The sequence below is a fragment of the Aedes aegypti genome, chromosome 1 (assembly GCF_002204515.2).
Source record: "Aedes aegypti strain LVP_AGWG chromosome 1, AaegL5.0 Primary Assembly, whole genome shotgun sequence".
NCBI classification, from domain to species: domain Eukaryota; kingdom Metazoa; phylum Arthropoda; class Insecta; order Diptera; family Culicidae; genus Aedes; species Aedes aegypti.
The window spans coordinates 210,021,654-210,235,514 of record NC_035107.1 but is presented as its reverse complement, the minus strand read 5'-3'; the positions used below and the strand labels follow the sequence as shown (position 1 = coordinate 210,235,514).

The 213,861-nt window shown below is 37.9% G+C and overlaps 4 protein-coding genes, 2 long non-coding RNA genes and 2 other non-coding genes across 16 annotated transcripts; 4 read left to right on the top strand and 4 right to left on the bottom strand.

Moving 5' to 3' along the window:
- Positions 1-1,341: 1,341 nt before the first annotated feature.
- On the bottom strand, positions 1,342-41,297 carry LOC5567835 (AP-1 complex subunit sigma-2). Of its 6 annotated transcripts, none has more exons than XM_001657692.2 (5): positions 41,151-41,297; positions 40,805-40,983; positions 40,636-40,744; positions 40,226-40,363; positions 1,342-2,221 (listed from the first exon to the last, which is right to left on the bottom strand). In XM_001657692.2, exons 1-5 carry the CDS (start codon positions 41,151-41,153, stop codon positions 2,177-2,179), a joined length of 474 nt encoding a protein of 157 aa, XP_001657742.1. In that variant the 5' UTR covers positions 41,154-41,297; the 3' UTR covers positions 1,342-2,176. The 6 variants fall into 6 exon arrangements, with proteins under 6 accessions (XP_001657742.1, XP_021713141.1, XP_001657745.1 ...); XM_021857449.1 differs by having other exon boundaries at positions 41,203-41,290; XM_001657695.2 differs by lacking the exon at positions 1,342-2,221 and adding an exon at positions 8,092-8,549.
- A 6,394-nt stretch (positions 41,298-47,691) lies between these two features.
- LOC5567836 (CD2-associated protein) lies at positions 47,692-129,124 on the top strand. The gene is made up of 6 exons (XM_021857447.1): positions 47,692-48,168; positions 65,844-66,749; positions 112,454-112,655; positions 112,721-112,832; positions 112,931-113,411; positions 126,998-129,124. Exons 2-6 carry the CDS (start codon positions 66,734-66,736, stop codon positions 128,794-128,796), a joined length of 2,610 nt encoding a protein of 869 aa, XP_021713139.1. The 5' UTR covers positions 47,692-48,168; positions 65,844-66,733; the 3' UTR covers positions 128,797-129,124.
- Positions 129,125-141,508: 12,384 nt separating this feature from the next.
- Positions 141,509-142,777, top strand: LOC110681516. Its single transcript, XR_002503231.1, has 2 exons — positions 141,509-141,642; positions 142,064-142,777. It is a non-coding gene; the product is annotated as an uncharacterized LOC110681516 (long non-coding RNA).
- A 21,010-nt stretch (positions 142,778-163,787) lies between these two features.
- On the bottom strand, positions 163,788-163,919 carry Trnal-caa. Its single transcript has 2 exons — positions 163,882-163,919; positions 163,788-163,832 (listed from the first exon to the last, which is right to left on the bottom strand). It is a non-coding gene; the product is annotated as a tRNA-Leu (tRNA).
- A 1,373-nt stretch (positions 163,920-165,292) lies between these two features.
- On the top strand, positions 165,293-165,365 carry Trnak-uuu. Its single transcript has one exon. It is a non-coding gene; the product is annotated as a tRNA-Lys (tRNA).
- Positions 165,366-166,383: 1,018 nt separating this feature from the next.
- LOC5567839 (calreticulin) lies at positions 166,384-174,481 on the bottom strand. Its single transcript, XM_001657698.2, has 3 exons — positions 174,201-174,481; positions 173,934-174,038; positions 166,384-168,174 (listed from the first exon to the last, which is right to left on the bottom strand). Exons 1-3 carry the CDS (start codon positions 174,286-174,288, stop codon positions 167,144-167,146), a joined length of 1,224 nt encoding a protein of 407 aa, XP_001657748.2. The 5' UTR covers positions 174,289-174,481; the 3' UTR covers positions 166,384-167,143.
- On the top strand, positions 168,181-173,088 carry LOC110681515. The gene is made up of 2 exons (XR_002503230.1): positions 168,181-170,483; positions 170,566-173,088. It is a non-coding gene; the product is annotated as an uncharacterized LOC110681515 (long non-coding RNA).
- A 3,773-nt stretch (positions 174,482-178,254) lies between the features above and the next one.
- LOC110681514 (nucleolin-like) lies at positions 178,255-179,866 on the bottom strand. Of its 4 annotated transcripts, none has more exons than XM_021857446.1 (3): positions 179,718-179,866; positions 179,299-179,385; positions 178,255-179,189 (listed from the first exon to the last, which is right to left on the bottom strand). In XM_021857446.1, the coding sequence occupies exons 2-3, from the start codon at positions 179,359-179,361 to the stop codon at positions 178,872-178,874; spliced, it is 381 nt and encodes a 126-aa protein (XP_021713138.1). In that variant the 5' UTR covers positions 179,362-179,385; positions 179,718-179,866; the 3' UTR covers positions 178,255-178,871. The 4 variants fall into 4 exon arrangements, with proteins under 4 accessions (XP_021713138.1, XP_021713137.1, XP_021713135.1 ...); XM_021857445.1 differs by having other exon boundaries at positions 178,255-179,192; positions 179,718-179,844; XM_021857443.1 differs by having other exon boundaries at positions 178,255-179,192; positions 179,630-179,729.
- Positions 179,867-213,861: the final 33,995 nt, after the last annotated feature.

The following is a 213,861-nucleotide window of genomic DNA, read 5'->3' as shown; positions in this document are numbered from 1 at the left end:
GCTTCTTCTGGAGGGCATAGTAGGCCCGACTTCCACAGATGATGCGCCTCCGTATTTCACGGCTAACGTTATTGTCAGCCGTCAGCAAGGATCCAAGGTAGACGAACTCGTCGACCACCTCGAAAGTATCCCCGTCTATCGCAACACTGCTACCTAGGCGAGCCTTGTCGCGCTCGGCCACACCAGCTAGCATGTACTTTGTCTTGGCCGCATTCACCACCAGTCCAACTATTGCTGCCTCGCGTTTCAGGCGGGTGTACAGGTCTGCCACCTTTTCGAATATTCGGCCGACGATGTCCATATCATCCGCGAAGCAAACAAATTGACTGGATCTCGTAAAAATCATACCCCGGCTCTCCGCATACCACCTTCTAGCGCAATGTTGAACAACAGGCACGAAAGTCCATCACCTTGTCGTAGTCCCCGGTGGGATCCAAACGAACTGGAGTGTTCGCCTGAAACCTTCACACTATTTTGCACACCCTCCATCGTCGCTCTTATCATTCTCGTGGATTAGCTGTAGTAATTATCTAATTAATCAGTTGAAACTTTCCTGGAAGAATGTGATATGTGATTATTACTGGAGATATGCGTGAAAGAGTTTCCACGGGATTCACTGTGAACATGACTTGTAAAATTATTAAAAATCAAAATAGGAACTTCCGAAGATTTTTTTGTGGAATTTACGCTAAATGTTTGGTGAACCCTAAGCAAAGACAGAAATAAACATGTTTGAGTAAAGAATTACCGAAAGAATCCTTATTTCTAAATTTCAAAATGAAATCCTGTCAAAATCCATGAGGGAATTTACGGAGCATACCCTGCGCAAATTAGTGAATAACAACGATGGACTGCTGAAAGATTTCTGACTGAAACTTCTTCAAAAATCCAACCATTCTATTTTCCTAGAAATTCCTCCAAGATTTACCAGGAATTGCTCTGAAGATCCCCAAAAGGATTCGTTCAGGAATTTCTCTGGAGGTTGGGGATCTTTTTGTAAAGGAAATTTTCTCGATTTCCCAGGGCATAAAGTATCTTCGTGCTTCTTAATGAAATTTTTTGAGCAATGTGAAAATTACTGGATAAATCAGCGCTGGGCTGTTGATGAGCTTCCTGGAGGAGTTCCTTTAAGCATTCTTTCAAAAACCGCTGGAGAAATTTCTAGACGATCAAATCCAAAGTAAGACAGAAGGTGAAGTTGTATGCGAAATTTCTGGATGGAGGCTGAAGTATTCGTAGATATTCAACCTGAAGTTTTGTTGCAACTTTCCCAATCAATCAAGCGCATGATTCATCGAGGCTGTTCTTTCAAATCCTACCAAACAAGTCGAACTCAAGATATAGTAAACTGAAGCAGAATTTATTATCGTTTGCAAGTTGTGACCCGATGGATCGCAAAATAAAACCACACTGCGTTCCCGACCACTGACAATTCTTCACTAGGGCGATACCTATCACATTTGTATTAATTTGATTAAATCCGGTTGAAATAAAGTTACGAATCAGTTACTCAAAAAATATTAAGCTTGCGCACTTCATCAGAAGTATGATCTATCACTCGAGATTCACGCTTCGTTGGGTATAAGTTAACGATTGTGAAGGTGATGGTAAAGAGGGTGGCCCATTTCGCATAAGGATGTTTGTCATAATGATAATCATATCCTTACTTTAAAATGCTAACTGCTTAACGCAAAACGTCAATTATGTCAAATGTTCTTTTTGGAAATGCGAAATGGACCACCTCCTATGGTAATATGAAGCTTGAATCAATCAAAATTCGTTTCTAACTTAATCACTAAAACTATAAGATTCCTAATCATACCTGTGGCGTCTTTTTGTTCGTGTAAATAAGTACTCAAAAATTATGTGCCAGCGCATCCAATCGATAACCGAAGATGGATTTGATATGTTCCTCTAAATGTAACGCTAAAATATATTCTCGCAAAACTAATTGCCACTAATACTTGAAATCGATCCTCCAGCCATCGAATGGCCAAACATTAACTGGCCTGTCGAAGAAGCCAAAGGGGGAGGACATTGGTAAACCAGGCAAACCTAACCTAACCTAACGGGTGATGATAATGAAAAACGGGGTGTTTGTAGACGTGAGGCTTTCTTTCGTTCATTTTCGAGTGTATTTGTGTGCCCTGGCGGCTGTAGTGCAGACAGTAGTGGCCTATCCGAGACCGTGATCCTCGAAAAATCCTTGCGGCGTTTCATCCTAAAATGATTGGAGAAAAAACGGACAAATGGAGAGACGGGTGGCTTTAAAGAGGGCGGACTCGTTTTGAAAATGGCGTCTAACAAAATTCTACGAGGAAGTTGAGATAAAAGAATACTTAGAGGGTGTACTTTGGAAATGTTTGAACAGTTTCCTGTCATTTCTAAGGGAAGTTATTCATAAACTAGTTAATTGGTTAGAAAAGGACTATGGTTAGTCAGTAGCAGTGAACAAGACGCATCATGTGTACCATGGAATCAGTGTTTGCAAACAACATTATCAAACGGAAAACAAACGTGTGCAAACATTTCACTTCAAATAAACAGAAAAGTTGTAACCAAAAACAAGGACGTTAAATAATGCAACTACTTAAGTTATTAGGAGCAAACATTCGGTTAGTGTTGTAACGCGTTAGATTTGGAAGGAGATACGACAACTAATACATAACAACAAACGGAAACATCTCAAGTCTACATACCTTGTTTGTGGTTGCTGTTAATCATTCGCACTAAAAAAACGGTATTCTAAAACGGATAGGTCTCCGAATCATAGAGGAAGCAAGATGAGAGGAACGACTTTTAGTAGTTTTGATGCGATGTGGACATTCGGCTACTTTAAGAAACCTTACTAAAACAACGGAGCTGGAACCGGATCGCACAGCGGAGCAGTATGTGTAGTAGGCTACGATTTGGATCGGTTGTTAGTGGCAACAACGGCGGGGTGATTTCGGACAATTATACGAGGTAAAAATGACGCCAATACAGGGTAACGAAACGTGTTAGGATCGGAAAGCTAGTAGAAATAATCATGCTTTTTAGGTTGAATAAAATATATCGAACTTTGCAACAAAACGTAGAACTTTATTCGTCGATACTAGAATGAGGCACTTTCACAAACACTGACAGACTAATGAAGGAAAATACAGAGGGCACGGGCTGAGGAATATGATCATCAATTTTCTGTAAAGCATTGTTCGGGTTTTCTAACGCATTATATGGAAGCATTTTGGGATAGAGGCTGCTCAAAATTATTTATGTCTCTTTCAGTCTATAGTTCATTTAACTGCGAAATTCTTACTCTTTCGCACTTCAACAAAATTTGAAAACAATGGTGCCAGTATCTGTCAACTTTGACAGGTACTGGCACCTTTGTTTTCAGATTACTTAAAGGAGAGAAAGAGAGCGATCGACGTCACCGTTCAATGGCCAATTCTAAAATTAGTAAACAACAAGGCCAATTAACATCAAAATTCCATACAAAGCAAAACAGTGCAGTGTTTTAAAGAGAATTGCACTGTTTTGATTTTGAATTGGACTTTGAGTATTTGATAATAAATCTTCGTGCTGTTTAGTAGAATACCTATAAGTAGATGAAAAAACCGAATTTAGTACTATACCATTTAATTCCACTAGAGTTTGTATCCTTTGACAGATACGCAGAGAGTTTGTATCCTTTGACAGATACAGAGTCGAGTCTAGTACACGACACTGAAGACGGCCTTACAGTTGAGGTCGAAATACGCGTATTTGTCAAAGGATACAAACTCTAGTGGAATTAAATGGTATAGTACTAAATTCGGTTTTTTCATCTTCTTTGAGTATTCTCTATACGTAGATTTCCTTCATGAAATTGTTCATGTATTTGTCTGGAATTGCTTTGGAAAATTTCTTCAAGTGTATGCCCAGGAACTCTTTCCAAAAAAAAAACTTCTCCGACTTGTTCTTTAGAGATACCTGATTTCTCAACGAATTACTCTAAAGATAATTCTAAGATTTCTTCTAGGCGTTTGATAAGAAATTTCTTGAATGATTTTCTGCAGGATTTTAAAATGATTATGCAGGATTTTCATTTATGATTTCAATTCTTCCATCGGTCCCTCCAAAAAATAATACAGTAATAATTCCAGCATTTTTTTAGAGATTTCTTTAGAACATCTCTCGTAAGTTTTCCTGTTCGCATCACGAAGCACATCACGAGTGAAATCAACACAAAACAAACATGACGGATTCGTAAACAGGCTTGGTGTGAGCAAGTTCGCACCCGCATGCTCGGGAGAACGTACCAAAATAAATAGCAAAAAGTTGGGGAACATTTAATCGCGAGTACCCGAACAAGGTGCAATTTATTATGGTTTTGACAAACAACACAATTGTATATCTATCAAACCAACAGTATACTACCAGTTTTAGTCAAAAACGCTTAAAAACTAAAAATCTCGGGGGAGAAATGGCACTTTTCCACTGTGAACAGCTCGGAACACGTTCACGAATCACTTTAGCTTCGTTTACTCGTGAGCACGACAGACGCAAGTAAATCAGCACTCTGATGCTCGCGAGTATTTTGTTTTGTTTTTGTTTCGGTTCATCACTGCTCTTTAGCGGTTCTGCCAAGATTTTCCCATACTTCAAGAAATCAATATGGAGAGCAATACTTGCAAAATTTCGTCAGAAAATTCTCAACGGATTCTACAAGAAATACTTTATGGATTAGTCCAAATATTCGCCAAGGGATTTCTCTAGGACAGTGTTGTGAGAAACTCAAATTCTTATAACTCACGATTGAAATTTTTCATGCGTGAGTTGTCGATCACACAGCTCAGCAGTCAAAAGTTCATGGATGACTTGGCTCATCTGTTTGACCCACTGTTACTCACACAAAGCAATAATTTCTTGTTAGTCTCGTAGAAATATAGTAACCCTTCCAGACGTAAAAAACAACATTGGGTTTTCAATAGTTTCTGACGGGCTTTGTGATTGCATCATTTTTTGACGGCTTGAGTGTGATTGAGTGATTTAGCACGAAAAATTCATACATGAGATTTCCGAAGCAGATCTCTAATGAGTTTGCTCTTGAGGGAGTGCTCATTGATTGAGATTTGTGTGTGAGTGTTTCAACATTGCTCCAGGAATTCCATCAATGATTCCTATTCATTTTCCGCGAGTTATTAATCCAAAAACCATTGTAAAGATCTTTCAAGAATTGGTTGAGGATTATTTATAGTGGTTCCTTCGTGTATTCCCTTACAGATACACCCCAACCTCTTTTTACGACCTTTATGGGGGGGGGGGTCGTAAAAATAATCGTTTGTAAAAAAAGTCAGGGTTATAATTATGTTTTCGAAAAATGCAAAGTCTAGATGTGGATATACTGATCCAAAATATTCGGTAAAGTTGAAGCATGGATTGAGAGCTTTCGAAAATGACCGTTCAAGTTTTCATATTTTGGTAATATATGGCAATATTTCATGATTGTTATCAAAAGAGCCAATTATATGGGGGTGTGATATGTAAATATCAATAAATTTTAAAGGTAACGATATCGAATGTTCACCACAGTCGAATGAATTGTTACGTGCCATACAGTCGGCCGGAGCACAAATGTTCATGTGGCTGGCAAGCGGAATAGAAAAATATAATGCTTAGCAACATAGCAATATTCTTCAACTGTAATCCAGGTTTTTATGAAGGGTTCAAAATTTTTGTCGTAGCTGACAACACTGCTCTAGTAAAATTCCGCCACCATGCAGTGCTAGTGTGCATGAAACTTTAGTTTTACGGATATCTCAAGATCCTGACTACCAGTCTTCTAAGATCATGGGGATCTCTACAAAAAACCACAGATTTGCAAGTAGCCCTGAACAAGCGACCTAGTACCGATTTCAAAGTACCTTAGTCTTCTGGAGTGCCAACCGGCACATCAGGATGTAGGGATGGGTGACACTAACTTGAAATGGCGAATAGGACCATGAGGACTATGAGGAAACTGCCTCCGTCCTGGTAAAACCTTGGCAGGCCTTCGTGTACGTTCGAAACTCGTCACCAACCTCGGTGAGTAGTAGATTCAGATGTAACATTCCTGACTTACGCCGATCCGGCTCTGAACACAACCCCCATGAAGGATTGTGTCAACCCTAGCATGGCCTCTCTGCTAGCATAGACAACCATGGGATCACGAGAGGCGACTATATACAACGAGTAAAGATAGCGACCCGAAGGGGGGACCTAATCGAATGGAGCAAATAATCGATTTGGATGGAGAATCTAGTGGAGGAAATGATGACGCGATAGTATTCGCAAGGAAAGGAAAGATGCAGAGATCGCCAGTGATACCACAGACGGTAGCAGCCAGAACTAGCAGATTCAGCACACCGAGTGAGCCACCGGGAAACCAGCAGGATGCAGGCTTCCTGAGTCAAGTGTTCACACCAAAGTCTGGGAGTAGCACTGTTCAAGACGACTGGCAGCATGAGAAGTCAGAGTTGTCGGAAGTAAAGAGGAAGGTCAATGAACTCTATGAGTTCGTCAAGACGAAAAACAACGTCCACCTTAGGATCAAGCAGCTGGTCACGAGCATCAAATCCGCCGTCACAGCCGCAGAACGCGGAAAGAAGAAATTGCGGAGTAGAGCGGAAAAAGCATTGAGTTCGGTGAATGCAACAGCCGTTGCACAGGAGACGCCTAGGAGCAATCCGACCACCCGCTCGGAGAAAAGAACGAGGGATACACCAGGAGAATAGGAAGATCCCAAAAAGCAGAGAAGCGACAATGAGTGCGTCAGCGAGCAGAACGGCAGCACCGTAAAAGGCCAAAGGATAAGAATACAGCACGTAAGGAGAGGAATAGGAAAAGAAAGGAATCGAAGAAGAAAGAAAAGCGACGGTCACCTCGTGAGAGGTTCAGGGGCGATGCTCTTGTCATTAAGGCAAGTGACAAGACAACCTACGCCGCGATTCTCAGGAGAGTGAGGGAGTATCCAGAGCTGAAGGAGCTGGGTGAACACGTGGTGAGAACCAGGCGCACCCAGAAAGGTGATATGCTCTTTGAGCTCAAAAAAGATCCGTCGATCAAGAGTTCGGCCTGCCGGGAGCTCGTCGCGAAGTCGCTGTGCAACGAGGAGTGAGAGAGCCTTATCCCAGGAGGCAGGGATCGAATGTAGAGAACTGGACGAGATCACAAAATAAGACGACTTGAGGGGTGCACTGTTGTCTCAATGGAACCTGGAAGAAGCACCGCAGTCCATCCAGCTGAGGAGAGCGTACGGGGGTATGCAAATAGCGACGATCCGATTACCAGTCCCAGCAACCAAAAAACTGGTCGAGGCTGGTAAGGTCAAGGTGGGATGGTCGGTTTGCCCGCTGATCCCTCGGGAGACAAATTCGGTAGAGAGATGCTTCAGATGCATGGATTTCGGCCACCGGGCAATGAACTGCAAAGGCCCGGACAGGTCCGAACACTGCAGGAAATGTGGTTAAAAAGGTAACGTTGGCAGAGACTGCCTGAAGACACCTAGGTGCATGCTGTGTATATAATCCAGAGTGGCGAATACTGGTACTATGGAGAATACCTTTACATCTATCCTACTGTTTCAATTCCAGAGTTGCCAAAAATGTCATTTTTTTGAAAATATGGATGAACTTCATTCATAGGAATTGTTTGTGAGCTTTTAATTGCAAATCTCGAAAGGATTTTTCGGGGATGTTTTAATTACAATGTACGCGAACTGTTATCACGCAAATTACTTAATTTTGCTAGTTCCAATGCTCTAACAGAAAACGAATTCATTTATATTCCTCAGAATACTACGCCCTCAAGTTACCATATTACCAAACTTTGGAAATAATCAACTCACCTTACTCCAATGCTACGTTGAAAGTTTCTAAAACTAAGCTTATGTTTAGCAGTGCTAAATCTAAAACAGTATTAGTGCTAAGAAACGCGACTGAAATTCCAAACATAGAGCAAACGAAACCTACTTTGTGAGCGTTCAAAAAATCAGTCAAACCAACCACCAATTATCAAATCAACTACTAAACCGATGCAAACACACTCACACTACTAGCTACTAAAAAGGGACACAAAGAAAAAGTGAGGTTAGGTTACATCCGAATGCTTCGCTTATATTCATTGTTTTATTGTCGCATCTCTAAATACTGATCAAAGTACGCTATGGCCTAACATGATTGTTCCCTAAAATGTGTTTAGTGGAAAAATTCCGCTGCAAAAGGCTCAAGGGTTTCTTGGTTCTTACAGAGCCGCGTCAAGATTATCCATATACTGTAAAATTTCGAACGGCTGAGCAAATGTACACAAAGTTGAATGAATGAACCTGAGCTAAACTGAAATTTACATAAAACCTAGCCTAAAAATAAGTAACTTATTTTAACTAAAAACAAAAAATTCTGAAAATGAACACATCTACACTCTAAACGTCATCGGTTTGCGTGTTTTATCGTGTATCTCGCGGGGTGCGCACTCATCGTCGTGCCTATCTCTGCCGTGTCGCCTCAAATCAGTCCAATGTCTCGAAGTGCGCCATCTACCGTCTCGTCCTGCGTGGGTACACATACAATAACAATGACAAATAAGGGTGCAAAAATTCGGGGGTTTCGGGGGCTCAGATCAGATCGAACCGTTTGGCGGCGAATGTGTGCAGCGTGCGTGTCATACTTGTACAGCTACCATTCAGAGTGTTGGTGTGTGAGTGAAATATTTACATGGGCGCAATTTAGCGTTTACAATGGGTTCGTGATCGAAACGGCGATATTTACAACTAAGTGGAAAGTGAATTTGAACTGAACGGTGTTTTAAGAGCGCCAATTGCCGACTTGAGGTAGAACCGACGAATCTATCGAAGAGTGGTAACAATCAAACCTCATACGATAAAGCCAAACTGTATATAATGAACATGAAAACCTATTTTTCTGATAGTGGTTTTAGTTTACGTGGGCGGTCTGAAATGAGCTCAATAAAAAATACCTCTTGAGCCCTTTTAGTATGTTTATCCAGCAAAAAAAAGAAACCTGTTGCGGCCTTTGGAGTTCGTAAGACACTGGAAAGTTTATGCATTACATATGTATTTACATTGGTGGCAATGGTTGGATGAGAAGATGTAATTCATAACGTTACATCGTAGTCAGCTGTAAAGTATTGGTATACACCAAGATCTTGGATGTAACTGGTCCTCGTTTTTACGACTTCAGGTTGAGAGCTGCTTCTTGACCAGCACTTATTTTCGAATTGCGGAAAAACATCTAACTTCAACGTAATGTAAAATATATCCAATTTTGTTTTTATTTTCAATGCTTGAAAATCTTCAAAATATTTACAAAAATCCTATAAATTCCACAACCCGAGATATATTAATGTTTTTAAATAGTTTTAAACTCAAGTCAAATTTTACAATTTTAAATCTTAGCAAGTATCAAAATCCGAGATACTTCGATACTAAAATTGTATCAATTAATTGACAAGAAAATAGGAACTTCATCATTTTCAAAAAAAAAATCTTCAGAGATGAATAAACTTAACAGATCCTCAATATAATATAACAAAAAATGATCATTTTACTTTTTTCTAGCTTTCATTCAGGCAACAAGTTAAAATACAAGTTAATGTTTCTTTATCGTAACGACGCAAAATAGCAGTAATCTTTGTATTATCTGAGAACGATTGAACCTATAAATTTACATTTCCCAACCAACCATAAACTAACCCTACATATAAATGTAACCTGTACCTAACAAAAGTGCCTTTTATGAAAACTATTTACAAACGGTGTTCACTGTGAGTGTTTGTGAAGTGACGCTATTCAGTATAATAAGTGTGTATGTACAAATATGGTAGACGAAATTTCTACGCATTACCGATCATTAACTCAAGATGGCGATCATATGATATTTCAATTCTTCAAACCAGTACCTTCAAATCTCTATGCCGATAGAACTTTTCCGTCAGACTCAACCTCTATTTTGCAACACTTTAGTACTGCCCATATTAGCATAGTCGACGCAAGCGCCACCATGCACAAAATGTATCAATATGCACTCTCTACCTAATAATACACGCTTCTCACATGCGAACAATAATTATTTGTTCGAAAATATTTGAGCAAACATGCGGTTTGTCTAGTGTTTGTTCGGATTACTTAGCGTACAAACAGCAACCTGGTACAGCGACAGTGACCATGTTTTCAACGTCATTCCATGCAAACAAATGAACGAACAAACTTACTGTTTGGTCGGATAAAGTGATGTATGAGTTTTCAGACAACAAAACCAATGCAATGGATCAAAAAACCCCACAGTCAACTTATTATCTTAAATCTTCATCAAATGCACATTTTATTTGAATGAAATCGTTAACTGAAGCAGGAATGCAGCCGAAAACACAGTAGCCTGCTACACTAGTGGAAAAACCTCGCTTTCCGTACACAATAGTAGCGTGGTGGTGTTTTATGTAGTGCAACTGGAGCGCATGAATTAAATTTTACTAAAAATCAATGCCAAATCCGGGTTGATTAAATAATTCTTTAAGTTCAAAAAATCTACAGACGTAACCAGTGTATTTCAGATGGTTTTGACCAAGGTTCTGTTCCTAAATATTCCTAAATATATTAAATAATATGTGTAATGATAATGACTGTCCAGTAGGGTGCGGCTTATTTTCCAAAAGTTCCCAAAACCAAAAATTCGTGTACTCTAATGAATTCGAATCACATTAAAAGAGAAAAAATATTAAAATTTAGAGAGAGCTAAAATATTAAGATACAAGATACAAGATAACCATAAGCAAAACACACTGAATCCGTGTTGGAGTGATGATCTATGCGTCCATAGGTTGACACATACGAATCTGAAGAGAAAGCTTCGGGAACTTATGTGGAAAAAATATGGAATCCCTGTTGTCGGTTGATGAATCAATCCATGAAGCAAAACAAAGGAATTTAATGTGTAACACACACGAAGTTTGCAAGAAAATCATAGCAAATCGATATAGACGTTCATGAATCGATCCATAATTTTAAACACACAGATCGAGCGTGTGGATTTTTATCAGTGTAGTACCCTATGGATGTAACACATCAATATATTGATATCATCTGAGGGTGGCATCAATATATTGGAACAAATATTGAAGTGTAATCAGCAAAGTTTGATCGAGCGTATCAATATTTCCCCTCCTAAATCTACAGCTGCCGATGTGAAGCATCCTCTTTTGAACTCTAAGATGATTGCGACTTTCATCTGTTTAGATTTGTTTTAAATGACACCTTAAAAAATATTTTAAGACGAGAAAAAGCTTTTGTTAGGAAAAGTTTATAGAGAAAAAATCATTGAAATAAAAAATGGACATTTGTCTTCAAATCAAATTTAAATTAAAAAAACGGTTTTTTTCAGTATAGGACACAATTGAGATATTTTTCAGCATTTTTATTCAAAAAAATTGACAATTTTCTGCAAGTCATCTATACAACCGTTTTGTAGGAGTTTGTTTCGATTACATTATTTTGAAAATATAAAATTTGGTTTGGCACTGTTCAAATGATAGCTCAGATATATTTAGCAAAAACTAAGTGTGCGAAGTCAGACCAGGTCTACACATCTAGAAAGTCTCATTGAAAGGGTGCTGCCAGCACTGAATACAATTTGGCGCGAAACGGGTCCCATATTTAACATGAAAAATATACCTGATAACTAAGAAGGTAAGAACTGATCCGATTTTTTTTGGATTGAAAAAAAAGGATGGCGCGTGCTGGAACATGTGCACCAATATTCGCCATGTTTTAAATTTTGGTTCCTGAACTCGCCATCTAGGTTGATTTCTTATGGAGGGTGCCATGGTGTTCCGGCATGGCAAGGTGCAAATTATATTGCCATATAATTATAAGGCACAAATGAACACTGAACGGTTTAAGGCTCCCTCAAATCAAGGCGATTTTATACGGTGAGGTTATGCATTCAGCTCTTTTACCTATTGTGATTTTTAAAACATGAATCAGCAACTCAAAGTATCCGTAAAGATAACTAAGATCTGAATAATTTGTTGCCAGAGATATCTTTTTGAATCGATGAATATCATGTAGGGACATATTAGGATAAGGCAGCAATTTCACACGATAATTCTATCATCACTACGCATTTTAAAATTTCTAAAAATAAAGAAAAAAATCTGTTCCTGAAAGTTTTCCTGAATTTTTGAAAAAAAAAAAAAAAAAATATCACGTTCTACGTTATGTTGCAAGTGGTAAAACATTCTGGATTTTCATATATTTTTTTCAAATTTCGAGAAGGATAAAAAAGCGTCTTCAGAATCGTTAAACATTTTTCCAAAATTTCTAAAATTTATTTCAACAATTTTAGAAAAAAAACCTTTTTTTAAATAACTAACCTATTTTGAAAAACATTTGTATAGAATTAGCACCAATAAGATCAAAGCTGGAGTCCTTGACTTATCTTTACAAGGCCAAAATATCCCCTAGTCTAGTCTGTCTGAATACATACCATATATGCTTTAAGGTGAAGAAGCCAAACCTATTTTTTTAATAGCACAAATCTATACTTCACCAGTTACTTTGAAAGTTTTATCAATTTTGGTACACTTATGATATGATGTAGATCATAATCTCAACACAGTTTAGTGATTTTTTCATACAAAAATATAAATTACATATCAGGGGGCGATTCAGAAATATATTGACTTCAAGGGGCGAAAGTCAAAAAAGTTTGGGAAGCACTGGTCTAGATAGTATCATATATGTAAGAGTGCTTGCAGCGACGCAACGACGAAAAAAATCGCGTTGATTTGGAAGAGCCTCTATACATATGTGTGTCGTAAAACGGTTTATATTCCGAGGTGGCGAATACTGGTACACCTACCCTATTCGGGACACTAAATAAAATCGTTTGACCTACCCCACAGTGGCGGGCCTTCATACAAAGGACGGACCAAATCTCAAATACGTCCCAAATAACTTAATACTAGTAATCTGTTAACTATTTTGGATTCCTATCACCCGTTGGAAATAACTGTCAAATTGAAAATTAGATTTTCTAGTGAAATTAAGATTTTTGCATTTGATCTAATAAGAAGGCAATTTTTGCCAAATATTTGGTAGTAATGCAGAAATTACATATGTATACTTGAACAACAGATACAAATTTAACTTTTTTTTACTAATTTAAGAGCCAGTTTGCGAGAACCGCAACCCCCTTTCCAAGGGAAGTTGTATTGATGTTCTCCGAACAGGCTGAAATTTTCAGGGATTGTTCTTCTATATAAAAGATGATGTTTTACAAAATATTAGATTTTTATATTAGGGGGAAGCGGGACAAAATGACCCCCAATGATTTCATGTCACTAAACATGCAAAATCACAAAAACTGATATAACTATAGTAAAACTGCACGGATTGTGTTGAAATTTGGCACGAATACTCTACGTTATATAAACTTTGAAATTGGCATGGTATATGGATTTTAAAAGTACCGTAATCCGGGGTAACATTGATCAGCGGGGTAAAATTGATCGCAATGACCCTCTTCGTAAAAAGCCCGAATCAACATTTGTTGATGAAATATTGTCAATGCATGAATGGCGATTCTCTTTCTTCTAATCATGAGCTAATAAACAATAAGGTTTTTGCGAAAATAAAGTTGTGTTCATGCGTAAATTTTTCAACTTTTGTAAACAATTTTATGGTGTCATCCATAATTTCATGATTATGGATGACACCATAAAAGAATCATGTCTCACATGAGTTCTGTAAACGATATGAGCAAGAGAAATGCGGTTGTTACTAAAAATGACATCGCCGAAAACGACTCCGTTGTCAAAATTTTCATAAATATGTTCAATAAAACATAATTCACAAATTATTATAAAGCGTGAAGAATTTCCTTAGGAAATTGCATACATTTCGGCGTATTCCACAATTCAAGGTGTTTTTAATTTTAAAATAACTCAAAAAGTAAATGACTTATAAGAGTTTGACCTTCATATTCGGCTTCAGGGACCATGATTTTAGTAAGTAATGATATTTTCAATATTACCGAACGATGTTTTCATGGTGTGATCAATGTTACCCCATATCAGCTAAATCAAAAACTCACTTAAAACATTTTTTTAAACATGCTTTAACCTTTCAGAAAACAAAATACAGTACATAAACACGAACAATGGGTGGCAGTACTTGTTTTAAAAATATAAAATTTGCAACACATGCATTTTCAAATCAAATGTTAAAGAAATATTGAAAAAAATGATCAATGTTACCCCGGATTACGGTACTTCAAATCGAGAAAAATGAGTTTTTTATAAAAAATTCAGTGATTTTCAAATCGATTTTTTTCTTACCAACCGAACTAGGTCAAAAAACTAAATATGACGTTTTGTAGGGCAACTCATGGACTTTCATTTGAGGTGTAATCCAGATATGCCGTTTCAAAAATTTTCGAAAAAAATTTTTTTTTTGCTTTGTCTAGCGAGGTTGTATTGATGTTCTCCGATCGAGCTGAAATTTACAGGAGTTGTTTTCCTATATAAAAGAAGATATTTCGCAAAATTTCAGATTTTTATATTAGGGAGAAGTGGTACAAAATAACCATTAATGATTTAATATATAAAATAAATATAAAATTAATTAAACTGCTATAATAGCGATAGTAGGGGCTCAGATAGCCGTAGCGGTAAACGCGCAGCTATTCAGCAAGATCAAGCTGAGGGTCGTGGGTTCGAATCCCACCGGTCGAGGATCTTTTCGGGTTGGAAATTTTCTCGACATCCCAGGGCATAGAGTATCTTCGTACCTGCCACACGATATACATTTGCAAAAATGGTCAATTGGCATAGAAAGCTCTCAGTTAATAACTGTGGAAGTGCTCATAAGAACACTAAGCTGAGAAGCCGGTTTTGTCCCAGTTGGAACGTAACGCCAGAAAGAAGAAGAAGAATAGCGATAGTTAAAATGCACGAATTTGTATGAAATTTGGCATGTTTACTTTACGTTTTATGTTTACTAATATTTCAATTCAACTAATATCAATATCAATAACATAGGGGTCAATTTTGTAATTCGAGCGAATTCACGTGACTCGTCTGTAGTCATTGTCGATCAAAGTAAGCATGCATATTTCAGATGTCACCCGTCGACTCCCATAGTAATCCAGTCACATAGAGTGACAACTGTCGATAAACTCGAGTGACAGAGCCAAGTCGAGCAAAATTTTTGGTCGACAGTGACTCTAGTCGAGTCATTTTTGATCGACTCGACTTATAAAATAGGGCCCATAAACTTTAAAATGATCATTTTGGATAAAAAAATGTTTCAAATCGAAAAAAACCTGTTATTTTGTAAAATTAGTTTTTTTTTTAAATCGACTTTTTTTTGGTCAACCGAACTAGGTTGAAGTTTGTAGGACAACTCAAGGGCTTTCATTCGCGGTGTACCGTGGTGAATCAAAATCCGGGCGGTAAGCAGCGTATGGAGGCCTCTTGCCGGTAGTTGTAATACCGATTATATCATACCGTGTTGCCACTGCCATATCTGAAAGAAATGTCACTTTCTTGCAAAAGTGATGATGTGGATAACAATAAGTCATTGCACCAATGTTTTTGTTAGCAGCTTCGGCGGTACAGTAGTAAGCGTTGTTTCTTCTCACGCTGTTTGGATGGGAATCAACTTCCGCATTTTTTTAATTTGGATAATGTTTGATGGGTTTGATTAGGAGGGTCACATGTATGTGTGTATGATGGTATGTTGCTAGAGATCAATTTATAAATAATTGAGTTCAGCTTAGTTTAGACTGACTGCACATATGACTGCTATGAGACACTGTACTGTTTATATCTTGAATGGAATTTTGACTTTTACTAGCCTTGATGTTTGCAAATTTCTCGAAAGAGTAAAAGAGAGACGAAGATTGTTAAAAGTTGCATTTTTCCACGGAAAATTGTGTGTTTTTACAAAAAAAAAAACATATTTTTCGGTACAATCCGTTTAAACGTTACAGTAGTTCTTGTGATTTTGTGTGTTTTCCGACACAAACATATTGGGGGTCATTTTGACCCACTTTTCCCTTATAAAAAGTGTATTTCTGCCAAACGGGTTTCGTTTTGAATAGTAATGAACACATATTGTGTAAGCAATGTTTGTGATTTAGTTGTTTGGACATACATGTTGGTGGTTTAAACTGCAATCATCACTGAATGGTTCAATGAACGACGCACAGTATTGTTCTTATTACATATTACTCATGTGATGATGATGTTCAAAGTATTATTCCAGTTTTATTTGAAAATTGTGTACTTACGGCATCGAAACATACAATTCCAATACAATGCCCGGATTCAAAAACATTGGGCTCCAATTCCGGACAGCCTCTTTTTACTATTTTAAACTATATTTACAGCATATTTTTTCAATGTGGTGTCACTAAACTTTTAAACTATAACTTTGTGTATTATTATGTTACAATCACTACTGCTGCGACGATTGTCTCCATCTAAGCACCCCTCGAACGTAGATACCATCCATGCGAATGAGTGGGGAATGAGAATTGAAAAAAATACCTTCCCATTGTTGATTGATCGATGTGAATGCAAAATCGTTTATTAAGGGAATTATAATTTATACATTATTACTATATGCTTATTAAAATTGAATAATTACAAATAGCGCCCTGAATTACCCTATATTAAATTTAAAAATTTGAATTTGTTTGCCTAGTAAGAGACCAAATGTAAGTAATAAAAATATGCTATACGATTATCTCTAACCAATAAATTTATACCTTTGAGCTGATCTCATCGGGGACACTAATGAGCTTGTTGAACAGACCTCCGAAAGGCCAATACGTCGTAATAACTACAAAAACAGCTATTTTTCATTCAATATAGTTGTATAAATGTTATCAATTTAGCATTTTATTGGTAAATATTATCAGGGTGTCCAGATATTGGTACCGTCCGAATTTTGATTCACTACGGTACACCGCGAATGAAAGCTCCTGAGTTTCCCTACAAAACTTCATATTTAGTTTTTTGACCTAGTTCGGTTGACAAAAATATAAGTCGATTTAAAAAAAAAACTATTTTTATAAAAAAAATAAAATAGATTTTTTTATCAATTTGAAACATTTTTCTAATCCAAATACCATGTTCATATTGAAGTTCATATAATGTTAAGTAAACATGCCAAATTTTATGCAAATTCGTGCATTTTTACTATTTACTGTTTTTATATATTAAATCATTAGTGGTTATTTTGTACCACTTCTCCCTAATATAAAAATCTGAAATTTTGCGGAATATATTCTTTTATATAGGAAAACAACTCCTGTAAATTTCAGCTCGATCGGAGAACATCAATACAACCTCTCTAGACAAGGCGGTTGCGGTACTCTCAAAATGGCTCAAGTTCAAACACTACCCCGGAGAAAAAAAAATTATCGAAAATTTTTGAAACGGCATATTTGGATTACACCTCAAATGAAAGCCCATGAGTTGCCCTAAAAAACGTCATATTTAGTTTTATGACCTAATTCGGTTGGTAAGAAAAAAATCGATTTGAAAATCACTAATTTTTTTATGAAAAACTTGTTTTTCTCGATTTGAAGTACTTTTAAAATTCATATACCATGCTGATCTGAAAAATTATATAACATAGAGTAATCAAGCCAAATTTCAACGTAATCCGTGCAGTTTTACTATAGTTATATCAGTTTTTGTGATTTTGCATGTTTAGTGACATGTAATCATTGGGGGTCATTTTGTCCCACTTCCCCCTAATATAAAAATCTAAAATTTTGCAAAACATCATCTTTTATATAGTAGAACAATCCCTGAAAATTTCAGCCTGATCGAAGAACATCAATACAAGAAGGGATTGCGGCTCTCGCGAACTGGCTCTTAAGTATATTTTAAACGACACATGATGCAGATTTGAATGATAAAATAGAAAAATTATAATGAAAAATGAAAATCGATTTTTCACCTTTAGGGGCAAAGACGGGTATGGAAAACTATTGTACGGCGGTAAGTATGGATGATATGCTGCTTCATAGTGGGTAACTCATATTTACGAAACACATAAAACGTACGATATTTCGAAAATTTATCAAAATTTTGGAAAAACACTGTAAAAAAAACATGTGTTGTTACAAATAACAACTTAACATGTTTAAAATTTGTAATTATAGCCAAATAAAAGGTCTAAGATTACGCTTTCAAATAAAGCCTATTGAGCTTAAATCAGTTATGATTTCGTTGAGATACAGCTGTTTGAAGTTTGTTAGGTAAACCATAGTTGATGAATTTTAAGCAGCCCAATTTTGCTGATTTTCCCACACTTCCGATGTTGCCAAAAATCGAAAACAAAACAGATCAATCTCAAATTTTGAGACGACGTCACTCAATGGTCTAGAAGTCTATACAAAATATTTACAAATAATTTTGAGAACATTAATTTCTGAGGTTTTGTCCGGCCATGCGTCACTGTGCACCCTAGTAAATTATATTTTTAGGACCTGACGGAAAAGCTCTATTCTTGAGCAGACAAACGCGAAATTCGTGCATCTGAAAAATTACAGTACTGACTTGGAATGAAACGGGTTAATCTAGTTTAAAAATCAAAGGCATTGAAGATGTGCGAATCAGACATAACGATAAGATTGACTGAAGCATGTTGCGGAAAAGAAAACTCCAGTGGCGGTGAAAATACAGGGCTTCCATGTGTTGAAGTATATTTAGTCTTCCCTTTATTTATGGAACGCAAGTAAATTTGGCATAATTCGAATACAAACTATCATTAACATCATTTGGAATACTTTTCAATGTATAGTTCTTCTTTTGCTTCCTCCGTGTTGTGTAGCGGTGTTGTGATGTAGTATTATGTCTCGCTGTGTTGCTTAATTGATAAACGCTTACACTAATATGGACTATTTCAATTACACATTGATTGATGAAGTTTTTGTATCACCTTCAGAAGATACACTAGTTATTTCATTTCAGTAGGCACGAATGTAGTTTTGATTTTGAAGTAATGTATGCCTATAATAAGCTAAGGCTCACTGCGAGCAAGAGCAAAGTTCGTCATGTTTAAAATTGATTTATTCATTTGCTGGGTCAAAAACAAAAAAATTAGAAATTTAAAATTATACAAAACTAAAAACACAGAAAACTTATAAACTTATAACAAAAAATAAAGCAAAACTCAATTGTTAATCTATTGCATTGTCTTCCGTTTGGACACTGTACACACCTAGCGCGGGATTTCCTTCATTCTGCGCTTTCCACTCGCTTTGACCTCACAATCCATTCGGGAACAATAATTTAAAACAACGGATTCTCAAGCACCTTAATTTGACGTGTTCGTATGTGTGTGTATCTCTGTATACTGAGTGTGTGTGTGTTAGTAAATCCAAAAATAATCATCCTCATCTAAGACCTGAAACAAAGAAATTCAACAAGCTTTCCAATTTCACTACAACTATTTTACTTTGGCGAAATTTGAAAACAGGAAAATCCTAAACGCTAGGGACAGAAATGAAACATAATACCTTAGTTCCGAATGCCATACGCTTTGCAAGCTACCGTCAACCCTCGCGCTTCAGCACCTTGGCGTCCTCATCACAGCAAGCGGCGCATGCGATTTTTTTACAAAAAAATAAACCCTTGCCGCAATACCCGACCCAGTCGACGAGCGCCACAAAACCAATAAACAATAAACCATTGCTTCATTCAAAGGTAGTATATTTACAGGAATTAAGTGTAAATCATTTCAATATGACTATCGACTTTCGATTGCTGGGACCAGCATTTAATCTATGAAATCATTTCATCAGAATAATCCAGATAAAGTAGGTTTTTGAACTGTCAAATCACGTTTGACAGATGAAAAAACAGTATTTGTTTGTTTTACCAATAACTCAATTATGAAATATCCCAACAACCAAATTTCGACGATATCTACATTTTCAAGTACATAACAATGGAACATAACCTATTAGCACACAGAAATTGTGCATATTCCGTGCTTGCATCGCGGGCTAACTCTAAATCTATTGATTTCCACTCGTCACTTAAGTTTTCTTCTTCCTATTCTTGACATTCTCTAGGATTCTTGCTCCCGCTGCTTCCATGCGTTGTGGATGCGGTGCGATTCGTGGCAGATTCAAATCAAACGCGGCGCAAAAAGAGAGAAACAATAGAGGCAGGAATTGAAAAACTCGCAAAACGGAAACTCATTTGGGAGGAAAAAAGAAGAGAAGCAATCAAAAACAATGCTTTCATACAGTCACTATCAGTTGAGGGTTTCGTTTAGATCCTGATGTTGGTGGGTGTGTTCAAAGTAGGCGACCGTTGCGCGATGGATCAATTTGGATTTGGAGTCGGCCAATTCGGTTTGTGTGGAGAAAACGGACGCGTCGATTTGTTTTGGAGGTGTATTAGTGACACATGGAAGAGATAGAAAAAAGAGAAGAAAATGGAAAGAGAGAAAAAAACGAAACTTGGATTCAACGACGCTATTCTAAGATGATTCACTCTGAGGAACAAAACTGAGTTTTTTCGAGAAGCTTTATCAAGCGTATTAGAAGCTACTGCAAGCAGAAATCGTGGCAAAGCAGGGAAAATTGCGAAATTAATTTACTTATGTAGCTTGAAAATGATTGTCTTCAATGTTCTTCTTATTTAATAACAAGCAACAGACCGTATTGTTTCTCGATTTCGTATCCCGATATCGAGTTACCTTAGTAAAAGTTGGTTTTCAGAACTACCTCGATGGTTACTTGAATCGCATTTGTACTGATTTTGTGTGCTATGACTTGACATCTCGCATGATTCAAGATAACGCCCTGAAAGCTATATGTAACCACGTGTGTAGCGCTTCGTTTCTGAGTATATCAATTGATGTACACGTTATTGACCAACGCCATAATTAATTCTTTATTTATGTTCATTCATTCATTCGCTCTGAAACGACGTGCTACACAATGGTTACCAATGGATTTTAGGGCGATATCATGCTTAGAAATCGCGAAGTTGAGTAGAATATAATTTACACTTGAGTAAATATTGAAGAAATACGATGGAAGGTTTTATTATTTGGATAGGTATCCTAAGATTTCAGAAGAGAATTCCGGATTTCCATATGAGTTCTTAATCTTCGTGGAAATTCTTACATTACAATAATTATTTTGTAATTTTCGTAGAAATTTTGGGACTTCCACATAAATTCAGAATTTGAAGGGGGAACTCTAACATTCCGTAGGAAATTTCGAGATTTTCTTCGGAATCCCGAAAGCCTTGTAGGAGCGGTAGAATTCCAATCGCCATTCCGCAATATCCGTAAGAATTCTTACATCCTGGTACCGCAAAATGGAGTAACTTTGAAAGTTTCAGAAAATTCGAATATTTCGCCATTTCTATTGCAGGATTTTTATTTTATATTTTTGTATCTTAGCAGGGTGTAGACTCAATTTTGAAAATAAAATTCCCTGACTTTCCTTGACCTTACAGTCGTTTGCCAGAAAAGTTCCAAACCATGTTGATTTGTTTGTTTGGCAGAAATTATCTTTTAGGTCGTATGAATAAACCGCGCAATAGTTTTTACTTTACTCAAATACACGTGTCAGGAAACTCACGATAAGTTTCTTCAAGTTGATATGATAAAACTGAGCACTTGATTATTTACTTTTCAAACTTGATAATTCGTATCGCTTTATTAATACGAATTATCAAAAAAAAAACTGAGTAGAAGCTAAGTAAATTCTGAGTCATCTACTGCTCATAATAAGTTGAAAACTTCAAGCGCAAAAGTTCCATTGAAAATTATAGAAAAGCATGTACAGGTCGGACTCGATTATCCGGGGACTCGATTATCCGGGATTCGATTATCCGGAATTTTAGACTCGATTATCCGCAACTCGGTTTTTTGATGTTCTTTTTTTTCATTTTTGATGCATAAATCTGAGATAATTTGGTATTGCAATATACAATATGAATGGTTCTAGAACGTATTTAAGAAAAGGGGGGGGGGTTTAAAAAGTGTTTTTTGTGTGTGCTGGTCAATTTTTTTTTGTAAAGACCCCTACTGTTTCTAGAAAAAAATTCTGGCTACGCCACCGCATCATATAAATAAAATAACGAAAAAAGATAATATTTAAGTTTTTTCATCATAGATATAATTTTTTTTTTCTTAGTGATTCAATTATCCGGAGGATTCGATTATCCTGAGTGAAAAAAAATCAATACTACGGATAATCGAATCCGACCTGTACTCGGATATTGAACTACCTCAGATATAATTTCACAATTTTCAGGCATAAACGACAGTTTTGGACACCTTCCGCAACCTGGTTATACAATGTTCCATACATAAGACGTCACTCTGTTAAGATCATTTATTAGAAGGACTTTCTTCTTGAAATTTTGCTACTTCTTTTTCAGATAAAATTACAGCCATTTTCAAAGAACTTTCTTTGAGAAATGCATCAAGGAATTCAACATGGAATTCTTAGACATTCTAATTTTATTTAATGTATTTTGCCAAGTATTCCTCCAATAATTCTTTAGGAACTCTTATAATATTTCTCAAAAAATCTACTCATTTTTTTATTCAAATATATGCCTTTAATACAACAAAGAATTGGGGCCCAGATAGCCGTAGCGGTAAACGGGCAGCTATTCAGCAAGACCATGCTGAGGGTCGTGGGTTCGAATCCCGCTGGTCGAGGATCTTTTCGTAAAGGAAATTTTCTCGATTCCCAGGGCATAGAGTATCTTCGTACCTGCCACACGATATACACATGCAAAAATGGTTAATCGGCAAAGAAAGCTCTCAGTTAATAACTGTGGAAGTGCTCATAAGAACACTAATCTGAGAAGCAGGCTCTGTCCCAGTGGGGACGTAACGCCAGAAAGAAGAAGAAGAACAACAAAGAATTAAGCCATTTACTGTTCTGAGAACTCTTACGTTGTTTCTCCATAAACCAGTCCAAAGATTTCTTCAAAAATTTTATAATGACACCTCCAGTACGCGAATTCCGGCACGTATTTTCTTCGAAGAACAGAAAATTGTTTTGCTGGTGAATAATGGAAGAAAATTTATTCTCTTCGAAGAAATTGTTCGCCAGAATTCACCTACAGGAATCTTCAAAAAATGTAGAAGGATTTCTTTCAGTCATGATTGTTTCCTAGAAAATGATTTAGAATTCATAGGAATATTACAGAAGTACATAAACAAATGTTCAAGGATCACATAGATACTTTTTCCAAAATGTAATAACGATTCGTTTTGAAAGCACCTATAATTTTTCACATTAAAAAGTGTTTGCAGTCAAAAGAAACATGACAAACACCATTATAAGTTGATTATAATTTATATAAAATTACACCTCTTAATAGATAATCATTGAAAATCATGTTTTGACATTTGACATACATCAATCGTTTTTGGATTATGAATAAGTATATTTCGAACAAAATCGAAAGAATTCTGTAAATTATATAGGGCGTTGTAAACGTTATTTGGAAAATTCTTATTTTGCTTATAAAAATGGTCTCAATTGGGGATTTTTTTTTTATTTCCGTACAAAGTGGGCCGAAGGGTCTCAGATTTTCATGAAACTTTTCCCACAGGCAGGGCTTACCAATATATGAATAAAAAAAATTGAGAAAAATTCAGGGTAGCTTATTTTCTCGGAAAACTCAGTTGGATTTTTTTTTGTTTTCCTCTGACACTACTTACTTTGAAAAATCAAAACTCAAGAACGAAGCATCGTAAAAACAAAGTTTTTTTTTATGAAAATGAAAGTAAATTTTCTCAGGAATAAAAAAAAATATTAACTGGAAAAATCTTTCCACAAAATTTTCCACCGTTGAGAAAATTCGTAAAGAAAAGCCGCAAAAACTATGCTCCAACTCGTGGAAAATTTTCAAAAATATATTTTTGAGAAGTTAAGTTTATAAGCTTTAATCGCTGAAATTTTTGAAATGGTATTTTTTTTTCGTTTTTGAGTTATGGCCAATTTTGTAAAAAAAAATGTGCAAATGTGCCATTTTGAGCCTTTTTTTTTTTTTTGAAAAATCCTAACTCAAGAAAAAATCATCGTAGAAACAAAGTTTTTTATGAAAATGAAAGCAAATTTTCTCAAGAATAAAAAAATATATTAACTTGAAACAGTTTTCCACAAAATTTTCCACCGCTGAGAAAATTCGTAAAGAAAAGCCGGAAAAACTTTCAAAAATATATTTTTGAGAAGGTAATTTCATAAGCTTTAATCACTGAAATTTTTTAAATGTACTTTTTTTCGTTTTTGAGTTATGGCCAATTTTGTGGAAAATGACCATATAAGCCTTTTCTTTGAAAACTCATATTTCAATCGAAGCATCGGAAAAACAAAGATTTTTTATCAAAGGAATTGCAAATTTTCTAAAACATCTGAAAAAAAGATATGGGATTGGTTTTAATGAAGTATAAGTCGGAATGGATGATATTTTTCATGAAAAATTACACCGCTAAGAAAAACTGAAAAAAAAAACTGTTTCTGCCTCAATTTTTCATTACACTGAAAAGGGATTCTTTCTTTTCTATGGAACAATTATAATCCTGCTTTTTGCTAATAAATTCATGTTCTTTGAAAACTGGGCATCAATTACACTGCGGAACACGTTTTTGTCTCAAGCAGCAAAATAGCACTATTTCCTCAATTAGGGGTTGCTGAATTCATTGCCGTTTTCAAAAATATCATAGCACGTCTAGTTTTTGAGATATTGACTGTTGAAAATGCTAAATTTGACGATTTCAGCCAACTTGCATACAAGTTTTCCAACTTGTATGACAATTTATTTGCTTAATTTGTCACAAAATTCAAACTTCATGTCTCGCATAACTTGAGATTACGCCCTAAAAGCCATTGGTAACCGAGTGTGTAGCTCCTCGTTTCAAAGCAAATTAAATAACGTGTAAATCCATTCGTTTGCTCGGTACCTACAAGATACACATCCGGTTAACAATGGCTTTTAGGGCGAGATCACAAGTTATGCGAGATGTGTTAAACAATACTTATCAACAAAGTTCATAATTCTTCCGCTGGTAAAATGTTATTTTTTGGTGGTTCTGAAAAGTATTGTCTTATGCCATATAAGAGAAACGAAGAATTTTATATGGAAACTGCAAGCATATTGAAAAAATCGATTTAAATTGAATATTATGGTAAAAATTACTATCAAATTACATTGAAATTGAAATTTCAAGTCCTATTTTGCATGATTGGTGGATTGAATCACAAAAAAAGTTTGATAAATTATACTTTAAATTTCATGTAAACATCAATAAAACCTATGTTTTATACAACTTTGGACGAATTCCATCCAGAATGAGTCGAAAAAAACAAAAATCGTGCTCGATAGTCTTCGATTTGGATTAAATTTTGTACATGTTTTTGGTATGGTAGAATAAGTGTTTTCCATAGAAAAAAATGATCATTTTGAAAATGGCCAATACATTTTTGCAAGCAACTTATTTAAAAAATTCTAACTCCGAAACTGTTGATTTTAGAGAAAAATGTTCTATGGAGAAGTTGTAGTGAACCGTTTGAGCTATAAGAAAAAAATATACACTGAAAAAATATTTTATTTATTTTCATCGAAAAATCAAAAATAAAACTTGAATTTTAAATTACACAAAAACCCCATATTTAATATTTTTTAAATTTTCACCATAGAATCTTGATAGTAAAACCATATTTAGGACAAAGTTTCATGATGGAGAAATTTTTAATTAAAAAGTTATTCTAAGAACAATTTTTGGTCGATTTTCAAAATTTTGATATTTTGTCAAAATAAATACGTTCTGATGATACAGTAAGCATCTTGAAATTATTCTAAGCCATAATGATTATATGAATAATTTCTCTAGAAGCAGCCATTTTCGAATTATATCGAGTTTATTGCACCAAATATTTTTTAAATATTAAAATAGGCCATTTTCATTAGTTATTCGTGATTCTCCATCAAGTAAAATAAGTAAATGGAAATAAGTTTGGTCTTTATTCTCGAAAACGAATTATTATTAATGGAGCAACGCGAATAACTTATGAAAATGGCCTATTTTAATATTTAAACAATATTTTTTGCATTTAACTCGATATAATTCGAAAATGGCAGCTTCTAGAAAAATTATTCATATAATCATTATGGCTTAGAATCATTTCAAGATGCTTGCTGTATCATCAGAACGTATTTATTTTGACAAAAATTCAAAATTTTGAAAATCGACAAAAATTTGTTATTAGAAAAACGTTTTTATTAAAAATTTCTCCGTCATGAAACTTTGTCCTAAACATCTTTTAACTATCAAGATTCTATTGTGAAAATTTAAAAAAATATAAAAATGGGGTTTTTGTGTAATTTAAAATTCAAGTTTTATTTTTGATTTTTCTATGAAAATAAATAAAATATTTTTTCAGTGTATATATTTTTCTTATAGTCCAAACGGTTCACTACAACTTCTTCATAAAATTTTTTTCTCTAAAATCAACAGTTTCGGAGTTAGAATTTTTCAAATAAGTTGCATGCAAAACTTTATTTTTCTATGGAAAACACTTATTCTACCATACCAAAAACATGTGCAAAATTTAATCCAAATCGAAGATGGTCGAGTTCTGTGACTGATTGATTTGACATGGAATCCGTCTTTGGTGACCTGTAGCTAAAAATTGTGACGTGCTGGAACATTTCTGAGAACGGCATCAAATTCAGCGACCCAAAATCTACTAGAGACACATAATTTGATCCTTGAGACACGCGAAAATGTCATTTTTATTGCGCTGTGTTATTAACGCAAAAAAATGTCCTAGAATTTGTTACCTACCATTCGAAACGTATAGTATTCAAGCATCTCTTCCGTGAATTTGAAGATATTCTAACGAGAGAATCGAAAGTTATCGTCATTTGAAGGTTTTTAACTATTTTGGAAGGGATTTGCACATGCTTCAATATATTCCCCAACGGTGCATCATTAACCCCTCTACCGGCAGCTTCATTTTTTACCCAAAAAAAAACAAATTCAAATCGCGATAACTTTTTTGTTTATTGATATTTTTGCACAATTTTTTCACAAGATCTCAAAAATCTCTTCTTGTTTAAGAATCCGTGTCGATATTATTCATTGGTGATCTTTTTTGAAGATATTCCGATGCTTCTTGGGCGACAGACATTCCCTATACAAAATGTCTTTGGCAGCCATTTTGTTTCTTGTCAATTTATCAAAAAAATAAAATGTGTACTATATAATGCCAGGTAATAAGGAGCTACTCTGAAAAAATCATACAAATCGGTTCAGTATTCTTGGAGAAATCTGAAAATTACAATATGAGGTTTTTTAAAGTTTTCAAGATCTTCATTTTAGGGGCCCAGATAGCCGTAGCGGTAAACGCGCAGCTATTCAGCAAGACCAAGCTGAGGGTCGTGGGTTCGAATCCCACCGGTCGAGAATCTTTTCGGGTTGGAAATTTTCTCGACCTCCCAGGGCATAGAGTATAATCGTACCTGCCACACGATATACACATGCAAAAATGGTCATTGGCATAGTAAGCTCTCAGTTAATAACTGTGGAAGTGCTCATAAGAACACTAAGCTGAGAAGCAGGCTCTGTCCCAGTGAGGACGTAACGCCAGAAAGAAGAAGAAGAAAAGATCTTCATTTGTCCCGCATGGTACCAGAAACAGAAATGCTCATTACTCAAAACGGCTGCACCAAATTGCTTCACAACATACTCGCATTAATGTATCATTCCGAGGAGTGAATATCCGAATACGATAAAAATTTTGTAGCCTGAGATATTTACGTGGGTTATGGTTACGAGTCGGCCCCCAAGGAATTTTGGAATATCTCCGGATCCAGATGACCAATTATCAATATCGACACCAGCCAAGTAACCATCAGTTTTGCATAAGGCATTCAAAATATGTGATATCCAAGCATCTTCTCTTAAAATTTGAAATCATTTCGTCGAAAAATTCACAAGTTACAGAGATTTGTATATTTACCACTATCTCTATGAAGCTCAAATTAGAGCTTATTTATAGGGCTTTGTTATTAATGCACATAATTTACAAATAAAAAAGTCCATAGGACTGACAGCCGGCATTCAAAACATATACAGTTGTGTTCAAAATAATAGTAGTGAAAGCCGATTTTCATACAAAATGCTCAACTTTGGCATGCTGTAACTTTGTTTCCATATTAGCAATCGGCATGAAATTTTGGCAGTGAACTACAAATATACTCAATTTCATTATCACAAGATTTGAAAATTTTTACACTACCTGCTAAAAAGTTAAGCACTAGGTGGAATCGCTCAAAAAATAGTAGTTGTATGAAAAACGGCTTTCACTACTATTATTCTGAACACAAACGTAGTAGTCAAGCACCTTAGTAGTTAGTTTGAGAAAACTTTACCTAAAGTCAACATGACTAGAGTACTTCGAAGTTATGGACCTAGTATAAAGCAAATTTTGAATATTTATTCAGCACGTTCAATGTTTTACCATTACTAAACGCAACAAATTCTAGTCAATAAGTTAATGAATGTGATTAAAAAGCACGATTGACCGCCCGCTGCTGCTTCTTTATTACTATAAGAGCATCTATACTTGAACAGGAAACCAACGGATGCTCCTTATTTAGGATTAGATGAACCACACTCAGTGTGTAAGTAATGATATTCTCATTCCTTGTACTAAGCAATACTGTTGCTGACTGTGTCCGAATACAGCTCAATTTGAGTTATGGAAGAAATTTTTACGTGTTTCTATCTTTTAAGAAGCCGTTGGGGTCCTCTGCTTTTCCACGAGAAATCACTGGGAGAAATGGGAAGAGGTTTTATTCCAGGATTCGGTATAAAAACGATTTGATGACGAACCATTGGAAGATTTTGTATGATGTGAATCATGCAACATCAATACAAAACGTAATTTATCAGTATCTTGAGGAAAAGTCGACACATAGTATCGAACAGTTCAAGGATCTTGTGTTATTATGTAAAACTAAACCAAATATAAGGTTTGTTGCTTTTAATATTTTGGAAAATATGAAACAAGGTTTTTTTTTCGAGAATAATCGACTCCTCACGATTATTTGAATAACATATAAACGTACCGTAAATCATAGCTGAACATAGCTGGTGTGTAGAAATTGGAAGGATTTTCTTGAAAAAATGGCAGGATCCGTCATTGATTTCGGAATTTTCAAAAGCAGTTTTTTTCGTTCAGAAACAAGAAAATTTACAGGAAAATGTGTTCACTGTATTCTATTCTCCAACCGAAACACAGTGAACACATTATCAATGAAAAATTTCAAATTTTGAACAGGAAAACTGCTTTTGAAGTTTTGATGATGACGATTGCTCAGCAAAACGCCGAAAATTAAACAAAATTTTCAAAAACGAACAGATTTGCTTATGCTGTAACAAACCACTGCCTTAATACCTACAAATCTGGTAAGGTCATTTGAGTCGCAATGATAAAATGCGTGTTGCGAAACTATTTTAGACGATTGAAAAATAAATCCAAGGTGCAAAACTTCAAAGTACTCCAATTATGTTGTCTTTCGATAGTTTTCTCAAACTAACTGCGAAAATGCTTGACTATTATATCTTTTGAATGCCGGGTGTCAGTCCTACGGACATTTTGTTTGTGAATTATGTGCGTTAATATAACGAAGCCATATAAATAAGCTATAATTCAAACTTCGTAGGAATAATGATAAATATACAAATCACTGTAACCTCTGATGTTCTTGAAAAAAATGATTTCAAATTTACAGAGAAGACCCCTGGATATCATATGTTTTTAATGTTTAATGCAAAGCTGATGGTTACTTGGCTGGTTTGCAAATTAAAAATGATGCACCGTTGGGGAATATTTTGAGGCGTGTGCAGCATCCCTTCCAAAATAGCTATAAAACCTTCTCATGGCGATAACTTTCGATTCCCTCGTTAGAATATTTTCAAATTCACGGAGGAGATGCTTGAATACCATACCGTTCGAATGGTAGGAGCCTAATTCTTGGACATTTTTTTTTTTGCGTTAATAACGGCTAAAATTTCATTAATTTTTAAAAATAGAATATGAAGCCTAAAATGCTCTAAATTCTAACGAAAACAGCTCCTACATGAAGTGTCATACTGATACTCTTTACTTTTGTACTCGTTTTGCTTAAACGATAAACAAAATTTCGTTGTTATTTCATTTGGTGCGTTGCGGGTCCCGCACTATCAAAGAAACCCCGTTTTACGGTACTTGTTTTTGGATCTTTGTTGAAATTGGACCTTTGTTGGTAAAAATTCTGGGATTTTGGGAGAATGTTTCAGGATTTAGTTGGTACGTAAAGGCTTCCATTTCTGGCTTCTTTTGTAATTCCGTGAGAATTTTTGAAACTCTGATCGGGATCTTTGATAGGAATCTGCGAGATATCTGCCATACCATTACTTGCGAATCTTTTGAATTCCAATGGCAATCTTCTAGTTCTAGTAAGTATTTTCAACTTCGCTAATCTTTGAGATTCAGAGGGAAATCGGGGATTCAGATAAGAATCTTTTGTATACCGTTGGATATCTTCAAGATTTCAATGGGACTCTTTGGAATATCTTTAAGAATATTTAAAGTTTCAGTAGGAATCACCGGGGTTACAGAGGGGATCTCCACTGAAATCCAACGATTTTCATCAGGAGTCATTAGAAGTCCCGTAAAAATGTTAATATTCTCTTGTAAATTTTAGGATTCTCACCAAATTGTCCATTAGCACTTGCATTCACAAGAATCCGAAAGATACTCATTGAAAGATCAGAATATTCAGTTAAATTCAAGAATCCCACCAAAAAAACAGGAATCTTACTTGAATCCTATGTTTTTTTTAGACTCCGACCGGAACCATTGGATTCCTACCAGAATTCCAAGAAACCATACCAAAACCCAACCATCATTATAAAAACTAATTTTGACTTCAAATAATTCCAGTGGTACTACCAGAATTTCAGGAGTTTGAGCGGGATGCCGACAATACCACAAAAATGCCTAGAATGCCACATTTATCATCGGAAAACTGAATTCAATCAAATTCAAACAGCTAATTTTCATGGTTTGCTATGTAAAAAGCTTGATGAAACGAGTCTCCAAATTGTGAGCTGTTGAACGGCAAATTTTGAAACCTTTCCCATACAAAGTAGAGTGTCCGGAATTTGATGTTGTCCGGAATTTGAATCAGAACGGTAGTTAATTCAGTGGACTAAGGTAATGAGCAATAAAGTTGAAAATCAGTGACAGAGTGGCAAACTAGAAATAATAATAAACTATCAAAAATAGAAGATATCTTCGGTCATTTTCGAAGAACTACTTCTCGATTACTTTTTTTTCAAATCGACGTAAGTAACTTTCGAACGGTTTGGAAAAAATGACCTTATTTCTGAATAAATTTGAAAATAAATCTGCATTTTGACATTTTTATTCCTTCAAAATCATATTTACGACATTCTTGTACCAGTATAAGATTGATTCAAGTAGTGTTTTGTTTTGATTCACGATTAAGTCACTTTGTCTCTGCATATAACAAAACGGTGAAAGTAGTGTTTAGGTTGAAGCTTTTTTTTTCCTGTGTTGGGTGTATAATCACTGCGACCATTTGTTTGATCTATTGTGATACACCACCCATTTTAATGTATAATTGTATTCAAGGTGATAGATTACTATGATTAGTTATCCTCAACTCATGATTTCGGTATTTTCAAAATGGGGAATAATATGTCGTATAAACCGAACTACTTTGAATGGAGCTAAGGACCATATATCAGAGGGCTGTAGAAACCCTTGATCAAGATATTTTAATCTCACAGCAAAAAGTGCAACGCAGTTACACAGAAGGTGTTCAGAGGCTTCTGTTTCCTCACTACAAAAGCGACAAATATCATCTTCAATTCTCTTGATTAATCGTAAATGATATTTAACTAAACAATGTCCTGTAATTAGTCCTGTGTATGCACACAGGTCTTTTTTGACAGGGCGAGAAGTTTTTGTGTATTTGATTTATTGGGTGTTATAAACTTTTTAGATTGGCGGGCTTCAACAGTTTTATTCCAGTTGGTATTTACCATGGCTTTTTCCCAATTCCTGAGCTCCATTTTAATGGAGCATGGTGAGACTCAACAGAAAGGCTCTGGCCCTTGTAAAAGTTGAGATGATCCAACTCTTGCCAGCTCATCTGTTTTTTCATTTCCTTCTATTCCCTGATGTTCAGGCACCCAGTAAAGAACTATAGTATTATTTACCGATAATTTTTGAAGTAAGAGAGTACATTCCCAAACCAACTTTGAAGTACATGTGTATGATTTCAAAGCAGCGAGCGCTGCTTGACTATCAGAAAAAATGCATATGTTGGAATGCTTGTATTTTCTTTTTAAGCAAATAGAAGCACATTCTAGTATAGCTTGTATTTCAGCCTGGAAGACGGTTGGCCATCCACCCATTGAGACTGATAGACATACACCGGGACCTGTAACACCAGCTCCCACTTGATCGTTTTGTTTGGAACCGTCAGTATAGAAGACTATTGAACCTGAACGAATTTGTGGTCCTCCCACATCCCAGACAGAGCGATCCGGCTCTACTACATTGTACCTACGATCAAAATTAAATGTCGTTTCCATCCAGTCATTGTTGACTGTAACTAATGGATTAATTAGAACTTTTTTCAAAATTTCCAAATGACCTTTTATGTCACCATCATAACAAAACCGTAGTTCGTTTAAGCCGTAGTGCGGCTTTTCCAGCTTCTAGTTGAACGAATTGATACAGAGGGAGTAGATTAAGCATTGCATCTAATGCTTTTGTAGGTGTGCTGCGCATTGCGCCTGTTATGGATATAGTAGCCAGCCTTTGTAATTTTTCTATTTTTTTTATTGCACACTTTTCCAAAGTCTTCGGCCACCATACTAATGAAGCATACGTATTTCTGGGTCTCAAAATAGCCATGTATATCCCGTGAATCATAGCTGGCCGCAGTCCCCATTTATTTCCAAAAGTTTTTTTACTTATCCATAGTGCATTTGCTGCCTTATCGAGTATGTTACTTAGATGTAGACTCCAGTTTAATTTACGATCTAAAATTACTCCCAGATATTTAACATTCGATGAAAGTGTCATTAAAGTCCCTCTCATACGAAGATCAGATATCTTGAATGTTCTTTTCTTAGTAAACGGAATGATGTTTGTTTTGTGAGGATTGATGTCCAGTCCTTCAGTTTCGCACCATTTAATTGTGTAGTTTATAGCTGCTTGCATTCTGCTTGCAATGATATTGTCATGTTTTCCTCTGACTATAATAACAATGTCATCTGCAAACCCAATTACTTCAAATCCATGTGCTTCTAAACTTGCCAGTAGTTCATCAACAACAAGTGACCAGAGAAGAGGCGAAAGAACGCCTCCTTGTGGACATCCTTTCACTGCTTTAACAGATATTAATGAACTACCGAGTTTTGCTGATATTTCACGTTTTGATAGCATTTCATTAATCCATTGAACGATACATATGTCAAACTCTCGCTTTAACATTGTCCTCGTCTTGGATCTATGAGACGCATTATCAAACGCTCCTTCAATATCTAGAAAAGTTGCTAGTTACGCTAGTTGCTTCATACGTTTTTTCTATTTTAGTTACAAGTGCGTGTAACGCAGTTGTAGTTGATTTACCAGTTTGATAAGCAAATTGATTATTATTTAGAGGATACTTTTATTATTTAGAGGATACTTTCTCATATAAGTAGATTCAACATATTGATCAATAAGTTTTTCCATAATTTTGAGCATTATAGATGACAAACTTATTGGTCTGAATGATTTGGGAGAAGTATTATCTTTTTTGTTAGCCTCCGGAATAAAAATCACTCGAATCTGGCGCCATGATTTGGATATGTATCCAAGTATAATACTTGCTTTAAACATATTACAAAGATATGGAGTAGGGATACCATTACTTTTTTGCAAAAATGCTGGAAATATTCCATCTGCACCAGGAGATTTGAATGCATCAAATGAATTGATTGCTCAATCAACCTTAGATACAGTAAACATTTGTTCAGCTATATTTTTTGCGTCACAACAAGAGGTCGAGAAGTTATTACTGTGTTCACCATGACTGTTCATCTCGGTTGTTTCATTACCGATAATGTTTTCTCACATGTTTTCATCATTATTACTAATCAGTACAGAATCAGGAAAACGTGTCTGCATCATAACTTCCAACGTTTTTTTTTTGCGTTCGATGTTAGGCAGTTGTTTTCTTTCTTTACAATACCTAAACCATTTGTATGATCTTTCGATAGAACTTTTTGTAGTCTTGCAACTACAGGAGTGTTTTCAATGCTTTCACATGTATGTCTCCAGTCCAGTCTTTTAGATATTCTTATTTCTTTATTATATTCAGTCAGAGCAATTTTATATTGGTCCCATTCCCTGGTCCTCTTTGCTCTATTGAATAGTTTTCTAGTATTTTTTCTAAGAATTTCTAGGCGTTTATTCCATCACGAAAAATCTCTGTTTGTGGAATGTACAGTGATTGGGCAACTCGCATGGAATGGCTCTTGGATTGATTGTAACATGAGTACCGAAACTTTTCCAAGTTCTTGAACTGTGTTTATGTTCTTGTCAGGAAGTTTACACTCAGTCAAAAGTTTTGAGTCATATAAATCCCAATTTGTTTTACGAGGGTTGCGATAAGCTTCAGTTTTAACATTATTTGCTTGATATTCAAACAATATTTGTCTGTGGTCAGACAGGGAAATTTCGTTTGATACATGCCAGTTTTTTAAATTTTCTGAGATGTTTGCACTACACAGTGTCAAATCCAAAACTTCTTCCCTGATGGAATTAACAAAGGTTGCTTTACATCCTTTGTTACAAATGTCAATGTTATTGTTGATTATGTATTCTAGGAGGTTTTCCCCCCTATTATTTATATCGGTGCTACTCCAAACTGTGTGATGAGCATTCGCATCACATCCTATTATGAAGGGCTTGTTTTTACGCTTGCAAAAAGAAACAAAATTTGAAACGTCTTGAGGAGGAATGTCTTCTGCATCTCCAGGAAAGTAAGCGGATGCAACATACATTTCCGCTACTCCACGAGAAGTAGTAACTTCCATTAAAATTGCAACAATATCTCTTTTGATAAACTCTGTTACCGGCAAAAAATTAATCCTACTATCAACTAGAATAGCAGTTCGGGGGCAGTTTGATTTTCATCATAAATAAGTTTGCAAGAGGATTCTGCTATGCCTAATACTCTATTATTATACGTCCACGGCTCCTGAATCAGTGCAATGTCCAGTTTGCTATGAGTGAACGTTTTTTGTAGTACAGCAGATGCGCCTTTCGCATGGTGTAAGTTTATTTGAACAAATTTAATCTGCTTATTTGCTTGATTATTGTTAGTTGTGTTAGTATCAATGTTGGTATTTGTGATACTGGTATTATTGGTTCGCGTAATGTTATTCAACAAAATATGTTTATTCAAATTATTGCATTCATTACTTTTCACTTGCATTATTCATAGAAGTTTCACTTTCTTGGGGTGATTTTAGCCCCCCTATGTTGGTTTCGTGATTACCCAAACTTGTTATGTATTTAGAAATATATTTGTTTTTATGTACAGGGTCTTTGTTGTCTAAAACTCTTTTTGTTTGACCATGATTGATAGGGGAATTTTTAGCATATCGTTTCGATTACAACAGAGCTTTGGGTCCTGAAGACTCTTGGGAAGTGTTTTCCGATCCTACATTAACGCCGCGAGGTTCTTTAGAGATTTTTGGGTGACCCAGATTACCTGTACTTCCAATCCCACTAGTACCAGGTCGGTTTAGATTTGGATTCGATTTATTTCCTCGTGCAGAGTCTCCAGTATCCTTTAAGTGTTCTGTAGGGATCTTCGTCTGCTTATTTTCTCCTACCCCAGACAGAGTAGTGTTCTGCTCTGCTGGTTTCAAATTATCACCAGATTTGTCAACACTTTCGTCCGAGTTATCAGGCGTTTTGTGTTTTGGAGGAAGTTTACGACGAAGTGGAGCTTTTCCGAACTTATAGTCAAGAAGGAATTCACACTTCTTGATCGTGTCCATTGACGCTCCATCTACTGTAAAAATTAATTCAACATGCAGTTGATTGATAATTTTTCTCCATTCGTCAGTATTTAAACCGTCATTTTGGCTTTCCAGGAGCGCTAGAATCTCATCAGTGCTGTCTCCAGCACTCACTGGGAAAAACCCGATAATTATTTCAGGACGAGGAATTTTATTCTCAACTAAAGCAACAAGTTCTACTTCTCCAGCATTAGATAGTGTGGAAGCTATGCTTTTTAACCAGTCAGCTGTTTCCTGGTTTTTGCCGACTAGAATTAAATGCCCGGTCCTGAATGAACATTGACCAAATTTAGGTTTCACCATTTCTTTGCGTTGCTGTACAACCTTTGCCAAAATAGCTTTTCGTGTTGCTAGCAATTGCTGGGAAGAAAGTTCTACGTCGGGGTAGTCCTTCGGAACGATTCCTACCCTAACGTATTGTACAACGGCACTAAAAGATGGATTGCTTCCACTCTGTATCGTTTAATTCGTCCAGAGCGTGCATTTGTTTTTATTTGTAAACGATTTTGAACCGAAAATCTTCCCGAGATTGGGCGGTTTAATCCGTGTTTTGGTTCAAGAACAGGACACAAATTTTTCTTTTTACGAGGATTTCCATCACTACTGTTAGAACCGTTAAGATCGTCATTACGTGACCGCTTTTCAGAACTCGGCGGCTGACACGGAATTCGAGCGAGGCGATATGCTTCTTCTGGATCAACTCCAGCATCAATCATTCGCTTATACCGCTTCCGTGCTGCTCCATTCAACTTCGTTTGCTGTTTGTCATCCGTACAAATTGGTTCTGCCACACTAGTCTTAACAACTGGATTTTCAGTTGTCGAACAATCTTCGAGAAGGCTTTTGGTAGTAGTTGACAATATGGTGACGTTGATACCATCTTCGAAGTCGTCGTCGTCTTCATAGTCATCGTCACCATCAATCGGAGTATCTAAGATAGATGATGAGCATGATGGAACACTTTCAGCTGAGCAACTATCGACTGCTCCCTCTGTTTCATCAATCTCCATCAGTTTTGCATCGGTAGCACTCATTCTGTTGCTGAAAGCATAGTGTTTTAAGCAGAGTTGTGAAATCTAAGTACATTGGATCAAAGAAATTCCACTGCCAGTAGTGAAACAGGTTGAAGCTTACTTACGTCATTTGGTAGTTCCGAAAATTAAACGTTGTAAAAGTTAAAATGGAGTTAGTTTAGAGTAACACGTGTAGAATTTCGTCTGTGAAACACGTAGGATCGATAAAATAAGTTTGTTTACCATTCTGACCTAATGCTTTGCAATGTTAAAAAAGCGTTGGCCTTAACATATTTCAGGAGAACCAACAATCAAACAAAGCGGAGTGAATACCATGAAACGTGTGTTGTTGTGTTGTTACAACAGTTATGACATATTTTTTGGGAAAATAAGCTATTCGAAGAAACGTGGATATTCGGGAAATCAAAATCAAAGACGACGCATCAAATGCGCTGCCCTTGTTGTTTTAATGTAAATTGATAATCATTAGATTCCAGGTGATATTAAACTTTTCAGTAGTGAAGCATTTCAAACGAGTCGTAACTTAGACGAATTGTGTTCCTTTATAGAGGATAAGCTGCCATCTTCTTTTTTACATTTGAAGATGCAAAGTATTTGTCAAAATACCTAAATGTGTGGCAAGCACGAGTGGAAAGCGCATGGAATGATGTATCTACAATCTATTCTATAGTCCGAGCGGCTCATACACGTATATATACATCTACTTAATCAACATTTTCGCTTTTTTCCGCGTTAGCACCATTCCTCATTTTTAGATGTTATTTAAAAAAGTGGCACCTTGATCCAGCTTACTGTTTATTGTCCAATCGGTTATTGTCACTATTTAATGTATTCCCAGGAGCGATATCCCTAACTAAACCGCAGCCAATGTATGAAATGCACCAAATCCAATAGACCGAAGCATATGCAATAGATCAGAAGCTAATCCGTATTCTACTTGGTAAAGGTTGAAAGTGGGTTTACAACTTGTGAGACAGTTTGTCTTCCTTTTCAGTGTTCTAATACAGTTAATTCTCCCTTACTCGATATTCCGTAGCTCGATATCGAGTTAGAGAACCATAGTAAAAGTTGGTTTTCATGGCTAACTCGATGGTCCCTTGGAACGCAGTTGCACTGCTTTTGTGTTCTGTAACTCGATACCTCCCTAACTCGATGGTCCCTTCAATATCGACTAAGGAAGAGATGACTGTAATTGGGGCCTTCTTTAGATTAAAGTATCTGGGCCTTCTGGGATTAAAGTATCATCGTACCTGCCACACGATATACGAATACGAAAAAGGCAACGTTTACAAAGAAAGCTCTTAATTAATAACTGTGAAAGTGCTCATTGAACTTGAGAAGCATGATCTGTTCCAGTGTGGACGTAATGCCAAGAAAAAGAAGAAGACTTGTCGAAGAGACCCACGCTCTCCCTTTTACACATTCATTTAATACCCTCTCACATGGCGACCGTTGTATTGTAATTAAATTGACGAATAAAAATTGGGTTATGTTTCTTAAAATTTGGATATTGGTAGGCTAATTCTGATTTGCTGTCGCCTAAATGATGTAAAATTTGTCAAGATTGTAATAAAAACCATTTTTCCTACATTTTCATCTCAATTAAATTTGTCCAGCAAAAGCCGAATTTGAGTTTTCAAAATAGATTTTGCTAAACTTGAAACCTCACATTTATTTGTCAACCGCAAATCAGGGAAAAATACTTCGGACCCCAGTTGAAACTGAAGGAGGCTACTCTAAAAGGAATAAGGTCATTTGAACATGCAAGGGACATAATGGTCTTGTGGCATAACGGTAAATATATATTTTATGACAAAAAGCCAAACTTTGATTGATATAATAGTTATGCCAAAAGGTGAATGTGTCACATGACGACCTTATTCCAATTGATCACATGGGGCTTATATTATTTGAAATGTAGTCTATTTAATATGTTAAACAATATATTTTAAAGCATTTTCACACATCATAGTACACTGAATATAATAAGGAAGTTAAAATATCTTTTATGGTAGATTTTTCAAAACGGATGTTAATTTCATCTTGTAAATACTTTCAACCGATACCAGTAGCTACACCATATTTACATATATGTATAAGAAATGTTAAGCCACTAAAATAATAAATCAGAGATAAAAAAATGTGAAAATTTCATGCAAATGAACGTTTATGAAAAAGTTTGAAACGAACTTCTACGTATTTCTAGTGGATTTCGATTAGGCTATTCTTAAAACTAGTTATCTCTCTAATGTGTAAATGTGTATGCCTCTATATAGCGGTCCCGAACAGTCCATCTGTCCATGTGTGATTGCGCAAAAATCAAACCAACAGACGAACAGCCGAGACTTCTTCCATTTTAGCTCTTCTAATGGCCTACGCTAAGCTTAAGTGTGTAATCTTATGGCGAAAAAATCGCAAGAATTAACTAAATAGTTTTAAAATAGAACGGAATTTTCGATTAATCGAATAAATAAGTAAAACAAATTTGGTTTCAGACAAGAATAAAACAATATTAAAATAAAACGAAACAGGAAAACTAACACAAACAAATAAAACTCAAACATAACAGAACAAAACAAAAATTGTCTAAAATGTTAACATATAAAATGGATTGCAACTAAGCTGTCTGTTTCCGACTAATATTAAAGGCAAGATGCTTAGACTGAAAACCGGACGGACAAAGATTAAAATAAAAGTCGCGAGCAGACACGAACAAACGAATATTTGACTTGTGTATAGACTATGTGTTATGTGGGTTCATCATTTTAGACTGAAAGGCAAGTGTGTCTGTCTTTGGGTGGGAAGCGTGCTCTTGGTTTAGTTTTTTTTTTCTCATTCGGGAATCAAAAGAACACAATTATCGGTCAAAAATCCAAACAGGAGTCAAGGGGGGGACAGAGGGCAAGAGGCAAGGCATTATTCGAAAGCTTATTATGCTTGTTGTTCGATCGAGTCGGATCGCTTAGGGAAGTCAAATGTCGTAAGAGTCGTCGGGAGTACTGACCTCTTGGAGGACGTCCTGCGCCGCGATGGCCTTGAGGACGTTCTTCTTGGACGTTTCCTGGATCTCGCCACCGACCAGCAGCTCGTCCAGGATGAAGTACGCCTTCTCGAAGTTGAAGATGATGTCCAGCTCGCACACCTGCAACCAAAGAAGAAAGGATGAAATTTCATGTTATTTAGATTGACTCCCCTATATCAAACTATGACAAAGGATTCTTCTAGTCAAACCTTCAAGAATTACTCAATTATTGCTTGAATGGCAAAAAACAAGACGGACCCTTGAGGAACCCCCGATACAATACTGACTGGGCTAGATAGATTTCCATTCAGTTCCACGTAGCTACCGTTTGCATGTTGACCACCCAGGTTTTCTAACAATGTGACTCCGTAGTCTAAAGGCATTTAACTTACACTGCCAAAGTATTTATCCAGCAGCTCCACATATCGGTGAATGATTTCCAGGGTCAGCAGCTCGTTATCATTCTGCTCGATTGCACAACAAAAGTATAAACTGGCATATCTGGAAATCGGAAACCCAGTTAATTCAACGAAGCTGTCAATTAATCATTGCCTTACAAACCTCTTATAAACGATCTTGCAGTCTTTCCACTCGAGAAACGAGCACATCTTCGGCTTCCGGGACAAAATCGTCGTGATCAGCTCCCGGGTGATCTTCTTCTTCACCTTGTCCGGGTGGGCAACGTACCACTTCTGGAGCCGGAGTTTTCCCTGCCGACTAAATAGCAGCATAAATTGCATCTACAAAAAAACGCTTAATAAGATGACGTCATCGTACCCCACAATCCCCTAATTTTGTCGGATTTTCAGCTGCCACTGATAACGGGAAATGGGATCCATTTTTCCCTTATAATCAGCTGAAGTTTACGCTAATATCGATGTATATCTAACAGGCGCACTTTACTTACCATTCTGGTGCTGTTTTCGAGTGGAGTACCGCAATAAAATAGGAAAATCTACGGAAAACAACTTCCGATGGAAAATTCTTGGTCGAGTGCTGCAAAATATGTCAATCGTGTCGTCGTCGTTTCTTGATCTGTCATCCGCGAGAGGGTAGGCGTTAGTTAGCAGGGCTGTGTATCGTCGTATACACGCTAACTTGAAAGTACCCATATTAAATGGGTATCATGTACACATTTTCATGACGAATATGGAACTGTCAGAAAAAGAGTATTTTTCGATAACATTAAAAGGATATTTTAAACCACATTATAGAGAAGCCGCTCCTATAACAATTATGGGTAAATATTACACATGATAGTTGGACACAAGAAAAACCGCCATTTGTCGCCGCTAGGAAAAATTATAAGTTTAAGTGAGAAAATTATGCGATTTATCGTCACAAAGTTCTGGATATAACTTTCTTATAACTTCAAACATAGACTATCCTCAAACTTTGGACGGAACAATAGTGCAAGCCCTAATATATTAACACGTAAGTAACACCGTCGGAAACTTTATGCTGAGATCATGATTTTCACTAATTTATGGATTTTCTTGATGCAGATACTTACGAAACCTGAAGGATGCGAATGATTAAGACTGGATTATCAAAGGCAATACTGCACGCTGCATCGATTACCGATAAAATGGATTTTTACGAGGTTCGTTCCGGTTCTAGTATGGAGGCAAAGACGTCTCTGATGGAGGGGAAGGAAATCAGCACCTTGAGCATTGACCAGCGTATACGCGAATATATATAGGAACCGCCCAAAGGAAAATGAACAATAATAATATTAATTCCATGGAATATGTTGAATAAATTTTGTTTATGTGAAGCCTAATCATTACGTTTTTACATGATTAAACATTTTGTTGAAGCCCTAACCTCAATATGCCGCATATGCGATGAAAAAAAAAAGAGGTATTAATACCCATTTTTATATTGGAGACCAGGAGTTAAAAATACCCATTATTTGAAGTTCACAGCCAATACTCTTTAATGAGTAAGTGGACTTTACTCTTTAAATGAGTTAAGCCACTTTTCGTGATAATGGGTACATGCTGGGAGGGAGGCACCGATACTACACACGAAATATGACATGATTTTTTTTCAAACTGCAAGAAAACTCCAGCTTGCCAACGACAATCAAGGCAGACTTGATGAAAATCGCTAGTTTTCTTTTGTTGTGTACCTTCCATCTTTTCGGACAAACATTGAAAAAGGGCCGAAGTTTTCTATGCATTTCATTTTCGTTTTTATTAGAAAAAGTAAAATGATGCATGTTTAAGTACTTTATATTCAATCAGAATAAAAGGGACTATCGTGACATTACTTTTGAAAAGTCATGAATAGCTTATCAATCGTTTTTTTTGTCACATTTGATGAAATGCCAAAAAATGTTTTGATCAATTACGCACTTTTTCTAAGTTTGTCCATTGTTTGAGATCCGGGCTCACAGTGACAGTTCTTGACAGCAGAATCTCGGCTCACTAAGACGTACAGAAATTTCGTATCGGTTTCTCCCTCCCAGGGTACATGACACCCATTTAATGGGTACTTTTGAGTTAGCGTGTAGGCCTATTCACAAGACGTTTCAAATCAGCTGATCGGGAAGCTCTTTGACAGTTCTTCTATGGAGATGACAGTCCCGTGTTAGCACCGGTCCTCCACCGATGTAAACAAATGCATAGACGGACCTGTCACATGAAAAAGCCTATGTATATCAATATTGTCCACTCAAAAACACGGGTAGTCACAGAATGACTAAATTTTAGTAATTTATGACCATTTTCTATCTGCCTCTCTTTCATTCTGCAGGGAATTTTATTCCTATCGCATCGCTTAACTTCAACCCAGGTGAAATGACATTTAGTGTAGAAATTCACAGCAGAATGAAAGAGAGGCAGTTAGAAAATAATCATTCTTGCATAAACTTTAGTAACTCTGTGACTATTTTTATTTCTGAGTGTCAGTTTCATGGACAATAATATGCGCCACCAACTTTCAAACAGTCCGACAAAATCATCGCCAGCAAACAAATCATAGCAGGTTATTTGTCGTTATGTTGGTAAGGCTGTTGAAACGTCACTGGCGACGATTTTGGCGCCATCATCTTAATTATAATAATAATAAGGCTCATGAGCCTCTGTACGCGCTATAAATTCTTTTGTTCTATTGACGTTTACGGCGCACAGTGTTGGTGTTGTCTCGCTCTCTCTCACGGGTAACTTGAAAACAGGGCGCACAGTAAAAGTCAAACGTTTTATAGCATGCATAGGCTCATTGCACCAGGCTTGATTTTTAACGTAGGACTACGTATTTGTTTTCTACTTTAAAAGTAGGGAAAATGAGACATATAACGAAATTAGGGGAGATTTTGAACGTTAATAACTCAGTTGTTTATAAACCAATTATTATTATTTTAGTATCATTCGATCAGAAATGGATCTCATTCCACCCATGGATCAGAAATTTACCTTCATATTGAAGAAAACTATTGATTATCAATAGCGAACAATTGGGTCCTAAAATGTTTAATGAATTCTCGTTTTTATTCAATAATACGAAAGAGCATGTTCTTGCAACTACTTTAGCAAGTTTCCCGCTCAAATAACGGTTATATCATTTTTTAACTTCAATTTTAAAAATGGTTCCAAATATCAACCTTGACACTTGTGATCTTGTTTGACATTCACTTTTTCGACAAAAATGCCACAGGGCATATAGTTTTAACACTGGGGTTGTTCCTATCTGACATTTCGGAAGGGACACGGAAAACAAAATATACCCAAAATTCGAGTTTAAACCAAGGGGTGTGACAAAATCTCAAAAATCATAAAAAAATGCTTTTTTTTACTTAAACCAATGAAAATCATTTAAAAATTGAGTAAGCATGTGTTTCTGCCCTAAACTTAAGCGTTTGGTAATAAAATTGAGACAGGGCTTTAGGACCCTATTGAATATTTAGTTAATGTCAACCCTTTAATTCATGTTCGACTAATTTCTCACGCATTATCATTTTCCGCAATTTTCAAGTAATTCTAAGTGCAACTCATTATTGGCACATATGCATTTCCCAGATTGGTTCATTAGAAAGAGAAGAGCACGAAAGGGAGGAGCATCATCTGCTAATATAAGGGTATAAAGCGAGCTGGCAAGAGCTCCTCCGATACTGTGCAGTGACGTACGCACCTGCTGACCTTCAAGCTAGCGATCCAACGTCTGGTGATCAGTGGTCAAGAAGCAAGCTCGTTAGGAGCCAAATACCAGAAGCCCCCAGAGTTGCTGATCCGGTCTGTGACCGCATCGAGGCTTTTTTTTTAAGGCACTCTGTGCTCGTGGCCACTACTGTGCCGGAATCAGTTGATTTGTAGCTTCTTTATCGATACAGATCTATTTTCAACTTATTTACATCTACTTTCACTCTCTCCTACTCTTTTACTCTCACACCGAGCAGGTAGGAGAGAGCTCTGTTGTTAGTGAGGCTAGCTGCCTGCGAAGAGGGTCAGTTTGTCTCAGTCACCATCTGATACTGACGGGGGATGGATGTGCTCCCCAAAGCACGGTCCTCCGTGAGGCGTCTCCTGGTGGCTGGACGGGTTTTTTGTGGAGGGGCTGGGAATCGAATCCATGACCTTCCGCTTATGAAGCGAAAGAGTAACCTTAAGGCTAGAGAAAATTATCTCATGTGACAAAATTGTGACATATTTAGAATGCTTTTGAAAAGAAATTCTCATTGAACAATTTTCGTCATTTTAACACCCATGTATCAGAAATTTTCCTTGAATATTTAGTAAATTTCAACCATTCCAACTATTTATGTTCGACCAATTTCTCACGCATTATCATTTTCCGCAATTTTCAAGTAATTCTAAGCCCAATTCATTATTGGCTCATACCCATTTCCCAGATTGGTCGAATAGAAAATGAAGAGCACGAAAGGGAGGAGCATCATCTGCTAATCTAAGGGTTTAAAACATGCTTCCTTCGCCGGATTTGGTTTCATTCCATTTTCGCGTTCGAGCTAGAAAGAGCTCAGAGCCAAGCAATGAATAATATTTGTCTCAAACCATAAGATCAACAAAGCGATGACTGAAGCTTTCATTACAATCCTCGAATAACTTCCTATAGACACATCAAGGGGGTGGTCACTCTACGCACTTCAGTCGGCACAACTGCGCCTTGAGAGCGCCAACGTGCGCCAAGTGTGCCAAACATGTTATAATACTACATGCCATAAAAAATCAATGAACTGAAATTATGGAACAACGTTCTCAGCAACCATTGATATTTTATTTATTTTGAATAATTTTTTTATTGTTTGCCTCTTATTGTACAAATTTGAGATGGTCTGATCACAAAAAAAAAGTCTGATTTTGCATTACTCAATCGTCATGAAGTGCTTCTATGATATTGATACGTTTTAAATTATTGCAGGGAACACGGCAATGACAAGTCGTGTATATGTAACATTCCAATGGGAAGATTTGTCCCACACTAATAACAAGACAACAAGGAAGGTGCGATACGGAGTGTCAACGATTATATACGGGGGCGCGGTGGAAGGGAAAAGGTATTGAGCTTGAAGAGAGAAAAGAAAGGACATCCCAAAAGGATGTGAGTCATATTTGGGCATTCGCCGTAGTATGGTAGGTTTTTAAACACCATACAGGAGTATAATTTTGGGAATTTTCTGAACTAGACAATCGTGCTTATTCTGCGCGGCATGTGAGTCGAAACGAGTCGCTCTCACGGCGAGTGACGTGAGACGACTAATGTTATTCAAATGGGGGCGAGTCGACAATTGTCACCTCATTCGACTCGTGTCACCTCACACGCCGCGCAGAATAGGCACGAATATCCAATGAAGAGGGGGTACGGACATTCCGCTGTCGGTGCTTTGGGGTCTTTAATATGAGGAGCTGCACGAGTAACGAGATGCATTGATTCTTTTTTTTTCTCAGATTTCCCTACATTCTTCACCCATTTTTTGCCTTTAGAATTTGCTATGAGTTGATGACCACTAACGCTTTTTGTATTCTTTTCATATTACATATTTTTATTCAAAATCTATTTAGTTGAAGACATCACCAAAGCCGATTACATCGCCTTCAGTTCGGCTCGATGGGCTTAGCGCTCGAAAGCTTCATTCTGAAATAAAAAGATGGTTTATAAATCGAAAATCAATATATTAAATATTGTGGAGAGGTCCTTCTGAAGCCGAAGCCAATGAGATTTTTTTCGTATTTGATAGATGACAAACAACTCAGAAAACTCAATGTTTGCTGAGACGGGAATTTCAGTTCATTGTGATTTTTAGAGCAACCCATTTTGGAAAGCTGTGCCAATCAGTGCGCCAAAATGTGCCGTAGCTGCGCAAGGCACACTGCGTAGAGTGACCACCCCCTTGAGACACATTGCTGTTATATATTCTTTAATTATATGCATAAATATTTACGAAAGTTTCGAGCACTGAAAACAGTATGAAGTCCAAACGAGCAACAAGAACTACATCAAATTCAGTTAAATTAACCATCGTGGTCCTACGTCACCAGTTCGTACAACCCCATACACGGAGAAATCCGACTACCCCAAAAAATAAGTTCTTTTTACTCAAATTTGGGTAAACTGCATTTAGTTTTTACCCACGGTTGGGTTGTTTTGCCTCTCTCGCAACAGTAATGTTGTCAAAAACAGAGAGAGATGCACCGACCCAGCGTCGAAGTTCAATGGAATAAGCCAAATTTGGGTTCTCTCGAGTTTACCTAACGTTAAGTTGTTTTGACCCATCACGGAGACTTCGAAAGCTACCGCTGGGTAGATTTTTTTTGCACTGGGTTGTTTGTTTTGCCGCTGTCAAATGGAAACAACCTAATGATAGGTATATATCAGTTAACCCAAATGTGGGTTATCCCACGGATGGGCCGAATTGCTTCAAAAGAAGTCAAAGTTGGGTTGATTCAGGGTGGGGTACGGCTGTCAACTACAAACAAAGCTCGCCTAACAATCATCTCTCGGGAGGGCCGTCCCAAACAGCATCATCTCTCACGCGGGCCGACCCAAACAGCACAGGTCGAAACGCGGGCCATGCCAGACAGCAAATGCTGATGCATTTCAACACTCAAACAGCGGGATGCCTAGCAGCGTTGTGAGCCAAACGAATACACCCACAAAACATGAACGGTAGGCGAACCTCGTTGCGTATACCCCCCCTGGGTTGATTTGAGGCTCCGTGTAGGGATGTACCCTTAACACTTGAGTCGTCGCGCTGTTGTATTTTGTACAACAGTGGTGAAAAACCCTCGCTTATCGTACACAGCATCAGCGTGGTGGTTTTGACGGTGGCAAACCGCGCGACGACTGAAGGGTTAAAGTTTTTCACTGTAAAGCCTTATACACCCCTACTATTACGCCCACCCCAGAGGGTTTGTTGTCAGTTTCTGACACTTCACAGTGCTCTTCACATCAATCAAGCAAGCGAGAAGAAAGAAAGAAAAAGCATCCCTCTTCGCCTGCCAGACAGAAGTTGTTCGTCATCCGCCGCAGTCGTTTCGTTTTGTCGCTTTCTTGTCAGAGTCTCTTGCGAAAGCCATCAAAAGCAAGAAAAAAATCAAAGTGATATCATCATCGTCGTCAGCAGCAGCAGATCTCGATTCGGGGTGAGGCTCTTGCAAGTATTTTCTACCGAGTGATTGGCCGCTGAAGGAAAGGTGTTCCGGTTCCCGTTCAATATCCGGTGGTGTCTGGGGAAAAGCGAAGGTTTTGTCCGGTTTGCCGTTCCCCCGGTGGACTACTTGGATCGGTGCGTGTGTGTGTTCCAGGCGAAGAACATTTTTTTTTCTGTATTCTCGTTACTGATGAAGGAAAAAGTGGCCTAGCAGTTTATTGGAGGATTGTTCCCGTCACTGGATTGAGTGATAGTTTGGATTGAGTCGTGATTCCGGGTTAGGTGGTGGATAGTTGCTGTTACTCTTTATTCGGAGGTGAGTAGCCAATCATTGTTATCGTCATCATCATTGCTGCGGCTTGAAGAAGTGACAGTCTAATCATCGGTCAGTGGCAATTCTGGTGTCTTGTTGGGTTTGGGTATCCATTTTCCCTGCCCTGTCCTGATGTCTGTCAGATCACCGCAAGGGGTGCAATTGCCGGTGGGTTCTCATTGGCGTTGATTGCGTGAGAGTAGGGTTTCCGATTCCGGGAAGAATATCCTGAAAAATACGATATTTCGGGATTCTCGTTTGATGGGAAATATTCCAAGCATATTTTTTTAAAACGACGTATCTAACACTCGGAAGGATTCAAGAATAATGCGATGCAATATATTGTAGAACATTTTAAAACCTGTTTATTTTTTTTTGCTGTATCCACGTTAATTTGAAAAAAAAAAACACTGTTTCTAACTGAAAAGTCATCATTGTTGCCAAAACGAATGACGGGCTACTTAGCCTTAAGCAATGCCGATTTGTTTTGAATTAGATAGAAACATTCGTTAAATTATGGCCGCACGGTACGTCATCATAATCACCTTATCCATTCCAAGAAGCAAATCCCAAGAACCACTTCATATATCGATGCGAAAACGTATCACTATGATTCTATATATGTAGTGCACAACCCAATACATACATACCCAAAATAACACGGTCTCCCGTGTCGCCTTAACAAATAAAGCTAAGTATGCTGTTTCGCTCAAGAAAAGTAAAGAATTTTTTTGACCGAATGGGTTAAGAAACTATCTACAAAGAGCTCCATTAAAAATGACATTTATTTTGATTCATAATATCCAAACTTTTCCTAAATCCCGCTACAGATGACACGCAGGCTTCGTCATCCACAAACAAATATTTTTGACATCCCTGAGGTAAGCCAGAAGTAAAAATATTGTATAATGTTGGCCCCAAAATGCTACCTTGAGGAACATCAGCTCTTACAGAAAGTTTTTCAGACCTGGAGTTCTGATAATTAACCTGAAGTGTACGATTTGACAGGTAACTTTGAAATATTCTAACAATGTATGTTGGAAAATTAATGTTTTTTAATTTTACGATCAAGCCTTCATGCCAAACACTGTCAAATGCTTTTTCTATGTCTAGAAGAGCAAGACCAGTAGAATAGCCTTCAGATTTGTTGGAATGCATTAAATTTGTTACACGTAAAAGTTGGTGAGTGATCGAATGTCCATGTTGGAATCCGAACTGTTCATTGAAAAAAAAAAAGAATTTTCATTGATGTGGACTATCATTCTGTTCATGACCTTTTCAAACAGTTTACTGAAGGAGGAAAGCAAACTGATTGGACGATAGCTAGAAGCTTCTGCAGGATTTTTGTCCGGTTTTAAAATTGGTACAACCTTAGCATTTTTCCATTTGTCAGGAAAATATGCGAATTGAAAACATTTGTTAAATATATCAACTAAGAATGATAAGCTACTTTCTGGATATTTCTTGATGAGGATGTAGAAAATTCCATCATCGCCAGGAGCTTTCATAATTTTGTTTTTTTTTTAATAATAGTTCTCACTTCTTCCAAATCAGTCTCACAGGCATTTTCGAAAACGTTCTTTTGATTGAGAATATTTTCGAAGTCCTGAGTAACTTGATTTTTAATTGGACTAGTAAGTGCTAAATTAAAATTGTGCGCGCTTTCAAACTGAGTAGCAAGTTTTTGAGGTTTTTCGCAATTAGTAATAATTTGTTTTCCTCTTTCAATGCCGGTATTGGCTTCTGAGGTTTTTTTTTTTTCAAAATTTTAGATAATTTCCAAAAAAGCTTAGAGCCATGGTCCAATTGGGAAATTTTATTTTCAAAATTGTTGTTTCTTAATTATGAAAAATGTTTTTAATTTCTTTCTGCAGTTCTGCCATCGCGAGTGCGTTGAAATTGCCTTCTCCTCACGTTTTTAAGACGGATCAGAAGTTTAAGATCATCGTCTATAATCACGGATTCAAATTTTACTTCACATTTTGGTATTGTAATGCCTTTTGCTTCAACGATGGAATTAGTTAAAGTTTCGAAAGCATTGTCAATAACAAGTTTTGTTTTCAAAGAAATGCTATCAACAACATTACTATCAATGTCTGTTTCGTATGAATTCCAGACGGCTCGAAAATAATTGAAAGTGGAGCTGATAGGATTGAGAATCGCTTCATGGGATATTTGAAATGTAACAGGGACATGATCAGAATCAAAATCAGCATGAGTAATCAGTTGGCTACAAAGATGACTAGAGTCGGTTAAGACCAAATCAATCGTAGATGGATTTCTAGAAAAGGAAAAACATGTAGGGCTATCAGAGTATTGAATTGAGAAATATCTTGAAGAGCACTCATCAAATAAAATTCTGCCGTTGGAATTACTTTGAGAATTATTTTATGATCTATGTTTGGCATTAAAGTCACCAATGACAGAAAAATGTTACTTATTGCGAGTCAATTTTCGCAAGTCAGTTTGGAGCAGCTTAACTTGTTATCCAGAGCATTGAAAAGGCAAATAGGCAGCTATGAAAGTATATTTACCAAGTGTGGTGGCTTTGAACATTGCATCAATCATTAGATTCAAATGTTCAGTTAGAAAATTAAAATCAGAGGCAGACATATCTCTTGAAGTGGGTTTTTCCGTTAAAATTTTCAGTAGACGAAGAGGTGGAGTAGAAGTTTCCTGTGACGGCAGGGTTTTTTTCCATTTAATTTGAAACAAGTAGAATGGGTACTCGTAGTATGGAAAGGGGAGGAGTTCAAATTACGTGCGACGATATCAGCAAAAAATTTTCCTTGGGTCGATACATTCAAAATTTGAAGAATAGAACGGCTATCCGACGGATTAAAATTAGTTTGTGAATGAGCATGATTATCATCTACCTGATGAGTGTGATTCTTAATCAAGCGATCGTTAACTGAAAAATGAGCGAAAAAAAATGCAACTCTACCAGGAAAATTCCGGAAACGACCGGTATCGTACCATTATTGTTCTTCTGCCTAGCACGAGCATCGATGACTCGCCTACGCGAAGGGCAAGCCGAAAAGTTTGACTTATGATTGCCCCCGCAATTTGCGCATATGAACTTATTGGTATCTTCCTTTACAGGACAGACGTCCTTGGCATGAGAAGAACCTCCGCAAATCATGCATTTAGCATCCATGCGGCAATGTTTTGTTCCATGACCCCACTTTTGGCACTGAGTGGGGTTCTGAAAATTTCCTCCAGGTTTCTGGACATGTGCCCATGTCACACAGACTTCGAATATAAGTTTTGCTTTTTCTAAAGCTCTAATATTATTTAGATCTTTTTCGTTAAAGTGAACTAAATAATATTCTTGAGAAAGCCCTTCCCGAACAATGTCAGATTGGGTTCTCTTTTTAATAACGATTACTTGGACTGGGAAAAATCCAAGTAAATCGGTTATTCCATTTTTGATCCCTTCAGGTGACTTATAGTCACTTGAGAGACCTTCCAAGACGGCCTTGAACAAACGTTCAAGTTTGTCGTCATAAGTTGAAAATTTGTGCTTCTTCTCTTCAAGATGTTTGGGAAGAAGTTCGCGATCTTTGAGAGTTTCCGGCAAAACGCGTCAGTCTTTGCAATTTGGAAGGAGACCTTGATTCCCCTAATGGAGTTCAAGATCTCCTGCCTAAATCCCGCAAATTCGGAACAACTGACCACGATAGGCGACACTCTTTGCTTCTTCACTTGAATCAAAGAGCCTGGCTAGAGACTGCTTCGATTTGGTGTTCGGAAAATTTGTCAAGTGCATCGAATTAATTGCTCATTTCGATGCAATTATCAACATTATTCATTTCGCCCTTAGAAGAAAGTTCGCATACCGGAGAAACGTCCTTTCTTCCATTCTTGCCACGTTTAGTGACAGTTTCAAACCCCACTTTTTTGGAAGGAAGTTGGGAATTCAGAGATTCACCCTTCCTTTTGTTTGTAGTTGCAACCATGTTTAGTGAATAAACGAAAAAAGACGAAACCTCCTAAGAGGTTTTTCCCAAGACGGTGTCCAAGAAGGATTACCACCGCTAGCTTTCGTTAACGGGTCCAACGAAAAATCGAAGGCACGGTTCCAAACAAGGATCGTAAAGGGATCAATAGTAGAGAAAATAGTACTGAAAAGTACTGTTTTTGTAGCACTGAAAAGTACTGTTTTATTGCTTTAGGTAGTTAAAAAAAAAACTTCCAAGAGCAGAGAGAATTTGTGTACGCACAGCACGAAAGTACGATGCGCACTGTGTTCTTTATCTCGATATCTCCCATACACGATGGTCCGTTTAATATCGAGTAAGGGAGAGTTGAGTAAGGAATTAGTTTTGGTTTTCACCCTTGTTTATTTTTTTAAAGAAATTCACACTTTGCTTGAGCTAGTTCTGGCTCGAATTGAATGGAAATTTTTTAAATCGAAGTAAGTAATTTTCATACGGCTTTGAGAAAATTAATTAAGAAGAATCACAACCTTTCTTCTAAAACTGTTTTAAAATGAATCCCCTTTTTTATTTTTTTTTTACCGTGTATATCTCTTGAATTTTGCATGCAATCAGCTCGCCTTAAAACACTAGGTAGTTCCTATCATTTCCTACAAAAAATGTATGACAAAATGATAAGCCGTTTTAATCAGTTACTTACGACGTTTTTGTACCAGTGTAAAATCGACTCAAGTAGTGTTTTGTTTTGATTCGCACAGTTAAAAATAATGAAGATTACACGTCATGTAAACTTCATTTATGCGATGTAAACATGACGTCATGTAAATTTAAGTCTGAAACCATGTAAAAATGTGTTATATGTCATGTAATCACTGAGAATGCTGATGGGCTACATGACATATAATTGAAGTTTACATGACATATCATGTAAATATCCATAATTTTCCACGCTCCAATTATGTGCATTATATGTCTCAGAAATTTACGCGTTTCGTTCGAACTGTGCGTGGTTAAGTCACTTTGTCTCCCATACAATGGAGCTGTGAAAGTAGCGGTTAGGTTGCAAAAGTGGAGAATCTTACTTTCATCGTTTTGTAAATCCGGAAATTAAACGTTCAGAAAGTGGAAAATCGAGTTGGTTTACAGCGGAACGTGTGGAATTTCGTCCGCGAAACACGTAGGATTGATAAAGTAAGTTTGTTAACTTTTCTGGCTTGAGTCTGTTTGAATAAGTCTTCGAGAATTGAGTTTGTTTTTTATGGTTGAGTGTACAGGAGAAGCTCAATAAACTTTGATACCAAACAAATCTAAGTTATATTTTTAAAACTATCATAGCACAAACGATAAAATTCAGGGTGGTCCGAATAAGAACATGAGGGCCAACCCTGTTCCTATTCGGACCCTCTGGAGAATTTCAAACATGTCTAGTCATGTCTTGCTCGGAGATATCACAAAACGCTCTAAGAGAAAAATGTGCGCGCTGAATCAGTTTTTCACGCAAACAAAAAACTTTCCATGCCGTTCATCATGCTGAAAAAATATGGCCAAATAACTGTTACTAGGTCTGAATTGGACCATGTTCCCCTAAAATCATCTTATACTCCACCTTTCTTCGGTCACGTTATTTCCCACAGTAAGTATGTAAGAACAAAAGTATTTCGTACTATACCATTTAATTCCACTAGAGTTTGTATCCTTTGACAGATACGCGTATTTCGACCTCAACTGTAAGGCCGTCTTCAGTGTCGTGTACTAGACTCGCGTGTACTGCAAGTCGAGTCTAGTACACGACACTGAAGACGGCCTTACAGTTGAGGTCGAAATACGCGTATCTGTCAAAGGATACAAACTCTAGTGGAATTAAATGGTATAGTACTAAATTCGGTTTTTTCATCTAGCACAAACGACCTAAGATCTCTCTCAAAATGCTTACAGTTTTTAAGTCAAGTATGCTGTTTCGCACAAGAAAATAAAAACAAAATGAAGAAATGGTTCAACAAACTTTCTACAGATAGCTTCGTTTGAAATGACATTTCGACTTAGTTTCGTGCTGCGTTCAAAGAAAATTGATTTTCTTACTCTTTAATGAATGTTCGAATCCTCTGAGCAGAATCTCAAATAGAGAATCTTAAAAGTAGATGGAGTACCGTGTACCTTTTAATTCCGCTCTTCACCATTTCAGACACATTATTTTCCACGCATCGAGATAGACGATTACTCAGGGCGTCGACTACCTGGAAAAATCTGGAAAGTCAGGGAATTTCAAAGAATTCAATTTTTGATCTGGAAAGTCAGGGAATTTTTCTTGAGGTCAGGGAAAAATATCAATACTACAACATCAAACAAGTTGATTGTCTGCAAAGTTATCGATCAGGCTATTTCAGTAATAAAATCGTTAATAAGCATGATGTTTACATTCAATACGATTTATGAAAAAATTGGTAATCAATCTTTCAAAAAAGCATTTCATCATTAGGAAAATGCGTTTATATAAAATATAGTAAACTGTAGTTCACTGTTTCCTCAGAATTCAAATTTTCTGAAATAAAAAGTATCAATAGTGCTCTCCGAACAACTTCTTCGAAGTTGGCATACAATGCTTCAAAAATATTTTATTCTAATGTTTCCTAGTTATACAAGTACCCTCCCCTTGGTTATGCGACCTTGCCGCGATGGGAGGGCATAATCCATTAGCCCATAAGATGGAAACCAAAGGCGTAACCTGTAGTGGTGGTATCACATTTTGGCACTTTTTGCTTAAAGCCGCGTCATAATTCATATGGCATAGACGCAATAATATCTCGGATGTGATCCAACGGACATTCTGCGTTATTGATAGAATTGATGCCCATTTCAAATAATTAATCTATTCGAAGTGGACATTAATACTATTGGTGACGTTCAGTTTGCCTTTTGCTAACCAGAATGATCCGTAGCCACTCTTACTATTAGCTAGCTAGACACATCGTTATCATATACGACGTAGGGAATACTTAGGAACTCTTAGGAAAATGACTAGTAGATTCACTGAGTAGAAATAAGTGGCGACAATCTTATTTTAATATGGTTTTTACATTGCCATAATAAGAAATATCTCTTTTATAACAGAGGTATAAATAATCTAATTCCAGCTTCATTTTCGCAAAATTTACAAGTAGAAAGTAGGCGTTGTGAAGCATTGCATTTGCCACCGAAAAGTGAATCTTGTAGGAGACTGTAATAGAAGCCTAAGGTAACTTTACTCTTCAATATTCACTATAAAAATGACTATGGAAAGTAAGACGCTGAGGTCGATCATTAGGGTACACTTGCTAGTTTCGAAAAAATGTTGAACAGACAAGGAAAGCGACTTTTTTTTTAAGGATATATGAACGTAATGACCAATAAATACTTTTAACAACAAAAATGAAATTAACTAGAACTCTTACTAAACAGCCTAATTTTGTTAAGACTTGACGACAATTGACATTTAAGACTCTAATCTTACGTAAAAGACAGGAGTAATCAGAATACCACTTGAATGACAAATTATTCAAAACCATTTTGACTAGACAGTATTAGTAATGACACTACTACACTTCTATTTCAAACAAATTCTGATGGAGCTGCTGATTTTCACAATGCTTCCTTTTCTCAGAAGCATGGGAATATGGGTACTTTTTAAAAACTACCACGTCACAATACTAATAAAAAAGCAGTGTTCATGTGGGCGCCATTGCCTAGTCCGTCTGAGTATTGGTCCTGGTAGAGGGGAAACTTGGCAAAAGCCAGACCGTTGTTTCCTAGTTATACAAGTAAAACTGGTGAAACTATGTATATTGAAAAACCAATAAGGATTCTCGTATTTGAGTGAACATGAAAAAAAAACGAATCTCATAGCTTCAAGAGCATCAATCTGGTGAATTAAATAATCATTTATTTTGAAAATAAAAAGATAGATTGGTTACTCACAGGTGGTGATCAATCGATCAATTGTTCAGCTCTGAACACTGTTTAGTTTTTTCTAGATTTGTGCTCTTAAGAATGGTACATTTCAAATCCTTGGAAGCTTGACGTAGCGGAAAGCATAGAAATTTTCAAACAAAACCACAATAAATTACTAAACAAAGATCAAGGAAATGGTTACTCTTGGCTGTTTAGACTTATACCTAACCTTCACACACACAATACATAAACACATTGATTGACCACCTGCCAAACAAGCAGGAATTTGTAATTTTGACAATCCTTTCATTTGATTAGATACACAATTAAAAAATGACCTCCTGTATACGATTACAGGTAGAATCTAGTTCTAACATACCCACACACTTTTTCTAGTATAAATAATAGATCCATGCGATGTTCTCTTCAAGTCGAGCACTCGACACTGACGAAATAGGCCTATCTGTCAAGATAAGCAACACATATTAGAGTTTAAAGGTATTTGCTCACCTTAGTGATTTTAGTATTTTATTTTTTTTTGCAAAAAGTGAAGTGTTAAAGTTCATTTGTAGTTTTAAACATACTCTAATAATCCCTCCCAAAGTTTAATATAAAAAAGTGTAGTGGTACATTTTTGGTTAAAATGTTTTGCACAGTTTCACTCTTCGTTTATTTGATGTAAAATTACAGCATGAGAAGCATTAAAAAATTGCGTCGAAAATACATATGTTTCAGATATAAGAGTATGGCCAGGATGTTTCCTGTTTTTTTCAGGTTGTTTCTGAAAACAGTTTATTCAGATAATAATGCTTTTCTATATGAGTTGTGTTTGATCTTTCGACCTTGGCAATTGCTCCTGCGGGGGCGGGTGACGGGCAGGATCAAACGTGTCGCGCGTCGGTCGAGTATTGAAAAGAAAAAAGCGCCGCGGATCGTTAGTGGTGTTTGATCTATTGATCGAGTCGCTTGCTCTTGCGTGGGCGAGTGATGAAGACTTTTTCGGGGTGCGTTTTTCGAGTTATGTCGCGAATCCGATTAGGCGTGATTATATCATGGATCGCATCACCAACCATTGGTGACTCCCAGATCTTTACCTTATCCCACTAACCCAATATCCTATCCATCACGACTGTGGAGATGCAGAGGTATACTCGGTCTCTAGCAACAACGGTTGTCTAACTAACATTCCTTCCCTTCCCCGATGACCGTAAGGACGTGGCCGGCGCCGTTATTGACTTTTAAAATTTGAGCTCTCGATTTGTGCACATTGAAGAATGGTAAGCTAATCCCAAGCCCCATTCATAAATTCCCTGTGCAACTTCGATTGTTCTGGTCAATCACGGAGTAGCAACTACGAATTGTACGGTCATCTATGCTCATAATAATGCTTTTCTATATGAGCTTTCTCATAAATATGACTAGTTTTTTTTTTCTATGACTATACTCAGGAAATTCTCCAAAAATTCTGAGGATGCCTTTCAAAATTCCTCATTTTTTGCATTTTGTGAAATTTCTTGGAGATACCCATGAAAGAATTCTTAGAGGAGTTTTTTGGACTCTTGCTGGAGGCACGACAAATTTAATAGGCACATTAGAAAACTTATTATTAGCGCATTATTCAATCCATGAAGGCCAAATGATCCGTTAAGATGATAGTAAAACGAAGCCAAAACTTGATTTTTTTCAGAGTATTAATCTAGAAAAACAAAAAGAGTTCTGAAATGAAAATTTGACAGTTTGATCATCACCAGAATGCAATCAATCCATCAAATTTTCAACGCGAACGGTTGTCAGGTTATCTAAACCTGTGAACTTGAAAATTCGAAGTTCGGCTTCGAGACGATCTTAAAATACGCTTGTAGGTCGTCTCAGTTACTTCAAATACAGTGAACTCTCCACATCGCGATGTTTTACATCTCGATATCTCTCCCTATGTCGATGATTGCTTCGGTCCCTTCATTCTGCATACGATTTCTCTCTTCATATCTCGATATCCTCATCACGTTATCTCTATATCTCGAAGTGTTCGTGTTAATTTTTGTTCCCAATTTCTCCAAATGTCGATATGAACATTATTAAAGGTTACCAGACCAGATATAAGTGATTCAGAACAATTTGGAAACTCAAAATGAAGTTTGTTTGTTTACTATTTTCCTAGTAACGTAGTGATTTTCAATCTAGTGTTCATTAAATTGATGTCCCGATCTGTCCCTATCTCGATGGTCCCTTCGATATCGAGATGTGGAGAGGCCACTGTAGTTGTGGTGTCTTCTGCGCGATCATGCTTTGGAAATCAGGAATAACCGCGCAGAGGAACTAGCTGCGACGATCTACTAGCATTTTAAGAAGTTTTCAAGATCGCCATCGCGATAAATAATCGCGCAATGCACTGTATAATCACCTTAATAATTCATATCAGAATTGTAAAATATTACCTAAAATGAATTGCATGTAACGAATCATCGTGTAGAATTATTGAAAGTATTTCTTGAAAAAGTTTGGGGAAAAAATCAATGTGATTCCTGAAAAACATTTTTAAAAGTATTCCTGAAACAAACCTAGGAATTTCTAATACTATTCTTGGAAAAACGCAAGACTAGTCAGCTTCTAGAGGACATCTTAGAAGAGATCATAAAAAGTATTGAAGGAATATCTGGAAAAATGTAATGAAGAGAAGAGAAATTTCTGAGTTTTTTTTTGTGGAATTCCTTGAAGCAATAGCCGAATTTCAGAATAACATGTTTCCGCTAAAACAGTATGGGAAATGATCGTAATAAAATATAAAAAAGGGGTGCAAAATTGTCGTTTATGCCTGAAATTAAATCTGAGATAGTTCAGTAGCAGAGTACATCTTTGCTCATACAGATTATATTGTTTGAAAAGTAATAAATAGGTACTCAATCGCCCAGTCATATCAACTTGAATAAACTATACATTACGCAAATCGTCGAATGCAAAAATGGCAAGTTTGGCAAAGAACGCTCTCAGTTATTAACTGTAGAAGTGCTCATAAGAACACTAAGCTGAGAAGCAGGCTCTGTCCCAGGTTGATGCCAAGAAGAAGAATATCTTGATTACCTTTTCAAATTTTAAATTTTAATCGCAACGCATCCACTGTTAACCCTTTAACGCTCATGGTGTCTATTAATCACTATTCTTTTTGTTACGAAACCAATATGAACTTCAGTCAACTCTCTCTTACTCGATATTTTGTATCTCGATATCGAGTTAGAGAACCATAGTAAAATTTGGTTTCCATGGCTACCTCGATGGTCCCTTGGATCGCGTGTGTGTTCTATAACTCGATGCCTCCCTAACTCGATGGTCCCTTCAATGTCGAGTTACGGAGAGTTGACTTTAATTCAGTTGGATAATGTAACGTAAATTTGAAATAAAATTACTAAATTAAATAGAACTTTTGCATACTCTACTTGTTCCTCCAATAGTGTAACTATGGATAAACAATCAAATAACTATTGATTTCGAATCAGAACTTCATTGCGATGACGATTTCGTTAAATGTAGGTAATTTCCAACAATTTTTGTTCAGGCGAAATGTTATGTAGAACATATTTTATCATTCAACACAATGAAAGCAGTCTTGGGTTAATTTTTTCTACAAATACTGCGCGTAACATTCCTAAAACTTTGCATGAAATCAGCACGCGTTACTTGGGATGTTTATTCATTTTTTTTACAGTTAACTCTTCCTTACTCGATATTTTGTATCTCGACATCAAGTTAGTGACAGTTTTTCGTATCGCATATCTGTCATGAGACGGCCTACTTTCAAAGTTGAATTAAATAAAACAGTTGCGTAACGATTGTTTACGCAATGCTTCTTCATTACACAATAGTTTTGAGAATTCTAAAAATATTGTTGTTTGCATCCCTATATGATTTCAGATATCCGCAAGTGGTCTTCTACGAAATTTCAAAAAATATTGTAAGCAATTCGTTTCAGAACTCGATTTTTAACAGCACTTGTCGCAATTATCCAACTTGTCAAGTCTCGTTGGATAGATGTACGACTCGTGCTGTAAAAAACACCATTCTGCGTAAACTTCTATTTCATGGCTAGCTCGATGGTCCTTTGAACCGCATTTGCACTGGTTTTGTGTTTTATAACTCGATATCTCCCTAACTCGATGGTCTTGTCCATATAGTTCTCAAGAGTTGACTGTATTTATAAAACACCTTGTTTCGATTAATCAAAAAAAGTCAGGGAAATCTGTTTCCGAACATCAAGTCAGGAAATTTCGTTTGATGCCAGGGAAATAATCTACCAACATTTACAGTCAAGTCAACCCTCTATAATTCTATATTGAAGGAACCATCGAGTTAGGGAGGTATCAAGTTGCAAAACGCAAAACCAGTACAAGTTCGGTCAAAGGGATCATATAGTTAGCCATGAAAACCAACTTTTACTATGGTTCTTTACCTCGATATCGAACTACGGAATCTCGAGTAAGGGAGACATTGATTTATTGATGAATTTTGACAGCAAAATGTTCATGGATTTCTACCCAGAAGGTCATAAATGCCGTAGAAGAGTACATGATGACGTCACAAAAATTTCTGCAACGATCTATGCCATGAATTATAAAGTGATTCTGATCATCTTTTTACATTCGGTGACAGGTTGCGATAGGGCTTTAAATGGCCACTTTTGGGACCTCTTGTGCATTTATCGTGTAACGGCTCGAATAACATGATTTTTCGCATAAAATTGAATACAAATCTTCTCATATGCTTCCTTTTCTTTTTGGCCTTACGACCCGACCGGAAAACAAGCTTTTTCACATTAATTACCTTAGAGCTTTTTTTGCAAATTCGCAATTAATCATTTTTGTATGTCATATTCTCCAAACTACAAGAGATGATACATTCTGCCTAGCAGATCAATTTTGCACCTATTTTATAAAATTATTGACACATCATTTCCATTTCGAAATATCCTAGGTAACGCAACATATTTGGACCTAAGTGCAAAACCATCACCGAATTCGAAATCTTCAATACTTGAAGTATAACTCATTTGTGATTTTTTTTCTGAAAATTTCATCAAAATCGTTCGAACGATTGCGAAATTACAGAATTTCTGAACTTCGATGCCGGCACCAAGTACTGTAAAGGTTAATCAGGGCCTTTGACCGATTTTTGATGAGAGACTCTCGTCGGTTCCAACGAACGATCTACAAAGGCTTTTCATGAAAACTCCAACCTTAATTCAACAAATAAAATCATTGCTATGGTGGATATTTCCCTAGAATTTACGGCTTGCGTTGTTTTCTTATATCATCGCCTACTTTTACGTTCGATGTTTAGTACTTGTTCAGGGCTCAAGACTTGTACCAAAAATTTCACCAAGAATCGAAAATCTCACAGAAAAATCCGTCAAGGATGTCATAGAAGAGTATACTACGAGTCTTTTTGCGTTCTCTTCAAATTCATAGAAAAATTTTGATTGCAGTTATACCTGTTTAAAATGTTGGTGCCAAGCAGTTACATTTTTTAATTTCTTCATTAGTCTCATGTCAAACTTACATTCTAGGTTTTCTGCGTTAGGCAACACTATCATCCTTATTTGGTAAAACTTCGTGGGCTTCTTGACCGTGCGGTAATTTTTGAAGAAAGTATTGCTTTTATATTGAAATATTTTGAATACAATCCATTTCACTGAAAAATGTTATCATACAAACTTGTTTGTCTAAATAAATTGATCAATTTGGCACAATATTGGTCAGAAAATTTGCATTTGAAATTTATATCTAATTCAAAGTTTGCATTCTTGTATCAATTTGATACCTTAATTAACGCTTTTAGATTTTAAACTACCAAATTTCAAGTTATTTCAAGACTGTAATTATAATTTCGAGGCAATCGGTGTAATAGAAGCCAAGATCCAAGCTTACAAACTAAATTTTGTATGTAAAAAGGCCAATGCGTACTTCATAATGTAGATACCGTACAGTTCTTGTCCACATTCATCATCGGCTTCGGTCATCATCCATCTCAGCGGGTCTCAAAAAGTCATCATCACCAACATCAAGCAACCCACTGACTGACCGTGAATCATCGTCATTTATACGTTTCCTCCAATGATGGTAGTAGGCCTTTGTTGTTGCTGTTACTTCTGCGTTTTTGTATGACACTTGTGTTGATCGCAAAAGTGACTCTATCATTCGTCGTCGCCTTCTCCAAGTTTTCTTGTTTTCCGTTCCTCAGTCACTCGCGATCTTACATCAGTGGTAGTCGTAATGTGGCGACCATTCATATCGGATTCGTTCATACAAGCGCCGTCATAGTCGTCGTCGTCGTGTGTTCCCCGGTCCAAACAATCACCCCGTAGTTTTTCGACTCATATTCCGAAAACCAGACGAAAAAGACTCGCAGTCGAGAGAAAGGTGTCACATCCAAAACAGACGGTTTGTGTTGTTTTTTTTTCTCTGGCTGCCTACAGGAAGTTCTTCAATCCAATCTCGCGATCTTGACGGGCTCTCGCAGTCTCGAATGCGGTTTGTTTGTTGTTGTTTTTGTTCGGCGATGACACATCAACCAGTTTATTCGGACCTGCACGAGAAGAGAAATTTCCGAGTTATTTATGACAGTCGTTCCCAACTCGAGGGGGATGGTTGGGATCAGCTGATTGCCTGATTGATTTTAAAATTGGTGATTTAGCCTCGTGCTAACAAGGGGCTATCCATTGAATAAAAAAGTTTTTAAACTTGAAGAGCTTTTTCCAGTTCCAGTTTCCGTTAAAGAGCTTTGCAAGAGATGCTCCTAAAAGCTTGGAGTGCTTCTCTTCAGAAGCTTGAAGAACTTATCTTCAGAAGCTTGGAGAGTTTCTGTTCAGAAGCTTGGAGAGCTTCTCTTTCAAGCATCTAAGATGCTTTAAGAGCTTCTCTTGGAAGCTTGGAAAGCTTCTTTTGAAAGCTTGAAGAGCTTCTCTTGGAAGCTTGAAGAGCTTCTCTTGCAAGCTTGAAGAGCTTCTCTTGAAAGCTTGAAAAGCTTCTCTTGGAAGCTTGAAAAGCTTCTATTGGAAGCTTGAAAAGCTTCTCTTGGAAGCTTGAAGAGCTTCTCTTGGAAGCTTGAAGAGCTTCTCTTGGAAGCTTGAAGAGCTTCTCTTGGAAGCTTGAAGAGCTTCTCTTGGAAGCTTGAAGAGAGCTTCTCTTGGAAGCTTGAAGAGCTTCTCTTGGAAGCTTGAAGAGCTTCTCTTGGAAGCTTGAAGAGCTTCTCTTGGAAGCTTGAAGAGCTTCTCTTGAAAGCTTGAAGAGCTTCTCTTGGAAGCTTGAAGAGCTTCTCTTGGTAGCTTGAAGAGCTTCTCTTGGAAGCTTGAAGAGCTTCTCTTGGAAGCTTGAAGAGCTTCTCTTGGAAGCTTGAAGAGCTTCTCTTGCAATCTTGAATAGCTTCTCTTGCAACCTTGAAGAGCTTCTCTTGCAACCTTGAAGAGCTTCTCTTGCAAGTTTGAAGATCTTGTAAGCTTGAAGAGCTTCTCTTGGAAGCTTGAAGAGCTTCTCTTGCAAGCTTGAAGAGCTTCGCCTGCAAGTTTGAAGACCTTCTCTTGGAAGCTTGAAGAGCTTCGCTTGGAAACTTGAAGAGCTTTTCTTGGGAGCTTGAAGATCTTCTCTAGGAAGCTTGAAGAGATTCTCTTGGAAGCTTGAAGAGCTTCGCTTGGAAGCTTGAAGAGCTTCGCTTGGAAGCTTGAAGAGCTTCGCTTTGAAGCTTGAAGAGCTTCGCTTGGAAGCTTGAAGAGCTTCGCTTGGAAGCTTGATGAGCTACTCTTGGAGGCTTCATGAGCTTGTCTTGGAAGCTTGAAAAGCATCTCTTGGAAGCTTTAAAATCTTCTATTGGAAGCTTGAAAATCTTCTCTTGGAAGCTTGTAAAGCTTCTCTTGGAAGCTTGAAAAGCTTCTCTTGGAAGCTTGAAAAGCTTCTCTTGGAAGCTTGGAAAGCTTCTCTTGGAAGATTGAAGAGCTTCTCTTGGAAGCTTAAAGTTTTTCTTTTGGAAGCTTGGAAGCTTGAAGTGCTTTTTCCAGAAGCTTCTCTACAAAAGCTTTAAAAGTTTTTCTTCAAAAGCTTAAAAAGGGAGAAACGCCATTTGGCATAAAGCCGTTTGGCATAAAATAATTTGGCATAACGGTCGTTTGGCATAATAGTCATTTGGCATAATCATTGAAAACTGAGTTGCTATGTTTTTGGCGTTACCATTGCTAACATTCTCATATATGATTTTCCCTTCTTTTGGTCATAGGCTGTTCTTTCTCATCACGTTGTTAAACTAGTGGTTTGCATTGTAACTACTAACATTTTCATTGACAATTTTGTCTTCTTTCCTACGTTGGCGTTATGACTACAGTCGACTCTCCACAACTCGATGTTCTATAACTCGATATATTCTATAACTATTTTTCGGTCCCTTGAAATTCCCTTACATCTTGCTCTCCATAAGTCGATATTTGTATAACTCGATGTCTCCACTAGTCGATGTTACGTGTGAGGTAAATTTCCCTCTATAACTCGATATCTCTCTAAAAATCCTTTTTATACAGGGAAACATAGATCAATTCTTGTTTAGAACTGAAGAAAGACTTGCATGTTGTAATGAAAGTTGAAAAAACCCGAAAATAACATTGTTGATTTTTAGTCAACTCTCCCTTACTCGATATTGAAGGGACCATCGAGTTAGGGAGGTATCGAGTTATAGAACACACAATCAGTGCAAATGCGATCCAAGGAACCATCGAGGTAGCCATGAAAATCAACTTTTACTATGGTTCTCTAACTCGATATCGAGATACGGAATATCGAGTAAGGGAGAGTTAACTGTAAGTGATTTCTCGAGAATTTTGAGAAAAGCTTTTTCAAATATGATTTTTTTAAATGCTATCAACAAAATAATATTGCTTTCTTACAAATGTGATCATAAAAGTATTGGAAGTACAGAAATTTGATCCTTTGATTTTAGGATTTTTTGAGTCGATGTGTTCTATAACTCGATAATTCTATAAGTCGATGGTCCCTTGGATATCAAGTTATGGAGAGTCGACTGTACTAACATTTTCATCGACTATTTTCCCTTCTTTTGATTACCAGATCATCTTTTAAGTAGCACTATTTAAATTTTTATTTTCTTTTCTTTTATGCCAAACGTCCATTATGCCAAATGACCATTATGCTAAACGACTTTATGCCAAACGGGGTAGCCCCGTGTACCTTCAGAAATTTTAAAAGCTTTTCTATAAGCTAGGAGAATTATTTTTAGGAAGCTGGAAGAGCTTCTCTACAACAGAGGTTTGAAAAGCTCTTGATACGCTTTTTTCCGAAGTTGTAGAGCTTATCCCAGAAGCATTAAGAGCTTATCCGAAATGCTTAGCGAGCTTCTTTCAGATGCATGCACCGCTTCTCTATAGTGAATAAGACAACTGCAACTGACTATAGGTCCTGTATTTCTACAACCCTGAAGGATGCAGAGCTTCTAGAAGAACTAATGGAGCTTTTCAAAGTAGTAAGGGTTCTTTGCTAATATTCCATCATTCAAAAAAAATAGTATCCATGACAGTACGTTACAACATTTGTCTCAACCCCTTTGGGGATCCCTGTCAACCCATACGTTCTATAGCGGTCGCTTACCATTTTCGGCTCAGTAAGAGTGGGTTACTGAAACATTTCGGCCCGGATGATTATTGTTAGAGACACCAGGCCCTCAGATTGTTCTTTTGCATAAAATTTGCATTCGTTTTGTTTCTTTATCTGTTACCCCTGCTCTATGTGGCTAATCGTGTGCTTTTGTGTGTTTTTTTCGGTTTTATTGCAGGCCCCCAGCTCTGAGTGGTGGAAGCACGACGTTTTTTTTTAGTTTCGACGGTACATGGTCCGGATTTGGTGTGTGCTCTCGGACACCGGAGTGACAGTGAAGCGTATCGACACGACAACCAATGCAGAAGTAGAAGCAGAAGCAGCAGCAGTAGTAGCGGCAGCCAGGGGGGAAACACACGTGTGGAAGAAGAAAGTACCGGGCGCTGGAAAACGGTGTTTGTGTGAAGGAAGGTACACACGAGAAGAAGATGATAAAAGATTCGAAAATGTAAAAATAAATGTGATAAATTCGACGTGTGATCTCCCTAACAAGAAAACGTGAGCTGGAGCTATAGAAGAAGAGAGCGAAAAGATAGTGAAAGAGAGTCGGGCTGTGTAAAAAAGGGGCAGAGCTGGACATACAGCCAGGGAATTAATTCACCCTCGTCCCGTAGTTGGTTGGTCGTGTCGTGGCGCGGTGGCTTACGGAGTAGTTCCCCGTATTCCACACTGACTGCCCTGCTGTTTTGTGGTCTTTGACACACAAAGAAGAAAACAAGAATTCCACCGCATACATGAAACAGTCGTCGACCGCCGGCCGCAGAAGCAAGTAGGGGGAGGAAAGTAAAGGCACAAGGTGCTCCGTGAGTTGTGAATTGAGTGAGTGTATCGCGGGCTAGTTGTCGTTTGGCTGGGTACCCGCGGCTGGATGCCTACCTCTCTCTAGTTTCTGTATTTCAATTCAAGTGAGCCAACCGCAAAAAGCGAAACATTGCGATCACCTTCTCGGTTTTCTGCACGGTGAAAGAGAAGAGCGGTATAGTGTATCAGTAGCACCATCAGCCCAAATCATTTGGCAGAAAGGAAACGAGCGAAAACAACGCACACCGGCAGCAAAAGAGGAACAACATGGAGAAAACTGGAGGTAAGAGATTGCTCAATTTCCACATGGCACCTGGCGCAAGTTTTTCCTCGCAGTTTTCCATTAATTAAATCTGAATTACCGCATCGATTCGTCGCATTCACTGGTGGGAGGCAGGTTCAGTGTCCAATCGAACATTTTATTGAACCTCTCCGATCAAAAAATCTCATGTAATTCATAGTTTCGTTTGGAACGCTCTGAGGCTCGTTGTGAGTGATCGACTGACTGCGACGGCAGTTGGAAAAGAAGTTCGGAAAAAATGAATCATCACATTCAATCATGGGCGTAGCCCAGGACTAGTAGTAGGTCTCTTTAGAGAGGAAGCAAGCTTCCTAAAAGTGCCGAAAATGGTTATTATTATTTGCATTATTCTGCCTTCATTAAATCCAGGTGCGAAATTCAAGAAGCTCCAGAGAAACCTTCATAGACTAGTAGGTACGCGATTGTACCACAGATTCTTTAGCAATTTCTTCTCAGATTCCTCGAGGAACTCATCTAGGGATTTCTTCAGAGATTCCTTTTAAAATATTTTCAGAGGGAGCCACCAAGAATTCCTCCTTCATCTAAGAATGATATTTTTGAAAACTCCGACGCTACTACGTTCAGTAATTTCCACAGAGAGTACTAAAAAAACTTCCAAAAGATTATCCCATAATTTTCTCCAGATATGTTTAAACTCTAACCGGTTTCTCCAATTGTTTCTCCTGGAATTTTAGTTGTAGATCTCTCTTTTTCAGTTATTTTGCAAGAAATTTTTAAAGGGATTCACTCAAGAGTTGATTGGCAAGTACACTCAGGAATTGCTTCAAGGATTATTCGTGGAAATTTCTAATAAACTATTTCAAGAATTTTTCAATCCATTCAACTTGGGATTCCTCATGGTGTTTCTCCAAATATGTTCACATCGGTTAATAATACTACAACAATTATTCTATCCACCGAAGCAATTTTTTTTCTGGGATTTCATCATCAGAAAAACTTTCTTCAGAAAAGCCTGCATGATATTTTCCGGCGATTCTTTTGATTGTTTACTTCAATTGTCTAGTAAATCTTCTAGAACTTCTTAGAAGTACTTTAAGAGATCATTGTAGGAGTTTATCAAGGGTTATTTTAGAACTCACAAAAAATAATCAGATATTACTTCAGAGAATTTTCTTTAGAAATACCTTCCGGAATTCTTCAGCGTTTTATTCAATAAATTCAGAAACATTTCCTTGGCTTTAAAAACGTCCCTAGAAGAAAGTCTGAAAAAAAAAATGTGTAGACTTCGTTCAGAAATTCGTTAAAGAACTTCTAGAGGAATCGCTGCAGGAATCTCAGGAGTAATTCCTGATGGTATCCTTCGAGAATCCTCTGGTCGAAATCTTGAAGAAATCCTGAACGACTATTTCAGATCCCTGGATGCATTTCCGGAGCAATAAATGATTGCATTCTTGAATATGTTCCTAACACGAATCTTGGAGGAAATCCTTAAGAAATCGATCAAAGATTATTCGGACAAATTCTGGAGACTTAACAACAAACTTAAGACTTGTTTTTGGAAAAATCTAAGAAAAATCCCTGGTGAAATCTCTGGAAAAAAGTTATCCGTAAAAAATCCTGATTGAATTCTTGAAATTATATTAAGGCCCAAATTAAAATGGAGCAAAAGTCAAAAAAGCACTTTTCTCTTTTTGAATAGACAAATCAAAGAAAATAAAAACACAGCTCTTTTATTTGCCAAATACAACAGCCCTGTGTTTTTATCTTCATAAGCTTTGATTACACAGTGCGTTCAATGCACGAACGTTCGTTGAAAAAAAAATCGTTCAATATTCGCGTGAACTGTAAAAACGAACTGTTATCAAAGTATATTATTAAATACCGATTTCCCTCAACTAATCCTTCTTTATTTTCAGAAATGAATTAAAAATATTTCCCAGAAATTTATCAGGGATCTTTCTAGGAGTATTGTTTCAAGTGATTACTCCACAAATTCCCTCAGACATTTGTTCATGGATTTCTTCAGATTAATTCAGAAAAAATTCAACATAGGATCCTCCAAAAACAGTTCGAAGGATTTTTTTTTCAGGAATTACCCCGGGTAACTCTCCAGAGACTACTGCAATAGACTGATGCAAATTTTGAAATTTTTGCTGCCCTGTGCTTAAACGATGTCAATTATGATAAAAATCACTCTCCCAAAATGTGTAGTGATTTGGAAGAAATTTAGTTGTGCACACGCCATTTGAAGTTTATACGGAAATTATTATGGAAAAGGCAAAACTTTGGGATTCAGTCCTCTAACTACTCGTAATAATAATCTATAGAAAAGTGAACATACTCTTCTCAAGTGAATTCTTCCCAGCTACAATTTTGCCGAAGACCACATTTTGATTGGACATAAGGATAATTTGTTATCATTGATAACAAAGTCTAAATCATGCTGAGATGACCATTCAATTACTTTCAGAGCAACACTGCTTTTTTGCTGTAGAACATAGTAGCCTGGATTACTTTGATCTATTCTGCCCGCCAGGAGCACCACTGTTGCCTGCCGGGCAGTTGGTTAGGCATGCAAAATGCAAACCCACTAGCAATTTATCCTGACGTCCAATTGAAATGTGATCTTCGGCAAAGTTGTAGCTGAAAGGATTTCACGTGAGTAGAGTTTGTTCACTTTTCCATAAAATATTATGACGAAGAGATAGAGGGCTGAACACAAAAGGTTGGCGTTTTGCATAGTAATCTCCATATAAACTTCAAATGGCGTGTGCACAGTCAAATTTCTTCCGAATCACTTCAAACTTTGGGAGGATGCTCTTTACCATAACAAAAATCGTTTAAGCATAGGGGAGCCAAAATTTCAAAATTTGCATCACTCTACTACTGCAATTATATCTTCCGGGCCTCCTCAATGAAAACTTACAGGGTTTTGGTATGTTTTCTGGAAAAATTTCCCTGGAAAAAACATCAGGCAGTAATTCTTATAACGATTTCCCTGGAGGTTTCTCTGGGATAATTCATGGAGGAAACTCTTGGTAAATTCTTTGATGCATTCGTAAAGTAATTTATAGTAGAATCTTTTGAGGTGGAATTGCAGAAAAAATCCAGTTATAATCCCTGAAGAACTCTCCGAAGTCATTACTGAAGACATTTAAGGGGAAATCTTGTAAGTATCCTTGGAGGAATTCATAGAGGAATTTCTGCAGAAATATCTGGAGTAATCCTTGAAGGAGTTACTGGCGAAACCTTGGGGACATTCCGGCAAGAAACTCTAAAAAGGTTTTCCAGAAAGAATCCTTGGAGGAGTCTCTTGTAGAATTTCTGTAAAATACATTCAAGAATCCCTGCAAGAAATTATGGAGGAATGGCTGGAAGCATTCCTATAAGAATTCCTTAGAAACCTTCTTGCAAAGAGAAACCCCTGTAGATTACCTGGAGAAACTTAAGGTAGAATTTCTGGATGAATTACTAAAGGCATTGCTGGAGCCCTATACGAACCAATCTAAAATAGGTGGTTGCGATCTAAAGTTAATCGTATAGGAATAGTAGGAAGTAACCCTGGAGGAATCTGATGAAATCCCTTGTTGAATCCCTGTGGAAATCGATGTATGGATTACTGTAGAGGTTATCTTGGAGTAATTTCTATCACAATGGTTCCATATAAAGGAAATACACTAGAATTTTACCTGGATTTTCATCGCAATTTTAATAATATGTTTTTAAAATTTCCTACATTTCTCAATTTGTATGTGATAAATTAATTCCTCTTCGATGTAGATAGGCATAACATTGGGCGATTCAAAATTTAAAAATGTTTGAAAATCCAATCTCCCATATGTTTCTTACCATCCTTACCATGAAAATAGTGCTCTGTGGAATTTTCGGCTTTCTCGGTGGTGATTTAAAAGTGACCCAAAGACAATTTATGTTTATATGGAAATTACTATGGAGAAATTTAAAAAAATGTTTCGAACACGTTAGTACTATAATGTAAGTACAAACTCTTCATGCCATAGTGGAAACTCATTTTTCACACCTTAATGAAGTGTATTGCTGAAGAAACAAATCCCTTTTGAGCTATTTATGTTTGGGATTTTTGTAGATGTTTGCAGGGCTATAATCCCATATGAAGCAAAATAATAGCAAACAAACATGAATATCTCCTCTCCTATGCGTCGGATTGAGTTTCTCCCTTCAGCAAATATCTTTATTATGGTTTGAAGAGTGAGTTTTTACAATGGGATGATAAGTTTGTACTAACATAACAGTACTAACGTGTTTGGAACGTTTTTCAAAATTTCTTCATAGTAATTTCCATATAAACCTACTTTGTCTTTGGGCCACCTTTATATCACAACCTAGAAAGCTGAAAATTTCACTGAACACTGTTTTTTTATGGTAAGGATAATAAAAAAGATATGAGAGATTGGATTTTCAAACTTTTTCAAATCTTGAACCGCCCTAGTATAACATATTAATGCATTCAGTTAGAAAGAGTCATTTTTTCTTGTAACATGTAGAGCAGATGTACTAGTCTTGGCCCTGAAAGAATTCCTGGTAACGTGTTTAGCAAAACTCCATTTGTTTAAACAAAATTCAGACGAAGATCCGGATAATTGTCTGGCGCATTTTTTGAATGATTTCTACTTGGTTGCGATAAATAAAAATAACAATAAGATGGGAAATATCATCTAAAAATTTCAGGAGGAATACTGATAGAATTTCTACAAAAATTGCATAAGGAGTCCCTAAATAGATTACTGGAACCAGAAGAATTACTTTTCTTAGAAGCCTGAATAAATTGTTGATAAAATCCCTGAAAGAATTAATAAAAGCATTTCTGTAGAAATCATTGGTAATATTTCGGGAGTTATGGAAAGAAAATTTGGAAAAATAGCTAAATCCCTGTGGAAGAATTTGGAAGTGGTACTGGCAGAATTTGACATAACATTCGTCATATTGAAGTGCTTCTTATTGTAATGTTTCAGACAATTTAACCTAGAAAAACTTCACATATCAAAGTGAATTATAGCATGGAAGTGGGGATGTAGGTAATTCTTCACTCTCTATACTAAACTTTAATGTAATATTTCTCATGGAGTCAGCAAAAATCAAGGTTTTGCCAAAGATCTTACAAGAAAGGTTTTATCAACAGTCCATAATGGATCTTGTAAGGAATAGTGCCAACAAACGTGACACTCAAAAGGTTTATGTCAATTAAAAAATCCTTACCAATAGCTCGACCAAGAATTTCACTTTAAACATCTTCGAGCATTTCCCAAGAGAGATTTAAAAAAGAGATTTCCAGTGATTTGTGTTAAGTAAATTTTAGATACTATACTAGGCTTTTCTCCAAGAATGTGCTTCTTTAAGGAAGTATGCAGAATACCTCAGATACATTTGTTCAAGAATGTTCCTTGTTTATTTTTCCAAACATTACTTCAGATATTAAATTTAGAGAAGGTCCTTTAGCGCGATTTCTGCAAGAACACCCCCAGGAACTTAAGTGGGATTCCAATAGAGTTCTTTTCAAGAATTCGTCTAACAAAACCTTCATTGGGTTCTCTTAAGGGATCTTCAAAAAAATCCTCAAAAATTCTAATAGAGATTTCGGAAATTCGAGAATTTTGGATTTTCGAGAAATTGATGATGCATTAAACTGGCTTCCACAGTAAACCGGATATACCCCTGCATCTATACCAGTTCATAGGGGAAGGTCTACGGGTGGTAAATTTATGACAGAGAGCTTTGCTGTTTGGTTTGCAGACTGCCTATGTATCAGGCGTGAGGAAAGGCGTGCTATAATGCTGGAAGAATGGAAGCATAAGGAAACGGTTTTTCGTTCCGTTTCTGGTTCTAGCAAATGCTATGAATTGAGATAGAAAAATCAAATGTGATATATCAAGAGTGAAATGAAAGATACAACTACAAAGTACGAGGAAAGGTACAGGCCTGGAAATTAACCCATGTCCTTCTGCTTATGAAGCAGAACCGGTAGCCATTGGACCACCAACTCCGTCATAAGACATTCGTTGAGGTTATTGGTACACTTATTTAAAGTCTCTTGGTCCTTTCCCCATCATAAAAATCCTGGCTACGCCCATTCACTCAATGCATTATTCTTCGTCAAACGTCCGTTGAAAAGCCTTGGCACTGCTCGCGCTGGAGTCACACATTGAAATAGCTCAGCGTCGATTCCAGGGAATTGCGTATGTTTTTTTTCTGAATGGCAGTCAAAGCAATTGTCGTCCCTTTGAATGGTTTTCAAACGAAACTTGCCATCGCCGGTTAGAGATCGCGAATGTACAATTTTTGCCAAGACACTAAAAATGCCGTCATGCAAACGGGCGTACCTACTGTTTTTTTTTTTGCGGTGAATGAGTCATGCCTACTCTTACTCACACTGAGCCCATTGTGGCCTGATACGGATTCGTAATCAGGGCGTCGTCGCTGTGAAGGCATGAGTTACGATTAACACACAGATGTCTTTATCGGAATTAGGGGGTTTTATCATCACGTAGGTTGCTGGTTGAAGAATCGCAAAATCCTGCCGTTAGTTGATGATTTTGAATCAGGTGTGGTTTGATGCTTTGGGTTTGTATAAGAAGCAAAGCATTGGAAAATTTCTGGAAGAATCTGGGCATGCATCACTGAAGAAATCATAGGAGGAATCTCTGGAGTGATTCCTAAAAGTATCCCTAGAAAAGATTCTGGTTGTAATTTTAGACATTCTGAATGAAAAATTTGGAGGAAATCCAAATAAGTCCATGGAGGAATCCGTGAAGTAACTTCTGAAGATAGCCTTGGAAACTACTCTCGTGAAAACAGGGCTGGTAGCAAGTCACTTTTTAGTGACTTGGTCACTTTTTTCGACCTGGTCACTTAAAAGTCACTATTTCCCAACAAAAAGTCACTAAAGTCACTTTTTTCAGAAAAATGGTCACTAAAGTCACTATTTTCGTGATCTGCTGAAAATGAAATTTAAGGCTGGTTGAGCTTTTCAAACTCCATCAAAAAGAAATTGATGTTTGTAATATATAAAGACAAATATAGTGTGATTGGGAAACGAAAGTGTCAAGAAAATAGGGAATCCTGGCTAGCTTTATGGGAAATTCAGGTGAATATTTCGTAGACATTTCCCATAAAAAATTGCAATTTTTTTCTGAGAAAATTTTTGTAGAAGATTCTGGCAAAACTTAGGGCAACTTCACCGGTGGACCAAATCACAGGTTTAGTCCAAATTTTTGGACCATAGTAAAGAATTCAGCTTGAACCGATGTTGCAAATGAAGTTCCAATTTTATTTTATAGTAGTTTTCAGGTCTATTTTTTGGAACAGGCTAGCAGCCTGGTATATTTTTGGTCGGATTTGAACCAATATTTGAGCTGTTTGATTTAAAAAGGAAAGCAAACATCCGGCTATTTTTCCGGGGAATCAAAGAATTTCTACGAGAATACATCTAAAGATTCCTCAACGAAGTTCTCCAACAGAGTACTCCAGGAGCTCTTCCAGAAATTCTACCGAAGTTGTTCCGATGTGTCTAACACAACTTCAACCAGGAACTAATCCATGGATTACCACCAGTAGTTTCTTCTTGGATTTATTACGGGGACTTCTTTCAAGAATTCATCCGCGAATTTGCTACAGCAAATCCTCCGGGGGTTTCCTCCAGGAATCTCTTCGGGTATTTCCATCAACAAATTCTTCGTAGATTTCGTCCAGAAATTCTTCCAGGAATTTCCTTCAGAAAATCTCTTAAGGATTTCCGCCAGGAATTCTAAGAATTTGTTTCTAAGAAATCCTTCGGGAATTTTCTCCAGAAGTTTCTCAGAGGCATTCCAATAGCAATTCAACCGGAGATTTCGTCCAGGAATTCTTCTACAAATTGCTTCGGGGATTTATTCAGATAATTTATCCGAGGATTTTCCCAGGAGGAGGATTTTGTCCAGAAATTCCTCTGGAGATTTCCTCCAGAAGAAAGCAAATTTAAACCGTTTATAGTGATATCAGTGACAATTCCCAAGCGTCAAATATACTGTTAATAAATTTTAGCAACACATATGCGGTTTCAATCGTTTACTGTTAGTTTACAATGTAAGTACTAGATACCCCCATTGATTTGACCGCTTTTATTCTTAATTAATGATCAAACAGTCATTTAGCTCATGGAATGCAATGAAGTCAAATGGAACGTTGTGAAACGAAACGCTGAATCAAAACAAAACAGCCAGAAGACTAAACAGAAACACGGTTTTAAGTATTCAATTTCAAATGGTTTGCATGTACGATACCAAATTAGCGGGGGTGCACGGTAATTTAGTCATTTTCAGGGTCGTAGAACATATAAATCCTGTAACCTCACGAGTTTTACGATATGATTGTTTTCAGAAATTCATTTATTGGAACGCTCAGTTTAATTGTAGATATTAGTGTTATAAGCGTTTACTTAGAAGAAAGGGTTTTAATTTTACAGAAATTCTGCCACAAATTTTACCATTGTTTCAGTTTTTCTGCTTGTTTCAAATATTTGATAGGCAAGGATTTTTTTTTTCAGAATGTTCTGAAATTCATCCACTTTTTATGAATAAGTTAAATCTTAAATGTACCATCTTTCTGAGCAATCAAGGCTTATCCTGGACAGACAAATGTTAAGAAACATTTCCAGCCATTACTGCTGTTCTTTACATTCTAAAATTACCCAATATGTGTATTCGTAAATATCAATATAGAACGTATTTTCGTTTCTGGTTTATTTTATGACTAATATTTCTGGTTTTGAAGTCACCTTAAGGTCACTTTTTGGTCACTATTTGGTCACTATTTTGATCATTTTGGTCACTAAAGACACTATTATTTTGGTCTTTGATTGCTACTAGCCCTATGAAAAGTAGAAGGCTGAAGACTTGAAAATTTAACGGAAAAATCCTATGAAGAATTAGTGAATAAATCTTTGAATAATCTTTGGTGTTATTTCTGGAAGTATTCTTGGAAAAATACCTTTTTCAATTTTTGAAGGTATCCAAAACGAAAATCATGGAGAAATCTTTTGACTAACACCCTTCGGAAATTCTACTCGAATTGCTACCTTGATCACTTAAAATAAACTTCGCAGACTTGGATAGCTTAATCCGAGCAATCACCCAACCTTCATGATTATTGAACGAAACATAACGCTCTGCTCGAACCGAAACAGTCAAGAGTTGATGAATTGGCATGTTTTATGAATCATTATCTGACCATCGCAACATCTTCTTTGGCGGCGTCCATTTATTACGTAACGCTAAAATTGGAAATTTTTGACCCCCTCCCCCCCCCCCTCCGTAACGCTTTTTGTATGAAAAATTTCAAATTTTTGTATGAGCCGTAACGCTTGAGCCTACTCCTCCCCTCCCCCTAGAGCGTTACGTAATTTATGGATGCCGCCTTTTAGCACTTTAACATTGTAACTTCATAAATTTTCCTATTTTAGAATCCCTGGCACTAAACTGGGAATTCTATTTTAAATTGGTTACAACTAAATTGCATGTATACTTTTAAGTTATGGAAGCTTTTGAAGAAGCTTGTCCTCTGCGCTCTGTGAAGACTATAAGAGGGGGTCATATAACACTTACTTAATAGGTTGGTCACTAGCTGGTAGTGACCAATCGATTAAGTTTTCAGCTCAAACTGGTGTTCGGTTCTCCAGATTTGTGCTCTTGAAAATTTGAAGTTTGGCTTCGATTCATCTTCACCTTAACTGCCGTGAATCGCAAGTCAGTCCCATTTGCATTTTCATCAAAATTGAATTAAGTTCAGTTTTCAACATATCTTCCAATGAATTTTTAGCTGCACTAATGAGATAATATGATTAGTTCGGAAAAATTAGGAGAAAAAACAGCAAGTCAAATTGTCCCATAACGAGAAGTAACCGCATATCAGTCCAACTACAGATTTCCATAATGTGTAATACAAAAATGATGCGTGATCATCTTTATATTTTTCTCGGAAAGATATCGTAGTGAAAAGCAAATTGTGAAAGTTTCATTAACATTTGAACATGTTTCAATGCTCTGGAATTTTTTGAATATTCGTATGGAAAACGAGTTTGAAAACTTTACAGGCCATTTTCTCAATGCCTACTTTTTACAGATGGGACTGACTTGCGATTCACGGCAGGCACGGTGATTATATAACGAAGCCACAACCCAAATCTTCAAGAGCGTTCCGCGTTGAAAATCTATCCCATTGGTCACCACCAGCAAGCAAACAATTTGATTGGTTTTCAACGCGATCTGATGTCAGATTCTCTCGACTTGTGCACTTGAAAATTCAAAGTTTGGCTTGGTTTTATAATCACCTTTAGTTAGTAAAGAAATTACTGATCAATCTTTTTGTAAGAAATCGTTGGAAAGTCTACAGGACATTTATTGGTGTTTCTGGGATAACCTTTAAGGGAATTCCTGGAGGGATCCCTGGAGTAATTTTTGGAATTAACCCTATCGGAGTTCTCAATTGATTTTTTAAAGAAATGACAAATGAAAAACTTTGAGTAATCAATAGAAAATACTGGTTAAATTCTTGTAGAAGTCGTAAACGAAAATATCGAAGGAAATTCTGATGCTTCTAAAGTCACTTAGTCGCTACCTGTTCCTATGTCGTTAATATTAAGTCGTCTCTACATAATTTGGAATGTGTAATTATAGTTTCAATATTGGATAACTATTTAAATTTCCATAGGTACAATCCTTCTGCCATCGCTGGTTGTGCTTCTGGAAACCAGAACGCCAGATCCATTCGAACCTAATTACCAGCTGGAAGCTCGGTGGCATCTGTGTTATGTAGACAAAATAAAGACAAATATTTGCCTGTTTTACCCCATTCCTACATCTTCCACGACTACTACCAACGCGCTAAATATGCCAGTTCCGATTCCCAGTGCTTTTGGTTTTGCTGTTTTGGTTGTTGGAACGCAACCGGTGCGCGATGTTGTGCTTTTCTTCGCTTTTGGGTTGAACAAACATATCTAAACCAACACGTGCTATCGAGTGTCGGATTTCAAAAGCAATTCGTATTAAACCAAGTACCTACATAGTTATCTCTCCGGCAATCACCTCAGCTACAGTCAACTCTCCGTAACTCGATATTGAACGGACCGTGATATCGAGTTACAAAATCAATGCAACTGCGAGTTAAGGGACTTTCGAGGTAACCATGAAAACCAACATTTACTATGATTCTACAATTCGATATCGAAATATCGAGTTATTGAGAGTTGTCTGTCTACCGAAACGGTGTTTGCTGGAGAAAGAAAAATCGAAGGTCACCCAACCAAGTCGTATCAACCGCCGATGACAAAGGCAGCTAAGATTGCAATTTCCTACAAATCGTCATCGCCGTCGGTCGCAGGTTTTTATTAAAACGATGAAAATCAAATCGAAGTTTCTATTTTCACTTTTCCCGTCTTCGAACGACGAGACGCGATGCTGGTTAATGGGGCAAAAAGTATTCCCTACCTCGATAGAGTTGGCTTTAGTGGTCGGTGGTTTTCTTGGAGGCAAAAGCAGGGCTGGTAGCGAGCCACTCTTATTGTAATAATAAAACTGCGTGCTGTTAAGGCTAAGTAGCCCGTCATTCATTTAGGCAACAATGATGACTTTTCAGCTTGCATTTCAAAGTGATAAAACTCAGTCCTGATAGTTTATATTGACTTGAAAAAAGTATCACTGTACGCGGTAGCATGCATAAAGTATGCTGATACTTATTCAGCTGTGTCAGTGCCAAATCAACTGATTTTCTTTGATTCGAAATCGTGAGATGAATTAGCAACAATCATCAACGACGCTTACAAACTTCAATGACGGCCTACTTCGCCTTAAGTAGAATAAATAAATGAAAACCTAAATTAGTACTATGAACCGATGCACGAATTCATTATTTTGACGTATGAGCAGTGCCGAATTTACTCGTTTCCATCGACACATAAATAACAAGACACCGCTAAAACGTCAAAGACTGAACTCGTGCATTGATCCTAACCATGGACCAATGCATGGGTTTACTAATTTGACGTTTGAGCGGTGCCAAATTCACTCGTTTCCATGGTCACCTAAATAACACAGCACCGCTCAAACGTCAACGAGTGAACTCGTGCAAAGATCAATTTATATCCTTTGACAGATATGCATATTTCGACCTCAACTGTAAGGCCGACTTCGATTCTAGTATGACATGACTCTAGTGGAATCAAATGGTATAGCCTACTAATTGCGGTTTCCATTCATTCACTTTTAATGACTATGTCACCACCGACTTAGTTACTAAAAAGTTGTCATTCGCAACAAAAAGTCCCTAATTTGATAATAAAAACCATCAATCTAAATTAGCTTCTCAAAACAAGACTTTGACATTTTGGAAATTTTTGCTGCTCTAAGGCCAAAAATTATTTTGATTGTTGCTCATTTCGCAAAAAAAATGTTTCGCATAAGGACGATTCGCAACGGACGCTTCGCATAAAGCAGTTTCAAACTGGTAACATTTAAAGGTGAAACAGCTTGCGATCCAACTACTAGTATTGCACCAAAATTTTGAAATTACTAATCTTGCGAAGATAACACACAGCAAAAGTGATCTTTTTTTTGGCTTTGCGTACAGTACTAGCCGATAGCTTAAAATAGGTAAAATGAAAATAGGTAATTATGAAAAACTTATACTCAGGAACATTTATCAGTATTGTAAGAAACCAAAAGACTTAAAATTCAATGCCTGAAAATTATTAGACGGAAAAACCATTAACAGAAGAATTAGAGTAGGAAGAATAAGTTATTTTGGTCATGTAAGACGTACACAGCTAAAAATGTGTTGTAAACTTAAGTTTATTTTCATGCACATATTTGGAGCATCAAAATAAACCTAAATTTCAACGACCAATCCATTATTTTTCAAACAAATTCACTTTAAATTTACTCGATCATGTAATGCTCAACCATTTTTAGTTGAAAATTAAATGTATATTCATTTAAATTTACATGATGCTGTAACAACACACGAATTTGATTTATTTTTACAGTAGACTTCAGTTTACATTACATTGAAAATCAAATATTTTTTCTGTGTAGAGAAAAAAAATCATCCGCTGAAGTTAGCATACAAATTGAAATTTGATAAAAATAAAGAAGGCAGACCATCTTTAACATGGCTGAAATCATTAAATCAGGATTTTGAGAGGTATCAGAATATAAATAGAAGTAGTTGGGAGGAGCTATCAAAAGACAGGGAAAAGATTAAAAAGAAGCTTGATGAAATTTATAAAAATGAGGAGAGTGAAATTTCCGATGGGGAGTCTTCTGATGGGGACCAAAACTCGAGATACAAACATTGGAAATGGAAAAGAAGGAATGAGAAATGAAGCGATTCAGAATGGCTGGAGTTGAAGAAGAGATGAGAGAAGATCAGGTAATAAAGAATAAAGGTATTGTAAGTACAAATCAATGTTTTAAATGTGTAAAATGGAAGTCAAACAAGTATACGTTATACTGGGAAGATTTAATTTAATGGTAAGAGAAATTATTACAAAACATAATCAATAGTACCAATCGTAATTTTCATATATCATATATCAAACAAGACACCCAATTGAAGCAATATGGATGAGGAGAGTGGAATTGCCAACTCCTTTTCGCTAACATACTGTTGATCAGTGCTGGGAATGGTAATAGTAGTAGGCTTGACTTTTCGCAAAAATCACGTGGCTCTCCCAGTACAGTAGTTCAAAAACGTGAATCTCATCAAGCAGCCTCTGTTGGGTGCACGAATTTTCTAAATCATGAGTGTCATTGAAGGCTCTAAATGCGGGAAATGCAGCGGGAAATAGAACATTTTTCTACAGTAATTTCGGGTTGCCCTTAGCAACGGGTGTTTTGCAATTTTCAAGCCATTTTGCCTACAGCAGCGATGGGCGTGAGTTTCACTGGCTTCGCTGACTGTGATTGGCTTTGTTTGGCTACTGTAGAGTGAGTTTCAGATTTTTTCCCAACCCTGCTGTTGATAGAGGGATTGTCCTTAAACCCCACTCATTGAGACATCCTTTTGTATGATGAAATGACCGGTAGATCGGTGATCAGTATATAGGTTATAATTTTTGGAATGCCTTAGGTAAACCTTAAATAATAGCAAAGGACTGAAACTATCAACTGGATAACATCATATAAAACGGACAGTCTACTGTCTAACGGCTGTGCCATGCAACAATGAGTGGTTACCCTTACATACATACATACAGTACTAGCCGATAGCTTAAAGTAAGTAGATCCGGATCGTCAGAATACTATTTCTTCAGTTTAGTTCCGTGGTTTAGGCTTAGTATTGAAACGTGAATAGGGACACATAGTCCGCCATTGTGGAGGTCATCTTTGAATTCCAAGATGTTTCACCTTAAAGCAGGTATATAATTCTCATTACCGATTTGGGCCACTATTTTTGCAGCAAACTAATACCAGCATAATGATGGTCATAGGTTAGTTTTTTGTTAACGTTCATACTAGCCATTCGAAAAGGGCGGTCAAAGTCACCTCTTAGCAACCCCCTGATGAAAGCACTAGTTCCTGAAGCTAGTTACTTTGTGCGCGGCGCTAAACAAATATAAGCTCAGTGCACTGTAAACCTTGCGCGCAAGCGGCATTTGTCACATGAGCAAAAAAAAACATGAGTACTACTAACACTGATTTTGTGCTAAAATAGTTGGGAGACTGGAATAACTTCTAATCACAACAAATCGCATGAATATCGCATTCACGTTGTCTATAGAATGCGTATGTTAAGTGCTTAATGCAACGTTTTGAGGAGAGCTGTCAAATCAGCACCTTATCCATCACCAAATGTTTGACTTCACTCCAGTCGTTCATCCGTATACAAAACGTTTTTATGTGAAATGTCTCATCCCTTATGATTTTTACATTTTTGATGGGTTATCTGAAAAAAAATTGCTGGGTTTCATAGAAAGTTTTGTTATTAAAAAAAATGGCGGAATTTTGGAATCAGTTTTTTTTTTCATTTGTGGAACTCCTACTTAAAATTGTTAAAGGGATGCGTGAAAAGGGGCCCAGATAGCCGTAGCGGTAAACGCGCAGCTATTCAGCAAGACCAAGCTGAGGGTCGTGGGTTCGAATCCCACCGGTCGAGGATCTTTTCGGGTTGGAAATTTTCTCGACTTCCCAGGGCATAAAGTATCTTCGTACCTGCCACACGAAATACGCATGCAAAAAAGGTCATTGGCACAGTAAGCTCTCAGTTAATAACTGTGGAAGTGCTCATAAGAACACTAAGCTGAGAAGCAGGAAGCTGAGTTTAATAGGAAATTCGAAAAAAATGTAGAAATAACGTTTTTTTTTTTTTTTTTTTTTTTTTTTTTTTTTTTTTGTATGTTGCTAGCCGTACAGTGAATACTGTCCAAAGCTCTAAACTAGACTTTAGATAGAAAAGAGGACGTAATCCTTCTGAAGCAGTTCACCAGACGTGCACGGAAAGATGGCTTCCAAGAAGACACTGTTGCGATCTGTCTCAGAAGGTTACGGTAGAAGGTGGAAAACGTTCTTTTCACACTATCACTTCACTTGATAACTATTAGATTACTTCATAGCACTATTCACTGGTATTGATATCACTATCTTTATTATCAACTGAATTTCTACTAACAGCGTCACCATTATCTGTACCAATTTTGTTATTAACATCACATCTATAACCCAGCCGCAACACAACACTACTGCTCTATCAGGTTTAAAGTATAAAACTTCTCATTACAAAATAATCACTGTAATAAATAAATCATATCAACACTCAATATCATTATCTTCATTAAAATAAAAGTAAGGTTTTTGTCACTAATATTCATAATATCACCAACTATCATCACTCGAATAATCACCATCTTTGTAGCTTACTACTATTAACCACACAAACTTATTCGACACAATAACGTCATCTCACTATATTATTACATTATCACTATTTTCAAAACCAGCAACGAGATTATTCATATATCTTCTTAAGGTGATCTCGTCGAGGGGCTGAAGGCCGCAATAATAATGAGAACAATGTCCTGCAATAATGAAGCGCATCGCACAGCAATCACAAGCGCATATTATACTAATCACTTACACTGGGCTACCTGTTTTCACTAAAACTAACTCCGAGTACGCGTCTAAGATAACACTCCTTAATCAGATTTATTTTAGAATGGAATTAATGGAATAGTATATGTGCTTACCTTTTCAGTGTTGGGGGTGTTAGTGATTATTTCCTACTCACTTATATCCTAGTTTTTTTCTCATGAGTTACTATTCCTATTTGCGGTTACGGGTACCTATAAATAGAGATAGCGATTAGTCACAAGTTTTTTTAGTCTGACGGCATTCGTTTGACCAGCACAAAACTTCTTTCATAACGCATATGTTCCATGCTTCAATTTGAACACTTTATCAGTTTTTATAATATATTCAATGCTATGATGAAAAACTTAATCCTGAAATGACGCTAGCTGACGAGAAGAGAGTGTTATAATTAGTAATTAGTAAATAGCGATATTATTGGTATAAGAAACGGATTTAATAAGATTCTGCTGTATCCTTGTACGGCCATGCGTGTTCCTGTTCAGCGCGATTTCTTCAATGTTAGGAGGTTTTGATGCACATTAAAACAAATAAAATAATGCTCCGGATGAGTGTCTGGAAGTATAAATAAAATGCGTATAGAAAAAACAAACAAGGGCCGCTTCATCATAGACCACGTAAAGTATCAGTTCACGGCGATGGTAATCAATAGTGTTCATTAGAAAACACTTTTGATTATTATCACCATTGACACCACTAGTGTGCATCTTTCTCTTCAGAGTAAAGATACATTTAAGCCCCGAGACCTGACAGCAATCAAGCTGATCACAAGGTTGTGCCTTTGCCCAGGGAAAAAAATGTAGAAATAACGTTAGACAAATTCCAACGAATGATTCCAATTAATATCTCCTGGTTTAACACCCAGCTTCCTCAAAATATAGAAAATTGTTCATAGCCTAATATAATTAAACAACACAAAATAGAATGGCATTATATTTGGAGAACTTAATTTTTGACCTGATACCATTGTTCAGTGGACATTATAATTCGGATTCACGCACCAGGTAGCGTTGCAGCATGATCAAATGTACATTTTTAAAATTCTTTCAACAACGAACTAGACACTAGTCAAAACAAATATATCGAAATTAATGTATATAATACACTTTATTTGGATTGTCACCATAGACTTAAACCTTTTGGGTAAAACTATGTTTATTTTATGAGCACATAACTATAGGTAACAATTTTGGACCTACTTTTGTTGGATAACTTGGGAGATGATAGATTTAAATTGTCCCGGAAGAAGCGTTACTGTAATGAAAGTTTTTACATCTTTTTTATCTCAGATTTCTTTTTGAACAGCTTTTCCTGCCAGAGTGGCAAACTGGCAAAATAAATAGCATGATAGTGTATACAATACAATCTACGAAATTAGCACTAAAAACATTTTGAATGTTTGAACATTTTGAAATTATCGGGGCAAAAAAGGGGCCCATGCGTTTTTGATGGTTTCTGAAAAACGTACCCCAAGCATCAATATAAAAATAGTTGCATTTTTTGCTGCAATAATGGAATCTGCAATAATGGAATAATCTGTATCAAATTAGTGCCGGAAAAATCAGAATTGTAGAATCCTTGGTGCGTCTTTAAAACGCTAAAATATCATCTAGTTCGGTCTGTCTGAACACCGACATATCATGATTTACAACTCATGAAATTCATAAGTTGAATAGGTGTTGACGGCAAACCATGATTTTTGGGGTCATAATCACGTTTCTTCATAAGCGTACCATCCAGAGTGACATGACCATGGCTTCAAGCGCTTCATTCATGATTACGAGCAATCGACTACAAAAACATAATGCGTAGGTTGTGTTACAGCAATCTGACTCATTATATCTTGATTTCAAATCATGCTGTATTTTAAAGACAAGAACACACTGGAATTATTATCTCATCAATCATAACAATGATTTGGGATTCTGATTTCTACCCGTGGGAGGAGGATGAGCTCTCCAATGCAATTTCTTCTAGGCATACTGTTCTCAATTGATACTGATAATCAGTTGTCCCGGCAACAACGTTTACCGAGCAATAGGTTGTGAAGTAGGGCATGACAATATTCCTTAGAAAATGATAATATAATATAGTGTTTTCCGTTGTCACATCTCTTGTCAAATCCAACAATGAAAGAATGACGTCAATCCGTTGAACCGTTCTCAAGTCATTTCGTGACATACAAACACCACTCCATTTTTATTTATATAGAAGATATATAGATTATAATTTGGTTACCTGATTTTTAAGAACGAGTCATTCAAAACAATAAAGTTTTCTCCAGGACTTATAACTGTTGAAAAATATTTCAAAAGGGCAATTTAGTAGCCCATAAAAGCATAAATGTAGTTTTTCGAACACGTGTTTTCGTCGTAACATATATGTTTTTTAAATATATACTATACTACGCATATAAAAATAATCACACATTGTTTGAAAAAGTTGAGGAAAACATAAAGCTTGTGCAGTCCCATATTGAAAAAATAAAGTCGTAACAGTCTCTATATGAACTTTCAACCAACTGCAGAATCATAGTAGCAAAATAAGTAATCTGTGCGGAAGTGCTAGCTGATTATGGCCTGCAGAAATGTACTAGAAAATTATGAACACTGGTATTAAAAGATAAACTTTCAACTTTGAGCGCTATTTTTATAATGTTTACTTTTTCTACATGGGACAGTTATACCTTTATGGAGAGTAAAGTATACTGAATTATGAATCTTCTACAGATCGGTATCCAATCATGATTACGAGAAACATATTTTCGTTTTCAAGCTTTTTTTCGTACTAATATTTGCACAGTAAACTCTCCATATATTGATATTTGTCCCAATATTCTTATGATTTCTTCGGTCCTTTCATTCTGCATACAATTTCTCTCTCTGTAGTTCGATATCTCTATATTTCAATGTGTTCTTGTAGATTTTTATTGCCAATTGTATCTCCCTATCCCAAGCAGTACAGTTTGTTTCAACTCAAGAAAAATAATATCTCTTGAAACTAATTAGAGTTGTCAATTGTTGAAAATATGACTTACAATTGCACTGAATAGCAACGCAAAAAGCGCAAGAGGTGGAGTCTGTTTGCAACATATTTATGTTAAAGGGAAACTACTTATTTATTGCAAAATACTTAAGAGACAAAAAATGAAAACAAAAATATACGTGAGAATCATACTTTTGATCTCAAGATCATAAATCTTCTTCTCTACTCACTACTCCACCAGCTCTTCGAACAATTGCTTCGCCAATCCACTATGTAAGCGACCACATTACCTGTTAATGAAGGCTTGTTGTTTGTTACTTTGCTGCGCTCTTCGGTATTCAAGATCATTACTGGTGAAGTTAGGCCACATCTCAAATAAACTAAAGTTATTGCAAAAACTGTTGCTAGAACATGTTTTCGTGGTTACATGGTGCGTGATATGAATCTCAACTGTTTTGCAACTAGAATGAAATAAACAAACTTCTAGCTGTCAAACACGTAGTTAAGTGCAACTTTCGCGCAACTGGGATGAATCTTCTTGAGAAGTGGGCATTGGAACGGAACTTGAATGCAATAAACTCAAGTTGCGTATGCTTTAATCGAATGTTATTTAAAACATAACATTAAAATAGGCAGATGCGAATGGGAAGAATGGGAGAAACTGCAAGAGTTTGTAAAGTTACGGAATACATCTTGATAAACTTGACTTCATTGCTGTTTGCAGAGAACATTTGCAGCAAATCTGGTTGTTTCAATAAAGTTAAACGGCAAACAAGGGGTGAAATGCAAGTTTATTGGAACGATAATGAAACTATATGAGCTTTTGATATTAATATGCAACAGAAGTAGAACTAGGTAAGTTACAGATGCTTTTATTGATACATATTTGAAACCATTTTAAGAATGCATCTCTTTGGAAGACGTTTCGTGTGTTACTTGGGATGTAGGGATGTTCCATTATTTCCGATATATCGGAATATCGATATTCGATATTTTAGTATAGATATTTCATATTCAATATATCGGTGATATCGATATTTCCTTTCGATGTATCGAACACTACTATATGGAAGACAATTGTAGGGTTTTGTCTAAATACAATGTATTTTTTGTATTTAAATGTAGTTTCCTTTCGAATTGTATTACACTTAATTCTTCCTTACTCCATATTCCGTATCTCGATATCGAGTTAGAGAACCATAGTAAAAGTTGGTTTTCATGGCTAACTCGATGGTCCCTTGGATCGCAGTTGCATTGGTTTTGTGTTCTGTAACTCGATACCTCCCTAACTCGATGGTCCCTTCAATATCGAGTAAGGGAGAGATGACTGTATAATGAATTTTAACAGAAGATATTTATGTAAAATATCAATAATCTTCAGGATTGAATCTGATTTTGATCCATTCAAATATATCATGTGATTTTCCGATATATCGATATTGTGTATCGATATATCGGTGATATCGATACTTTGATTCTTGATACTTTGCAATATCGAACGTCCCTGTGTCGATATGCTTCTTATCAAATGTTACTAGACCAGATTTTAGTTATTCAAAACAATTACTAGAACAACATTTCAAAACATTAGTAACAAAAAGTCTTTGACAAGATCAATGATTTCCTGAACACATCTCGATTTGTTTACATTCGCGACAAACATAGTTAAAATCGTCAATCCTCGTTGGATAAATGCACGACTCGTGCTGTAAAAATCATCATTCTGCAACTTGTTGCGTAAAATACTATACTTTCATTAGCTGGTTGTATTATTTGTACTATAGTACGACAACACATTGAACCGGGGCAGCTAAGAAGTATTTTTCGATCTTCCATAATAAAATCGTAGTTAAACTCAGCCTAATTTTTTTTTATGAATTATCTATAATATAAAATCATATGAATTTCATTCTGATACATTTCATTTTTGTATACTAATACATGCTGATTACTTTTATTGCGAAAATTTGTTCAGATTTTTCATAACAATTCAAAATAATTAGTGAATGGTGTCTTTTCGGTAGAATTGAAAGTCTGTGAACTTTTTATAAAAAATACGCTGTGTTTCTTTATCACGTTGACTGAATGATACGAGCAACAAAACATTAATTTATATTATTAAAAAATTCAAAAATATGAAAGCTCCTGGCGATGATGGAATTTTCTACATCCTCATCAAGAAACTTCCATAAAGTAGCTTATCATTTTTAGTTGATATATTTAACAAATGTTTCCATTTAGCATATTTTCCTGACATATAGAAAAATGCTAAGGTTGTTCCAATTTTAAAACCAGATAAAAATCCTGCAGAAGCTTCTAGCTATCGTCCGGCTATTCTACTGGTCTTGCTCTTCTAGACATATAAAAAGCATTTGACAGTGTTTGACATGAAGGTTTGATCGTAAAAGTAAAAAACTTTAATTTTCCAACATACATTGTTAGAATAATTCAAAGTTATCTGTCAAATCGTACGCTTCAGGTTAATTATCAGAACTCCAGATCTGAAAGACTTCCTCTAAGAGCTGGTGTTCCCCAAGGCAGCATTTTGGGACCGATATTATACAATATTTTCACATCTGACTTACCTGAGTTACCTCAGGGATGTCAAAAATCTTTGTTTACGGATGACACAGGCCTCTCCGCCAAAGGACGAAGTCTGCGTGTCATCTGTAGTCGATTGCAAACAAGTTTGGATAGTTTTTCTTCATACTTGCAAAAATGGAATATTTCTCCTAAACTCCAAAACTCAACTAATAATATTCCCACATAAACCAAAATCTCTTTATTTGAAACCTTCAAGTAGACATGTTGTCACGATGAGAGGGGTTCCAATAAATTGGTCAGATGAAGTTAAGTATCTAGGGCTCATGCGAGATAAGAATTTAACTTTCAAAAATCACATTGAGGGCATTCAAGCCAAATGTAATAAATATGTAAAATGTCTTTATCCCCTTATTAATAGAAAATCAAAAATTTTTCTTAAGAACAAGCTCTGGATATTCAAACAAATTTTCAGGCCAGCCATGTTGTATGCTGTACCAATATTACCAAGCTTCCTCCCTGGTATAGTACCAAAGAGTTACATAGAATATCCAATGTTGAAACACTGGAAGAAATGTCAAATAAAATAATAAATAATTTCAGGCAAAAATCGTTAAATCTTCTATTGCCACAATTTAATGCGTTATATGTTAAGGTTAAGTAAATTCAAAGCGTTTTTTTTTTCTCTTATAAGCAGATGAAATCAACTAATCTGTAAAAAATCTGAACTGCTACGGCAAATGAAATGTAATATATTGTTAACAAAATGTTAATATAATCTTAGATTTGTTTTACCAAATTAGGATGATAGTGTTGTCTAATAACACGGAACACCTAGATATAAGAAATGAATGTAATGCTTGGAATGATACTAATAAAGAAATTCAAAAAAAAACATTAATTTATATGCCTTTATATTAAAACTTATTCACAAAACGTTTCCAGAAAATTATTTAGCAGCACTGGTTTTATGTCGTCAGCAGCTGAGACGAGACTCGCGAAGACGGTCTTATTTTTCTGTGATTGCTGAGTTTTTTTCTTATTCCACTTTGTGTTTATACCAATTATGCGCATGCAGTTAAAATCCACACATGAATCTCTTAGCAAAAAATGATTGAGTTTGCATCACATCGAATCATAAATAGCCGTTTGTGTGAAATTTCATGCCAGCAAACGTAGCAGACATTAGAAATAATTGATCTTCTGCTAAGATTTATCAGCAACTTTGGAAAAAACTGCTCCGCCGACCGAGGTTTTTAATAACAGTTTACTTTGAACACAATACTTTTCACTTTTTCAGCCATAAAAACGGTGGGCTGCATTTGACGTTTCGTGAGAGGGGAATCTGGGCTGCATATGACGTTGATATTTTTCCTCTTCGCGAGTCTCTCTCAGGTCAGCAGTGCTGAGAATGGTAATAGTAGTAGGCTTGAATTTCGCGAGAATCACGTAGCTCTCTTTACTACAGTAGTTTAAAAGTGTGAATCTCATAAGGTAGCCTATGTGAGGTGCATGAATTTTCATTTTTCTACAGTGATTTAGGATTGCCCTTAGTGAGTGTTTTGCTATTTTTAAGGCATTTAGTCTAGCAGCGATAGGAATGAGTTTCACTAGCTTCGCTGACTTTGATTTGCTTCGCTAGGTTACTGTAGTGTGGATGTCATGACTTTTTTTTTAACTATGATCTAGATTTTTGTCTGAAGAACAACAGGGCAGTCGCAGTTGATCTGTCACGTCCTGTCCTATGTGTCGATATCCCAGATTTGTAGCATCGACTGTAGTTTGCAGGTCACTATTTGATGATGTTTTGATAATTTTAGTCATTAAAGTCACTACTATTTTGCTCTCTGACCACTACCAGCCCTGTAAAAGCAACGAAAGACTTAGAGATGGCAAACACATTAGATTCAATGTACATCGCCACCATTTGCCCGAAGGGACGGACGTACGACGACTACGGAAAGATAAGGTGCTATCAAACGAACGGAAAACGTGATAACAGTCGACCGTATCGTTGAAAATGGGCCGTATGAATGTGGCGCTCCAACTCCAATCTCCATACACAGACTAAGACGCGCCAGAGTCCGTCCAACCGTACATCATTCATGGCTCAGAGACCTATAGGTACTTATGTATGGAACGGAGCATTTCTGCATTATTTTATTGTGTTAACAGCGGCGTTCCTCATCTTCGTCGTCGACGGCGGATTCATAGTCCAGCCCCGTCTCGCCATAGTCGTCGCATGCAAAAGCGAGCCAGCCACCAATACTGGCGTCTACCGTTATCCATGTGAATTGTCGCTATTGTTTTACAGCAAGTATAACAGCGAGTCGGTGAAAACATTGTGATCGCAGGCGTGAATCGCTTCGTAAAATAGATGGATTTCGATTTTGTACATGATTTTCCAAAGTTTGACCACATCGACAACATTCTTTTTTGCTGTTGGCGGATAGGTAATTCCGTATTCCACATGAATGGTTTTACATCCATTTTACATAGAAACACCGGTTTACTCAACAAACAACATTCATGATGGCAAACACTTGCTTTGAATTGCTTACTTTATGGCTTATTACTCGTATGATCAACGTGTGAAGGTCGTCAGTTTTTTTTTTCTCCTGCGATTAGAGCAATCGCATCAATAGATACATTGCAGTAATGATTTACTGTGGTCTGGTCTCGATTTTGTCAACTTGTGGAGTGTATTCTGCATTGTGTTTCACTAATTTGTATGTTCGTGTTTTTCATTGCTAACAGCCATCTTGATCAGGCTGTTAGCAATGAAAAACACAAACATACAAGTTCATAAAAGTCTTAGCCAAGGTTACTATTAGAAATCTATCCAAGATTTCGTGATGATCTTGTTGATGATTCACAGTGATCTATGAACAGTTTTGTGAGAATCTTACGTTGCATTCTATGACAATATTGCTGATGATTCTATGAAAAAATGCCCATTTTTACTTGAAAACCATGATCAATTTTTGTGACAGTTTTACCCAGGATTGTATGAAAATGTGGCTAAGAATATTTTAGAAACCTGATCAAACTTTGGTGAGGGTATAGCTGATGATTCTGTGATAATCTTGCTAAAGATAATGTGAGATTAATGATTAATTTTCTATGAGAGTTTTACCCAAGCTGTTGGAAAAACCGTGCCTATAATTTGGTGGCAACCTTTCTCTAGATTCTGGAAGATTTTCATAAGAATCCCAGGGTTCTATGAAACTCCTGTTCTTTTTTTCGTGGTGATTGTGTCCATTTTAAAGTTAAAATCCTACCCATTTTTTGTAAGAAACTTAGTAAGGATGGTTTGGAAATCCTACCCAAGATTTCGTGAAAATTAGGGGCGGTCCATTAATTACGTAAGGGTTTATGGGGGGAGGGGGGATCTGAGATTTCTTACGTGCTATACAATTTATTTTTAATTGTCATACAAAAAATCTTACCATGGGGGGAGGGGGTTTGAAAAATCCCGAAAAATGTCTTACGTAATAAACGGATTGCCCCTTAGGTTGGAATCATTCCGAACGTAACCCCACCGAAGAATATGTGAGAATATTTTTGGGGAAATTATGATAATCCTGCCTGAGATGTAATAATTCATAGCGTTAAATAATCTATCTTTTTAGGGTGATTCATAACTACTATCACAACTGCTGGAGATAGTCTTCGTGTTTCAACACTTAACACATTCTATTTATAAGCAATGTGACGATCGAATGTGCAGTCATTATTAAAGTCGTAAAAATCCCAAACCAGCAAATTAATCAAACATCCAGTGGAGTGCTGTCCATATAGTGTGACACACTTGTACGGCCTCTGTCGTCAAGAAACGATGAGCAACAGCGAGCAGCCCTAACCAGTTTGTCGTTGTCCCTGATTGGTTTGCGCTGCGGCGTGCGTGACTCTGTGTGTGAATTGTTGATTGTGGGTGGACGACCAGGCGAGAGATGCAATTGTGCGGAGCGAGCGGAGAAGGTTCCAAAGAGAGGATCCGATGCAAGGGCGCGTGTGTTTCATCAACAGAAGAGTTACGATTATGAGCGTAGTCAGATGGGGGGGGGCAGCGGGGGCCATATGACCACCTTCTCTCCCTCCTTTTAACTGACGGAAGAAAATGAATTGAACTCGATCATGATTAATTTCTTGGGTTCCAAGTTGAAATCGCGTTTAGGCAGAACATTATTAACCTTTATCCAGCCAACATACTTTTCACGTGCTGAAAAACACACTAAAATGTGCATAACTTTTTTTTTGTTTCTGGAAAGAATTTGTTCAAATTTGATACAACTGTACTTCTTTTTGGGCGTGTGTATCATTCTAGAAATTGATTTAGATTTTCCTCCAAATGTTATTATTAAGATTTGCACTAATCATTCCGAAAATTACTCTATTTTTTCAGGAAATATTTGTTTATTTAAATCATCCAAAAACTTATCTAGGAATTACATTTCTGGATAAATTTTCTTCAGGAGATTAATTTTCATGCAATTCCAGCATTTTGGACAAATTTACTATACTCTTACGGAATTTCTTCACGCATTCCTTCTCCAACTCGTTTAACAATTAAAACCAGAATTTATTGATAGATTATTTAAATTTATTATAAGCTCTCATTTCAAGAAATTTTTCATTCCTAAAAACAACGATGTAGGGGAAGTGGTGGTAAAATGAACAGGGTTGGTAAAATGAACACCGTGCCTTTTATCGAGAAAAAACAAATTTCGATGATTTTTTATCACGCACGGACGATTTAGAGTATAAATCTGAGTGTTCGAGTTGATACGTAGGTCAATTGAAGTGAAAATATCAACGAAAATTAAGATTTTAGAAAACCACCTTTGAAAATTAGAACTGACGTAACTTTTAGCTCGGGAGACTTGAGGTTTTTCAGTGAGGTGAATATCGTTATGATATGGTGTCATATCTGATACTTTTAGAATTCTTTTTGAATGGGTTACAATCATTAATGGATGTATTTTCGGTGGGACAATGAAAATTTTCAGAAATATTTGTTTTGCTCACGTTTTTTGCATGGTGTTCATTTTACCACCAATCGCTGTTCATTTTACCCACATAGTGCAGGTAAAATGAACATTTGCATCGCTTTTTGATAGCGATGAAAATATGTGAAAATTTAGCTATTTTAGTCTGAACCCATGTCGCTGTAATCTATAACATCCCTATTTTTGATGGTGTGCGATAGAACTATACAAATTCCTCGTTTTTCTATCAGAAACAAGATGATTTCCTTAAGGTGTTCATTTTACCACCCCTTCCCCTACAACGATGTATTTTAACATGTCGAAGATTACTTTCCTGAGAAATGACTCCAAAAATTGCAAGTTTTGTTTAAAATTCCGAACATGACTCATATTCCAAATAATCAACTTGTTATAGTGAATTTTCTAGAAAATCGCTCAAATTTTTATTACAGGATGATAAATTCTTTCATGATTCAAGTCCTCCATGTTTCACAGTTTTGTAAATATCAATTTTTACCTTTGCAATAAAAAATCGTCCAAAGATAATTTTAAGAAATGTACTTAAAAAAAACTTTAAGAGTTCAGTTCCAACTGAGCTGACAATTTTTGATATATAATCAAAATTTTACCTAGAATACAATGAGCGGTGTAGAGTGAAAAATATTTTTGAAACCCTACTTGGTACCTTACATATAAATTGTGAAATTTCTCAGGAAAGAGATCTGATTAGGAATATGTGGAGTGATTTGATCAAAATACATAAACAATTATAAGTAGTAATTATGCAATATACCGAACATAACTTCAAGCGGAATTTTGGGTTATTATTATTATTTGTTGAAAAATACCTGGAGAAACTCTCAAAGTATTTTATGGACGAATCTTTGCTAAAATTTTTGTATGAGCTCATTCAGTCGAATCTCGTGCTTTCAAAAGCAAAATCTTTCGATGGAATATCTAGAGAATTTTTGGTTTTAAAAGAGTCTCAAGTTTATGGAGAATTCCTAGATAAATCTCTACAGGTATCTCGATATGAAACCCAAGGAACTCCTGACAAATTTCTTTGGGGTACATCGTAGCTCTTGTTGTAGGATGCCTGCAGAAGTTCTGAAGTTATAACTGGACGAAACGCTGAAAAAAAAAAACGTTTTCCATAGCGCCTCCTTCATGCTTCAAAAGCCATGTTCTGTATATGTTGCTGAGCTAGCAGCTATACATTACACCTTAGAGTACATCAGTTCTCTCCCACCCGACTACTTCTTAATTTTTTCCGACAGTGTAAGCTCTCTGGAGGCTGTTCGATCAATGAAGCCGGTGAAGCACTCAGCGTACTTCCTGAATAGAATACGCAAAGCATTGAGTGCTTTGTCAAATCGCTCTTACACTATTACCCTAGCTTGGGTCCCTTCCCATTGCTCCATTCCGGTCAATGAGAAAGCGGACTCTCTGGCTAAGGTAGGCGCTAAAGAAGGCGATGTTTACGAGCGTCAAATCGCCTTCGATGATTTGTTTGCATTGGCCCTTCGGGAGACCTTGATCAGCTGGCAACAGAAAAGGAGAGGCGGAGAAATGGGTAGATGGCTACATTCCATATTTCCACAGGTGTCGAAAAAAACATGGTTTAAGGGGTTGGGCATGTGTCGGCTTATGTCTAATCACTATTCGTTAAATGCGCATACCCACCGTATTGGGCTCTCAGAAAGCAATCTCTGTGTTTGCGGCGTGGCTTACCAGGATATCGAACATGTCGTATGGGGATGTGGTGAGCATCGTGGCATCAGATCTGAACTGACTGAAACTCTCCGGATCCGAGGAAGACAGCAGAAACCTGTTAGGGAAGTGTTGGCGGCCCTTGATTTGGAATATATGAATTTTATATGCTTGTTTTTGAAGCGTATCAATATCCGAGTTTGATTATCGTTCGCTCCCTGTCTTTCGTTTTCCCCTTCAAATTGTCCTCTTCTCGTCGTGTCTCCCACAAATCGCTTCTGTTTAGTTTCGTTACAGATCTGGATATCCTGTTTCATCAGCATAGTAATCTAAATAGCTTAATAAATCCTTTTCTTTCCTGTTGTATAAATCACTAACCTTAAAACTTCCCCAAACTAACATAGTTTTTAAAATCAATACAATATTAAAAATGTGAAAAAATGTAAAAAAAGAAAAGTTTTCGGCTCTGTTATGCCCTGCGGCACCTGAGCCTTCCAAATAAACTAGTTAAGTAAAAAAACTTTTTTAGCAAATAAAGCTCTCAGTTAATAACTGTGGAAGTGATCATTGATTACAAGTTGAGAATCAAGCTCTGTCCCAATGAAAACGTAATGATAAGAAGAAGAAGATGATTCGAGGTTGTCGCTAACCTATACGTGAAATCATATGGAGCTTGGTGCCATCTATCTATGGGTATATGAAGTTTAGCATTAGCATTAAGCATTTCGCAAAAACTCGTAGGTGGTATAGTTCTAGACCATTGTAACGAGGGTTGCCTCTTTCCCGTCCATTACCAAAGTCAGAAATTTGGGACTAACCTCTAACACTAACTCTTAGACAAGATAGACGTTGTGGTAGGTCATTTGGCATAAAGTCGTTAGGTATAAAGTCGTTTGGCATAATGGTGGTTTGGTATAATGAGTCTGAAACCAAGGGTTTCTTAAGATGATATTCGCTTTTATGTTTCTTTTGAATCCCTACGACGACATCAGGCTTATTTTGGAGTCAATTGATACAAAAATGACACTTTGTTCAACAATCAATATGCTCTTGAATAAGCTAAAGCATATTAGGAAAGTTATTGCCAATAGTATTTTATTATTTATGCAGAAATTTCCCCTTCTTTTAAATATGAATGGTTCTTTTGTGTTGCGCTATTGGACATAATTTTTGCACAGAAGATTATATATCTAAATCTTCTGTGCAAAAATTGTTAGCACAAATTTACCCTTTTTAAAACATTGGATGTTCTTTCTAAATATGATGTAACCATAATTATAGGTATAAAACTATTGATTTAAAAATTTAATAAATTCTACTTTCTTTTATACATACACTGTTCTTTGGTACTATATTTTTTAGATACTTATGTTTACAACTGATGCAAGAGCGGCAATTTATAACATTGATCTGCTCAAGTTATCAGCGAAAAGAGAAATTGATTACTGCAGTTACTCCGATGATTTTGAACGCAATTTTTGATGTCCTACTTTCTATTATGTCGCAACAACTTTTGGCGATTGAACGTATTGGATTGTATTGATTATAAATTTTGTCTACATTTAAAAATAGGTTATTCTTTATATTAATACTGTTATAAGATAACATTTAGTAAAGATAGCTTTTTTTCAATGTGTTGTGCTTTCAAGCTATGCTGTGAGAAGATTTTTTGTTTGCGTTGAACATTTTAAACGAAAAATAATCTGCTCTCGAATATAGACTATTTTTGCATTATGCTGCAATAATAGATCTTTGAATTAGAGCTTTCGATATTTTGCAAATAAATTTTCCCTTCTTTTGAGTAATTTTCATCAAGTGTTACATCCCAACTGAGAAAGAGCTTAATCCGCAGCGAAATGGTCTATGAGCGTTTTCTTTATTATTAACTGTCTTTACTGCCAATTTTCTATATTCATATTTACTATACACGCTCAAAAAAGAGTTCTGGAAAACGTGAACTGTCAAAAATACACCATGAACTACCAAAAAAGGTCACATAAACATGATCTAGTTCACGGTGTATTTTTGCTTGTTGACGAGTTCACGTCTGCTGTTCACGGATTTTTTTTTCTGTGTATGTTCTGGATAGTAGAAAAATTATTATCTGAAAAAATCTTCCATCAGACCCGTCACGAATTGGTTACAACAACTCGACCAGTGGATTACAACAAAAATACATCAAAATTGTATCATGAATTGTTACAAATAACATTTTTTTTTTTCATTTTTGTAGAAGCACTTTGGGTTGATGGAGCAAATTATAACATAATTAAAACAAAATCAATCACAATAACAAATGCTGTTTCAAATATGTTTCAATTTAAAACATAATTATAACACAATATGTTATAAAAAAAATCTGAGATCCATTGCTTACACATGTGCGCTTTTATGCATGTAAAGAAAATAACAAATCTTGTTATACTTCAGTCATGGAAATTAACAAAATTATATATTATGTTTGATTTAAAACATAGTGAGCTACATTACTGTTTAAATCAAATGAAATTTTGTTATAATTTTAGTTATTTAGCTGCTAACCAGCCAAAATAATAACAAATTTTGTTAGAAAAATGCACTAACTGAGTAACAAAATCTGTTACTACTCTGTTGGTCTTGAGTGATCGGGAATGTTTGACATCTCTCTAATGTCACAACAATGCTTGGCATTCATGGCTTGGCAAATTCCTTAAACGACCACTTGTTGAGTGCCTACCAAGCTATGGGCTCGTTAGTGCTAATCTCGGTAAAAGCTTTAAAAAATGCCGATATTCATTCTAAATCACTCATTACGCCAAACGGCCTTATACCAAACGACTCTATGCCAAACGGGTACAATCGTTTGACGCATCCTCAGAAACACATCCAGCAACATTTCGAAGAGATACTTCGAAGATTTTTAATACGTTCGAAAATATTAGATAAGAATTTCAGGATTTCTTTCAAAAACTTCGCGCTAGCGCTAGGGGAGTTTCTTCAAGGAAGAAGCATTTTTTTGTTCAGAATTCGATCGTTTGGAAATATCTTTCAAGAATCTTGTTGAGTTCCCCCATTCCCCCTCTATTCAGCAGTTACTCGTTGAGAGACTTTAATTAATTGTTGATTTCGATCAAATTTTGAATACGTTAAATCGTGATAAAACATTCAAAATAATATTTGATCCCTAGTTATGCAGGGCTTTTGCAGTTGGTATAATTCAAGAGGGCAGGATCCGTCATTTATTTCAGAAGACTTTGCTAGGCAATGTCGCCAAGAACACCTAGAACTGCTTTTTCAATAGCTTCAACTATCCTCAAAAACCTATTTAAGAGCTCCTTCGATAATGAGAACCGTAATCCGGGGGCAAATTGATCGCTATTTCACAACTGTTTGTAATGTTATCATTTGGAATTCAAATATTGTCAATTTTATTTCGGTAAAATCAGTACTTCATTGATCTCTATCAGTTTATGTAACCGATTTTCTATGAAATAAAATTTAACATATCATAAAATTAGTTTTAATATCAAAAATTTAAAATGACACATTGGGGCGAAATTGATCACTAAATAATGAAGCATATTTAAGAATGTAAAATTTCCCTATCTACTAAATTTGGTTCTCCTGAATCCGAAAATGATGTCATAATCCTTACAACTCGTATATATCATCATTTTATTGCACAATTTAACTTTGTAAATCTGCATAATACGCCTAAATGTATGCAATTTTCCTTGAAATGAGCACGTTATTCAACAATTAACGGTTTTATGAGCAAAAAAATATTCTTGTAATGCTATACGATTTCAAAAATGAGTTCAGCAATTCACACTGAATCTTACACAACAATTTTAACACTCAAAGTTTGCATGCAGGCTTAGCATCAGTAGATTTTTTAGTACCGACATTTCCAACAGTACTGCTAACACCTTCAAAAATTGTGAATATTTCTATGCAAAACTGATCTTAATAAAATAAAATAGTTTAAAATCATAATTAAACATTTATAAACTAGAAAACATTGAATGTCAGTGATGCCAACGAAGTATTAAGCATCCTTGAAAGGAAAAGCTATTTGGTACCGACTTGATCGAATTCAACCCAGTGATCAATTTGCCCCCGGATTACGGTACACAACTTTGGCATAGTTGTACTCTGTAGATCCTCCTTAGACACCCTGAGATTTTTCCAGGAGTTCAACAACGGAGCTGACTTTCCAGTAGCAGTGACGAATAGATACTTGAACAAACATTCATGGACGGCCCCTTACAGTGCAGGTGATCAAGCATTGCAGAATTCGTTCTCAATTGATTTCGAAGCAAGCGAAGAAAAACATCGCATCTGTGTCGGTCCATGAACGGCATTGTTTCGCAAGTTAAGTTTGATCGTTTTGCTGATGAAAATCCTTACTACGCCCATGGTCGACCTAAGAGATACGACTTATCGAACGCAGTGGCGGCACATCCGCGACAACACGGCCAGTCACGGATTAGTAGTTTGAGGGTTCGCTTAGCGACTTTCATGGATTTAACTGCTTCTACTTGATGGAACGAAATGGGATGTATAGAGATGTGGAAACAAAACAAACAAAGACATTTACCACTACAGCTTTGTCACGGCTGGCAGCTGTTTGTGTCGCATTTGCTGGGCAAGTTCTCGACGATGAGCTGCTTCAAGTATGATCGTTTCGTCTTACCTAATAAGTAGCTTTCGAACAGCGCTTCGATCAAGTAACAAAGGTAAGCAAACGCACTTCGCTGACATTTCCTAATAGATTGATTTGTCATTTGCAGCTACAGTATTGAAGACCGGTTTTGGTGTTGGAAGATACGGAAACAATCATAATATTGCTGTCGGGGCAATGTCATTGATAACTGCTAGGGCACGATTAATGATCGAACTAGTTCAGCTCCGTCAAGTTGAATGATCTGATGAGCTAAATGATGCAATATGGGGATATGATGGGCAGGTTTATCACTGTTCTAAACGACGTAAGCACCATTGACAAATTCAGCATTCTAATTCCATTATTGAGCGTATAATTGTAAATACTATGTTTTGATATCGATAGGGCGTTTATTCGAACTCTTATCTAGATTATCAGCGCAAAAAAACTTAAACTTTTCGTTATTTGTCGTTCAAATGACAAAAAGGAGCTGAAAACGTCAGTTGCATTGTCGACTATCCAAACCTGTGCAAAATTTTAAGGCGATTGTTTGAGACTTTTGCAGAACTGGTAGAAGATCTCTTTTTAGAGGCTTAGGTTTAGGTCACTATTTTAATGCAAATCTCTAAAAAATCTTTATTTTTAATGGATTGTAGCCAAAATCACTTTTACTCTTTTTCTGCTTGCAATGTCCTGTTGCAAGTTTTTGAGGCTCCTGAGATACCATAAAAAACGATTACGCAACTATGTCACAAGTTTTTTTTGCTATTTTTTCACATTCTTCGAAGAAAAGCTTCAGATTTTTTCGAGCGATTTCTTCACAGGTTTCTTCTCAAAAATTATCAAGGAGTCCTCCAGAAATTCCTCAACAGATTCCCTAATCAATGCTCCCAGAAATTCCTTCAGCGATTTTTCAAAGGATTCTTAGAGGAATTTCTCCACAATTCTTCTCTCAGCGCTAGTATTTTTATATAAAATTGCTCTGAAAATTTCCCTATGAACTATCTCAGGTAACCTCCAGAGATTTTTCTGCTAACTCTTCATCAATTTCTCTAAATGCTACTCAATGAGATCCTTGAAAGGTTTCTACAGGAGTTCTTCCAAGAACATCCACAAAGGCTCATTGCAGAATTTTCGGGGAATATCCCATAGAACAACGGGCATAGAGTATATTCGTACCTGCCACACGGTATCCACATGCAAAAATCATCAATATGGCAAAGAAAGTTCTCAGTTGATAACTGTGGAAGTGCTCATAAGAAGACTAAGCCTCTTCTTCTCTTGGCATTACGTCTTCACTGTTTCTCAGCTTAGTGTTCAATGAGCACTTCTAAAGTTATTAACTGATAGCTTTCTTTGCCAAAGTTGCCATTTTTCGCATTCGTATATCGTTCTAAAGGTACGATGATACTCTATGTCCAGGGAAGTTAAGGAAATTTCCATTACGAAAAGATCGTGGACTGACCGGGAATCGAACCCAGACACTTTCAGCATGGCTTTGCTTTGTAGTTACGGACTGTAACCATTCGGCTATGGAAGGCTAAGGAACAAATTATATAAAGAAACTCATTCTGAAGGTTCATTGATCGATGAATAATGTTTTCTTTTCCCCTAATAGGCAGTCAGTGCAAACGTAATGTCAACAATACTTACAACACTCCGCAAACAATGAAAAATAGATTGCACCGAGAGGAGTGAAACCATTCACGTCAAACCCAATCTCCCGTGCAATCCAATCACTTTTACCGCCTCTCTCTATCCAACACGAATCACTGAGCACGTTTCCCTGGCTGGAATGTGTATCTCGCCCGGTTTCAAATTGCCGTCGATTCTCACGTGCGACATGTGCTAAATATAAACCAGTCAAGTCAGTTTCGGTCCCGCAGAGTTCTTCCAGAGCGGTACCATACCTTTTAGATCTGTATCACAGTGGTTTGGAGGCGGAGGCATCCTCAACACTTTTGTGGTTAAAATCCAAAGTTTGGAGCAGATTCTTTGGATTTTGAAGTCTACACAACTCTTTCAGTAGACCGTGGATGTGATTTTTCATGAAAATTTATATTGGCTTGTTTTGGGGTATTCAGTGGTCGACACTCAATTACCGATCTCAAAATATGATCACATAGTTTACGGACAGCCTCTTACACATTAAAAATATTGTTTAATATGTCTCCTCAATTGAACATAATAACTTTGGTTCATCATTGTTTACCAATAAATTATTTGGTTGATATCTTTACCCATTTCGCACAAGAAAGTTGCGCATAAAAACGATTGGCATATAGAGTAGTTTCATTCAAGAACAGGTGGCATTTCAAAGAATGCATATAATTCTCATTACATTTTTTTTGTTCAATCGCATCTTTAACATTTACAGTACTATGTGCCGAAATCGAAGTTTCGAAATTATTTAACTTCGGAATCGTTCAATCGATTTTAATCAAATTTTCAGGAAAAATCACGCATTGAAAATTTCGAATGCGGTGAAGGTTTCGGTCTTAGGTCCAAATTTGTTGGGGTACCTAGGGTATTTCGAAATGAAAATGATGTGAGAAATCAAAAAATCTTATCAATAATTTAATAAAATTAGTGTTTAATCAATCTCTTGGGCAGAATGTATCAGCTGTTTGGAATTAGGAGAATATTACATACCGATACAACAAATGGTGAATTTTCTAAGAAAGCGCTAAGGTTATTAATGTGGAGAAACTTGTAAAACACCAAGTTGAGAAGAAGTCTTTATTCCGGTTGGGTCGTGAAGCTAAACAGAAAAGTAAGCATATGAGAAGATTTATATTCAATACTGTGCGAAAAATCATGTTATTCAAGCCGTCACACACGACAACTGCACAAGAGGTCCCGAAAGTGGCCATTTGATGCCCAATCGAAACATGTCACCGAATGTTGTTACATTTATTTTCTTACAATAAACGCGTAATTGTTGAATGTTTGTCCATTTGCCTTAAATCATGAAATAATGTGTAAAAGTCCCCAAAGCCAAATGATTGGAACCGTACAAAGGTATAACAATTAAATACTCCAAGAAAGCACATGGTTTGTGGCGTGTTAATATTTTTCTCAGATCCAGATTCTTCAATGATTTCTTTTGGAATAGTTCCAAGAATGCTACCAGCGATTTCTCAATGGATACTTCGAAGAATTTCTCCAGAATTTGGCCAGAGTTTCAGGCTAAAAAATCTGAAGTAATTTTCACAGAGATTTGTGCTGATTCTCTCACCGATTTTTTTCAGTTTTTACTTCTAGAAGATTTACCACCGATCCTACCAAAGTTCTTCCACAAAAGGTTTTCCCGAAAAAAAATTTTGTACAGTTGTTGTGGAAGCGATGTAGGTACGATACGCAAACAGTTTCAACACTAAATAAATCGCACTCGCTCTTTTCGCGTGTGTAGGAACATGAGATGGATGGATATGGGTTATGAAAGGGGTCCGCGTGGTCTGTAGGGATTTGACTTCTAAACTTGTAACCAACTCAGTTAGTGGGTCACCAAGTGGCTCGGTAGCTTAGTTGGTAAAGCGCTCGTCTAGCATACAAGAGTCCTGGGTTCAAATCCCAGCCGAGCACGTGGATTCATAATTTCACCCATAATTTGTCCATCTTTACCACGCGTAATGAGTTTATTAATTTACTCTCAGGAGTTGTTCCAAAAATCATGCAGGCATTATTCGATGAAATTTATTATAAAATTTCCCAAGAGTTCATCGATAAAGTTGACCTAGGATTAAGTTAAGTATTTAAAACGATTTTGTGGAAGGATTACTTAGAAAGTTCGTGAAAATAATCAAGTAATATGTGAATGAAATCTACAGTAACACGAGCAGTTGTACTTGTAATGTCGCGAGCCTCGTTGGTTAAATGTACGACTCGTGCTGAAAAAATCATCATTTTGCAACTTGTTGCATAAATAACTATAGAAATATTCTTATAAAAATGTATGTTCAACTTAGGAATCGAACTTTGTTGTGGATCCTGTTAGGTTCGCGATTCATGTAAGGAATTGGTTTTGGTTCAAAATTGTTTTTTTTTTTCAAGCAAGAGGTCTCTTAAGTTCTTATTTTCAAGACGATCAGTCTCTACTAGCCGTGATTTCCCCAATATATCATCTAGGAAAAAAACAAAGCGCTCTCCAGAGAAACATTCTGGATACGTTTTTAAGAAAAAGGTTGTTTTTTCCTTAAGATCGAATAGACTGTTTTCTATATCTGACAAACTTTAACAATTAAAGGCACTTTCAGATCACTTGATAATCATTCTTGTTTTTTGTGGAAGTTGAATAAAAAATTATCAATTTTTTTTATTATTTTTTCTATGTTGTTCACACGTTTAACCAAAACAGAAAGTTTTTTTAAAGAGAAAAATACTTTGAAATTTATAGTTTGATAATTATTTTTTCAATGATACCTATCTTTGAAAATAAATTTTTAATCATCTAAAATAAACTATTCGTCAATAATTTATGTATTTTAGAGGACTTCTTAAACCTGGAATTATTTTTTAAACTCTGGGAATTTAATTTCTGTAAATGAGTAGACACCCTGTACATTCTGCCAAATAAAACAATGTTACGTTGATCCAACAAATTTGGACCATCACCGAATTCGAAATGTTCAATGTATGAATAAAAAATATAGCTCATTTATGATTTTTTTCTGTAAATTTCATCAAAATTGATCAAACAATCACGAAGTTATAGAATTTTAAAAAACTTCGCCGTCAGCACCCAGTACTGTAAAGGTTAAAACAAAATCCGTGTTATGTCTTTTTCTCATGACATTTCATAGCGTATTTTGTTTTTTTTTTTCAATTCCATTCCATTTTCTTATAACAAGCATTTTTCACTTTTATTGAGTCACTGCGGTTAAAAAATGTCATTTAGCCTTTTTTTCTATTTCCCGAGTAATTCTAGTATATTTTTTTCGAAATTGATCTGAAAAGAACGATTTTCATTTCATATTAAAATAAACCCAAAATGTATATAGTAGTATGGTACAACCAGTAAAGGGCGAACACGAAATTATTGCGACACCAAAAATGTCATGCCAATTTTCTTATAATGTTTAGAATCAAACCAAAATTTTAGGGTAGTTTTATACATATATTTACTTCAAAAATGAAAAGAAAAGTTAATCGATGAAGCGTTGAGTGTAAAATTGAAGCCATTTTCGTTTGATGCCCTCCATCAAAGTCTTTACAGTGTCATCCGGTACCAGTTTTTCAGTTTTTTTTTCATTTTGTTAACATGTCCTTCTCGTCTTTGACTGTCTAATTGCTCTTCCGAAGTTCCCGCTTCATTATTGCCCAGTACTGCTCCACCGGGGGCAGCTCCGGACAGTTTGGCGGATTCATGTCTTTTGGAACAAAATGGACAGAATTGGCCTCATACCACTCCAGGACACTTTTAGAATAGTGGCATGATGCCAAATCTATCCAAAATAGCGGAGCTTCGACGTGCTGCTGCAAGAACGGCATAAAACGCTTCTCGAGGCACTCAGATTTTTAGATCTCGCAATTTACTGTACCCTTTGTCACGAAAGGCTCACTCCTCAGTCCGCAAGAGCAGATGACCTGCCAAATGAAATATTTGGAGGCGAACTTCGACATTTCCTTCTTCTTAAATTTGTCGTCCACATCGAACTTGCTCTTGCCGGTGAAAAACTCCAACCCCGGAATTTGCTTAAAATCGGCTTTGATATACGTTTTGTCGTCCATCACACAGCAGCCATATTTTGTCAGCATCTTCTCGTACACTCAGGCAAATAGACTATCGATAAACATAGGAACCCCTTATGAAAATTCGCCACAAGAAATCGGATTGAAATTCATAAATTTGCCTTATGAAACCAGAAGTTGAAAACAAAAAACGTTTTCGCGGCAACCTGGAATCGAACCAAGAACTTTGCGATCGATAGGCCCGAGCGTACACCCCGCGCCTATCGACGCCTTGGTGTGGAGTAATGGTAAAACGATACATAAAGCGTTCGTATTGCAATAATCGTTCCACCTTTCATAAGGCAAAATGTATGAAATTCTACAGTCCAGTTCGCTGCGTGTAGTGCTTCCATGCCCGAGTTTTAGCTGTCGATTGTTGCCGCTCATCGTGGTTTGGAAAGTTTTGTATCTTGTATATATGTAGTCCAGCTCTTTTCTTTGCATTCTGGACCTAGCTCTGCGACATGCCGATTTTTTTAGCCAAATCACGGCTTGAGACGTTGGGATTTGCTTTAATCACCCGCTTTACCTTTCCCTCCGTCTTTTTGTTCTCCGGTCCTAGTTTTCTTCCAGCTCCTTTGCCGTGGTCCAACGTCAACTGCTCCTGGAACCGCTTTAACACTCTGGAACGGTTGAATGGTGAATGTTCAACATTTTTCCCAACTGCCGGTGCAACAGGTCAGGAAATTCCAGGCGCTTGGAAAGAATTTGTTCTCTCGACTCGCGTTGGTTCACCTCCATTTTCGTTGAATCGAAAACACGACTTCGAGTTTGACAACATGTAAACAGTACATATTAATGAGAAAGTGTGCAAAATTTGGTTGATTTTTACCCAATGGTAGAAAAGTTGCCCTGTTAAATGTGTCGCAATCAATCATCGTGTTCGCCCTTTATTGTTAGCAATTACGATAGCCGACACGTTTTTGTTGACATTCGACAGCCGTTGCCTTCAGCATTCACAACATGAGTGATCAAACAAACATACAAAAGAAAAATGTCAATTGAATGCAGCTGACCACGATGGCGTCACCAGAAAACGGTACGGTTTTGTTTATTTCTACCATTTTTCGTAATAAGAAAAGCAGCTCTTATTGTATGTAATACACTAAAGTAGTTCAAAATTTAAAAAGTTTGAAAATCCAATCTCCCATATCTTTCTTACTATCTTTACCATAAAAAATAGGTTTCTGTGTTAAATTATCACCGAAAAATTGGAAAATTTTCATAGAACAGATTGGATTTCCAAACTTTTTAAAACTTTGAACTGAGACACTAGGCTTACAGTCGACATAACAAGCAAGATAAAACCGTTCTTGTCATTTGTAATCGAACATATCTGAAATCTATGCAAAGTTCTTCAGTTAGAAAATGTCCGTGTATTAGACGACATTCATTTCACAGTGATTGCCTTCCTTGATGTTCATTCTACCGCTCGTGCTGTAGTATATTCTCTATCCTCCGTGAAATCGAACCACTGTGCTGCGGTCTCTTACTAGCAGCGGTCTAATGTGGCATGTTGAGGCGAGGTGACATTTCAAAAGTGTTCTTCCATCCGCATTGGCGTGAGAGGGGCAATGCAAGTGGTGTACTAACATCTTCGCACCACACTAACTGTGCCTGCATGCAATCTTTCGTCAAGCACATTTTGCCCTGGGCACAGACAGGTATCCGAGATAGATTGTTCTGCTTGGCTCCCATTCCATTAGGTTCGGCCGGGCGCGCTATGTTGCCAGACCTGACCTATATTACGGTTGTTTTATGTAACTTTATATGTATACTACTGTGGGCCAGGCGGATCAACCGAAACCGGCCGACACTCGTCGTTCTGCTGGTGGAAACCGAAAGGCAAAAGTTGAGCCTAATACACTCAGCGAAATCGAAATAGCACCACCCTGTTTTCTCTCTGCTGGTTTACAAAAACTATTTTGTATGACCACTATGAAATAAGCGCACATGAATACCTATCTAATGGGGTGGAGCGGATTTGAGTTTTATTTGGAACATTTTTTTTTTTCACCATGCACCACCAACTCTTGCATTGGTCCATACGTGAAACTAATGTATGGCTCATTTCACAGTGAACATCAAAATAACATGCAAAATAGTTCTTAAGTAGCAGTGGAAAAATAGGGCGATGTTATTTTAATTTCGCTGACTGTATCGCAGGGCATTCTCGGTCGCCGCGGTTCAACTGGTTGGGGGATCGCCATGAGTGTGGGTGTCGCTTACAAGAGGCTCGGCGGAGGCTATCGATTCACACTACACTCAGTACCCACTGCAAATCTTGCGGTTAGTCAGCGGTTAGGGAAAACTCGTTTTATACAAACGCTAAGGAAGGAGGAATCGTTCGGAGTACTATCCAACCGAGTCGGGTTTGGGCTTGGTTAGTTGCTTTCGCTCTCTCTCTCTCTCAGGAGGAACATTATCTGACTGACAACTGCTTGCGACACTTTATTTTTGTATAGGTCCACCAGCAGTGGTTCCTTCTCATACACGAATTGACACCCCAATGATTGTGAAAATACATAAAAGTAATGAACACCATTACCCACAATGGGAATCATGTAACAACAAATGAATAAATGACAGACAATACAAAAATCACTGAACGTATAAGGTACCGTGGGGCAAGTGGGTAATGGATTTCGCATATCTGGGATTCTTCAAATTCTAGAGACCTTAAATCAAAACAAATGAGGTCGTGTATATTTTTAGCTTGACTTCCACCAAATATAAGCAGTATACTGAAATTGATTTTTATGTAGAATTGAAGAAAAAATTACAGAAAAAGTTTTTAAAAAACGTCTCTTTACTTTTCACTTGCCCCACAGGTGGGGCAAGTGAAAAGTTTTGCGTTTTAAACAATAAATTCAAAAACTAACAGTTTCAATCACGATTTCAATTACCTTTAACATTTGTTAAGGTGTCCCAATGAACAATAACATAAGTAACGTGTAAACAAAGAAAATGTTATTCTTGTTACTTGAATTTTCTTCTGTTCAGTTATGTTTGTTGAAATGATTCGTCAACATTATAACTGCAACATTTCCAACATCCAACATCCAATTCTTACATCATGGGACAGCAATTGCATTTCTGCTCTGTAGAATTTCCACTGCTCATTATTTGCTTTTAGGAAAATCGGATATGACGTCCGATAACTCTTCAAGGGAAATCAAACGGAATCCTTTAATAAAGTATTTAGAAACTTTTTTATAGGGATAGACCTATACCCCATTTTTTATGTTTTGAACTAGCTTTATTCCACAAGATTTCCGTGCGTTCTCTGATATTGGAACTTTTCAATCGACGTCTTCTTTTTAATCGGCTGTCCGAAGTAAACATATTATTATCGTAATATTTGGCAACATTTTTTTAGAGAAGTTCCATGATTTGGCCATGATAACAGCATTTAACGCTTTGAGTATAGTGTTTCTTGAATTATCAGCACGTACTGTTGCTCTATGATAATAGCGAACCTTTTATACTTATAGCTACCTAAAGAGAAAACACAAATTCAATCTCTAATGAGAAACTTTTCACTTGCCCCACGTGATTAGAAAATTAACAGTGTTTCAATTTAGTTATTTTTAGGTCTATGTCAAATTAATTCTAAAACTTTTTTATTGCAGTTTAAAACTGTCAGAAGGGACAACTTAGAAGTGGTACAGAAAATTATTTTCCGCAACTTTTTCCTACTGAAAATATTAAAATAAGATTGCACGCCGCCAACTTGTTACGGAGTGATAGTTGACAGGTTAACAATATTTCGCTCTATTATGCAATAATGGCTGAGAAATCTCAGAAATCTCTTGCCTATCCTAATGTCCTCAATGGCCTCAAAGGTTTACGCATGAGTTTAAAACGTTAATTAACATATTCAGTAAAATATACCAATTATTTTCACTTACCCCATTTACCCACTTGCCCCGCGGTACCTTAAATAAATTTGTAACGTTCCCACTGTCTATTTTATAGAGAACGTTACACTTAAATAAATGAAAACCCGAATTTAGTACTATACCATTTAATTCCGCTGGAGCTTGTATCCTTTGACAGATACGCGCGTTTCGACATCAAGGCCGTCTTCAGTGTCGTGTACTAGACTCGACTCGACGACGCATTGTTTTGAAAAAGAAAAGTGAGCGGGGTGCGTCCCGAGCGTATGTTCACCAGGAGGTGCGGTTCAAACAGAGTACATTCTGGTATCCAGCGGCCGAGTATGAAATGTTGTATCACGTCAACTAAACCTAAGATGGCAGCCTTATCAACGTGATATAATTAGCGCGACTCCGGTAAGATAGCATACCAAAGCTTTAACTTACCACGAAAAATTGAGAAAAAAAAGAAATAGAAAATGATATTTTTGGCAACCGACCGGCAACGAAATAAGCATTGTGAATGGAAGTTTCATAAATGGAATGTCAGAACGTTAAATGAACCCGGACGTGCGAGCCTTTTGACTCGTGAACTGCAGAAGGTTGGAATGGGCGTGGCCGCCATTCAAGAAGTACGGTGGCCTAGATCTGGAGAACGTGAATTCCGGGCGATTGATCCCATCGCCAACACTAACGTTCAAATATAACTCTATCACAGCGGCGGTGATAAGGTAGAACATGGAGTCGGTTTCGTAGTGATCGGGAAGCAGATGAAACGCGTTAACCGAATAGCGAGCGAATCTGTGTACTGAGGAAACGAGGCAAATTCTTCAATTACAGCCTGATCAACATCTATGCACCGATGAACGACAAACCCGATTACGTGAAGGACGCGTTCTTTGGAGGCCTTGATAAGGCCTATGAAGAGTGCCCAAAACACGACGTGAAAATCGTCATCGGAGATGAAAACACGCAGGTCGGAAGAGAGGTTTTTTCAGTCCAATCATCGGTAAGGAGAGCCTTCACTCCGTTACCAATGACAATGGCCTACGACTAGTGACTTTAGCTGCTCCAAGAGGAATGGCCAGCACCTACTTTTTACGTAAGGATATTCAAAAGTACACCTGGAGGCTCCCAAATGGTGATAGGCCTTATTCTGGTGGATAGCCGACATTCCTCAGATGTCATCGATGTTAGGAGTATCAGGGGTCCTAAAATTGACTCGGATCACTACCTCGTAGTCGCGTAAAATTCGAGCACGGTAGCTGTAGCGGGCCCAGATAGCCGTAGCGGTAAACGCGCAGCAATTCAGCAAGAACAAGCTGAGGGTCGTGAGTTCGAATCCCACCGGTCGAGGATCTTTTCGGGTTGGAAATTTTCTCGACTTTCCAGGGCATAGAGTATCTTCGTAACTGCCACACGATATACGCATGCAAAAATGGTCATTGGCATAGTAAGCTCTCAGTTAATAACTGTGGAAGTGCTCATTAGAACACTAAGAAAGCAGGCTCTGTCCCAGTGGGGATGTAACGCTAGAAAGAAGAAGAAGAAGCTGTAGTGAATTCAAAACCACAGCGAACAATGCGATTCAATACCCAGCGCATCTCAGCAGAGTGTTACATCTGAATACCACCGGTACAGGGCACAGGGAAGCAAGATCAGTCGAAAAGCGAATCCATCGCAGAAAGAAAAAATGAGAATGTGATAGCCCAGGCGCAAAACTGTATGGAACAGAACGATATGCGACGATTCTATGAAACTGTCAATAGCGTGCGCCGTCTCTCGTCATGTGCAACGACCGTGGAGGTAATTTGACAGATAAAACGATGGTGGCTGCCAGGTGGAAAGAGCACTTCGAAACGTTATTGAATGGAAGGAACAATAGAGCTTCGGAGAACAGAATAAACATCGACAACAATGGTCACGCTGTGGATCCTCCATCACTAGATGAGGTTAAGAATGCGATCAAGGAGCTGAAGAACAACAAGGCTGCTGGGAAGGATGAGCTCTGGGCCGAACTTCTCAAGCACGATAGTGAGTTGCTGCATAGAATAATTCACCATATACTACTAAGGATATGGGAGGAAGAGGAACTACCTGCTAGCTGGATGGATCAAGTATACGGGTTGCGGGTGAGATTTCAACATCCTTCGTAACCTTAGACGGATTGAAGCAGGGAGATGCACTTTCAAACCTATTGTTCAACATAGCGTTAGAAGGATCAATAAGGAGAGCTTGCGTGCATAGGAACGGCACTATCATCACACGTTCGTATATGCTCCTTGGTTTTGCGGACGATATCGACATAATCGAAACGGGTTGTTTGGAAAAAAGGAGTCGGGAAACTGGCGTTCGGGGAAATGACATTCGAGAAAACGACATTCGGGAAAAAGAAGCCCCTTTGTAAAATATAGTTGTTTCCGAAAATACACATTTAAATTTGCGGTGGTTTATGAAAAAAATCAATTTGATAGAAATTTCAAACGTTGTCCATTCCAAAGATGTGGATCACTGGCAGAGGAGGGTACTTATTATGGATAAAACCGACTCATATTATGGATCAGAATACTATATTAGCAATTAGGTAAATGAATGATGTGTTAGTGAAAGCATACGTTTTGGCGTTTGTTTCAGAATCGCCTTATCTTTGCTTTGATCCATAACTGTGCTATGGTTTACAATGCCCTACAGCTATGAATCGACGTTTCTTGGAATATGATTGACGTATTATTTCACAGGAACTGAAAGCAAACGTTCATTATAATGGATTGTAAAACTTTCAAGTTGAATTGATGATAAATTTTGTATTTAATCCAGTACTGACCCTCATCTGTGGGCTATCCCTTGACTGTGGAGTAACAAAACAATCATATTTCATTATTCTGGAGAGGCTAAAAGATTAAGAACCACTATTCTGAGGCTCCACCTTTTTGTAGTAGCTGCTTGCAAAGTACCTAATTATATCATTTTTGGTACTACATTATCCTAGAGCAAATTAAATATGTCCTCTCTTGAAAATCTTCGCCAGTACATACCTCCGTCTCATGTGGTGCAATCAAATATTAATCTAACCGTGTCGTTTATCTTCTCCCATTTGCAGTCAGTGCCATCGTAGAGTACGACTACAGCGCCAAGGAATCGGACGAGCTGACGCTGAATCGAGGTGCCACCATTACCAACATCAAGATACAACCGGGCGGCTGGTGGGAAGGCACACTGATGAGTACCGGCAGGACCGGTATGTTTCCGGACAACTTTGTCCGGGTGCTGGAACCAGACGACAAAAATCCTGTCGTTTTGAGGTAAGGGTTTTCCGGGAAGTATTCTTCTATATTGCCCATTAATTACATTCGTCCAATTTTTGCAGGGACAAAACAGCCGCCCAGAATCGACGATGTAAAGTCATTTATAGCTACCAGGAGAACAAACCCGATGAACTTACGCTGGCCGTTGGTGACATCGTGGAAATCTTCGAGGAGGTGAGTTGTTTGATTTGGGAAGGCCTACAGGCAATTCTGTAAAACGCTCAACGGAGATAAAGAGTCACATTTTTACTCTGTAATCCATTCTTTTTTAGGTGGAGGAAGGCTGGTGGAAGGGAAAACTAAATGGTAAAATCGGCGTATTCCCGTCAAACTTTGTCGAAGTGATCGAATCGGCTTCGCCCATGTCAGCAAACCGAACAAGCAGTATCGGATCGAAACCGACTATCGCCATGCTTCCAACCGGCCACACCGGTAGCCTGTCCAAAACTAACAGTTTGAACAAAAGCCGCAGCAGTCTGAACAGTTCCCGGGAAAACCTGGACGATGTGATATCCAACCAGCAGCAGATTCTACCGCCCGATGCACCCTCCCTTCCGCCGAAGCCGGTGAGGGAGCTATGCAAAGTGCTTTTTGCTTACGCGCCGGCCAACGAGGACGAATTGCGACTGGTTGAAGGGGACATCATTACCATCCTTACCAAGGAACTGCCGGACAAGGGCTGGTGGAAGGGGGAGCTGAAGGGCCGTGTCGGCGTGTTTCCCGATAACTTCGTCAGTGTGCTGCCACCAGAAAGTAAGTTCTTTTTTTTTCCATACAGATAACACTGAGTCAACCATTTCACGTCATGTCAGGTTCGTAATCGTATCCTCTCCATCTTTGGTTCTGTTACACGCTCTTTAAAATGTTTTTTGCAATTCGGTTGAAAATCAATCAACTTTTCATTGAGAAGTTGATCAACATAACGGCCTACTTTTCCTACCGAAAAAAAATGCTGAAAAGTGCTACTTTTCAGCACTCTTTTCGGTGCTGAAAAGTAGCACTTTTCAGTACTGGTTTGGTAGGCGTTCTGCGCGGCTTGTGAGTCGAGACGAGTCGTTCTCCCCTCGGATGACGTTAGGCGACTAATGTTATTCAAATGGGAGCGCGTCGATACCTCACCGACTTGTCTTTCTTTATATGCCGCACAGAATAAGCACAATTGCATCTGATATTTGGGTGATTATCTACGACTGGCGTGATGTGAGAATTGTCGGTGTCGTATAGCGAGGTAACAATTCTCGACTAGAGTGAAGTGACTTTCCATTTGGTTTACACGGCGAGTCACTTCACTCGAGTCTATATCCGTTGTGCAATCTGGTTCCGACACAAGCTGGCGATTCTGATGAGGGATCGGATCGTCCAGCATTTGTAGTCAGCTACTGTTTGTGCTGTCTTACCTGTTCTTTCATCCAATAGGGAATAAAGATGTGCATGATACCGATGGGAGCGTGAAAATTTGTGACATGCATGAGTACTTATCACAGCCTACGTGATTGAAAAATACTGAATTGAAACTACGCATGGCTGTAGGCCAATGTGGGTTCTGTTTGTGCTTTTAGAGTCCATCCAGCTGAAACGGCATTTTTCGAATTAGCAAAAAATGTTGTATGCAACTCGTTGCAAAACTCGATTTTTTCAGCACTCGTTGTATTTATCCAACTCGGCGAGCCTCGTTGTACAACTCGTGCTGAAAAAATCATCATTTTGCAACTTGTTGCATAAATAACTATTGCACACTTAGCCCGCCGTCTTGGATTTCACGCGATCACTATTTCTGCATAGTTGCCCGGCATTCTTGCAACATGCCCCGTCCATCGTATCCTTCCAGCTTTGGATATCTTCTGGATACTGGATTCATCGTAGAGTTAGGCGAGCTTGTGGTTCAACCTTCGCCACCACATACCGTTTTCCTGTATACCGCCAAAGATCGCCATAAGCTCCTAACGTTCTCAAATCCCAAGATCTCGCAGGCCCTCAACGAGCATAGTTCACAGATAACTACCGGCCTTATAAGAGTTTTGTATTTGGTACATTCAATGCAGAAGTGAATCTATTTTGACTGCAGCTTCTTATGGAGGAGGTAGTAGGCCCAACGTTCACTGATGACGCGCATCCGTATTTCAAGGCTAACGTTATTATCAGCCGTCAGCAAGGATGAAAGATGAACTCGCCGACCGCCTTGAACCTATGCCCAACTGAGCTTGTAGCCTTAAGTTTCAGCCAGGTGTACCGGTCTGCCATTTTTTCTAGTGTTCGGCCGACAATGTCCATATCATCTGTGAGGCAAACAAATTTACTGGGTCTGTTAAAAATCATTCCGCGAATGTTAAATCCGTCTCTCCGCGTAACACCTTCTAGCGCAATATTGAACAATTTTAATGATAGTCTACCACCTCGTAGATAATCGTAGCCCCGCCCTCCGGAATTCAAACAAACTGGAGTGTTCGCCTAAAATTTTACATGCTCTCACCTGTCTTGTAAGCTTTCCGGGATTCCCAAGTAACATTAATAGCTGAGTAGGGTCAGGCGGGGCAAGATGAGCACCCTAAGGATAAGCGCGATTTAAGCCTACTTAAACGTTCTTATTTCGGTAAAATTGGTAACCATCCTTATATTTACATTATTACTTTGACCTTCAACCATTAGATGTTTTAAAAAGTGATAAATAGTTTTCCAAATGACACACTAAAAATAGCTTTTTTATCATCGGTCAAAAAAACTGCGGGGCAAGATGGGCACCCCCATAAAAAGATGCAATTTACTAAAGAAAACTATTATTTTTCAATGCTTGCAATATCCCAAGATATTATCTTTAATATCTGATAATATTTATCTTCAACTAATTTAGTTTTTAAAACTTTTATCAAAAAATAAATAACTTTTCATAAATTGCTAAGATCTTGCTTAAAAAACTATTAAATTTGTTGTTTGTTCATATATTTTTTAGAAAAATTGTTTTGTATAAAGAAGATACCGTAAATCAAGCCCAAAGCTAAATGTGGTTCTATAATTTCACACTTTTACTTAATTTTGAACATGGTGCTCATCTTGCCCCAAGGGTGTAAATTTATTAATATAATCAAAACAATTGAAATATTTTTTTAAATTTGATAAAAGTTTTGCTACTGACTATCTACAGAAGATTATTCTATAACTATACGGCCAAAAACATATGAATTAATTTGTTTACGCAACAAAAATATCACTTTTAAATGAACAAATCTTATATGAAAAGGTAAATTTTTGGACTTCTATGTATTTTTGACAATATTTACGTTGTGCTGTTCATTTTTTAGCTGAAATGTATGGCCATCATATCAATTTAATGATATTCATCAGAACCCCTAATAATTTATTGAACAAAATCGGTAGGAACGACACAAACTAGGGGTGCCCATCTTGCCCCGGGTGCTCATCTTGCCCCACATTCCCCTAACAGCTTAGTCAGCTGAAATGAGTATACTTTAGCTGAATAAACTGTTATGCAACTGAAAATGTTACTTGGGTTATCACATAAGGCCGAATACATTCTAGCCTATCACAAAAGGCCAAGTGCACAGAAGGCCGAATCACAAAAAGGCCGAATCTCAGAAGTCCGAATCACAAAAGACCGAATCACAAAAGGCCGAATCGCAAAAGGCCGAATCACAAAAAGCCGAATCAAAGAAGGCTGAATTAGAGTTACAAACCTAAAGAAAAAGCTTGGATATGAAAGGAACAAGTCCACGCGTTGTTAAATGCAGTCATGTCAGTCAACAGTGCAAAATTTACAAACGGTGAAGCCGCGTTGAGGATAGAGGAACTGAGGCGGCAGAAGGCCGCCGAAGTCCCCGATATCCGAAGGTTGCGTATAGCATCTATTCGGTGTCATGCAAACAGCAAATTGCCCGGTATAATGCCAACATAGTCTTTTACGCAACAAGCTGGAGAATGATTGCTGAGATAGGGTATAACAAGTGTTTAAGTGATCATAAGAATACTAAGGTAACTAAGAATACTTTTCATCGTACAGTGTCCGTTCGATTTTGACTCGGTTTGAATTTGGCAACACGGAAACCCATGTACACGAAAAAATGGATCATGGTCAGTCTTAAATACTGTCAATTTCAATGTTTCTGTGAGCCTTTTTAAGACTTACCATATTTAAAATAGCTAAATGTAATTCGTGGTCATTATTACGGTGATAAAAGTTTTAATAAAAACAACCGTTACATTTTGGAACGGTTCAATTTAGGCAACATGTTTTTTTTAACATGTCGCCAAAATCGAACAGACACTGTATTCCCTTCCAGTTTTCGAGAGGTTTCTACATTTATGTTGTACAAAATACAACAGCACGACTACTTAAGCTCTAGATTAGACCAGCTGACACACCCAAAAAACACTAACCATATTTCAGCTGGATAAACTCTTATTCAGCTAGTAATGCTACTTGTGTATCTTGTCCCGCCTTACCCTACTGTAAAAATGTCCATAATATTGTAGAAAAATGGTTGTGACTTCCACTAAAATTTATTTTAAAATTTCGGCCTTCCGTGATTCTTTTGTGATTCGGCCTTTTGTGATTCGGCCTTCTGTGATTATACCTTTTCTGATTCGACCTTTTGCATGTTTCGGCCTTTTGTGGTAGACCCAGCCTTCCGAGTCCATGATTAGGGTGCAGAGCTACTTGGGCACTTCCATGATTTACTTTGGCTTGGGAGATTTTTCTTGGCCGAATTGTCTGAAACTTTGCAAAAAGAAGCACTTAAATGCGCTTCATATTGTTGCCAAATATAAGCTCAGTAGCTTTCAAAAACTCTACTGTCGAAGTAAATTAAAAATGTCAAGAATAGGATCTAGCTCCCTATATATAGCTCTACGCGGTCAATACTATTGTATCCCTTTCGGGACGGACCATTAACGGACTTCTTGGCATTAACGTCCCCACTGGGACAGAGCCGGCTTCTCAGCTTAGTGTTCTTATGAGCATTTCCACAGTTATTAACTGAAAGCTTTCTTTGCCAAAAGTGCCATTTTCGCATTCGTATATCGTGTGGCAAGTACGAAGATACTCTATGCCCAGGGAAGTCAAGGAAATTTCCATTACGAAAAGATCCTGGACCGACCGGGAATCGAACCCAGACACCTTCAGCATGGCTTTGCTTTGTAGCCGCGGACTCTAACCACTCGGCTAAGGAAGGCCCCTAGGGACGAACCATATTTGAGTGATTATTTCAAAATTGACCTTATAAACTCATCATCTCGTAGAACAAAACTTTCTTTAATTTGGCTTTTTAGGGTCAAATTCAGACCAGCACAATTGTGCTGGTCCCGTCCCCAAAACGGTCGATGTTCGAAAAAAAATATTTTATTTTATTTTTTTAGAAAATTGTTTCAGTTATGCCTTTTTTTAAAAATGTTGGACCCGTATTTTTTATTTCGTCATAAGGGTGTTGTTTCGTGGGATAGGGTGACCCAAAAATTCAGAAAAAAATAAATAAATATACAAATGAGTAAACATACATGTGTGAATAACTGGAAAACTAATTGCGTCAATCAAACCGTCTTGGTTTTGCTATGTTTGTTTATATCCCCAAAAATTATATGGGATTTCTTTCTTCAAAAAAATTGTGGAATAAAAATCAAAATTGAAAATAGTAATAAACCTTCGAATTGTTTAGTGGAATAGCTTCAAATAAATGAAAACCGAATATAGTACTATACCATTTACAGTAATACCTCGATATAACGTAACCTCGATATAACGTAACCTCTTTATAACGTAACTCGATATAACGTAATTTTTACCTCGATATAACGTAACTTTTTTTTAGGAACCAATTTATTTTTCAATTTTTTAATAAAAACATGATTTATGAGCTAGAATAAACATTTTTCAAGTTTCAAACACCAACCAATAATAAATCAAAGCAATGCAAGCGTTTAAACGCTTAATACAGTCATAATATCGAGTGAGCTATAAACTCATTGTTAAGAACAACATTTTGTCATTGCTGTATATTTGCTTACATCATTCTTCTTTATTTCTGCTGCATTTACGCTCCACCTGGATCCAAGCCTGCTACTCACTTCAATTTTCTACGAAAACTTTTATGAATTTTTATTTAGACTTTGCAGTCGAAAAGACTACATCAAACTAAAGTGTAATCTTGTGTGTCGCCGGGTCACTTTGCTCAATATAAATTTAACGGATTCCCGTCTTAAGAATTAATTGAGGAATTTCTTCAGAATGTTCTCATTGAATTTCAACAAAAATGGTTCAAGTATTCCTCCAGGAATTTCTCCAGAATATGTATAAGGAATTCCGGATTCTAGGCATTTTAAATTCAATGATTGTGAATTTCTCCAATAGTATTTTTTAAATATATCTTTGAATTTTACTGTACCTTTGATCAAAAATTACACCAAGTAATTTTTCTATAGATTGTTTTTATTACAAAAATATATCCAGGAATGCAATCAAAAACTGAGCCAGTTCCCTAGTTACTCCAGAGAATTCTCCTAGAATACTGCCGATAATTCCACCACGTATTCATTCAGAAATTTTTCCATTGAAAGCCCCTCAAGGATAGTTCTTGTTTTTATTGGAGCGTTCTTTGGTTCTAGTCACTTCTTCGTGAATTCTGAAAAAAATCATGGGACATTCATTCTAAAATTCGGTCAAGAAATTACCAAAGAATTTATTTTAAGAATTTTACCACAAGCTGCTAATAGCAAAATTATTGAATTTCCATAATTACCTGCTAAAAATGTTCATGGACTGCTCCAAATTTGTTTGTTGAAAGATTTCTGAAAGATCTCATTTATGAATTTATTTCAGAGATTCTCCGAGTATTCAAGGATTCTTTCAAAGATTTTTCCTGAAAAAAAATTATCCAAGGATTACTGTAATAGAGAGGTAAAAATAAAAAAAATTGAAAATGTAAAGAAAAATTTAAGAAAATTGGACACGGAAAAAAATCGAACAACTATGTAGGAAAGACTGAAAATGCCTGCTAGGTCAATAATATCAATTCAAAACCCATTCTTCGTCAAAAAATACATATTGAACGAAATTAAGAAAAAAATATATTTTGCTTCGATATAACGTAACCTCGATATAACGTAACGAAAATAAAAATCGAGTTACGTTATATCGAGGTATTACTGTAATTCCACTAGAGTTTGTATCCTTTGACAGATAGGCGTAATTCGACCTCCACTATAAGGCAGTTATCAGAGTCGTGTACTAGACTCGAGAATTAAGTAAATTTTTTAGAGACCCCCTCCAACCTCTTTTACTCACTTTACCTAATACATACACTATCCATCTTGAAATCACATAGCCCTCCTTCAAATGATACGATGTTTTTGTAAAGGTTGGTAACATGGAACTGATTAATTTTTAATATTTGGCATCATCCATTTTATTCCTATAATTTATATAGAATCGTCAAAAAATTCATTCTGCGTAAGCAGCTTCCCTAAAAATTCATGTAAATTTACGTCATATGTGCCTGACATTGGACGTTGATTAAGGCGAAGTAGGCCGTCATTGAAATTTGTACGCGTCGTTGATGATTGTTGCTAATCCATCTCACGATTTCGAATCAAAGAAAATCAGTTGGTTTTGCACTGACATAGCTGAAAAAGTATCAGCATACTTCAAGCATGTTAGCGCGTACAGTGATACTTTTACAAGTTAATATAAACTATTAAGACTGAGTTTTATTACTTTGAAATGCAAGCTGAAAAGTCATCATTGTTGCCAAAACGAATGACGGGCTACTTAGCCTTAAAAAGAATGACGCATTTTTAGGTGCAAATAATTAATATCAAATTTCTTTTTCTTCCTTCTGAAGTAACAGAAGCCCGCTTCTCAACTTGTCATGAACACTTCCACAGTTATTAACTGACAGCTCTCTTTGTCAATCGACCAATTTTGCATGTGTATATCATGTGACAGGTACGATCCTACTCTACTCTCAGGGAAGTCAAGAAAATTTCCTTTACGAAAAGATCCACGACCGGTTGGACTCTAACATACGTCCCTCAGCATGGTCTTGCTGAGTATCTGCGCGTTTACCGTTAAGGCTATCTGGCCCCAATATCAAATTTACTTTATTTAATTTTTTAAAATGTGTATTTTGCTTGACCAAGAATTGACGTCATTCTAATATTAGTTTTTAGTAGTGTGTAGGACTGAAAGAACTTTGATGGATAGCTTACATATTACAGGAAATTTAAAAACCCGTTTAAAAAGGATTCAGGGTGTCTACTACCTGGAAAAACCTGGAAGACCTGGAATTATCAGGGAATTTTATTCAACCTGGAAAAAACCTGGAATTCTCAGGGAATTTTGATCACAATCAGGGAAATTACTTTGAGGCAGTAATTCATGATAGAATATGTTAACGACAATGGATTTTTGCGTCATAATCCAGAGCTACCATTATTTGCCCGAAAACTCTCTTAATTCGAAAAAAAATTCGGCTGCGCCGCTCTCATGAGCACTATATGAGCTATTCAATGAAGATCCTTTTTAGTATGAATTTTTATCAGTTTTTATCAAAACATGATTGATGTTTTTAATGTCTCTTTATTTATTTAGTGAAAGATTAACATATCAAGGGCTGGTAGCAGGTTTATTTTAGATACCATTTTTATGCAAGTCTCTAAAAAGTCTTTATTTTTGATAAAAGGGGTCTGAAGTCTCTATTTTAACCAAAATAGTCTCTAAAGTCTCTTTTTTTCCATTATCTTGCTTGCAGATAATTAAGATACAAAATTTCTTCTCATATTTCTCGAGAACAGTTTCAGGAATTATCCTTGTGGTTGCTCCAGAGATTTCATCATTCCTCTACCAATTTCTTCAGCAATTTTTCGTAGGATGCTTACAAGAATTTCTCCCGAAATTGCTTCAGGATTGAGCATTTCAACGTTACTACCTCTAGTAATTTTCTCAGGGTATTCCCTGTGAACAAAGTCTATCCTAGGACTTCTTCCAGATACTTTTTCACTAACTTTTCAACCGAAACAGTCGTTAATCTAAGAGATATCCAAAGTTTCCCACAGAATTTCTTCCAAGAAAACCCGACAAGAATTTCCACGCCATTTCATCTACGGTTATTCCAAAGAATAGCTCCAAAGATTCCTTATATTCGACCTGTTTCCATTATTAAGTTTCTTTAGATTTTTTTCTAGAAATTTCTCCAGCGTTTTTTTCAAGGAATTTTGGAGTTCATCCAAAAGTTTCTCAAAAAATCCCCATGGAATATTGAAAAGTTCATTTAAGGTTCCACACCAGTTAACACTCCAACATTTTTTCATGAGATCCTACGATTGTAGTAACAATAATTCCTTCACATTTTTTTAGGAATTTCGTCCTGTTTTTTTCAGGAGTTCCTTCACAATATCCTGCGAGATTCGATTTTTTCTTTTATATTTTTCAATTATCTTAGCAATAATTTAGCAATAATCTTGGAAATCTTCTAATAGTTCTTCAAGAGTGACTTTCTAAAAACCTTTTCCATCAAAGGTGACCTAAGAAATTACATAAGTAACTGCCCGGGTAGAGCAGAATTGCAAAAGAATAACAAAACTTATTATTAAAATAGAATTTTTGAATAGCAAAATTTGTTCTTTGTTTGTTTGAAATAAGAGATAAAATAACAAAAATAATAACTAAGTTTATATGGCATAAAAACTAAATAATATCATATTTTGCCATTGTAATAACGAAATAATAGTAAAAATATAGGCGACAGTAAATAACAAAATATGTTATTATTATGATATTGATAACAAAATAATAACTATATAAGCTATTCACGAGTAGGTCAAAATAATGGTAATTTTAGTTTCTTTTTCTTTTTAAATCTTTAATGAATATCATACGAATTGTAAAATAAGCTATTATGGCAAAATTTGATGTTGGTTTGTTCTCATGAATTATTTCAATAAAGTTTTCAAATATTAAAATAATGACATATTTTACTGCGATGCCGATGTTTGTAATTCTTTAGATATTTAATGTTTTTTAGTATTTTTGCACAAATAACAAATTTTACCATGATAGTATATTTTGTTATTGATTAGTTATTACATGACTTTCAAGTATAACATACAAATGACAAATTTTGCTATGATTGTATGTTTTGCTATTGATGAGATATTTATGTCATATATTAATAACATAATAATGGTAGATATAATTGCAAAATTTGTTCTTATTGTACCATTATTTTGTTATTCACCTCTACCCGGGTGTAACAGAAGGTACCCTAAAATTTGCTTTAGGAATACGTCACGAATTTTTCTCAACAATTTCTCAGCATACTGGAAAATTTCATTCAAATTTCCACGAAGAAAACTCCTGAAAGAATGTTCGAGAAAAAAGTTGCGAAAACTTTCTTGAGAAATCTTTTAGAATTAATGGAGGAATTTCCGAAGAAATCTTAGGAGCAATCTCTGGAGTACCCTGGCCACGATCACAGGGTTTGACGGTGCCAAAGTAGAAGGTGCACCATAATAATACCCGTCTGTGAAACATATCACCTTCCCAATACTTTGGCACACCTCTAACGGTTCATGATTTATCATGAAACGGCTGCATTCAGGCGGAGGATCTGTTAATATGTTTCGGCATATTATCAGGTCCTCTTCGAACGGAGGGACCGCCAGGGCTCATTAGTTACTTATAAACCAGTACTGGTTGTTGATGGTTCAGTTCGTTTACCACGAGCTGTAGCATCCTTTGTACTAATCAGTAATGGTTGTTAAGTTTCGAAGCTAACGTGTGATCAATCGTTTTATAATGCAACATAAGAATGGGTGTTTGGTGGAACTGCGCGTAACACTTGTTGTTATTAAATTTAGTGATTGTGTTGGTGCTAATAGTGTGTTTATAATAAAATATATGGTGATGAAAATTTGAAAATGAAATTGGAAATGATTCTGATAGCTTTGTTAGAAATATAATAATGATGATGTATAATTATGTGAACTCTACTAATTTAATAAAGGCCATAATACATTTTGCAATCATTTCTCTGAATATAACATTATTGCCTAGTTCTTCAAACATGCATGATAAAAGTGTTAATAATGACAGCGAGTGAAAAATGGATCGAAGTGATTTTGTTTTACTGTAACTTTGTTGATAGTGCTAAATTGTAGTTTGAATAGTAATGATTCTACAGCAAGAAAAATAATGAAACATTTAAATTGAAATTCTTTTAATTACTTGGTAATGCTCACAGATGGTAAATGCTAATAACAATGAATTTATATGAAAATGGTGTGACGTGAAAAGTGATATAATGGAAAGTATATCTGAAGTGTATTACGAAAGTTGATGAGTGGTAATCGGTGATAAACGTGATAGTGTCGAAAATAAAAATGACGATAGTGAGTGATGAAATGAAATGGGGAATGAGGACCTTTTAATAAAACTATTTCGTTCTTCACTTTAACCACTCTAGTAGCATTTCAGGCCTTATCATAGTTTGATAGTAGTCTAAAGTACTAGACTGCAAAACTACGGTAAGGGCTGATTGCTGCTAGGGTACACAGTGACCATTTGAGCAACATTGCTTAGGAACGTCTGTGTGATGAACGCAATAGAGGCTTATAAAAGCAAATGCTGGGAAGGAGCTTAGGGCAGATTAAGAGTGCCAGTACTACCCCTATCGCTACCGACAAAAAAAAAAAAAAAAAAAAAAATCTTAGGAGCAATCTCTGGAGTAATTCCTGAAGGTATCCTCAGAGAAATTTGCTGTTGAAATCTTGAAACAAAAATCTAAAGAACAATGTTGTAGAAATTCTTGAGAATTTGGAATCATCTGGAGAAGTTTCTAGCTGAATATTATAACATTTTTTAAACGAGAGTCTTGAAGGATGTTTGTAGAAAAACTGATTGGAGAATCACCGGACAAAATCCTAGAGGACTAAAGGCTTTTCGAAAAATATCTGAAATAATGGAAATAATTATAGGAATTTATGATGGAAGCCCTGAGGTATTGTATGTGATATTTTTTTTGGAGAAATCTTGATTCTATTTTGAGATACCCAAAACAAAACATTTGGAGGAATTCCTTAGGAAATTCTTGGAGAGTGAAAATCTCAAAAAAAGATATCAATCAATCCCCATCGTAATGTCGTCATAATACATGTTTGTCATTTACTGGCATATACCAGATTTGTTGGTATGTCGTCGTCGTTGAGAAATTTAAAAAAAAAAGGTTAAAATATTCTTAAAGAAATATGTGGTTTGATCAAACTATTCTATCCTGGTTCCTGTTAGGTCTCGTTTTGCTTTTTGATTACTGTTTCGTTTCTTTTTGATTACTTTTTAGTGTATTTTTTTTTTTTTCTAAAAAGAGGTTTCTAAATTTCCTGTTTTCAAGAAACTCAGTGCTTCATGCACAATTTTTAAAATTATTGGAAAATATTCGGTTTTAGAACAAACGATTTTCGAAAAGAATTCTGGAATTTGTACAACTTTAACCTTCCAGTCGTCGCGCGGTTTGCCACCGTCAGAACCACCGTGCTGCTGTTGTGAACGAAAAGCGAGGTTTTTTCAGCTTTGTTGTACAAAATACAACAGCGCGATGACTGAAGTGTTAAATTGAAAATTTCGTAACAATCATGAATAATTTAGAACTTTTCCGAAGGGAATGCGAAAATTCAACATTTATTTCAATTACCACAGGGATATGTTATACGGTCGAACGCGATTACCCAGGGGCTTGATAATTCGTGTTTCTATTTCCGAAAAAAAATGGATCGGGATCCAAAAGTTTTACGGATTATTTGTATTAATTTAGATGGGTATATGTATATCTACTTAAATATGTAGCAGATGACCGTGTTAATGTTAAGATATTTTAAAGAATTTGGCTTTTATGCAGATCAGAACTGTATGATTGCTTGCTAATACATCGATAAACTTAGTATTTATTTTAAAATATTACCACAAATCCAAATAAAGTTTTACTTTTGCGCCCATGAAGTTGTCTTAGTTATCTAAACGACCGATGGAAATGATATGTACCATTCATCTGTACTAAAAGTACTTTCCAGAAGTAGCATACTGATGTACTTGAAAGTTTCGTTCAGTTCACGGTGTTCTAACAAACGAAATATAATACATCATCATTGGAAAATACAATTCATTTGAATAAAATTTAAGCTTTGGTATTGTTAGCATGTTCATATTGTAATATTGGATATTGGAATCGCATCAGCATGCTTTAAATAATGTTCAGAAGTGTATAAATAGCTATTAAATTGAATTTTTTTTAAAATGTGTCATTTGTTTGTTTTAGGGCCCTTTTCTTCACCTTCGCTTAAGCCGTAAACCACGTTAAACCCATATAATAAAACTAGATTTAAGACCTAAGTGGGGGTGAAAAAAATCATAGACATATAAAATTAGAGTATTTCTGGAACCTGGATTTTTTTTTGTAAAACCTGGAAAAACCTGGAAATATCAGGGAATTTCATTTCGGTAAACGAGTAGACACCCTGGGATTGTCAAAATCAGGTCATTAACCATATTAAATCATGAATTTGCTTTTTGAAATTGTTACATGTATTTCAGCTATTATTTTTTCGAATGTATTTAAATATTTGGAAACTATCAGATTTGAAATTAAAGACACTGGCAATGCTTCTAATAAGACAATTAAATAAATAGCGGTATTTTGGTGCTTGAAACAAAAAAAGTTACTTATCTTTTAAAATTCGATCTTTGTTTTAATATATTTAGATTCAAATCTTGGAAAACTTGTCGACTTCATAACAGAAGGTTGTTTCGATAAAATTTCATCATTTTCTTGTTCTTTGTGTCGGAAAGACCCTAATGGGACAAAGCCAGCTTCTCACCTAAATGTTCATTTAAGCACATCCACAGTTATTAACTTTGAGCTTTCTTTGTCAATTAATCCTTTTTGCATATGTTATCGGTGTGGTAAGTATGAAGATACCCAATGTCGTCCTAGGAAGATGGAAAAAATTACTTTACAAGAAAATCCTCGAGCGGTAGAATTCGAACTCACGACTTTCAAATCGATCTTGGTTAATAGCTGCGCGTTTACCGTTACGGCTATTTGGGTCTAAAATTTTATCTTGATATTTTTTTCAAATTGTACCTATTTTTGGAAGAAATTTTCATTTCAGAGAACCTTCTTTGTCTCTTGTCTTTTGCATAGCCAGCTCGTCGATATCACTCTCGCTCGCTTATCATTATAATCTTCAAATCCTTATCGCTCAAATCCATTTTGCGATATGACACTTATCAATTCTAGAATTTCACAAACCATTTACTCACCAAATTGCCGTTCATTCCGTTACAGTTTCCCCGGTGAAGGACTCATTCCACGGGAAACCGGAGCGTCCTCCTCTGTCGAACAAAGTCCTGATTGGCAAGCAAAACAATAATCAACCCGGTACGACGAACGCCTACCGGAAGGAGAGTTTCGGCTCGAAGGATTCGCTCAACGAACATTCCGGCACAAATAACAACCAGCACGCTCCGACCGCATCGCCTACTGTCGGGAATGTGGCTGCCCACAGAAGATCACTGGAAACACGCAACACAGAAAATCATCACCCCTCGACTACGGTACCGAACAACGCATCCCCGGTAATATCTGCTCAGCAGGTGACCGAAAAACCCCCGCGTAAAAGCCTGGACAGCAAGACGTCCGAGATACGGAAGAGTTTGGAAAATTTGGATGATAAGAAAGCCACTCCTCCGCCAGTGCTCGGCAAGAAACCCCAGGTTCCCATCAAGAAGAGTCCATCGATCACCAGTGTCACCGGCAATCTGTTCGGGTTCAGCAAGAAAGGAAAGAACAGTGAATGTAAGGTCCATGATGGTACGGATGGTGTCGGTGGTAGTAAGATGAAGTCTGAAGTGGCCGATAACAATGAGAAAAATGTGAGCGGAGAACGGTTATCGCGGGAAGAATCGGAATTCGGAGTCGTCGAGCGGGGAACCGTTTTGAAAGACATGAGGGCGAATCGGGCAAAGGCACCGAAGAGAAGACCACCGACTTCGGCGGGAAGTATTATCGGAGATTCCTCCGGAACCAATGGTTTGAGTAATGGCAACTCTGGTTTGTTCCATCAGTTGTCGCAAGGAGCGGAACCAGAGTCGCCAAAACCAGACCTGCTAAACGTTAGTCATCATAGCAATAGTAATGAGGAAGAGTTCATTGCCAAACCCAAAGCCCGGGAATGGGAGAAGCACAAAGTACCGTGGATGGACGAACTGAAGGCAAGCCAGGCCAAGAAGACCTCCCCGAATGTAAACGAATCGAAATCACCCGAGCACCATTCCGTGACGTCGACGTCTACCAATCATCACCAAGAGCATCAGGAGTCGTCAAAGTTCGATAACATTTCCAAATCATTCCATATGAGTTCCAGCACAGCCACTACGGCATCGATGGCGGCCTCCGGTCGAGCGAGACTATCGGAACGGGCCGCTACAACCACGGTAGCGGATGTTACGTCCTCCAGCATGGTAAACAACGTTAACAATAACAGTTCCTTCGACTTGATTGCGTCCAGTAGAAAGGAGACAACAACCACCAGCAACAGCCATCAACATTCGTTAACCAATAGTAGTGTCGAACATTCCAGTAGCACGCACAGCAATAGTAGCACTAACACCACAATCAGCAACGTTATGACTAAGTCAATGTCTGCCCTTTCAACCAAGATTGCCATTTCGTCGTCGGACAGTGCCGCCAATAGTAGTGGCACAAACGACGCTGCACCAACCAGTACCAACAGCGCCAACAATCGACCGGTCAGTGTGAACCTGCGCAACCGGAGCATATCACCGACACCCATCACCCGCAATACCAAGACAATCCACATAACGGGGAACACCACCGCAGCAGAATCGGCGACGAACAACGGCACGAGTACCACTGCCATCGGGGGCAGCGCTCCTGTTACCTTGGACAACGTGTGCTCCCGGGTGCAGGATCTGGAGCAGAAGGTAAGTAAGATGGAGCGGCAACTGACCACCCAGAACAACCTGATCGAGGACCTGAAGCGACTGCTGCGCGACGAATCGGACAAGGTCAAAACCCTCCAGAAGGAGTTGGAAAAGTATGCGCAGTGCGTGACGCAGGTATGATAAAAGTCGTTCACCAACAACACCCTTTGTACCTTACCTTGTATTGTTTTGCGTAGTTGGATTCGAATCAGTTTTGTTTGTTAATACACAATCCACGCGCGGCCATTGTTTCCCCCCTGCGCACAGCGTACCGAAGCCGCGAGGTGCAAACATTCATCCTAAGAATACATTCCTTCCTCCGCACAAATATCCAATTTTATCGAACTTTCTCTAGCGTGCTGTAAAATATAGGGAAACTAGCTTGCAACGACCGTTGTGCGAAAAAGTGTAGCCTAATCTAAAACCACAACCGCAAATAAATAGGACTTTTTATCGCCTAGAAAACCAATTTACCGCCTCTTGTACCTACCGTGAAGGCCCCATACTCTGCGCACTTAAGGCTTTTCAAATTTCAAACAGCTGTAATTAATTGAAAACAAAACACAATAGTCTGAAATTTTCGGAGCAAATACTTATTGATCTTATGTATAAGGAAAAAATATAAAAGTTTCACTAAGTAATGATTTTTATTGCCTTTTTTCTAATTTTTCTCAAGGGTGTCCGTGTTCCTAACTCTGCGCACTCATTTTTGCAATGCTCCTTATTCTGCGCATTTAGGTTCCTAACTCTGCGCACTCGATAAATTCTTTATAACAGTTAAAGTATTTTACTAAAAGCATTACTAGCAGTTAAACTCTGAATTAATCTTCATTTTCTTACTTTATACGACTTTACGTCCCTAGTGGAGCGTGGAATGTCTGTAACATAGAAGTTTACTAAATGAAGTGAATTTTATCTATAATTCAATCCATGATAATTAGTGTTAATGAATGCCATTAAGGGCAACTCTTAAAATAATCGAAATTACAATCACACGTACAAACTACGTCTTTTTTGCGTTCACTTTTGGCGTGTAAAGGAAAATTAGCTTGGACTGTTTATGTATTTTCATTAGAAAATATAAAACCCAAATTTGTTTGGTTCTGTTCGGGTCCGGATTCGGTATTAAATAATTGTCTCGGATTCGGGTCGGATCCGGGTTTGAAGTAAATAAATAAGAACCTGGTTCGGGTTTGTTATATGTAAAACCCAGAGTCTATATACAGAGAGTTGCGCGAAGAGGCTTCTTTGAATGATTGTTCTCCTTTTTCTTCAAAAATAGCCCCTCCCCATTAAACATTTGACAGTTCAACAGCCGACTAAATTGGTTGCAAAATCGGTCGATTATTGCACCGTCGCTTATGGAAGATTAACACAAGGATCAATCGAATATCATCCGATTTAATAGGGTGGGCCGACGCAATCCTACTAACTAGGTGGATAAATCGGTATTTTAAGTAAAATCCAAGCAAGTTGACCTACTAAAACGCAGATTTCCTCGGTCACCCGATTTAATCTAGCGATTAGTCAGTTGTTCGCTGTGTTAAACTTCCATAAGCGTCGGTGCAACAACCAATTTAGTCGGCTGTTGAACTGTCAAATGTTTAATGGGGCTATTTGTTATGCTGGTCTGCTCGATAGGTAGACGGTTTGACAGTTCGATAGGTAGATTTGGTTTCACTCTTCGCGCAACTCTTCATTTATAGACTCTGGTAAAACCCGAACATTTCTACTAAATACGAAGAATAGTTTAAGCGAAAGGGTATATCCATTCTTCATGTATTGTTCATCAATCAATCGAGAAGTATCGCCACTCTGTATAAGCGTGACGTAATTAATGAACGATTCCTATTGCAGATCAATAACAGTACTTTATTGGCGTTTCCATATAGCAAATACGATTAAACCTCGGTGTTCCATTACTCGATATTGACTCATGAAACTATACAAAATATCTAAATTATTTTATTGCATGGTTAGGGAGCATTCAAAAATTACGTCCATCGTTGAGGGGAGGAAGAGTCTATGACAATGTGACATTAGGTACTGTAAAAATCGCGACAGGGACTGAGGAGACGGAGTGTAGAAATCCTTAAAATGTGAAGGACGTCATTTTTTAATCTTCCCTTACTATGATGGTCCCCTCAAACAATTTTCCAAAGCATTTCTATTCCATATCACGATGGTGTCGACAAGTCGATGGTTCCCTTCAATATCGACCTCTGGAGGGTTGATTGTTTGTTGAAAATAACGTTTTATAACTGCTGCGCATAGTAAGGAACATAGTTGAAAAATGGTTCCTTACTATGCGCACTTAAGAAGAATAAGAAAATGAAGGAAAAAAAAGTTGCACTTTACCAGTGATGATTGCTCGATAAATAAACTAGTGCCTACGTACTAAAAATCTGAAACATATTCTCTTTAATTTGCTTCAAATGACTTAAGTGATGAGGTACTCCCTTAGCATTTTTGCTAACGGGCAGTCAATTTGGACGTTTTTCAATATTTTTAAAGCTATTTCATTTTTTATTAGAGTAATAAACATAATTTGTCAAGAAAATTCTTCGCGTACTTTTTTATTACTATTGTAGCAATATATGAAACAAAAATTGTAAACAAAAATTTAAGTGTTTTACCAGATTTTGGTGAATTTTGGTAAAGGTGCGCAGAGTTAGGAGCTGCGCAGAGTTAGGGGCCCTCACGGTACTTGTTTTTTTTTTTTGTATTGACAATTGTGACACATCCCATAGTAGGCAAAACGGAAACAAACCGCTAGTTCTTAAGTCGCAGGTTTAAAACGTTAGCATGTACCTATTCACATGAAAAAAAAAACTCGAGAACTCGATTGGTTAATTATCTCGTGCTGCCTTCAGGAAATCACCGATTTGGCTCTTTTTCTATCTTATTTATACATAACTAGATCGATTAAGCATATCTATTTAGACTATCGCCTATCTACAGTATTCTAGGATAATATTCTATACTATAAAAAGATATCGAGCAGCCGTCTTCCATCGTATTTACTACAATAATCATCCCTATTTCGATCGAAAACCGTTTTGCATTTCCGTTTACGCCAGCAAAATGAAGTGGGCCATGGATTTGATCGAAAGTTGGATCTGCCATAAACAAGAATAAGGTTGAATGTCCCATTTTATCCAGTGAAGACACCCTTTGTAAGTCGCACAACTCAAAGAGAAAACGTTTTTTGGACAACCCTAAAAGAAAACGCATTCTTCATTAGTATTATTATTATCGCGTTATTCGGTGAGAGAAACATCCACAACCCTATATGAAAAACCAAAAAGGGTCCACCATTTTTCTTACTGCCACATTTTTCATCATGTAATTCAGAATAACTGATATAATGTTAGTTGTAAATGACATTAGCACACTTTTGAGTAGGGATGTTTCGCCCCATATATGTTGGTTTGACATGTAAAATATGCTTTTATAATGTCCCATTTGAGCGCATATACCGTAAGGACGCCATTCACCGCTCATTTAACAGCATTTCAATACATAAAATTCTGTCAAAAATTGGTTTTACGACATTTTTCGCAGCTTTTTGCGCTAGACGCAAGATAAAACATTTGTTTTTGTAGGAAAGAAGTTGAAATGTGAACAACGTACCGTAAGGTTCACCGCTCATTTAACAGTATTTCAACACATTAAATTCTGTCAAAAAATCGGTTTTTAGATATTTTTCGCAACTTTTTGCGCTAGATGCAAGATAAAACATTTGTTTTTGTAGGAAAGAAGTTGAAATGTGAACAACGTATAATGGTACCGAATAACATGTATGCCAATGATACATGTGCAGGGCGCCATTCACCGCTCATCCTAAGTATGAGGCTCTATATACACAACTAGTTGGAATTAATTTACTTTCATTAGCTGGTTGTTATCTTTGTACTATAGTACAACAATATTTTAAAGCGTGGCAGCTAAGAAGCATTTTTCGATCTGCCATAATAAAATCATTGTTCAACTCATGTTTACCGCCTTAAACAGCCTAAATAGTATATAATATTAAATCATATGAATTTCATTCTAATACAATCCATTCTGGTATACTAATACATGTTGATGACTTTCATTGCGAAAATTCGATCAGATTTTTCAAAATAATTCAATGAGCGGTGAATGGAGCATGAGCGGTGAATGGCGTCCTTACGGTAACTGAATTACACATAACAAAATTACACATTTTTACTGTTTGACGTGTTTGAACCCTCTGAGTCTAAATCTTAATCTTCTCTCTAAATCTTAATAAAGGGAATCAAACAAGTAGATTTGAGTATTGTACCTTTCAATTCCGCTCTAATTTCTTATCTTTTGACGTATTCGACTACCTCTTGTACACTCAAAATAATCCAAACGTCATTGTTACGTGAAAACATACGTAGTTTTTTTCCATCGCACTTTCCACGTAGCTCTTACGTTAATCATAGGTAGCCCAGAATGAACGCATGAACTTTTGAATTTCGTCCATTCCACCGGCGCTACAGGTAAGAGCTACGTGGATTTTCCGGTAGCCTTTACGAAGCGTTTCAATAGGACCTAGATGGTTTTGCATTAAATTTAACTGGAATAAAGACCAACCTTATCTCTAATAGGCTTTGGAAGAAAATTAATTCCCAATTGGAACATGTAAACAGACCTATAAAAGATTGTGATATTTTTATATTCAATCTGAGCATTGTGAATCCTGTTTCCCAAATGTTGTGAGTTTGTTCTGTCTTGTTGTAGCCTTCGCATTCGCGTGCTATAATTGATAGAGGTTATAAATCAGGTATAAAATATAAAGTAATGCAGGGATTCTTCGGTATTCAAAGCATATTTACCTTGAAATCAATCTAACACAGGGTTTAAAGTTCAGCAGCTTCTGAAGTTCCTCAAAAATCAAGCCGGCGCCATCTTAGGATTTGCGTTCAACACCGAATGTACGTACAACATGCAGATGTCAAAATGAACTTAGGCACCTACGTGAATTTCACGTGAGTGCGATAGGTAACCTCAGTAACAATTACCGATTCACTATTTCATGGTTATGAATGGCTTAGTGATCTTTATCTTAGTCAGGTAAAGTGGAGGCAAAATGAATTTGAAATGATCTACGTGATTTTTCACGTAGCAATGACGTTTGGATTTTTTTGAGTGTAGCTTTCTTCAATGTCAGTTACTAGGATAAGAGTAACTGATATTGAAGAAGGCTTAAAGACAAATTCCATGTCAAATCGGGTCAGTCAAAGTACGTTAGTTCTTGCTGCAGTTCTTGGTATACCACTGATCGACGGCAGCATCTGCGGCAAACACCAGCGTGTTAACAAGTCTGGAAAGCGCATCCGGAACAATGTTGTTTTCGCCCTTTCGGTACTTTATACCGAAATCGAACGCGTTTAGTCTCACTATCCACCGGCTCATGAAGCACTGTTGGGTTTATCATCGACCTCAAATAGCTCAAGGCTGAGTGATCGCAGTGTACGGTAAGTTTTGTGCTCTCTACGTACCCTCGGAATTCATCTATTGTTCTTATCATCAAGGCTAGGTATTCTCGTTCGGTTACTGAGTATTTCCGCTCCGATGACGACACCTTCTGAGAGAATAAGCAATTGGGTGCTCTTCTCCGTCGGTTTCTTGCGTCAACACGGCCCCAATGTCTACGTCGCTCGCATCGCAGGCGACCGCAAACGGCATATTGTGATCTGGCATTGCTAGAACAGCCGCTGATACAAGTGCTGACTTTAGTTTCAGGAACGCATCTTCTGCATCCTTCATCGAGCGGAATTTCGTTTTCGTTTTGGTCAGCTCCGTCAGCGGTACTGCTATTTTGAAAAAGTTCGCTATGAACCTGCGGTACCAACTGCACATCCCTCGGAATCGCTGCACTTCTTCTCGACATTGAGAAGCTTGGAAACGAACGATGTAGTTGATCTTCTCCTGACCTACACTCCATCCGTTCTGATTCAGCACATAACCTAGATAACTACATTTCCTCAAAGCAAAACTTGGATTTTTCTGCGGATGTGATCGGACCGGCATCCCTCAGCCGCTTGGCCACCTTTTCAAGCATCTTAATACGTTCTTCGATCGATCTCGAACACGTGATGATGTCATCGAGGTAGTGGAACACATGATGCTCATAATCTGCGAAGAAATGGATCATCAGCCGCTCCATGGCCTGACTAGCTGCGCATAATCCGAATGAGACCACTTTAAATTGAAAATGGTCTCTTTGTGGCACCGTGATGAGATTTTCTTCTAAAGGCGTGTCATTGGACGGGATTTCTTTTCTAAAGGCAGTTTCCAGAAAGTAGCCTTAAGGTCGATCGCTGGTATATAGTTGCATCCGCTGAGGATATCCATGATGGCAGATATCTGTGGAATAGGATATCTCTCGTTCACCATCACCGAGTTTAGGTGGCACCCTCTGTACTGGCCAGTCTTCTTTTTACTGCCACCAGCGGATTATTCCATGATGAAAAAAGCGCTTCCTCTATCACGTCGAGCTCCAGCATCCTGGCACTCTACTTATTCACTTCATCTAGCACTTTTTTCGTCGTGGGATAGTACCGTTGTTTCTTTGAGCCATTTAAATCTGCTGGCATGGATGGAATTTTCCCAGCGCTTATCCAGAAAGAGGAGCAAACGCTTATTCCTCCCATGATAGAGATTTTTAAGGCCAGTTTAGTCTTAGGACATATTCCAGATGGCTGGCGTCAAGTTCGAGTTGTCTTTATCCCGAAGCCGGGAAAAAAGACAAAACCAATCCCAAAGCATACAGACCGATTAGTCTGTCGTCAGTGATGCTTAAAATAACGGAAAAGGTCTTAGGAGAGTTCATAAATTCAAAATTTATGGAAGCAATGCCTCTTTCCAAATACCAATTCGCTTACCAAAGTGGAAAATCTACGATCTCAGCACTACACATGCTAGTCAACAAGATCGAGAAAACATTTCATGCAAAGGAAATCGCCATCGTGGCATTTCTTGACATTGAGGGTGCATTCGATAACGCTTCCTATTTGTCTATAGTGTCAGCAATGCATAGGAGAAAATTTGACCCATGCATTGCTACCTGGGTACATGCTATGCTAGCAAATCGCCGAATCTCATCCGAGTTGAGCGGATCGTGCGCCACTGTCATGGCCACAAAGGGGTGTCCTCAAGGAGGGGTACTTTCACCTTTGCCATGGTCTCTAGTGGTGGATGATCTACTTAATAGCCTGGAAAAAAGAGGATTCGAGGTTGTTGGCTACGCTGATGATGTTGTCATCATTGTACGCCGCAAATTTGGAAGCGTTGTCCTTGCAAGAATGCAATCAGCTCTCGATTACACGCTCTCCTGGTGTCTGAAAGAGAAACTGGGGATAAATCCTTCAAAAACTACGATTGTTCCTTTCACAAAGCGCAGAAAGGTACAGCTGCAACCTCTTTTCCTTAATCAAACACAATTGGTTTACTCAAATGAAGTCAAATACCTTGGTATTACGCTTGATGCTAAACTCAATTGGAACACACATCTTCAAAACATGGTAAATAAAGGTCTCAATTCTCTGTGGGTCTGCTCAAAGACCTGTGGAAAAAAGTGGGGCTTAAAACCTAATATGATCATGTGGATATATAAAACCATCGTTCAGCCTAGAATAGCCTACGCTTCCCTTGTTTGGTGGCCAAAAACAAGCGAGGTTACGGCTAGAGCCAAGCTGAACAAAATCCAACGCGCCGCGTGCGTCGCCATTACTGGTGCAGTTCGCAGCACCCCTTCATTCGCCCTAGATGCAATGCTTAATCTGCCCCGGCTAGATCAATTCATAAAGCTGGATGCTGAGAAAAGCGCTCTGAGGCTAAAACGATCAATAAACCTTCTGCCAGGTGATTTAACCGGTCACCTAAGCATACTAAACGAATTTTATATAAATCCAATTGTAGAAAAATGCAGTGACTGGATGGAAATGGTTGTGAATTATGACATATCATATACGGTGTTCATTCCTTCTCGCCAAGAGTGGCAAGAAGGTGGACCGAGTATTCCTCCAGGCTCAATCAAATTCTACACTGATGGATCGAGAATGAACAATCGTTCTGGATCTGGAGTGCACGGACCAAGAACCAAAATCTCTGTCCCTCTCGGACAGTGGCCTACAGTTTTTCAGGCTGAAGTGTATGCTATCATTGAATGTGTGCAGCTCAGCATAAAGAGGAATTACAGAAATGCCACAATCTGTATTTTCTCCGACAGTCAAGCAGCTCTTCATGCTCTGAAAGCTTACACTTTTAACTCAAAATTAGTGTGGGAATGTGCTCTTGCTCTAAAAATCCTAGCCATCCGCAATCGAGTTAAACTATATTGGATCCCCGGGCATATGGGTCTAGAGGGTAATGAAATTGCCGATGAGCTAGCCAGGAATGGATCGGCCAATACATTCATTGGCCTGAGCCATTCTTTGGCATATCAAACTGCTCACTAAATATTGAACTGAACAGCTGGTTGTCCAGGCAAATTATTTCCAATTGGAAAACAGTTTCCAATGCGAATCAATCTAAAAGATTCGTCACAATTAATTCGAAACAAACACAAAAACTCATTGGTCTCAACAAAAGGGACCTCAGCACCTACACCGGTCTTATAACTGGACACTGCCCCAGCAGATACCATTTACAAAAGATCGGAGCCATCCAAAACCCAAATTGCCGTTTCTGTAGTGAAACGTGCGAAACCTCACAACACCTTCTCTCTGCTCCTGCAGTGCACATATACAACGAAGATCCAAAATATTTGGCAAGCCCTTTTTGGAGCCGGCCGATATTTGGAACGCATCTCCCAGGGAAGTGGTCGGCTTTATCAGGCTGATCGTACCAGATTGGGGGATTCACAATGCTGCAACTTAGGACTTCTGCCCATCAATGGCAGATGGCTAAAAGTTCAGTCACCGCGCAAAGTATTCCGGTGGCGTTCCCGCCACTGAGGGTCTTTGTAAAAGCAAAAGGGTATATCACAATAGTTCTAAAACAAATGGACGCAGTGATCTCACACCCGACAGAAGGAGAGACCGTTGTTTCTTCAAGTCTCCACTTCTCTTCTTCGGACAGCGACTTCATCGATACTTGCTGAGGATTGTCTTCAATGTCAGGCCCCAGGCTTATAGTGCAGCAGACTGGTTTGTTGCTGAATGTTTTCCGGAAGTTCATTCCGAAGATCACACATGTAGGCAGCGTGGGGAGTAGCAACATCGTTACGACTTCATTCTTGTTAAAGGCTATGGGCAAACGAGTGTATGATTGTAAGCGATGCTCCGTGCCAACGACCGTTCTTATGCCTCCCACTAGCGCTATCTTCTGCAAGACCAGTTTTTGTGCCATCTTCACGCTATCGCCTCCTAAAATGGAGCAGTTTGCACCGCTGTCGAGAAGACCAGTGACTTGCTTTCCAAGTACATCCACCACTGCATGCGGACGATTGTCATTGTCGTGATTGATGATCAGTGAACTGATTTGGATTTAGTCATATATTACTGAGGGATCGTTATGGTGAAGCGAGAATTCCATACCCTCAGTTACTGATTCCCAGCTTGCGCGTTTCCGAACGTTGACGACAGGTCAAGAATCCCTTCTGACCACAGCGATAGCAGAACAGCACCGCCTGTGGTTTGGCACAGTACATGAAACGGTGCCCTCTTCATCACAGATCCAGCATATCAGCACAGCTGGGGGTGCCCGTGCATTGGATGCATGAGCGGCTTGTTGATTGCTGGAATTGGCGACTGATTGTTTTGGGAATTGGTTGGATGACTGTCTTCCTCCTGCAGCTCGTCGATCAAACCTTAGCTTGAGCGCATTCACTTATTGGAGTATGACCTCCATTTGCTGATCCACCTCTTGCGTGGACTACTCAGCTTCAGGAATGTACGATGGCAGTGACCCGTTGTCTCTACTGCTTTGCAGCTTCTCCGTTTCCAACGCAACCTTTCCAAATCCTTGAAGCGGTTGCCTAAGCTTTGGCGATCACAATGAAAAGTTCGGTGTGGCTAGATAAGTGCAACAAGTTTTTTCGTTGGTGTTGTTGCAGTTTTCGAAGTTCATATAGTTCCTTGCAGGCCTTTACCAGCAAGCGTGTGGAGTGGTGCTATGCTGCAATGGGAGCGTAGGTGGAATTCATGTTCTTTTTGATGATAAATAGCTTCTCATCGGTCATCGGAGGCTGGACGTACTGGAATAGAGTGGTAATGTCCCAATCGAACTTGCTGAACGGCTCATCCTCCCCTTGCTGACGATGGTAGACTTTTTATCACAGAATGTAGGCGTAGCTCGTTGGAATTAATCCATGCCTGTTTGGGCGCTTGAAATCATTCCAGGATACCACCTCGCCAGTCACGTAAACGTTGCTGTACCAGTCGAGCGCATCATCCATTAGCAGGTGCTTAACATTCTTCAACAATCGTCCTTAGGAACTCCCTCGAATGCTGCAAAGATTTCTTTTAGAAAAGTATGCGTCTTTCTCGTTTATAGTTAAGTTCTGTGTACACATGTTTATTATAAAATAACCATCGTCTCTTTAGCCCCGTTTTCAACGATGTTTTCTATCAACGACGTTGAGATCCTATTGGCAAACCAGGATAGCATATTCTGCTGCGCTGCTGCCGTAGTTGAATGAGCCAGTAATGGGAGATGCGTTCGCGGTGAGACCAAACATGGGGTTTTGTGTTATTTAAAAAATAAGTTTTATTTTTGAATTTTCCATGATAAAAAATTAAATATTTATTCAATCATTCAACTTAACAGTCAGGCTAAGGCCTGAGTTTACGTAGGAGACGTATCCATTCGACTCGGATCATGGCTGCCCGTCGCCACGGGCGACGCATTCTGCGAAGGGTCCGCAGATCGTCCTCAACTTGATCGACCAATCTTGCTCGTCTTTGTCTTGTGTCGGTCGGATTGTTTTCAAGAACCATTTTCACCGGGTTGTTATCTGACATTCTGGTGACATGCCCGGCCCACCGCAACCTCCCAATTTTAGCGAGGTGGACGATGGTTGGTTCTCCAGCAGCTGGTGCAATCCATGGTTCATTCGCCTTCTCCACGTTTCGTATTCATCTGTACTCTGCCGTAAATGGTTCGCAACATCATCCGTTTGAAAACACCAAAGACGCCTTGATCCTCTGCACGTAGGGTCCATGTTCCATACCCATAGAGGAGTACCGGTGTAATCAGCGTCTTGTAGATGGTTAACTTCGTGCGATGGCGAACTTTGCTCGAACGAAGAGTTCTGCGGATTCCAAATCAGGCACGATTTCCAGCAACGATGCGTCTCTGGATTTCTGCTGGTGTCGTTGTCGACGGTCACCAGTGAGCCCAAGTACACGGATTCCTCAACAATCTCGATTTCATCACCGTCAATATGAACTCAAGGTGGGGGGCGTGCCGTGTCTTCTCTTGAGCTCCTCGCTATCATGAACTTCGTCTTCGACACATTGATGTTCACTCCGTTTCGCCTAGCTTCAGCGCTTAGTCGGAGGTACGTATCTGCCATCGTCTCAAAGCTGCGTGCAACAATATCAATGTCGGCGGCAAAACCAAAAAGCTGAACGGACTTTCTGAAGATCGTGTCACTCGTGTCTATCTCTGTTCTTCTCATCACACCCTCTAACGCAATGTTAAACAGTAAACACGAAAGGCCATCACCTTGCCGAAACCCTCTGCGAGATTAGAAGGGATTCAAGAGTGTCTCTAAGACTCGCCTTGATCAATCTTATCAGTTTGTCCGGGTTTATTTTTTCTTGTAGCTCAAAACGCCCCGCAGCAACTTCTCCGTAGAATATTTTTCTCTAAAATCAATAATTTCGGGACTAGAATTTAGGCCATTTTCTAAAGTTATTCTTGAGTCAAGATGATCGATTTTTCTATGGAAAACATTTAAGGTACAAGCGCAATAATAGCGGAACGACAACGGAAAGCGGAACCGGTTCGCCAGCATGAATCACACCATCAACGAATGAAAGTGAACCAACATCAAGTCGACAAGCATGTTGTAATTCATGCTGGCGAACCGGTTCCGCATTCCGTTGCCGTTCCGCTAACATTGCGTTTGGGCCTTTAGGGGGAGATCCCCCAGTACCGGACAGCACCCAATACCGGACAAAATCAAAAAATTGAGAAATCATGGTCCAATCAAGATAGTGTATGAGAAAAAAAGGAAGCTATTATTAGGGGAAGGGGTGGTAAAATGAACACCTTAAGGAAATCATCTTGTTTCTGATAGAAAAATGAGAAATTTGTATGTTCTATCGCACAACATCAAAAATAGGGATGTAATCTATAGCAGCGACATGGATTCAGACTAAAATAGTTAAATTTTCACATATTTTCATCGCTAACAAAAAGCGATGCAAATGTTCATTTTACCTGCACTATGTGGGTAAAATGAACAGCAGTTGGTGGTAAAACGAACACCATTCATAAAACGTGAGCAAAACAAATATTTCTAAAAAATTTCATTGCCCCACCGAAAATACATCCATTAATGCTTGTAACCCATTCAAAAAGAATTCTGAAGGTATCAGATTTGACATCATATCATAACGATATTCACCTCACTGAAAAACCTCAAGTCTTCCAAGCTAAAAGTTACGTCAGATCTAATTTTCAAACGTGGTTTTCTTAAATCTTAGTTTTCGTTGATATCTTCACTTCAATTGACCTACGTATCAACTCGAACACTTAGATTTATGCTCTAAAGTCTAAATCGTCCGTGCGTGATAAAAAATCATCGAATTTTTTTTTCTCCGTAGAAGGCACGGTGTTCATTTTATCACCCCTGTTAATTTTACCACCACTTCCCCTAAGAGTAATGTTTGCGTAGAACAACACATCCTTGAAATATGCAAGCCTTGTTGAAAAAGTAGAGATGTTTGAAAATTGTTTAAAACTTGATGTATCGCCAAAAATTTGAGCCTTATTAGTAATTATTTTGAATATGGCAAAATAGTTTGGATCTGAGAGAGACTCGCGAAGAGGGAAAATATCAACGTCATATGCAGCCAAAATTCTGCTGTCACGAAACGTCAACTGCAGCCCACTGTTTTTATGGCTGCAAAAGTGAAAAGTATTGTATTTACAATAAACTGTTTTTAAAAACGTCTGTCGGCGGAGCAGTTTTTTCCAAAGTTTCTGATAAATCTAAACACAAGATTAGTTATTTTTAATGTCTGCTACGTTTGCTGGCATGAAATTTCACTCAAAATGCAATTTATGATTCGGTGTGATGCAAACGCAATCATTTTTTTGCTGAGAGGTTCATGTGAGGGTTTGAACGGTTGGCACGTGATTGGTATAAACACAAATTGGAATAAGAAAAAAACTCAGCAATCACAGAAAAAGAAGACCGTCTTCGCGAGTCTCGTCTCAGGTTTGGATCACGCAAGCACTATCCAAAATAACCATAATTTGAAAGTATGAATGTATTTGGTACCATATTTATACTAAATATCGACAAACTACAATTTTGGTCAAGCGCCTCCTGTCCCCCAGTTTCGGACAGCTTGATTTTTTGTATGATATCTTTGTAATTTTTGCACCAGTGTCCAAAAGTACATTCATTTTCCATCGATTCCGTCGATCATGGTTTCAAACATGCAATAAAATTGAGAAAAATAAATATTCAGAACATCACAGGAAAATGTGTTATTTTTCATTCTATAGGAAAGAGTTTTTTAATGGATATATTGCAAGTAAGTAAAACTCAAAATACTCTGGTGAATGTGGCAAATGCTTTGAACTGGCAATAAAATACTATTCCTAGAGTAAAAACATTCAATGATGTATACATTCACAGAATTTCTAGAGGCATTTCTAGATCGTGTCTGGTATTGGGTGCCACATTTTATGATTGATCAATTTGGTACCAAAATGGATCATCGAAATACAATGTCAAAATTTATATTTATATTTTCAAATTTATTTTTGTACGCTGCAAAACTGATAATATTTAGGCACCAAGACCGCATTAAATCAATAGTTTTTGAATTATGAATTTTGCAGCTTAGGTGTCCGGTACTGGGGGACTAGAGGAAGAACCACTAGAAAAAAAGAGTTGAAAAAAAAACAAAGAATTATTTTAAAATCCACATACAATATGATCCGAGATAGATGTTCAATATATCTATCTATCTATCTACATAAATAAAAATGAAATAGTGCTTGTATGTCACGAATTGGCATCCACGGATTTGAATGGTAATTTCTCCGTTTCGTTTTTTAAGCGTTCCGACTTATTTATATGAATGGTTTGGAAGACTCACCGGGAGAGAACTGAACTATCACTTTATATGGGAGTCTTCATGGTATTATAAGACAGCCCAATGTGTGGCGACATACAACGTTTGTCGGGTCAACTAGTGTTTTATAGTTTAGGATCTTATCATTGATAGTAGGTAAGTGGATAAGTCTAAATATGCTTTATTATTCTAATTATTTACGAAAAAGTATCAAACCAGGGACAAAATAAGGCACTTCCTGAATTCAGTACACAGACAAAACTATCCCCGATCGATTCCTCGTGATTTGTTATATTAATAAAGGTACATTATACCGTTTGAATCCAACGACTTTTAAAAGTTTCCTTTCTGATTCCGTTTTTGATCACTGTGCAAGAGGGCTATAATAGTTTGGACCAAATCGATCGTCGCGAGGCACAATTGTATTAGCTACACGTCCGTCGCTAGCGCCATCAGAGTATTATCCACCCATTCAGTAGTTAAGGGAATGTGGTAGAGTCCGGTGTCTTAGAAAAAAAAGGTATGGATGAATTAGAAACAGAAGAAAAAGAAAAGCAAAACGTGGCCGTCATTTACACAGAGGATACGCTTATATGATAGAGAACGGAAGAGTGATAAGTCAGTTCCTTTGGAAGTAGGACTAGGCGAGAGAGTGACAATGTGATTGAAGCGGTTTTTTTTTCTCGAATGCACAAATATTCCCTACCTTCTTGCTTCAGATTGGAATCTGGACCCACCCCACTGGATTTTTTTACCTTTGTGTGCGACTATCGGAATTTATTAAATTTGTTTAGCAGATCCTTAGACATTATGGAGCCTTGATTTGTTTTACGGAGTCAACGCAATAATTTACAATTTTGTTCGACGACATGATTCCATACTATTCTAGTATTATATATGCTGAATCGCCGCCCAAGAATTGATCCGAATCCAGCACTTCTAAATTGGAATTGCTGACTCAGGGCTCCATTACGAGCTAACTTATCAACCAAATTATTTCCAGCGGATGGTAGAATCCGTTGAAAATCTATACTTTTTTAATTGATTGAATTCAGTGCCTCAATTTGCATTCGAAGCATGGGACTCGGCATGGGAGTTTATCATTTTATGTTACCTTAAAGCACAGACAAACAGACGTAACAGCTAGAAAAAATATCAATTCAAAACATACTCACTTAAACATTTACGCCCTTAGCATTGGGACTTCGTTTGACCAACCGCGAACTAGGTGGCGGTAGTGAGCAAACGTCAATCTCAAACAAAAGTGATGCGAGCGCCACGAGTGGCTCGTCGGCCAACTACCAAATATTAGAATTGGGCGCTATTCTGCTGTGCGATGAAAATAATTAAGAGTGTTACGTCTGTTTGTCTGTGCTTAAAGTACCAAAAACTGGGTCCACGAGGTTACTTAGCTAGAAGTTCCTCTTACAAAAATAAGATTCTTAAAATAACGCCACTTGAGCTGTATCATTTTACATGAGTCTGAGAAGTTTAATCGTTGCTGTTCTGTTATGCTGAAGATGGATCTAAGCTATCCTAACCGTAGCCACTACCCAAACTAGGCTGGATTAAGCTCTTTCCAATCGCAGCACGGAAAAGACCAGCAGCAAAAAAACAGATCGATGTCTATTCAAAGTTGCCCTAGTCAAAAAAGCACAGAATACACTGTGAAAAACTTGAGACTGTAGAAGGACTGCAGATTTTTTCGGAGAAACACAAGGTCGCCTGTACCACTGTTCCGAAAAACGCTTGATGAGCATAACACTGTAGAGGGGGTGCCCTGGTACTCCACCGATTCCGTTTGTGGTTAGCTTTTACTAGACCTCCTTAACCATTCATTGCAAGGCACGGTAAGCATCATACTTTTTATTAGGGGTCATCTGTGAAGGGAGCTTTAACCTCCGATTCAATTTAGTTTAGTTTAAGCCGTAGTAGTTATTCTTAACCAATTAAAACAGCCTCTACTGACACTACACGGCTATCTAAGCGAATCAGGAAAAGGACAGTATTGAACACTTTCTTTGTGGTTTGAATATCATTAGCGCTAGCGATGAACGCGTGGATATTCAGCAAGACCATGCTGAAAGTGGTGGGTTCGTGTTGGAAATCTCCGGGACTTCCCAAGCCCCATTTCATAGCGTAACTTTGTTAGCCACATGATACATAAACGATATATTGGTAAAAAAAACTCAGTTGAAAACTGTGGAACAGTTTTAAGACTCTGTATAAGTTGGAACTCTATTAATCAGATAAAGAAGATGTTCTGCAGCCATCAATCAAATCTATTATGAAGTGGATTTTCTTTTAAAAGGCTGTCATGAGGATTATGTTTGAGTATACATATTATTCGATAGTCGTACAATAAATAAGCGCACAAAATTACATTCCCATTATTGAGAAACGTCTTAAAATTTATAATTCCTACGCAACATTCCTTTACTTGAACAACGATTCCCTTCTTTCCAAAACATGAAACGAATAAGTATTTGTTGCATTTATATCGGTAAGATTTGCTTTGTCCACAAAATTTCACTTACAATTATTCCACGTATCGAACATCCGTAATAATCCCGATCCCCGTAACAAAAAAAAAACGTTTTTATTTGAAAAGGGCAAAGCAAAAACGCGACACGGAATTCCTTGGTATGTAAACCGATAGTTACTGAGCAAGCGGAAGTTGAAAAGTATAATTAATTATGTGAATGCAACAAAAAAAGCAACAAGAAACATGGTGATAGATTTGTGAACAATAGCCGCCAAGTGCTACCTAAAAACTAAGCAGATTAAGGTATAAAAGCGTGACAGATAGGAAGCGAAAAAAGAAAGTCCAAGTAAGATATGTAGGTCGATCAGTGGATTTTGTTTATTGGTATGCAAACGAGAGGACGTTAAAAAAATGCCTGATTCGATAGGCGCACTTATTTCCTTCCCGCAAACACGAGACCCGAAGCGCGAAATTACGAAACCGCTAGAACCGTACACAGACACAAACGTATTGTAAACGACGCAAAAATGTTCGCCATTTTCTTTTCTTGTGTACATATTTGATAGCGAAGTAAATATATACCGTATTATTATTATTATACATACCTACTTATTTTATTTAGCGTTTAGGAATTCCATATGAAGAAAGCATGCAATCGCTTTATACATTATACAATATTGAAACACTTCATGATACATGATAAAACAATTTATGTAATAACTATTCTAATAAATTCGCTTTTTGCAAATAGAAGTAAACTCAAGGGCGCGTCGGAATAGTCAATTGTATCCGAAATGTATCCTTTCTTTTCGTCAACTTCACTTGTTGGTGGTCATCATTCAATATAATCCAACTCGTTCGACCCTCAATCATTTCTTACTAAAGACAATAATAATAACTTGCGCTTCTTGCGCCCGCGCTACGCGACATATTTTGGATTCCTACTGAGTAGTGGTTTATTTGTCAAACGCCAAATCCACAGATGCAACCTTTTTCAACTTCTCGGGAAACACCATTGCCACATTTCTAAGTAAATGTGTTCTAAGGTAAATTAGTTACCTTCAAACTCATCCTCATCAAACACCACTAGGCTAGCCTGGGACAAGGTTATGTGAAAAATTTAGATTCTCGCTCCAGTCCACTTTTTGGATTGCATTTAGGTCCCATAACAACTGTGCAAAATTTCAGCTCGATCGGTTGAACTATATTTTAGCGCCAGCCGTTCAAAGTTTGTTTGGGATTTACTATGGGAAAACTTACTTTTGCAAACAAAAATCGGCAGAGATCGCCCATTGTCCTCTATAAAAATTCACAGATCTCGATAGGTATTTCTACGATGAACAACATTTTCGAAGACCGCAAAGTAATCCGATGCTTGTGAAAAAAGTTATCAAGCATTTACTATTCATAAATTGTTATTATTGTTATTCCGTTACATGTTAATCAACGTCGCCTTGCCAATAGGTTTTCATTAAATAACTTTTTCCACAATTGCAATCTAAATGCAATCCAAAAAGTGGACTGGAGCAAGAATCTAAATTTTGTCCCACATTACTAGGCATGCATCATTCTCTTCCTGTAACCATGGAAATCGTGTTAGTAGGGTTTCGTTCTACTTCGTCGTAAGAGCTACTATTCGTCGTATCAAACTTAAAATGTTCCACTACGGCGGATATTCTAACTTACCTGCAACAAAGATTCATTTTCCAAATGTAATTTTGTGAAAGCTTTTATGATTCGTCCACCTGTACACCAAAAATGCAATGAAACTACTGTATTTCGATGAATAACTTCAGTTCAATTATCCACTTTACACTTTTTCAACGAAATCGCATGGACGAACACGATTTGAGAGAAATGCTTAGCGATCGACATCAGTCACACCACTTTCCAACACAAGTTTCTTCTCGCCCCCCTGTGTGACTTACATCGCTGGGCACTTATTTTCACTATGGAAAACCTTCGTACTTCTTCACTGAAGGATTTCATTCCAATCACACGCCGTAAAACTTCAATAAATACCCAAATTTTTCGAAATTTCCTCAACCGCCGCGTATAATTGAGAATGTAAACAAAGTTCAATCCGTCGTACTGAGAAAAAAAAGTTTGTGCGCATCAATGTGTGCGCGACGCTCGACGTAAAAATACGGTTCCTTTGATTGTGTTATTTTCGCTGTACTGTGAGCAAATGCCAGAATTGTACGGTCAAAAGGAATTGTGTTCATATGTTTGGGCTAAATTTTTATGAGGAACAATTAATTTTAAAGGAAATTAGTATATTCCATCATGCTGAAGGAATGGATGGAGATGCCCGTAGATCTATATTTTCTAGTAAAACATTTTATTATAGCGTTGATATGTTGTGTTTTGACCACTCAATACATCAAAGTGAGCCGTAGGTTGTGAGACGAATCTGGAAACTGATTGCGACGGAGTTGAAAATGATACGACGGATTGAGAATATGGTAAGATGCATTTTCTTTGTATTATTTCCAAAAAGAGATCAAGATTTATCAAAATGTTACTGTACAATGCTAAAGCCGTTTTGAGAAAGAATTGTTTGGCATCGGTTTGTATCAGCATCATTCACTGCAATACTGGGAAAATTGCAGTTCTCACTGATCAATGCTTAATACGATGGATACTAGCACATCACCCTACCGTAATTCGGGGTGTAGTTGATCAGTGGGGAGAAGTTGATCATTCAAGTACCCACATGTATAAACTGTCAATAGAGCTATGATTTGATTTCAATTAGCGCAATTCCTGTGACGTCGTATTACCTGATGGTTGCTCTTGATGTACCTAAGGTTGGTTTGACATTCAAGATAATTATACTATGGAAAAACAGATTTTTTATGAAATGTTTGATGAACTGTTGAAGGGTTCTTCTCTAAACAATCGACTATTGACAAGGCTATATAAAGACACCATTTAAATAAACTATTTCTTACATTGCAGATATGTTCTGTTAATCCAGTTCTAAATTTGAATTGTGGATAAACAATCATTTTTGAGTAAAAATGTTTTTTTTGTGCGCGAGTTGCTAATTTCAAGGAAAATTGCCTACCTGTAGGCGTTTAATGTAGTGTGTTCTGAAATTTCCAACATTCAAATTCAAAATTGACCGATATATCATTGAGTTGTAAGATTTTTGGGACTTGTTCCAGATTCAGTGACCCCAAATTTAGTGAATAGCATATCTCTTTATTTTAGAAAACTTATCGCAATAATTGATCAACTTCACCCCGGAATCAAAAACTTCACTTTTTGATTTAAAATAAATGCTTTTGAAATTAAGTGAACATTTCGTCGATATTTTGTTTGTATAATTCGATAGATATCCAACCAGTACATGTTTTAAACATATTTGGATAATAATACATGAATTCTACTAGGAGTTATAGAACAGAATCGCTCGAAAGTGATCAACTTCACCCCATTTTACGGTACCTAGATTTAATGGTCAAGTTTCCTCGCTATCCGTCTTTTCAGGGGAACAAAATCGAAAATCTGTCCAACACCGAATATAGCGGGGTAATTCATCGTTGTCGCGTATATTTTTGTAACGCGAGTATTCGCGCGTTGTGCTTTGTACACCACCCTTGGTTTTTCATGTTCAACATGAAAATCTCGCGATCTAGATTAAATTTAGAAAAAAAAAAACATCTTCGGTAATGTTGTTTTGGAGATCCAGCACTATCATTGTTAGAGCTAGTTGATTTAAAATTTTGCCACCAGGCGGTGCTAGTGAGCATGAAAATTTTGTTTTGAGGATATCTCAGGAGGCTGACCACCGCATTCGGCCCGCGGCCTCATTTTGTGCGGTGTGCGGCCCGTGAAGAGTTTGAAACCCCTTCTCATAACTGACCCGTTAACTAATTTTCCAATGTAATTTGAGATCATAAACTGGCCAAACAAGTTCTTCCTGAATCATTGGATGGATTCTCACATAATTCTTGACAAGAGTTTAATAGAACATTCAGAGAGATTTAAACAATGTCCTGGGCAGGATTATGACAAATATTAGGCAGATTTATTCCCCAAAAATTCTTTGCCATGAATTCAAGACATTATTTTTGAAAAAAAAAAGTCGTCAGGATTCTCATATCCGCCCAGCGTCCTAAAAGTAGGACAGAAGCCCCGAACGCCCAGCGTCCTAGAAATAGGACAGTACTTGTAGTGCAAATATCTTGAAAATTAAGAGGTTTACGAGAAAACTGTCTTCTGCAAAGTTGATCACAGGACTGCTGACTTTCACTTGGTAACTATTTCAATTCAGAATAAACTCACCAGGTGGTGCACAGACAAAATTGGTGTCTTCGACAAAGTTGAACAACTCAACCTATTTGCATAGAACCTTATAAATTCGGAAAACACTCCCAAGATGGCGCTAGTGAGCAAAAACTTTATTTGCTTATATCTTAGTCCAATTATGAGATACAAAAATGGTGTCTTCGACAAAGTTGAACAACTCAATAATACCTATTTGCATAGAACCTTATAAATTCGGAAAACACTCCCAAGATGGCGCTAGTGAGCAAAAACTTTATTTGCTTATATTTTAGTCCAATTATGAGATACAAAAATGGTGTCTTCGACAAAGTTGAACAACTAAATAATACCCTTTTGCATAAAACCTTATAAATGCGGAAAACACTCCCAAGATGGCGCTAGGGAGCAAAAATTTTATTTGCTTATATCTTAGTTCATTTATGAGATACAAAAATGGTGTCTTCGACAAAGTTGAACAACTAAATAATATCTATTTGCATAGAGCCTTATAAAGTTATGCTAGTGAGCAAAACAACTAAATAATACCTATTTACATATAGAGCCTTATAAATTCGGAAAACACTCCCAAGATGGCGCTAGTGAGCAAAAACTTTATTTGCTTATATCTTAGTTAAATTATGAGATACAAAAATGGTGTCTTCGACAAAGTTGAACAACTAAATAATACCTATTTGCCTTATAAATTCGGAAAACACTCCCAATATGGCGCTAGTGAGCAAAAACTTTATTTGCTTATATCTTAGTCCAATTATGAGATACAAAAATTGTGTCTTCGACAAAGTTGAACAACTCAGTAATACCTAATTGCATAAAACCTTATAAATTCGGGAAACACTCCCAAAATGGCGCAAGTGAGCCAAAACTTTATTTGCTTATATCTTAGTCCAGTTATGAAATACAAAATTGGTGTCTTCGATAACTAAATGAGACCTATTTGCCTAAAACCTTATTAGTTCGGAAAACACTCAAATGATGGCGCTAGTGGTCGAACACTTTGATTGTTCATATCTCAGTTCAGTGATGAGATACAACATTGGTGTCTTCCACAAATATGTTCAACTGAATGAGATCTATTCACCCGAAAACTTATTAGTTTTGAAAACCTTCACTAGATGGCGCTAGTGGGCAAAGATTTTATTTTGCTAATATCTCAGTCAAGTGATTGGATACGAAGTTTGTATCTTGGACAATGTTGAACAACTAAATGAATCCTATTCGCCTAGAACCTTATTAGTTCCGAAAACACTCACAATGTGGCGCTACCCGAGGAGGAACAAATAACTCCCCAATAACTTATGCATACCATTTTTTGGTATCATACCAAAATTAGGTATTGTTCAGTTGTCAATACCTCAATTTGGTATTATAATGGTATTGAAAAAAATCTTTAAAACAATTAAAAATACTTCATTGAGGTATTAAACAGCTATTGAGGTCTGTTGGAGGTATTGAACTACAATTGAAAAATTTCATTTTTATATGAAAATCCATCAAGTATTATTGAGGTATTACAATACCTGATCTAGTTATCAGTTTGGTGTTCGTAGAATATGCTTGAGATATTATTTGAGGTATTTTACCTCTTATGCAGGGCTAATTCATACCTCATTCAGGTATGTAGTATTGGAAATTATCTGGTATGGAATACCTCAATTTGGTATTCAGTAGTTATTTTCTTCTGCTCGGGTAGTGGTCATTTTTTTATATCTCAGTCCAGCGATGAGATTTGAAATTGGTGTCTTCAACAAAAGTGTTCAACTAAATGGGATCTATTCGCCCAGAAGCATAGTAGTTTGAAAAACTCTCCCAAAGTGACGCTAGTAGACAAACATTTTATTTGCTTATATCTCAATCCAGTGATTGGATGCAAAGTTAGTGTCTTTGACAAAGTTGAAGAACTTAATGAGACCTATTCGCCTGGAAACTTATTACTTCGGAAATCACCTAAATGGCTCTACTGGGCACAAATTTTATTCGCTTATATATCAGTCCACTGATTAAATCCAAAGAAAGCTATGTGCCTAAATATTTCTTATTTCGGAATTCATTCTCATGATGGCGCCAGTCGGCAAATATTTTATTCGCCTATATTGAAGTCTAGTGATGAAAAATTTGGTATCTTCGAAAACGATAATGAACTAAAGGAGATATTTTCGTAAAAAAAAAAACATATTAGCTGGGAATTGCTTTTATGTGCGAAACATCAAGGAAACAATTAATAAGAAATTGGTCTGCCTAGATCAAAACAATGGATACTTACTATCGAGTCGAGCAACAATCGCTTATATTTTTAGATGAACCTTGACACCATTTATTGAAGGCCTAAAGAAGAAAACACATGTTTTCTAGCCGTCGAATGAAAAAGATGATCTTTCGAAGGGAGTGAAGAACGAATAAACCGACAAATTGACTTATCCATCCATGAACTGAACTCCAAGGGTGAAGGGCGGCTGTCAAATGAGAGTAAAATTGAATAGCCGCCAACCTAAGTCCAGAACCAGTTTTATGGCTTAACGTGGAAAAGTAAAAATAATTATTCGCAAAATTACAGGTAATAAATGCGCTTGAAAGATATTGTTTGCAAGCAGTTATTTACTACGCGCTACTGCAGTGCGTTGTTGCCAATTTAATCAGAAAATTCTACTAAATTCTTAAAATGAATATTTGAGAAAATTGATAACGCCTTCACCATTGTTTGGTCGTATTTTTGTATGGTTGTTCGCTTTTTAGTACCAGCGACACGTTGAGGTAGCAGTACAGAGCCTCCCTTTCTGAACTCATTCGGTCCAAGAATTGTGACATTCGAGCGGTCACGCTTCCGTATGCTCCCCAGGTATTCTGGCCCGCTCTAGTGTCAAAAATCTTGGACCGCGTGGATTCGGTTCCCAGACAACCAGAAGTCGCATGAAAGTTCACGTAATAACTCGTTTATTCATACTGTAACGGTAGCCCTTTTTGTTATTTGTTTATTTGTTAATTGTTATTTATTGATTGCTGTTCTATTAAAAGTTATGTAATTATATTGAAATTCATTTAATTTAATTATTCATTTAACTTAATTATCATCTAATGTTTAATGGACATTATAAAACCGAAATGAAACGAACAATATTCAGAATTGCATGCAACTTTTCTATGCGTAGAGAGGTTAACCGCTACGCAGCGTAGATGCGAGCGCTGTAACGAGAATCACTTTTCGTGTTCTCGTTATTTGGCTAGGGAACCCCGAAGTAGTTGGCTTTTGAATGCCCGGCTTTACAACGGCATGAAATAGGTAGACAATCCAAAAACGAAGGAGATTTCTATAACTACAGTTGCACGAACATGATTAACGGACACCGTTGAGCTTCCGTTTCCTGGAGCCATACCAAAGGGTCCTATCTGAGGAGTCACAGAGATTGTCCCGTTGACTTTGTCCCAGATCGTGGCAGAAGAAGGATCGCGAAGCAGTGTAGTTTCCGTGGTGTTGTAATTGCTTTTGTAAGATAGCTAGTTGTGCGGTGAGAGATTGTGCGAGTGAACTTCGATCAGCGAGTTCAAAGCCAAGCCTATGCTACGGCTTTCTCGCCCTAAAAATAGAAAACCGCACGTACATCGCACAAAAAGAAGAACGATAAGCTTGCTCCGCACCACCTTGCGTCGCGCATCCATCTGCGTTCTGGCGCCAAAGTCCGCCCGGCGCCTCGAAGCCGGAAGGGAGTAGCGACCGTCACCAACGCACTCCAAGCGCATTTCCGTCAATCAAGCTTCGGAAGTTGGATCACGAGCCCGAGAAGTGCCTGTGAACCTCGTGAGCAGCCGTGAAAGTCGTCGAAGCGTCAGCATCCCTCGAGCGACCATCGGCATCCAGTCGACGTCATCGATAGCGTCATCGTCGACGTAGTAAGATACAAACCGTGAGTACGTTCCACGAAACCTTGCATGCAAGAGTGTTAGCACGGACACAGAGAAGTTGAGTTAGAAATCCGCACAAGTTAGGGCCAGAAGTTCAAAGGGGATTGTACAAGAAAGGCCATCGGCGTGACCGATATGGAAACCTAGGTTATCAAATTATAGTTCAAATATACGTCCTACAGAAAGTCCTTGTGTTAATGGAAATTTCGTGTTAGTTAGTATGGTTAAGAAAGTTCAAAGTCCTTTTCACGTTTCGCTGGTCCTGGTTAGTTCCGTTGTCTGTTGAATAATCCGTCTTCTAAAACGGAATGGGCTTGAGTGGGTGCGATATCTCTGCCAGTGATGATACATAGGATTAGGTCGAGTTTTGGGATTTCGGTTGTTTGGTGGAATCTTTTGTTTATGTCGTGTGGCTTTAGTTGTCGAAATAGGAGATTCCTTCGAGGCAAATTTGGATAACGAGTCTGCTTACTTGTTCCCGCGTATTGTTGAGCATTTGGGAGCTGACTCTTCGGTTAGTATCTAGCCGGGCAACATAGAACACGACGGGTGGTCCTCCTAGGAGGTGGCGCATAAGTCACTCGTTTAAGAAACCAGTCCGGAATCAGGTAGCAGACTCCTAGCCACCCTATGGCCGCTACAATACAAATTACATCAAACCCGCAACGCACTGTGGGTAAAATCGTCAGATTGATGAGTTTCCTCGCATAAAACGCTGTTTTTCTGAGTTCATTTGTACATTCGTACAAAGTAAGTCGAATCAATCCGTAGCAGCTGTCAAATCAACATTCATTATCATAAGTTAAGTCGCTTAAGATCACAGGTTAGTTCGGAAGAAAATTTTTACACTCGCATTGTATGTATTGTTCATCACATAATATATGCACGTATATCGCCTCCACTTTTGTACGTAGAAGGCCTTTTCGCAACATCTTAAAAGTGAAATTTTGCACATACAAAGCCTCCAGGTGATTTCGTTATACGTACATTTTGGTTGTCTGGGTTCTATCGATGGATAAGACCATGTGCATCAGTGATGCAGTAACTTCAACGTTGAAGGACCAACTTTTGATTAGCACTAACGAAATTCTGATATTGCCAAATATACAGGCATTGCAGAATTCGCTCTCATTTGAGTATGAAGCACGATCAAAGCATGCAAAGAAAAACATCCTATCTGTTGCGGTCCACGATCGTCATTGTATCGCAAGGTGTAACAAGTCTGATAAATGGAAGCAGCGAGCGAGAGCCCCAAAGAGAGAGCGATGATAAAATGCATTTTTCTCGCTTGTTTACCGTTGGGGGTAGGTGTTTTTCTTTACTGGCACGATAAACCATCCACGAACTTCCAATAGCAATAGTGTCCCCCAGGCTTGGAGCATGTTTAGAGGGTTTTTATCATGCACTACTATCCCCCCAATCTGATCAAAGTTGTAGCAGTATACGATAAACAGTCTCTCATAATGTGCAGCATGTTATGATAGTTACAGAGAGCGATACGTGAGAGATTCTCTCAATTTTCTCAGGATTCAATCCCTGCAAATATATATTTCGATAGCTGTCAGATCCGAGCCACATTGTATACTAATAACTTGATCCAGCAAAAATATTTTTATAAGCTGGCAACTTTTATAAAATCTTTTTGAAGACTATTCTGAAACATCTGTAGGTATTTTTATAATCAAAATATTTGACGTAAAACTTTGTTTTGTTTTTGGTATAAAGGGTGAAAGTGTGCATAATTGTACATGTGCATGTATTGTAGATTGTGGATTAGTATGTATGTTTGTATCTTAACTAACTTGGTAGAGCAGAAAATTGAATTGAAGTCATTAAATGATGTAGTTCTATCATGCATCTTTCGCTTCTGAAATGTTGATTCTTTATGTTGCAATTTCTTCATCAGGGTACGTTCATAAATTACGTCACGCAAAGTTTTGCCATATTCTACCTCCTCAATTTTCCTCTATATCACACTTTTTGTATGGATTTCAATTTTTATATGAGTAGTCACGTTTCCTTGTAACCCCCTCCTTCCTCTTCTGTACGGACGTAATTTATGAATTACCCCTCACCTGCAGTTTTTTTCAACTTGTTTACATTGTTATGGGTCGAAGAGCATGAAAATATTTTTGATTAAACTCAAAAAAGAACTCATAGAACAACTAGATATGGACGACACACTTTCAAGAATTTGTTTGGATCTCCACCATAGACTTTAATTTTTTGGTGAAATAAGGTTTAATATATGGGAATACGACTATGAATAACAAAAACGGAGCTGAATTCCAATTGTGAGATACCTTGGGCGTGAACGGGTTAATGCTGGGAAGAGTTCTCAAATAATCTTTAGAAGGGTTTCATCAGCCTCCTGACACCGCCCATACTACCCCATTGGAAAATAACGAGCAAACATCTTTGGTTCCCACTGGGAAGTGGTTCCCACGGACAGCTCAATATTTGTAAACAAATAGTCGTTTAAGGACTAACAATCGAGAAAGGCGTAATCTTTTATGCAGAAAAAAATCTTTTCTCTCAACAACAGTTATATTGGCACAAACATACAGTTACTAACTATTCGCTTGCAGTACAGCAAAGTAATTTGAGTTGGTGTGGTTAGCGTGGAACACATTAAATAATCGGAGAAAAATTTGCCTGATATGATTACGCCACTTTACGTTGTTGTTCTTGAGTTTTATGCCGACCCCAAAAACATGGCTGCCTAGCACCGGGTTGGGTTTCATAGGTTAGCAATGATTACAAAATCGAATTCGGAGCATATTTAAACAACTCGTGAGCAGAGTTTTCTAATAACATTAGGTGAACATCTGACAGAATCCTGAACAAGACTCTGATAAAATTCTGGACATTATTCTCAAAAGTCCAGAATTTTTAATATTTCAATACGTTGTTGTATTGTACAACACTAGTAGTGAAACCGTTTGTTATACCCGCCTTTAGACGGGGTACGCTTTGAAGATTGTTGTATTTTTCGTAGCTTTAGAATCAAAACGATTCTATTTTTGACATAAATCTTGGATCATAAAACGCATATCAGGAAAGTTTTTCTGTGTCATTTAAAACATTTTTGTATTTTTGAAAAATGTTTTGAAACATTGAATTTTTGTATAACCAACAAAAGCTTGATCTTCATGTAATGTGTAATCCAAAAATTCGTACATTTTGTATTTTCCACTCTGAACCTACTCATGATAGAAGTATGGCTTATTGAGATAAAATTTACTTTAAAACAGTTTTCCGTTAGTTACACAGAAAAAAAAAATGTTTTTGAAAAAAAAAAACCATATCTTCAAATGTATTGTAAAATCTCAATTTTTTACTATTGTCCAAAATAGGTAATGAAAAGAGAATTCAAGAAAAAATAAAAAGGAAAGGAAAAAATAAAAAATCTGATCTTACAAATCTGGGAATAAAACAAAAATGATTGAGACGTGTTAGATCGATTCGAGATAGCGAAAAATGAAGTTTAGTTCAAAAATAAAAATTTGGGTAAGCCCTCTTAAGAATCCTGGACTACATTCTGACGTTATCCAGTGCAAAGGTGTCGCAGTCACGTTTATCATATTATCCTGATAGGATTTCTGTTAGAACCCTGAATAGGATACTCAGTAGCAATCATGATTTGAAAACAGCTGGCAAATTTTTGTTCTATATAACCAAAAACGTAGGAATTGTTTGTGCTCTAAAAAAGTTTGGCCCGCCACACAATTTCAGTTCTGAGATTTGGCCCGCGGCTCAAAAAGGTTGGGCAGGCCTGACTTTGATAGATGGCGTCTTAGGTAAAGTTGTTCAGTAGCACAAGCTATCATTATATGAATCAAGAATTTCGAGATTTTGTCACCAGGCGGCGCTACTGATCATGATACTTTTTTATTATTTATTAGTATCATTGCGAACATTACATTCATTCTGCTATCCTTCATGGATTGTACTTTAAAATTTACATCCAATTTGGAGAAGATTAGGAGGAACAAAAACTGTAGAGAAATGTATGTTTTACAGGTACTTTAAAGAAAAGAAACCATCTCTAATCGGCATATAGTGTTCTCAAAAGTTGTAAAGTACTAATTATAATACGTTGAACTAGTGGTATTTATTTTGATTTTCGTTTTTCCAAATTCTCGTTAGAATGAAGATAAAAAATAGCAAAAAAACACAAATTCGACTTGAGGCACCTCCTAATCTTCTCCAAATTGGATAAAAATTTGTCTGGTTAGTTTGTTTTAGAATTGCAATTAGGAGTTGAATACCAGACATTTCGATTTTTGTGAAATGGTCTATTATTATAGTTACAGGAATCAATGAGATCCTTCTACATACCTTACCTTGATGGCTAAAGTGTAGCGTCGCTCAAATGTCCGGCGTATTGTAGATCTCCATCTTCATCGGTCTTGGGCGATACTTCCTCTTCCAGTTGCCACGAACGTGTAGGGTCGCCAGGTCCTCTTCCACTGCGTACAGCCAGCGTATTCGTGGTCTTCCCCAAAGTCGCCGACCTCTACCTGGTTCCCTGCTGAATATTATTTTCGCAATTCTTTCTTCCGACATTCGCACTAAGTGACCAGCCCACTAAAGTCTGCCGTATTTTACACGCTTGATAATATTCGCATCTTTGTACACTTGATACAACTCGTGATTCATGCGTCTGCGCCATACACCATTTCCGAGTTTTCCACCGAGTACAGTATGGCCCATAAAAATTGAAAATTGTTTGAACGTGAATATTGCATCCACAAGCGTTATTTTCATTGTTTTTGATAGTGAATGTAATTTCTGGCTAATGTAGTATATTCTGACACAACTTCGCTATCTAGGACAATTTTTGTCATATTTTTCTTACTGCCCTAAATAATGTTATAAAGCAAATAAGTTCAAAGATTTTGTCCGCCCAAAGCTAGAAACAGCGTCTGATTGTCGTATACTCTGGTGATAAACTTTCCACCATCAAAAATCACACTTTATTGTTAAAAATTTTAGTTTGTTTGGTATCAGAGGATGGAGGAGTTCTTAGAGAACGTGCTTTTCATGATCACAATAAAATATTTTGCCAGGGTCATAGTTTTGAGGGCATTTGCGTCTTGTAGGTTTGATATGCCTTTATTTTTTGTTAAGGTTAAATAAAAAATAAATACAGAGGCCTATAATAGATTTTTGAGGATGAAATTTGTTAGAGACAACTTATATCAATACTAGCTCATAGGTTTTGAGCAAAATGGAGCCGCTTCTCACACTTATATTAAGGTTCAATCAAAGCTCTTCAAAATGAGCCGTTTTTTTCGAAAATATGTTTATGTCTCCAATCACCCAGGTATGAACCAATTCTGCCATTTGATGCTGGAGACAAGGCCTCCCAGATAACCAAAATGTACGTATAACGAAATCACCTGGAGGCGTTATATGTGCAAAATTTCACTTATAAGATGTCGCGAAAAGGCCTTCTACGTACAAAAGTGGAGGCGATGTGCGTGCATATATTATGTGATGAATAAAACATACAATGCGAGTGTATAAATATTCTACCGAATCAACCTGTGATCTTAGGCGACTTAGCTTATGATAACAAATGTTGATTTGACAGCTGCTACGGATTGATGCGACTTACTTTGTACGAGTGTACGAGACGAAACAAAATGTATAAATGAACTCAGAAAAGAAGTGTTTTATGCGAGGAAACTCATCAAACTGACGAGTTTATCTACGGTGTTTTGCGGGTTTGATGTAATTAGTATGAATAAACGAGTTGTAACGTGAACTTTCATGCGATTTCTGGTTGTCTGGGCTGTGAAGAATTCCACGCCATCGGTGATGTTTTAGAAGCTTTCATCACACAGATATTGAACTCGACGTCCGCATGATAAAATTTGAAGGTATGTTTCCAATTCCTCTCTGGTAAGGTGAAAGTAACAGATAAAAATCATATCCAAAGCGAAAAACTGAGTCCAAATAGATTACACAATACAAGTAATGAATAATATTTATGTTTCATTCACATTTTCTACGTAAAAACTACCATAAAATATGATATGACCATTTTCGCATTTTTTATGGGTCATACTGTATTGTCCGCAGCACTTTACGCTCGAAAACACCGAAAGCTTTCCGGTCTGACTCTTTCAACGTCCACGCTTCGTGCCCGTAGAGAGCCACCGGAAGAATCAATGTTTTATACAGGGCGAATTTTGTTTCCGTTTGCAAGCTGCGGGACCTGAGCTGGTTACGTAGTTCGTTAAAGGCCCTATTCGCAGCCGCAACACGTCTTTTCACTTCGCGGGAAACGTCGTTGTCACCAGGCTTGATAATTCTCCTCAACATCATCAGAGTTCGGTGACTTACTCTAGAGCAGCGTGCTGCCTTTGCCTCTTTGCGAGGGAGCGAAAAAATGCTAAGCAGAGAGGCAACGAAAAATGAGCGAGGAAGATGCAGCACAAAAAAAAAACCGAGTAAAATTCCATCAAAAAAGGGTGCTCTCACAACTCCCCGAGGACTGTCTGGTCGGGCGGCAGACTCGAGAGTTCGTTTGAAGTGTGAGTGATGGTGAGCATCGCAACGAGAGAGAAAGAGTGCCTGAAAAAATCCTCGCATTTTTCTGCACTCTCACTCGAATCGCTTGAGGATCTGTGTTGAAAATTTTGAGTTTATTTTTTTCTCCTCAGAAAAACGGCAAAATCGCCTCCTCTTTGCATCGCAGAGGAGTTTCTATCAAGCCTGGTTGTCACCTGAGAGAGACTCGCGAAGAGGAAAAATATCAACGTCATATGCAGCCCAGATTCCCCTCTCACGAAACGTCAAATGCAGCCCACCGTTTTTAAGGCTGAAAAAGTGAAAAGTATTGTGTTCAAAGTAAATTGTTATTGAAAACCTCAGTCAGCGGAGCAGTTTTTTCCAAAGTTGCTGATAAATCTAAGCAGAAGATTAATTATTTCTAATGTCTACTACGTTTGCTGGCATGAAATTTCACTCAAACGGCTATTTATGATTCGATGTGATGCAAACTCAATCATTTTTTGCTGAGAGGTTCATGTGAGGATTTGAACGGCTTGCGCATAATTGGTATAAACACAAAGTGGAATAAGAAAAAACTCAGCAATCACAGAAAAAGAAGACTGTCTTCGCGAGTCTCGTCTCAGGTTGTCACATGTCACAAGTGTTCCAAGGTAAACAAATTCTTCAACAACTTCAAACACATCTCCATCAAACACTACCTCAGCACCTACACCACCATGCCTGACTCTATCTCTACCTGCAACCATCGTCTTGGTAGAATTAATGGTCAGGCCTATCCTTGCTGTCTGCTGAAGGCCTCTTCCACTGACCTGCGATCGATTCCAATTAGGTCTATATCGTCCGCAAAGCCAAGGAGCACGCCAGATCTCCTGATAGCACCCTGGAGTGCAATGTTTAACAGTAAATTCGAAAATGCGTCTCCCTGCTTCAACCCGTCTAACGTCACGAACGAGGTTGACACCTCGTCTGCGATCCGAACACTTAATTTCGAACCATCCAGCGTAGCACGTATCAGCCTAATTAGTTTCGCCGGAAAACCATGTTCAGACATTATCTGCCACATTATCTGTCATTTCTTTTCACTGAGTCGTACGCCGCCTTGAAATCATTAAACAGATGGTGAGTCTGCAAGTTATACTCCCGGAATTTATCTAATATCATTTGCAAGCTAAACATCTGCTCCGTTGTCGAACGGCCCTCACGAAAACCAGCTTGGTATTCGCCGACGAAGAACTCCTCAGTCTATTAAACAGGATGTGCGACAGAATTGTGTACGCCGAATTCAGCAGGGTAATTGGCGCACTCCAGTCTGTGCCATTTCTTGTAGATAGGGCGGATGAGGCTATCCAACCAGCTGGTGGGCAATTCTTCGTCCTCCCATACCTTTAGAAGTACTCGGTGGATCGACTGGTAAAGCTGCTCGCTCCGTGCTTGAGAAGCTCGACCAGGATCTCGTCCTTCCCAGCAGCCTTTCAGTTCTTCAGCTCGCTGATAGCCTTTTTAACCTCTCCTATGGTCGATGGGTCCACAGCTTGATCGTCATCATCTATGTTCATCCTGTTCCTCGCTACATTTCCATTTTCAATGTTCAACAATTGCTGATTCTTCCCCACTGCTCGTCTAGCTGCTGGCGGTACTGTGCATCTACCCCATCAGTCGACAAGCGTATTATATTGAAGCGCACTGTTCTGTTTATTCTGGAACTCGTGACACTGGATAACTGCGCCCGAATTCCAGCTACAACGAGATAATGATCCGAGTCGATATTAGTGCCTCGCAGGGTCCTGACATCTATGATATCTGAGAAATGTCACCCATCAACCAGCACGTGGTCTATTTGGGAGCAGGCATCGCCAGGTGTGTTTGCGGATATTCTTTCATGCGAAGTAGGTACTGCTGATTGCCATCCCTCTAGCAGCAGCGAAGGTTACTAGCCGCAGGCCATTATCATTGGTAACGGAATAGAGGCTTTTCGTTCCAATGACGATCTGCGCATTTGCATTGCCGATGACTATCTTGACATCTTGTTCTGGGCACTCTCCGTAGGCCTTATCCAGGCTCTTATAGATCTCTGAATGAAGTGTTGGCGATGAGGTCCACCGCTCGGAATTCACGTTCTCCGGTTCTCGGCCAGCGTATTTCCTAGATAGCTGCCAAGTTCACGCCGACATTCCGCAGTTCACGAGCCAGGAGCCAAACACACGCGAGTTCATTCAAAGTTCTCACGTTCCAAGATCCAACTTTCCAATCGTTGTTCTCTATTCGTTGCCGGGTCTGTTGCCGTAAAATTAATCCGTTTGCTCCACTTTTGCATTTCATGGTTGGTGAAGAGTCTTCTATAGGCCACCTAACCAGGGTTGCGCTACCTACATCGTGCTAGAGGGGCTGCCTCCTCGGTACTGACACGATACAGCATTGTCCGCTTGTTCTTTACATGATGACCACGGTCATAGCCATCACAACCATCCATCTTTATCAGGGCTTTGGACCTGTAGCTCTGGTTCTCAACAGTTTCAAGTTCTTTCGGACATGCTACTATGGTGAGCCGTCATGCGCTAGCGGTGTTGCATTTGACATATTTGTAGTATAAATAGGGCTTCTCCTATATTTATTATTGACATTTTCTCTTAGTCTGGCAAAAACCGGTGCTTTTAGCCTACTCCCAGGAAACATTTTTAGAATAATTTCAGGAATAATTGGAGAAACACATTTAAGAAATATCTAGATGCATATAAATGAACTCTCAAGAGGAATTCCTGGAGACAAACGAGGAGCTTTCTCTAATTACTTCAATGATAATATTTTTGAGTTTCCTAACAGATTTGATAAAACCTTCGAATAATTTCTGGCAAGATGTTTTCAAAAGGCTGATTGTTTTGTGGACTCCGTAAGTTTTCCAATCTATGATGATGTTATTTTTGTATAAATACGAGCGCTGGAAACAATCTTTGAAGAATTCAAGCAACAGATTGATTTCCGCAATAGGAAAGCAGCATACATGACATCAAACATCATCTTCAATTTAAATGTAAACGTGGTAAAACATGACGAAAACAATTTTTTGACAAATTTAAAATAGGCTGACAAAATTAAATCAAAAAGCTGACAAAATCGGGGGTAGACAAAATCGGGGGCTGACAAAATTGGGTCAGTACTGTAATCTCTAAATAAAGTTTAAAATGTATGAGAAAAACATATTTTATTATGAAATAGTAGTGTTATCCAAAAATGTCCAAAGTAGCCCCTTTTTTATTTAATTTTTTCGCTATTCAAGCATTTTTTTTTCATTTCTTGATGGATTTGCTTCATATTTTATAACAAATGCAATTAAATGCTCGAGCTTGCCCGATCGCAAAAATGGCCTTTCCAAAATATCCCTGTTCCTTGTTTTTTTTTTTTTTTATTTCCCTAAAAAATCAAACATAATTTTATTTTAACCATCAAATTTTCACCAGAACTGCTTTATATCAATAAATGACATAGTCATATGCGATATATGGTATTTTAATTGAAGTTTTACTTGTATTTTGTAAAACTCAAGTATTTCGGTTTTCAGCACATTTAAGAAAACGGCTTTATTTCAAAAATAGTAGGTTTTCTTCACATTACTCCCACCACCCCTTTACTATATAATAATTGATAATCAAAAAAGTTTCTGTCAGAAGTGGGATTCGAACCCACGCCCTCAGAGAGGACCAGAACGCTCTCGGGATTTGAACCCGCCACTTCAAGTTGGCGGGCAAGATTGCTCTTGAGTCTGGCGCCTTAGACCGCTCGGCCATCCTGACATGTTGATGTGCGACGCGATAAATTGCAATCACAATCGATTCAGACTAACTTTTTGCGAAAGAGATAAGAAAACTAGGGTGCAAAGCTACTTGGATACTTCCATGATTCACTTTGGCAAACTGAAACTTTACACTAGAAGCATTTCAATACTATGCATATTGTGGCTAAATATGAGCTCAGTAACTTTCAAAAAACCCCACTGCCGAAGTGAATCAAAAAAACGTATTTGTTTAGTAATAAATTAGGTGGCGCATGGAGACACATCAATGCAGATCAATTTTCTATCGTTTTGAACCAAGAAGGTAATTGATTGAGAAATATCAATCCTATTGGAACGCAAACAGATAATGAGAATGTTCCACTGCATTTATGGCATTTATACTCGGACAGCGTAAATGATGTCATTCAAAGCTACTTACCATCTGTTGCTCGCACAACACTCGTACCGTGATTCGGGGTATAGTTGATCACTCCCTTAGTGTGTATTGTCTGGCAAGAGAACTATGATTTGGTTTCAATTATCAACATTTCTATGATGTCGCATTAATTGTTTTTTTTTTACAAATTTTGTTTGACATGTTATATATTCATATCATGGAAAACAATTTTTTTGGAAATGTTTAATATTGAAGGGGTTTTCTCCAATTTCCAATCGACTGTCGACTGCTTAGGCCATATAAAGACACAATTTAAATAAACTTTTTCATACATTCCATATTAATTTTTTGAAATCAGTTTCAAATTTGTATTGAGGATAAAAAAATAAATTCAAGAGAAAAAATGGTTCTTTTGATGATTAGGTTCTCACTTTTAAAGAAAATTGCCTATCTTCATATTATGTAGTTTATTGTGTAATTCACAAAATTATATTCTAAAACTGACCTATTTATCTACAAGTTGGTTCCGAGTCAATGACCCCAAACATAGTGAGTATATCATATTGCTCTATTTTTGGAAGCCTATCGCAGTAATTGATCAACTTAATAACCCCGGAATCAAAAACTTTACTTTTTGATTTCTAAGATTTTTGTCAAAATTTTACGTTTACATAACTCTATGGATGTTTGTAGAGTTCAGGCTTAAAATTATTTGGATGATAATACATGCAGTTCACAATATTTTCTAGAACATGATCGTTTAAAAGTGATCGACTTCACCCCATTTTACGGTACCTAACAGTCTAATCCAGACAGCAGCTCGCTATCGCACAGAAAACAGAATACGTTCAGCGATGCGACGAAAGCGGGAAAAAAGAACATTACCTACATCGAGGGGTTAATTTCGTTGAGTCAATGCGGTGTCTCATCGTTGCCTGCTGCGGGCTAGGAGGAATATGTGATGTGATTTTTATTAGCGCACGGGAGCTTTCGTAGCCCGGTTAGCTCAGTCGGTAGAGCGTTGGACTTTTAATCCAACGGTCAAGGGTTCAAGTCCCTTATCGGGCGGGAAAATACTTTTTGACAATACATTAATGAACTATAGATATTTACGTGAGGATGTGATCGTTCGTACCCACTATCTGTAGATTCTGAGTCGAGAGAAGGAACTTAGTTGTGTGGTAACCATGGTAACTGTGAAACCACATCAATAGGGTTTAAGGCGAAGTAGGCCGTCATTGACATTTGTACGCGTCGTTGATGATTGTTGCTATAATTCATCTCAAGATTGCAAATCAAAGAAAATCAGTTGGTTTTGCACTGACACAGCTGAAAAAGTATCAGCAGACTTTATTATGTTGACGCGTCAAGTCAATATAAACTATCAAGAATTGCTGCCAAAACGAATGACGGGCTACTTCGCCTTAATACACTAGTTAGTAACACAAGTAGTTACAGTATGGATGGTCCATAAATTGCAAAAGTCATCATATCATGTTTTCTGGTAGTTACATAGAAAATAAAAACGAAACGAAAATGTTATTTACTACAGTGAACTCTCCATAACTCGATATTTAAGAGAGGAGTTATAGAATACAAAATAAGTGCAAATGCGATCCAACCCCATCGAGGTAGCCATGAAAACCAACTTTTTGTATGGTTCTCTAACTCGATATCGAAATACGGAATCGAGTAAGGGAGATTTGACTGTATTTGTATTGTTTTGAAGCATACCTTCAAATTGATGTGATTGTGATTGAGCTTTTAATACGTCAACGATGGGGTGTCTTGCTTCGAACATTCGCCTATGTCAAATGATTGAATGGAGCACTGGAGACTGATTTAGAATAAACTACTCATTCTGGAGAACCTTCATATAAATGTGATAAGCGACTCTGTTTGCTAAAAACCTATAAGTTGGATTGATCCAAGTTGTCTCTAACCAAAAAATGAACTCCTTTTAAAAAAAATCTAATTCGGAAACAAAGACGATATTCTATAGTTTATCTATATAAACCTCTGATATTGGCAGTTTCGAACACTAATGGCATCTTTTTTCGGATACAAACGAGTCACAAACGGCAAATTTAATATTTTCAACCAATTTATTCAGATATTTTCCTCCTTTTCTTATACTTCTAAAAAGTAATTCAATTTGAATTAAACAGAGAAAAAACTTATATACACGCGCACATCATACACCATAAATCATGAATTCTTTCTTCTTCATTCAGTCGCATTCACAAAGAGCAGTTAAATGTTACAATAATGTGTGTGTTTTTCTGTGTGTGTATTAGGGGAGTGTGGTGACCGGTGTCCTTCGTCTCTTTTTTGATTCGCATCACGTGTTTGTTAGTGGAGATTCGCGACAACCCCATGAGGCCCCTACTCGGCATTATTGTTGTTCCTACTACAAATACGGCCATTGCCCGCGGGTACAGTTTTTAAAACGATATTATTCAGACTTATCAAGTTATTCATTATTTGTAGCTGTGAACGGGTGCTGTTCGATTCCCGTCGCTTCCGCTCTCTTCGCTTGCTATAGTGTTTTTAGTTCTATTTGAAATTTCGCACGCAAACATAAACCTAAACCGTTGCTGACTTGTCTTTCGAAGGAAAAAATCCCTGTGACTATTTCAACATAGTCACGCTCTCAACACTGTTGCTATTAGAAAACAACGACAACAAAACCAATGGAAATTATCTTTTCTTGACGAAAGTAGGTTCTTTAGGGATGCGAGAAAAGATCGAATAAATTAAGATGATGACGTCCTAAATGCACATCCTGAGAGAGAGACAGACGGACAAACCCATCCCTTTGGTGAGGGTGGTCTCGCCTGCTTCGCTTACAGCTCATCGTGTCCCTCTTCCTCGACCTCGGCTTCTCCCAAGGTGTTCTCTTCGTCTTCTTCATCATCCAGATCTTCGTCGTCCTTGGCGTCTTCGGCAGCCTTGGCTTCCTCTTCGGCCTTCTTGCGTTCTTCGGCTTCCTGGGCTTCCTTGATCTTCTTCTCGCCTTCCTGGGTTTCCTTGAAGACGGCAGCGGCCTTCTTGGCGGCTTCGACGTCGTTGGTGATCATGAAGTTGTCAAAGATGGTACCAGACTTGACCTGCCACAGGTCCAAACCAACGGCGCAGACCTCCTCACGCAGGTACAGGTCCTTGTCTTCGACATATTCGGGGTTGTCGATTTCTGGGTGAACCCACACTCCCTTGTAGTTGGGGTTGTCGATCTGCTTGGGTTTCCATTCGCCCTTGTACTCTGGGTTGTCGATCATTGGGGGTTCCCATTCGCCGTCCATCTCATCATCCCAATCGTCGGGCTTGGTGGCATCTGGGTCTGGGATGTGTTCTGGTTTGTCCCAGTCCTCTGGCTTGGTGTCATCTGGGTCAGGGATGGTGGCACGGTCATCCCAGTCTTCTGGCTTCTTGGCTTCGGGATCCTTGATCTTCTTGGGTGGCAGGAAGTCCCAGTCTTCCTCCAGGGAGCCGGATTCAACCTTCTCGTTGTCGATCAGCACCTCGTAGGTGTTGTCCGATTTCACCACCAGCGTGTAGAAGTGCGTGTAGACGTCGTCCTTGCAGCGGATGTCCTTGTTGATCAGGTGGTTCTTGCCCTTGTAGCTGAAGATGACGTGCACCTTCTTGGTGCCGGGACCGCAGATGTCCGGGCCGAACATGACCAGGTAGGGCGAGTCACCGTGCAGGTCCTTCTGGTCCACCTTGCAGTCGAACACCTTCAGGTAGCCACCGCCGCAGTCGATGTTCTGCTCGTGCTTGACCGAGAACTGGATGACCAGGGTGTCGTCCTTGTTTGAGAAGGGTGTGAACTTGGCCGACGCGGCGTAGAAGCGGGCATCCTGCGAGGTTTGGAGACCTGTCACGAGGGAAGAGAAAGCGAATTAGTATGTTTTTGGAATGGATTTAGAACTAAGGAAATATCGAGCATTGACAATTGAAGCGCTTTTGGCCGTAGCCGTTCAGCCCTTGAGAGGTATCATTATTTGGAAGGTGGGTTTTAGAATATATGGTCTACTTGGTTACACAGCCTGAATGTAGGCTGACTATTGGGAATTGTCCTTTTTCTGCCGAACATTGTAGATTTCAAGAAGCTACGAAAAGAAACATGCTGTGGCAGACAATGTTTGAACATGTTTTTCCAGCGAAACTAATTAGGCTGATACGTGCAACGCTGGATAGTTCGAAATCACGTGTTCAGATGTAGCAGACAAGTTGGCAGTATGTTGAAGCAAGGAGGTGCACATATGAATTTACTGTCTACATTGGGTGCGATTGAGAGTTAGTCTTGTATTCTTTGGGTGTCAATTAGAGTACTTGTAACTTATACTTCATAGCCCGATATTCCGAATCTCAATATCAGACCATCAATCAAATAACAATCATTTTAAAAGTTGGTTTTCATGGGAATTTTCTGAGGAAATGCTGGGTTCCGGTTTGAATTATCAGATTCCGGTAAAAATACTGCAAATCCTGGAATTAAAAAAAAAGAACTTTGGGATTTCGGTGGGAATTCTTGGAATCCGCTAGTATTTTTTTTTGCGATTTCGATGGGAATTCTGAGTTTTGATGAAAGCTCTACAATTTCAGTGAACTTCATATACTAATGTTATTTTTGCTAATGATTTCAGTGAAAATTCCGGTGATAATTTTGGGTTTATGGTGGGTATTTTTAGATTTAGACGAAAGTGCTGGAGATCCGAAAAGTATTCTGTGATTCTGGAGGTAATATTAGGTTTTCTATAAACATTCTGAGTTCCCAATATCAATTTTGGGATTTTTAAGCGAGTTCTATGATTATTATTTTGATTATATAGAATATTATATTCCTTGGACTGAGATGATTTTTTTTTTTGATACCAGCAGAGATTCTAGGATTTATTGTGGTCGTTCATGGAATCCGAATGTATCTAAATATCCATGAGACAACCGGTATTTCGTTAGTTATTCAAAAATATCACTGTAAATTGTGGTGGGAGTTTTGGTTACATGATGCTTTTTAAGAGCTCGATGAAAAGGCTAGAAATTCTACATTTTGGGATTTTGAGGGAAATGTTCGGACTATGATTACAACCGGAATTTCAGATTTTCGAAATCGAAATCTCAGTATACATAGGTACCTAAATTTAAGAATAATTACAGCAGGGATTCGCTGGTTGGAACACGACTGCCTTCCATCAAGCGAATCCGAACCGCTAGTTGGAACGACTGACAGCTGATGGAAATACTCCAGACTAACGTATCTGGAGAGCAAATCGTCACCAAACGCACATATACATACACATTTGTTCTATATGTGAAGACTTCAATGCGTCAAAATCAGTTTGACATCTTATCTTGACATTCAAGTGCTTTTTAGTCGGAATTTTTTCCAACCACCAAACATCCAACCATCGAGTCATTCCATGTAGCGGACTCCCAACGAGCGAATCCCCACTGTATTATAAAATTAGAATGTCTATCTGAATATGAACCGAATTCCCAAAACTGTAACCACAATCTAAGGATTCTCATCGGAATCTAAGAAATCCTATCGCAAACCTGCAAGTTTCTACCGGAATACCAGGTTTACTTATTGAATTCCATGATTCCTATGAAAATAACAGGTTTCCCTCAGCAACCCAACCATTTCTTCAGACACCAATCGGAATTCTCGCCGAAATCTCACAATACATTCAGCTCTACTATACGGCTCTACTGGGCATATACTGTATCTAAACGAAAACAATTAGTGATATTAGATATTTTCATAATGCTTTTGGATGACCTAAAACTTTTGGTGAATTCAATACCTTACGAAATTCATTTCTACATGTACACTGCTTTTACTACATTTTCGTGAATATTGTTTTCTGTCCAATTTAACTTTATGAGTTTATTGCTATCAGAAAAATATATATTGAGAAGCTTTTGAGTATGCTTGTAGATCTTTATTTCAGGAAGTTTGGATGAATCTAAACAATCTATTTTTAAAACACTTCCTACAACTCATTTCTCTGTACCTCTTGGCAAATGTACAAACTGCATAGGCATCCAAAACATCATTATTTGTGCTCGAAAAATCCTTAAACTATATTCTTGAAAAATCCTTTAACTATATTGCTGTGAAGATCAGGGTAGGTGTTACGTATATTCGAAGATCTTACGATAGAAAAGATGCATGGAAACGTTAAAATCTTTAAAAAAAAAACAGATTTATTTGAGGGAATGCATAAGAGAAGCAGTTTTTATAACACCATGATCTGTGTAGGTCCTACATAAATGAAATCCTCGAAATCAACTTCTTATATTTTTGTCCAAAACTTGCGATTTGTTTTTCTTAAATCGTTTTTATCATACAGTCAACTCTCCCTTACTCGATATTCCATATCTCGATATCGAGTTAGAGAATATTATACTTCTTTGGTGGGTTTTCATGGCTAACTCGGTGGTCCTTTGGAACGCAGTTGCACTAAAAAACTAACTGCAGAGGTACAAGTTCAACCTTCTAATGGTAGTTCATCTAAAATTTTAGCAAATTTGTGGAACAGGATTAGGCATACCAGATGATATCGTTTGGGAGGACATGTCCTCCTTTTTGACCATATGTCCTGTCCTCATTTGGACTGTCCTTTGAATATATCCAAATATCCAATGAATATTTCACAAAATGTACTACACAAATACACAATTATACTGCCCATACTCCCATAACATTCCCAAATTCTATGGGATTTCCTATGTAAATTGGATTGTTATGCGAGTAAGATCAGTATACTAGATACCCATTCCTCATCCTTATTATTTTCGTTAAAATGTCTTTAAGTTTCTGTTTTGAATGAATTTTGGAGATCCAAGAAGTAAGATTTCAGGTTGAAAGCATACTCACAGTTTGTTAACTCTCCGAATTCAAAAGCAAAAAATTTTCAAAATGATTTCAGCTACTAATATATATATTTTTTTTTGCATATTCTGTTTAACATATTTGGGTATTGTTCGAGAGAAGTATTTGAATTACGACTCAATTCGATTACCCTAAACTGTAGCATAGGAAATACTACTTCTTGTAATGTAATATGTAAGTTTGAATGTACTTGCACCCGAGTTCTATAACAAAAAAATAACATTACTTTGAAAGACATTACTTCGGAGTAATGCATTCGATGTTGATTCAGGTTTTAAGAAAAATCAATAGTGCCGACTGCCAGCTAATATGGAAAAGGCTGAAAATTGATCAAACATTTTCCAAAGTCAATTGTAGCAAGGACGTGGTTAGCTTTCGATTTCGGTTAAATTAAATGTCCTCCTCTTTTTTCAAAGCCCAAAACTTAAAATGTCCTCCTTTTAAAAATTTGTATCTGATAAGCCTAAACAGGATGCAATTATTGTGTAATCTGTGTATTAGAGTATGCGTAATTAATCAGTCGTGTTCATTGTACCATTTCAAAAAATAGAACCCTTGATCGTCAAATCTTTTAAGAGAACTGAATTATAGTTAAATCCCTTTAGCTTGACAACTCTTACAATAGTAGCCGTAACTATAACGTGAAGTTAATCGATGTTTTATATTCCACTAAACTATGTTCGTAGTTCGTTGGTTACATTGCTCATTGCATATTTTGTAAAATTTTGAATATAGCTGATGTGATTGATTGTTTAATTATTTCATCGTATGTCATAAAAAAGAAATGATTGAGGTGCGTTTATCAAAAGATATTGTTCGACAATAGAAGATAAACGTTCCTCCATCCATTATTTAAAATTTAATTCTTTTTGAAGAATAATTAACAACAATGAAGTAACACAACACAATGTTAACAATAACTGTGTTAAAAACCATCAGAAGTTTCAAATTCTGTCAAAGATTAACTTGTTTACAAAAAATCCTTGAACAAATATGTTGATACTACTATGGAATTGTTGTGGGGATTAGGGATCCTTTGTATAATGATATAATGATCTAATTTAAAAAATGGCTGTCTCTGTATTTCTAGCCAAAAAAGTTGAAAAAAGTGACTTTTTGACGAATAGAGAAAGGCTTTTGTAGAAATGTCTCAAAATAAGACTTTTTAATGACTTGCTAAAAAAAACTGACCAAGTTATTTAAAAGTGTAGCCCTGGTATTGTTAGCTATCATCCTATGTCAATAGAGTTATCTAACGAAATCAACAAATTCGTCTTTTTATATGCTTGTTTAAAATTCCTAGTTTTTTTTCTGGAATATTTGTGATAATAAATGATGTGTCGTCTAAAATAATGTTGAAATCATTGCCGTAATCTCGTTTCACTTTTTGAAAAATTATCGTAAAATCGAACTCTTAAGCTGATACTGAGAAGTACTGAAACAAACAGTAAAAATTTACTAAAAGTGGTCAATGTTATTTATCTACCTAAAAGATCATAGCACGCTAATGACTTGTAACCATATCGAAACTAAGCACAGTGGAGCTGATCTTTGAATGCAAAAAACAGGCATGCGAGGTGTTGTATCATTTCAAAATGCAAACGACCTCACCATTTTCCAGCAATTTAACAAACAGACGAACGACGATGAGCAGGCCATGCGAATTGCTGATGTGTGACATACTTTTCTGACCTCTTGCAGAACAGTAAAAAAATGATATTGTTTACTCCACGCCATACACGTTTTTGCTTCGATGCCGGTTCCGATTTGTTGGTATAATTATCATTAGTGTAAATCGATTGGACTCGGGCTTCTTGCATGCGGTGCGCTGCACTTCCATATTAACCCAACACATGTCGAATCATTTGAACTTTCTAGAGTCTGTATGGGCAAAAGCATAGACCAACAGAAGAACACCCATACCGAGGCGCGTTTGATAGGGGGCAGCAAACCGGCTCGCTTACTACGATTGAGACGCGGGACTTGCGCCTCTACGCTACAGACACGTCATGCGTTCGTTCGAATCGAAGTAAGCTCTCCTGATGGTTGGTGGTGAAAGGGAGTGGTTCCTGCCGCTGCCTACTGTGATGGCGAAACACATCGGAGTGTGTGGATTATTTGCCTTAGCTTATGAATGTGATAGTGTTGGAAACACTTCTGGGCTGGTGGTTTTGCCAAGTTGGCGACTGAACAATTTATTTTGATTCCACTCTCGAGAGGGGAGAAAGAATAGTATGTTGCCGAGGAAAACTATGTTCTACGTGGCGGTTCTGAAGATGAGACGGGCTGTAAGTCCACTTTTTTCATTAAGAAAAGCCGGGACGTGAAAAATGTGAGATCACCAACACACACAAACACCTGCGCCACTACGATACTGTTCGTGGAGGTGATCTATCTGATAGGGGCGCGAGGAGATAGACGATTGCAAATTGCGACGAGTCATAATTAATCGGGGGAATATACCGGTTTCTTATTATGCAATTTCTGGTTCAAGATCTCAGCAGGCCACGTTGACCGCTTTCGGAGAAATGTTTGCGCCTTCAGAAGAGGGAAGTGCGCTGCCTGTTAGTTGACCTAGAAACACCAGCACTCAATTAGCACCGTTGTCCACACAGAGTGACACGTAGGTGCCAATCAAGCGATCACATCCTCCGCCAAAGCACCGTTAGGTCAGTGGCATGCATCACATTTGCTCGAAATTTCTTTCGATAACTAATATTTAATAGTTCATTCACCTTTGTCGTTTTCTTCGTCATTAAAGAACTTTCCGGCAGTTCGGACGAATTTTCCATACTCTACTCCTTTGTGTTCACTCTGAACCCAGTTCTTTTCCCACGAATCTGAAAATAGATTGATGCACAAAAACGGAAATTTATTAATCACTCTCGTCTCGCTTTTATGACTTCTAAACAGCTTCGTTCATCAAAGTAGCCAGGAAAATGCTAACTTTAGACGAACAAGCGACCAATTGGGCGGACTTATTCTAGGCAGGCGTTGCTTACCATCCTTGAAGGTTTCTTCGAAGTAGACTTCGGCCGCTACCAGGGCAACCACCGATAGGACGGCCAACACTTTGCCGAACGTATGCATCCTTAGGGTTTGCTAAGGGACACTCGCACTCAAGTTACACTATTTTAGTCACAATTTTTCTTCTCTGGTCTAGACCCCAAACCCCACCGAGAGGACTAGAAGCACTTGTACGAACGTCGTACCGTTTGTGTCCGTTCCGGTTGAACTTCCAACTACTAATGATTGGGTCTGGTCCGGTGCGGCCGCTTGATTATGTATGCCGGCGACGGCCAGGCCTGCGCTTCACGGTTTCGAACTTGGGTGGAAATCTCCTTGTTGATGGTGCTGCCACCGGTGGTGCATACGGGAGCTAGGTGGTCCGCAGCGAGAAACGACTCTTGTTTTGGATGGGCGTCTCGCTCGTTGCCAGGGGTGACACGGGCGAACGAAAGTGACGAAAGATGGCCAACGTAGCGCTGTTCTTAAAATTGTAGGGTCGGTGGCGTGTCTTCTGGCTGGGAGTTCGATTTTGGGCATATTGATTTATGAGAGCTGAATTTTGTTAAGTTTTCATTGACTGATGGTTGAAAGGTTCAAATTTTACTATTAGCAATAACAATGCCAAGATTTCATTCTATGCGGCTATGCACAGACCAATGTAACTGAAGATTCCATACAAAATCGAAATAGTGCATAGCCCTATCCGTAATGTAACGCAAAGCTTGAATGAAAAAGTGGTGCTTTTCTATTTAGTATGGTGATTAGTGCATCCCAGTCCAAGTTACTGGTAATAATTTTGGAAGAAAAATCACCACAATCATTTTACTGATGAGATTTTGGCGATTTGCAAAACTATCGTAACCTAACCTCACATTTGATCGATCACCAATTGCGCTGTTGTTTTACTTAGTAAATTAAAATAGTCACAAACTTTTTTATGCAATTTTTGCAAAAGAGAAAAATACTACAGATTTCTTGGACGATTTTAGCTGAAAATAATAAAAAAAAAACAAGATCATGACAAATAGTTACTTTATTATTGATCAAATTTCTACAGTTCATTTCAGATCTTATCAATTAAGGTTATAGCTTATCTATCCGGTGTCTTAAAATCATCGCATGAAGTTGGAATACTCCAGCACAGCTCCTTTAGTTGTCTAAAGTTAAGTGACAACAATCTACCTATACGAATTCAATTTGCGTCAATAATGCTTGACATTATTTTTGTAATAGCCCCTCGAATAGAATCCTATCTTCGATTTGCAATAATTTACGCTTTGCAATTTGGAAAACTTCTGCGCGACCAAGTCCTATATGTGGCACCAATACCCTATCTGCCAAATGGAGTGCTGCGATTGGTCCGCGTCGCACCAATCAGCAGGCGACGTGTTCGTGACGATGTTCGAACCCGTGCCAACGTGGGGTGGCGTCCCGGTCGCCTAGAAGAACGTTGGCATTTTTTTTTTCGCCTCTCATTTTTCCAATTCGAGTCCACCAAGGACGGTGAAATGCATCGATTCGAAGATATGGAAAGATATGCGATTCGTTTCTGTGGGTAGAGATTTTTCTTGTTGGAATACAAGCGACGCGATGGCGTCGTCGCGACGCGTCGGCGTAATTGTCGTTAGATGTCTGAGATAGTGCTTTAGTGAGATCTTGTTGATCAACCTGATGTAGCATATCTTGAATGGATTAGTAGAAGCGTCGTTAACATGATAGATTTCTACTGTGCGTTGCACAATGAATTCTCGCAAGAACGATTTTGAAAACCTCCTAAATACTTGTAGGTTGTTGTTGTTACTTCATATCTTTTTGTTGTCTTCTGTGCGATTTTTGTGATTATCTAAGGAATGATCGTGATCAATACGATTTCAAATAAATACATATACAAGATTTATTTTAGATCGTCGGCGCAAGAATTTTTCGCGCCACGCATAATACCTACTTATATTATTTTATTTCACTCATATGTTAGTTGAAATGGTTCGTATTCCTTTTAGAACTTTTGATGACTAAATGTTATACTATCTAAAATTATATATCTCATAAACTATAATTTTGAATCATAACTGTGAACAGTTATTTGAATGACATCCATTCAACAGTTAGCTAGAAAATTATCTAGAAAACTGCGTTTCACTGTTTGTCCTTCGAAAAACAAAAGCCCCTTCTATTTTGTCTATTAAAGGTGTGCACCGGTCGTCGTGATCTACCTGTTGCAGTCGTGCCTGACTGAATGCCATTATCACGACGACGGGTACAGGTACCTGTATATTTGCACAGTTTGCGATAAACATATGCCTTTTGTTTGTTTACCTATGTAACGGGGTTAGTAGCTTAAATTAATACGCACATAAACGGCATGGCATGCTGCGCTTGCGCTAAGACTTCTTGGTGGTTGGACACGAATCTTGGTGGTTGACGATCTTTCCAACTGTGTTTAAATGTTTCATTTTTTTACAAAGTGATAACCGCCTACTGCGTTATCGCACGCGGATGAAAAATGTTTCCCATATTCTGGGGCGCCCCGTGAATAGTGATATTTTTGTTCGTTGTCTCTGAACGAATGTTTTAAACGAGGGAAGAGGGATTCAAAATGCACTCATGGCGCCCAAAAGATGAAATTAGTCGTAGAATCATATTAACCCATTAACGCCCTGAATTATTTCACATTCATGATGAACACCTAATATTTCCTTTTCTTTCAATTCCAAGAATCACAGGATCCATACTGAAATCCCAAGATCCGTATGACTTGTCTGTCCGGTACTGGATCCTAACACAAAAAAAAAATTATCGTATCATTACTAGATTGACTAGATGGAGCATGTGGTAGAATTGCTATCATCATTCATAAGCGTATAAAACATCAACTTTTTCGTCATTTGAAACCAAAGTTTTTAAAACTTTGGGTGTTTCTGTTGAAGCACAGCATGCATGCACATCATGATAAATATATTTTTATAGCAACCTGTTCGCCCTTTCAATGCACTGGGCAGCAGGTTAATTTGCTTCAAACTGACTTGCGGAAATGGACTCACAATAAATCAAAAATGGTTGCATAACATCCCTCATGGAATAATTCGCAAATCAATTCCAACGGCAGAATTTTATTTGATAAGTGTTCTTCAGGATATTTCTCAATTTGATACCCTGATAGTCTTACTTCTTTTTCCTCTTCTGGAAACCCTTCTACGATTGATTCGATTGACCTTTGTAGCCAACTGGTTACTCACACCGATTTTGATTCTGATCATGTCCCTGTTACATTTCAAATAATCCATGAAGCTATTCTCAATCCTCAATCAGGTCCACATTCAATAAAGCGATATTCAAAAGGAAAAGGTAATAGATGAATCTTTTTCAGTGGTAGTAAAAACAAAATCCTGAAGCAAAGAAAGCACAATGGAAGATGAACTAAACACAAAAAGTTATGTATTCATATTACGCTAGATTTCTAATCACTACTTTTTCCTAATTGCAAGTAATTTACGTTTTTCATTATTTCCCATACGTTTTGACAGTTCACCGACTATCATTCTTCCATGCGCTTGTGTTTGAAATTTGAGAAATTTGAGAATCCAGCGTAGCGCGATCAGTGAAAGGAATACACACATCAGTGTCGTCGCTAGGCGACCAGCACAGATAAACCACAGACAAACAGATGTAACACTCTAATTATTTTCATAGTACAGCAGAATAGCGCCCAAGTCTAATACTTGGTAGTTGGCCGACGGGCTACTCGTGGCGCTCGCATAGTTTTTGTTTGAGTTTGACGTATGCTCACTACCGCCACCTAGTTCGCGGTTGGCCAAATGAAGTATTTTTAGCATTGGGCGTAAATGTTTAATTCCAAGTTTGAGCTGATGTTCTTCAAGGCAGTATTTTGGGAACAAACTAAAAATACTAATTTTTGACACTTTCTGAAGAAATCTCGAAATAATGTTCTAGTTTTTCTACTACAGACCTGAGAAATGGATAGGTTTAGCTTGTTTACCTAAAACCTATTAGAAAGGGAGTTCTTTCGAATCAATACGGAAACAACCATTTCGGCCTTTTGTTCTTTTTCTTATATCGGGTTTGTTGTAACTTAGATTACTAAGTTTCACTTCATTTCACTACTGTTCAATGTCGAAGGATATTTGCTGCTGCTTTTTATTAAAATGTTTATTATATATTAGTTGTTCGCTGCTTGGGACGCGTTTTTTTCTTCTTGCTTTGCTTCTGTTACAACATGTAGTGTTATAGTAAAAAGAGCTATCTCTTGTTTTGAATTTCACACACCGAACAAATACATATGTGTACCCTACTTGTTATACCATTATTTGGTTTTGTTTTTTTTTTCGTTCTGTTACATTGAAACTTTGTTAAGTGCTGAATGTTTTTCTCTTGTGTTATAATTTGTTTAAGTTTGTTATGTATGTGTATTGTATGCTTTTTTGCATTGTATTTCTTCTATTTCCACTTTTTTTTTGTGGTTAGTTGTGTATTTTTGTGTTCATTTTTGTTAAAGATAAGTTTTTTTTTGTATTTTGCGTTAAATATAGTTAGTACGAGATTCGTACTCTGAACTTACGGTGGCTTAATTTAAAGTACCATTTAGATTTTGGATTTTTCAAATGGAATTGATCATAATTAAAGGTAGAGAAAGGTTGACAATTAGTTTATGAGTCGGATTCGTCATCGTTCTCCTCGTTATCTTCGCTATCGTTTTCATCTTCGTCATCTTCATCTTCTTCCTCGTCATCATCGTCCTCTTCCTCGCTGGATTCGGGCTTCTTCTTGCCCCTGCCGCGACCTTTTTTGGCTTCCGGTTTTTTACCCTTGGCGGGCTTTTTGGCGGCAGCTTTCGGTCTGCCACGGCCGCGTTTGGGCGAAGGCTCCTCGTCGGACACTACTGCCTTGTCCTTGTCCTTCTCCTTCTCGTCGGCCTTATCCTTCGGAGAGGCAGCGCGGGCTCGTTTCTTCGGAGCGACGCTGTTCTGCTGAGAGGGCGGGGTTGAGGGTGAAGGAAAATCCAAAACGAAAAAGCGAAAGTTCATTACTATCGGAAAAAGCTTTTTACACGCGCCAGAGCCAAAGCGGATATACCTTTTCAGGATTCGGAGGGCGGCCTCGACCCTTTTTCGGTTCAACGACCTCCGTGTCCGACATCTTGGAGCGGGTACTTTTAATGCGCTGAAATTCCCGAAAGAAAATATTTAAAACTTATTGATTATCTAATATTTTCCCTCGCTCGGAAAAAGCAGCATCACTTTTCTTCGTTTTCTTATTTTCGCACATGAAAAGCGCAGGGACGCCATTAGACTCTCATCTCGTTTCACCCACGCCGAAAGGGGAGTTTGAATTTTTGCAAAGAAGGATTTCCACCACAAAAGCACATAATTTTAAGTATTCTTCAATTATCTATTAATCAACTAACCATCTCAACTATTTTCCACAATTTTTCAAACACATCTAACTGCTATTTCCAGCGAAAAATTCACCTTTCTTCCGGAAGATGTACCTACCTTGTCGTCTAGCTGGCAAGCGCCGAAAAAGTTCTCAACTAGGGAGAAACAATATTCTTACACGCCTCCTTGCTCGCGCTGCTCCACGATGGACCTTTTCAAACATTCTCAACAGTAGTAGTATTTGGCAGCCTATTTAATACAACAATAATAAAGTTAAAAATGCTCCTTAGAAAATCAAAAACTGTTTCATAAAATTTAATAATAGCTTTATTTTTAAAATTCCTGTTAGGGGAAGGGGTGGTAAAATGAACACCTTAAGGATATCGTCTTGTTTCTGATAGAAAAACGAGGAATTTGTAAAGTTCGATCGCAAAACATCATAAATTGGGATGTTATCCATAGCAGCGACATGAATTCAGACTTAAATAGTTTAATTTTCACATATTTTTATGGCTAGCAAAAAACGATGCAAATGTTCATTTTACCTGCACTATGTGGGTAAAATAAACAGCTGTTGGTGGTAAAATAAACACCATGCAAAAAACGTAAACAAAACAAATATTTTTGAAAATTTTCATTGCGTTCCCGAAAATACATCCGATTGTAACCCATTCGAAAAAATATCCAAAGGTCTTAGATTTGACATGATATCATAAAGATATTCACCTCACTGAAAAACCTCAAGACCTCCGGGCTAAAAGTTACGTCAGTTTCAATTTTCAATTGTTGTTTTCTAAAATCTTAGTTTTCGTTGATATTTTCACTTCAATTGACCTCCGTATCAACCCGAACTATTCGACTTATGCTCTGAATCGTCCGTGCGTGATAACAATTCATTTAAATTTGTTTTTTGCTCGGTAAAAGGCACGGTGTTCATTTTACCGCCCCTGTTCATTTTACCACCACTTCCCCTATACTAGGAAGATCTTCGTGTGAATTCCTAATCGATTTCATCAATAATCTTGGAAGGATTCTTCCTTCGGAATAGCTTAAAGTGACCAGACGTCCCGCTTTTCGCGGGACAGTCCCGCATTTCGATCATTTGTCCCGCGCTGAAAAGTGTCCCGCGAAATGTCCCGCATTGCATTCCAATCATTAAAAAGTGCCGAAATTCAAATGCAGTTACTATTATTGCCTCAATTGCTTACCCAGCATGTATCACATATTTTTGTTTATTTTACATATCTCGTATAACTTATGATCTCGCCCTAAAAACCATTGACCATGTGTGTAGCTCGTTGTTTCTGAGAATTTGAATGGAGTTACGAGTTATTTAACAATGCTATAGTGAAGTAAGGATCATTATCTACCTGCTAATGATGCTTATTCATTCATTACCAATGGCTTTTAGGGCGTTATCCCAGATCATGCGAGGTAATATCTAATATTATAGCAACAGAAAGTCATCCTACATTTAGCATTAGATATTGTAAAAATACCCAGTGGTCATATCCTTTAATTCAAACTGTACTGAAACAGTTAAACTAAATGTTTTGTTAAACTTTCGATAGGTTATGAATTTCTGATATAGTCGACATTCCACATCTCGTTATCGAAGGGACCATCGAGTTAGAGAAAGATCGAGACATCACTTTTGAATTACTTATTTTCGGGTTTGTCTTTTACGACATATTTTCCACAGTAGACTAGTGATATGAGCAAGAATTGGGTCCTAAAATGTTCAATGAAATATTGTTTTTATTTAATAACACGAAATAGCATGTTACTGCAACTATTTTAGCCATTTTTCCCGCTCAAATAACGGATACATCATATTAAAACTTTAATTTAAAAATTGGGTCCATAAATGAACCTTGACACTTTTGATCATTTTTGACGTTCGCTTAATCGACAAAAACACCACAGGGCTTTTAGTTTTAACACTGGGGTTGTTCTTATCTGACATTTCGGAAGGGACACGGAAAGCAAAATATACCCAAAATTTGAGTTTAAGCCAAGGAGTGTGACAAAATAAAAAAAAATGTTTTTTGGACTTAAACAAAAGAAAATCATTAAAAAATTGAGTAAACATGTGTTTTTGGCCTAAACTTAAGCGATTGGCATTAAAATTGGGACAGGCCAATTGCTGATATTTCAAAATATGAAATTTTGTCCCGCTTCGGAGCAAAATACATCTGGTCACTTTAGAATAGCTGATGATACGAAATTCGCGGACGGTTTCTGATGAGAAACCTGGAAATATCATGTTGCGCATCTTGAAATAATCTAAGATCTAAGCAATGTTCCTGATAAGAATCTTAAAAAGTTTGCAAAGAATCGTGGAAAAATTTATTGTAAATACCTACTGAAAGTACACTGATGAAAATCCAGGAAGAATTCTGATAAACATCCAAAAAGATTTTTGATAATAATCCAGGAAGGATTCTTATCAGAACACTGAAAAGATGTGGATTCAAATACAGAAGGATTATGTTGTGAATATCTATCCTGGAAAGATACTGAAAAAAATTAGAAAGGTTTTAATGAGAATCATGAAAAGATTCATTTGAGAATCACGTAGAGATTCTGATAGAAATGCTGGAACAATTCTGATGAGCCTGGAAAAATTGTGATGAGAATAGAACATGGTTACAACATATTAAAGTTTAGAGATTCTGATACAAGGTTCCAAACGAATGATGGAAAATTTTTATTTTATTTATTATCTTTATTTAAGAGATTTTCAGCCCTAGGCTGGTTCATCTCAAATGATGAATAATAATTACTTTAAACCTGTATGGAAATGTAAGAAGGGTTCAATCTCACTATCGGAGGATTAAGTCAGGTTTTTCTTAATCACAGTTCGACAAAAAAAGTCGATCTGAATGCACAGAGACCGAACACCCCGGGCTTGACAGTATAAAAATAAATAAAAATAATGGCGTTTTCAGAATTTTCGTGTCTGCCCCAGGTCATTTTTAAAATATACTTGAACATTTTGCATTTTTACCCTTCTTACAACCATAAGAAGGGTATAAAGATCGCTTGAAAAACCGACTTTTGATCCGAGGCCCGGAGGGCCAAGTCTCATATACCAATCGATAGAGCTCGACGAACTGAGCACATGTCCGTGTGTGTGTATGTGTGTGTGTGTTACAAAAAATGTCACTCAATTATCTCAGCCGTTTGTCAACCGATTTAAACACTTTTAGCTCTAAAAGAAAGCTACAACATTCCCATAGAACGCTATTGAATTTCATTGCGATCGGACATTTCGTTACAGAGTTATGATTCAAACAGTATCGTGAAGTACTAGAAAAAGCATATTCTAATATTTTCAACTGTCTGCATTTTGATCGATATCTCAGTCATTTTTGAAGATTCTATCTATCTGAGATTTGGAAAATTTAGCCTACAAAAATTGCGTTCCAGCGATGCCAAAGACAAAAAAAATTCTATTTATGGATAGATTTGAAGAAATTTCAGAGATGCGTTGGATTTATACCTCCAGAACGTCCGAAAAATTCGAGTTTTTCTTGGTGTTAGAAAAACACCCTTTTTATAGATTGAATTAATAAATGAGTTGAAAAACATTCTGGATTTTCATATATTTTTCAGGGTTTTTGATTGGATAAAGAAAAGCGTTAGAAACGTCAAGCATTTATTACTAACAATTTCTGAAAATTATTCTAGTAATTTTAAAAATAGCAGATAAATCACAATTCACGGGGTGAGACCTTTCAAAAACGAACAATTGCGAACAGAATCATTGCAGTTCACCAAAATATGACATATTCGAGTAAAAATAAATGCGTTTGCTTGGAAAACATTGCATTTGGTTCAGTTTTGGAGAACTTCGCCCCCAACTACGTCACAAGTCGCCTATGAATACATTACATTTGTTAAGTTTAAACTGGACCAAACTTTTACCGACTAAATCAGTAGCCTGTAAAGTACGCAAGATATTTTAAAAATCGATGTTATAATTTACAGCCCAGGTTACGGATATTTAAAAAAATATTTTTAAATGTACATAATAGTTATTGTATTATGATTCTTTAGATATGCGAGTCGAATACATTTTTTGTCCTTATTAAAATACTTGAATCACATATCAGGGGGGCGATTCCAGATTAATATTGCCCTCAAGGGGGCGAAAGTTGAAAAAGTTTGGGAAGCACTGATCTACTGTAATGTATTTCTTTATGATTAGCAATCGGATGTGGACGGGCTAGAATCTGCGTCTTATCGGGCTAGCCTTTCAACAGGTTATGGGCCCAGGAACGCTTGGAGGACGCTGAGGCGACTTCAATAAGGGGCCACGACGAAGCACTTGCACGATGAGACAGGACCTGGACGAAGAGGCAGAATATCGGTGAGGATGGAGAGCCTGGACGGGAGGTGGCTTGGACAAGGTGCCCAAGAGTTGGAAGCCAAGATGCTGAGAACGAGGTTGAAGGTGCGGATGTTGGCTGATCGGAGAGGACGAGCTCGGAAATGCTGGAGGAACTCTAAAGTCAGGACGAGCTTGGAGGACGGCGCGGTTGACCAAGAGGACGATGGTGCAGCTGGCCAGGAGAAGCTCGACTAGGAGGAGTTCGGTGCCTAGTTACAACAGGTAGCAGCTCGGTGCCAGGAGGAGCTTAGAGGACAAGAGAGCTCGGTTGGCAGATGTGCTGTTTGAAGGTTGTGTGATGAGGAGGAGTGTTGGAGAGCAGGTACATCACACACCCTGTAGCGGAGGTGTCTGGAGGTAAACATATTGTAAGATAGAGGTAAGAGAAGGAAAATTGTAATACATACCCAGGCAGTGAATAAAAGAGAGGTGCTGACGTGGTAGCAATATCACGCAGAAGAATTTCTTTATGTTGAGATTACTATCTTGATAATTACTTTTACTTACGCACAGTTAGTTGTTTCGAATTAAAATTAACTTACGCCAACACTACATTAACGTCAAATCAAATACACACACTTCATTGATTCAGCTATCCACTTGTACCTATATCAATTATAACTTAGATAATTACCACTATCCGAAAACATTCACATCCCTAGACTTCAAGTCATGCTCACAAATATACTTACTTTTAACTTGTGAGGATTAGTGTAATTGATAAGATGACCACCTCTCACTCAGGGGACCACGTATCAAGTTTGCCGACGCACACTTTATTTTGATTGTTGTAATGTTTTTTTTTGATCGATAAAGCAGAACAAAATTCTGAGTAAACATTGCAAAATATTATAAACTCAATTAAATTTACTTTGAGTCAACTAAATTATAGTTGAATTTTGACGTTTGACGTATGTAAATTCAATAAAAAATATAGTTGTTAACAACTATACGGTATAGTTGTTTTTAACAATATACTGTCTAATCAACTATATTTATAGTTATCTCTAGATTAACCTTAGAATATAGTTACTCTGACCGGAAAAATGGTTACGAACACTATATTTTGTTCTCCGTGATCAGTCAGTAACCTGCGGTGTGCAGCAGAAACCCTGTTTAGTAGTCGTTTATTTCAACATGAAGGTGTCCAAAACTTTCGGTTTGAAATTGATCTTCACAGCCCAAATGAAGACGAAGTCCTTACTGCAAAACCAACTTTCTCGCTTGTTTGTTTTCAACTGAGCATGGTCAGTAGGTGACTACTTACTCAGCTTTTACCGCTTTATTAATACGGATTTGGATGTTCGAAAAGTATATACTCATGTACTCAGTTTTATCATACCAATCTGAGCAAATGCTCAAGAAAATCATCTGACAGGTTGATTTGAGTAAAATACAAGGTTTATTCATACGACGGAACAGTCCCGTCGTGAAAGTCACTCGTAAAACAGCTTTACTTCTTTTATTTCACTGGTGAAAAAAATGTAAATAAACCGCCTTCAGAGTATTGCCATAATAAATTTAATTGCTCAAACAGCTAAATATGTTCCTTTGTTCTCCCTAGGGCATATACATTTATCGGTTGAAGCAGTTTTACCGGATGAAAACATAAATTTCGTAACGGGTTTCCTTTAGAAAACTGCTAAGAAGCTGGCATATGTGTGAGGCAAAATTTTTAAATGTTCATTTTTCGAAGCTTATTGCACGAATGTTCTTTTTAAGGTTAAGTTTTCATCAAAAACAAATAGTTTTATAATTCCTGTGAATATTTGTCGTTATATTCTAGTGAAAAAATAAGAATAATATCTTTTTGGTCCTACTAATGCCATAATTAATAGTTCTACCCTACTTATAATGTTCCAGATCCTCGTCTTGACTAACTAGATCACTCTCACACACTTATAGTTGGATGCCACATAAAGTTAAGCATAGCATAGCATAGACTGACTGTACATGTCAATGGTTGCTACTCCGTGATTGATCGGAACTGGTAAGAATTGCACTTCAATCCAAATGAATAAGGGATGGGAGTTTCCGCTTACTCTCGAAGTGCAATTTTAGCAGATCTCATATTATTGATAAATAACGGCGCCGGGCAAGTCCTTACAGTCAGTTGGGATGGGAAAGGAATGTAATGGTTGCTGCTTCTAGAGACCGAGAATACCTCTGCATCTCCACAATCACCACGGGAAGGGTGTTCATTAGTGAGAAAGGAAATACAGTCGGAGCTCGTTATAACGACAACTTTTATAGCGACAAAAGCTCTCTATAGCGACATTTTTCGGTCCCTTGAAAAATATTTCAATGTTATAACTATTCTCTATAATGACATTTCCCTATAACGACGGTCCCTTGCGATGTCGTTATAACAAGCTTCGACTGTAGATCTGAGAGTCACCTTTGTTCGGTGATGCGATCCATGAATAAGGAGGAAAATACGATTTTACTTAAAACTGTGTTTGCATTTTATGATATGAATGATATTTTAAGGTAGAAGATTGAGAGAATACGTCGACATTCAAAATGTCGAACTATTCAAAGGTTATTTTTAGTAAAATCTTTGTATCATTAAATTATATTTAATAAGAATAAAGGTATATGCCGATACTTTAAATGACGAACCATCCATAGTTTGTTAATAAATACAAAATCAATACAGATAAAAGTTCGAAAAAATGTTGGAAACAATATTAATTCTCCTTAATTTAATGGAGTTCGATGTAAATTAGTAAAAAAGTCATGTAAATTTTATAAAAGAAACTGTTTAACATTTACTTTCAGAAAATGTTTTTCTTCTTCTTCTTTTTTTTTCTGGCGTTACGTCCCCACTGGGACAGAACCTGCTACTCAGCTTAGTGTTCTTATGAGCACTTCCACAGTTATTCACTGAAAGCTCACTATGCCAATGACCATTTTTGCATGCGTATATCGTGTGGCAGGTACGAAGATACTCTATGCCCTGGGAAGTCGAGAAAATTTCCAACCCGAAAAGATCCTCGATCGGTGGGATTCGAACCCACGACCCTCAGCTTGGTCTTGCTGAATAGCTGCGCGTTTACCGCTACGGCTATCTGGGCCCAGATCTGTTTCAGAAAATGTAACACTGTTGAAAATTAAACACTGTTTAAACATTTTCTTTCAGAAAATGTTACGATGTAGTACGTCGATATTCATAATATCGAACTATTCAAATGTTATTTTAAGTAATGACAAAAAAATGAATGTAGATTAAAATGATTTAATACAGATAAGGATTTATGCCGAAACCATCCATAGTTTCTTTGAAAAATACGAAAACGCAACGTTGCCTCGATACACATGTGTAAGCATAAAACTAGCTCACCAGTTGACAATCCAATTCATCCTCGGTTGAACACGAGCATCTTTTTGCACTCGTGCAACGTGAACCGGACACGCTTGATCACTCGCTTCACAGGAACATGGAACATAAAATAGTTATTTAGGCAACAAGTTGCAAAATGATGATTTTTTCAGCACGAGTTGTACATTTATCCAACGAGGCTCGCCGAGTTGGATAAATACAACGAGTGCTGAAAAAATCGAGTTTTGCAACGAGTTGCCTACAACATTTTTTGCTATTTCGAAAAATGCAATTTCAGCTGGATGAACTCTAAAAGCACAAACAAACATTTCTAGAGAACCCACATGGGCACACATCCATGCATAGTATCAATTCAGTATTTTTCAATCACGTAGGCTGTGATACAGTATTACCTCTACCCATGAATGTCACAAGTTTTCACGCAACCACCGATATCCGGTAAGACAGCACAGCACAAATGTTGGACTATTCGATTCAAAATCTGAATCGCCAGCCTGTGTGGGGTCGTCCATAAATTACATGCTCATTCATGAGGAGAGAGAAGGTCTGGCCAATGATCACGGTCCATACGAATTTTATAAATTTGTGTATGGACAAATGACCACGAGGAGGAAGGGGGGTGGCCTGGAATCCCAAAAAAACTGATAACGTGGTTAATGGACAGACCCTGTCGGAATCAGATCGCACAACGGATCTAGAAACAGATGCAATTATGCCTATTCTGCGCGGCATGTCGAATGAGGGACAATTGTCGACTCGCTCCCATTGGATTTACATTAGTCGCCTCACATCACCCGTGGTGAGAACGACTCGTCTTGACTCGCACGCCGTGCAATTAAGCACAAATAGCATGAAGTGACTGGGTTGTTCGGTTGATGCCTATCAAAACAGTACTGAAAAGTGTTACTTTTCAGCACCGAAAAGAGTGCTGAAAAGTAGCACTTTTCAGCATTGTTTTTTCAGTAGGAAAAGTAGGCCGTTATGTTGATCAACTTCTCAATGAAAAGTTGATTGATTTGCAACGGAATTGCAAAAAGAACACTTTTGCTTGGGCTTCCCCGAAGCACTGCCTTATCTTTGGATACCACATAAAGTTGAGCATAGAAACAACATTTCGACAAAAAAAATAAGTTTTTTTTTTTGGTTTTAGCATATGAAATTTATTTTTTGCAATTTTTCATCGTAATAGGCTGATTTTCATAACGCCAATCTGTCATGAAACGGCCTACTTTCCTGCACTGAAGTATGCAGTGCGGGAATAGTTATTACGCAATTGCAACCAGTGCTGTAATGATTCATTACGCAACGCTTTCTCATTACGCAACTGTTTTGAGTTGCGTAATGAATCATTATACTACAATTTTCCCGAAATAATAAAATGATGGTGAAGGCATTCCGATGTTATTTCTGATACTCTCAAGAGGTCTTCTACGAAATTGCAAAAAATGTTGTACGTAACTCGCTGCAGAACTCGATTTTTACAGCACTCGTCGTAATTATCCTACTCGGCAAGCCTCGTAGGATAAATTTACGACTCGTGCTATAAAAATCATCATTCTGCAACTTGTTCCGTAAACTACCCAAGTAACCGTACAGCTGTATATAGTTGCATCAATATCACTTTATATGCTTCTATAAAATATGGCATATAAAGTCATACTGCATTACATGTCTCATTAATGCAGTATTAAAGTGGAAAAGGGCGCTATTAAAGTGTAAATACGGCTACATTTCCTAGCTCTATGTTGGCAATTGCTAAAGTATAGTTACTGTCTGTACCGTATAAAAGCTTTAGCCAAAGTGTATTTAATGCATGAAGGAAATAATTAAAAAAAGAAACACAAAAATGTTTTTGTTCGTTGGATGTCAGGTCAGCGTTGCTTTTTTTTTCTATGATTCATATGTGTATTTTGTTTACTCCCTGTTGCTGGGATTTGAACCTAAATTAATTGTGTGATGTTTTCGATGACTCGCCGCGCCTATCCTCCGGACCATGAATGCTGGATGTCTTGGCCGGGAAAATTGTGCAACTTCAAGCTGCTCCCTTTCATTGCCAGTGATAAATATTGTCGATTTCACTCCAAGTTGGACCGTCCCAAGTGTGTAAGCTCCTTCAAAGTGTGTAGGCAGCTCAGGATTACGTCGAATCATGATGGTGTTTTTAGTTCACTTATTCCTTGTGGTTCAAGGAACAAGTGTACCGAATACGTTTTAATGATCCGATGCAAGCGAGCACCCTTATCACACTTTTTTGCACTCTACAAACATTGTGATAGTCCAATTTGGTGTGAAGTGCGCAATATGTAAGTGGACACGACTGTTGCACTTCCAAGTTTACCACGGCTGTCGCTTTTTTGCTGTTGAGATTTTGTTTTGTTTTCATTGTGTGAGGCTAAATCTTCACGTTTTATATATCGTTTTAGCATCTCGGCACATTGAATCGTCGATAGCCGTGTGGTGTGTGCACGGGCCTATCAATCGTAAGGTTTTTGGTTCAATTCCAGGCTGTTGCTTATTTTTTGTTTTCAAATTCTGGTTTCTCGTAAGACAAATCTACGAATTTCAACAAGATTTCTTGTGGCGAATTTTCATAAGCGATATTCAACTATTTCTATAGTCTATTTGCCTGAGTGAGGGGAAGGTTGACAATAAATAGAGCAATGAAATCTTGCCATTTTTGTTGCGATGAAGCATTGAGTAAGATGATGCAATGAAGCATTGAATGGTGACCGTATATCAACCATTAATGCACATTTCATTGCTACAATAGAACAATGCTACATTGCATTCATAAAATGGAATTAAAGCATTACTGCACGCATATTGCAGAATAAAAGCAATGATGCATTGCACTCGTTGAATAAAAGTTGAAATACGGTAATGCCTTAATGCTTGTGGTTACTTGGGTACTATTACAGTGCCCGTTGGCAACTTTATCGGTCGATTTAGGCAACCCGGAAATGCATACACAAAAAAAATGGACCACTGTTCAGTCACTAATCCTGATAATCTCAATGTTTCTGTAAGCCTTTTTGAGACTTACTATGTTTGAAATATGTAAATTTAATAAGTAATCATTATTACAATTATAAAAGTTAAAAAAAAAACAATCGTTCGATTTTGCCACGGTTTGATTTAGGCTTGAAAATCCGATGCCAATGAAGTTATTATTGAACATGATACCTATACATTGTAATGGTAGCTAAATAGCTTCATTAATTATGGAGCAGTTTTTATTATTTTTTTTTGCAGCATTTGTATTTTTTCAGTCACAAAAACCTTTTGCCGTAGTATCAGCGGGTTTTCCTCTGCACACGAGACAGATTCCGACACTTTTCCTTGCCGCCAGCGCGCAGCACCACGACTACAGTATAGGAGGAGAATCCTTACAGACAGAGGCTGACAATACACATCCAAGCAAGCCGAGCGAGCCTTCGACAACAACGTTGGGTAAAAGTGCGGTGCTGCGGTGGAGATCAAGCGAGCTTTTTTTTCCCCTGAGCGGGAGAAGATGATGCGAAAATTTTCACTTTTACTCATTTCGCCGCCCGGTTGCCATTGCCACCCACCTTGAATCACCAGCCACCGGGATGAAGGCGAAAACACGCAAAGCTTTCGGCGGCACAAACATACGGGTGAGCGTGAATCGATAGCGCGGTCCTTTGATTCGGTTTGTATTGGTGAATTGGGTTTGGGGGGAGGCCATCATCCACCAACCAAGTGAACACCTATCCATACCACCCACCAAACCTTACGCGGGAAGGATGCACGCACACGCACTTATGTCGCTATGATACCGTTTTTACTACCGGTGCATTTGAGAAGGTTGTTTTTTCTCTATGTGGATATTTGTAATTACCGTACTTATTCAAATGTTGAACATTTCAAGTCATTTTTTTTAACCATTTAACTGACGTGAATCGCAAGTCAGTCCCATCTGCATTGCGTTGCGTTGAGTTCAATTTTCAACATATCTTCCAATGCTCTTGCTTGAGATAATATGTTTTGTTTAAAATTGTGAAAAAAACAGCAAGTCAAATTGTCCCATAATGAAATGTAACCGCATTTCAGTCCCACTACATATTTAAGCACCGTGTCACACAAAAATGAGCCGTGTTTTGATCATCTTTACATTTTTCCCGGAAGGATATCGTAATGATAAGCAAATTTGCTAAAGTTTCATTAAAATTGAAACATGTTCCAATCCTCTGGAATTTTTTGAATATTCGTGTGGAAAACGAGTTTGGAAACTTCACAGCCCATTTTCTCAATGCCTACTTTTTACTGATGGGACTGACTTGTGATTCACGACCCTTAAATTTTTAAATGGCCACTTTTCAGAGACTAGTAGATCAATCAATTTGAAATAAGTTTTGAAATAAATACGGTTAGTTGCTCTTATTATCCTTGGGTGAGACAACCCCCCCTGACCCCTCCCCATTTTCTAGGGAACGGAAATAGCGTGGACACGAGTCACCTAGGACAAGTTCCACGCCCGGTCGTAAAGCACTTCACTGGTGATCTCCAGAGACACAAGCAGCAATCAAAGCTAGAAGAAAAGCATTGAGAGCTGCGAAAAGGCTTCCGTTGGATCATCCAAGCAAAGAAACAATGGTATCAGGATACCGTAAAAAGAGGAACGAATGTAGGCAGATCGTGAGAGATGCAAAATGCAGATCATGGGAAGAATTTCTCGACGAAATCAACAGCAACCAGTTTACTACTGAGATGTGGGTCAGGATAAACTCTCTCAGCGGAAAAATGAGATCGAATGGAATTAGTATTCGCGACGGAAACGGGATTTCCAGAGACCCTACAGTGGTAGCCAATAAACTCGCTGAATATTTTGCCAGTCTTTCAGCCATAAGCAACTATCATCAGCATTTCATTAGGCGAACTAATGGATCTTCAACGTCGCTGGAAACAGTTCTCATTCCTCAAGATACTCTCGCTCTATCGATAAACCAACCATTCACCATGATGGAGCTCTCTTTTGCCCTAGCCAGCGGCAAAGGTTAATCCGCTGGCCCAAACGAAATAGGGAATCCCTTACTGAAATTCCTAACATACAGAGCAAAACAGGTCCTGCTGAAACTGCTTAAGGTGAAGCGGCGTGTAACTCAAAGAATCATTAGAATCATCATTGATGTAATAGTAGTAGTGTCGCCTTTCCATGTATATTTTCAAAACAAACAAACAAAAAATATAACATTTGTGTTAAGCATATTTTTATGTAAACACATGGGAAATTTAGTAGATTGACGAGTATTGGAAATCAAAATCAAATCTTCAATCGTACATATCAAAAGAAAACATTACAATTTAATGAACGGCAACGGAATTTCTCTGTTTTTAATTGGATTTATCGCATATTTTTGTTATGCATCGGTACGGTTTATGTTTGCAAGGGTTGACATTGTTGCCAGGTGATTGGTGACAGATTTTTCTAGCAATTGTTATATGCTTCTTTTCGGAACATTTGCTGCATATTATAAAAACTTATCATTTTGCAAATAGTTTTTCATCACAAGATCACTGATTTAATGACATTTTAATGATTTTTGTGATCAATTCACATTAAATGCTATGATTTTACAAATAGCAACTCTGACATCACTGCGCTCAACGATCGCGATGATTGTGCACACACGATAGACGCGTCCCGACGCATCCCGACGCATTGCACTGTGGAGCTTTTCAATTATTTTGGGTGGTCCAAATTGATAAACTCTTGGTATGATTTTATGCTTCGTAGAGATGGTTAATTTGAGAGAATCGAAAAACAAACAACGTATGAGTTTCAAGTTTCTATGCTTTGCCCAACCTTTCCGCACTGAATAATACAACAGAAAAAAAAAGTTGGATATTTTAGACTATAAACACAGGCATGTCTCAGTGTGCGGTGGCGGCGTCGATTCGCAGCAAGTGAAAACCACCGCCATAATAGTTTTGAGTGTTGCGGTTGATAAAACTTTATAAATATTTGATTCCCGTTTGTAATGTGTTCCTTTAAGGAAAGTGAATGAAAGATTTGTTTAGTGAAAGTGTAGTGAACGCAACATGAAATCCAAAACACAAATTTTTGCTGCAGAATTACAATGAAAAAGGTAAGCACCTTCTATTTACAAGTGTAGTTGTGTGAGGCAATGAAATGCGGCATAAAATCGGAGATTTTTTTTTTGAGAATATAAATCTCATGTATATTGTCGCTAAATTGATAATGCTGTATCTGAAAGTGTTGATTAAATATTGAAATACCACCTGAAGCATTTTTCTTTGCATAAATTATCCATTAAATCATGTGATAAGCAGTTATATTTCATCGATGTTGCAAATACCAATACTATCATAACGATATGTTGATGATTTTGGAAGAAGCCATTTTGTGATGACGCACCAAAAGGCCTTAAGGCCTTAAGGCCTTTTGGTGCGTCATCACAAAATGGCTTCTTCCAAAATCATCAACATATCGTTATGATAGTATTGGTATTTGCAACATCGATGAAATATAACTGCTTATCACCTGATTTAATGGATAATTTATGCAAAGAAATACCCAATTCCGATAAATCCAATTAAAAACAGAGAAATTCCGTTGCCGTTCATTAAATTGTAATGTTTTCTTTTGATATGTACGATTGAAGATTTGATTTTGATTTCCAATACTCGTCAATCTACTAAATTTCCCATGTGTTTACATAAAAATATGCTTAACACAAATGTTATATTTTTTGTTTGTTTGTTTTGAAAATATACATGGAAAGGCGACACTACTACTATTACATCAATGATGATTCTAATGATTCTTTGAGTTACACGCCGCTTCACCTTAATCAAGACTGGACCCTAGACCGTTTCCCACAACAATGGAGGCCAGCCTGATCATTCCTAAACAAAAAAATGGATCATCATCGACTGAACCGAAGGAGTACAGGCCGATTTCACGCACAAACTGCGTTCATGGTGTTGCGAAGACTTACCGATTTCCTTCGAGACAGAATCCTGTTGGATCCAAGACAACATGCTTCTCGAAAAGGTTTTGGAACAGGAACCTATATTGCCTCCCTCGGCCAAGTTTTGCATGATGCCTTTCAGGCTGGTCAACACGTGGACATCGTGACTTTGGATTTGTTCAAAGCATACAATAGGACATGGACGTCTTCCGTCTTAAGAAAGTTAGCCGAATCTGACTGGTCACATCCTCTATTTTATACGCAATTTCTTCAAAGACAGGACCTTTCAAGTTCTGCCTATATGGCCTATTTGATTCGTGATATAATCAAATGACGTTAGAGAAGAGACTGGAGTCCCCCAAGGCTCAGTTCTTATGCAGTAACACTGTTTTTGTTGGCCATGAACGGAGTTTTTGGGGTTCTGCCGAAAGATATCTTCATATTCATTTATGCCGACGACATCATCATCATTGTTGTTGGGCATAAACCGGTTTCGCGTCGGAGAAAACTTCAAGCAAGCGCTGTGAGTAAATGGGCCAAGTCGGTGGGGTTCGAATTACCTATCTGCAAGCAAAAGTTTCTACACACATGTCTGCAACAGTCGCCACCGGGCATATTTGAAGCCCATCAGAATCGAAGGCAATTCTATGCCATTTAAGACTCACTGTCATATTCTCGGCGTCTACCTGGACCGCCATCTAAAGCACTTCAAAACACTTAAAGAAGATTGTCAATCAAGGATACGCATATTACGCATAATAACTAGTCGTCACAATTATATAGATCGCAATATAGCACTTAGAATCTCCACTGCGATCGTGACTAGCAAACTGCTATATACCGTATATAGGGCTCACTTGCCGCTCCTCAGAGGAGATGGTGTAGATCTGGGGTCACTTTTGTTGTAATGCGAAAATGTGTTTTAATCATTTTTCATTTTCATTTTCATTTTGCAGCGTTTGGTGGGGCAATGAGAGCGCAAGTCAGTCCAAAGCCGGGGGAAGGGATAGGTAATGGCCGTAATAGTCTATGCGGACCACTTGAACACCATCGGAAAGGATAAGAAGGGTTGGGGTAGGGTATAGGGAACAGAGTTGCTCGCTGTCACTATCAACGCTTCAAATTTGCTGATTTGTACAGGCCGACTACGATACAATTCGGATCAATCTATATCACATCAACATCATGCTGTCTACTCCATCACAAGTGCATTGATGGCGATAGACTATGGATATCACTGATGGGTTAAGTTTAGCCTTAAATTAAGCAGTTAAAATGGCAATTTATCAGTACGATATTTTTGACAGTGTTGCAGAAAGAATGAAGCTATTTGTTGGTCACTGAAAAACAGTAATAGCATGGATAATTACCACGTGATCACTCATTCCGCAGTGATTATGATCTAGAGTGCGATGTCGCATCACTACTGTTGGTTGCCAAATCAAAGTGATATTGATAGCTCGCAAGTGATAGTGATAGTTTTAAACCATTAACCATCAGCTGATATGATTGATATTAAGCAACTCTGATAGGGAATTGGAGAAGACTTGGCACAGTAATGCGATTAATGCTGCAAAATGTTGATGTGCTGAAAGCAATTTAATTTGAGTTTTGAAGTTTGATTTGACTTATTAAAATTCCAGATAGATAAATAATACGTTTGAAAATTCAAATGTTGCAAATTTTATATTTTTAAAACAAGTACTGCCACCCATAGCTCGTGACTATATACTGCATTCTGTTTTTTGAAAGATTTAAGCATGTTGAAAAAAATTTTTTAAGTGATATTTTGATTTACCTGATATGGGGAAACATTGATCACCTATGTATACAACGTTCGGTAATATTGAAAATATCGTTACTTACTTATTTCATGACCCCTGAAGCCGAATATGTAGGCCAAAAGCTTACAAGTAATTTACTTTTTGAGTTATTTTAAAATTAAAAACACTTCGAACGACGGAATACGCCTAAAGGTAGGCAATTTCCTAAGGGAATCCTATATTGTTTACAGTAATTCGTTAATGTTGCCTAATTGAGCATACTTATGGAAGTTTTAACAACAGAATCATTTTCGGCGATGCCATTTTTAGTAAGAACCGCATTTTCCTTGCTCATATCGTTTGCAGAACTTATGTGAGACATGAATCTTCGGTAGTGCCATCCTTACCCATTGAAATCATTGTTTCGAAAAGTTGACAAATTTACGCATAATGTAAACGCAATTTCCGCAAAAACCCTCACTTACATTAGCTTATGAATATAAAAAAGAGAAGCACCATTCGTAATTTGGAAATGTTCCATCAATAAATGATGATACGAACTTTTCACGAGGTGAGTCATTCCGATCAATGTTACCCCGCTGATCAATGATACCCCGGATTACGGTAATCAAATTTCTTGGTAATGAACCGCAATTTAATGATACTCGGCAGTTCATTACGGATATCAGTTTTTTCTGCTGAGTAAAAAATAGTCAGTACTGAAATACAAGAAATTCAAAGAACACCCAATAATTGATATCAACCTAATATCAAAAATTCCATTTCAATAGAACTTCATTGCTATCAATCAACTAAGATGCGTCTAAAGAAATAACTGTGAAACAACAAAATCCGTACCTGAATCGAAAAAAATCTGTAAAATGTGCTTTCATTGCCTGTCCTGACTTTTCAAACATTAGAATTTTTAGAAGACTATGATCATTTCTATATACTAATTCCTCATCTTCGTAGCTCTGAGACTAAGGGAATCGTTATTCGTTAATTCGTTCGGTCAGATATTAATTCGTTCGTTCAGCTATTGAGAAAATTCAGAAGATTTTATTTTGATTCCTGATCATCATTCAATTCTGATTTGATGTAGAATTGCTAATTTAATATTATTCCATGATTTTAGTGATATACTGCTCTAAACCATGTCATCATAAAATCACATTCTGCGGGCCACATTACACTAACTTTCAAAATCAGTTCGAGGGCCGCACTAAACCTCCCTGGGGGCCGCATGCGGCCCGCGGGCCGCAGTTTGGTGACCACTGCATTAGAGCCTATTTTTACGCATAACGATCGGTTGGTGAGATATGATTCAAACCAATCGATGAAGCTATCGGACACGCCACATTTGCGAAGTTTTTGTAGAAGGATTCCGTGGTCAACACGATCAAACGCCGCTTTCAAGTCCAGATACACTGCGTCCACCTGTTTACCAGCATCGATCGCTCGTATGCATTGCGTTGAAAACTCAACGAGGTTAGTAGTGACCGACCTTTTCGGGAAGAAACCATGCTGATCACTGGAGATGTACTGTTTGCAGCTATTGAATAAGGAGTCGTTGATGATAATTTCAAATACCTTTGAGCAGACACATAGTGAAGTAATACCACGGTAATTACTCATGCTACGTTTGTCACCTTTTTTATGAATTGGAAATAGGAACGACATTTTCCAACTTCGTGGGAATACTCGGCATCCAAGTGAACGATTGAACAGCTTCACCAAAGGTATAAGCAACGCTGAGCATCTTTTTAGTAGCGCTGGCGGAATCCCGTCTGGTCCAGGAGTGTAGGAGGGCTTCAGCTTGGTTATCGCACTTGCTACTTCTCGTTCAGAGATTTCAAACATTTCATAGCTGAAGACATCACGAGTAGTATCATCCAATGCAACATGAACTTGCGATGGCGCAGCAACGTAATTGTTGAAAGCACGTTGGAACTGTGCCGCGAAGAGTTCGCATTTGTCGCTGGCGCAGTCAGCTGACTGCTCGTCTAGGTACATCGATGTCGGTAGGCCGTTTTCTTTCCTTTTCGAATTTATGAACGACCAAAATTGTTTTGGGTTCGTACGAAGGTTCTGTTGCGTTCTTCGTTTATAGCGAGCATACAGTAAAGCATTATAATTCCTGTACTCACGACTTGCTTCATTGAATGCCAATTTTGTCTGTTGCGATCGATTATTGCAATAGCACCGAAGGGCAGCAGAACGTCGGCGCCTAAGCAGACGTAATTGACCGTTAGACCAAGGCGGCTTGCTGGGCGGGCGACGCGGTGGAACATTATTCGTGACTGCTTGGAGCACAGAATTCGTGAAGAAATCGACAGCTTCATTAATATCAGGGATCGAATCCAGATGGTTCCAGTCAACAGACATTAATGCGACACTTAATGACTCAAAATTAGCTTTTTGGAAGTTAAATCCAGTGTAGTCGTGTGACATCTCGTATGTAACTGGCAACGGGTACATGACTATCAGCTCAATTGCAGGATGATGGTTGTTTTCAATTATCGGTGTACCGCGAACGAATGGCAATGCTGCCAGCTTTATTCATTTTTAATCAGTTGAACAATACAAATTCAAAGTAATAATATTTGGGTAAAATTCAGTATCATAACACCTTCCTCTGCTTTAAGATGACTCTCACCACATAACTCAATCGTCCAACTGGTAGTCATCCAGCCGCAATGGTCGTCTGACCATCCGCTTCGGCCGGTTGGTTGGCTCTGCACGCACTGTTGATGGAGGATGTTGCTCAGCATACGATGACTGGCTTGGAGAGGGGCTGAGGTGGACCGTCGTAGTGCTTTGACACCCTTCAGCAGGCTCAAACTTGATCGAAGGCAACCTATTGACATTTGGTGTGCTTGAAACCTGTTGATCTCGTCGACTGGCCGCACTGAGGAAGCTGTCAGCAGTTGATTCATCCTGACGATCGTTGTGGCTGCTCAACTCTGGAGAATCCTGGTAGCCACAGAATGCCGACGTATTCGCATCCCGCACATACTTTCTGTTTCGACGATAGACTGCCTCTCCTACTTGTATTTGATAATCTCGATCGTTCAGAACCTCAGCTACTCTTCCACGAGTCCATTGCGTAGTAGTTTCCGGCTTCAACTGTACATACACTTCCTGTCCACGCTGTAGTTTTGGCAACTCCTGTGCTGCACGATCATGGTAGAATTTGGACTTCACCTTCCTTGCCTCTATGTTGTCTCTGATCCGATCAGCATCAACAGGGTTCACTTGTAGCTGGTGTTGCGGAACTGGAAATATTCCTCGAGTTTTCCTGCCCATCAGCTTCTGCGTTGGAGTGTAACCATCGGACTGCGGTGTGTTGCGCCATTCCAGTAGAGCTAGCCATACATCCTTTCCTTCCTCTAACGCCTTCTTGATGAGATTTTTACCGATTTTGACCGCCGATTCTGCCTTGCCGTTTGCTTCATGGTGGTACGGAGCACTAGTCGAATGTTGAATACCGTACTCCGCCATCAGTGTCTTCCATTCTTGGCTTGTGAACTGTTTCGCAGAATCTGTGATCACCTGGCGAGGAATTCCGAAACGGCTAAAGTTTCGCTTCGAGCACTCAATCAGCGACTTCGTTGCTTGATTTTTGATTACATCGATCTCGAAAAAATTCGAAAAGTGGTCTACCGTAATCAGCACGATGAGCTTTTTGTCTGCATGTGAAATCTCTGCCAGGTCCATCGAGACAATCTCATAGGGAAAAGATGGGATCCGTACGCTTTGCATTGGTTCACTGGCTTGACTCGATTTGAACTTGTTGCACGCCTCGCACTTCTTGACGTAGTTGCGAATGTGATCATTCATGTTCGGCCAGTACACCACCGAACGCGCCTTCCGTAGTGTAGCTTGCTCACCTTGATGACTGTAGTGCAGTAGATTTAACGCTTTCATTCGACTTTTGGCCGGAACCAGCAACCTTTCACCTCGCAAAATCACACCATCCTGCATCACTAGTTCGTTATGAAACGGGAAGTAAGGCTTCGCACAATCCAGCACCGTATTTTTCTCTTTCGGCCATCCATTCACTATGTAGTCCTTCAACTGTGCACAAACCTCGTCCTGCTCCGTTTCCTTCTTGATATGCTGCAACAGTTCGTCCTGTATCTCGATGTGCTCCAGAGTGCTGACCTCCTCAATCGCCTTCCACAACGCGTCCATTTCCTCTGCATCCGGTGTCTGATCCACGTTCACGTTCCGAGAGAGAGTGTCAGCCAGTATCAGCTTGCTCCCTTTCACGTAATTTACCTGCAGATTATACCGTTGGAGACTTAGGACCATTCTCTGGATACGTTTTGGTGCTGACGATATCGGCTTCTTGAAGATAGAGAGTGTTGCATTAGGACAGCTCCTAGAGCATAACTACTTGCATCACATTGGATCGTCGTCTCGATTCCAGGGTTGAAAAATTTGAGGGACGTAATCTGCGCAATCTGGTTTTTCAAAACCTCAAATGCTTCCCTACGACGCTTTCCCCAAGACCACGAATCTTCTGCTAGAGCCTCCCGGAGAACCACACTCATTTCCGAAAGCTTCGGAATGAATTTGGACATGTAGTTCGCGAGACCAAGAAAACGTTGCAATTCCGCCGCATTGCTAGGCTGGGGCATTTTACTAATAGCAGTTGTCTTACCTGGATCTGGTTTCAAACCATCCTTCGAGAGCACATGTCCGAAAAACTGAACTTCGGATTGGTTCAACCTCATCTTCGTCCGATTCAGCTTGATTCCGGTCTGTCTGCAGCGTTCCAATAGAGCAACCAGATTTTTGTTGTGGTTCTCTATCGCCTGTTGCTCGTTCTCACCTGTACCGAAACACAGTATGTCATCCGCAAGTACTTCGATTCCTTTTAGTCCTTGTAGCGCTTGGAACAACTTCTGTTGGAAGATTTCTGGCGAGCACGATAGTCCGAAGGGCAACCGCTTCCAGACATATCGGCCAAACGGTGTCCAAAACGCCGTCAGCATGCTGCTCCTCTCATTCAACTCGACATGCCAGAAACCGTTGCGCACGTCGAACGTAGAGAAAACCTTCGCATTGTGTAAATCTGGCAAAATTTCTTCCAGCGTCGTCATTTGAAATCTGGGACGTTTGATCACTTGATTAAGTTCCACTGGATCAAGGCAAATTCTCACTTTCTCTTTTCTCACTACAACCACAATGTTACTCGTCAATTCGGTAGGTTGGTTCACTTTTGCTATGATTCCTCTTCTTTCAAGGTCGTTCAGTTCACACTCAAGTTTTTCTCTCAATAGCACTGGCACTCTTCTTGGTTCTTGTTGTTTCGGCATAGCGTCATTCATTTTTATGTCCACTTTTCCTTCCAGCTTTCCATCACCGCTAAACAAATCCGCATATCTCTTCACGATTTCTTCCGCTTCCTTATTTTTCACCTCGTTCTTCTCGCACTTACTTTCTTCAGCATCGCGTTCGCACGTATTGATGTCATGTATGCTCACTATTCCTAGTGCCTTGCACGTTTTGAGGCCTAGGAGCGGCATTTGCAGCACTTTCGGTAGAAGATCCACCACTTGAAACGCAACTTTGAACCGCTTATCTTTGCTCTGGTGCCGAAGGACAACTAATCCAATCGCTGGTACCATATTACCCCCGAAACCCTTCAGTTTGGTAACACTGGCCTCGAGATTTACCGCTCTACCCACTAGCTTCTCTAGCTGATACCGAGTAATCACGTTACATGACGCACCTGTATCCACTTGACACCGCACTGCCTTCGGATCGGCTTTTCCGTTCGAAAATTTCACATCGACAGCGATCCTCTTCTCAACAACATTCACTGTCCCAATCGTAGAAATATACTCTGACTCATCACTACTGTCACTTTGTTCCTCGACTGTCTTCACTTTGGCCGTACGCTTTTGCTTCCCATAGACCACTTTCCGCTCAATCTGTTCTTCATCCCTCTTGGAGCGGCACACTTTTGCGAAATGATTAAGCTTTCCGCAGATTCTACACTTTGCATTGCGGATTGTCGAAAAGGCAGTTCGGATTCCGTAAAAAGACTTCGACGGTGGATGCTGTTCGGGCAGTCATCGCGTGCGCGGAGAAAGCGGCCAAGCAGAAGAGGAGAGGCAATCGATACTGCGCAGTGGTAACAATAGACGTCAAGAACGCGTTCAACAGTGCCAGTTGGGAGGCTATTGCCGCAGCCCTACACAGAATGCGGGTTCCCGGATATCTGTGTAAAGTTCTGCAAAGTTACTTCCAGAACCGGGTACTGGTCTACGACACGAACCAGGGACGGATGTCAATTGAAGTCACGGCGGGAGTTCCACAAGGATCCATACTTGGTCCAACATTGTGGAACATGATGTACGATGGAGTGCTAACCTTGTCACTGCCGAATGGAGTCGAGATCGTCGGGTTCGCAGACGACGTCGTTCTTGCGATAACTGGTGAGACTGCGGAGGAGGTGGAGATGCTGACGGCGGAATCGCTAGACACCATCGAATCGTGGATGACTGGAGTCAAGCTGCAGTTGGCTCATCATAAAACGGAGGTGGTGCTGGTCAGCAACTGCAAGGCGGTACAGCAGTTGGAAATCAACGTCGGAGGGCACGCAATCCCATCGAAGCGCTCTCTAAAGCATCTCGGAGTAATGGTCGACGACAGGCTAAACTTCAACAGCCACGTAGACTATGCCTGCGAAAAGGCAGCGAAAGCTGCTAACACCGTAGCCAGGATCATGCCCAACATTGGAGGACCAAGAAGCAGCACGAGGCGTCTTCTAGCGACCGTATCATCGTCTATACTGAGGTATGGAGTCCCGGCTTGGGCTGCAGCGTTGGGAACCAAACGTAATCGAGATAAGCTGGCAGGTACGTTCCGGCTCATGGCTATACGGGTTGCGAGTGCCTACCGCACTATATCATCGGAGGCAGTGTGCGTTATCGCCGGAATGATCCCCATCTGCATCACTCTGGCTGAAGACATCGCATGTTACCAGCAAAGGGACACACGGAATGTGAGGAATACCATTAGGTTGGACACAATGGCCAGGTGGCAGCAGGAGTGGGATAACTCGGAGAAAGGAAGGTGGACCCACAGGCTCATTCCTAACGTGTCGGTGTGGACGACCAGAAAACATGGAGAAGTTAACTTCTTCCTGACCCAGTTTCTGTCAGGCCATGGATGCTTCCGGAAATATCTGCACAGATTCGGACACGCAGAATCTCCACATTGTCCGGCCTGTCCAAATATCGAGGAGACACCGGAGCACGTTATATTCGACTGCCCTCGATTCAGGGATATACGAAGCGAGATGATGCCAGAAACCGCAAGCGTTCTAAATCCGGACAACATCGTGCAGAACATGTGCCAGCATGAAAGCACCTGGAATGCGGTGAACAGGGGAATAACGGCGATTATGTCGTTGCTGCAAAGGAGATGGCGTGAAGACCAGAGAGCTCCGGGTCGCGATCGGAGTAGGCTAGATCCTCCGTCGGGGACTAGACCGAGTAGAGCGGGCGTAGCGTAGTATTGGTTAATAGTCGTCGGGGCGCCTGCAAACCGGAAGCCATCCTCCAACCGGAATTGCAGAACCGACCCTGGCACTTGGCCGACCAACGTCGAGTCGGAGTAGACTGAGTCCACCGCCGGGGTCCAGCTGAGTAATTCGCGAAATAGCACCGGCAAATGGTCATCGGGGCGCCTGTGAACCGGAAGTTTCCCTCCACCGGAATCGCAGGACCGACCTCGGCATCTGCCCAGCCAGCTTCGGAGTAGGCTAAGTCCACCGCCGGGGACTAGTTGAGTAGATCGCGTTGTTGCACCGGCAAATGATCGTCGGGGCGCCTGTGAACCGGAAGCTTCCCTCCACCGGAATCGCAGGACCGACCTCGGCATCTGCCCGGATAGCATCGGTTCGGGAGATCTTCCGCCGCCGGGGAAATCTTCGTCGGAGTAGGATAGATCCACCGCCGGGGACTACTCTGAGTAGTACGTAGCGTATCACCGGCTTGAGTCGTCGGAGCGCCAGCGAACCGGAAGCCATCCTCCAACCGGAATCGCTGGACCGACTTCGGCACTCCACCGGCCTGTATCGAATCATGAAGAAGCGCGTAGCCGGAGTAGGCTAGCTCCACCGTCGGGGACTAAGCCGAGTAGCATCGATCGTCACAAACCAGTTTTGGGTCGTCTGGGCGCCAGTGAACCGGAAGTCATCCTCCAACCGGAATCGCTAGACCGACCTCGGCATCCAACTGGTCAACAAGGAGAGCTCGAACAGCAGCAGCGGAGAACAAGTCGTCGTAGAGCAACGAAGTGCACATGAGCGTCCAGTAGAAGATCAACAGAGCTCTGACGCGAGGCCAGCCCAAGGGAAGTATGCGTCGTCGCACAGAAAGCTGTCCAAAGTCCTGGCGAGATGTTCAACCGCCAATTGGGCAAAACGCTCCAACAGCGAACTAGCAGAACAGTTAGAGGCTGAGATTGAAGAAGTGCATGAGCACAGCCCTCCCCCGATGAAGTTGCCTGATGTAGTTCCGGGGGAGATCGAGGCACAGGAGCAGTAGGGAAAGTTTTTTTAGTGGTTAAGCACGCCTAACGTGAGTCCCACACCGTGCCAACACACAACAGGCCAGGCTTTTGAAGCTTTTTTGAACCCTACTATAAAAAAAAAAAAAAACACTTTGCATTGTTGGCCGGACAGCTGTCGCGATCACCCAGCTTATGGTCTTTTCGTCCACAAAATTTGCAAGACCATTTTTCACTACGCGCACTTTCCATTCGTACTTTCGCAATGATTTCGGAGTTTGCTTCAGCCCCTAATGGTTCTTCTTTCACACAAATAGCCGCCATACGGTTTTCCACCAGCTTTTGTGAGCGACACACATCAATCGCATCAACCAATGTCAGATTCCGCGTTTTCAGTAGCACTTTTCTTGCCTCATCGGATTGAATGCCAATCACAATCCGATCCCTGATCAACGAATCCTTTAAATTCCCAAAATTGCACGTATCGGCTAATTTTCGCAATCTGCTCACAAATTGATTTATGTCTTCACTGTCACTTTGTTTTGCCGAATTGAAAACAAATCGCTCGTATGTTTCATTTGTTTGCGGTAAACAATAACCTTCCAGCGCCGTGAGTATTGCCGCCGGCGTCACCTGGTCCGCCACAGGTAGCAATGTGTTAAGCACCTTCACCGCATCTAACCCCAAAAAGTTTTTCAACAAAGCCACTTTCACTTGATCAGGTTTCGTTTCGATTTCTGCAGCTAGCACAAAAATGTCCCACGACTGACGAAAATCACGAAACTCTTCCGCCAAATGCTCACTACCCACATTCAAGGGATTTGGTGGACGCACACCCAATACACTCATGTTTCCTGCTGGTATTTGTGCTGCTGGTAGGACGGGTCCTGCTGGCAGTTGTGGTAGTGCCGCTACTTGATTTTCAGCCATCAATCGACACCACTACTAATGCATGAACCACTGCGCTTCTTCCCGAAAACCTCGTGCCGACGCCGATCCCTTCTCCTGGTGCTTTCTAACCAGCGAGAGCTCGCACCTCCGAGTTTCCGATATCTTCCGATTCCGTCGCGAATTCCGCTTCCGGGTAACCACTTTTTCCGATTATATTGCGACTTTTCCACGCGAAAATACCGAAAAAAGATCAACCACTTCTGACACCATGTTTTCAATTATCGGTGTACCGCGAACGAATGGCAATGCTGCAAGCTTTATTCATTTTTAATCAGTTGAACAATACAAATTCAAAGTAATAATATTTGGGTAAAATTCAGTATCATAACAATGGTCATCAAGTGTCGTGAGTGCTTCGGCCGCTGCAAGAAGTGTGGAATTAGGCAACACAGTATCACAGACGAGGACGAGATCGAGGGTACGGTTTGTCGTGTTCGTCAATGTGTTGACCTGAGAGAGTCCATGGAAGCAAAACCCATCCAAAAGTGCAGAACTCGCTGGGCACATACGAGAGCGATCTAGATCGATAGAGAGACGATTGTCCGCTTCAGCAGCCCAGTAGATGTCTGACTGATTATAATCACCAAACTGAAGAATTAAGTCGTTTTCTGAGAGGTTGTTGTGAACGGTTGCGATTGACTCAATATGACAACGAATAACATCCGCATCGTTCTTCATGTCAGGTGGTAGGTAAAATACCCCAATGCTCACATTTCTGTCAGGCAACAGGATCCTAACCCAAAGTTGTTCAAGCTGGTCATTGACAGGTGTAGGGTCCGAACAGCAATTGAATTGCGAAGAAACAGCTATCAAGACTCCGCCACCTCTCGATTTATTGCTGTTTAGAGCGCTGCGATCTGTCCTGAACACGGAGTAGTGACTCCCAAATAGCTGAGCTGACAATATGCGGTGGTCTAGCCAGGTTTCGGTCAAAACAATCACATCATAATCCAGCTCGGTAACAGCGAGGAAGAAGGACTCGATTTTTGTACGCAAGCCACGTACGTTTTGGTAGTAGATGCGCAGACTGGAAGGTATGAGATTCATTATGATCAGAAGTTTCAATGGATTGGTAAAATTTACCAGAATTATAAATATAATTGTCTTATAGGCTTAATTAAAAACTGCCAAAATTATAATCTTTTCATGACGAAGGACAAATTTGTACATTTTTGTAAATATCTTGAGTGTTCAAACGAATATTCTTACGGTTTTTATTGGGGTGGCTATTTGAGGCATCCTTTAGCAGATCAGAATGGCACTAGACATTAAAACACAGTTTTTGAGGTCAAAACCGGGGTGGCTCATATTGCCCCGTATGTTCATATTGCCCCCATTGCCCCTATAGCATTATCTGCAAGTTGTCTAAGCGTGAAAAGTTTTTCCATACTGTTGTCTATTTTTGGAACATTGAAATAATAAAGCAAGGAACTAAAACTTCAGTCTTGGAGAAGGCTCATATAGCTAATTCTGGAAGTTGCTTTTCTGAAAGCTATTGCTTCTCTTCCACAAAGACTAGTTGATTTTCTGATCAAAGAAACCAAATTATGCATTTAAAAACCATATGGTTTAGTCCAGTTGCGATGGGTTCACTTTTTGTTACAATATAGGTAATACATCAGAAAAATTTTACACAATAATAAAATAGGTAATCGACTTGCATATTGTTTCAATAACGACTTTGAAAAACAGTCGTTCATGAAATGGAAAAATCTGCAGCAAAATGGAAAAAAAAGTTTATTTAATCTTTGCTTTAGTTATCTAAGTCTCGATGAATCATATAGTGTTGATTTGAACTGAAACACTTTCAATTTTGGACTTAATTAAGAACGATTCGGTCATGATTCAATCTCATCATCTCTTATGTACAACTTTCCAAGTATTCTATACAGATGGTTTACTTTGAAAGAAGACGATGTTGGTATAGTCAAAATCGATAAATTATTATTACAATCACAATTTTTTGAAGTTTTCTTAGTATCTTGTTTTCATAATACTTAGCTTTCCTATGCCTTCCCGCTCATTTTGTATCAAGGGCCCTCGTGGAGAGATTTGACCCGGGCCCCCCGAAGCCCAAATCCGGCACTGAACACATGTATAAAGTAAGGGTTAGTGGAAACAAAAAAATATATAACTCCCCACCCCCTTTTCGAAAAGTTGAAAGTATTAATTAAAGCGGAGAAAAAACAGATCTGTTTGTTTAAAAAGTAAAAAAAAAACGGTAGAATGGTTATACAAATGACAAAAGAACAAGGTGTAGAGAATAACACTACTTCTTTTTTTTCAGTGGAAAGAAAATTATTATTTGTATCAGCCATTACATTCATTTGTTTTATATCTAGATGTTCTGTCGTAACCAACATTATCATCCGAATTTGGTATAACTGAATTAAGTTTTTGATTAATATTTTGTTAACAACATATAACATTTCATTTTCAGTAGCAGTTCAGAATTTTTACAGGTGAGTTGATTTCAACGAGTTTTGTCCATAATTATCAATAATTTTGTTCGATACTTGTTTCAATGTTACAACATTGGATATTCTGCATAATACATTAGTACCAAGAAGTCAGTATGCCAGGGAGGGATTTCAAAATCATTTTCATTTTTTTTTGAATCCTCCATATTGGCACAGTGTACAACATGGCAAGCCTGAAAATTTGAGAGCTGTCCTGGACACGTCCTTTCGAATGCTGAGGAATGGAAAGGAATGATTAATTGAACACCTACCGTAATCCGGGGTAAAATTGATCATTTTTTTGAATATTTCTTAAACATTTGATTTGAAAATGCATATGTTGCAAATTTTATATTTTTAAAACAAGTACTGCCACCCATTGTTCGTGTTTATGTACTGTATTTTGTTTTCTGAAAGTTTAAAGCATGTTTAAAAAAATGTTTTAAGTAAGTTTTTGATTTAGCTGATATGGGGTAACATTGATCACACCATGAAAACATCGTTCGGTAATATTGAAAATATCATTACTTACTAAAATCATGGTCCCTGAAGCCGAATATGAAGGTTAAACTCTTATAAGTCACTTACTTTTTGAGTTATTTTATAATTAAAAACACCTTGAATTGTGGAATACGCCTAAATGTATGCAATTTCCTGGAAATTCTTGACGCTTTATAATAATTTGTGAATTATGTTTTATTGAACATATTTATGAAAATTTTGACAACGGAGTCGTTTTCGGTGATGTCATTTTTAGTAACAACCGCATTTCTCTTGCTCATATCGTTTACAGAACTCATGTGAGACATGATTCTTTTATGGTGTCATCCATAATCATGAAAATCATTGTTTACAAAAGTTGAAAAATTTACGCATGAACACAACTTTATTTTTGCAAAAACCTTTTTGTTTATTAGCTCATGATAAGGGGCGATCCATTAACCCCTCTACCGGCAGCTTCATTTTTTATCGCAAAATTCAAATTCAAATCGTTATAACTTTTTTGTCTTTCAATATTTTTGCACCATTTTTTCACAAGTTCTCAAAAAACTCTTCTAGTTTTAGGATCTGTGTCGGTATTGATCATTGGTCATCTGGTTTTGAAGATATTCCAAAATTCCTTGGGGGACCGACGCGTAACCAGAACCCCCCGTCAATTTCTCAGGCTATAGAATTTTAATCGTATTCGGATAATCACTCTTCGGAACAATACATTAATGAGAGTATGTTGTGAAAAAATGAAGCAATTTGGTTTAGCCAATCTCCAAGTATTCTTAATTGATTTGTATGATTTTTTCAGAGTAGCTCCTTATTACCTGGTATTATATAGCCCACAATTTATTTTTTTGATATTTTGATCAAAAACAAAATGGCCGCCAAAGACATTTTATATGGAAAATGTCGGTCCCCCAAGGAACATCGGAATATCTTTCAAGCCAGATCACCAATGATTAACATTGACACGGATTCCTAAACTAGAAGAGTTGTTTGAGAACTTGTGAGTGCCAAAATATTGAAAAACAAAAAAAGTTATAACGATTTGAATATTTATTTTGTGGTAAAAAATGAAGCTGCCGGTAGGGGTTAATTATGTAAGACAATTTTCGGGGGTTTTCAACCCCTCTCCCCCATGGTAAGATTTTTTGTATGAAAATTAAAAATAAATTGTATGCCGCGTAAGAAATCTCAAACCCCCCCTCCCCCCCATAAACCCTTATATAATTAATGGACAGCCCCTTAGAAGAAAGAGAATCGCCATTCATGCATTGAAAATATTTCATCAACAAATGTTGATTCGGGCATTTTACGAAGAGGGTCATTGCGATCAATTTTACCCCGCTGATCAATGTTACCCCGGATGGACCGATGCACGAATTCACTATTTGACGTTTGAGCGGTGCCGTGTTATTTACGAGACCATGACAACGAGTGAATTCGGCACCGCTCAAACGTCAAATTAGTGAACTCGTGCATTGGTCCATTACGGTACTTAAGAAAGATGCAGAGAACTCTACGACTCCTCATAGGTGTTACGGGATATTGAGAAATGTTAATGGGATGGGAAAGGCCTGGGAGGGAGAAACCAATACAAAATTTCTGTACGTCATAGTGAGCCGGGATTCCGCTGTCACGAACTGTCACTGTGAGCCCAGATCTCAAACATTGGACTAACATGGAAAAAGCGCGTAACTGATTGAAACTCAATTTCGCATTTCATCAAAAGTGACAAAAATTGAATGAAAATCAATCCATGCACATAATGGAAGTAATGTCACGTGAGCACCTTTCAATCGGATTGAATATAAAGCATTGAAAAACGCATCGTTTTACTTTTTCCAATAAAAATGAATATTAAGTGCATAGAAAACTGTGGCCCTTTTTCCATGTTTGTCAGGAAAGATCGAAAGTACACAACAAAAGAAAACTAGCGGTTTTCTCCAAGCCTGCCTTGATTGTTGTTGGCAAGCTGGAGTTATCTTGCAGTTCAAACAAACGTTGTTTTAAATTTCGTGTGTAGTATCGGTGCCTCCCTCCCAGGGAAAGGCCATAGGATACGTTTGGCAGACGTTATGGCACCTAGGCAGCGTCTATTTATTACGTAACGCTAAAATTGAAAATTTTCGACCCCCTCCGTAACGCTTTTTGTATGAAAATTTTCAAATTTTTGTATGAGCCGTAACGCTTAAGCCTACTCCCCCCTCCTCCTAGAGCGTTACGTAATTTGTGGATGCCGCCCTATGAATAATATTTTGGCATTGATTCAAATTCACCGAATTCTGCATTTGAAACCTGTCTGCAATTCAACGTGCAATCGACCGTCCAAATAAAATTTTCTATACGCTCGGGGTGTGGTGTAAACGATCTTGACGGCTTTTTCGCCGTAGAAAAACACTGTACGCGTGAATGGAAAAAATGCTTGGGCTTCCAAATTGCACTGCCCAGCAGAACGCGGAAACCGAACATTCCGGCGGAGACAAAAAAAAATTAAAACCGCGACAAGGCGTTATAGGGGAAAGTCCTCTATGGCCGGACACCCTCTATGCCCGGACAGTTTGAGTTTTCCAAAAACAAATTATGATATTAAGATTTTAGTATTCCAGGATTATACCAAAACACACTTTTGCAATGTATACAAACTATAACGTTTTCATGTCCAAACGTAAACAAACAGTAGCTGTTAAAAGTTTCACTCTGATTTAATATACCAAAAAATTGTGAAACGATAAAATTTCATACAAGTGTAACCACAAATGTTTCTTATAATTTAAGCTGGATTGTCTCCGTACGTTGACTTCAGTAAGTTTTGCATCAATCACAATGCAAAATTTATTAGAAAATGTGGAATTTCAAAAAAGCAACCTTTTTTGGTAAACCATTGAAAGTCCTCTATGACCGGACAGTGAAAATGTTAACCTAATAACTGGGATCTGATTTATAATTCGCTTTTTCATAAGTGTGGAGTACAGAAAACAAACAGCAATAAAATTAAAGCATACCGTAAAATGGGGCGAATAGAAACACTTTCCGAGATGTTTGAATGTGTACAACTTAAACCGTGCGGATAAAAACCAATTTTATTAGAATTAAATATGGGTTGCGTCTTCCTTTGCTAAGACCCCAATTGCTGTTAAAAAATAAAAATCATATCGTACAAAGATTTATGAAAATGTTGTATGTTTCTATTCACCCCGCAATGGGGCGAATAGAAACACTATTCAGTAAATATCAATACTTATTTCATTTTAATGGAAAAATAAATACATTTTTAAGTGCATCTAGAAGAAATATCAACATGTATTTACTTAGTGAAGAAAAATAAAAAAAATTAAAATTAAGTTCAATTTTCGATCATTTTTGAAATCAGCAAAAATGGCGAATGTTTCAAGCTATCAAAAATGATTGAGATTTCAACATTTTCTTCTCAATTTTTTAATGATAAATTTAGCAAAAATTTTTAATTTGAAAATAGTCTAGCGATACTCTGTTGCTATTCAACTAATGGGAAAAAAGTATTTCAGTAGGTTTTTAAAGGTTATCATTACATAATATTCACATTTTTAACTGAAGGTCGCTTTGTTTCTATTCGCCCCGTTTTACGGTAAACAACAAAAAAAATCCGGTCCTTGGAGGCCTTATAAAGTGCTGTAAACATGATGCTTTTAAGGCAAATGAGCGCACGAGAAGCAGCCACAAGATATGATCTACAGTCATATCCCCATAATTCGATAATGGGGGACCATTGAGTTAGGGAGATATCGTGTTACAGAAAACTAAAACAGTGCAAATATGCGATTCAAGGGACCATCGAGGTAGCCATGGACACCAAATTTTACTATGGTTCTCTAACTAGATATTGAGATATGGAGGTCGAGTAAGGGAGAGTTGACTGTACCTAAGAGCACACTTCAACCTTCGAGCTGACAAAGAAGTTGTGAAGAACTATAAACGCGTTGAATTCTCGAAGACATTTTCATCTAAATACGAGGAACCGCTTATGCAACATATGGCGAATCGATCTATGGCGCTGATCAAGAAGGAGTTTATGGAACTGACCTATGATCTCGCTAATATGCTTCATACGCTGTACATCATGCAAAGATTGAACCCACAAGGCATGTGCTGACATACGAAGCACCCCTTGGCCTTTCTGTGAGTTTGGTGTAAACTTTGATGGTGAAAATCATAGTGTCCGAGCACTGAGGACATAGTGTCCGGCCATAGAGGACACATTTCAGTGCACACAATTTTTGGTACATAATTTAATACATCATAAAAAATTAATGTTAAAGGTTTTTTTGTTCTCATGTGAGTTTTTACTTAAAATAATGTGAATTTTTTATACTGTACAAAAATTAACGATAAAACTAATGTAGATTTTTAAATTTTTCAATATGAAAGAATCGAAGATTTTTTGCAATGGAATATTGATATAAGTAATGAACAAGAAAGCACTGCATTGTGGTTGGCCATGCATAGTATTGCATGGTGCATATCAGGAGATGCAAACAGTGAATTGTACTGTTTTCAGAAATCAATTAAAGAATTCAGATGGTAAAACAAATCTATGTGTAAAAAGAAATTTGGAATTTGTTGTAACGTTTGCTAAAATGTAAAAATGGCATTGTAGTATTAATTAAGTTAAGATGATTGTGTATCACACGAACCGTTTTATTGAATTAAAAAAAAATATTGCCAAAAAACAAAAAGTGTCCGGGCATAGAGGACTTCCCCCTATGCGCTATCTACAAATAAAGCGACATACCAGAGTGTAAAAACTTTATCATGCAATTGTAGGCTATAAGGAGGGAGCGTACAAATATTTCGTCCATCATTTGGGGGAATGGGGGTCTAGAAATTGCGGGAGACAATGGACATCGTATTTACATCCTATCCCAGATTATCTTACGTCGTTTATCACTTAAACGAGTTCGTGGGAAGTTATCAAGCGACCACTCGAAAACAAATCAGATCTATTCCGTGTCATAGACCCTCCAGTCCAAAGTTGGTTCCTACGCATCACTTGTTCATTGATTTCAAGGTGGTACACGTCAGTATTGACCATGTGGAGCTATGGACGATCATGGACGAAAACAGCGTTCCAAGGATTCTCACAAGATTAATCGGAGCAACGATAGACGTTGTGCAAAACTTCGTGAAGATTTCGAGCGAACACTTCGGCTTGGTCGAACCTCGCCGCAGGCTCGGCAGGGTGATGAAAGCCGGGATATTAACACTCGATGTAAGACTATGAATGAGATCCGATCAGTTTGTTAGCCTCGCGGACGACGTGAATATTATTGGCAGTACATTTGAAACGGTGGCAGGTTTGTTCACCCTCTACTGAAACGTGAAGCAACAAAAATCTG

Excerpts from the sequence above, each read along its gene's own strand:
- LOC5567836 (XM_021857447.1), top strand. Across the intron at positions 112,656-112,720 it reads AAAAATCCTGTCGTTTTGAG|GGACAAAACAGCCGCCCAGA; the intron begins GTAAGGGTTTTC and ends CAATTTTTGCAG. Across the intron at positions 113,412-126,997 it reads CAGTGTGCTGCCACCAGAAA|TTTCCCCGGTGAAGGACTCA; the intron begins GTAAGTTCTTTT and ends ATTCCGTTACAG.
- LOC5567835 (XM_001657692.2), bottom strand. Across the intron at positions 40,745-40,804 it reads TGCAAGATCGTTTATAAGAG|ATATGCCAGTTTATACTTTT; the intron begins GTTTGTAAGGCA and ends TCCGATTTCCAG. Across the intron at positions 2,222-40,225 it reads CGCAGGACGTCCTCCAAGAG|GATGAAACGCCGCAAGGATT; the intron begins GTCAGTACTCCC and ends CAATCATTTTAG.
- LOC5567839 (XM_001657698.2), bottom strand. The coding sequence starts at position 174,288 with ATGCATACGTTCGGCAAAGTGTTGGCCGTCCTATCGGTGGTTGCCCTG. Across the intron at positions 174,039-174,200 it reads CGAAGAAACCTTCAAGGATG|ATTCGTGGGAAAAGAACTGG; the intron begins GTAAGCAACGCC and ends ATCTATTTTCAG. Across the intron at positions 168,175-173,933 it reads TGACGAAGAAAACGACAAAG|GTCTCCAAACCTCGCAGGAT; the intron begins GTGAATGAACTA and ends CCCTCGTGACAG.
- LOC110681514 (XM_021857443.1), bottom strand. Across the intron at positions 179,193-179,298 it reads GCCCTCCGAATCCTGAAAAG|CAGAACAGCGTCGCTCCGAA; the intron begins GTATATCCGCTT and ends CCGCCCTCTCAG.